This window comes from Tinamus guttatus, unplaced genomic scaffold (genome assembly GCF_059628265.1).
Source record: "Tinamus guttatus ecotype Peru unplaced genomic scaffold, ASM5962826v1 Tinamus_guttatus_pri_ptg000080l, whole genome shotgun sequence".
Classification (NCBI taxonomy): domain Eukaryota; kingdom Metazoa; phylum Chordata; class Aves; order Tinamiformes; family Tinamidae; genus Tinamus; species Tinamus guttatus.
In genome coordinates this window covers 1,704,689-1,942,800 of record NW_028288614.1, presented here as the reverse complement: position 1 = coordinate 1,942,800, position 238,112 = coordinate 1,704,689, and the positions used below count along the sequence as shown (strand labels likewise).

The following is a 238,112-nucleotide window of genomic DNA, read 5'->3' as shown; positions in this document are numbered from 1 at the left end:
CACATCAGTGCTGCAACATCTTGTGTTTTGCTGTGAATTGGAAAGTTTACCAGATTTTAAAATTACTGTAAAGACACAAGCATGTTATAAAGACAGTAAGTGTTATGATACAGATATGAGACAAAACTTTGTGAGAGGGTAAAGTATATCTGTGATTAATACTAAAAAGCTCTGTGTTAAAGGAACTCTTGCCTGCCAAACACAGTGCTCACACTTTGTGGTGCTACTGCCCTCCTCTGCTTGCCTGGGGCTCTGCTGGATTTTATTATCCATGACAGTGACAACCGAAGCAGATATGAAGTGGGTTAAACTACTGCAGTGTCTTCAACTAGTGACCTCGTCTGTCTGTCTATTACCCGTACCCTTCAACTCTAAATGATTTAGGGCAAAATTATCTTTTCTGTGATTGAGCAATGTCAGGACACAGGTTTTCATTGCCTAATAAAGTAAATTGGTTGGCTCTGGCATGGAGATCCCTTCCAAAAGGATATTCTGCTGCTTTGCTGCTGTAGAATTTGCCTTCTGCCTGGAGGGTCATCTTAACGAGATGGCACTGCCTTGATTAATATCTTGGCACTCTGCAATCATATTCGCTTGAACAATAACTGCAAACAAGGCAGTTTCATGTGCTAGAAATACCAAATGTGCAACAGTTCTGTCCTGGCTGATGAACAAAATCCTAGATTATTTTATTTTACGGAGAACTAGCTCAGTCCTGCTTAGGTACCGCTCACTAGGCTGCCTATATGAGGGGATTTAAAATTAGATGGAAAGGGGGAATATTTACTGAAGATTTAAGCAGTGTCATAGCAAAGAAAAGGAGCTTGGTCACGGCTATAAAAATATTAAAATAAAGCAGGTCCTTGGCAGAATTCATAAGATCTGCATCTACTCTCAATATACTTGGGCCTCTTCAATGTATCCTTGATTTCATCCCTCCATTGGAGATGTCCCATAGGGAGAGCACGTATATTCATGGCCATAGGACCTCATTAAGCCAGTGCCTACAGACTGACTTTCTAGCCAAAACCCCTTAGTTCTAATGCTTGTGGAACGACTTCATTTCTTCCGCAAGACCCTCAAGGTTCTTCAGTGAAATCTAGAGCTTTTATATTTACCCTTGGACTTTATTTAACGTGTCTCCCTTGGAACCTGTGCTGAACAGAAAAACACTGTATTTTTTTCTCATGTTACTGAGTGCTTCACAAAATGCAGTTTTCCTCATGGGATCCCTGAGGCAAGTTAATATTATTACTTCAGCTCACAGATGAAGGACAGCGAGGTGGGGCAATTTAAGCAAGAACACTTCAAATGTCCACTATTTTTGGATGCTTCTCTCGGGGCACCAAGACCTTCTGTGAAGGACTTGCTCTGTTCAAGGCATAGCTGCTGTGGTTTCATTTGTAGCTTCCTTTACACATATCTCATCCTACGCAGCCCAAGTCAGAGCCGCAGAGAGGAAGGGGATAAACAAAAACACAAAATGTCCCCAATTAACCCCACGCGTGACGCAGCCGCCACACACCCCCCACCCCCCGTTAACCGGGAGACCCGCCCCCTTCACCTCATTGGTCAGCACCACCAGAGCCCCGTCCACATGCAGGCGGTGCGGTGCGGGGGCTGCGCATGCGCTCTAAGGAGGCGTCGCGGCCGTTGGCAGCCGTTAGCGGCGCCATGTTCCGGCGTCCCCCGCGGAACTTCCGCGCTCGGCGGCGCGCGGCTTCCAGCGACAGCAGTGGGGAAGAGGAGCAGGAGCCACCGCCGCCTCCTCCTCCTGCTCACGACAGCGACTCGGAGCAGGGAGCGGAGTCTGAGGAGGAGCCCGGCCCGTCATCGCCGCAGGAGCCGGCGGGCAGCCCCGCGGATCAAGGCGGAGGGGCGGTCGGGGCCCGAGGGCCGCAGCTCGCCGGGAGGGCTTTGCTCAGCTTCGGCGGCGAGGAGGAGCGGGAAGGTGAGGCGGGAGCGGCACCTTCCCCTGGGAGCCCACCAGGCATATGTCAGCGGCCTCTGCCCTCAGGCCCCAGCGGCCTTTAAGGAGGGGAGGGGTGGGACGGTTAATCAAGTTCTCGGTTTGAGAACAACGGTAAAATTGTATATAAAGACAGAAAGAAAATTAAGTCGCTGAGTTGTGTAGCTTTGCTTTATAAATAAGTTAATGCAAAACATTTTTCTTCAATCCGGATAGATGATGAAGAACTCTTTAAAATTAAAAAGCCATCCTTCAAAGAAGTGACTTTCAGAATCCAAAAGAAGGAAAGTCTACCGTCTCCACAGAGAGAAGTTGAGGAGAGCAAAAGTAAGTATGACAATTAAAAGGAGTTTTCTCGATTGGTTACATGAAAAATATATTTTGAAATTATTAAATGGGAACGATTTACAACTACTGTTGTTAGGTGTCTTTTATGTGTTAATTGCACCGTGAAAAGAAAGTGCATGGAGTAGTATGCACTTCTTATATTATAACATCTTCTTGTTAAAGTGTTTGCTGTTACAGTATTTATGTTTTTTAATTGTAAAAAAATCTATGGCTTTGATAATTCAGTCAGCAATCTAATTGAACTATAGTATACTTTCCAGTGGGTTATTTTGAAGTTTGTGTGTTTTACAAATGTATTTAAAAAGCCCTTTTTTTTCCTGCTGTATTTACTCTGCTGACACCTTGTTAATTCACAGATGTGTCCTAATGCTACTGTGAGATAAAAGTAAATTATCTTGAGGTTGGAAATAACTTCTGTAAAATACTGTGATTTGAATGAGATATGTTTATGTGTCTGTGTGTGTGTACATGTGTGTGTATGTTATATATAAACTACTTGTTGTCTTCCTACGCCATCCATTTCCCCAATCTTGTTTCAGTGGGTACCACATTGTCTTTAGTAAGCTGATGTCTTATTAAAGATGTAGTAGTAGACAAAAATACTTCCCCCCCCCCCCAAAAAAAAAAAAAAAAAAAAGCTTTTTAAGGTAATTTGAGACAAGTACAGATAAAGCGCTAACAAGCAGATTACACTTTAACATGATCCTTAGAAAGAAGGCTTCTTATTAAAAATCTCTTTTAAATACAATTCACAAAGTCAAGAGATGAACCAAACAAGCTGTGAGCTGTCAGAGTGTTAGTTGTCATCTGGTAGCTTGTGTAGCTGTTTTTGTGCTTGTGGGTGTGTCTTGTCTCTCAGAAGGTCGTATAAGTTTATATCGAACGCACGTTCCTGGCTTGTAAATAACCAGCTCGAAATGTAGGAAGACTTAGTGTGTTTTAATTAGGGCAGGTAGAGGTAGACTAGTCTTTGCATCATGGTCTAGGTAGTTACTAATAACCAGTTTTGATATATTGGCTTATGGCAGCTGATGTGGAAATCACGTCTCTCTCTCCCTTTGGGCAGAAGCTGATAACACTGAAGTTCCTCGTGAAGAAGAGGAAGATGAGACTCATTCTTCCCTTAGCGAGGACAACAACAGCTCAGACTCGGAAACTGAATCCAGCCCTTCAGAGAGAAGGAAGGATTTATCAGCAGGTTTGTTTCTGGGGGTTACTTCTTTTAAAAAGCAGTTGTACAACTTGTTTCATTTGAAATGCAAAAGATAGTTCAGGTGAAACCCACTCAACTTTAATCATGTAAAGGCTGCTCCTCTTCTGAAAGAAGAGTTGCAGTTTCACCCCAAAGGAGTGTTTCCTTGTATTTGTTTTTACATTCCTATAAGGATAAGTTGAATCCCCCAGTGTTTTTTTTTTTTTTTTTTTTTTTTTTGAGATTGGTTATAAAAATTGTTTAGATTACTGGCTAGTAAGTGGCTAAATGTAGAGATGAATTTCCTTCACATAATTTAAGAAAAAAATTCTAAATATTATCAAGCATAATATTCTTCACTAACCATGTAATTTGGAATAACTGCATAAAATAAAGTAAAACCAAGCATGGCATTTAAGAGAACAAAATTGGGGATAAGGGGAAAAATTGGGGATTAAGGGGAAGAATGTCTCTGCTAGAGAAGACTCAGCTACAGAAGTGGTTAAAGAAAAAGGCATTAAGGGTGGAGTCACTTCTTTGAGTTGCTAAAGTTATTTTGCATTTCATAGAAAAATATTGTGGAGTGTCCCATGCTCAGAATTACACAATGAGCCTGAGTTATAGTGATTGTTGTCATTAGGAGCAATGTCTGCGTGTTGCTTTTCGTCTTTTGCCTAGACTTTTTTTTCCTCTTTGATCCAGGCAACATTCCCGATGCAGGTAGCATTGAGGCCGCTCGAAGGCAGCGTCACTTAGCCAGGACCCAAGCTGATTATCTGCCCTTGGATGTTTTGAACAACGATCATGTGTCTCGGAGAAGAGCAAGCTCTGATTTAGAGAGTGAAGATGATGCTGATATACAGCATCTCAATTTTGCTCCTAAAGCAAGAACTCTTAGGCAGAGGATGGCTGAACACATAGGTGAGTTTATGTCATTTGTCACTGTTTGTGGCTTTGTTTTAATGATACTTTCAAGAATGGTGCCAGTGAAGAGTGCACCATAATCTCTTGCACCTCAGGGATCTTGGCAGAAGGTGCTCAAGGTTTATGCCAAGCTGAGCATGGTTTAGGTCTCACTCATGCTGGGATACTGGGTGATTTGAGAACTTCATGTGACTTTTTGGTGGTGTTGGCTGCAAGTAGCCTCTCTTGTAGAGAAGCATGTAATGTGCAAAAAGTTTCTGTGATAAAGACAGTGTCCGCTTTCAGAAAGCTTTGTAAATTCTGTCTCCTGCTACTTCATGTTCAGTCATCTCAGTACTCTCCCTTCATGAACAGATGTTCTTAAAAAGATGTTTCTGGGCAACAGAACTGTACTTTTATTTATACATATTACATGAAACATTGAGAAATGAAATACTTTTAGTGGAAGTAAAAAGATCTTGTTTATTGGTACTGCAGTAATAGTTGTCTGAAAACCAGTATGTTGGGGAACTCAATATTGGTGCCAATTTTAGGAACTCCAAAAGCTATTTCCTGGTATGTTCCTTACCTTTCAGTTTGGGAATCTTTCATCTGTAGTTTCAAATCCTTTTCTTTCTGTGTGCTTAGTGCTTCCCAGTAATGGCCACAGGAAACATCCTTGCTTTGGAGGGAGGAGAGTATGGGAGGGGAAAATAAGATACAGTTACAGGTGGTAATGATTTTTTTTTTTTTTTTAACTTACCAGTGTCTGAGGATGATGGATTGAGTGAAGATGAAATGCAAATCAAGTGGGAAGAGCAGCAAATAAAGAAAGCTGTCAAACTATCTCAGGTGATCTTTCCTAACAATTCCAAACTGCTTTTTGCCGTTAGGCAAGAGAGTTTGTTCTAGTGTGCCACCATATCTTCTACCTTCTACTTGAAGAGGTTTTAAGGAATTTGTGCTGACTCTTGCAGGAAGAGAGGTTAGAAAAAGGGAAGGTGATACTGAAAATCTGTAATTTTCCTCTAGCTATTTAGAGGTAAGATGGCATTGTCTACCTCAAAGGAAGATTCTCTGCAGAAAATGGAGAATAAAACTTTAGTTGACTTTCACAGCCATGCAAGGGATCTGGAAAGTAAAAAGATGCATATACTACACACCTAACATTGCAAAACAAAACTAATGATTTTATTATACTGAGTCCCTGAGGAACAGTCTCTGAGGGTCCTTTCTTAGGGTTCTGCAGAATTTTGTCATACCAAACTGGGAAAATCTGCCTAACCAGTTCTTTTGAGTGTAATGGATCACTGAGGAAATTACATCCTGTAAAACTGGAGTAGAGAACTGGGAGAAAGTTGCATCATCTTGTTGCTGAACTTAAAATCCAGTATGATTGGATTTTCAGCTAGTTGAGGATCCTCATGCTGCACTTGAATCTGTTTTTTGAAAGCTGTTTTTTCCTATTCAGGAAATATTTTTTTAGTAGGAGACCTTGTTAGTTATGGACTTGATTGATTCATATGAGTGTTTTCTGGCAAGATTTTAACTTATTACTGATCTGTTCTAGAATGTAGAATGTTTGGGGGGATTTTTGAGTTATAATTGGTTGAATTTTTTTTTTGTTTTAGTTTAACTATTTAATCAGAATTAAATGCTAGATGGTTTCTTTACAGTATGTATTATGATCTATTAGAAAATGCGATTACTGTACTACTATTGCTACTGCGACTTGGCTGCTTATATTTTAAATTAAGTACTAAGAAGGTCATAGTTATCTGTAGAAAAGGGTTATATGTCCCTGCTAGCTATGAAAGCTTTTAGGCCAAGAAGAGGAAGATGTGTTAAGTATAACCTAAATTATGAACTATTTAGTGCTCTTTATATATATGTATTTATGCAGATGATGAGGCTTTTTGCTCTTGTGTTGCATAAAAAATTATCTAATGTAATCATGGAATGTATATTTTATTATATGCCTTATATTCAGATGATATGTCTTGTTGATGGCTGCAAAAGTAAAAATGATGTATTAGAAGTTTAACAGGCTTGGTTCTTGTAGGATCTCTATGATGGTGCTTCTCTGCATAAATCTAAACCAGCAAAACCTAAGTTTGATCCTTCTGTTTCTCTGCCACCTGTGACCTTGGATATTGTAAAGAAGCGACTGACTGAAAGGTAAGTACTGAATATATGAAAATATTTTTCGAGTTGTCCAAGTTTGTATTTGTGATAGAAATGATAGATTGAGTCCTTCCGCTGCCCACCCCCCCCCCCCCCCCCCCAACATTGGAAATCTTAGGGCAGTAATTTCATATTCAGCATTCTTACTATGATGTCCAGTACTACAGAGTACTCTGGTACTACAGAGTAATACAAGTTTGGAGTTTTACCTGGCAGTGGCACATTAATGGTGTTTGTATGAAGAAGAAGAAAAAAGTTCTTATATGGCTTTAAGGAGGATTTGGATTTCTCATGTTCTGTCAGTTAGCCCTGTTTTCATTTAAATGGCAGCACCTTTCTATTCTTGCTAGTGTTGCGAAAGGAGTGTAGGCCCAATGTTATGCTTGCCAAGCAAACAAAACTTCAACTAGGACAGCTAAACAAGTTCTGTCTCACAGTTGGTAATTCTAGGTCTCTTTTGGTGCTTCTTATTCCAGCTGCAAAAATATCTCAGCTTTCCCCAAAGCAGCAGTGGATTCACTGTGGCCTATTTAGGCAAACTAGATCCTTCTTTGATTTTTTTTTTTTGGATGAACCTCCAAGAGGGTATGTGAGAAGGACAGCTGGGGTCAGGCATCCCAAGGTAAGCTGTCCCCTCTCAGTGATAAGAAGCAGCTGTTGAGATAAGTTTAGACATATAACCTTACCCAGCTGAAACAAATGCTTGGCAGTGGGCTTACACAGAGAGAGCTCAATGGATGCTTCACTTTGTACAGAATACCCTTACCCTGCTCATTTGAAAAAGTAGAACTAAAATGGACTAAATATTTTTGTGGAATTTTTTGCCATCATTGGCTGAAGGGAATGAGTTAAATGAAGTAGGAAATTATATAGAGAAACAAATGTGAAAAGTGAGACTAAGACTATGAATATTCCTTAGAGTAGAATAATACCTATTTGGAAAGCAGTAAGAAGGAAAGGGGAACCTACTTGACAATAGCAAACTCTGTAGACACGTTTAACTTGATGAAATATTTATATATTTTGACTTCTGCTGTGGTAGAGAATTTTTTGCCGACGTGTCATGTCATGAATAATGTCTTAGTTGAGCTATTTTCATTGAAAACTCTCTATTTAAAGCAAATGAAGCAAGTTGTGGTCTGCTTCTTGATTCTGTTAAAGGCTTCAGGCTTCATCAAATAATGCAGTCACTTGGAGCTTGGGTAAAATGTTAGTGGTTCTTCCAGTGCTAATGCCGCATAAGAATTTGAGTCTGGAAAACACAGTGTGTTTCCATTCCCCATACTTCTGAAAATGTTGGCATAGTTAAATATGCCAACTCTTGACAGTATAAATGCTATTGTTAGCAAAGGCAAATTGCATTCATGATTTTGATTAAGAAAATGTTGTGGGATTTATTAATTTGGCAGAAGCTTAGTTGTTTGAATTTTTGTCTTCTAGGATAACATCCTTGCAGGATGTGCACCGTGCCCACCAGAGGGAGTATGAAAAATATATGGAGGATGTTGAAAGTTCAAAGATGTCTGTCCAGGAATTAGAGAAGTCTTCAAATGCATCCCAGAATTACAAATTCTATCGTGCTATGAAAACATATGTAGAAAACTTGATAAACTGTTTGAATGAAAAGGTATGTATGTGCTGGATGGAGTTTTCTGCAGGTGTAGTAACCAGATTATGCTGCATTTGGAGGAGACGGGGTTGCATTCACTTTTATGATCTTCTGTTATGCTTAATAAAGACACATAAATATTGAGGGTTTCATGTTAGGATAAATTGGGATTGAGCTAGAACAACGTGAGGATACATCTGTTTGCTGTGTCTGTTTCCTGAGTTGCAAACCTTGTATTTAAAAGGAAGAAGGGAAACTCAGAGAAAGAGAGGAGCTGGATCAAGTGTGGCCTTTATGAAAGTGAATTCCTGTTATGCAGTGTTAACAAAGGCATTTTATTGCATTGCATTATTTGAGTCTTCTTCTCTAACCTTAGAGAACAAATGTTAATGAGTATTCCCCTTTATGACTAATGGCTCTTATTTCAGCTCTTTGTATTTTAAGAAGCAACATAAATGCATCAGTAGTGACCTGTTGAATGCTTTTGTATGAAGTGTTAAGGTAGCTCCATGATAAGCACACAGCAATTAGCTTGTATTCTGCAGTTATGCACAACAGTCTGAAAACTTCCTGAGCAGGAATTTACTTGCGGTGTGTGATACTTGTAATTTCATTGCTATATGGAAAGTCCCTGTAAACTGTTTGTTTGCTTTCTTTTTGATTTTAATTAATTGAAAAATCGATTACGATTTGCTGTATTTCAGCTGGCATGCATTAATGAGGTAGAGTTGGCTATGCATGTACTTCTTCAGCAACGAGCCAGGGCGCTGCTCAAACGAAGGCAAGATGAGCTGAGAAATGAATCTGTTTATATTCAGCACCTGTCAAGTTCGTATCAAGTTTAAAATTATTTTCTTATTGAAAAGTTGGCTCTTTGAATGTTGACTCTCCTCAGTACTTCTGTATCTCTGTTGTGTTAGGAAGTCCAGAACTGAACCCAGTGCTCCAGATGTGGCCTCACCAGAGCTGAGAAAAGGGGAAGGAACTTGTGTTTTCCTTCCACATTGATGTATCGTTTGGGTACACTGTGAATCTTTAGTAGTTCTTGTTTTAAAAACGAAATGCAAACTAAAAATCCCTTGAAACAAAATATAAAAACCACTTAAAACTGAGCAGGCAAAGGTAAGAATCAAGTAATAGCCAAAATGACTTCAAGCTCCTAGCAGATTACACTGCTTATGGGATTAATGGAGACTTTAATTACCTGGTTGTTTGGCTTCCTTGTTATATTTAACATAGGGGAAATGCTGCTTATTATATTGTAATACTTAAGGAGTATAACGTGTTTTTGTATGTTAAGCACACATCATCCAGCTTATACTGATACAAGTGCATGCCCCTGACAAAAAGTTTCTTGTTTCTTATTTCTCAGTTGGACTGAATAATCAGGCCAGGGGTTATTCAGGTCACATAATCACAGCAAACACTGGTGATAGGAGACAGTTTTCCAACTGTCTTGATAATGGTGGGGAGCTGACTTGTCCTCAAATATGAATACTGTGACTGATACAATGTGAATCAGGGTTTTTACCATCCTTTACATTGTTAGAGTAACATTGGGATTTGGTTCAAATTTGTAAAATAGTTTCATTTTTGACTCAAAAGCTAAAGGGAAGCTAATCCTTACGCCTGTCTCTTTGCTAGGAACCCGTTAGATGAGGTACTAAATTTTTATGGAAAAGTGGTGAGCACTGCAACACCATTAGACTCGGCAGACTTGGGCCTCTTACCAAGTGCTATAAGGAAAGAACCACATCCGATTATGATACATCATAACAATTTTTACTGTGCTTTACACTGGAGATTTACAATTTTGATCATAAGATTTTTTTTTTTTTGGCAGTTTTCCAAATGATGAACAGTAGAAGGAAAATATACTAAAATTGATGATTTTTATTGTTAATTTTTTTTCTGGTCTTCTGATAGATAGTAATGATAAACCAACTAATGGCAGGTTGGAAGATGATAAAGAGACCCAGCTTCTGAAAATGTGTGAACATCGAAGGTAACTACTGCACCTTTAGTTGTAGATATATGCATAGCTAAGCGCACTTTAGATTGGTTTCCTGTCATTTTTCTGTTTTTTCTTCAAATAGATTATTTTTAACAAGGATAACTAATCTGATTTCATTGCAAAATACAGGACTTGCAGACAGCAAGTGAGAGTGTCTTTGGGAAAAGTTGATCACCATGAAGGTATGTCCAGTGATGATGAGCTTCCTCCAACAGAGATGACTGAGTTCCAGAAGAACAAAGGTTGGTGCCAAGCTTTGTATACTATACAAGAACAAAACTTCTGTCTTTCTGCTTTTTAAAAAATTTGTTTTAGAAAAGTTGAAGAAATACTGCATTTGAATTGTCTTAGTTACACATTAAAAAATAAGTGCCTTCAAACAATTCTGTTTAATGGCTTGAAGAGAAGGTATAGATGCATGGTTGTAGATTTCTTTCAGTATGATTTTTTACTGTGGTGACATTGCTTATAGCTGGTTACAACCTGAAATAAGCTCTGCTAGGTTATACCAGAGTGGGTCTGCCATTACTTGATGCAAATGTGTCTTGATGAATTGTGTAGTCAGTTTGTTTTCTGAAGATAGAGTGAATTAAAGGATATTGTTTTAATTGTCTTGAATAGGAGGGGGAAAGACATAACCAGTATGATTCTAAAAAAAAGTATTTTCTATAGAAAACAACAGAAGGGTTTTCAGGTTTGAAATTACAGCAGTCATGGTATAAGGCTTGAAAGACAGTGGTCATATTAATCTGTGGAATAGTTCATGAAGAAACTTGCATTTTTGTAGTTGTTTGCCAATATCTTTATTTTTTTCTCTCTGAAATCAAGTTCTTTGTGGAGTCTGTTTTAGAATTTTTGTCAGACACATATAAATGACAACTGTGATCATATAGATTTCTTATGACCTGTAGAGACACAAATTTTTCATTTTATATGTCAGTAAATGCTGGTTTTGTTTGTTTGTTTGTTTGTTTTTTTTCTCAATGAATGTTATCTGCAGATGATATTTCAGAGGATAGTAGGAAAATCTTTGAAGATGTTCGTGCTGATTTTTCTGACATTGGGCAAATCCTGTTGAAATTCCAGGAATGGAAAGAGAAGTTTCCTGACTCCTACTGTGATGCTTACATCAGCTTATGCCTGCCAAAGCTTTTAAATCCACTAATCAGAGCTCAGTTAATAAGCTGGAATCCTCTTGAGGTAGGTGCATCAACATATATCTTAAGGAAAAATTGTGTGTGTGTCATATTTGCAGTACTTCTGAGTACTACACGGAAGCAGTTCTAGTTTTTCTGATTGACTCTTTTGGCCTGGTCAGTGATTGCATTACATCTTAAATTGAGAATGGGACATATTTTTGTGTGGAGCATTTCTATCAATTCTGCTTAGCTAATAGTAATGATCTTTCAGCAGAATTTCACGGAGTTGGAAGAAATGCCCTGGTTCAGAGCTATAGAAGAATTCAGTGATGCCGAAAACGTGCCTGGATCAAAAGGAGATGATCCTGATCAGACAGTCTTGCCTAGAGTGATTGAAAAAACGATTCTTCCAAAAATTACAGGTATGTTAAGTTTGTCTTGAAAATGTTCACTGCAGGTAGGCAGTCAAACCTTTAAGACAATGGTAGTCATCAAGTAATGGTGTAGTTATAATTTGAAGCAGGGTTCCAACATGTAATGATTACCCACTTCCACAGAGTGAGGAGACCAGTGTAGACACGTGAGACTGTTGTGAGAAGACTTATCTCTCTAGCATGCAACAGAAGTAAACGTTTAATGCTTTGAAACTAGAGCTGGTAACCATTTGAGTATCATGGTGACAAATTCCTATATATATTTTTTTGTCAGGGTTTATAAAGAATGTGTGGGATCCTTTATCTACTGCACAGACAAAGAACCTTGTACAGCTTTGCAACAGCATCTTTGAAAAGCAAGTTTCATCCAAAAGTGAGCGTGGTCAAGCAAAAGAGGTAAAAATCAGTGTGGTTCTGGAGAAGCAGGAGAGGGGAAGAAGGATGGGTCTTGTGCATTGTGTGTGCTTTCTGTACGTGCTGCTTATGTGCACCTAGAACATTGTCCTGAAGTTGTTAGTTCATTTTATAGCAAGGAAAATTTAAAAGTTGAACTTTTAGCTCTCAGAGGATCCTTATTGAAGGGGATTGAGGACTATCTTTGGGCAGAAATTAATTCTTACCTGATAAGAATCTGATGAAGACCTACTCTTGCTCACCCGCACAAATAACTTTAAAATTTTAAACTTCTGTTTAAGTATCTTTTGGAATGTGAGCTTAGATGCTAGTTATGCTCCAGTGGTCAACTCTTTAAATTTATGAGTGAGTTCCAGAATAGTGAAGACGACAATTCTTAGTTTTTTTTTTCCTATAGAAGACTTTTTTTTAAAAAAAACCCCAAAGAACAATATTAATTAGCTAGGTAAAAGTTTCCTAATCTTTTAGTACTCTTTAATAATTACTTTTGCACCATTAAGTCAGTGTGTGATGCACTGTCCCAAGCTGATTCAGGTTTTATTCTGATGTAAATCTAGATTTTTCCCTAGCATAAAACTGTGAAGCTGGGTGGAGTTTTTAGCTCTTGGCCCTATAAACAAAAGCTGAAATCTCTTATTGAGGGGAGACATTGGTAACTTTTTCCCTCCTTAATAGGACTTGATAAATGCAGTTGTCCTAAGAATGAAGAGGTCTGTAGAGGAAGATGTCTTTATTCCTCTGTATCCTAAAAGGTAAGCTCATTCTGTGGCTTTTTCTCTTTTTCTGTACCCCTCTCTTCCACACAGGCTTGTTTATAGATGAAATACTGTAGATATTCTCAGAGGTAATGGCACAGACATGTCCTCTACTCTTTTATTAAGGATAATGTTATGCAGTCCAGCTCATGTTTACAAACCTGTCCTAGCAGAAATAATCCCACCGACCTGGGAGATCCACAGTCTTGTTCTGTAATGGTAAATTGCCTATAGGTAGTTCAGGTGTCTGCTTTTTCCTTTTGATTCCTCTTGTTACTAAAATAGAATTTATATTGATGATACTTATTTGCAGGTGCTATTTCAGCAATGGGGAATTAGTTGGAGTCTCTGAGAGACGAGATATGGCTAAAAGGGAAAGCTGACGTGGCATAAGCAATGCTGTTTGGATCTGAATGCATGAAATGTAGACACAAGTGTTTCCAATTATTAATTATATTGGTGCTTATTATAGTATTATAATGAGTTCAAGTTCACAGCTGTTCCTTTAGAATTTTATTCTGATTGTGTTTCATCACTGAAACATCCCAAACAAATGTTCATTACCATTTAGGAGATCAGTTGTCTGGCTGGCCTTTGGTTTTTTTTTTTTTTTTTTTTTTTTTTTTTTTTTTTTTTTTTTTTTTTAAAAACCCACAGTGCTGAACACTTATTTTTACCTTTCTTCTTTTTGTGACCAGTGCAGTGGAAGACAAGTTGTCTCCATGTTCAAAATTCCAAGAAAGACGCTTTTGGTCAGCTGTTAAGGTAAAGAAAATGCACTTTTTTCTTTGATAATCATTTTACTTATAAATATTATTCAGTCAGGAAATATGTTTTCAGGTGAACATACATACATATATATACACACACACATATATGCATATATGTTTTAAAAACAAAACAAACAAAAAAAAACACCCTTAGGAATTGTTAGGGAGAGTACTGGGTGGTCTAAGCCAAGAACTATTCTACTGAAAAATGGACCTGCTGGATCCTGCCTTGCTATTGCCCTTATAGTTCCCGTATACAGATGTAGCATGCAGCCTTGGGGCTCAAATGCACTTCTTGTTACCATGCTGTATACTTTCCTGATTTACTGATGTGGAAATGCTCTTTTTTTTTCTTGAATCTGTGCTATTAGCTCATGCAGTTAAATGGAAATGTACTATAAAATACTCTAGAGAAGTGTGTAAAGATGTGAGGCTTGCAGTATGTTTTGGGTGTCTACAAAGATGACGTGCTGTAACTGTGGGGTAAAACACCTTGAGTTTACTGGCCACTCTGAAATTAATCTATTCAGAGTTAAGGACAAAAATAGTCAAGTTTCTTACACAAGGCTCAAAAATGACAAGAATTACAAGGAATGGATAGGTAACAGAAAAAGAAAATGACATTTATTGAAATCAAGCACACAAAAAAATCTTTTGTTTGTGTTGCTATGGCCTGTGGCTCTGTACCTTTTATTTACCAGCTTTTTTTTTTTTTTTTTGGCCCCTCCTTGCACTCTCTCAAAGGTTCGCTTAGAATTGAATCTCACTTGTTATTGCTCCCTTTTTCTTGCAGGGAGTTGTCTTAATGCTCTTTTTCCCTGCTTTCAGATTTGATTGCGAGCACTTATGTGGAAAGAATAAAGCATAGTCGTCTTGTGTATTTGGGCTTTAGCTTTAGTGATCTAGTAAAGGGCAAAATGTTCTTCCTTGTCTCAGGAAGTTACAAATGCATATGAACATACATGTGAATATGAACTGTATTTACTATATAAGGCTTAATAGTGGTTACCTGACAAATAGATTTCAGATTACAGTAAGTCTGAGGGGAGTAAATTTTATCTTTTTAATTGGTTGTAACTGAGTTGGATCGGCCTCATACTATTTTCTTATAGTCTTGTGTTTTAAGTATAAATAGTATATTTTTCTTCATTAATGCAGCTGCTCTCCAATATTTTTCTTTGGGATGGAATTGTACCAGAAGACACAGTCTGTGATTTAGGACTGAGCAAGTTGCTGAATCGTTACCTTCTTCTGAACCTCTTAAACACACCACCGGGGCCAGATAACACAGAAAAATGTAATAAGGTAAAAGATTTTATGTACATTTGGAAAAGGTGCTGTTCTGAAGGCTTTTGCACAGAGAAGGGTATAGACTAAAAGTGCAATAGAGTCATTCAACGCTCTGAAAAATTTGTTTGACCTCGATGAATAAAAGTATTCTGGAATAAACATGAATCAGTAGGGATAAGTTTTTAAGAGTGACTTCTTGTAATGATGGTGTTTGTTTTATTTTGCAATCAAAACAAAAAAAATACCACTAAATTAAACACACTAAACTACTATTAAACACACTAAAAGTCCCTCAAGTAAGGTGATGTGACTTGGTTGTGTGTTTCTATTTGTTTAGTTGCTTATTTACTTATTTTTTTTATTATCCTTCCAAATATGCTTTGGTTGGAAAGGTGGTGTCTTGCCTCCCAGAAAGATGGTTCCGAGATCTTAAAAGTGGATCAACTCTCCCCCAGCTAACGAACTTCAGCCAGCATTTGTTGCAATGTGCTCGCACACTGCACAAGAATAACCACAGGTAACAGCTCTTAGCTTTTTTTTCATATGCTTTGTGTCAAATATTTCTTAAATTTCTTATATCTCATAACTTTTATACTTTAAATGGTGCTCTCATCACACACACACACACACACACACACACATATTTATGACAAGATAAACTGCCAGAGAATGATCAAACTTTCATAATGTATACACAATTTCCTTCTGTGTGTGTGTGTGTTTCTTTGTCTTTTAAGACTTAGGCAGGAATTAAATGCAGGACTTTTTGACACCAAAGTAGAGATCTTGTGATGCTAGTGTCAGAATATTGGTGATAAAGAATTGAAAATATTTCCAAATCTGGTAAGAATTATGAAGGGTACATTTTTCTGCATTATGACATTTTCAAATCAAGAATAGACATTAAGAAATAGCATAGCTATTTGAATAATGAATATTCTGGATGGATCAATTTTAAACTCTTAATTCATAATGTAAAAAAGATTAGAAAAAAAAATGCTTTTCTTGTTTGACTGGATTGTTTCAGACTCCAAGTTTTGGATAGTGTTATGTAGTGTAGCCAAGGTCATCTAATAAGTAACCAAGGAAAGATAACCTCACTGACTAAGAAAGATATCCTAATTAAAAAAAAGTAGGTACTTGAAAGACGGATGCAAAAATGTGTTAATAAAGCACTTTTTTTTCTTTTTCAGGGATGAAACAAAAGATGTTGTTGTTCTGCTGGTGAAAGTCAATGCTCTGCATATTGTGGAAGACTTTATTGAAGAGTACAAACTTGAGCACCTTAAATCCATGATTGGAAAATAATTAAAAAAAAAACACATTTAGATTATTGAAACAAGCCTGGTGTTCATGCTAAAATAGTTAATATTCAATTAATTAATGGACCCTGCCTACTCAAAGATCTAGTGGTGAGCAGTTGAATTTGCTCTTCTGTTAACTGCCTCAGCAGTTTTTACCAGGTTTGTCTTCATCTGGCTCATGAGTTAAGGGGTCCTTCAGGGTGTTGAAGGCCCTCTGAAATCTATGAAAGTGCTTTATTGCTTTATCTTCCCTGGAAGGATTACAGGGAAGATGGAGTGTCTGAAGTTGATCATTGTGCTGCAAATTAGTTGACAACTTTAGAAGGTATTTCTAAAATATTGCTGCATACCACTTTGATCTCAGCAATCATTGTGTTCTAACTTGTGGTCCACAGAGATTTTTGTACTTTAGGTAGTGTCATCATGGTACATTAGGTAGTGTCTTTGGTGTGGGGGAAAAAGCATGAATAAAGATACAGGGGTTTTGACCCAATACCTAAATTTGGGGAACCAAGGACCAGTGATTTAGCATTCGTGCTTCACTTGGTGAGCAAATAAGGAATTTAGCGGGTGAATTCTAAAGTAAGAAGTCGCGCAGGAGAAGGTCTGGGGAAGACCTAATGTATGAGCTCTGGTGACAATCATGTCCAGTGTCTGTTGGATGGACTTCTGTGCTTAAGGACTCTTTGTGCGGACTGGACTTCTGTGCACAGACCTGGGATTACCACACCGTGTTTTATCAGACTTGCAACAGACTGGGAAGCTCTTGAGTGGGAGAAGCACAAGAACATTTTCAGTTCTGCAGCTAATATTCTAGGAGAGTCATTCTTTTGCTTCCCAGAAAGATTTGCCAAATGCTGTTTCATCAGATAAGATTTTAGTATGTTTTATAGCTCTGTATATTTGTAAAAAATATTATACAGTAATTAATCACTCGATTGTGGTTTTTCTCCAAATCTTCTGGAAGTAGAATTTAACTCTTGCAGACTTGTTCCCTGTGGTTTTGATACATATTTTTGTTAGATGTATTTTTGTAAAATATTTTAATTGTAAATAACTTGGATACAAGCCACCTTTTGTCTAAAACTTTAAAAATAACTTCTTTTTTTAAACAAGTAAAAATATTTTGATGGTTAGTCTGATTCTTCTATCAGTTACTTCTTTAATGTGTTATGAGACTGTTTGATGGGGAGGGAGACAGTGTCCTCAAGGAAACATTTCTGTGTGTTGGGTGAAGTTGCTAGGAGGGAGGTTGCTAATTTTCTCTCAGTAGAGGTCTTTGCCTTCCTTTTAAACCTCAGCCCTTTCCTCACCAAGCTTACACCATACAGCAGGGGCCTCTAGTTTCTCTACCACCTTTTATTCTTTAGTCACTGTGTCGTGATAAAGGCTCATGTTACCTGAGGTTTCCTTCAGGAGAGTTACAAACTTCAAATCCCTTTAGTTAAAAAAAGGGGAATTTCTGTTGCTTTTCCTCTGCAAATGCTGCCCTCAGGTGTGCAGCAGGTGCTCTGCCCACATGTGACTTATTTGAGAGGAGAGGAAGGTAACTAAGAGCAGCTTTGTCGGAGTCCTCAGTGATGACTGAGGGAAATATAATAGATACTGTATTGCAGGAGTGCTCTGAAGTAATACCTACAAAGAGAAGCATTGCTTAAAATGGTTTATAAGCAGGGAAAAGTAGTTACTGCTTTGCTCCTGGAGAATGCAGGGGAAACAGCTGTCCTTGCTGCAGGGCAGCAGGAGCTTCAGCAGCCAGTGTTCCCAGCAGGGCCCCAGTCCCTGCTTCTGCTCCAACACCCCAGGCTATCTCCATTCTGAATAACTGAGTCCAGGAGCAGTGAGAGATGCTGCTTCCAGCATTGCTTCTCTAGCACAACTAATTCCTCTGTGTATGTGAAAGCTAAATGTGCTTATTTTTAGGCTGTTAGTGCTGGTATAGTTCTGCTTTCCTCCTCTGCTGTATATCTGAGGCTCTAAGGCTAGTTAAGTCATCACACAACTGGCCCTCACCTATTGTTTAAAAAGTAGAGGTGTCTAGGGCAGTTTTGGCATAGAAAGAACACAGGCTTCTTTTTCTCCTTCTTTCCTTTCTCTTTCTACAAGAGCTGGGGCAAGAGCTAATAGCTTAAGCAGTGCCCAGAACCTCTCAGGGTGATTTGGATTTGCATCATTGTAGTAACAATCTCACTTGTGGAAGAAACAGCCTCTACCATCTACTCTAGTGCTTTTTTCTTTATTTTTTCCTCCAAAGATTTGTAAAATAAAGGGTTACTGAGAGCATGCGGTTCTTTGCACACCCAGCCTCATTCCACTGTCACAGAAAACAAACAAACAAAAAACATCTTCTACAAAGCCTCAAAGAGAATGGGGACAGGAAAAAGAATTTACCAAACGAAGCAGTAACAGACATAGCAGCTCTAGCCCTACTTAGAAGTGACAACATAACCAACCTCACATGTCAGTTAGTGTCACTGTAACTTAAAAAAGAACCTTCTCAGTGCTAGAGAAAGGAGGAAGAAGATACAATGTTAGCAAAAACAGTGTTTCAGAAATTTAAAAAAACTCTTCAGCAATAAAAGTTTATGCACACCACAATTTTCTGGAAAGGTTAACTTTATTGTATATTTTGCCTATGTATATGCAAAACAGCTGAAAATCCATACAGTCGACTCAAAGCAAGTGTATAAGTTTTCTTAGTAATTCCTAGGCTGAAAAAATACTATTTTTTAAGCTCTTCATTCACTTCTTTCCAGATCTTTTCCTCTATTTTTGAAGTATCATATTCCCGTAACATATCAAACTCCAGCCAGGGCTTGTTCCACTTCTGTGCCTCTTTCATTTTTTCTTCAGGTAGCTCAAACTTTATTCCTTTTACGTTGTATTTTGGCCTTTCCCATCGTTTTGACCAGGGTTTGGGTTTCATTCTTACTTGCAGCTAGGGTGAAAGGTGTTAAAAAAGGCAAAAACAAAAATGTATTAAAGGACCAGAATTTTGACAGATTCTAAACTTAATAAAAGCTTCAACAATTGCCATTCTAGTAGAAAGGAAGTAAGAGAAAATAGACCAGGGCAGTAGCTTAGTTTTAAAGAAGTACTTGTTACAGTCAAGTCCACGTCTGTCACCCTATCCTTTAATTGTTCCAATCCTAAATAACCCTATCTTGATTGATTACATAAACATTAAATTAATGCAAACAGTGAAGCTGCTCCACATTACAGTTCTGCCACGTTCCTTACGAAGGGCAGGGAACAGCCATGTGCTCCCCATCTCTCCTCCCTTTCCCTGTTACTGAGTAACTAGATGAAAACTCTTCAGCAGGGTTTGCTGGTTCCTGGATCTTTTCCTCGATGAAGATTTCAACGATTCCACCAATCTCACCTTTTCTGACACCTCCCCAGTCAATACACAACCCCCCGAAACAAAATCTGCCGTCCCCACCCAGGTAAATAATGCAGCCAAGAACTCAGCAGCCTCCCAACGTATCAGTCAAATGTGAAACAATTCCTTGTTTTTTTCCTGTGTTTGCAGTGTAGAGTATTAAGCTCCTACCTTGTTTACAGGAACTTCTTCAGAGTCTAAATTAGTCTGAGGTTTCATGTTCACATCAAAAGTACTGTACTCAGGGAGGGCGTCTCGCAGGTACATGAGGTTGTCATCCAGCCTCTTCTCTAATTTCAGAACCTGTATCTCCTGGATGCGTGGGTTGTACAATTCATAACAGATTTCAACACCTTAAACAGAGAATGGCTGGTTTACGGAACTGCAAATTCATGTTTATTCAGTGTTTTACATCCCCTGTACGCTGTGTTTTACGTAGTGCTGCATGCATATGTGACTGGCCATATGTATCCTGTCTGTAGGTAAATGCATGTTTCTATTGTAAGTCAAGTCTCCAACACAGAAGGGTCTGAGAGATGCACTCGAGTTGGAATTTGAGGAAAACAAGCTCGGGTTTTAAATAATAAGCTTTAAAAACTCATCACCACCCATAAATACAGACACACACACATCCCTTTTTCTATATTTGCTCTCACAATATGAGTATTTCCACCTCCTTCCCTTCTGCCACAAAACAGAGCATTAATCTGTTAGAAAACCCTGCTAATTTGTTGCTTTTACCAAATCTGTGCGTATAGCCCCTGTACACGTGCATACACAGGGCTCAAACTGTGTGGCATTTACACAGCTAGTAGAACTCTGCATTCTGTTTCTACTCCCCCGACAATGCTGCGACTCTTGTAGCTTTGAAAGAGGATTCACCAGTGGGGAACTAAGACTATCCCTTCCCCAGCGCAATCATTCAATTACACTCCATTTGGATTATTGTTATACATGCACAGACTAAGAAATTCTAATTCCTTACTTCCTGTAATCGAGGCAAGGCCTCTATTTAAATAGTGAATTTGCCCTCTAATGATTTAAAATATATCTGACAAAAATACTCAGAAGCTGTAGATGGTCAGGCTGGTCTGTAATGATGATGACCGTGTAACCATTTGTATTATTTTAGATTCAAATGTAACTTAAGTTAGAAATGAAGCTGGTGAGGATCTGCTTAGCTACAGGGGTCTAACTGCTCAGCCCTCTCACAGTGCTGTTTGCTAAAATTTTAAAGCAAGTTTAAAATCCAAGGCTGCTCTGAGGCCAGCAGGTTTACTGCACTGGAAACAAGTTAACGAGGAGGAGCAAAATGCAGAGGGCATCCAGTGAAATTATTAGGATGTACATTTAACGTCAACACGAGGACCTACTTTCCATGAAATCCAGAATTAAGTTGTGGAACTGCCACTGATCATGATGAAGCAAGAGAATATGCACTGAGATGAAATGCTATTTGCAGGACAGGTCCATCTATAGCTTATAATTATTAAGTGCTGTAGTCCAGATTCACAGCCTCCGACTCAGGCCATTCATTGACTGCTGAGTTGTATGAATCTTCCCAGGGAAACCTGCCATTTTCTGGTGCTTACTACCCCTTTACACTAGATATCCCATGTACAACGTCAACATTCTTCACATAACACTTCTAGCACAAGAATCATCAGAGTTACAAACCCACCTTGGTCTTCTATAACGTTTCGAAGCACGAAAGTGGCTCCAAGGCCCTTTCCTCCTCTTTGAATGCAGATGCCCACAAAGCGGCTGGTTTTGCCACTGGCGTTCGGGTCTGCAGTAGTAACAGCGAGGATGCTGCCTGCCAAAGCAAGGGCCTTGTCAAATAAACACACAGCAACGTGTTGGAAAGAAGCCAGACCATGTGCACATAACACAATTTATTTTCAAAATGTTTTACCTTCCAGTAAGTCTGCCAGAAACACAACGAACTTTTAATAAACCCTGAATTAATAATGGTTAACTATGAATAAAGGTTAGCTATGAAGTGTCTTAACCTTTAAAACAGTGCTATTTATCTCTTAGTCTTTGTTTTCCAAATTGAATTAGGATAATCTGTTTCCCTCTCTTGAGATTTATTGGTTAACCATGTCTTTAAGTGCCAGGACATAAAACAAACATTATAATAACAAGTTAACCCATTTCTTACAAAAGTTGGAAATATGAAATTAAAATATGAACCAATAAGTAAGAAAATATGCCCTGGTTGATCCAATAGCTGAAATGAGATATTCTGCACCTTTTTTACTATCCCTCCACTGAACAGCTTCAACAGAATTACAAAAAATCCTGTTTCTGTTACTGACCAACATAGAACTCCGGGATGTTGAAGACTTTTCGCCTCTGTATCATGTCCTTTCTTTCTATAGAGAACTTAAGAGGGTTTGTTCTCCCTCTGGGAGGTATAAATTCAGGGCTTAAGAATCTGCAAGAAAAACAAACACATACACACACACACACAAAAAAAATTAGCGTAAAAAGCATTTGCATAAAAACTCCTTGGGAAGTGCAAATACGTGGCCTACAAGTGAAAAAAAAATCATCTATGTATGTTAACCACCTGTAACCGTTACCATATCGCAGTTATAAACTGCCTTTCAGACACTTACTGAATTTTTAATATCCACAAGGGGTTTTATTGGACTTTCTTCTTTTAAGCTGACAACAAATGTTGACCTCAGGAGCTGCAGAAAGCAGCGCTGATGCCACCCTGCCTTGCAAACCTAAGGGGTTTTGAGGGGAGCACGAAGCACATGGCAACACAGAGCTCCTGGTCAGCGCTGCTGCCTCCAGGCAGCTGCACAGAGCAAAAACCACATCAGGACCATGCTGGATCCTCATGCAAAGCTGCCAGGAGCCCAGCTTTTCAGGAGAATAAAGCATGTTATTTAAATATTAGTTTTTTGTTCTGTCCAGCCACCGCCTCCCAGACTGCATTTCCCAAGAGAGCCGCAGTGACTCTTCACTTCTAAGGGTATTTCCAAACACAGACCTGAGGTGAAGAAGCAGCAGCAGAGTGGAAGGTTTCACAGTTGAGATTTTTAACTCTTTCCATTCTTCATCTACTTACATGTTACACATGTAGCATGTTACATGTTCTGGACACACATGTAAACCCTGTGGCCTTGTTCTCCTTCCTGAAATAGCTCTGCACTTTTAAGCACAGTGTGCTCTGAGGCCACATAAACATGGGACAGAAAAAAATGCACAGGCAAGGTAAGTCTCAGAAGGGTAATTGCTGGCAGTATCACCTCTGTTTCACACACAGCTAAGGACAAAGCAGATACGGGACCCCTCTCCCTGGCAGCAAGAGGAAATAACACCACTACAACGGTGTTAATGGAAATAACACCATTAACAGCTGAAAACCTGACATATCACTCCCAAATTTGCAGCATGTCCACTGCTGTTACTTTTTCCTGTTTTCCTACTTTGGGGAACTTCAGGCCAAGGGATTTGGAGTATTTTAAGCCTCTTTCTGCAAAAGCTACCAGCACTCAGCAGCATTTCTGTGCAGCGATGCCTCAGGGTCTCCAGCAGCGCGGGGCAGGCTCGCGCTGGGCCCCGGGGCTCCCTACCTCCTCTCGGTCGTCTGCTTCTGCTTGTCAATAATAACAGGCTTCGAGGGCGGCTTGAATTTCGCCGGCTCCGCATCGCTGCTCCTTAGGTACCCCGAGAGAGAAAAACACCCTGGAAAAGCGAAAACAAAGTGATTAAAATGTATTTGAAAAGAAGTGAACCCTATTTTCGGGCAGAGCGCCCCGTCCCGTCCTCACTCGCCGTCAAGGCCGCAGGCCGCTCCCGGAGCCGTGCGCAGGCCGCTGCCATGGCGACTGCCCCCACTTCCGGCGCGGCGGCTCCGGCGCGCCCGGCGCTACGGCGAGCGCCGCGGGCCAAACTACCAGCGAAGGCGAAGCGGGCTCGCTTGCGTATGGGGCCCGCTCTGGATCCAGTTTGTGGCTATGGAGGGAAAGGAGAGACCAGGTTTAAGCGCAGGGGGGCAGGTTTATAAATAACCGCCGTTGGTTAACCTTGACAGGGATTCGCTTCAAAATATGGCTGACCTCATCACGCAGTTGGATCCCTCCTGCCGCCCGTGGGCTTCCCTCTGGCCCCACTTACTGGTGGCGGGTGACCTTGTGTGTGACCCTCATTAGCAAGAGCGGTTCTCTAGGTCGTGACAGGCTGTGGGGTTTCCTCACCGCTGCTCAGAGGACGGTAGGGCATGCAGAAGGCGAGTCGTGGTGTTTCCGGATAGCCTTCTGGTCTCACAAAAACGAACGGTGACAAAAGGGGGCACTCTAACCCTTAAAATACACACACAAAAAAACTGTCCACCGACGCTAAATGCACCACCTGAAGAAAAGATCCCTCTTCCCAAGATCTGTGCCTGGCAAATGTTTTTGAAGAAGAGGATTCCATCCTACAATGTAGGATAGATGTTACTATCTCCTTAGCTGACTGCATCTCAGCAAGATCAACTTGCAGGCTGGAACTGCTTCAAGTTGGGGATTCCCAAGCTCTTGTAACTGATCCTCTCTTGAGGGGACCTCATGCCCTCCTGGGACCAGCACTCAGCCCCCGCACTTCGTTGCTGTGTTCTGGCACCCTGTCATCCAGACAACACTGTTTTGCATGTCTGATTTAGCCCATATCCAGTCAGGAGAATCCCAGCCCTCTGTATTTAAGGAGCAGCAATGCAGCTGCACTTACAGACTGGGCTTGACTTGCAGAAAGCTGTTTCCTTAGGCACTTTCCAGTTTCTCTGTGTCTACAAGCGCATCTTGGCATGGGGTGTGCATTTTGGTGACCAGTCCACCTGGTCGTTGAATGTTCTCCAGATGTTTGTCAACATATTTGCTCTGAGACCACAGGTAAATCTAATCCTCTGGAACCTAAGTAGATACGTACTTCCTTGCTAATGATTTCCCCAAATGACAGTACTACTTGTCAGAGGAAAAAGGCTGATGTGTAAGAGTGACCTGTGAGAGCTGGCCTGCGTCTTGCTGTCCTCTCTCTGTGTCATGGAGCAAGTTGTTTTTGTTGCTTGTGCATTAGCTCAACTTTGTTGTAATCACGCATATCTGAAGGACCGTGACCTCCTCACACTACAGTGCTCTGGGCTAGATGGGGAAGGGAAATACACTTCTGATGTGGAGCTTCTTGACAAGCTCTACCAGGCTGATCCAGAACAAGTTCAATGACAGCTACCTGAGGACTCAAATGTATCTTGCTGGATTTGTCTGACAGTGGTCTCAAATGAAGAAACCCCAAAGCTTGTTACAAGCACTAGGGCAGGGTTGTTATCCAGATTGTATGAACGTGAGCAGCTGCTTGAGCTGACCAGTCTGCCTGCATCTAAAACGTGCTCTATAGATTTACCACCTCGTGTCCCCGGGAGGCTGGGGATGTGGTACTTCGGTCTCAGCATAGGTGAGCACATCAATCCTTGCTACACCAGGGTGGAGGCTTGTTGCAGCTTGGAGCGGGTCAGGAATGCCAGACATCAACTTCATAGAAGCTGGAACTGACTTCGTTTATTTTGCGTTACGTATCACAATATATAGCAATTAGCATAGCAACATCTCGGTAGAGCATCAGTAATTGGTTACAAGCATTAACGTGCTAACATATCATAGGTTGCTTAGCCGTATCCAAGCGCCTAACCGCAAGATTTGAAAACAGCATCTCAGTCCTAGGAACTTCCTCAAGTACAGGAGACACTTCCTTAAAAGTTGTTTACCGAAATTCAGTGATTCTTCACGTCAGCCTTTTCAGTCCAGGTTAAGGATGGTCAAAGGCACCTCCCTGTACAATGTCCCCCTACAGAGGCTGTCAGTAGCCTCCAGTACCTCTTGAAACAAGCTGCATTGCACTCTCAAGTCACAGATTCCAAAATTTCTTCTAACTACCCAGGGCCATATTACAGCACCCCAACGCAGCTGTCTGGTGAGTGTCAGAAGGGTGTGAAGGCGGCAATGAATTTTCATGTTGCCTGGGGGAACTTGGATACCTTTTGAGTGGAAACAGAATAAAAGGCAGCAACACCTGCTGTTATTGTTGTTGTGCATCTATTTAGGAGGAGACATGTACATGGGGCTGACCTCCTCTGGGGATGTGCTATGTTGTGTGTTTGGGGTTGAGGAGAGGCAGATTCCAAAAGAAATGGGGACTCCTGAGGGCCTTCCTCAGCTCCTCCTCTCCGGGGGTGCAGAAAACACCCTGGGTCATTTCTTTCAGAAATGGGAATGAGCACCTGCTCAATGCAAACCTCAGGATTTGGCACACTTTGGTTTCGGTTGGATCTCAAAGTGGAAACATTGCCTTTGATAACTCCTTTTGAAAATCATGCTTTGAACCGTGTTACCTCAGCCGTGAGGCTCCTTCCGTGCGGGTTACAGGAGAGTCTGGCACAAACGCGTCTCTCCTCGTCTCGTCTGCGCTTTGCTGGTTTGTACCATCGTAACACCAGGTGTGGAGCCTGCAAGTGATCCCTGCTCCTCGAGGAATCACCCAAAAGTCAGGCTGGGAGGAACGCAGACTACAAAGTAAATTGCTCAGGCGTTCAATAGACCCTTATTGCCAGGAGGTGCTGCTGTCTGGTGCTTGTCTTCTGAGGGTTTCCTGAGCAGGCCTCGGAAAGGTAGCTGGAAGCACAGGGTAGACTCCACGGCGTGGGGAGTCTTCTTGGCTTGCCCAGTGATGTCTTCCTGAGGGAAGTGCCTCAGAGCCGCCCCAGCTTTCCTAAAACCTACCCTTTCCCGAGCTGTTCATTAATACAGCCATCAAACAGCCACAATGACATTTTTTACATTATTGTAGAGCAAGCAGAGAGGAGAGGGAGAGCTGTTCTTCACACAAAGCATCCTAGCACGGGGCTTGGAGAGGTGATGGACTGGAAAATGTCCACCTCGTTCTGTGACCACATGCCCGGGCTGCAGCCGTTCTGGAGCATGAGTCCTGCTGGAGCCAGCTGTGGTTATCCCTGCCAGACCAGCTGTTTGTCCTGCCCTTCGCGTGCGGCTGCCACAGCAGTGATTCCGTGCGCCCACCTTTGCCTCGGGCTCCTGGAGCGCTTTCGGCAATGGGCACGGATTTCGTGGCACATCACCAGCATGTTCCTGCACACCTATTTTCTTCCACTTCCTTTCTCCTTTTCTGCGTTCCAGCCCTGAAGGATAAATTGCTATTATATGACCTTGATGAGAGAAAAAGACAGGTGCCAATTATTTATATCAGGGTACAGGTGATATATGAAATATAAACTGGTCTGTTGGCTTTCCATAGTACGCAGTCCCTGAAAGCATCTCACCAGAAACACCATCAAACAAATAACTTGTTGACTAGTGCAGGCAGTTCCTTCAGCACTTACCTCAGTCTGAAAGATAACTGTTAGCTTGGGAACATGTACCTCATTTCAGAAATCTCAGATTCTTCCCTTCCAAACCAGCCAGGAACTTCTTGAGAACCTAAGGAGAGCACTGAGATGAAAGTCCATATCTGTCTCCTTAGATACTTAAAAAGAAACAAATCAGGACTGATTATGAAAAATTACCCATTCATCTTGAAAGGCAAATATAATCTGAAGACTATTGGGAGAACTCCCAGCTACCTTTACATTTCATAGAGTCAATATTTGTTCTTGCTCTATTTATAACCCCATTACTCTCTCTAGGTGGGCAGGAGGTTTCAAAGGGAGGCCATTTGTTTCTCTTGATTAATGCATCAATGCTAGTGGTTTGCCGTAATAAATTATATCTACTATCACAAACTGCTCATGCAGGGGAAAAAGCAAACCACAAATGTATGATGGAATTGCTCAAAGTCAATGCTTCTCATTATTTTAAATCATTGGAGTTCTTCTTTATTGCATGATGGTGAGGAAACCGAGGAGAAAATTCAATATTTTTTGTCTTGCAAAAGCCCTTTAGCAATCCTAACGTTATTTTCCTGTGAACTTGTTCATCTGCAGGGAGTATTACTGCAGGGAGAGAGGCACAAGAGATGCTACTGCTTCATCGTACGTCTGATTTTGCTTCCGCTGAATCCACAGCAGAGCTTTCATCTGAGAACTGGGCTTTACAAGTCTCATCTTCTATAAAGGCAACAATGACACTGGCTTCCTAACTAGCTGAAGAAGCTCTTGTAGGGCTCCTCAGCACCCCTTGTTGCACTTTCAGTGGAAGTCAGATCACCTCATATAGGCCACCCTGGGCCTCTTTTTAGCAAATGCAGCTGCTTTAGCTCTTAAGTAACAAGGTGGGTCTCGTGAAGGGAAGGTGAACTGGAGGCCAGCAGGTGTGCTTAATCTGGACACATTCAGTGAGGCAAAAATAAATGATTTTTACCTGACACTGCAGGAAAGCAAAAGGGGGTTTGGCTAGTTACATATGTCCCAGGTGGGGTGGGCAAGGGAAGCAAGACATTATCAGCTGCAGGTAAATAGAAAAGATTCTCCATGGGTACTAGGAGCTTAGGTTGAGAACTGCTGAACATGGAACCCTTGGACAACTGTAGGAAAGGCAGAGAGTGAGCACATGGATGGTGAGTGGGGGACAGCTGTGGGAGTGATGCTGGTGTGTTGATACATTGAAAAATGGCTGGTCCAGCAAAAAATGAAATTCAGTCAGGCACCTAGAGGTTGCATTTCTATCTCCTTGGCACTTACTTGCATACAGAAATGCCACATTTTATGCTACTCATATGCTGTCCTCCATGAGCTTGTAAGCTCTGAGCTATTGATTAGTGGGCACACATACTGCTGCACACCAAACTGCTGTCAGCCCAAATGGTACCAGGTGAACCCAAACATTTGCAGTATTTTTTTAAGCCAGCAATAAAGCCTCCCTCTTTCTCCTGTAATCTAAGCAGTGTTTCTTGTTTTAAGCACATATGAAAGGGGAGCATATCTATTTTGCTTCTTGCAAATGGCAGGCTTAGTCTGCACTGATGAATGTGGCCAAATGCCAGTAAAATTACACTTGGGATTAAATTTACCAGTTCAGCAGAAAGGCATTTTCTCTAGTTCCCTTTAATTTCTTACAAGTTTATGATCTGCGAGAAAGAGATTTTTTGTTTAATTTGATATCTGCACAAAAAAGAGTGAAATACCTTGTGCCTCTAGGCAATGATAACCCTGAGGCAAAAGTTGATGAGCTCTGAGCTATGCTGGAGAGGGACCTGCTTATTGCACATTCCTCACATGCTCTTGAGCTTCCGTTAGACCTGTCCTTTAATAAAGACAATATCAGGTGTTAGGCTTCAGTGAAACTGCTTTCTTGCAACCCAGGATCATTCAAATGTATCGATACTTAAAGACACCAGGGTGAGAGGAGACTGAGAGCTGTATTACTTGTTCATTCTCACAGGAGAACAAGGGCCTGACCTTAAACCAGGGAAGACACTCTTTCCCTGACTTCCCCAGATCAAACTTGAGTTCAGGGTCTGCTGAATGCCCCTGCAGGAATAGTCTGTCCTGTGCTGTCATCTACATTGGAATCTGGAGTGGAACTATGGGATGTGTTGTCTTCCCTGGCCAGCTCTAACCAGGCCTGCCCAGGTTACAACACAGAAAAGATGCTCTGGTGCTGGTTCTTTTACAGGCACTACCAGTCACCCCTGAGACCATTTATTCAGTTCTTAACCCATACCACATCTTCACTACTCCTGCCAAGAACTTAGAAAATGCTACGGGGGATTTTGTCACATGTCTGGCTGGTCCTCTTAGACACCTGGTCCAAGCAAGATAGCTCAATTTTTTAAATTTCAGCTCATTTTTTAAAAAAGAGAGAGAACAGCCCAATACTATTAATACTGACAAATATGCTTAATGCTCTGCAAAATGTCATGTGTTCTTTCAGTCCTTTACCCTAATTAGTACCAAGACCCCTTCTTTGGCCCTGACAGTAGCTGGCATCATCTGGCTGTGTTCACACTATCACACTCCCTTAGCCTCCAAGGTAGGATTCCTTACTGCCTGTTGGGAATGGCCAAGGTCCGTGCTGACTCCCATATTATGCTCAGGAGTTGTCTGGATGCCGAGTGGCCTGCGTCAAAGCTTGCCAAGGAGCAGTCTAACACTGTAACAGTGTGACCAGATGAGTTGCAGTGACTGTGTCTGGAGCCTTGGTTGGTTCAACGTACTAATACAGATGCAGGTATGATGCTGTGTCTCCATGGCCATGCTTGGAAACAGCCAATTTTCTGTGCAGAACATCTCTGCCAACTCAGTTGGCTTTCCCGGCTTAACTGTCCTGTGTAAGTTGTATCTGTAGTTGCAAGAGGGATGATGTGTGGCTGCATCTCAAGGATTTGTGTCCAAGCATGAGAGAGAGGTGGATCTAGAGGGGATGCTGTAGGACACATTGTGCTTCATGCCACCATACCTACATTTCCTCAAAATGGACACCGTGAGGTTTGGGATAGGTGCTGGGGGCATTAAAGCATGATTGGAAGACTGGATGCTCAGATGGTTCCTAGTTTGTATCAGTTTGCATCATGGCATGTTTCTCGCACAGGACACATGGAGAATTTCCAGTCAGTAAATCTGGGGAAGAGGTCTGCTTCCTCTGGAAATGGATGGCAAAGGAAGTTATCTGTGAGGGTGGGCAGTAAAACAGGAAACAGAAGGGAAAAAAATGCAGTTGATTAAAAGAGGGAGATCATGAAGTTTGAGAAATATTGGGGCCTGGAATTAGGAAAAATCAGGACTGTAACCTGAAATGACTCATATCCATGCAAGCGCATAAAAGAGTCAATTTTCTCTTGGTTATTGCAGGTGAGATAATAGAAAAATAAAACAGAAACAAAACCCATATTGCTGCTTAACTTCAACCAGCTGGGATATCTCTCTATTTCATTAGTGCTTTCAGACCATAAGAGCTTATTAGCATGGGTGAATCAATGTATAGTTATGGCTACACGCTGTCTACCTGAGTGTGCTTGGCCACCTGAGAAAGCAGAGACCATTTAGGCCAGAGGCACGTTTAAAAATCAGCCCCTCATCCAAAAATCCTCGTAGACAGTTATTAAAGGTGCTAAAGGAAAGTTAGCAGTGGTAGTAAAAAACTCAGAATGTATCATCATCCCAGTGGTGGAAAAATCTCTGGAAAGTTGTTAGGAAAGGCCTAGTGGATTGACTCAAGCAGGAGTACAGTTTCATGTTATAGATACAGGAAAAGAGTACAAATCCTGACCATCTCAGCGGACTTCAAGGTCAGCTGGGTGCTGTATGCAAGAAACTTTAGAAAGCCAATGTCCAAATAGGCAGGAAAGCACAAGACCAGGGGAAAGAAAGGATCCAAATCACAGCTGAGGAACTCAAAGCCTTTCCATGTTTCTTCAAATCCTACATGACTTGCCCCAGACAGAGTACAAAATGACTCCAAATCCCAATAATTTTAATACAGAGATTAATCTAAGAGCATTTGCAGAACATGAGGCACAAACCAAATCCAACTGGATGTGCTGGTTCCAGAAAAACAAAACCCACCAGACTGTACAGGTTCCTCTGGCACTGAACATGCTGTTATTTAAAGAAAACACCAGCTGAGAGAGGTTCCAACATCAATTACTTGTTGCAAATATGAGGCGAAAGGTTCTAGTTTCATTGCAGATCTCTCTGTGGTCTGCAAATACTTTATTTTGACATTTTCTCATACCAGAGGATTTTGCATCACTGTTTACAACATTTCCCAAAGTTCAGTGAGAACAGTGCATTCCTTGGTGCCTTTGGCCTACCCTGAGTTATGGTAAAACAACAGCACCTCTCCAAACCTGTCCCAGTATGGAGCAAAGTCCCCTGGGATTTATATTTGTTTTGTAAACTGGGTTGATTGAGTGAAACAAAATGTGAAAACTTCAAAGGCTTCTTGTTTTGAATATTCTGCACAGCTGTTGTTTCACACTGAATACGGAGACAGGAGAGGATTTTACATGTGACATACTTGGTGTTGCATTGCAAAACTGCATTGTATCAAGGCCTGTGTTATGAAATTGATGGTGAAAACAAACAGCCCCTACTTGTATGAGTAATCCCATCTGCTTCCGTAAGATGCTCTTAGGAGAAAGGTCAGAAAAAAAAAAAAAAAAAAGAGAGAGAGAGAGAACAAAAAGCCATTTTGCACTTGGAAGCTTTCTTAGTTTCTCTCTGAAGCCCTTTCCACCCAATATAGATGTAGCTCAGTAGGTACAAATGCATGTATACTTGCGTGTATACGTTGTTAGTTTACATTAACTTACAGGGAAGCAAAGTGGCCGAGCTCTGACAGGAACCAGGAGAATGTTTGATCTTTTCTCATTGCTGCCACACTTTTGCCTGGCTGATCATGGACAACTGAGTGATCTCAAGCAAGCGACTCTGAGCTTCATTTTTTGCTGGGTGTAAAATGGCAGAAAGCAATGATGTTCTTCTGGAGAATTCTTTGAGGCTTCATGAAAAAGCCAGTAAGAAGTAAGTAATGGCACTAGGGTTCAGAAAGCAAGATTTCCCACCTGGCACACTTCTACAAAGGTATCTGATTCTGGCATGAGTGCTTCATTCTCCTTCTTGCAACCAGCCCTTCTCCAAGCCGATGGTGGTTTAGAGTCAGCAAGGCAGAGGTCAGTAATGCAGGGGCAGTGAAAAATAGGAAAGCATTACCAAAAATCAACCCTAGAAGGCAGTAGGATCAGCACATATAGTACTGACCTAGGAATCATGCTAATTGATTCTAATTGGGTGCATTCCTGGTTACCATTGACAAGCTGCTTCACTTCTCTGTGCCTCGGTTTCCCCAGCTGTGGTTATACTTACTTTTAAAGCAAGTCATCCCTCCTAGATAAGATGTAATGCTGAACTGTACCAATATTGTCTTGTTCCTCCTTTTGGGTGGCCTTAGGGCCAAGGAATTGAAGAGGGGTTGTATGATCATACGTATTACTGCCTATTCCTGAGGTATTTGAAGGCATAACTTGATTTCAAGGGCTATTACTCCTAAAAAGAAAGATCCGTGTTGGTGTCCCCTTGATTTCTGTTGACCCTGTGAGATGATCTGTGATGGAGACACATTCCTTCGTGCTGCAGCTGGGACACGTGGCTCTTTCCATTTGAAACCCACAGCTGATCTTCCCTCATGCCCTAAGGAATAAGGACATTGTGGAGATGGGTTTAACTGAATTGCCTATTGGTCAAAGGCTGATATATCTTTATTCTTTAGCTGCTCTGCTTTCCTTCTGGTAAGCTTTTTTCTTTTCTTTTTTTTTTCTTTTTTTTTGTAAACTGACTTAAAAACAAACACTCCTAGTGACACTGATGTAAACGTCTATTTTGACTAATTGACAATAACCTAAAGGGCTGCTCCAGCAGACTTCCCATGTTCAGCCTTAAGCCCTTTGTCACCAAAGTGTTTTTTCTCTCCCCCGTATACAGAGTCAGTCAAATCTAATTACCCTTTAATCAGTAAAATCAACACCTGCTAACAGGGTGGGCTCTTCTAGCAAATACTGCTTCATTTTTTTCCACAGTGCTGATAAATTTCCAGGGGCCCCATTATCCCTTTGTCCTGTTGATAAGGAGCTTTGACTGATAATTTGGCAATAGAGTTGGTTATGTCAATACTGTGAGGTAACAGTGGTGAATCTTCCTCTTGGCAAGTATAGTAGGAGTAGGTGAGACCAAAATGATATGTAGATGGTGGGAGCCAAAGGTCTTGATCTTTTCTCTTTAAAAATCAGATCCACCCTGGAAGCTGTGGGTCAGAGAGAGGTGATGTATGAGATTAAAGCTCAAAAACTGGCTCGTTGGCACCTTCAGTCTGGATCCTCAGCATGTGAAGAGCAGTTTGGGGAAGGAGGGCGGTTTCGGGCTCTTCAGGACTGCACTACGAGGGTGGACAGGCTGTGGGCAGGATTCAAGCTCAAACACATGATATACATGATACCCTGCTACACTCATCCCTAGTGGCTGGTAAAACCTTAGTAAGGGTGGTGCTATGGACAGAAGCAAAAGCAGAGGGGTTCAGAGGGCTTCCAATTGCTCCTGAATTGGCTTTTACCGCTCAGCACAGGCCAGGATGGATCCCTGGTGGAAATGAGGAATGCAGTACTCATGGCGGTGATCTTGGAAAGGCCTTTCATGTGTCATCTGACAGCCAGTCTGATTTTAATCTGAGATCAGTTGAAACATTGGCAAAAATGTCATTTACAAATGCACACAACTCTGAAAAAAATAGAGCCTTTTGGACTGAAGTCTCTTATGCTTGTTCTTGGCCTTGAGGGGAATGTTTTGGGGAAGTTTGGCCTAACTCCATCTGGATGAACAGGACAGAGGAGTATAAACCAGTTGTGGTTTTCGCTTGGGTGTTGTTCCTATTCAGGTTATTTTTGCAGGATGGAAGCTGCAGCTTTGTTCAATGGCTGTGGGTGGCCCTGCTGTATCTCCCTTTCTCTGGCAGCCTCACACGGTGCTCATATGTGTGTTATACAGCTAAAATGCCAGCACTGGCTTTACTGATCAAAACTAGTCCCTGTAGCTACAGCATCACTCAACCTCTGCTCTATGCAGATGTCTTGGTTATTTGCACACAAGTCTATACTTGGCCTGGAGTGAATGCTGATCTCTGGGAGCTCTTGAGGACCAGAGCTTGAGATCTCCCTCCTGCACCCAAGGAGAACAGAGTCCCCCTGCCAGTCCTCATGACAGTGCAGTCCAATTCCATGTTCCCAGAGCTCTGCTCAGCTTTTCCAAGATAGCACCGCTGGCTTGATGCTGCAGGATACAGAGGAAGGTGAGGCAGGATGAAGTCCTGGAGGAGCTCCCAGCTAAGCTGGAGCCCTCTTAACTCTGCAGGGTGAGCAGAGCTCGAGTTAGCACCAAGGCAGTGCTAGCTGGAGGTGAAAGCAACTGCTAGGGAAGGACACGGGTTTCCTGGGCTTGGACACTGTAGGTTACAAACTCTGTGAAAATCCTCCGTTGAGGAGGATAGCGGGGAGGCTGGTTTGGATGGTTTCTGTCAGAAGGCAGGAGGATTTTGTGGGCTGAGACCAGTCCCACAGTGAGATCTCGGAGGGTTTGAACTGTGGGCCTGTGCAAAGTGTCCCCTGTTGTAGGATCAAGAATTAAACTATCTGAAGAACTGTCCTGTAACCGGTCAGGCAGGACCCCTCTTCTGCTGGCCTCAGCAGCAGCTGCAAGTGCCTGTCACTGCAGAAATCCGCGCGAGTTTGGGTGCTTTTTGTTTTGCAAATCCTGCCCACCCTTCTGTCACTCTGCCCCAGGGAGCCAGGATCCCAGGAACAGCCTAAGGTAATAGCAACCGAGCTCCTCCACGCCAGCGCCGCGGGGCGCGCGGCCGCTCGCCCTCCCGTAGCTCCCTGCTCCGCGGCGGCCGGGGCAAAGGGAGGGGGTGGCTTTTGGGGCCCCGGGCCCTCCGCCAGGGCTCAGGTAGGTCTGTCTCATTCGTCAGCCTCCCTCCGTCCGCGCTCGGGGGCTGCCAGGGATGCGTGCGCGCGTGTGTGAGTGTGAGCGAGCGCGGCGAGCGCCCTGCCTGCCCGCCCGCTCCCCGCCGCCCTCCCAAGCAATGGGGCTAGCAGTGTCCTCCGGGCAATGAGGAGCATCGGACCGAGGCAGAGGCTGCTCCTCTTTTCCTTCGGAAGCAAAGGCGCCGTGGGGATATTTAAGGATGCGCTGCTCAGATGTGCCTCCTGCCTCCGCTTTTCTCGTGGTCTGTCTCTTGACGGCTTTCAGCAACTTTGCTAAGACTTCTGCGGACTTCTCAGGTAGGAGCAAAAAGATCCTTTCATATGTTTGTAGATGGGAGCTCTTCATACAGACTGTTCAGGAACCAGTCAAGGAAAGTGCATGTGAGCAGGTCTGGGGTAGTTATACAAGGAGCAATTTTAATCCTTTAAAAATAATCTCATGAGAAGGGTCTTCAGTAAAGGATTCCAAGTTTGTTAAAAGACTTTCTTAATAATCCTGAGCAAAACTATTTCATCAGAGTTGGGTCTGAATAATTGGGAATAAGGAAGGAAAGAATGTCAACTTCCGTAAGCTCATAGCAGTTTTTGTGCTGTGTTTCTCTGAAGAAGTGAAGAGAGCTCAGCTAGGAGACTGGGGAGAACACAAGTTTAAGCTAACACAGCAAGATCAAAGCATATTCTAACGGGCAGGATTCCTCTGCTCTTAACACATAGTGCCTGACTGTTTCAAAAGTCCCCTGAGCTCAAATAAAGGAGATGTTACATGCTGTGAATGAATCAGATTCTGAGCCCAAGTGTGCTTAGACCAGGGGAAAATAAAAAGTCTCATTTCTAAAGACACTGTAAAATATGAAACTAAAAATGTTTGTAGCACGTGTTTTGAGATGCGCATAGTGGTTAAATACCCTGCACTTGGATAGAGTGAAATTCCATGTAAGTTTCAGAACTACACACAGCTGCATAAGTCACTTTAAAATTAACTTTCTGCCTTTTTTTTTCTTTGTGGATGTACATTTGGGTCAGGGCAAATGACTTCCCCCCATTCTGCAGTTGATCGGGGTGACTAATGCACTCAGGAATGGCTAGCGTGGATCTCCGCTCTTGCCATGATATCTGCTCTAGTTCTGTGTCGCGGTGTGAAGATTAGTCCGGGATACACTTCAGATATGTACGTGTTGCAACACTCCAGCGTGCAGGAGCTGCCAGGGGCAGCTTGCTGATGAGAAAGTGTTATTGGCAAGAGCTGAACGTGGCAGGACGCTGGCTTGAACACCTCGCAGCACTGCTGCTTGCTCCTTAGATGCTTGGTGCTGTGGAGGGGTCTGCGTTAGAAAGGAGGAGCCTGTGGTAGAGGGGGGATGCAGTGGGAGCTTGAAACCTTCTACTGAATGTGACTTGAAGGGGGGGAACTTGCCTGTGATTCCGTCCAGGGCAGATCTGCCTCTGAATGGGAGGACTGCAGAGCTTCCCTCTTCCTAGTGGGGTTTCATCTCCTGCCTTCTTGGCAATGAGCTTTCCCTTGCAGCTCCCGCTGCTCCTCAACGCAAGCCAGTTAATGCAGAGTGGGAGCAGGGAGTGAGCAAGTCATGGGGAGAGCTGCAGTGTAGGGAGGGCTGGTCCTTCTGAAATACAGACTGGGTGCACCCCAGCCAGCCCCACTGGTAAGATTTAAAACTTGCAAAAGTGTCGCAGAGCGAGGGAACCTCCCCAAGCAGATTCAGTAGGATAGGGAGGAGAGCGGGGAGGATATTGTCAGTTTAAAAAAATGTTTAGGAAAATGTCTGTTAACAAAATCTTATTTTCTGCAGCATTGTACTGTCACACTTTGGGAGAGGCGGGATAGTTTAAAAGCCTATGTAGTTCCATGGTGAGGTTGTTCTCTGAAATATGGTCTGTAACTCTAACAGCACAGCCTGCCATGCGTTCCCACAACTGTCCATGTCCTCCTGGCAGGTCCTGGCTGCGTTTCACAACAGCAAACTTGGCAGGCACGTTGGACCCTGCCGCGTGGGGCAGGAAACGTGGCGTGGGGCAGGAAAGGGCTCTGATGCTGGTCTGTAAGAGCAGAGGCTGGGCAGCCACAGGGTGAGAGAAGATAGGAAAAAGCACAGTATTTTCTAGATCACATCTTATGCTTTCCCAAAATGTTTAGCGAAGATCAGTGCTAAGCAGTGGTGCAGCCCATGGCTCTCCTCAGGGCCTGCAAGGAGCAAGGGCCCTGACAACCTCTCTTGCCTCATGGAGTGGCTCTTTTGTTGCTGTTTTGTTACTCCTGGATCATCAACTGCTGCAAGGAACTTGACCATAATGGTCTCTAGCCATTTATACACTGGGAGTTCTGGGCCCACCTAATTCAGCAGGTGGATGTCCTTGGGGAACCCCTATAGCCCCACCGTTTGCCATCCTGCCCAGAAGTGGTGCATTCGAAACAGGAGTTGTCTGCATTCCTAGGAGATGAACAGATTTGTATTGATTATCAGTGCTGAGGTCCCATGAGAGGCTTCATGGCAATTTGGCTGCTGCCCTCATCCTGGAGGGAGATACCAGAACTCATTGGGATGTAATGGCTTTCCCAGGTGGCAAATAGTGATACTCTTCTCAGAAGGCGGATGATGCTCTTCAGAGAAAAATGTGTTTTTTTTTTTTAAGCTAAGTCCTATATACCTTGCTTAGAAATAAAGCTTTTCTGGCTGCTCAGCTTGTTTTGGATCCGCATTGCCGGGGAGGCTCTGCTGTGGGAATGGCCTTTTTGTGATGGGCGAGACAACGTTTAGCTCTAGTTCTGGAAGGAACAGACAGAGATGGCCAACCTTGAGCTCTAAGTTGATGAGAGGCAGTTCTGATCTTGCTCACACACAACTTAGGAACTGTTACTCAGAGCCCTGCTGTACCCCGCTGCGGGTCCCTCGGTGGAGCAGAGACCGTCAGGGGTTGCTGACCGTGGCTGTGTCTGCAAGGTGGACACGCTGAGGTGAGAGGAGAAGCTGAGAGCAGCGGCCTGAGTCCCAGCAAGGCAGAGAGGAGCTGGTGGGGATCAGCGTGTTCTCAGCTCCCAGGTCCTTGAGTGCGTGGTCCTGCCATGTGGCTCCGTTCCTGCTGTTTGAACAGCTCCGAACACCACAACCTGAGCATGACGAGTGCATGTCGTGCTGGAGACCAGTGCAATCTGAGATGTAAGAATTAAAATTCCTTCTGCATGAAGTATTTGAACTATGTGAAGAGTTTTGAAGTTGTTTTCTTTAATAGTTCTTTAAACATTGATGTTTGCAGGAGTGTGAGGGGCAAAGGAGCAGGTCCCTGGGGAGAGAGGAGAGTAACCAAGCTCTTTGCAACCACTTTTCCCTAAGAAGGCCTGGGCTTTTTCTCTGTGGCTACTTGTTGTACAGGATCTTGGTCTAATGCAATCTGTGCTTGTTTCTTGTGCTCATGACTGTTTGAAGGCTCAAGAGCCGGTGCCACAATATGTCACATACCTGGTGTTTAAGGGGAAAGCTGAAGACTGTGATGGGGAATGTGATAAGAGGGTTTTTTTTCTTTTTCCCTCTGAGTCTCTGTGCTTTGACTGTAAAGCACAATCCTAATGTCAGTCCTACCAATGAGCCATCCCTCTGGTTGATACAACTTCACTTTTGGCTTAGCCCTTCTCTGTTTGTGTGGGTGTCCAAGATAAAGCAATGGTTTACCGTAACAGAGAGCTCTCTTCGTTCTCATTCGTAAACTCCGAGCCCTGGCAGGCAATAATCCACATACAGGAAGGGACTTTGCTTTCCCCTCTGAAACCTTTTTGAGGTTCCTTTTGGCCCATTTCTTGGCCTGTCCAGGTCCCTCTGAATGACAGGCAGCCATGCAAAAAACAAACCTTTAGGTTTCCAAGCATGGAAGAAGCTTTTATGGGCACTCACACTTTATCTGACACAGGAGAATCCAGCTGCAGGACACAAAGAGACTCCCTGTAGTGCTGTTCCCTTCACAGACCTACGTTAATATTTAAGATCTCCGCGATGTTTTTGGCACAAGTGAGATCTAAGCAGCGTTTTGCCTAAGGGAGCCTGGTCTGGCATCAAGCCAAACAAATCCTGCCCTGTCCCATGCAGGGGAGCCCCGGGTAGCTTTCCAGAGCCCTCCCTGGAGGCTCTCCCTGCCCTGGGAGCCACAGAGATCCCTTTTGTCCAAGATTGGCAGGTTTCAAGTGAAAGCTGCTTTTGCCACCTCCCTGTTAATTGGCTCCATGTGTTTGTTTGCGCTGATGAGGGCTGCAGTTGGGCGGGCAAGGGCTCTTCTTTCTCCCTGATTGCTTTTAATCAGCCCATAATAAAGGCAATTTGTCTGACAAGTCCATTCACCAAATTATCACCAAAATCTACATGCTAACAGCTCCTGAATGGCTTTAGTCAGACTTTGATACTGGTTTTGCAGTGCTGAGTAGGTCGATCATGTCATGGGGGATCCAGGATTTCCATGTGCTGAAAGATGTGGGCTGCAAAAAGGGGATTTTCAAGGGAAGAGCAGGTATGCAGCAGTGTAATTCAGTAAGGAGGTTTGTGCTTTTGCCTGCAAAGGGCAAAGAGCCATATTTTAGACCTCATTTAAAGACCTAGCCAAACCCAAAGCACCTTCATGCCTTTCTTTGAAAGATGAGGCTGGATGGGCCTTGAAGAGGTTAATGCTCGAGGTTGTGTTTTCCTTGCTGTATGTGGAGGTTGTGTGTGCCAACACATCCACTGCAGTGGTGTGGGATACAGGTTTCCATGCGGCTTCGTGAAGGAGGGCTGCGTTGGGGCAGAAGTTCTCCTTTGCAGAGGTGATAAAGTTCAAAACCTCAGCAGAGCTAATTAAAAAGCCAATTTTGGCTGGTTTTGATCATGTTCCGGAGACCTAGATATTGCTATGCTTCAAATGAGTTGCATCAAAGAGGTCTGCTGAGCTGAGGAAGGATGTTTGGGGCTGTCAGTTGGAGATGAGTGGTCAAAGTCACCAGGGTTTTATGTCCTGTGTGTCTGTTGGTCAATGGGCAGCAGTTTAAAGCCCTTAGGGAGGTGAGGGCATTGGAGGATGATTCCAGTCAGAGGGTGCCGATTCTGCTGCTGCTGCTGGAAGGAGAATTCAAACAGAGAAGCTGGGAATGATTCAGAGCCTTAGAGATTTGTTCCTGCTTGTAAGCATGGTGAAGCTTTGCAAACACCAATGCAGCAGGTAAAAAAGACAAATGTGTCTGTGAACCTGTTCGAGACCTGCTCTAGAAAATATCATGGATTTCCCAAGGGTTATGTAAATATTGTGAGGGAGAGAATTCAGGGTTTGCTTCACTTGAGCGCTGGCACAGGCTGCCCAGAGAGGTTGTGGAGTCTCCTTCTCTGGAGATCTTCCAAACCCGCCTGGATGCCACCCTGTGCCACGTGCTCTGGGTGTCCCTGCTGGAGCAGGGGGGTTGGACTAGATGGTCTCTAGAGGTCCCTGCCAACCTCAACCATTCTGGGATTCTGTGACTCTTTAAAATATTCAGTGTTTACTTTTGCCCACAGCTAAGGGGGTGGATCTGATCCTCAACACTAGAAATGGAGTAACAGCAACTGCTCCTGCTGTCTCAGAGATGCCCTCAGGGGCCAGGAGACTTTAAGGATCCCAATGCAGGTGGGCTGACTAGCAAGTTTAAATAGTGTATATACTAAGGGTTAAACTGACCCACTGATGGAAACTTCTGCAGGTACAAGGAACATTTTATTTAATTAGTAACAACATTATTTTTGCTAATTAATTTTGTTAATTATTAACAAAAACAATCACAGTGGTAATTTTAATTAGATGCTTTAAAATATCTTGGATTATCAGTTCACAGTAGATATTCTGCTTCACACCCAGTGTGTTCTAGGAAAGCATCCTTGCAGCATTCTTCCTGTGTTGCATTAGGGATACAAATGCCACAGAATTAATGAAAGAAATTATTTATGTCCTCAGGTAAAACTTGTTCCCTGATTTAACATGCTGTGAAAACAGATTTTTATGAAATGCAAATAGTTTGCTGAATTACAAAATAGTGGGACTTAAATGATAGATGTATCCTTTATAAACCAAGATTCATAAATGCTAAAGCCATAATTTAAGCTGGGGGTGGTGGTGGAAATTAAGTCTGTAGGGGAAAATAAAAACCCAACATTTTTACACTTTGCGCTTTTGTTGATCCTTAGGTGATGCTTATTTAAACATAGCCTGATCTCCCTGAAGCTCTGGGTGTTCAGAGCTGAACACAGAGCAGTGCTGCATGCAGGTGGCGAGGCACAGATTTAGGTGGCCAACATCATCTTTGCCTCGCTGCTTCATTTGAGACTGGCTGCTTGCCCTTGCCTTGTTTGTGCACTGAGGCTTCTGCTTTCTCTTCCAAACTGGCAATCCCCGGCCTTGTGTAATCCTATTTGAAGAAACTGCTTGTGTTTTCTTGTCCTCTTGCCATTCCTATTATGCTTTTAGATAACTAGGACCTTCCCAGATTCAGTCTGTTTCTGTCCCTTGAAAGAGGATACCCATGGCTATGTCAGAGCAGGTCAGATGATTTTTCAGGTGGGTTGTCATGGTGCAGTCCTACAGTCTCCCATGTGTCCTTGCCAGTGCAGGGCCTTGCTGAGGAGGTTCTACCCTTGTCTGGGATTTTTGTGCTCTTTCCAAGAGACAGGCAGGGCCAAATCCTACCCAGCCATGCAGCAGCTTTGCTGACTTGCCAAGACTTTGCAGGGAGCAGGTAAGCGTAGAACTTGATCCCACATCATCCTGATGATTAAATCTGATACAGAAGTAGTAATTTTGAACGTTTTCAAGAAAGCAGCTTGAGCTACCCATTATTATTATTATTAATTAGCTGCTCCTTTTGCCTGGGGAAAGATAGTGAGCTGCGACTCTCTGTCTGGGTTTGGGCTGATCCAGGTATGTCTATCTGAGCTTCCTACCTGAGGATGTGAACTCATTCATAGCAATTAAAGTTTATCTGTCTGATGTTTCGGGGATGCTTGGCAGCCAGGAACCCGTGCGTGTCCTTTCATGTTGGAGAGAGGCAACGATGGAGAGAGGCAGCTCTGAGTCGTGCCATAAAACAGGACGTGGCTGGGACTCTTCCCATGTGCCTTGTCCTTGGAGAGAGGTGGCAGGTGCTATGTTACCAGTATTGATGTGCAACGCTACCAGTATCAACGGGGCTCCTTCGCTTTGCTCCTTCGTATTGCCTTGATACAACATTCACTCGTGGCTCTGGCTGGACCCTTGCATGGCAAACTTTTGGGGTAATCAAGCTTCAAAAGGATGCCTTTAAAATCTTTGATGCTGCGCTGTGAGTTGTGAGGTGAAGGGAAGAGGAGACCATGGATCGGTCTCTTGTGCAACCCCTTTTCCTTATGGCTGCTCTGCACTCCACTGCTGCCACTCAGGCTAAATCACTTTAAAAGACCAGTGGCAAATAGTGCTGGCTGAGGGTGTTTTAGTCTTAGATTTTGTACCCTCATTAGAATCATAGAACCATTATAGTTGGAAAAGACCTTCAAGATCATCAAGTCTAACCATAAACCCCCCCCAAAGAGGTCATTCAGACCATCTACTCTGAGGCCTCCTCTGCAATCACGTTGCTTTATTTTGTTCCGCTATCGGATTGTTTCTGCTTGCAGTTTAGCTGCTATGATATTATCCACATGTGTTGTCTCAGCCTCAGGGGCTTAAAACAGGCTTTCATTTCAACAGGTAAACATAAAAACACAGCAGTGGAGGGATTTTCTGCTAACTTTTCCTCCAGGATTTTGGCATCGCACTGTTTGTGGGCCTGAGTGACCTGCTTGTCTGTGCCTGGAACCTGCTTATTCCTTGGTCTCCTGATCCAGTAAAGTTACTCTATGGTAGAGGCTAAACCTGTAGCTGGGTTTTGCTCCATTTTGGGTCCCTCCGATACTCTCTTAGCTCTGTGGTCTGTGTGAGGCCACAAGGGCAGTGCTGGCCTGGGAGACATGGGCAAGATGCTGCAGGACAAAGCTCTGCCCTTGGCTTTTGAAGAAGTTTAGTTGCTGTGTGGAACTTCCCATGTTCAACAAAGAGCACAAAAGTAGCAAAGTGAGTGCTGGAAAGCTAAGAGTGTAAAAATAAGGTCTTTTGAGTGCCTTGGGTCAAGCCCTTTGGGCAGTGACATTATGAGTTACTCTTTAATGAGCTCTTGGGGCTCCTGTGCTCTCCCCTGCACTGGGCAGCTGCCTCACACCTGATCACTGCTTTATTCTCCCAGTTCAGGATAGCCTTGGGGCCTTCTTTACCCTGTGTTATTTAAACAGGGTATTTTAGCCTGCTTGTTGTGATCCCAGCTGGGCTGGATCTACCTGCCCAGCCCTCCTGCAGCCTTATCTGCCTTGCAAGGGGGATGCTAATCTCTGTCAGAGCCTCAATAGCTCCCACTAACTGCCCAGTCTGAGGCCCCAGGCACCTGATACATTTTTCAGAAGCTGTTCAACATTTAATGACCTTCTCCAGCAGCAGCCAAAGCCCTTACCCACTTTCTCAAGCTGTAGCAGGCAGAAGAAAAATAAAATTGTGCAAAGGGGCTTCCCAGGGTATGCAGAGCATCACAGCCGCAAAGTCAAGTGCTCATAACTCCAGCAAGGGAAAAGTCATACCTATATTTTGTAAATAATGTGAATTAGAGGCAGAAACTTTCACTTGTCAGATATTCTCTGAACCCGTAAATCACAATGTTTTTTTTGTTGTGGTTGTGCGTGCAGTCATGCTTTGAAGGTTGCTATATTTGGGGTGAGATAAGAGTACTTAAAGCTGGGTTACAAATTTGGGGTGAGTCCTTGAACTGCGTGCGGAGAGATCCCATCATTGAGTTTTGGAGATGCTTCCCCACAATTTTTTTTGTTGTTACTGCCCTAAGAGGAAAAAAAGAAACAAAACAAAATAAAAATAATCAAGCAGGAGCAGGGAGGTGACTGCGGCGGGGAGGATGGAGCTCACACATCTGTGCCCCACGCTGTGCTCGCATGTTCAGCTTATTGTTAGCCTCACAATGACGGATGGCACTGGGTTTTGTTCTGCTAAGCAACTTTGAGGCAATTAATTTTGCTACAGCAAAAGAAAGAATAGAGGAAGGCGGGCTGCTGTTTGCCCAAATGCTCTTTGTTTCAGCTGTGCTGTGGGGGATGCAGAGTGCCCAGAAAAGCCTCTTCCTTGGCAGCCATGAGGACCAGATGTGTTGAACGGGGATACAGAGATGGAGGTGCTGGAAGAAGAAAGGGTGAGAAACATCTGCAACTCCTCCTGCCCTTTGGGTTTGCTTGTCCCACTGGGCAGCCCTGGGCTTTCCCTCCCCGCCTTGCAGGAGTGGTGGCTCTGCCATGCCAAGCACTTGCACTTGTAAATGCCATCTGGTTAGCTTTGGTTTGCTCAGAGTTAGCAAGCACGGGCAGGAGTCGGTGTTTTTGGCAGTGCCATAGTCCTTCTAGCTGATGGCCAGAGTACAACAGTCCACCATGAGCTGCAAGAAGCTGAATGCTTATTAGTAGGCAATTCATTTTTCTTGTAAATCACTTTCTGTCTCTCATTTTCTTTTTGCTTTCCTTTTTTTTTTTTTTTTTTTTTTTTTAACTTAGTCCATGTAACAGGGGAGCACAGTGTTCAAGTTCAAACTGATAAGATCCCTTTGCTCCCCTAAGCTGCCTGACAATAGTCCCCTTGGCAAATGGAGCCCTGAGTGCCCTTTTGCCGTAATGGGAACCAATCTCCCTAGAAACCGAGCTGGATTAGCGAAGGGTCCAGTCTCCCACATGGATACGTGTTCTGACCCTAGCAGGCCTTACATGTCTTTGTTCCCTTGAGCCTCCCCTGTGTTTTCCCATTGCCTGCATCACTCTGGTGGGGCTGGTGGTGGTGGTTTGGTTATCTCTGCCCAAAGAATATGTCGTGTCCTTGGTATGATTGAAATAAAGTGAGACATTAAAAAAAAAATCACTTGATTTATGCCATACGGAGTATAAGACTAACTAAGGTACCTGTTGCAGGACACTGTTGATTGGTGTGACCTGTGAGATGGGAACAGAGCTGCTTCTGCTTCTCAGCATTGCCCTCTTGTACAGATTTAGAAAAATGAAAAGATGAAAAAAAGAAATAAAAAACTCGATGTATTTGTACCAATCTCGTTAATGTCTGGACAAATAGGGAGCTAATTCCTTCATCTGGGGAGAAGAAAGACAAACCTTCTTCCTCTGTCTTTTAGTCACATTTTTTTTCTCTTTCCGAGATTATCCAGCTGTGGAAAGATAGAGAAACAGCCCTGGCCAATTCCAGCTGTCGCTCCCGTGGGATGCAGCCATTCTAAGGATGCAAAGAGGGGAGAATCCCACAACATCCTGGGTGAAGAGCCATTCTGTGGTGCTTGCTGCAAGGGGGACAAGGATATCCCTGCCTTTTGGGGACATTTCTCTGGCTTATCTTGGAGACACCACTCAGAGCTTGACTCCTGGCTGGAAGGCCAGGCTCGAAGCAATCCGGGAGGGAGAGCTGGGAAGCGGCACCAGGGAGGGAATGAGGCTGGCAGTTGAGAGTGGCCTGTCAGGTCTGTGTTTTATCTTTGCTACCGTTATTGCAGTAATTTGTTGCTATTGATTAGCCTGGAGGCTAATGCTGAAGTTGTTTGGGGAGTCCTGACTTCTGCAGGTAATGGCATTTAGAGCAGTGTGGCCATTCCATGGGGAGAGCTGGTTTCTCTTTATGCCTCCTCCCGATGGAGATGCAGTGTTTTTTTAACCCTTGTTCTTGCCAATGACATTTATTTAATCAGCATAATTAACACTGCTAAACTATAGCATTTCTCTCACCAGCCAGGCTGTAAAGAAGGGTTTTATGTAGCTGAAGAAACAGATCTGTGTTCTGTTCTTGCTCCATTTCTGGGTATGTTTTAAGGTTTCTCAGGAAGACCAGAACAATGCAATGCCCTTGACAATAGCCATCCCTTTTCTTGGTGGTGCAGCCTGAACAAGCATTCAGATCCTTTCCTTCTGGAATTGCTCATTTCCTCTTTCTCCTAAACTAAAAACAATACTCCCCAAAAGCACAAGCTGTGCGGCACGGTGACGGAGCCAGCCTCTGTCACCGCCTTGCATGCAACATTGTTCCCTGATTTTCCCCCTCTAAGTTCCAATTTTGGGGGAAAAATAGAGGGAAAATAGCAAAGAAACCCACTGTCAAAAATAGTAACTAATGACCACCCTGAATTTTGCTCTGTGCCTCTTTCAAAGGCTCCCATCCGTTATACTCAAGGGAGAAGGATTCCTTGCAAGGATTTTGGAGCTCAGCTCCCAGGCTTACCCCAATTGGGATGACTTCCAAATAGTTTGGGGACTGAGGGCTTGTGCTACCCTTTTAGTACCTCTACCTGCCCAAAGACTTTCCGATGCAGAAAGGCACAGAAAAACATGCCTGAGAGCACAAGCTTCTCCCTGCTTGCGGACACTGAATTCTTGCCCAAACTAGAAAATGGTGGAGGGGGATAGAGGCTTCCTAGGTGTTTGACCTCTTGTTTCGGAGCTTTTTTAGCCCATATCCTAGGGTAGTATTCTGGAGGAGACCAGAACTGCCTTCATCCCACCCCTGTGCTCTTAGTTTAATGCAGCCCTAACAGATGTGGAGGGAGCCCCTTCTTTCCCCTGAACACTTGGCCTGGTGGTGTTGGGGCAGGAGCGAGGTCAAAACCATTCTCTGTTCTTGAAGGAGTGACCATCCAGGGACAATAACTTTCCATTTAGGGTTTTCATTTGCATTGGTGACAATGAGCTTGATTTACATTGCAGAGAAGCTGTCCCATTAATGGGGCCTGGCTCCTGTGACAGCAGAGCTCAGCTGTGTTCCAGCAGCCCCCATGGGATCTGCAGCGAGGAGGAGAGGGCCAGGAGCTTTCTTAGACATTAGGAATGTGGAAGGCACCCTTCACAAAAGAAAAGTTCTTGAGGAGAGGCAGGGAAATGCTCCTCTGATGGTGTATTTAGAAAGAGGTAGAGCGTGCAGGAAATCAGCGGGCACAGGTGGAAAGTTATTCTCCTGGGTCGTCATCGGTCTTGAGTCTTGGATGTCCCCGTGCCGGGAGATGCTCAGCCAGCACAAAGCTTTGGAGGCAGCTGTGCGTTTCGAGTAATCTGGCGCGGGCCATTTGTTTTTCACTCTGATGGCTTCTTCATGCTTGTGTTTCAGTGATAAATCAGTGCTGACGTTTCTAATGAGGTGTCTTAGGACTACTCTGGAAGTTGCAGTCGGCTGCAGGTAAAACACCTTGGAGGACTATTTGCCAGGAAGATGGATCTGGTGCTTTTTGTTTCTGACTTGCCTCTGTATTTTCTAGCTTTACTTGAAAACTACAGTGTTTCTTCTGTCTTCTAGTTTTGGATTTCTGGCAGGTTTCCAAGTACACTCAAATTTATTAAGAATATTTCAGTTTCATAGGATTGATCAATGGTTACACAGGCATTTTTTCATGGAGAATAAATCCCAAGAGCATGATTTTGCAGATGGAGAAACTGAGGCACTGGTCACACCATCGGCAGCGGAGATACCTCCTAGCAGGATGGTGAGGTAGGGAACTGGAGCCCCCTTTTAGTGTCTTTACAAGTTCAGTTTACCTGTGGATTGCAAGGATAGAAACTACCTCCCTCACCATGTGGAATGCTACGTAATACTGCTTGTGGGGCTCTGATGGAGCTGGACTAGTGCTCCAAAAAATCAGATTTCCCTCCTCTTCCATTTAAAGCACTGGTGCAGATGGTAAGGAATAACTTGGATCCTTTTGTACCTTAAGGGTTGCTCCTTTATGTTGCTGTTCTGTTGTGCTGTTTCACCTTTCTGGGAATGGCCAGTTCTGCCTTCCTCCTTCTGCCCAACACAGCAGGGAAATTGGTGTAATAGAAGCAGCCAAGGAAAATTCCCTACAAATCCCTTGAAGACTTTGCTCCCTTTCCTCTCACGGACTCGAGCTTGTCTGCCTCAGACTCTCTGCAGCATGAAGACATTCACGTAGCAAGCCTAAGGAGCAAATCTGGAAGACACTGACTTCAGTGGCTTAAAAATAATACATTTGTGTTTTATTTTATTTTTTCCTACTTTTTCACTTTACAGCCTAGTGACTTTGACTAGCTGTTGTGATGTATGTGCCATCTTCTGTCCTTATAAATGCTGTGCCCCTTCTGCCAGCAGGATGGCATTCGTTCAACCTGGGAATTTGTTTTCTTGGGCGTTGCAAAGGGAACTAGGTATAAATGCCGTAATTAGGAGGTGATGGGCTAATCTCATTAGTCAATGAGAGAAAACATTGGGGTCAGTGGGTTGGATAATGAAATTTGAAGATAATTTTGATGTGCCAGATGGCCTGGCATAGTGGTTGCCCTAATTTGGAAGGGAGGGGAGCCAACAGTGTCTTGGACGAACAAAAGCTACAGCAAGAGACATGTGGTTTCTCTGAGCTAAAAACCTGTTTGTGTGATGTCCCAGTTGAGTACAGGCTTGTGGGATTCATCCGGGCCTGCTGTCTTTTATTCTATTTTACCCTATTTTTATTTTATTTTTGGCCTTTGGGGTCTGCTTTGGGCCAAAGGCAGCTAGTAAGAGAAGGCCTCCCATAAAAGTTAATGAGGCAGTGACTGCACATTGCTGTGTGTCTAGGACCAGTGGCTGGGCAAGAAAAATTAATCCAGACACCTCGCTTGTTTGGAAAGGACCCATAATTTAAATGTTTTTGTTCTGTAGGGCAGGCTGTCCTCATGGCATCTCCTTTCCCACAAACGTAGAGCTGAGATTCATAAATCCTCATTGGATTTATTGGTTTCTGGGGACAAGACTGTAGGCTCTTCCAGTGTAAAGTGTTATTTGGGCTCAGCTTCTCATTTTCTGGGGTCAGTTCTTTCATCCCCACTGAAGTAGGCAAAGCACAGCAGGGATGGGACTAAAATATAAAATAGCTAGAACTAAAAATTTTCAAAAATGATAGAGGTAAGAACACTTACCCTTGGCCCAACCTGAGATACTTTTATCAGGTTCTTCTTCCAGAAAGGTCTCCCTTCAGGACATGTTCACTTCAGCTCATGTGGCACTGGACAAGCAACCTGTAAAAGGAGGCACTTCACACCCTGGGTGTCTCTGCAAAGTTATGACCTGAGTGATACTCCAAAGGTAAATGGGAGAACGTTGGGTACAGTCCTCTTCCTTCCCGCTTTGCTCCATGCTCAATGTGAACATTCATTCCTTACCTTTCTCACCTACCTCCGCCAGTGTTTTTTCCAGGAGCTGAACAGTGAGCACAATTTGCCAAGCTTGGCTGTATTGCATAAATCAAGAGCAGAGCAAGTTCAGCTGTGTATGTGGTCACCTTACCTGGCAGCACTTGGCTATTTTGCTCTCTTTAGAGAGCACGAGGTGCAGGAAGAGGCCAGCGCTGGGCTCTGGGCCATAGCAGCGACTCCACTGATTAGTGCTCAAGCTTGGGACAGCTGATAAAGCTCTTCGTTCTTTCAAGCAGTGTCCAGAAGAGTAGCCAGACTCATCTGGCTGTTAAAAAATGAAACGTGTACTGGCGATAAAAATCCTTATTGCAAAATGTGCTTGTAACTGGGACACGGGCAGTCGGTGCTCCTTATCTCCTGGTGAGAGGGCAAGGAGGAACGCTTTCGTTGTAGCAATTTAGCATGGGTAGTATTATGAAAGCTTAATGGTCCAGATCTTGGGCGAATGTAAAATAGCACGGGCTTGACAGCAGTGATGCTGTGTTGATAATGACCGACTTGTATACAAGCTGGGAGTTGTATAACCCGGCGTGTAAATTGCTGGATAAACATAGCTGATCCACTCTCTGCAGATCTGGGATCTAGTTTCTCAGCCCTTATCTGGAGTCCTATAGATAGTGCTTTTCTTTTTAATGTACACCAAAAATGCCTTTCACACCCTAACTACGGTTAGGGTTAGGTTAGGGTTAGGCTGGGGTTAGGGTTAGTCACTGGAGCGCTTCAAAACGAGGCTTACAGCTCAGCCACTGCCACAGTAATGTTTAAGAGCTCTCTGTGTGTTGGAAGCAGAATTCAATGTGACAGCATTAATCTGGCAAGCCTCGTCCTCCTCATGCGAAGGGCTTACGTTCAGCTACTGGAATGGCCCCAAAAGAAGGGGAGCTGCCTGCCAGGCCCTGCAAAGAGCCAAGCGGCAGGGAAAGTCCCCGAGGAGACGCAGCTGCCGGGGCGGCCGCTATAAATCACCGCGTGGCCCCAGCTGCCGGGCAGAGCCGCGCTGAGATTGATGTGGTGGGTGGAGGAGCGGAGGCAAGGAGAGTTCAAGCATCCCCCTGACCCGCACGGGGGAAAAGAGCCCCAACCCTCGGCGAGGTTTGATTGAAGCCCCCTGTTTCCCCCCAGAGGAAAGGTCAGGCTGGGCTTTGTCAGGCGCCCTCAAACAAAAGCCCTGTTTATCCAGGACCCACCCTCATACCTTGCGAGGCGGTGGGTAAATGGGCTTGGGGACGTTGAATGCTCTTCTCTCGGGTAATGTTTGTGTCAAAGAGCAGTGGAAATTCAGATTGGGATGGCAGTAAAAGCCTGGGTGCAAGTGGGCAGGGTAAAAGCCTACGTAAACATTAACTGGAACTGGTCTCCATAAGATTTATATTAATGATCCAGAGAAGATGCTGACACCTGGGAGAGGAGTGTTTCCCCTCTGCATTCCCAGCTCTGTGCCATGTGTATCCAGTGTCCCAAGGCAAGGCCTTGATGGCTCAGCTGGAATTTGGATGCAAATATATACCATATGCTGCAGATCTATCTGTCATCCAATGGGCAATCTTCTAGACCAGAGGTATCTGAATTCCCAACACTGGACATCTCTGCCAGAAGAATTTACTTCTGCTCCCAGGCATCCTCAGTCTCCAAGGTCCCCTGTTGTGGTGACCTGCTCAATGTCAGCCCTTCAGTGACTGTGCCCTTGCGACATGACGGATGTTTGTCCAAGCATTATATGATATAGATAGAAGGAATTATGACAAGAGTATACCCTGTTACATGATGAAAACATGGATATTGAAGATTGGATGTGGCTCCCAAGTCCTGTCCTGTGTCTGGGTTGTGTTTCCCTGGTTAGCAGTACTGCTTGAGAAGAGAGGAACTGAGCAGGGAAGCCCCAAGGAGATCGCTTGGTCCAGTTGAACCAGCCTTAGTCCAGCTTTTACCGAGTTAAAACAACAACTGGCAGTTCAGGAGCCAATTCATGTGCAGCTTTGACATTCTCATCGCAAGAGCGTGGCTGTGGAAACAGTTACACCCGTCTGATTTCAATGTACCACCATACGTCTATCGGAGCCCTTCCAGCTGCTTTCCAAGCTCTCTCCTCCCCTTCTGCCGTAACACAGAGAAGCTTGGCCAAGCATGGGCAATCTGGGCCCCCTGCTCCACTCTTGCATGGCGTTTATCTATCTGAAAGCTACCAGGTCAGAATACACTGATTCATGGCCTGGTAAATCGACTGGCAGCCACTGTAGGTTGTTTTGCAGCTGATGGTTGGAAAGAGCTGTTGGAGTGGAAAAGAGTAGAAAAGTGCCAGCTTACTGGGCTGTGACGGTGCCTGCTGTATGCCAGGCATTTTCTGAACAGGAAAGGAAACAAAGACGTTTCTTTGAGCGATGCTATCGACGGAGACTGACTCACAGCCAGGGTGCAGGGAAAGGAAGAAAGCGACAAATGAGGGGAAAAACCAAAACGTGTAGTTGGAACACAAATGTGGCTTTTGAACGCAACTTTGCAGATAACGTAGGCTTGTCATTGTCCTGTGACAGATCTAGATTTCGGGTCTGTTTGGGAAAGGAAAAGTGGCCTCCAACAAGAACAAAATTAGACGATTACTGCTGTTCTCGGGCAGCTTCGTGGTGACCTGGCCCTTCCCGGACTAGGGAACTGGCATTTAGCTTCCTCCAGCTTTGCATTTCCTTACTGGGCAACAGGATAAGCAGCCCTCGAAGTCAGTTCACCCCAGCAGTCTTTAAAACACCAGCACCATATGTAGCATCCTAGATCCTGACTTCTTGGTTGATTTTGGTGGGAAGGAAGGATTTTGAGCAGGACTTAAGAGCCAAAATATTGAATTGAAGCTGGGTCTGAGCCCATGTCATCTAGTTGGTGGATGGTGACTCTAATGGGACAAAACATCATTGTCGTGGTCTAATTTTATCAAACAGAGATTCTGGTTTTAGGGCTCCGGTGATTAGAAAATACTGCAGCCTTGTAGTGCAAGATCTTCCTCTGCTGGCTCAAAGCTGTTAAAACAGAGCTTGATGGATTTAGCTTTATATTCATAAGGGCTGTCCTGTTCTGTGGTCAGCAGGGAGGGAAATGCCTGCAGCAGCTGTGGAGGAGGCCGAAGCAGAGAGCAGGTTCCCAGCCAATGCCCAGCTCTTTCTTCGACACTTGTCCTGCTGTTGCTCTGTCCACCATAGCAGAACATCGGGAAGGCTTCTGTACGGAGATGTAAGACATCTGAGAGGTGGGAATAGCTACAACGTGCTGCTAATTTACCTGGAGCAGAATGAGATGCAGTCCTTCCTGGGGAGGAGCAGCATGGCCAAGGCCCTGGGAAGCAGAACTTTTGGAGGTAAGAGCCAGAGACCCAGCAAGGCAAGAGTCTGCTCACTTGGTAGATCCTAAGGAGTCTTCAAAGACCAGGAATATCTCACCTGAAAGGCATCTCTGTGACCTTCTACACATATTATATTTCTGTGGTTGTTGACCAGTAGGATGCATTGTAGGAGAATAAGTTTTACTTTTTGTTGGATCTGTTTTTTCTGAGGCCACCAACTCTGCCAAAGTGCTTGTGCTAAGGCCATGCCACTGGGTGCCGTCTGTCTTGGAGGGGCCCATCTGGCTCCAAAGGGCTCTGACTGAAAGATGAAGAGGGTGTCTGCTCAGAAATGAGGTGCATTGGCACCACAGTATTGCTCGTCTTAGCTGAACAACAGAGATTGGCTCTGCTGGATTGCATCTGTGCCTGTTTCTGATGGGTTTAAGGTGCCCATTTCAAGTGGCCAGGAAGATAGATGAGTGTTTACATCTTGTATAAACGTCCAGCACAGGCGCTCGGTCCCCAAATAGTCCAGATTAGTGCAGAGCTGAGAGAGCTCTGGCATGGGGCCACGAGGACAGATTATTCCCTGTACTTCGAAAGGGTGTTGGGTTTCTGGAGCTGACCTTTTGGGTGGATAAATGGGAGGATTAGCTGCTAAGGAAGCAATTATCCATTCTCTATAATTAATATCTCCTTATTCTCTGGTGTTACTTGACCTGGAAGCAGAACCTGCTCGTGTTGCCAGCTATGTGTAATTAGCACCTTTAAACGGAGGGCCAAAGTGCTAGGGCTTGAGAAGTCAGCGTGGTCGAACTGGGAAGTAGGAGCACAAGGGTGAAGTTATTGAATCAAGCTCCGATGTCCAAAACAATAGAGCACGGGATGATTAAAGACTGGAGTTTTGTCCTTGAGGTAGCTCTCCACCCTTTAGTGCCACTGTGTCTTTTGACATGAAGATTAAATATACCTGCTATTCTTCTTAAACAAAGCCTGCCCTGTCAATAAAGCAAACAGGTGCTTAATGCTTCTGCACAGGCGTTTTTAAAGGTTGCCTTTCCCATCAATTTTGCTGTGTTTTCAGCTGTCACAGTTTAAAATGCCATTCTGATCGGGTGCAAGTAGAGATTGTCATTCTAGACTGGCATTTCTTGTTTACAGGCCCAGACAGATGTAGCCAGATGTTGCTATCATCATCATTCTAGGAAGAGGTTGTATTAATTTTATCGTGCTATAAAAAGAAATCCTGAATTCTTTATTTATCTTGTGGTCTATTTTGAGATAATTATAGTGCCCAGTGCTATTATAGAGGAGGTTGAAACTCTTTTTTTAAAAAAAAAAGGGTGGAAAAAAATTATCCTCAGAACATTAAATCTGGGTGTGCATCTTATTTTATTTATTTATTTATTTATTTTAGAATTCAATTTTTAAGAAAAACAGAGCAATAGCCCTGCCAAAATTCAGATGCCTCTTTCCCAAAACATTTCTAGTTAAACTTTCAAAAGCTAAAATCACTTTCGAAAAAAAGTGCAAGGAAAATAAGCTTATAAAACATGTAGCTATAAGGTTAATATTTAACTTTTTAAGCTTCTAAAGGGATTAAATGGAGGTTTAAAAATGTGCTTGTAAGTTGTTCAGTTTTCTCTAGGAGATTTGTTGCAGGTTCTTACTCACGGCCATTGCTGAGGATTAATGCCCTGTCCCTATGAATTTGCTTCATTTAAGCACCATAGGCGGAAGTTAGCTATTTTTCCCCTGCACTGCATTTTGAGATGAACGGAAGACCCAGTTAAAAGTGAAGAGCAATTAAATCTTTTTTATTGGATACATATTTGATAGCAAGGCAGCAAGACTTTAGGCTTTGCTGTCTGAATGCCAAGGATTATCAAGGAAATTCGCTTAAGTGAAAAGGGGACTGCTACCTGGTTTCAGTGCATGATGAGGTTGGAGTAGCCAAGGGGAGCTTTGCACAGCACATAGGCAGACAGGAGATGCACATAAATGCATAGGTGAATGATGCACAGCAGTTGTGGGATTCTCTTCCTGCCTGCTGCAATCTTAAAACAAACAAAAAAGGCTAAAACACTTGCAGCACTTTCTACTCAGAGAAGACCTCCAAAGTTGTCTCCGAGGGACCCCATCTGACACAGAGTCAGTCTGTCAACAGGTCTTCTATAAAACACTAATTCTAGTAAAGCAGGACCCAAAAATCTGTTTACCAGAGCTTGAGTAAATAGAAACTCTCTTTGAATAGTCAAAATTAAAGTAGAAGAACGCAGGTGGTGAACTAGGACCTCTCTGATTGCACAAGGCTGAGTTCCCGGGGAAAGTATCTTCCATGGCAGCTGCAGACACTAGAAAATACCTTTTATTTTCATTTATTTTTTTATTTTTGCAGAAGAGGGTCTCGTCACTGCTACTGATAGCCTGGTGTCCTCCTCAGACTTGTGTCCTGCCCTTGTCTTGGGAGGGAGATGCAGCTTGTTAGTCTGCACTCGGTGGGAGAACAGCTGCATTAGTCTGACTTAACCCTGTACAGTCTGAGGAGCTGGAGACTACCATAATATCCTTAAGGCAAACTGAGCACAGAGACAAACACTGACAGTGCACATTCAGAAGAAGAAAAACATGCGGGGAATGTGAAAGCTGGATATCCCTTATGCTCTTGTAGATTAGTATGATGTTGCCTTTTATTAAAGCAAAGAGGTCACTCTGTGTTGTTGTAAAGGCTATTTCCCTTGATTTTCACAACACACAGGGAAAAGTCTGCAAGGAAGCTTTAATTATTTTTAGTTATCTCCTAAACTATTCTTTTTTTAATATTAAACTAATTCAGGTTGAATAATAAATTCATATATTACAAGTAATCTTCAGTTAATTGATCATCACTAGGTAGTAGTAGTGACAGCATATGGAATCTTAGAATAGAATCATAGAATCGTTAAGGTTGGAAGGGACCTTGAAAGATCATCTAGTCCAACCCTCCTGTACACGCAGGGTGACCTACAGCATGTGGCCTGGTTGCATCCAGGTGGTTTTGAAGATCTCCAGAGAAGGAGACTCCACAACCTCTCTGGGCAGCCTGTTCCAGTGCTCTGTCACCCTCACTGTTAAGAAATTTTTCCTTAAGTTCCTGTGGAACTTTTGGAGCTTCAGTTTGTGGCTGTTTCCTCTCCTATTGTTGGCCACACTGAAAAGAGGCTGGCCCCATCTTCCTCTCTTTCCTCCCTTGAGGTACTTATAGACACTGACCAGGTCCCCTCTCAGCCTTCTCTTCTCCAGGCTGAATAGGCCCAGCTCCCTCAGCCTCTCCTCATAGGGCAGATGTTCCAGGCCCCTGATCATCTTCATAGCCCTGTGCTGGACTCTCTCCAGCAGCTCCACATCCCTCTTGTACTGTGGGGCACAGAACTGGACACAATACTCCAGATGTGTCCTCACCAGGGCTGAGTAGAGGGGCAGGATCACCTCCCTCGACCTGCTGGAGATGCTCTTCTTAATGCACCCCAGGATCCCATTGACCTTCTTGGCCACAAGGGCACACTGCTGCCTCATGGTCGACTTGTTGTCCATCATGACACCCAGGTCTTTCTCTGCAGAGCTGCTCTCCAGAAGGTCAGTCCACAGCCTGTACTGGTGTCTGGGGTTATTTCTCCCCAGGTGCAGGACCTTGCACTTGGCCTTGTTGAATTGCATGAGGTTTTTCACCGCCCCGTTGTCCAGTCTGTCCAGGTCCCTCTGAATGGCAGCGCAGCCCTCTGGGGTATCAGCTTCTCCTCCCAGTTTCGTGTCATCAGCAAGCTTGCTGAGTGAGCGCTGTGTGCCTTCATCCAGGTCATAGTAATAATTTCTCATCTCCTATTGCAGTGCTTGTGTATTGTGGGCCCGCACATATTGTCCTATAGCAGGACAACTCCACTAGATGCTTCTGCCTTAAGGTGTTCAGAGCAAATCACGCTGTTGAAGTGAATTTCCTGTCTCAGTTCATATGGCCTGTAGCTGTCTCTGGTGGTCCAGCTGGCCAGAAATTTCCATTTGCAAAGAAAACTCAAATGTTAATGATGGGAGTTGATGCTTGAGCTCCCTAAATTGCCAGCAAAGTCAACATGGGGATCCCTTGGTGCCTGCTGGGTGGTGCTCACGCTGGTGGTGGCTCCCAGCACCTCAATGCCTTTGTGGTCTCCTGTTTTTCCCTTAGCTCTTCCAGAAGGTCATTTTGGTTCCTTTTGACACGCACAGCTCTCTACTCATCTCACTGTTAACTCTGCAGTCTTTCTCCCTCCAGGTGTTCAACAGTTGCACATTGTGATATCTGTTAAAAAAAAATCATCACTCTAAATAAGTAAAGTTAGAGTTAATTTACTCTGAAGACATGTGTCCGTTAGGGGTACTCAAGACACCTCTAAGTTTTTCCAGGGGCTAAAATGTACTTTTAAGGTAAGTAAAGTAGGGATTCTCCTATAATCTCCTATCTCCAGGAGATGGAGCTCCAAGAAAAACACTAATTACAGTTTCCTTTGTAATTTAAATTGCGAAGGTTAGCAACACTAATTCTGTCTCTGTCTGGGAAGACTTGTCAACAGCTCAATTACCAATAGTGAGTCTCATTTCTTATTCCAGAAGTGTAGTGATAGGAACTGTGAGGGGAAAAATACCTCAGCTAGAGAGAGTCTGGGCCTGTATCCAATTGTGAGTAATGATTGCTGGAAACAAGGCATGAGCATTTAACAAGGAGAGTAATTAACTATTAGTGTAGTTTAGGAAAATATAACACAGATTTTTGCTCGCTTGGAGCTTTCAAATCCAACATTCAGGAGCTTACTCAGTGAATACTTCTTTTGAAGTTATTGAGCTTAGTAAAGAATCTGTCGTAGGAACACCTAAGACCTACGTTATGGTGGAGGTAAAAAGGCTTAATAGAACTGCTTGGCTTTGAAATCTCAGTAACTGGGTTGCACGCATGCATGTGAGGGGAGAATTTGGTCTTTACTCATTAAGAACATTTATGCTGAAGGAACCTTATGCATCTGGAATTTGAATAGAACGACCTGCTTTGAGCTTGGACTGCTTTCCAAAGCGCTGAAGGACGTGGAACCCTTCACTCTGGGAAGGAGCTGCCGATCCTGAAGGCTTCTGCTTCTTCCCAGGATTGACTGACTGTGCCTTGCTGCGCTGTGCAGGGCTTTGCCCCCAAAGGTGCTTTCCTGGCTGGGTGAGAGCTGTCCGTGCAGGGCGTCCTGGCTGAGACTGGAGCCAGGATGCACAGATCTGGCCCCAGTATGTGAGTGTGTGCTTGGATCTCTTCCTCCCGTTAAAAAAAACAGGGGTGGTAGGAGGGAAAGGATTTTTCAGTGGTGTGCTCTGAAGTTTCTCAGATTTATAGCAGGAACAAGTGCTAAACTCCAGTGCCAGATTTTGTGAGGAGAGTCATGGAAGGTTTTGCAAAGACCTCTGATTTCTTTTTCTTTTTTTTTTTAATGTTTGTTTGGTTGTTTGATTTGTAACCTGGAAATTCCAAATAAGAGGAGAACTTTCAAAGAAAAATCATCACCAAAAGCCAAAGCGTTTGCTACAAAAGCTGTTTATTTTTTTCCATTTGGGAGGAAAAGAAAGAAAAGAATAGGAAAAAAACAGATAGTGATGCACACATGTGCCTTATTTTTTTTTAATAGTAGAACACAGGTAGAGGACTTTGCTCACACAGAATTTTTAAGTCACAAGGGAGTTTTTAACCAACAGTAAATAGTATTGACTATAACAAATGTAGCTTCAAACTGAAAAATAACTTCCAGTGGTGCAGGCAGAAGTGTTCAGATATATTCAGCTGGAACCCTGACTTTGTTTTGAAGGTTAGACTGAATATCTACCGCAATAACAATCAGTCGAGGGATAAAATTAAATCAACATGCAGCTTCATGCTGTTGGAAATGCTTAGAGCTGGTTTGTTTTCTGAAGATGAGTATTGTAGAAATCAAGACGTGCTTTTGCCTTCAAAAAAAGAAACAGAGATCTGTTCTTCTTCGTGCCAATATTGCTGTTTTGTAACGGTGCTTTCTGGCATGTGGGAATGCTTTTGCATGCAGGTGATGCTTTGAAGTGCCGAGTTCAGTCTTTGTAAGCAGTAACTCTCCCTGGATTTTATTATTTACCATTTTTTTTTCAGAATATTATACTCCTGCATGAACTACAATAAGTACAGAAATTTATGTCTGAGAGAATCCTACTGTGCCAAGCTTCCTCGTGTGTCCTCCATATCCTCTGATCTTTTTCCTTGGATTTATAGAGGAAACTATGGGTTGTGACGAAGCTGAATAGTTCAAGGTTGGCCAGGCTCTACCTGTTGTCTCATGTCCAGAGAATGGGGCCTGCAACTGCTTACAGCTCACTGCTGTCTGTATCACCCAGGCTCTGGCTCTACCTGGATGAAGGGATATGTTGAAACTGAGGTACCTACAGGTCTCACCAACCCATGTTTGAAAAGGTCCCTCTTAGGGAAAAACAGTAGGGGCAGGATCAGTCCTACAGCTTTGCTGCCAAGGCAAATGGGCAAAAATGTACAACAGTGTGCACACAGACACTAATATTTTATTAATGTGTTTTTTCCTCAGGAGCTCTGGGGGCTTGTTGCTGTTTTGTGTATCTATGAGCTCTGGTGTGCTTGTCTTTTCTGGAAGGAGGAGCCTGAGGTCTCTTCTGGTCCTGTTTCTTATGAATTAAGGACAGCTTGAAGGGGAAGCATCCCCTGATAAAATCCCATATTCACAAAGATTAGGAAATAGTTCAGTGCCATACGAAGCATAGAGCAGGTATCTCAAGAGTCAGCCTAGAAGCTGCCATGCCAGTGTTTGTCGCAGTGCAAACATTTGCAGGTGCCAACTTTTATTCCTTCTATTTTCATGGCTGGAAAAAAGGGCAAATTGAAATTGCTTTGCTCCTTCTTATTTAGTGTGCTAGTGCTCAGCTCCTTGTGAATCACTGCTTCACATTGTTCATTACTGGGGGCACGCACAGATCTGGAAAAAAAATGGTTCAAGTGCCTTGCCTTGCTCCCTGCTTTCCCATGACAAATTCTAGCTGAGTGTCCCCCAACTTTCTGTGCATCCAGCACTTCTTAGCAGCCTCCTGTTGTGGGATGACTGTGCCTGCAGCAAATAAGAAAGGTTTTGGCATGCAGATTTTTTCCTGGGATATTTCAGGGGTGTTTCAATGAATCCCGCATTTCATTTCTCCCCCCACCAAAATCTGTCCCTGACATCTCCCACCCAAGTGGCAGAGCTGCCACTAATTGGCCTGACAAGTGGAACAGCTTCTTTCTGAGGGAACTCTGGACCGTCTTGGAGAAGAATTTGCTCTGAAATCCTTTCCCTGCCCTGTATTGTCTACATACACACCTTGCTTCACAGGAGTGCGATAATCACAGTCCCAAACATAGGCAGATACCATAGTAGTTGTTTTCTGTCATTCCAAAGAAACAAAAACCAAAACTTGCTTATAATAATGCTGCTAAGGCTGCAGTGAACAACCTGGTTCAAAGAAGACAAATGCTTTTTTTTTTTTTTCTTTTTTTTTTCCCGCCCACCTTCTCCCAACTCATTTGTGGGGTTAGAGCAGATCAGAACTCATAGGAGAGGTTTCATCCTTATATGATTTCTTCTGTCATGTGAAAACCAATGTTGAAGGGTGACTTCATGGTTAGATCAACAGATCAGCATCCATAGGATACAGGGTTTGGCTTCTGTTCCTTGGTACTTTCACTGAATCACAATGTGATGGGGCAAATTGTTCCATCCGTCTGTACGTCTCCTCTCCCACTTGCCCTTTACCTGTCCTGTCTGCTCTGAGTCAGGTGGTAGAATTAGAATATATCCCGTAATCATAGTGGTAGTAACTTCATCCAGGTTGTTATTTTAGTGTATCTGGGTGAGGAAAAAGAGACCACTTTCCTTAAGAAAGAAAAAAAAGTTGGGAGGAGGGCAGGCTGAGCACTTAAAGCAATTTCCATTAAAAAAAAAAGTAGAAGGGAAAGGCCTCATTTTGCAAAGAAACAGGTCACTCAAGGGTCCTCGGACCCTGAGGCTGAACTGTCCATTGATAGTGGTGTGGTGGGGTCAGCAAATGGGGGAGTTTAGGGACCTTTGCTTCTTGGAAGCACTCAGAGGTTCTGCATTACCGACAGAACTAGAGATAATGGCCACAAGCTGAAGCACCAAAAGTTCCACAGGAACTTAAGGAAAAAATTTTTTTACAGTGAGGGTGACAGAGCCCTGGAACAGGCTGCCCAGAGAGGTTGTGGAGTCTCCTTCTCTGGAGATCTTCAAAACCCGCCTGGATGAGACCCTGTGCCACGTGCTCTGGGTGTCCCTGCGTGTGCAGGGGGTTGGACTAGATGATCTCTAGAGGTCCCTTCCAACCTTAACCATTCTATGATTCTATGATTATCCTCAAAGCGATGGGTGGCGTGGGTGTCCAGGTGGGTTCAACAGTGCTGAGGGTTTCTAGCTTCATTCACAAACTTAGTTTGCAAAGAAGGACATGTGCTGGGGTGATATGCTTAGCTTGAGGCTCTGTTTGGGCTGGTTAGTCTTTTAAAGTTACTTAGAGTGGTCTGAACCCGGCGTTTTTGCAGCTACTGATCAGCTTGCACAAGGTTGGTCATGGCCCCATCACTTCTTAAGCAACGTGGCATGTCCTGAGGCAAACTCTAGAAACGCTCAGACGCTGCAGACAATGTATACGTAGCAGATTCCCTGTCCCTATGGAAGCATCCCAGGCCCAAATGCGCTGAAAGGGGGACTCCACACCTGCGGAGCGGTCAATGGTTGTGAAGGTTGGCGTAGGTAGGGGAGATGCGTCGACAGCAAAGGGTTATGTTGGCTTGGTGGGATTTTAGCTTCTTACCTGAGGGTTTCCTACTGCAGAAATAAATGATGGAAACTAGGCCACTGCCCAGAGAGGGCAAGAAGCCATTTGGTGTGACCCGCGCAGGAGGTGGCACTGGATGGAGCATCTTTTCGTGCTGAAGGACTCAAAGAGTGTGGGGAGGGGTGGAGGGTTTTTCAGTGCCAAGCTGGAATGGCTGCGTAATCCAAACTTTCTTGTTTCTTGAATAACCCAACTCCAAGCACAATCGGGCTTCAGTGATGTGGGGAGAATGTTATTAGGAGGTTGCAATGAGGAAAGAAGACTGTCTTTTGTAAGCAGTAAATGAAGGAGTTATTAAAAAGGAAGGACAAAGCTAGCAAAAGCCTCATTCATGTTACAGGTTCAGGCATGGGACAGAGAAGAAATCTGCAAGAATCTGCCTTTCAGTTTTTTCTATTGCCTCTATTTGAATGGGAAATTGGATATCCCCAGGATCCTGGGAGACAGCGCACATGAAAACAGCACCGAATTCCTTCAAGGAGGAAGTGACATCTGTTTTGCATCTAAACATAACTTGAGGTCTAGTTAAAACTGTTGTTGTGATGGAAGGGCAAAAAAAAAACACACAGAAAATTCTCCTTGCCTTTCAGCTAGGAATCTGTGCAGCCAAGCAGAGGGAATACTAATGGAGTTCTCTGATCTTTCCTCCTCTTACAAGTCAATGCCACCCCCATTTCAAACAGGCCACTTAGTCACCCGCGGTCGAGTCTTCAGTAAATGTTAAATAACTTTCTGGTGACAGACAGGGTCATTCCCATTGGGCTCTCTTGGCCTCTAAGGAGGAGGAAAGAATATTATTAATCTAAGCGGGTATTTATTTGTTGTTCTTGAGTTATATTTATCTTTAGTTAACCTTGATTAATTTCATATATGAAAAAAGTGACCCAGGTAAGTTAAAGCTGGTATTTCAAAGGAGCATGGGGGCTTTGGAATATCAAGGCCTCTTGGCTGGAGCTGGATAAAACACAATTCATTTGGGACTGGATAAGATACAATTTCATGTCATAAAATGTTTTGAGTTTTTTGGCTTTAGATTGCTAGACTTTTTTCAAGATCAGATACACCAACATTTCACGCTTGCTCCTCCTTTCTCCAAAATGCCATTTTTGGCTGGATGCTCACCTTGGAACTGGGAATGCATTCAGGTACTTGATGACCCAGTCCTATAGAGCTGGTCTCTCTTTGAATCCCTCTGGGTGAAGCTCTTCCATCCACTTCCTTTGGTGAAAGAGATATTAGCCTGTTTTCACCATAAGATCCCAATAATTATGATAATTGCTTGAACTAGGGTAATTCAGGCTTAAATATTTGTCCTTCATAGTCCAGTGACTTTCCTATCTGCTTATTTATCTGTTATAGTCTTAGAGGTCAGATTTGCTCTAGAGTCCTGCTTTAGGAGTTGGGAAACATCCCAGGCAAAGCCAAGTCTGGATTCCAAAAGAATTTTGGAAATGTGAAGTATTGTGTTTTTCTTTGGATTCTTACCCACAAAAATAGCTCTGTTCTTTCTAAACATATTCTGTGCTTTTCGGTCCATAACCAGAGTCAGTCTTGCCCTGTAAAACATCCTTACATTTTGTATGTGTTGTGGATGTTTTGAGCCTGCATGGAAAGCTATGGGAAGCAAAAGGATGGGCTGTGTGTGAATGGCTTTGTGGCACTCACGCTGATCTTTTGCCCTTCTTCTGAGGGGGACTGGAGCTTCTGCTCCCTGAACTGAGATGCTTCAAGCATATAAACAAGGCCGAAAGCTGAAATTGCTTCTTTTTGTTCAGCAGAAGGATCATGCAGGCAAGTTGCCTAGAGATTACTCTGCTATACGAGACCACACAGCTGATCTCACCTGCTCTCTGCTAGACAAAAGCTCCAGAGAGCCTCAAGGGGGAAATAAATGCTGTAAGAGGCCAGTATGAGGAGGAACCGAGAGATTCATCTGGGGAGGTTTAACCAATGTGATAAGCAAGACAGATGTGAGTTTCCTCTTGTTCATACATGGACACAATCCATGTGCTAGCTGCCTGGGATTTGTGCTAGTTCATACACGAGTCTGGAATACCTTTTTAGCTTGCATAAGGCAGAGTCAACCTTCTATTGTGAGTCTGATCATGGGAGCAGAGCATGTGCCCTGTTGGCCCGTTCCTAGACAGGTTTGTCCGAAACTCCTATTATCTTTTCCCCTTCTTTCTCCTTCGTCCACTTCCACGGTCCGGATAGCCTCGATCTCCTGCTTGCAGAAGGCAGAAGGAAGGCCGAAGGCCAGAGCTATGTTGACACATGTGAAGGCCATCAGTCCGATTACATTACTCAGGGTTACCTCGACATGGAAGAAGATGCTGCAGTGCAGATATATCTGGCTTTGGAAAATGTTGCCCCTCTACTAGTAAACACAAAGCATCTTTTGCCAAAGAGCAGTTTTGGGCACTGTTATTCCTGAGCTTTGGGCTACCAAATTATCTGTGTTGACAGTGCCAAAGGGGTTGTTGGACCCTAATTCGCATGGGATTAATATGCTGGTGTCACACATGGCCAGTCTTGAATTAACCCAGGTGGTAGATCCATCAGCCCTGACCCCGTTTTGGTTAGCAAATGGTAGTATAACACCCCAGACCACTGCAGGTCTGAACAGACCGAGCCTTCATCCTCAGAGGCATGTCAATGAATGCACACTGCATTTTTCAAGGGAGGCTAATATTCCTATAGATCTTGCCTGAATTGAAGGTCAAATACCTTAAACATTCCCTTATATTGAGACCTGAATGATCTGATGGCACTAGGTCCTGACTGAGATAGTGTTCAATGTGGGGAATGAATGTGGTGCTCAGCCTGGCACTTGATCAGACTCTGAAACTTCTCAAGAGTCCACTACTTCTGTTTCTATCTCTATTTCTATTTTTCTCTTTCTATTTCTATTGTTATGGAAGCAGATAACTCTGGTAGGTTTAGATCACCAGCCGCTCTGTTGTGGTTTTGTTGTGCCAGGATGACTCAGGGGGCCTGATGCAGCCATCAGGCTGCTCTTGCAAAGCCCTGGATTACAAAAGCTTGTTGATTCTTCCCTTCTTAGAAGTTTGTGGTTTATGAGGTTAAACGTTCTGGTGAAGCTTTCACTTTGTGATAATAAATTGTTTTACAAGAGTGCAGTGAATTTCTCGGAAGGTTAATTTCAGCTAAATTGACCCTTTTCACTCTACCTACACAGAAGAGCATCTTTGGAGTTGTGAAAGAAAAGCTTGCAAGTGAACAAGTCAAAGACAAATGGTGGAGAGCTGCACCAGCATAGGAAAGCAGGGCAAGTTTATTGAAACTGGGAAACTGCTGCTTTGTTAATGGCTGCTCTTGCCAAACTAGTGCATCTCTTAGGGTTGAAGTCATCGTGTTTTACCTAACATACATGCAATATTTTGATATGATGCAGGATGAGTCTTTTCCCAAGTGAATCTGGGTTGGTAGATCTTGCACTCCCAAGGTCTCTTCAGACTGTGGTCAAGGACCTTGCACACATCTCTGAGCAACAGTGGTGGGAAACTGTCTTCATTTCTCCCTCAGCCTGAAGGCGTTATCCTGAGAGCAACCTAGAACTGTTTTTCTGTGTCATGCTCGTTCAGACAGCATGTGATCCTGTGGACTGCAGAAGATCTTGCTTCCTACTTCTGTCTCTGTAGCACTTGCTACAGTACGTTTGGTAATGAAAGATATGAGCGAAATAAAGCCGAGTAATTAGCTATCCCAGTCCTAATTCCCTGGGCAGAAGTTGACTTTTCAGTAACTGAAACTGGCTTAATCCTAATCCCCTGCAAAATCCCCTTTTTAAGAGTCTTTGTGGGGCTCTCTGATTGTCAGGAACTGATTTCAGTGTAATGATGTGCAGGGTTCTTGAGAAGATGTATGCTTCTGAATATAACTCTGTGCTTCACTGGTCCAGAAAACCAGAGTCTTAAAGCCTGGAAGACTTGCATATTATTATGGTTACTATTAGGATCTCTAGAGAAAATGACCTTTCTTGTCTTCAGGCTGACCTGAGTTTATACCCATTTTTCCCAAGTTCCCTCTCCTCTGGGCCATTCACGTTTTATGGTGAATGGACAGTAGAGCTGAAGGTGCTTGTCAGAGAAAGCTGATTCTTTCACTATCAGTTGGGATTTAATACTTCCACGGTGAGTAAAGCCTGTTGTATCAATCTGTTGTTCTGGCCCATTCCCAAGCAACAGGCCATTCTCTGGTACAAAAGCACTGACTGTAGCCAATGTAACATGCTATATGCCTCTTTTGTCAAAGCAGTGTAAGGTACAATATAAGATACAATTTTAAGGATTATAAATTAAAACTAATTCTCAGCAGTTCATGAGAGCAGCCTGAATGACTATTAGTCTTACGAACTGCCTGAAGATGAACAGAAGATATGTCATATGCCCTTGACCATCTCAGTGGTCCTCTTAATGAACTCCTTCCTGTTTCTCAACATCTCTGTTTTACACAGGGGGTTGAAAGTAGAAACAGCATCCCAGGTGCAACTTCATGCGTGCCGAGCAGAAGGAAGTAGTTATTCCTGTGGGCAGCTTGTTACTCTCTTCCTAGCCTATTAAGTGGTTAGCCTTCATTGTAGCCTTGTTGCTGCAAGATGCACTGCTTGCTTATATTAAAATTCTAGTCTGCCAGCACCCTGAAGACTTTTTTACAAAGTTATCCCTTATACCTTTGTGGGATTTTATTTATTTATTTATTTATTTATTATTTTATTTTTTATTGTTTCATGGACTTTTTCCGTCCGTCATGCAGGATTTTGTATTTAATTTTGCTGCTCTAATGAGGTTCCTGTTGCCTCACTTCTCCAATTTAGTTCATTAGTTCTGTAGCTCTTGTTGTCTACAGTCTAGAGTAAAGTTCCAATCCTACCTACATACTCCTTTTTTCTTTGGAAAATAATTCTGCTTGATCCCCCTTCCTTTGCTATCAACATGTAGGAGAATCTTGGTGCTGCTTAGTCAAGAAATAACAGCCCTGTTTTCGAAAGTAAGGAAAATAATGTCTATCCTGAAGTTGTACCAGGTACTTTCTCTCCTTGCGAAGGTGCTGGTTGTGGAAACCCAAGCTTCAGGTTTATTCTCTGGGTGTCTGGGAGGGACAGTTCTGCCTTACAGAACCTGAGGCATTCTGCTGATCCTGATAAAAACTGTTGTTTTTATTCCCCCCGCCGCTTTCTCCTGGCTTACCCCCTCCCATCTGTAGGATGGGAGACAGTGAAGGGAAGATGGAGTTACAGCTTCCTTGACATTTGGCTCTTCTGTCTTTTGTACATCACTTTGTGGCTGACAGAACCTTTATTTTATTCTTTTTGTAAGAAAATACCTCACATGCTATCTTGGTGTGTTAGCTGATCGCAACACAAACACTTGTCCATTAATGCAGTGCCTTCCTGTGCATCTTTCATCTCCTTGCTCTCTGGTGTTCTCCCGTTTCACCTCTCTCCCTCTTTAGTTCTGCTTAATACAATCCACCTCAGGACCACAGGTCCAAGCAGTGGGAACTAGGTAAGCAGGTTGCTAGACTCTGTTAATGAACATGCCACCCAGTGCTGAAGGCTGTGTTCTCTGCAAAGGCCAGGCTTCACATGACATGTATCCTTCCAGGATTTATTTATTTGCTGACAAGAGTAACCTACTGATTTTTCTGTTTACTAACATGTTGCCTATAGCTTATTTCCAGAGAATCCAAATAATATTATTGATGTTCTTTTACATTCTGACGGATTGGTTGGCTGGAGAGCAAAACAAAGTAGGGCTGAGATTACTCCATCCTAACTTTAGAGCCTGTCATGAAGATCTCTGCATTGAAGGGGCTCATCCTTGGCTCCCTTTGCAGCTCCTCCAGAGCTGTAGGCATTTTGGACATAACAAAAGAGCAATTATACCAATTTGGACCAAAGTTTCATGTCATGTCTCTGACATTGACTAGTTCTGCAGAAAAAAAATGTAGGAACAAGAAAGACAATACTGGCCATACTACAGTGATGCTGGGGAGCTTTAGGTTTATACATGACAGTGGCTTCTGGTCTCTTTTCTATTCCTTTCCCTGCAATTATTAGTATTTTTTTTTCCTGGCAAATAGTAAACATTGAGGTTATATTTTCAGAAAGCTGCTACTATTCTAAAATCCTAATGTAGCCTAACTGTAGTAGCTAATTCAGGCCTTGTTGTACATGTAAAACTAGGATTTCTTTCCCCCATGTGTGTTACTTTTTAGACTAAGTTTTAATTGTGGCTTATCAACAAGCTGCTCCTATCAGAATGCCTTTCTGCTGCTTGTCTGCTACACTCTGCAGTACTTTCAGCATGTGACACTTCAGACCTAGTTTAGATGTCTGCTTTAGGACAATATATCCCTGCTTCTATTTGCTGGCTTGAAAAATAGGTCACCTATAAACCTCTAGGTCTGGCCAGCAGAACCCAGTCATGGTGTCTGTTTAAGTTATTTAGCAGCTGAGATTCTCATACTTGGTTGAATTTGTTTTCATTGCCATGACTATATATGAATCCTGTGTGCATTCAGGGAGTTTAACACAGGTATTTAAGATACCATTTTTCATCTTTTCTGCGTCCCTAGTTCTTTGCAGGCATTTGATTTGCAGGAAGCTAAACTCATGACAGGCTAAGTTCCTATATAAGTGACTTACGATGTGATCTTACATTTAAGATTTATGCCTGTGTTGTGGAAGGAAAAGGCTCCTCCCTTGGGGAAGATTCAGTGTATATTTTTAAAAGGCCTTCAATAGGGAGAAAATTGAGAAAACTCTGGCAAAAGGTGAATGTTGACTGCTGTATTTTTCTCATGTGAGTGAAGTAAGGATGCATTTAATGACAAATAAAATTGAATCTTGCCCTCTTTTTCTCCTCTTAATTCTCATAAGTTATTCCCCCAAGGCCAGGTAGATGTATCATTTTTCCGTGATTTCTGTGTTTCCCCGTCATTTCTGTTGCTTTATCTGCTTTGTTTTGAAAACAATTTCTCTCTTTTCTTCTACTTTAAGCTTAACTGTTGTCCCCTCTCCATATGTAGTTATGATTTCCCAATGCTATATCTTTCTTCAGCTCTCTTGGGATGGGGTAAGTTTTTCTCTTTGGGTCCTGTGACCCAGGGCAGAGGGCTTCCTGGAATATATCCCATGTAGTAAAATATGCGACTGTGGAGACTTGAGAGATCTGAAGGGATGACCAGGTGCTGAAATAAGGTTTAGGGAGGGAAAGAAAGCAGTGCGGAAGATGTTTTCTTTTAGTACTCTAGCTCTGAATCTCCCTGTTTTATTGCTCTTGACTTTCACAGAAAGGAAGAAAGTACAATCTTACCTCTTTGCTGTAGCAACTAATGAGTCGAATACCAGAGAAGACAGAGTGGAGCCTAAAGCCAAATTATTCAACTCGGTTCTATCTGGCATTTTCTGGAATGGAAAAAAAAAAAGAAGGAAATGCAAGCAAAACTTTGGATGTCTTTGCTTTAGTCCATGATATATCATTTTAGTGTCTTTAAAGTGATCTTTCAAAGAAAGGTCTTTCCAAGGAATGAGTTGAAAGATACTTTCAAAAATCTGACTGGGATAAAGGGTTTTCCTGATTATGTTAAGTGGATTAAGTGCCATTTAATCCCATATTTATGACACGATAGCTGATAAGAGTTCATCATGACCTGTTGCCAAAAAGTGCTTGGGCCCAGTTTGGAGGAGAACCTTGACCGTAGATGGTTCCTGGGAGACGGTGTGGACAGGAGAGATCAGTGCTCATGGCAGTGCCATTCTACTTGTGCTCCAGAGCAGATCAAGGTCTCCATCCCACTCTGCTTGCTGATCTAAGCAGCACTAGATAGAGACAAGTAGGTCCTTTGGCCAGACAGTGAGCTCATGAGCAGAGGCTGGACTTGCTGCCTACACAGCCATGCTCACAGGTCAATGTGACACGTTTTGGCATTGTGTTGGGTAAAGGTGGGGGCCAACATGCTTGCATCTGCCAGAACATTTTCTGTAGCATCCCTGGCATGGTCTTTTCTCTTGGATACAGAAAACTTTCTTAGAATGAACTAAAGGAATAATGAAGCAGGCTACAAGGGAATGCTGTTGGTTACATAAAACTTGAGCATTATATAAATCCCATAAATATTTCAAATGTCATTATTTAAAGTTCTGTTCCTGTAGCATTCTTCAGAACAAACCTGATTACTAAACTGGATGTGAAGACTGAACAAAACCAGAAAGGGGCCCTTGTTAGAGTGCTTCCTCAGCAGATACAGACTGCAAAGATGACATTTCTGGCGTCTGGAGCAGCTGGTTATTTTTTATAAAGATCAGTTATGGTGCTTTTGCAGGGATTACACTTGTGGGAAAGCCTGTTCATGCTTCCCTTGATTCTGTTGCAGGGCAGTGAAAGCCTAACTGAAAGTCATCTCTCTGTAGACAAAGCTGAGATAGTGCTGAAATGATGACTGGTGTCATGACAGATGGCACTCCAAAGTGGGTTAAAGCATTTTTTTCCAGGATGTTTTAAATAAGACGTTAGTTTTAATAAATGCTGAGTCATTTGATATCACAACGTTGCTGTGGTTGGACAGGAGCTACAGGGATCATCTGGCTCAACCCTCCTCAAAGCAGGTTCAACTAGACCATGTTGTTCAGAGTTGTGTTCAGTAAGGTTTTGAATATCTCCAGGGATGGAGACTCTCTGGCATAAACTCTCTGGCAACCTGTCCCAGAGTCTCACCACCCTTGGTATATTTTTTTTATAATATAAATGGAATTTCCTAAATGTCACTTGTCCTTTCCCTGGGTACTACTGAGAAGAGTCTGGCTCTGTCTTCTTTACTTCCCCCATCAGGTATTTATATACATGGTTAAGATCCTGCCTGGGCCTTCTCTTCTCTAGGCTGAATAGCCTCTGCTCTCTCAGCCTGTCTGTTTATGTTGGAGTCCTCAGTTCCTTCATCATCCTTGTAGCCCTTTGCTGGACTCACTCTAGTAACTCTGTATCTCTCTTTTGTTGGGGAGCCCATGACTGAATTCAGCACTCCAGATGTGGCCTCCCCAAGGCTGGACAGAGGGGAAGAAGCACCTTCCTCAAACTAAGCTCTTTCTAATGCAGACCTGGGAGCCACTGATCTCCTTTGCTGCAAGGCTATGTTGATGGCTCATGTTCACCTTGTCCTCCAGCCTATACAGTGTGAGGGGTGATTCCTCCCCAGGGGCAGGACTTGACATTTCATGCCGAGCTTGTGATGAGCTTCATGAGGTTCCTCTGCCCATCTGTCCAGTCTATTGAGGACCTGCGGAATGGCAGCACAACCCTTTGGTGAATCAATAGCTCCTCTAGTTTTGCATCATCTGCAAGTATTGCACATGCTATATACACGTTCAGAAGTATTTAATGTAACACAGAAAAGCAGAGTATTAGATTCAACACTGGAATAACCTGGGACATGGTTCCAGGTCCTGTCCCAAATCAGCACTATGGAAGAGGGAATATTCATCAGCCTAAATGATCTGTAGATTAAAAAAAAAGAAGTGTATGGGGGCTAGGCAGAGCTGAACATCTTATTTTAAATGTCATCTTTTAGGCAATTACCTCTTCTGAGGAGGGATGGTATTTGGCTGGTTCCACTATGGATAGGGAGTTGTGATACTGCTGGGAGGCAACTCTAGGGATTGGGAAGTGCTCCCAGGAGCTGCAGTTTCATGACAGCCTGTAGCTGTAAACACTAATGCTCTGCATATATGTCCATACAGACCACGTTAGTGGGAGCCTGGCCTGAAATGGTCTTGGCTGCTGATGTGTTTCGGTGTGTGACACAAGCAGTAAGAGGAGAACGTGTGGTGTGGATGTAGCTGCTGTTCCAGGTGTAAGGCCTGCACAAGAAATCCCCTTCTCCAGCCTACTACTCCAAACAACTGCTCTGTGTCAAAGCAGCACAAATAGCTTTTGGCCAAAAAAAAAAGGCTTTTTCAAATGCTGCTACTCTGGGGCCATTCTGTGCTGCCTGATTGCTGTCCCTATACAAGGGGTGAGCCCAGTACGCGGCCTAATAAATCCCACTGTCGGATTTCTATTGTCTCTTTGTTCTGGGTTGCCAAGGAAGCCAAATATTATTTCTGTCCTTGAAAGAAGCTGCAAATATGGGGAATAGCTTCAGTGAGAGCTGGGGGAGAAAAAGGGCCCTGTGGAAAAGCGCATTTCGTGTTCTCACTTAGTGCCTTTGCAGAAGTGATGGTGGCGGTGTGGTAGAAAGGGGCTGTTCTGGCTTCTCTGTGCTGGCAAGATGTCTTTATTATTGTTATTAATTTATATTCCTGCCTAAGTAGTTTTTCCTCTTCATGTGTCCTTTCATCCCCCTTTGTCATGTACTACAGAGTACTCCTGATTAAAAACCAGTACACATTTATCCCTAGGCTTTTTGTGTCCTCTCCTACCATTTTGCTGCACGATCATAGGCCCTTATTTTGCTCTGGGCTCCCTTTGGATGTATAAATGGGATGCTCTCCGGCTGATATTTGGGAAACTGAGGTGGATTGGTAACAGCAAATGAAATGTTTTGAGGACTCTTTTCTGGCCCTGAAGGTGGTGGCTAGAGTTGGCCTTTCTTGACAGCACAAGAGAGGAGACAGAAGCCATTTGAGGGACGGCCTTTTAGCCCCGAGAAGTTAAACGAGTAGAGTTGAACTCTATTATCTATTTTAGACATCTGTTTTAGGATATTTTCACCAGATAGGTCTTATTTCTTTCCACTGGCTGTGTAGAGAAAGCTCCAGTGGTAGCTAAGCACCAGCCATGGTGGCCTCTGAGGGTCAGTCTCCTGGGACAGAGCTTTCCTCCACATTATGGTTTTTTATAGCTAAGAAACAGTGCTACCTTCCTTCCAACGCAAAGGGAAAAATCTGAGCACAGGGATCTAATAGGTCCTAATAATGAAGTGTAAACTAGGATAAACTAATTTGGCCAATCATCTTAAAAAGGCTGCAGCTTCTGTGAGTAGGTGATATGAGTGATTCTGCAGGAAAAATAAAAGTGCGCTTAAATTGGTGAGATATTTTGAGACAGACAGGTTTTTGTTTTTGCTTGCACAAGGAAAGGATGGTTTGTTTAACACACAGAAAGGAAATTCCTGCTTTAGTGCTTGATCTTCAGCCCAAGGTGTGGGGACTATCCTGCCTTTACTGCCAAGTGCCAAAGACCCATCCTTTCCTGCAATGCCTTTTCCAAGAGGGGTGCAGGACAAGCTGAGCTTAACGTCTAGCTGTCTGGGCAGCCCGAAAGCTGAAACTGGTAATGCTCAAGCTGCTGTCCTGTATTAATACTGCTTCTATCAAATTAAAAAAAAAAGAGCAATTTACTTGTATAGTCATGCCTCCTGCTACCCTGACAACGTTTAACATTGCTGTATATCATCTGGTTACTGGTGAGCAGTGAATTCCCCCGTGGCTGAAGTCAATGCCTAAACCAGGAGATGCTGATCTGGTGGATCTGCCTAGCTGCTGCACACACCTGCATGTTCTGCTAGGATGATATTTGAGACCTGTCACCAAGGCCTCAGAGACAGGACACACCAGAAACGAGGAAGCTCTGTACAAAGCTGCATTCTTTGTGTATGTTTTTTTTTTTTTTCTGCTCATCTTTGCCTCTTTTCACAGCCAGCATGAGCTTCCTTTTCTTCCTGGTAATTTTTATCTGTAAAAAAGACAGGCCCTTCTGCAAACAGGTATAGCTCTGAGGAGATCTGGGAGATCATCTGCATGGGAACATGTATGAAAAGCTGAAAAATCCAGAGCCTCCCAAAGAAGCTTTCACACTTGCAGATGGATACTCTTGCTCAGATCTCTCTCTTTGTTCCTTTTTAGTATTTTAAGGCTATTTTCTTTCTGTTTCTATAATCTCCCTACCTTTACTCGAATGACCCATGATGCTTTTGCCTGATTCTTGCTGTCATGATAAGCTCCTGGGACCACACTTTTAACTGACACATAAGATTCTTTCTCAACCCTACTACTACCCTTTGTCTCATTTTTATTTTTGCTTTTTCATTTCCTTCCCCACCTTCTTTTTCCCCCTACTCTGTTTCTTCCTTCCATTATTTAGCCCCTTTTCTATCTTGTCTCAGTTTCTCCTCATTTCCTTTCCTCTCCAGAGGTTCATAAAGCTGCCAAGGCCTGACCAAGGCAAAGAGAAATATGTATTTCACAGGCGAGGGTCGTGTGGAGGGCAATATCATAGCTCTCACTGAGGGCCTTGGGGAAAAGGATACAGGTTTGTTCCAGAGCTGCTGCTCTCATTAGGTTTGTCAAATCCACTCTGAGTAAGAATAAATAACTAAAATAAGGAATTTGAAGCAGGCAGGAAAGGGAGAGATTAAAATCCCAGTGTTGGAAAGAGGTTTATGTCTAATCTTTGAATCTCCTCAGGAAGGGGGGCACTGGACGAATTAAGCCCAAGAGTCTCTGGTCTGGAAGGGAACTACAAATTTAGATTTTTCTTGGTCTCAGCAGACCTCATGCCATGTGTCAGTGATAGCTGTCCTTCCAATGACACAATTCGTCATTGTCCCAGAAAATGCCCTGCCTGCTCAGTGGAAATGCTGTCAGGTGGCAAAGCAGTGCAGAGTGATCCGACCTACTTGGGCAAGAAAATGGCCTGTCCTCTGCCCTAGTTACATGTTGTCCTTAGGCCTTGAATTTAAGTTTGTAATAGGAAAAGTTTCTGAAAAAAAAAATAGTCATCAGAGTGTTGAAGAGCTCGTTAAAATTTGTGAGAGAGATGGAAACCTCCCTGGAATTATTTCCCTGTAGGAGAGCTCCTCATTGCCAAGATGGTATTTGCACATGTAAGTCACATTGCATTTTTTCATGCAAGGTAACAGGATTTCAGACTTGTTTTCTGGAATCCCAAGAATTGTTCAACATTTTGACCTGCCAGTTGAAATCTACCTTTTTTTCTAGGATGTGTAGCCCACACAAGGCCCCCGTGGCCTTCTAGCGCCGTGTGTGAAGGGCTCGTGTCTGCCTGTGATGGCTTTAGCAGCAGCTCCCATAGCTCTTGCCTTCACTCCTGCCGTTTGCCCTAATCTAAACAAAGCTGCCAACTCTCTGTACTCATGGCCATGTCAGAATAAGTTCTCACAAATGGGGTAAAAAGTGTTTGTTTAGTGTCGGAGCTTCTCAGCCCTTGTCAGATTGTCATGGCTTAGCTCTCAATCTGCTTAAAGGAATCGGTCAGCAGGCATAAAGGCTTGTCTGTCACTTGTGTGGTCAAATCACCGTTTTCATGGTCCCCATGTGATGTGGTAGGTAAGAGCTTTCTTTTAGTGTGGGTGACGGTAGGGGACTTTCCCTGTCACTCTCAGTAGAGCTGCCAGGCTGCTCTCCGGCGCTTCCCTCACTGCAGCCCTGCGGAAGAGCATGGTTAGAGCAAGGCTGATCTGTTTTTCTTTTACTATGTGTTTCTAATGCAGGAACAAATGCTTCCTCCTTCATTTGCAATGGTGCAACTTTGTGTTTTGGCCAGACTTGGACATTCCCCAACCTTCCTGGGATCTGTGCCCTCATGCTCCATCTCTCACTGTCACTGCCTAGGGACACAGGAGAGCTGTCACAGAGCTTGCCAGAGACCCGAGTGGATGTGCAGCAACTGCTTTCCTGACAGACAGTGAACATTTCCTATTGCCAGAGAAAATGTGAAAATTATTTTTTTTGGCACATGGTGAACTGGTGAACCCTGGCTCTCAAAACATTAGAAATAGAAACAAAAGTGTCATTCATCAGGCTTGAGGGCACAGCAGAAGACCGCTGCTGGGCACTGTGCTGTCTCACCAGCTTGGAGTTCTTTCTAGATGTCCTGGAAGAACTTGAGAAAGGATTTCATGGAAATAATGAGGTGCCTTATAGAGCCTTATAGGGGCCTTTTCTCCTAGGGATGGAGAAAGTGTGACCAGGATTGTTTCCAGATTGGCCACAAAAGCTGTCAAAGTGCAAACCATAGTTAAAGTGAAGGTGAACAAAGATGCTGATGATCATAAAATGTTCTTGGCCTGCCGAGTAACTAGTAAGACATTCAGCGAACTGAGAACATGTCCTGAGGGAGGGGAATGGATCCAACTCCTGACTTCTTTCCCAGTTATATAATAATACCGTGTTGGGTAACCACTTTAGCAACACCTGAATAAGTTGGTTCCTGGCCCTTGAGAGACTGATTGTGCAAACTGGATTTCAGCAATTTTAGGGGCTAGGCCTGAAGGTGCAGAAGGGCTGTCAGCCTCCTGCCATAATATCCCATGGTTCCAGTAGGGAAGATGAGCATCAACCTGCCCTGGGAGCAGCCTGAGTGCAAGGATTGATCCTGCCAGAGTTCTCACTTAGAAGACACAGAGCTTTGGGTCTGGTCTTTGCTAGTTTTCTCTAGCTGTCACAGGAAGGGATGGGATCAAAGATGTACTTTATTGTGGAACTGGAAGTAAAAAGGATCATCAGGGAAACTTGTCTACATGAGGAAGTTTACCAGCAAAGATGTGTTTCTAGTTATTCAAGTGTGTCCCCACGTGAATATGTTTACTGTGGAAAGTTAAATGAGTATCATTAGGGCAGCCTAGTTATACCCCTACAGTTTTACTCTTAAATTTCCTCTGTATATAAACCGCATTAGAGAAAACTGTCCCTCTTCCCATAAAACAAAGCTGTTATAGCCTAATTTAGAAGAGCTCCACTCCCCCTGTGGTGTGATCTGTCCTTATTGCTAGTTAGCAACACAGCGAGCAGTGCTGTGAATAATATGTGGCCTGGTGGTGTCTCAGAAAGGACTTGGTTGAAAGCCAAGGAGAAAGAACGAGGAGAAACTGCCCAGGAAGTATCACCCAAGTAGTTCTTGAAGCCTTAAAGAGTTGACCGTAACCTTTAATGCAGTCCTGTCTCTGGAGCAAGGTGGTGCCTGTTTTGCCTTAGTGCGTGGATTTGGCCTCTTGGATGTACAAAAATCTCTCCCAAAAGGGAGGGATTGCAGCACTCGTTCTTTGCATACTGAACAGACCTCTTAAGGCTTCCCAAGTTGACCTGTTAATTGTCTTTAGGTTATGTTTTAATATAATACATTTTACATATTACATATAGTATATTGCACATAATACAATAGTATGTAGTCAACACACAATATATACTAATGCAAATCATACAAATCACGATTAATGCTATATATTAATAAGTATTAATACTTATAAAGCTATATAACGTTATTTTTACACTGTTCTTAGAAAGCTAGCACCACAAACAATGAACTCCTTGGGGTCCGAGCTTCTCCCATAACTTAAACTTGGGAAAATGTTCTGCAAAATGTTTCTTTTATTCTTTTTTTTTTTTTTTGCATTTGTGTATGTATTTCATATGTGTGTGTGTTTCTCTATATAATATAAAAATGCACACACACACATGGAGTTTTTAACAGAAAGTCTTGCACTGCTCTTCCCCTGCACCCGCGTTGAGCCCTGTGCCCCTGGCTCTCCGTGTTCCTTCCTGTTTGTAGAATGAGCCTTTAATCACATAACCTAACTGGAAGATTTTTTTCAGTGTCTGCTAAAAGACAAATATTTTGCCTTTAGAAACCTTACCAAGAGCTGTCACCACTCAGTGAGGTGCCACCTCCCAAGCAAGCCTGACGCAGAGGGTGACGACTTCTTCAAATGCTTTTATGTTTCCTCCTCCTACAGGATCTGTCACTGTCTGCTCCAGCACCGTGACTTCAGTTTGTCATGTTACTCATATTAAAAGCAGCAGGATGGATTATTGCTTCATTCATGTTAAGACTGCAAACGTTTTCCACCTAAACTTTTACCCTTTTGCAAAATGGGATTTCAACAGCATTTGTGTTTTCTGCCTGCTGCAGAAAGATTTTTTTTTTCTGGCTAGAAAGATGCTTGCTTCTTTTTGAGGTGATATTTTTGAATTCTTTTTTAAATTTTATTTTCATACCACAGTTTGAAAAGGAAACATTAATTCTGGTAAACAAATGCAAATAGTTTTATTATAGTATTTTTAGTTTTATTGTATATATTATCTTGAAATCAAATCTTCTTGGAATTTTTCGTTTCACAAAAAGCTGGATCCCCTCCTTTTCCAGGAGGGTTCAACTAGCTAACCTGTAGTCTGTATTTACTTTACACTACGCAGCAATATTTCATTCTTTTCTACCTAGGTATAAAGACAGGAAACTTTGATTGCTGAGGATAATGTAATGTGAGAAAGCTGAAATTTGGATTTTATTTTGGAATTGCTTCAAGATCTGTGCACTGCTTAACGAGCAACTTATATGCATTCTAGGCAGATTGGACAATGGGTGGCAAATGTTTCATCAGCTGTCCCATGCTAGACCATGTCTTTCCAACAGTTTATGGAAGGGCTATAAAGTTTTATTAAATTCTGTCAAAGTGCTCAGTCAGAAAGATTAAGGGCATCAATTTTCGCTATTGGTTTGAGTTGGATTCAGGTCGGCAGAGTTGGTAACTACTGTACCTTAACACTAGTCACCCCTTATCCTCACCAGTCTAATTTCTAATACATTCTCATCCTTCCAGAAAGCCAGGGATGTCTTTGACATACTGCTCAGCATTCACAAAATGTTACCTTGTTTAGGCTGGAGATTCTGGCACTTGGCTGCAGTTCTAAATTCGTTCTCATTCCAAAACCAGATTTTCTATCTTAACGCTGGATGCTGCTTGGAGCTAGAGTGGCCATACAGAAGATCAGATAATGGGCAAGAAAGCGTTGACTTCAACCCTGAATGAAAAGATTTTTCCCAAATACGCTCACAAGTTCTTAAAGTTTTTCCTATGCTGTATGGTGTCTAAAAGGCAAAGAGCTGGGGAGAAGCTGAAGTGAAAGCGTATCTCTCTGTAGGTGGGTTGTAATAGCAAGTTTTAATCCCCAGTATTAGTAACAAAGCAAAACAAACCCCACTTGTCCTTACTAGGCTGCTGTGTGATTTGAGAGAGCTGCTTTTACTACTGTAACCGCAGGATTATCAGTAATGCCTGGTATGAAATGCTTCCATTCAGTCACTGGCTCCGGCTTGAAGCCTTGCCTGGGGTCACATTTCCAGCCCTGTTTGCCTGTCCCAGGGATGTGTTACACTATTCCCCTGGCTCTGCACCATGCTGGGGAGATGTTGCTGGCCTGGTGTTCTGCATATAAAGAATAAGGTGGAATGCCATGGTTCAAAGCCTATCTGAAGAAGTCTGTCGTGGGGATTGTTCGAGCTCCAAGAAGGTGTTTGATTAAAGTCTCCCCCGGAAGAAAGTTCTTTTTCACGTTCAGTATCTCAAAAATATCCATAAGGAAACTGGAGAAGCTAGAAGAAAACAACAGTTGATATTTTAAAAAACAACACATATCTTGGAAAATAAAGGATTAAAATAAAATGATCTGTGCCAACTAGTAACGATAAGGTTACTGCATTGACTTTGCATGTTCCAGATAATGGGAAATTGTTCTATATTTGCAAGTAAGAATTACTGCAGCTTAGAAACAGTTTGATGCAGCAAAATTCTCTGCTTTCAAATATGCGTAATAGTTCATTTGGCCATTAAAATTCTTTGAATTTCCTTGCAATTTTATTAGAAGTTTTCAGGACGTAAATTGAATGTTAAGTTTGTTTTATTGTGACTGTGTCCACGACGCTACAGGGCAGCACACACCCACGGAGACATTTTCTGGTGAAGGGTGCCAGTTGTCATCTGATGACTGATGAGTTGGTGTCTTGCTATGTCTTGCCAAGCAAACCTAGAACCCTATTTATAAAAGGTTCTTCTTCTTATAAATACAGTTCTTCCCCTAGAACTGTATGTAGGGGAAGAAGGGGATGCTGTTTTGGAGCAACCATGGTTTGTTGAGATATGTGTATGAGTGACTGGATACTCTCCTGTCATCCTACACCTGGTTGGGGAAGAGCTCCAATATCGTCTGTGTTTTTGTGAACCCCTCCATCGGATGCTTTGGTTTCAAAAGGCAGGATTGGAGCTCTTTAAGAGCAAGTGGAGGATGATACTGAGATTTGCAGTGCTGTGAAGTGCTGTATGATCCCATATGAAAAATTCTTTTTCTCTAGTTGGCATATGTTAAAGGTTGGTGTTGAATGAGAACCAAGCAACAATTTTCTGGAGAGGCGATAGTGGAAATGATTCTTGAGAATGGTCAGCACTAAGGGGTTTTCAGTTTTTGTGATGCACTTTTTTTTTTTTTTGGTTCTTGGAGTGTTTATCCCTGCCTTAACAATATGGACTTTTGAATTGTGAAGATTCCTGTAGATTGCTTTTAGTTTGAGAGCATGGCTCACCAGGAACAATACCATGTCCTGAAGACAAGTCCATCATTAAGATAAAAGAGATGTACTAAACCAAAAAGTTTTGAGGACGTTTTTGTCACCCTAGCTTCGCAAAAGAGATGCTATTTTTAAAAAGTGTTGTGGACTTGATATTATAGATGTTTTTCTTTATGTTTTTTAGCATGCTCTCAGTACTTCTTTTTTTGGTGATGATGAGGATTAGAAATATTTTTTTTCTAAAGGAAGTCTAAAACTGTCACCAGCTTGCTGTCCTGCCCAGATAGGATAATGAGTGAACAACCAAAGAACTTCCTGATAAAATCATAAGAATTGATGTCACTTCCACCTCAAGATAAACTAAGACAAAACAGAGTAGACTTGACTGTGTCAGTACAGTGCGGGGGGTGGTTCTTGAATGTGACAATGTTGATTTCACATCCCAGAATTTGAGGATGAAGAAAAGAATGGAAGCTGTCTTTAACTCACTTTAATAAAAGCCTGCTTTGTATTTGCTTGGAGTGAACACTTGTAAGCTCGTAGCTCATATCTCAATTAATAAAGAGCATTTGATACACAGAAATATGCTTTAAAGGGCGAATGATAACTTCGAATGATAGTATCTTTCTCATCTCAGTTTCTTAACTGTTATGCTCTGTGGTTTGTCAGGAGCTGATTGGTGATTTGCAGGAGCTTCATGCAGTCATCTAAAAGAGATTTTTTAATGCTTCCTAGGAGACAGTCGAAGAACTTTGTAACCTGTACACTGGCTGTTTCCTTTGGTATAGACAGTAGTTCCCTCTCTGACACAAAAGGTTACTGGAGACTTGTCACCTAAAAAGCAAGAGGGTCATCTTTGCACACAGAAAAGTGTGCTGAAATCAGTTCATATTTTGGATTATGGCAACATGAATCAATGGGTAAATAAATGCCAGTGTTTTCAAAATGATAATGAATATAGTGCTAGTTTGGCACATTTAAAGGGAAAAAAAAACATTAATTCTCTCCAAGCAGTCACTTTTGCTTTTTGAAGACCCTTCTGTCATCCCCGATCATGTCCATGCCTAACTCAGTATCTTCTCTCTTCACAGTGACCAGTGCTAGATGTTTCAGATCTTCTGCTTTGCTTATCACCATTGTCACCATGGTGCTTGTCACCATCGAAGTATTCAAGCTCTTCAATATCTTGAGATTGAACGAACTCTAGTTATTCTGAGATTTCTAATGGAAAAGAGAGGATGGAGTTGTTCCAAAAAGTGATCTGCAGTAATTGTAGGGATTGAAACTTTCTCTATTCTGAACTGGTAACATGCAAGGCATGCCATAGGATGACTGCTCTGGCAGAATAATTGAATATTCACAGGAGACAGAGGAGCCTTGACTACACATTGGTTGTATTTCTCAGTCTCCCTAATTGGCCAGCCTTAGGGGAGAATCCTAATGCACTGGTGTGGCAGCACGGAAAGCTTGGTTTAACAATTTGTCTTATAGTCTATTTTTTGTTTGTAGCTTGCTTTTCCTGGTGGCCACCTTTTTGCTCTTCTTTGGAGGAAGAATTGCTGATCTGACTTCAGAATCAAGTGAATAGCACTGTGCAGAGCACATGCACTACTAACTGGGAAGAAGATACACTCTCGTATTTTATTTACTTATTTTATATCCAGAGCACTTCCTTGAACAAGTGATATACAGACACTAGAATAAACGATGCTGTTCCTTGATCTGCTGCAGGCCTGTCACTTACTGTAATTATTGGGGCCGCATCTCAGTCTTTGTCTTAAAAGTAAATGTTGCCCTGGGGACTTGGAAATTAATATGTTGATCTGAGTGAATAGCTATTTGGCATGCACCTTGAGGCAGTGCAACAATATAATTGTTAAATGAGAAGCACAGCCTGAAATTTAGACAAAAAGAGAACTCAGCCCTCATCCCTGAAGCTTAAATGTTGAAGGTAAATTTTCTATTTGTTGGTTATCTCTAAGAACAACTACTATAGTTGTTCTAGGCACCTTGACAGGCACTCTTGGACACTATTCTTTCAAACCACTCCTAAGTAAGGTTTGAGTGTTAGTATGGATGAAGAACTGTAAATGAATATTCTCTAAAACTGTGTGCATTACCAGAAGGGTCCTGGAGGACAGGCTGAACTTGAACTTGAGTCAGCAGTGCACTCTGGGGTAATGAAGGGTGACTGTGTACGGAGCTGTGTTAGCAAGAGCAACCAGCAGGCCACAGGATGCCTTACTTCCCATTTCTTGGCATTTATGTGGCTGCTTCTGGAATATTCCAATTTTGGTCCCTCTGTATGTTACAAGCTTGTTAAGAAACTGTAGGGAGTCCCTTTGGTGGATGAGTAGGGTTAGGATACTGGAATTGTGTTGCTTAATGAGAGGCTGGGGGAGCTGGTGTCTTGGTCATCGTGGAGACTTGGTCATCTTGGAGAATAAATAGGGTTTTCTACAAGCTTGAGTGTGGCAGAGTCAGGAATTGCTGCTCTGGCAACCTGACTGCTGTCAGGTTAGCTAGGAGGTGACACCAGTCTTTTGGGGGTCTTTTTCTTGAAAACTTTCAATAATGGAGGCTACACACCCTTCCTGGGCAACCTGCTCTACCATGAACCTGCTTCTGCTCCTTTGTGTCCTCCCAGCAAAAAGGTTTTTTTCCTTATACTCATTCTGATCCTCTCATGCTTCAACTTAAGTTATTTATCATTCTCCCGTGACACACCACAGTGAAGAACCTGACTCCATTTCCTCAGTAACCTCCCTGCAGGCCGGGCAGGCTGCTCATAGCTTCTCCCAAAGCTGCCTTTTCTCCAGGCTGAACAAGCCAATCTGCCCCAGCCGCTTCTCACAGGGTGAATGCTCCAGTCCCCCCTATTGTGGCCCTCTGCTGAACCTGTTCCAGTTTACGGATGTCTCTCTTGTACCGTGGGGCCCTGAACTGGATTCAGTATCTAGATGCAGTCTATATGAGTCTGGCTCAGCTGCATTTCCTGTATACTTGACGGATATGCCAATGTAAGTAAGTGATATGACTGGAATAGGTTAGGAACATCTGAATATTGGTTCTTGTAAGGATGCAACATGGCTGAAAGCCAGATCAGGCAGCCTCCCCCTGTCTCTTTCGCTTTCCCCTCCACCTTTTTCTTTGTGTGTGAGATGGCTGTAAAATCTACTCCTTTCATTGTGAGTCGTGTGTTTGCTTTGCTGCACTAAATATTAACTTCCTGTCACTAATGGTGTTTCTTGTCATGTTTCTGGCAGGTTACATATCACAAGTGTTAAAGAATTACACTGACCATGCCTGCGATGGAGAATACGTTTCCCTAAGATGTCCTCACAGAACCACCATCAGTATCCAGTCTTCTTTTTATGGGCGATTTGTACCAAGTCATCAGATGTGTCCCTCTCGCTATCCCCACTCCTATGCAGCTTTGATTAAAGAAGATGTGGCCTGTTCAGTTGGCACTTCCCTTCAGGTATTGCATGTTAAACTGGATTTGTTCATTCTGGATTTCATGCAGCAACTCGATGCTGCAGCAACCTGCGCTAGCACTGCTCACCTGACGCAGCTTAGTGCATGATTCATCTTGGTAGTGTAGGCAGGGATGAATTAGATTTTTTTCTGGTGCATTTCTTAATTTTGCTACAGCTCAGGAATGTGATCGAAACAGAATTGCACTGCAAGACCAAATTATGTCCAAAAGTATTATGACTGAATTTGAACTGTGTTAGAAGATTTTTTTTAAGCCCTCCTTCCCAAAGGAGATATTTTTCAACACATTCAGAAGTTGCTGTTGGGCTGTTTTTAGTTCAGAAATCTTTTTTTTTTTTTTTTCCTGGGCTTTTACTTTAGTAACTTGAAACCCAAAGAGAATCATTGGCTTTAGTTTTTCTCCTTACTCAGTTGGCTCTTAGGCCACTGTAAGTGATCATACATCACTTAAGCTTGTAATCTCCCAAGCATCAGTAGTTAATCATCTCTGTCCATTTATGTAGAATATGACTGCATGTATCACCCTGAGAGCACATGTGACTTCAACAAATTAAAGGATTGTTTAGAAGGTGTGTGTGTTACTCGGTGTCAAGAGGAACAACTGAAATTAGAAACATGAATTGGCTGATGTTGTTGAGATGAATGAAGCCTGCTCCCAGATGTAAAACTAAGCGCAAGTCCTTCCAAGTGCAGGATTTAGGACTCTGAAAACTTCTGGGCAAAGATCTCAACTTTTCTTAATTACCCGGTGTGTTTATGGCTGTGAATCAATAATAACTCCTAATAAAATTTATAGCAGAACTAGGCTAATGAACCTATGGGGCTAGTGAAATATTTCTTTTCTAATTTGGCTGAAGGCCAGCGTTTCCCACATCACTTATAACTCTTGCATTCAGAACTTTAGAGGAATTTGCAGGGTTTTTTTTTTTTTTTAATTGATTTGAATGCTTTGGCTTCAAAATGTCATTGGTAAATTCTTAAGAAATTGCACAGGATTGGTGTTTACTTGTATGTACCCTTAAGATGATAGAGTTGCAGTTGCTCTTATAATACTTCCATTGCACATCAACCGAATGAATTATAATGTGGGAGGACATGGTCCTTATCAGTGGGAGGTTTTCCCTGGGATGATAATAAAAGCTCGTAATACAACGGACAAGAGACAGGCGTGCTGTTTAGGAGGGGGGAATAGGGACTGGGAATTTTGGAGGTCAATCTTCCTTTCTTTTATTTACTGCCAAATTAACTTGAAACATTTAATTAGCTGGCATGATTGATAGCTGTGTGAGGAGTCTCACCCCTTGCAGGTGAGTGGTCTGCTTATGGCATCTGGAACAGCTTGAGAACCGTGAATATGCAATCTTTGGCTTTTCTTGCCAAGGTTTTATGTGCAGGAGGGATTTAAAAGAAATCCTTAGCTACTTAGCTTAGCTCCTTTTGTCCTCGGAGCTAACTGTTACCCCTTGGCTTTGCCTTCGGCACTTGCAGTGCTTCTCATTACAGCTCTCCTGTATGAATGGTGTGCTTTATAGGCAGCCTTATAGCAATAAATTTTCTACATGGCTAAGACCAGAACATTCCTATTTGTGCTTTTTGTGGGTGCAGCCCTGCTAGGGAGGTAGGTGACATGTTCTACTCTGCTGCAAATTTCTTATGGGACCTCAGGCAAATTCCTGAGTCTCTGTGGGGTTGATCCATGATACCTCTTTGGTGCCCCTAAATCTGGGTTTGATTCCTCCGTGTGCAGTGCCTGGCCTCAGCAGGGTGAACCTGAATGCCAAAGCTGGATCTCTTGGCTCCTCTATTAATCTTGTAGGGGGTGAGGCCGCTCCAGAGGGTAAGCCAGGAACTCCACAAGCTCAATGGCAAACTGCCTGGAGCGAGCCCGTAGGAAATGTGTGCGTGTAGGAAAATGGGGAAGATGTAGACGGGAAAATGGTGTGTGCTTTTGTGGTTTTTAGAGTCAGTTGTGTGGCCACTATAGACAGAACTATTGTGTGTGTGTTCTGATTTGCAGTGACATAAAAAGTCAGCTAAACCAAACATTTTGCAATTAAATATATAAAACCACCGCATCTAATCAAGCCCAGACTGCAGAAAATTTATTGCCTTTCTGTAGAGTGGAATGGAGGGAATGTAAGTGGCAGTTATTAAAACTATTTCATGCAAACATTACCTGAGTAATAGTTAATTCTTGTTTAAAGGCTTTTTCCCCTTTAAATGTCCAATCCGGACATTGTTTCCATGTTAAAAAGACAAAAGTGAGGGCTAGAGACACTGACACAACTACTGTTCACTACCATTCCAGCCTTAGTAGATCAAGTGCCAGGATCTCTAGAGGTCCCTTCCAACCTCAGCCATTCTGGGATTCTGGGATCCCTTCCTCTAGTTACTTGCTTTGGCCAAAAATAAGATGCAAACCACTTGGAACACCATGGCAGAGACACTAAGGCAGTGACCCCAAGCTACGCATTTTCATAGAATCATTAAAGTTGGAAGGGACCTGTAGAGATCATCTAATCCAACCCCCTTGCACACGCAGGATCACCTGGAGCATGTGGCACAGGGTGGCATCCAAGCGGATTTGGAATATCCCCAGAGAAGGAGATTCCACAACCTCTCTTGGCAACAGTTTCAGTGCTGATGATAATAAAATTATTAGAGAACTGAAAGCTGAACCATATTCAGTTAGATGTCTAAGCACAACCTTCCTCAGTTTCACAATATGGAATGCTGAATTTGCTCTCAAGAGACCCATGCAATGCAAACTGTCCCATGTTGGTCCAGGAACAGCAGCTGTCAGAACCAAAATCTATTTATCTTTCACTGTAAAGGTGCAGAACTACTTTATCATGATCCTGTGCCTGAGCTATGACTTGTGAATGGTGTATGTGGGTTGTAGTTCCCACATACCTGGATCCATTTGGAGCAGTTGGGCAGGTGCAATTGGTCTGGATGAGAAAACCTAATAATTTATAGATCTTGATGTGTTTTGGTAGATGTGTGCATTGTGCTTTTACAGCTGAGGTTTTCCTCTGCTCTCTAATGCAATCTTACATAGATGGAGATGGTCAAGCTCACTTTTGATTTTCAGACTGTTTGATATGGGAGTGTGGAGAGGAAACGGGGTGGATCTGGGGACACCTGCAGAGACCTTTTACTCCAAGGAGTTCTGCTATGAATCATCCTCATTTTCTCTAGCCTCTCACTTAATGCTGTGCTTCTCCAACCTGCCATCTCATATCACTCGTGGGGAAATAAGGAAGCTGATAAATTGTATAGAACAGCAGTGTATGTTTGTTCAGCGGAATATATAAACGTTGAAGTAGAAGAAAAAGGAGAAATACGGGAGGGAGCAAAGTGCATTGCCTAAAAGCAGTAAGTGCCTAATGATAACTGCCTAATGATAAGTGCATCTCTTTAGTAAGAACTCTAGTCACTTTGACCAGGCTCACAGGTCACAGCTTGTGTCTTCCAAGGGGTAATAGGTGCAAGTTGAAACAGGAAGTTCCGTCTCCATATGAGGAAGAACTTCTTTCCTGAGGGTGCCAGAGCCCTGGCACAGGCTGCCCAGAGAGGCTGTGGAGTCTCCTTCTCTGGAGATCTTCCAAACCCGCCTGGATGCCACCCTGTGCCACGTGCTCTAGGTGTCCCTGCTGGAGCAGGGGGGTTGGACTAGACGATCTCTAGAGGTCCCTTCCAACCTCAACCATTCTGGGATTCTGGGATTCCAAAATATGTGGAGGCCCATGTAGAAAACTGTGCGGCTGGAGAACAGATTTGGAGTGATGTGTTTATAAAGGGTTGTGAAGTCTTGTTCATAGTCTGGGATTCTTGATGTCACTTTGTTTTCAGCAATAAGTGACTTGAAGAATGTTTAATGGTTTCCAAAAAACTAGGTTATACTTTGCAGCAGATTATATGCAATATCCTCATTTTTAGTAAATTGACAGAAAAGTAGAATCAAAACTTACCTAAAAGAAAAATTAATAACCCGGAGAGGCATTTATCTGTTGTGTTTGTGCTTCCAGATATTTATCAGATAAATTATAGAATAACTTCAGAAATGTGTCTACTGAAATCAGCAGGAAACTGCACCTTGGAGGGCAGAGTTTCCCAAGGGGAGGTGTTGTATTTCCTTAGGAGCTGCCCTGGAGCAGGGTCAGGCATCTTCTTAGGAAGAGCAGCCAGGCCGGGCACGGAGTGTAGGTGCAGTCTGTCGCCTCAGTGTCTTTCAGCGCTCTCCGGGACAACCAGCTGTGGGTGACAAGAATCACTGGTGCTGCTGACATGGTATTTCCTTTGGTCCTTTAAGCAATGTACCCGAAACCTTTGCTGCCACCGGCGCCTGCTGTCACTCTCACAGCATGTGATGCAATTGTACAAAAGGGAGCGGATTCCTGGCATACTAACCCTGGGAATCCCCAGCCCTTTCCCTCCTCCTTTCTATTTACATCTGTCAGGATGGTTTCCATGACAGAAAGCAAAGAGAAGATGACCTCTCTGGAGGTGGGAAGATCAGACAAGCTCTGCTTGCATCCCTTCCAAAGTTGATTACAAAATGATGAGACTGGAAGCTGAGCTTGTGTGTTATTGCTTCGAAAGATGGTGTTATGTTCCCCCAAACATTCTGGATTAATAATGTGGGTGCATGAAATGGAGAGTACAAGATAGTGATTCAACTACAGCAGCTTTCCTGGTAGGCCAAGGACAGTAACCATGGGCCATGTCCTGTACCGGAGGGTGTTGTACAGTCTCACAAAGGACCCTGAACAATGTAAAACAAGATGATGGTCAAAGGGAGAGAGGTGGGAAAAAGAAGGATAATTTTCACTAGACACATGGTCATTAGTACATCTGGCAGGAGATCCCAGCACCCCAAGTGCCTGATCTGGGTTTCCTGGACTGCATTCATTATATTGAAAGTTTGGAGGTTTCTAGGGCTTAGAGACAGTCTGAGTAGGGAAGGCTCAGTCATAGAAATGTCAGTGAGTTAAAGAGCTGTTTGGACGATGCTTAGTCACACAACACTAAAATTGCTCTGCAGACTGGCGAGCAGTGATGTCAGGCTCCAGAAGAGGTTATTGTAATGCCACAATTGCCCTTAAAAATCGCAGAAATGGTGCAGTTTCATTCAAGAATCTCAACCAATCTGACAAGCTGGTTATTTGTAAGCAGAAAAACTGCTTGATGCAGAGGTCACAGATCATCTCTGAATTGCCATATCCTTGCAGTCCTTGGCTTGGCGGCAGCAGCTCGTGGTTCTGTGCTGCGGGAGCAGAGATGCTGGAGGCAGAGGTGGCTGGTGCAGCCCGTCTGCCCGACGCGGCAGGGCTGCTCCCCATGGTGTAAGCCTCTTAATGCTTTGTTTACTCTGGATTTAAACCCCCCAAGTCATGGGGCTTCCATCATTGCCACTGAGACCCTGCTTGACAGTGTAATGGTTTGCTCTCAGTGATTTTTTCCCAGTCTGTGCTTTCAGCTTTCCCTTTCTTTAATCCCATGACTTTTGGTTCTGCTCCCTTTTGTATTCTTCAGCTCAGACCTCCTTTCCCTTTGAAGCTGACCCTGCATACAGATTCAATTCCCCACTATTAGGAAATGTAGGTAGTAGTTAATTAGTTGATATTTGTAAAGCACTTTCCTTACTGGGTCCTTCTTTCTTCTGAGTGTATCCCTTGCTTTTGCTTCCTTGTGGATCCCTGTCTCCGGGCTCTCCTGAGGCCCTGCCAGAGGAGCTCTGCTGAATCCTGTTCTAACAAACCCAACCCAGTGCTAAATATGCCAAATGTTGTTTCTTTTGTTTTTCCACCTGCTTATAGGAAAATCGTGTTACTCCATGGACTTCAGTACTTTCCATGAATGAATGGGAAGGATTATGTGATTTTTATAATAATTATGGAAAGGACCTACAAATAGGTTTGCAATGTAAAAGCACCAAATTTAAAAAGTGTGTTTAAAAATAATACAAATACTTAGGGTTATATAAAACAGTATCAAAATCCAAATAAACCATGACATGAAGTGACTGCAAGTTCTTTGTGGCTCTGCAGGGAGAATTAATTATTGTCATTGCAAAATTCCTGGAGAGGCACCAATGTAAGTACTGTTGTAACTGCACTGTAATAGTTACACCAGGACTGAATTTGAGCTAAAAGCTCTCAGTTTTATTTTTTTAAATGATGGGTACCTCCTTGTGTAAAATTCTTAGTAAAAATCTCTGTCCCTCATCACTTGGCTGCACACATCTCTGACCCAGCCATGCAGCTTGCTCTCTGAATTACCCTCTGCAGCAGCATACAGTTTGGACAACCATTTAGTGGGGTTTCTCTGTGTAATTTCATGCCTGACTGGTGTGCCCTAGAGCCATCCTTGTGCTCCTTTGATGATGGAGGCCATACAGAGAGCAGCCCTGAAGGTAAATCCCAGCTCTCCTTGAGTTTTGCCATAGGCTTCTATGGGTTTAGAGTCTCACCCTAAGTGTGTTAACTCCATGAACCACTGCAAGGGGCTAAGAAATGTGATAAGTTTAATTGCCTTGGGTGTTAAGTTCAATTGTGGTTTATTTTAAGTGTTCAGGGGAAGAGCTCCTTGAAAAGTGATTTGAAGAGACAGGAGAAAAAAATGAGTGTGCCCTTGGGAATGGCTGAGGGCAGCCTTCTTGCAGAGCTCCCATCTAGTTGCAGATTTAAATGTTATTATTTAATGAGCACAAGCAATTACTTAGCTAGCGAACATAACTAAGTGAGCGCAAGAAATGTGTTTCATCTGCAGTGTCCACTAGAAAGACATGGTTTTGAGCTTGAGGCTGCCCTTGCTTTAAAACCCGGGTCACTGCGGTGAGATTAATCCAGGACATAAATCACAGGGGTTAGATTAGTGTTTGTTTTACTTGAATTCTCATTTCTTTCACTCTTATCTCCTCTAAATCTCGCAGCTTCTCCACTCAGTCATGAATTGGAGAATGGAATGGGTTTAAACAGCCGCAACTTCCCTCCTGAGCACTGGCTGTCAGCCCTCAGGCTTGATTTACCATTGGAACGCAATTATAAAATGGCACAATGCAATTAATGTGTCTTCCCCCTCCTTTTGTGCCAGACAGGAATTCCTCCTTCACCTTCTGCTGGAGTGATATTTATAATATAACCTAATCCAATGTAACTTCATTTTGAATTAGTCAGGGGTCCACCAGACGATGCTTGCATAAGCAGGTGGTTGCATATCCCAGTTGGGAAAATTGTGCATGTCCAGAACTATTTCTCTGGAAATTCAGATTGCTCATGGACTTTTCTTATGAGGTGGTGTTTTTCTACCTTTGCAGCAGACAATATAGGCAACCCACCCCCCCCAAAACAAACAAGCAAAAAAATCCCAAGCCAAACTCCGAATGATTTTGTCAGCTCTTAAATATGACTGTGGAGAGCTGAGTCTCATCTTGCTCTGTGTCCTCTGTGGAGCTGCTGTGTTGTGTGGTGTTTAAGAGGCTGGTGCTATATAGCACACATGGAAGAAAGTGATAGGGAAGATATTTTCTGTGTATGCCAGGCTGGGAGAAAGTTTTAGGCACCAACCTATTCAAATTAACCTTAGAGCTGACATAACTAACAGTGGATTTTGCTAACAAGGACATGGTGCCCAACCATTGCTAATTTTCTTTACATTTTTGTCCTGATGTATTTAACTAAGCATTCAAAATAATTTTTTATTTTACTTTATTTATTATGTACAAGACTTGGTTCAAGCAATCTGCAGGAAGCAAGAGATTTTGCAGGTGATTTTTGAAAACATTTTCAGCAAAATTGTTGCCATTTGTGGGGGAATGAGTGGAGACACATTAAGCTCTGTAAATGAAAAAGAAATATTGATTTCTCCTTCCCCATGAAATAACTTTTAAGAGTTATGGCTATTATTAAATTATAATGAAACTGTAGTTAAACATTAAAACCAATCAATAAAAGGCATAGTCAACATTAAGAACATTTCCCATTTTCTACGGTTTCACAGAGGTGCAGGTAATTTTTGCAGGCTTTTCCCCAAGGCTCTGTGTTACTTGGTGTCCCACAGAAAGGAAACCCAGGAGATTTTGTTGCTGAGGAAAGCACAGAGTAAGCAATAGCTGCCAAAAGTTAGAGCAGAACAAGACGAAGTCGCAGTGTGTGAAGGCTGCCTGTGGTCATCGTTCTCCGAGGCTGGTAGGTGGTTGCCTTCGCTCCTGGTGTTGCACCTGAGGACAGATGAAGAAGTCCTGCTTAAGGCACCCAAGCTGGGGCTGTCAAGGAGGCTTTTTGCTGACCTAATTCAGCTGCTGTTGAAATCCGTGGTGGTTTTCCTGCTGGTTTTAATAACACCGGTTAGGCAATGCCCAAAGGCTTTTGCAAAGTCCTGTCCTCATGATATGAACACATTTGCTGACCAAAACCTTTGGCCTGCTGCCTTTGGGAGGACAAATTCCCAGTGGGGAATTTCTTCTTCCCTTTACTTTATGGTCTTAGCACTGCTTACGTGTGTGCACAGTTGTGGCTGTCTGGTAGCAGCAAATCCTTTCAGGTACACAGTCATTGGGAGATTTCTTGCCATATGCGAAGCTCCTAGGAGTTGTCCCAGTTGTTCTTTGCACTATATGAGATCAAAAAAACTTTATGGGGAGAGACCTTAGTTAAAGTCCTTTGCAACTCACTGGATTTTGCATTCAACTAAATGGCACATATTGAGTGGACAGTCAACCCTGAGGAGCCTAAATGAAAGAATATGGTTTCTCTGTGTATTTAAACCTCATAACTGAGGGGGCTAGTGGCTCCTCACAATGCTCCCAGGTACGTCCTTCAGTATTCGCCCTTCAGCCTTTCCATCCATAGGTCCTGCATTCTGAACTGAGATGCCTGCACTTTATTAGCTTTGTGACTGAAAAATAACAGCATATGTTTTCTGTTCACTAGAAAAAGCCTGAATTGCCTTGGTTTACACTTTAAAATAAAAGTCAGGCTTGAGGCAGGCACAAATCCTTGCGTGTGTCAGCCCAAAAGGTGAACGCTGTAGGAAGTTATGAGCAACCACAAATGCAGTTTGGGATGGCAAGAAAAGCTGGAACAGCTGTTGCTCCTGTTATTCTGTGTGTGACATTCAGAGTTATAATGCTAGAGATAATACACGGTATGTTTGGGGAGGATGTAAAAACAGATGGAGATTCACTGAGGTAGAGAGAAAATCTATTTGGATCATGGTGCAGAGAAGGAAGGGCCTTCTTGCTAATGGCACAGGAATAAAATTATGGGAAAGTATGAAAGTGGGAAAAGGGAACAGACAAAAGGGGCCAGGGAGTCCAGGATAATTTTTGAGGGAGGATTTTCCAACGCCTCCTTGCAAGTGAAAATTAATTGTTCTGGGAATGGCATTTGCAGCTCGGTGTAGCAGGGGCTTAGCAAGGCCCATGAATTACCTCGCTCTGGGGTCTCAAAATGATCTGACAGGTTCACGTGCGTCAGGCAAACATTATGGTAATCTCAGTGCTCTAGGGGCTCTACAGGAGTACATAGAAACCACCTAAGCTGTCCAGCTGATCTTAAAAATTAATTATGGCCCTGCTTAATAATATTCCCTCCCCCCCATTTTTGCTTTAGAGGATCATTGGGCTAAAAAAAAACTAATTAATCTTTCTTAATGAAGCTGTTTGCTAGCAGGAGACAGCCTGTTTTGCCCCCGTGGATTCTGGGATGGAGCTTTTATGAGCACTGAGAATGGGGAAGTGGGAAGCGACTGCTGGAGAAAAAGCAGTACAAAATGGGGATAATTCCCCCAAACCCGACCACTCTGGCTGTGTAAAAGTATTTCCACCACAGTTACTAATTATTAGAGCACCAGCAATTGCCAAAGCTTGTATAGGCAAGACAAGAGCTCTGTTAAAGCACATGATTGAAATCACGTTTCCCTGGAGGAATCCAAAGCCATCATGGCAGGGTTTGGGCCCCTGGTTTTAACTGCATGGTCTAAGCTGTATCCTCTAAGCTGGGCTGCTCCGGCAGCGGCCATGCTTAAACCGTATGGCAGACACTACGGGACGCTAAACTCTTCTCTTTTCCTGTTTCTCCTGTATAGAAGATGCTGGACGAGTGCCAGGACCGACGGAGCTGCCGGTTCCTCGTCAACAGCCGGCTCTTCGGCGCTGATCCGTGCCCGGGGACGGGCAAATACCTCATCGTGTGGTACAAGTGCAGGCCAAGTGAGTATCTCCCCACCGAGTCCATTGCCTTTTTTCTGCTTAGTCCTTGGCAGCCCGGCCTCCCGGGATGTTTTGGTTCCCTCCCGCGTTTATTTGCAGCCTGGCACAACCCCTGGGTAGGCAACGCTTCCCCTTGCCCTGTTGGGCTAGTGGGACTCGTACTCTCTTGGCCTGCCCTGTGGCAGGACCGAGGCAGCGTCGTGACAGCGGTAATGTCACAACAGCAGTGGTGTCGTGACGCCTCGTGCAAAATCGCGGGGAAGAAATTAAAAAAACAAAAGGGTTGAAATGAGGAAGAGAGACGATCTGATTTCAGAGGAGATTTTGAAACAAAAGCTGAGGCGCTCAGGCCCTGCACTGTGCAGCAGGAGTCACTTTGCCCCAGCGTGCAGAGACCTGTGCTAATGCAACGAAGGGATCTGGTGAGGAATTCGAGTGAGAAATAGGTAATGAAGCACCTGCATTTATTGTGCGGTTTTGGTGAGTGACTGGAACATCCCTTGTTAGGCAAGAAGTTTGTTTCTATGAAACAGAAGTGATTAGCAGGGTGTCCTGACAAGTCTTCATCACCTTATAGGTTTTGTATCACAGCTCAGAGCAATCTGGCTGCAGGAGCCTGTGCTGAACTTCTGAAGGTAGCTCAGGATCCCATTGTGCAAAAATATTTATGGCTTGGCATTCTCTGCTAGTTGCAGATACACAAAGAAAGGAGTCTGTGTGTGTGCTCCGTGATTTTCCTGAAAGAGAGTGGAAAAACTTCCTTAAAAACCTTTCTCGAAGACATTTTTCAAGCAGCTATAGTTCTGCAGGGTGAAACAGGGTAATCTGCCACAAGTTATTGTTTCTTAGCCACTGGACAAAGTTTTAATCACTGGATTCATAACATGGTTATAAATCTGTGAGCATTAGCATTGCATAGAGATACCAGGACTTTCAAACTTCTCTTTATGATTCCAGACTTTAAGTTTGAGTTTCAGAAAAAAAATTTAAAGCTTGTGTGTGTTGATCTGTAACTGTGCCCATTCACTCTGCTGTAGGGTCGTTAGTGGGAGCTCCGGTAAGACTGAGCCACAGAATATGAAATAGAGGGCAATAATAAATTTTGTTGGACTCTTCTGCGCAGGGGGTTACTTGTGAGCTCTGAATGAATCTAAGTCCTGTGAAGTGTTGATCGTCCCCAGAAAGCCTGAGCCCACATCCACCTAACCAATGAGTACAGGAGTCACTGCTGAAGCTTGCTGCCTGGCACAGGCTTTGATTGATAACTTTATCAAAAGATGAGTGCAGCTCTTGGGTACTGCTTCCGAGCCTGGATTTGTCCTCCTTGGTGACAGACAGAGGTGCTTTAAAAAGAAGTCATTTAAAGTCTAAATTGTTGTCAGAGCTACTGAAGCAGGTGCCTTGCCTATGTGCCAAAGGCAGTGGAATGAACCCGAGTTTGTTTGCCTGCAGGTATGAGATACCCTGATACCCTTTGGGAAGTGGTCTGCGAGCTTGGACAGGGCATCTCTAATTTTTGTTATGGATGTCCAAGCTCTCCCGCTTTAAGAGTCCTCCTGGAGCCTTGGAAATCCACTGAATAATGCAGCTCACTAAAAAGAAAGCTTTTCCTTGAAATAAAGCGAAATTGAAGTTAGTGGCATCTATTTGTATTTTTACTGATGAATAACTAAATAGTGCAGTGTTTCCCTGCGGCCACTGTCACTGCAGTTACGTGTCTCTGACACTATGTTGTGTTTGAAATCTAGTGGTTTCAATGCACACTGGCTGTAAGGGGGGTCACTTGCAAGGCAGAGTGCTCTTTTTTTTTGATTTCTCACTGGCAGAATTTCAAGGAGATGGAGGAAAGCAAACCAGGCTGAAAATGAAAGCCCTGGATATCCCAAACAGTGGGGCTGCGGGAGATGTGAACAGTCTCTGCTGCACAAAATGCTGAGGGCCCTGTGACTTTCTCTGCCAGAAGCTGGGAAGACTTGAGCAGTGTTTTGAAGTGTTGAGGTTCGTGTCCTCTAGAAATTCAAAGGAATACTTTAGAGAAGTGCCTGCTCGACTAGAAGTGGTGAGAAGTTCACTGGCCTGAGTGTCTCTGGGAAGTGTTGTGCTAAACATGATTCCTCTCGGTCCAAAGGCTGCATCTGGGGTCTTGCAGACACTTGTCCGCACACAGGGGACTCTGGTAAGTGCATGGGACTGCTTTTAAATGGCAGATGTTTAGTAGCTCTTTGTGCATTCTCTGTGCTTGTAAATGCACAAATATACCATGCATATGTGGGTGTACTTCTAATGTTCAGGTGCAGGGTGTTTAATTAATAAAAATGCTCTTTTTATATATATATATCTTTACTTGGGGTAAGTGAGACTTCACTGCTGCTGTGTAGCTTAGGGGGCAAGGTTCTTCAAAATATATATGTATTATATATATATATGGACTTGGCTTCTATTTTCCCTCCTCACTGCTCACAGGCCTTGGTTACTATATGCCCCAACCTTTGGGGAGATGCGCAAGTGTCTCAGCAGAGCGCACAGCACAGCTACAACTTGTGCCTCTGAAACTCAGAGCAGTGAACAGTGCTAGTGGAGCAGTGAAACCCAAAGGCTAAATCTGTGCTGAAAGCACCAGGGAACCTCGGTGGATAGTGGAGCTCCATCACCCCTATGATAAAATGGGTAGCAAAGTCCCTGGCTCTGCTGTGGATCAGGCCAACTAGCACGGCCCCAAACATCTTCTGAACCTGGTTTGGCGTTTATCACCAGACAGGGATGGGTTCCAGTAGGTAATTTGGATGTGACCACCCTGTTTTGGGGGTTAAGAAGATTTGTTTGTACAGATGTGGGCCGTTCCAATCCACTTGGGCATAATGATGTCAAGAGAAAGGGTACATTTAATTTTTCAGGGCAAATGTAGCCTGACATCAGCATCCAAATGCACTGAAACCTGTGATCCGGCCCTGAATATGCAGAGAATTTCAATCTGCAGGGTACCTTTCAAGATTATTTAAAAATTGCACACAAACCCAATTATTTCTCAGGTAACATGCTGATTCAGTTTAGACCCATTAAGTATAATTACCGGGCAGGCTGCAGGAACATATAATTAGAGGGAATTGACATACTATTTAATCGGTCTAACATGAATTCCCTCTAACTGAAATCCGGATTCACTAATACTATTCAAACAATTCAGGGTTTGTTCATCCTCTTTGCTTCAGAGTCAAAGGAAAAAAAACAAAGAACATGTGGGATCGTGTGCTGTTGTAAGCTAGGAAATATTTGCTCCGTGTGCCAGACTTTCTGGAAGGGCTGCGTGGTCTAATCCTAGCTGGGAGCAGGATCTTGGGGCCTGCTGAAGTCGTGTTGGCTTCCCTTTTTTGCACCCCAATGATGCCCTCTCAGCTGCTTTTACTGAAGCTGGTTGCTCTTATGGCTGTTTCCCAAGCAGAGCTGGATCTACCCCTGCACAACATCCATTTGCAGGTTTATCTTTAGATTTCCGAAGTGTTGCTGCCGCTGGATAAAACGGGAATAGAAAGGTTTGCCTGTCCCTGCCATCGGCCTCAGGGTTAGTTGAGTTGCCCAAGTGGCCGTTCACTGGCAGTGCTGTTAGGAAAGGGAAAGGCCTCACGCCTGCCTCGGTGACTTGCTCCGTGAGTGCTCCATGGAGTCCTTTTCCATCGCCTTGAATGTTTTATTTCATGTGTGGGGCAGCTGGACATGGTGATCGGAGGCTGGTGGGTATGAGGCACCTGTGTATTAAACCTCCCAGCAATGGCAAGTCCAAACTTAGCCCCTGAGCCTTCCATTCACAAGCCTCAAAGCCTTTGAAGTTTCCGAAAACCAGGATTTTGACCTAGGCTCCAACTGCAGCTCAAATCCCTCTGTGACAACAGTATAAAACTATGTTTGTGAAAGGCACATCAAGGCCCTGAGATGCATCTGGGAAGGAAAGGAGCCTTTGCTGGTGATGGGTGAAGTGCCAATAGTTTGTATGGGGGTAGGAGGAAGAAAGCGGGTGGGAAGAAGGTCATTTTGTTTCAGTTTGGGACCTGTAGCTTTGATTTATAGGAAGGCTTTTGTGCTGAAAACAGACCTGGACAAAAGTTTTGAGTGGAGCAAGCAGTTATTCTCTGCATAGATTTAGTTCTAATCTAAAAGATCCATTTAATTCTTGTTAAATGTCAGCAATTCTGTTCAAGCATGGGAATTCCTGTGCTGATGACCTTGCCAAAATCTTACTCAGGTAACTATTTTTTCTTAAAAACGCTAGGCAATTTTAATTGGAAGACATTAGAATTTTGAAATCAATTAGGGATTAATTTTAATTAAATTTTCCTCTGATAAAAATGTCATTTTAGGGCTGCCATGCTGTTTCATTTCCAAAGGGGCTGCCTTTTGGTGGGAGTTGTGATTTTTATAAGTAAGTGGTAACTTCAAAACCTTATAAACAGCGGAACGTCATTACTCGCAGCAAAGTTTTATGGGCTATCAAAGAACTGCAAGAATTCAGCCTCTGCATGGGAGATTCATGGCCTTTGAGTTTCAAGCTGCCTTACACCTCTTGAGGAGCTCGCTGCGTCTGCTCTGTTGCATTCGAATCAGATTATCTGGAATTTTTTTTGGAAGGACCACCTAGGCTTGCAGTGAGTGTATCTTGTTCATCTAATTTCCCTTCAGCCTCTTCTCACAATATTGAACCTTACGTGAGCTTTGCCACTGGCTTCGCTGGGCTGAGGGTGATACATTTTCTGCTTAATTCTGCGAGCACAGAGCATTGCCTGGAAAGCCTTGTCTCATTGCACACACTTGCAAGGTTTCCTCTCTGGGAAGAATTTGTGCCATTCTGTGAGAAAGAGCAGAGGGCTACGGAAAGAACGTTTCTTTTTTTTTGCAATGATAAAAATCCCAGGCAAAAGCAAAGAAGAGGCCTAAATGTCTTCTCAGTCCCTTTACCACTGGTGATTGATTTTCGTGCTGGAATAGATTGGTGATTCAGGAGCTATCAACCCTTTCAGAAAAGCATGAATCTCCGCCGCAGGACAGGTTTATTGGTGGCAGGAGAAGTTCACGGCATTGTTGGCCGCGTTGCTGCGCGCTGGGACGGGCTCTCGAAGGCCGCGCGGGGCAGCGGGGGCTGCTCACGTGGCGCGTCCTCCCGGCCGAGCCACTGGGGCAGCAAAATGGGGCTTTTGCCTCCTGCATTCATGAGCCCACTCTTGCTTATCTGCATTATTTCAAAACTCTTTTGGCAAAGCAGGGAGGGGAAATTTATAAGGGCAATAAAACTCCAGGCAGCGAATGCTGCAGTGATAAAAAGGTGCAAATAAAGGAGCGTTATAAATAACGGAGGATAGATCCATCAGCATGTGATTTAGGTCAGGGAAAACCTTAATGCTCACGGTTAATATTTTTTTAAGCCGTTGATGCACAGAGATTGTCAGGCGTTGTCAAATAGCCCTATCTCTGTAACACACTAATCACTTGGCTGTCAGGAAGAGGATTAAGAGGAACGTGTGATTTCACTGTCAGTGAATGCAGAGATTAGTGTCAGTCCCTGTCCCTCAGTACGTCTGCAAAGGGGGAGGATTGAAGGCAACTGCTGCTGACCCAGGAGACTTAAAATACAATAAAATAATATATATAGTAATAAAAAGATCCTAATTCTCTTTCCAAACTCATCAGTCAGCCCTGATTGATATAAAAAGAATGAGGAGCTAGTGAGGAGCAGGATCTTTCCCATAGATAGGGATGGAAACATCGTCTTTGCTGGATCAGGCCTCCAGAATCCAAATGTGAATGAACTTGAAGACAAATTTTTGTGGCTTCCCCTTCCATTCTGTCCCGAAATGTACGATTCACACAGCTGTGACTTTTATAGGTCTCCTCTGTCTATAGGCATTTAAGTATCTGTGGAGTTCCTAGGAAAGACCAATTTATACCAATAAATCCTACCGGCAGTCCTGTGTATGGAAGACCCATTTCATATAGAAAATACAGATCAGTTTTTCTCTTCAAATGAATATTTCCTGGTATAAATACAGGGAAGAGAAAATCTGAAAAATACTGCAGTAGATGAATGGTACTGAATTTCTTGCAATACAGCAAAGTCTTTCAGTACGTTTTTTGGTATCAGTCCTACATTTCATTTTTGCATGAAATATGTATTTTTTTAAATAGACATATTCTGATATTTCAAGTTTTTATCATATTTCTGGTACATACCTTCAAATACAAAAAGGCACCTGAGGTTGTCACCTAACCGTGTCTCCAGGAACCGGCACTTCTAGACATTATTGAATGTCATCATGAATTTGGGAGATCTGGTAGCAGTGTATTTCTTCCAGCTATATATTTTCTACTTAGACAAAGCCATGGAGGGAATGCTGTGTGTTTAATTACTTACAATACCAGAAAACTGTCTTTTAATCTTATAGGTTTATTTTTTTTTATTTTATGTTTTATGCTCCAGGCATAGGCACAGGTTATATATAAAAATATAAATAAGTTATCCTTCTGATATTCCGGTGTTAGAATGTTTACCACCATTATTTTAGCATTTGGAGAAGACAGTTTTAAAGATATAAAAGATTAAATTCTCCTTTTCAGGTATTATAATAATGACTTTAAGCAAGGCTATTCCAGATTTATACTAATACTGGAAGAGAAGAGCAAGTAGTTCTGTGAATGGTGGAATTAATGAAGCCTCTTTCTTTACAAAGGTTTTTTTTTTTTTTTTTCTTTTTTGCTGTACCTGACCCATATTTCCATTGCAATAACTAAGGTTATTGCTCACCATTCTTTCCCTGTTGCCTCCTGGCCTGTGGCTCGTCCAGAGTTGCATCTGTGCTAATTGGCCAGGCATTAAATCCATGCTGGTTGCCTGGAGGAACAGGGCTACCATAAAAACTGATTTTTCCCTGACTTTCCTTCAGCTTTGATGCTACTTTGATTCTGTTCTGTAACTAACTACTATTTTTTTCTGAACATTGCAGGAACTTACCTGTGTTGTCACCTCAATCACTCTGAAATTTAGCTAACAAGTTCTCAATTCATTTAAAGGGGGAATAAATAATGAGGCAGGGAGCGGACAGCAGAACAGCCACAAGTTGCACTTTTTTGAGAAAATCAGCTCAAATTCTCTAGTGGAAGAAGTAGGACCTGTGCTTGACTCCAAAGTGCTTTGTTTAACTAATCTCACTGTCTATCGTATATACTTCGAAACTCTTCTCTTTTTCCTCCTGAGATAACTTTCTACCCCTGTTTGCCTGAGAGGAAAGTCCAACTGGGTTCATCTGAGCTCTGCCTTGGAAATGAAACGTAGCAGTTAATTTGCAGCACTGCCAGGGCTTCCAAAACAGAATATGAAAAGACAACTGCTTCAGACGAGGGACGTGACAGTGGGGAAAGGCACCTTTTAAACTTTGCAAATTGGATGGATGCATCAGGAGTGTAATTTTAAAGGAATCTGACAAAGATGTTTACAAAGAACAATCTTCTTACTTGTCAAAACAATTTTCAGACCTCCAGAACTTAGCAGTTGTTGAGTTTTCAGGGTTCTTCTGAAGTTGGCAAACTGCCTGTTCGATGTAACTCTGGACTGTCATCTGAGCTGTGTCTTTCAAAGTTTCAGATTCCTTCTACATGAGCAAGCAGTGCAATCCTTGCCACTGAAGGCAAAGAACTTCAATTTTAAAAAACTTAAATTACAGCATCTTCAAAAGAAATTTCTCCAAGGGAAAGCTGATGCGAAATTATGTTAAAAGATATGTATTCCAAGGGGAAAGAGAAGACGTTAGACTCAGAAAAAAATGTTTATTTGGAATGAAAAGTAAATAAATAGCGGAACATGAGAATAGGAGTATGGGGAAAAGGTTTTAAAGGAGAGCAATGATTGGAAGATATTCTTTTAGTTCTACTTTCCTTCTTTGCAGAGGAGTGCACGATTTGGGGAAGGTATGTCCTTATCTCGTTTGATTCTGGGGCGATGAGCCTCTATATACCTACACTCAAAAAAAAAATCCTTTCAGAGTGAATACCACAGATCCTGGGAATCCTGGTAATTATGGGGGCTGATAAAAACACATATAAGCAGAAATGAAGGTCCAAAGTTTTCTGAAAGGGCACTAGATGAGTATCTCCAAGCTGAGCTGCTCAGGGACGGACCTGTTGCACAGGGACCTCTGCTCAAGGATACTGCTTGGGGGCATCTGTCCTAGTGTTCCTGTCTTGGAAACTTCGAGTTCCTCAAGACCTCAAGCTCACCCAGAAGAAGTACTGACAGATATCAACTATATTAATGGCTCACATGACCAACATGAACACTGGATCAGTTGCCCAGGGGTCTCCATCCTTTGAGATATTCAAAACCTGGCTAGACAAGACCTGGAGCAACGTACTCTAGTTGACTCTGCTCTAAGCAAGGGGTTGGACCAGATGGTCTGCAGAGGTCCCATCTGACCTCTACCATTGTGTGATGCTTGGAGTGATGTGGAGGACCACATTGTAGGAAAGGGTTTATGTTTACCTGGGTGACTCTTATTTTGGATTTCTGTTAAGCCTGGCAGAAAAAATTGCTGAGTGATGACTTTTGCAATGTAAATATCATCTGCCTAGACACGAGCTGAAACCAGCAAACTCTCATCACAAGTGAAATCATCTTTATTATTGGGTGATGGCCTCCAGTCTCTAAAAAAGCTTGTTGATTTTTTACTCAGAGGTTGCACTTGAGCCATTTGGTCCATTCTATCTCTCAAATATTTAACTTTGCAGCTAATCAGTACCTGATAGCTCTTGTTCTAGGAGGAATATACACTAGAAACCTATACTTTGTAACTGATATATACTGGGCCAGAAATGAGGGGATTTTTTTCCCCTGAAAATCTTTTTTTCTTTTCTATTACAGCTTATCTGATGGAAAGCTAAGTTCTTTTTTTTCTAATGTGAAAAAGTAAATTTATGGAAAAATACTTAACTGGAGCAAAAAGAATGTTGACACAGGCTCATGCTGTTTGGAGATGAAATGGTCATCTGTATTCTGGTCACCTATATTTCTTGTGTTGTTCTGGTATTGCAGGTTCACATTATTCTCCCAAATCTGGGAACTCTGCCTTGTTTGCATCTTGTAAGATATACCATGGGGAGGAGATTTTTGTTGCTAAGAAAGGGTGAAATCTTCCATTATGAGGTGGATGGCTGGCCAAGTGTCCAGATATTGGCATATATGTCTATATAAAGATCAGGTTTTCAATACAAATCTCCCTTTCCCTCAATATTATGACTATTTTTTTGACAATTTCTCCTGTCTGGTGGTGTTCAGGGTAGACCAATATTCATCTGGGAATGAAAGACTAACAGAAAGAAATGATTAGGCAAGCAGGGGTAAATAGAAACAGAAATCTCCTACATACTCTTGCTCTGGTGGAGTGTTTATTGATGGGATGGCTGGCCATAGTAAAAAGCTATGAATTTCAAGAGAGGAAATTCTTTTTTGTTGTTGTTTGTGGAACGTCTAACAAAGCTGGGATGAAGGAGAGTGAGGGAAAAACGGAGCTGAAGAGAAGCTGTTGCCTAGCAGGGAGAGCATTTGAGTTCTGAAGTGGGATCTTGGAAGAGTCTCATTAAGGTAGCAATCATAATCAGGGCAATGGTTTCTAGGAATCAATCCTGAGACTGTAAGGAAGTGGACAAGATCACCTCTGTTTCCTACAAAGTCTTGCTCTTTGCTCAGATCCCTGTTCCTCAGGTTTAAATCTTTCAGTTATTTCTTGAGAAAGGCAGGTTTCTCTTTCATATCTTTCCTGCTCTTTGAACTGGGAAATAGGGCTAACTAACTGTTGTGCATCAATTACACGAATCGTGTTTTGTAATTTGTAAAAATTCATAAAATTTTCAACCAGCTCTCTTGTATAGTATTTTTAGACAAAATGGATTTCTGGCATCACCGCCTCCTATCTCTTTGTTAGATGCAAAATCTTCTAGGAAGCTCTTTTCTCTAAGATCTTCCAGAGATTGAGCAACTGACATTTTATTTTGAGCTTCTCAGTTATGATCATTCAGAAAATTTTCATGGACCATATGCAAAAATGTCCTTAAAAGGCTGGATAAATGTATTTACTGCAGTTCAACAAATTAGTTTTCTTGTACCCATCCTGCAAGTACAATGGTTTGTGGTGCTCATTTTGCTATTCAAGAAAGCCAATTTTTCCATTAAAAGCATTTATAATTGTTTTCCCTCCACTATCCTAGCCATGCTACAATCATGTCATGTAACAACCTTTAAAATGTGCCTAGAAAAGCCTGCAGCTGTTCCCTCCTTGCTCTCTCTCTCTATTGAGTTATATTTAAGGCAGTGTCTCTGAAAACAGGCAGTAATAAAAGGGATATTATCCTCAGCAAATATCTTAATCATGGTAAATCTCTGTTGCCCTACAAATGACTGCACGGGGGATTACAGCTGAGTAAGCCATTTGCTGAATATCACTGCCACCTTTCCTAGGCCATTTAAGCATGTTTAATTTTTCAGGGTGAAACATGAAACCCACTAATACAAATGTTTGCATTTGGACTGAATTATATCCAGACTGTAACAGTTAGAGCAGTCTTAGGACCAGATTGTGACTGATCTGTAGGAGGCCAGTTCTTCTTGGGAGAATAAGAGAGAAAAATGCAGATTCATTCCCAGTTCCAGCTCACTTATGTCACTTACGCTGCCTTGGTCCTCTTCAATATTTATATAAGGGTATTACGGGTTGAAGTACCAGTAAATATATGGATGATGCTTAGCTCCATATTTTCTTTACATCAATCATAGTCCTTACCATTGCCCAATGCCTGGAAGCCATCAGTGCCTGGATGAAAGACAGCTGGCTTTAGTTCATCCTGGCTAAGATTGAGGTGGCAGTGCTATAAAGCAGAAAATACTTTCAGGGACTTGTGTCCTCTGTAACATCACTTTCCATATGTTTGTTTATCCAGATTTCTATCAAGTTGCCCAGAAACATTGAGAGCATCTGTTCTCCAGTGATCCAGTGGGAATCTGAAATAGTACTGCATACTTTATCATTTCTTTATTTTTTATCTTTCTCTTTTCTCTCTCTCTCTCTCTCTCTCTCTCTTTTTTTTTTTTTAATCATGTCTTTTATCTGTTAGCAGCCCAGGGCATTGCAGCCCTAATCAGTCTGGACTTGACCAGAACAGTCCACATATTCACAACCTTGAGGACCGACAGCAACAAAAGATATTTCCTAGAGTGGAATTCGGTGACCAGAAGGAGGTGACACCATTTTCAGATGGTGCCACTCCACCATATGCCAGGAGCCCATCACCCCTAGACTGCACTGGTTCCCCAGGAGTGCGATTCACTATCCCAGTATCCAGTTCACTATCCCAGTATAATATTTCAAGCCATCTGCCTGACAGCTTCCTGGGGCAGCTCCAAGGATGAGAACTGCAAATGGTAGAGGTAGAGATTTGTTGTCTATTATCTCATGTCTACAAGACCAGCTTTTGGTAGTACAAGTACAAGTAACCATGAATCACAGAGTTTTCTGAGTAAAATGCAACACTCACGGGGTTTCGGTCACAGTAAAATTCCCAGATGCTAAACTCTCACTTGAAGAGTTAACAGAATTATATAAAATATTCCAAGGACCTTACATGCGTCCACAGAGCATGTGGATAAGCCATCCGTTTTATTTGTTAATTGGAAGAAGTAGCTAATAATAAACCAAAATGGAACAGGAAATTCAGTTAGTGCCTTGTAAGAAATAAGATCTTCACAGAGGGCTCTGGCAACTTGCTCACTTCAAAACTGATCTTTTTCTAAAATTAATCAGCTATTTCATATTTCAACCACTTTAATTTGTCATAAATATGCTCTCTTCCCATGCTACAAGTTTAACATTAAGCTCTGTATAGCTTGTTCTATTTCACTTTCATGCTCTGAATCCATATTTTTTTCTAAGCAACAAGGGTCTATTTTTTCCATTTTGACCATCTATCCTTATTTGTATTTTTTGTAGTCCTTGCTGTTCCTGTGATTAATAAACATAACTTTGATTAAGTGATAGTGTTTATGCTTGAATAGGTTCTATTATACACTGTTAGGTTTTCCACTGTATACCTTGGGTAAAACTTTGATCCTACTTCCCTCCCAGAAGGAAAAAAAATCATTTTTGAAGAAAATACCTGCACATAAAATTGATACATAGAGTGGCTGATTGATTCTTTACAGTTCTACAAGGTTCCTCTCTCCCTAGGTACTTTAATGGTAAAAAGAACTTTATTCCTGCTTCTTGTCACTGTTTTACATGCTCAAATGGTCATGGATGTGTTATTGTAGATGTTCCTCAAGGTTATGTGATCTTCAAACAGCTTCTTCCATGAATGAGTTAGGTCTTAACTCTGTATTCATCTATTAGGAATTAATGAGAAACCTTGTTGTTTTGTAGAGTGAAAAATTGTACCTTCCTTGGGAAAAAAAATCCTGGGACCCAAGGATTTTTGAAAAAGGCTAAAGAGGGAGAAGGGAGAAGGAACCTAAAGTCTTCTGTGATTTTACTTTGGTGGAAAATTTCCAACCAGGAAGAAATGACTCTTGAGCCTATAGTTAAAGTACAGTCAAAAATGTCAGATTATGTGCTAGCTGCTGTGATATAAAGATTTAAGTATTAAATATCAAGTACTTAGTGTTTACTGATATTGAGGGGTTTGATACATACGGACTTTGCAGAAGTCCTCATATTTTATATATTGATGATAGCAGACATAGGGCACCAATGACATGGAGAGACAAATGTCATGTCTGTGCTAGTAGGTTATGCGGGGCCAGGGACATCCCCAGGCACTGGCTGATGATCATCCAGTCATTAGAATGGTTTGTTAGTTTGACTTGGGACACCTACCAGTATTTGGACTGTTTAAACGTGGACTGACCATGTTTGGGAGGTTACCTTTGATGGGGGATCTACTCCCCTTAAGCGTAGATACAGCAGCTAGCAGAGGGGGAGAAGGGAAGGGTTTGCTGTGTGAATGCAAGTCAAGCTATGCCAATTGCCCTTGAGGCTAGAGAACAGTCTTTGACCTGTTGTAGCTACATCTTTAGCAGTAACCAACATGATCCAATGGAATGTTGCTCTGCAGAGCCTGGGGATGTTGAGGTTATATCCCTGGCACTGCTCTGTGTTGGCTGGGGTGACTGTAAACAAGTCAGTTAAGTTATCTTGGTCTCTTTCATGCACATATTTAGTCAACTGGCTATTTAGATTCAGCTGTGCCAAATGGAGTTTATCTTCTGTAGTGTGTTGGTAGACATAACTGGAGAGGACCTGTTCTAAGCTGGAACCTCTAGGGGTTCCCATAATACAAACAATAATAGTGAAGAGAAGGAATGACATGTGATTGCTTGTGAAATAATTGTCTAGTTTCTTTGACAGATGTGAACTGAGAGACTGTTCCGTTTGCATCAGACACACAAAATCATGACTATATCTATTTCGTATTCTTCTCCATTGCACTTGAGAGCAGTTTTGCAACTATATGTGTAACAGATTAAAAATCAACAAAATTAGCAGAGCTCCTATTGGATCTGTCAAGGGAGATCTCCTTGTGAAAAAAAAGAGCATAATTTTGTTCACTTTTCAACTCTTGTGAAATAAGATAAACACTTAGCACATGAAGAGCTGATCTATGTAGGTGGAACATGCCTAAAGATGGGCCTTAACCTTCACCTGTCACAAACTTTCTAAAGTAACCATGGAAAATCACTGAATTGCCATGATTTACTTGTAGGCAAAATGAAATTATTGACTATTTACTGGATCTCATGTGTGCATGATCAAAAGAAAGCAATCATTAAAATGTGCTGATAGTGCTATAAAAGTAAATGTGTAATGGAAATGATCACTGCTCTTCTAGCAAATGCAGATTCTGCTGGCAGCTGATGTGCATATCTGGGCACATGCCAAGAATTACTGCTGCCTCTGACAAGCTCACACCACGGGGTGGTCATAAGGCTCCTTTCACGCTGGGGACCCGCCTCTGGATCAGCTGAATAATTAAGTGTTTGTTTCCTTCCAGATGAGTACAAGAGTAAAGCAGCCTGTGAAGATGACAAGCTGAGGCTCAGCTGTAAGAAGAGCATGGTGATAGCCGTTTACTCTGCTGTCTTTGGAAGGACACAAGGAGGCAGCCTGGAGTGTCCGTACCAAAGCCTAGGGATGCCCATGATTGGTAAGCAGGGGGATGTCTTGACAGAGCACACTGATTTACATGGGGTAATTTCATTTTTTGTCATCACGGCACAAATCATGGCTAGGGAAAGCAGAACTTGGCACATGTAACCTACTGCTGTTATGCAGCTAATGTGTGGCACCTTGTTACCCAATAGCGCTCTCTATCACGAGCTCTGAACTCCCAAGGTTCACGTACACACCCTAGCCCGGTTACTGAGCCACATAATTTTGGCAGATTCATCAGACTAAATGCTTGAGACTACTGCTTGAGTTTCTTGATAATTTTCCTTCCTCCTGGTATTTCAGCCCTACCTAATGGAAGAGTGTATTATCAGTAGGTGTTATGGACCTCTTGTGGTAAAGTAAAGCAAGAGATTGTATTTAAATTTTAATAAAAGTTAAAACAATGAGCAAAAATTCTCAAAACAAGCTATTAAGTTGCATCATGTTGACTTACAGTATTTCAAGTGGCTTCTTTTTTTCTAGGCTATCACAGTCTCATTTGTTCATGTCTTAAACATCCATAAATTTTAAAACATTGCTACAACTGTCTGTTCTCAAGCCAAAAACAAATGAGTTTGAGTATTTTGAACTGTGTCAGATGTCCACAGTGCAAAATCCTGTGGTCAGCATTCCTCAGTCTCTGCAGAGGTGAGAGTGGATGGAGCGGTTTACCCAAAGGAATCCCTTCTAAAGGGAGGAAGTTTCCAGATGGCTGTACAGGGAATCTCGGTATCTATTCAGCTGTATCTGGAGATGTTTGCCTTCACAGCTGCTGATCCGACACCCTTACGGAATTAGCATGCTGTTCAGATGGCGACATATGAAGTGACTGCTTAGAAATATGATATACACATGATGGGTGTCAGTAGGAAACCACGGGTGGAATCAGGCCAGCCAGGTTGCTTGTGCAGCATGGTGAGTGCCTGAGTTGTGTTGCTGCAAGAATCTGTGCGCTTGCAGCATAGCCGAGTAGTTCAGCCTCCTACCCAGTCTCATGGTTCCGATGTATGGCAGGAGAGTCACAGTCCCTTAAAGTGTTCTCCCTTGTCTTCTGCGGTGAGTCATCTATCCCTGGATGTGCTGCAGGTCGTTTCAGCTGCCAGAGAACAGATGTTAAAGCAGCTATGCTTGACAAGTTGGCTTAGGCCTTTTTTATGTGACATATGGGATGGGCTGAGAGTGTGGACACTGGTGGCTATAGTGGTTTAACTACCAGTTGGTGACTTTGACTACAAGGTGTTAACTTGCTGAGCTGGTGAAACTTGATGGGCTGACAGCATATTCCCAAGCAGCGAGCTTTTCCGTCCTTGGTGAGAGTGCAGGAAAAGGAATTTACAAGTGACAAAATACTGGTGTTGGGGTGTGCTTTCTGAGCGCACACATGAAGCAAAACTCTTCAATTTGAATGAAAGCTGCAAAGGGTAAAATTTTGCTCTTGCTGAGGAGCAAAGTCTTGAACCTTAGGCCAGCTGAGAGCCAGATATGTGGCACTAGGGAAGGGAGGCAGTGGATTTGCAAGAGCAAAGAGAACAAGCTGTGAGGTATGACAGCAAGGCTGAAGTGCTTGGATTTCTGAGTGCTTCAAACTGGCCTTGTGAGCTCTATAAATTGGGATGTTTGCCCAAGGAAATAAGGAGTCTGATGGTAGAGTGTGGCAAACACACTGCTGGAAGGAGGCAGGGCCTTCCTTCGAGGCCAGCTCTTAGTCACAAGAGCAGGTTCAATACAGAAGAGAATAAGGCCAAGCTAACAGTGGGAATGTCTAGGTAGCTTTACACTGACATCCAGTGTAGAGTTTTAGGCTGTGGACTAAGGCTAAAAGAAATTGAGTTGTTGGACATCTGTTTTGTGTGAGATGATGTGATGGTACAGTGCCCTTAAGATGCAGTTAGGAGAGGTGGGTTGGTAGCTGTGGTATCACTTCTATATTGGCTCTGAAAAAGAGGAACTAGTACAGATGCCATCTGCGACACAAATCAGAGAAAAAGCATAGCTTTACTGTGCTGAGGTGGGGGGGTTATAGTCCATGTTGCTACTAGGAATTGTGGGAGGGGAGCACAGAGTTCCCTGAACCTTCTTCAGATAACAACGTATTTCTGCCGTGGCCCTGCTTAGTCCAGGAGGAAACTGTGTTCCTTCAGGAGTGGGTGAAAACATCACGGCTTGAAAATCCAAACTTTCTCTAGCTAGAGAACGTTTCTCTGCAGGTTTCCACTGCCCTGCAGTATGCAGAGGGCCATCATGTGGCAGCCTTTGATCCTGAACATTAGCAACGAGCTGATCTAGCACATCTAACTGTATGACTGTGGCTCCATGGCAGCATCCAGTTCCCATAAGGCAGAATCCAACTCCTTTCTGCACTGGAGGATTTATTCTGTTTGAACTTTGTGGGTCCGATGATTTGTATCAAGTCTAAGCCTTGGCAAGAGACCTTTTGGTGGGAAGCAGACCCTGGACAAGTTTGCAGTGATTATTTGTATTTGATCAGCATGAGATACTGCTGAGTGAAGAATTCCTCACAGTTATTCCCGAAGATGTGTATCTGTCCTTCCTCTCAAAATGAGGTTCATAAAATTTTATTCTATTCTTTTTCAAACAAAACGCACATTTATGTTGCATTTAGAAACCTGCAGCTTCTACATGTGAGGCTTTAATTGAACTGAGGCATGAGAAGGGGAGGAGGAACAGCACAGTAGACCATTGCATTCATTTCCAAATCTGCCACAAAATGAGTGGACAAATCATTTACTGTGCGTTGTTTCTGTTTTGTAACATTTGCAGCCCTTTAACACCCACATAAGCTTGTGAATAGTGTAGGATCCCTAAGTAAGACTTCCTACACCACACCTTGCCAAATGTATATTTTCTCCCTAATGTCTTAGCTTAATGTGCTTAGCTTCTGAGAAGGAAAAGTTGTTGGAAGAACTGCATCTTATCCCTGTTATATTAAGAGAAGAAAAATCTGCTAGGATTCCTTTTTAACCAGAAACATGCTGAAACTTGTGTTTCTGACCGTAATGGGAAACCCCTGCAAACAGCTGGACCCTCCTTGAATGCCCTGGAAACTCTGAAAAGCTCCTATAGGAATTTGACCTTATTTGTAACTCTCTTAATAAAGCTTCCACTTTGCTGCTAGCATGGGCAGAGACAATGCACAGAGCTTAGGGAGGTCTCTGGGGAAAGAGTTATTTGCAAGCAACAAAACATTAATATTCCTTAGCCCAGCGAGTCCTTTGCCTCTTTATCGTGCTGTTCACAGCTGCCTCTGTCTGCATCTCGTTGAGTGACTTGTTTATAGCGAGAGAAGCCACTTTAAAAATGACCTTTCTTTTTACTTGTATCCAAATGGAAGCTAATGATCTAATTAGGGAGCTGAGGAGGAGGAGCTTGGATGTAAAACAATTATCTTTTTTATCGTTTAGTAGAACAACATCCTTGATCGCATTCAGTGCACCTGACATGTTCATGTGTATATTTGTACAGCAGCTCTTGCTGCCCAAAGGAAATGAGACGAATGTGTCCTGCTCACCTCTAAAGTCTGGATCTGGGTCTCCTTCTCAAGGACTCTGTCTCTCTCCATCAAGTATACAGAAAACCCAAAGCAAATTCACTCCTCGTCTGGTTGAAGGGTTCGGGGCTTGGAGACAGAATCGGCACAAGTTCATGGAAACTCTGGCTCCAAAGCTGAGGTTAAAGTCATGGTATGTGGGCAGAGCTGAGTACTGAAATGTGAAATGCCCTTGCTACCTAACATAATAGTTCTCTCCTGTATCAATACAAAGAGAAAATGGTTGTGTTCACAGAGCCCCGAGGCAACTCGGGTCAGTGGTTCTGTCCAGCTTCTTAGATCTGATAATGCAAGAGCAGGGAATTGAGTTCAGCAAAGGTTGACTGTGCTTTAGATGCTTCAGATTCCCAGGCATTTGTCATTTGGAGGCAGGGCCAGAAAGTCATCGCACCCAGTTTGTACTGATTTCCTCCTCTTATTGCAATGACTTGAACCAGAAGCTTCTCAGTCTATCACATAAATATCTATTTCACTATATAAATAATAGACTCTTATAGTCTAGACTAGATCTAGAATAAGTATGAAATACAAGCAATAATAATAATAATAATAAAGGCCATGGACACGTTACTCTTCCTGCTAACAGAAAATGGATTTGAAGAGATTACTGCCCCTCTGTCCACTCTCCATCCACGTTCTTGTCTCCCCTCCTCCATGTACAAAATGTTGCCACTCTACATTTCTGTTAGTACAAGTTGGTGGCTATGGAGCGTTTGGAGATGCTCTTTTGCCTGATCTGACCATTCTGCTGCTGATGACCGTGGTGCTCGGTCTGGGGCATGAGCAGCACTCAGCAAAGCGAGTCACATTGCAACCTTCTTCTTTAATGTGCCCGTCGGGCGTCCAGAGTGCGCTTTCCTGTAGGTGTGATACTCTCTGTCTACGTTTGATTTACATTCAGTGCAGAAACGGCCTTGTTATGTGTAATACTGACAATTAAAAACACGTTTTTAGAGGTTGAGCTGTATATATGTAGTAAAACCCAGAACTATCCAGGTTTGAAAGCTAAATAAATAGCAGTTGCTGTTTAACTTGCATATAATACCTTATTAAATCTAAATTAAAATGAAAATCCCATTTAGAAGTCTATAAGCCAGAGTGGGACAAAGACTGCTTTCAGAAAGTTGTTTTCAAGTTCTAGATAGTTAGCCTATTTCACTTTTTGTTTCAAAACACCAGGAGGCAATTAAAATCACTTTACAGCTCTGTTTCTAAAAAAACTCAAACTATTGTTGTATTCCATAGAATCGTAAAAATGATTTATATAAAATTATAGGGTTTCATGTGCACACAATTGGCTTTTTCAATGATTAAAATCCCTTCAAATTTTTTCTGGGAAAGATCTTTTTCAAAGCCAAGGTTTAACTGGCTTAAAAAAACCAGAAAGTTTACAGTAGAGTATAAGCCCCCCTGAAATGGTCTAAATAAAAATTCTTATAGCAATAATTTAAAAGGCCCTAACAAGCTTTGCAATGATACACAATAGCTATTTGAAGAAGTACAGTGGGTGTTTGTATTCAGTACGGTCATCTTAAGTGATCTTACAAAAGATGCTTCTTGCCCTGCTATTAGTTGAAGGAAATACATAATATACTTCTCAAAAGCAAAGAGTAGAACTTCAGAGATGTAAATTTGTAGCATCTGTTTTCCATGGAGTTATTCGGAATGAAAACCAGTGTAACTTGTTCAGAGCTGGTAAAAGTTCCTCTTAAAATAATTCCGATGTCAATCAAGAATATGACAAGATTACTATGATGCTGAGCCTGAGAAACAGAGATAATGTGAAACCTGCGAGGTTGCAAGCACACACTGTTTTATTTTAGGAACCAAGGGCAAGAAGTGACTTGCAGGTTGCGTCAGGTGGGTAGTTTCTTAAAGAAGAGAGCCAGCCTCACGTATTTGGGAAGTTTAGACTTTGCTTCAGCCTACATGTAGTCACCGGCACCCATTGAAATGTGCCCGTAATCTGGAAAACTTTTGTTTTTGTTTTGCTTCTGTTGGGCTGCAATAAATTGGAAGGCCAAGTGAACTCAGCTGAATTACGCAGTAGATGCACTGAACTGCAGTATCCGTATCTTGACTCATCTGAAGGAAAAGCTCTTAGCTCTTTGCTTTTTATCATGAGTGCCTTATAGCCTATAACCAACCATTTTCTGCTGCAAATTAAATCATAAAATTTTTACTATCCCTTCCAGACCAAATCTTCTTTGTTCTATGAGACTTCTTGGAGCCAAGTTTGAAGCTGTCTTCAGATTCTTGCTTTAGCCCCCCCAAACCTGCAAAGTGGGATTCATTTGCTCAGTTTTACACACTCTGAGTCAGTCTCTGCAAAACTGGAGCCTTGTATGTTTTATATGAATTTTGGTTCCAGATGCAAAAGTGATAAGATGATTTGAGGTTGCATTAATAAACCAAGTGGTTCTAAAATGTAACTATAGCATCTGCAATTAAGTCTGCAATCGATCCTTCAATTGCAGTCTCTACATGTAATTAAAGTTTTTTTTAAGACCGTTTTCTCTTTTCTGGCCCACTGCTAAAATTTCCAAAGTTTTATGAAGTGTTTGATGAGTAATTTTTCTCTCTTTCATTAAAATGTACTTTTTAATATGAAATTGGCCTTCTTAGCACACCCTCCTTGACGCTTGGATGTAGGAGTTTTTATTTAACCATCGTTTTCCAATGGTATCATACAAGATATAGATGTTAAATCCAGCTTCACCAACACCAGGTTCCCTCCCACTCTTTGCAGTAATGACCATATGAGTTTATATCAGAAATCAAACTCATCGTGATACGGAAGCACCAGACACTGCAGAAGCATATATCAGATAGTTCCTCCAACACAAAAACTTGAAAAGTCTCATTTTTTTTTCTTTTTTTTTTAAATGTGTGTGTGTGTGTTTATGGGTCTGGAAAAGTAACAGATTTAATTTGTAGTTTTTCCAAAGTCTCTTGCTTTATGAAAGAGCTGAACTTTGTCTCAGCCCCTATGCTAGTGGAGCATCCTTAACATACATGAGAAACTGTCCAAGAGCAGAAGGGAAGCTTCCTTCACTCCTATTTATCATACAGATCCTCTTGCACAAAGAGACAATCTTGAGTCACTCCGAGGTAAAATGTGAAGGACGTTTATCTCAGTGGCAAGCCTGGATTACTTTACTCCTACTTTCATCCTCCTTTCCCGTTCCCTGAAGATTGTTTTCTCTTTTGGCAAATGAGTAGATAACCACAGCGCTGATTCAGACCTCTGTCAGGTTTCTTTACAGGAATTAAATTTCTCTTCTGTTAGTTGTTTGACCTCTGCATCTTCCGTGTTTCATTCTGTCCTCCCTGCTTTGTTGCTCTCAGAAAATAACTAGTCCTGCTTTGTTCTTTAGCAAAAGGTCCTGCCGCATGTTTTGGAGAGAAATTGTCCCCTCTTTGGGAGGGTGTTCCCTCCTAGAGACGTCAGTTATTTGGAATATGTATCTTATTCCCTCAAGGGACTGTTTATTTTAACTTGTTCTTTTTATCTGATCCTTGAAAGATAGCAAGGAAAGCTAGGGCTCTGCTGCCTTTTTTAATTCTGGGTGATGGTCTGTTCCCGATGCCTTTACTCTGAGCCAAAGTGCCACAGATTTCATCTCTTAACCAGGCACCACCAGCCATGTTCCAGTTCCTAAACACACACCTCACATATACATTAGCGAATAATGTTCTAGGCAGTGAATCTCTTTCTGAAGCTTTTTATTACAGCCAATCATTTCATCCTCCTGATACCACAAGAGCTCATGCTTTTTGGCATGTGGATTTCAAGGAAACAAAGAATAAAGGTTTGTTCATTTAACGATCTGATGCTCAGATGAAAGAGTTTATTGTCGTGATTAGTAATTACAAAGACACAGATGCTCTGTGGTGTCAGATGGTAAAACAAGGGCGACAACCTGACAACGTGGCATGGCAGGTTGAGATTGGATATTAGGAAAAACTTCCTAGGAGTGTACAGTACAGGAACCAGTTACACTGAGTGAATTTTGAGACTCAGGTAGACTCCTACAGCTATATTCTAGCTATATTTTAGTTGTATTTTATACTTCTACAGCTGATCTGACTGAGACTCCTCTGAGTTGAAGTTCAGACCACATAATATCCGAAAGTTCCTTCCAACCAACGCTCCTATGATCCTGAAGTGTGTGAAGAAGGGGGAGAAATGGCTTTCTTTTTATTCTAACGGAGTAATCAGTGCTGGGATATGCTCCATGTGCTGCTCCCTTTCTAGTCACATGCACTGCTTGTGGAAAATCCCTTTGCCTTGCCAGATGCTAACATGTTAACTTTTATGGTTTAGGTACACGTGGCCATGTGGCCCTGGAAAGCCTGCTCAGCAATATAGGAACCTGTTTTTGCAGGCTCAGCATATAGTGAGTCTGATCATGAGCCTAACAAAATGCACAGATGTTTTGGGGCATATGCCCAGCTTAACTATGGGGTTAGTCATCTATCTTAAAACCAGGTGTCTAAATCTGTTTGTGGGTCCTCTTGTGACTAGTGCTGCCTTAGAGGAGGCTGTCGTCTCTGGTAGAACATCTGACCGTTACTGGAATGCAAAATTTAACAGTTTGGAAACATTCTTTCAATCCCAGATAGTTTCTGCAACCAAAAGCAGCAACGTATGGCTTGGCTCAAAATTTAGATGTGTCACCCTTGTTGGAGAAAAACAAGTAACAGCGAGTAACCAGAGTAACGGATGTGATTAATAGGCTTTGGCTCCAATTTGTTTTTTTTTCACCAGGAAGAGTAATAAAGAAATACCCATGCTGGGAAGCAGCTTTAAACTGACTAAAACCCATTCATTGTGGTGAGCTTGATGATATGGACATTACATCACTGAGACTGATTCCAGGATTAAGGCGAGTGCTCTCTGCTAACTGCAGCTGGTAAAGTCCTTCCCCAGTAGACCAGGGAGGAGTATCCAGTCTAAGAGTCCTGGAATACGAAATGCAACTGGTAGGACAAATTACCCGCTGAGGGCTTAGAGAAAGAGCTGGAATGAAACTGCCCAGCAGTGAGTGTTTGTGAAGTGATCCCACAACAGGGAATTCAAACAGACCTTTCAGTAGCAGCAAGAGCGGATGGATGTGCAAGTTTTAGAAGTTTTAGGAAGTGGGGGCAGGCATAAAGAGGATAAGACAAGCTGATATCACTGTTCTCCCAGATCCAGACTGTAGTTTAAAATATTCCAGAAGCACAGCTGATGTCTTTAAGTACTTTCATGTGTAGAAGTTTCACCATAGCCAGAATTCACATTTGCTCTTCAGCAGTGTACCGAAGCAATTCAAGATCAATGAAAGCAGAGGATAAATCTGATTCAACCTATGTAAGTGGGTTCTCTGTGATCTCTGAAGTGTTATTTTTTTTTAATTCTTATGTGGGGAATTTGATCTTTGTGTACTTTAAAAGATTATTGGCATGGGTTTGACTATGCTTAGCAATAGTTACCTCAATAGTAGCCGATTTAGATGTTGGCATTTGTGAGAGTCCTTCTTCCCCATATCTCTGATACTTGATCACTTGTCTGTCACTGGTAGTCAGTATGATATTTAATATAACATGCACAGTTGGCACTCAGCAAGCAAGAAAGCAAAAAGGCAGCAAAGGAAAAGGTATGTTCCCTGAAAGAGGCATGCCAGCTGGCTCCGATGAGAGTACCACATCCAGTCTTCCACTTGTGAAGACCTGGAAAATAGGAAATGAGCCGGCTTCAGGGGACCAGAGCTCAACACTGCGCTGTCACACTGCTAGCCTTGGTTCCCTTGCATCTTTTGAGGGTGACTAAGTGCATAGCTGATGGGTAAGAGATTCTTGGCTTGGCTTTCTGAGCTCTGGGAATAGGTGCCTGACAAGTGAAGTTTTCTGACCTGGCCTTGCCTCCTGAAGAGGTGCTAACGTGCTTGAAGATCTCATTCCAGCACAGATCCCTGAGGATGTGTTTACATTTGGAAGTTAAATTATCTACATGCACTTCATAACATGAGTGATGTTGAGTATTTTTATCCTCCCAGGACATGGGATAAAAGAAAAGACTGCATTGGCACTTCTGAAGCTGATTGTCATAATGGTGACTCTGTGATTTATGAAGGTGCTGTAGCCTCATCTATCACTCAGCCATCTTTTGGGTGTATTATTGACATCTTCAGTGCTAGTTAACAAGGGAATAAAGATGCTTGAATATGATATTTTGACATCAAGTTGAATGATCTCCTTATCACAAATCCTTTGAAGCGCATGAGGGAGATGGTCCCATCTGTAGGTTATGATGCCTCTCTTACACTTTTTGGTTCAATGTGTTATGTGGAGGACTGACGTGTTGACAGGTGAAAAAAAAAAAAAAGAAAAAAAGAAAAGAGAGACCAAGCTAATTTCAGTATCCTCCTGGCTAGTAAAAGGGCTACTTCCCTTTTAGGTCTGGGACTGCACAAATCATTTCTTCTTAGATCTTGTATGGATAGAATATGAGAGAAAATTTCCTTTTATGAACAAAGCCTTTCAAGTGAGTGTTTTGTCAAATTTTGTGCAACAGAATCAAGTTTCTTTTTTTCAGGACTGTTTTCATACAACTGTAAGAATATGACACAATTGAAGCTCAGGCTTTACCATGGGAGAAATGAGAGCGGTGTTTGGATTTGCCATGTGGGAGCCTTTTCAGTAGGTCTTGTGAACTGGATATATGAGATGAGTTTTTGCCAGTCTTGCACTCATGATATTTCAGGGCTCATTAGAGTTTGGAGGTAAGGGACAACAGTGAAGACCTGCCCAAATTATAGTTGTTTGCCACTAGAGCTAAGAAAATAAGTACTACAAAAACCTCCACAAAGATATGCTGAAGTCAGATTGGCAGCCAGTTACAAATGACACCCCTTGGCAGTCGGTAATGCATCATCTTCACTAACGACCTGGATGATGGGGTGAAGTGCTCCCTTACCAAGGTTGAGGGTGATACCAAACTGTGCAGTTGTTACACTGGTGGAAAGGGCTGCTGTTCAGAGGGACCTCAATGGGATGGAGAAACCTTGTGAAATTCCATGAAATTTGAAAAAAGGCAAGTGTGAAGTCTGGCGCCTGGATAACACCCTGCAACACCCCAGGCTGGGGGCCAGCTGGCTATAAAGCAGCTTTGGAGAAAAAACACGAGGGGTTCCTGGGGTGCAATTTGAAATGTGATTCATCCGTAAGCTTTTGTGTCAATGAATACTAAGCAGACACGGGCCTGTAGTAGAACAGAGCAAGCAGATGAAGGAAAGGTTTTATTCGCCATTTGATGCTTATGAGACTGAAACCAAAGTAGTGAAACATCCAGTTTGAGGTTCCTCAGGATGATGTTGAAGAACCGGAGCGAGCCCAGCGAAGGGCCACTAAAGCTGGTCAGGGGACCAGAGCACATGGCATATGGGGAAAGGCTGAAGAAGCTGTGTTTGTTTGGCCTGGAGAAGAGGATGCTTGGGGGTAAATTATTGCTGTCTTCTGCTACTTAAAAAGTGATTATGTAGAAGACTTTTCTTGGTTATGCAGAGCAAAAAAAAACAAGAAGCAATGAACACAAGTTGCAGCAATGGAAATCTGATTAGGTACAAGGGAAAAAATTCTCCACCTGATGAGTGGTTTAGCCCTGGAACAGGTGCTTGGGGAGCCTGTGGAATATTTGTCTGTGGAGATTTTCAAAACTTGCCTGGACAAATTCCTGAGCAACCTGATGTAGCTTCAAAGTTGGCCCTGCTTTTAGCAGGAGGTTGGCCTGGAAAACCTCCATGTATTGCTTCCAACTAAATTATAGTGCGGTTTATATGCTGCAGTCCCAGGAGGTGGCTCTTATCCTGGAAGCATTTTCAGTGTTAGGTTTGCAACCTGTCCTTGTAAAAGAGACTTTTTTTTTTTTTTTATCTCTGTTTCTTACTTCTGTATTAGGCGATTTCATCCTTGTCTGTAACTGAAGCATATAGAGTCTGGCTAATTTTGACTAGTGCAGTTTGGACTGGAATGACCTGATATTGGAGCCTTGAGCATTTCACCATTGATATTTGATAAGTGAATATGGAGGTGTAGTCTATGCCATGATAAACTCTATATCAGAGGCCATATATGTCCTGGAAATAGATCATCTATACTGTTAAAACAGTAGCGTGGTCCATGGCATGGTTGGTTGCTTTGGACCAACTAACTCTATCCTGTCCAGGAGACAATCTCCAATCTCCAGGCAATCCTGGAGGTGGGTTATAGGGCTGGGCCTGGGACCATTCCCATTAGGCGGTGCTGACATGACAACTCTGTTTTGAGGAGTAAGAGTGCTCAGTAGCACTGTTCCACAGCAATTGGCTGCATTTACTGCTCGGGTATTACACCTCAAGCTACATTTGCACTGGTACCTGGTTCTGAGGAAGGGGCTAGAGCTCTCTCCCATGACCATCTGTAGACAGTGAGGCATGTTTTCCGTAGCAGCATGGACAAGGTTGTCCTCTCCTGGGGAAAATTAGATGTAATTAGCTGGTAAAGGTAGCTTCTGGATTGTGCTCACTTACTCTGTACTCATTAACTAGTCTGTGCTAATAAATACAGTGATCCAGGGACTGTTGCCTAGCCCCAGGGCTGACTGGCCTCATGTCTCTACAAATAACCTGTCTAGCCCCTGTCACCCCAACCCTTCTTCCACTCAAGAGATTCAGAGATGCTTCCTGCAATCTGATAATTGGGAACAGCTCTATTATATTGTTCCTGTGTACTATCTGGAGCAATGCTAGTTGGCACAAAATCCTGCTAAGAAAAATGGTAATGCTTATACAGGGTGGTCTGTCATGGTGTGTCAAGGTTTGAGCTTGGTTTGGTCTCCTTGAAGTCAACGTGGATGAGGATCTTAGCCTGCTCAGGAGGACAGAAATCTTCAAAATCAAGACATGACTGGCAATAGCTAGAAATGCCAGTGATGTTAACATGAGGATATACCACAGAGAAAAGAATTAGAAGCATTTTCTTTGTGCTGAATCTTCAGGTCTTGTAGCTGAAGAGTCAACCCAGCTGATTAAGGTGGAGGGCATATTAGGGGCTTAGTTACTGCTTGTTTTTAAAGGAGGAGTGTCCCAAAGGGTGAGCATTGCTGGAGAGATATGCAAAAACCTTGCCATGCCTCCCCAGGAGCAGTAATGGAAGCTGCATGGATGCTGTCCGCTCTCCTAAGGAGGTGGCGTGCTCCTGTGTGGGAGGATGAGGCCCTGGTGCAGACAGCCTCGTAACGAAGTCTGTTTTGCGTGAGAACAATAACAAGTAGAAAGAATAGGCGCCCACCATGAAATCCAGTGCAGTGCTTAAATTTGATGAGTTTCTTTAACTGGACATTTGACAAAAAGACAATAAAGCCGTATTGCTGCATGCCAGATGTTTCCATTGGAACCCCTGACACTCGCTGGATCAAAAATCCCCTAAGGAAGTTTGGGTGGTTCAGTATGAAATGCACATGGGGCCCTTTTTCCTATGTTCTTTTGTTATTCGCAGCATGTGAAATAAAATACTGCCTTCGATTTGAACATAAAGTTGTGTTGCCCTCTGGGCTTAGTGTTCTGTGGCTTTCTTGTGTCTATCATGGCTTTTGTGGTGCTGGTTCTAGCATTCAATACCTTTTAGGGTTTCTTTTCTCTTTTCCCGACTCCTGGTTACTGACCAGGAGTGATTTCCTTTCCCTCTAGCTTTCCTGCTGCTTTTAGCAACTGCTTGATGTTGAAGACTATTCTTCTTGTCAGCCTCTTGTGCTTGGCCCTGGCCAGACAGTGAATGCAAACTATCAGTCTGGCACCTCAAAGTTCAAGAGCTGCCTCTGCAAATCATTTTCACCTTAGCGGAGAAAAGAGTAGTGAACAATCTGATAAAATGTAATACTTGGGGAAATATTTACCTTTGCAGCTTTGCTTATTCTAAAGCCCTGATATACCAGACATTTCTAGTTGCATGGGATAAACACAGTTAACAGAATATTTACACTCAAATAGTAATGGGTAAAAGTATAGATATTGGACCTCCTAGACGTCATGAGATTTAGAAATAGATCCTTTAAGGCCAAACAGGCATGCTGGTCGTCTCTGTCTGCAGAATGGGGCTAGAGATGTAACTACAGACATGGCGCAAATTTCTAGAATGTAACAAAAACTAAAAAAGCCTAAAAAACATACCTGGACTCTACCTATCTCTTCCTCTCAAAATGAAACAAACAAAACCAGGAAAAAAACAAAAAACTAACACACTCAAATCAAATTAGAATTTTGCCCTTCCCCAAACAAAATCACGTTTATCTCCCTTCTACCCATGAGGTGGGAATTTGCTAATAATCATAGAATCATAGAATGCTTAAGGTTGGAGTTACTTTGATAGATTGCATTATCATAGTAATACAAATAGATCAGCAGGGCTTTACTATTGTAAGAGTATTATATAGTAGTATTTGTGTAATTTATGTTCTTATGAAAGTCTCCTAGTTAATGTAGAGGCTCGTGGCTTTTCTGGATGAATATACTTGAAGGAGAGTCCTGAGGTCTGAGTCTTTTTCCATTCCCTGATCTGTTCTTAGTCTCTTTCTTTCTATGTCTCTTAGTTTCTCTATCTGTTAAAATAAGGATACCAATACCTCTCTTATAGTCCTTTGAGATCTTCATAGAACAAAGAGCATTTGAGAAGGATATTATTGTGGATAGGCTTTTCTTCTTGACACCAATCTATCTTTTAATTGCATCATCCATCTGTTTCATTTGCCTGCAACAGTTTTGGTTATCAATAAGCCTTTTTTTTTTCTACTGATGAGGGGGGGCTTCTAATTCTTTGCTATTCTTTTCTGTAATTTCCTTTTACAGTTTACAGTTACTAGAAGTGTTTGAGAGTGAGATACACCTTCCCATGTATGCACAAAGATCTTGAAATATTCATAGAAAGCTCATGCATATCTGCTGTCATGCCTCTGCTCTCTGTTACAAGTCTAGCTCTCTAATGTGGATGGACAAATGTTCAGAAATAGGTATCCTTTTTTTCCTTTCAGAATGTCAGTCAGCTACTGCTCTCCAAATCATGATCAAGCGCTGTCATGGGAAAAGAAGCTGCAGCATCTATGCCAGCACCTATGAATTTGGAGATCCTTGTTACCCTGGCATCCGAAAGCATCTTAATGTCATCTACACATGCGGTGAGCCACAAAATTCCCTTATTTTAACTGTCACTGGGGTATGTGTTTGATGAACGGCAGCATGTGAAGAAAGGCAAGGGTGTAATTGTGTAAAAGAAAAAAGCCGTTGGGCTCTCAGAAGGTTATGCAGGTTACTGTGATTCTTATTTGGTCACATGGGAAAGTTCTGTGGATCACTTGTGTGGTTTAATTCTGACTCTCTTTCTATTGACTTGATGGAAAAATCAGAAAATACAGAAATGATGTTTGGTTAACTTTTCCAACACTGGTTCTGCAAAGGCAGCAAGAGCTGGAAGCTGAAGCTGTTTTGGATGCCTACAACCCAGTTGTTCATGGCCATCTGTTTCATTTGCCTGCAATAGTTTTGGTTATCAATAAGCCTTTTTTTTTCTTTGTTTTGTTTATCTTTCATTTGTACAGCTAATTAAGACGCACCAATCTATACTCATCAAGGGCATTAGTAGAAAATCCCCAAAGCCTTCAGGTGAACATGGAAATATTTTCTTACAGTTGAAAAATATTTTTTGAAAAAATATGTCCTTGGTTAGGAGCACAAGTCATAGTGTCAAGCAGACATTGTGCTGCTCCCTGACTAGTTGTCCTATTTTGCAATAAAGAAAAATTTCTTTTCTGAATTCTGTGTTATCAAAACGACATCAGATCTCTCTTCATCCATCCTTGGAGATATTGTCTCCATCTTTGGAGATATTGAAAAGCTGTCTGGAAATGATGCTGGAGAACATGGTCTAGGTGACCCTGTTTGAGCAGGGGGGCTGGACTAGGTGATCTCCAGAGGCCCCTTCCAACCTCAACCATTCTGTGCTTCCTCTAGTGAAGAAAATCCGCTCATTTGTGGCTTCAGAATATTTGAAAATATTTGCTCAAGGGATTTGCTTATAAAGCTGTTGCAAGGATGCTGACCCATTAAAACAGTGCCCTCCCATTTCTTTCTGTGTCTGCCTGAAAAAGGAGCGGGTGCTGCTCTGAATCTGCTGAGCCTGTAGCAGAAGAGGCACTGGCTGCATGCTCAGACAGCAACAGACCCGTGGGTCTGTCTCTACCTACGTGCTGAACATCAGAGATGGTGTTTGAGAGGGAGCTACCGTAGCAGTTCCTGTGGTTACTACAGCATAGCTGATGTGCAGCACCTGGAAGAGCAGAGAGAGACATCCAGGAGCAGGAGGCTATGAGCTCTTGCTTGGCTGTTGTTTCCTTTGGCAGGAATGACAGGAAAGTTGAAGCTTTTCTTCTTGGTTTATTTGTTTTTGTTTAAAGATGCAGCAAGAAGTAGCAAGGCTTAGTGCAAAGCCTTGTGAATTTTCTACCCAGGAATGTCATGTTGTTAGATCAGTTTTCTCATAAAGAAGCTGGAGAGAAGCTTATTCTCATGGGAATGTGATGAAATCCAAGGAAACGCAGCAGAACAACATCTCTTTTTGGACTCAAAGGTCCAAGGACAAACCAAAAAGAGCCCTATGATGTATTTCCAAGAGGGTATCTCAAAGGCCTGTGCAATCTCATTCTGGTGTTGTGGTCCTGGTCCCTAAGCCCGCTACAAAGGGCAATAGTGATCTCTCAGTTTGGTTTCAACTTTCCTAGTCAGTTAGAAAACGACATTGGATTTTGTTTTGTTTTGTTTTTAATGGGTAAAACCTTGAACTTCAAAAGTGCCCATGGCTCCGTGTCAAAATCATGATCTCAGACATAGGTCTGAGTTGGCTTTTGTGATCATCAGCCACATATTTATTCCCTCAAAAAAAGCAAAATCCTTCAAAATGTAAAATTCAGATAAGCAAGAATCAAATTTAGTTCCATGTGCTTGTGCAAGACAGAAGGGAATTCTGGCATGCTTTTAAAAGAAACTGCAAAAAACAAGCTGTTTGGTGTTGCCGTGGTTTAGAAAACAACCATAGTGTGGAAAAACTCCTGTTGGATATCTCTCTCTCTCTCTCTTTTTTTTTTCGAGTTTCCATAAAGCTGCATGCATACAGCTCCTGGTATGGTATTGTCCTACTTTCACAAAGCCTGTGGGAGTGAAAGGTGATGTGCTTTGACTGGTAAAAATGACTCATACCTTTTTGTACAGGCTTTTTTTTTCTTTCGTGTGATTGTATCTAGGTTTATATTCCCCATTCCCCACATCTTTTAGTTGGAAATGCTTGATACGTGGAGCACAGGAGCAGCTTTGCTGGAGAGTGGTGCAAGATGTGGAGTATTCCGGGTGCAGCCTGGCTTAGATGATGGTTGTACCCAGCAGGGGAGTTTCAAGTCTGTCTGAGCATCACTTGAGCCTTTCTTGTAGCTGCCTCAGGCAGGTGATTCCTTACTCTGGGACTCACAGGTGGTTTGTTTCCATCACTCTAAGGTGCCAGGGCATGGCAGAAATGTTCCTGCATGGTTCTTCCATGTCACTCATCTTCCCTGTGGGGAAAATAGTTGTTGCTTTGTTACTAAACCAGAGCCCCATGATGTATTTCCAAAGAGAGGTCTCAAAGGCCTATGCACTCTCATTTTAGCATTGTGGTCCTGGTCCCAAAGTCTGCTACAAATGCTATTAGAGATCTTTTAGCCTGACCGTAACTTTGGTAACAGGAGCAAGTAAGTTGAAGGATGTTGCAGTGTGGGTAGGAGGATCTTCATGCAGACATTTCCTATAGGAAAAACTTAAGTGATTGTGAGGATGGGGTAACTGAACTCTGCTCTTACATGGGAAGGGCTAAAAAGACAAAATTATGTCTCTTGCTGATACTAGTTCTTGAAAAAATGTCTATTGAGAGATTAATTTATGAGATGACAAAAGGTGATGGTAATTCAAAGCTTATGGTTTTTTATCAAAAGTCACAGTTGTGCTGGGTGGACTTTGTGACAGACATCAATTCTGCTGTTTGGAGCAATGGCTCATGAGTGGCAAGAGACATGACTGATCTCCCAGTCCTGGTAGGAGAAGGTCTGCAAAATTCTCTCATTTGCAGACTGTTCTCTGGCTTCTCAGTAGTCTCCAAGAAGCAAATGGATAAAGTAACAGCTTTGGTTTCTTTAATCAATGGCTTGATTTCTTGGAGGTTCATCCTTTGAGCCACAACATGGGTTGTGCTGGATGTAAGGATTCCTGCCAGACACACACAGTTTGTTGGTGAATCTGGGTTTAAGAAAAGGTGCCATCTGACTATCTGTACAGCTGTAGTTTTTCCCCCTTTTCTTGACTAATTTGTTATAATTATTCCAGCTGGTGGGAGCACTTGTACATTGTTCTCAAGTCGAGAAAGGGGAATCAGTTCTCCATGTCATATTATATCCCTTTCCATTTTGCATTTAACGTCTCCTGGCATCGCTTAGCTGTGTTGGAAGTGCTACAAGTTAGTGTGAATGTACAAAATGATTGAAACAAGCAAGTAAGTGGCAGCCTGGTGAGATAGTGATCTCTCATGTACGTTAGGATTCCATTAGCCCAGCCAAGGAAGCAGATGAAAATCCTCCGACATGAAAACATTCCAAACCTGAACATTGGCAGGAGCTGAAATACTGAAGTTTGATCTAAAGCCAAGTTTAGCTAATGGGGCAGTAGGAAAGGTGGGGTTTTCCAGTATTTGGGTCCCATTACTGGATTAATAAATACATTAATTACTTTTATTTAAGAAAAAGAATGCAAGGGCAAATTAATTCTGGGAAAGCAGAGCACGCATGGTGGGGTTGCATTCTGAGGATAACAGCTGTAACTAGAGGAAGATGCAAAACATTTAGCCTTGATTTTTCTTCAAAATACCTTGAAACCATTAGAGGGTGGCCACAAATAAGAGGAATAATGCAACGGAGAGAAGGTGTAACAAAGACTCAGTAGAAATTGTTGTCTTTCTCTCTCTCTCTCTCTCACTATCTCCTCTCTCCTTTCTTTCTCTCTCTTTCTTTAGTATAAAACATCATGTTTGCAGTATATGCTGATAGCTTGCTAGTGTCATTACTGCTGTGTTTTTGTCCTTACTGATAAAACTTCAATACACCCAATCTCTTCGTTTCTCTAAATTACTCTCTGGTTATCTTTGGAGACTCCTTTTAATTCTCCAAGTCTCTTTCCTCTCTAATAGGTGTGACTTACTTAGACTTTAGCCTATCCTGAACTAACTGACAAAGGTATTTAAATCTGTGCTGAATTTTTTTGCACACACATAATGCCACTTGCATTCAAGGAAATGTTTAAGTGTGTCCCTATTTTAAAATCCAATGTAAAAATACCATTGAAGTTAAAATTTTCCTTAAATATTTCTTTGAGTGAGGATGGGAAATTATTTACATGCCTATGTACAAAGAGAAACTATGTTCGTGACGTTGAAAACCAAGAGAGAGGAACGATTCAGTGCCTGCTATCCCAGACTGTCCAAGCCCTGGCTCCCTGGGCAGTCAATAGAGACTGCAAATGTGACCCATCTGCTACGTACCTGCTGTTCTCTAAATACATATATTGGTCAGAAATGGCCTGATGAGGAAAAAAAGTGATGGGAAAATGTGAATTTCTTTTGTCTAGGCATGTTTTAGTGGATTGGCTATCAGTCTTGGAAAAGGGTGGATTTTTAGTGCCTTTGTTAGATGTAGGATGGATAAAATGTGCTCTTAAATGCATTTTTGATGTGAATATCCGTTGTGTGCTTAGATGAGTGCGTCTCCTACTTGATTGATGCCAGGTAGGAAGTGGTCATTGGATTGGGAGCTAATGAACTGCCATGGCAACTCACAAATTGCTTGGAAAATCCTGCAGTTCTGCCACATTAATAATCCTGCTGTCTTGCTTTATGAGGCAATAAGCCAAGTCCCAGAGGACTCACGCTTTATATCCTGATGAGAGACTGGGCTGTTGCAGGATGAGACATGAGTGTAGGGGCAGCAGCTCCTGTTGTTTCACTGTGGTTGGTGCTACTGACCACATGGTGCTGCCCAGGGGCAGTAGAGATGCTCCAGAGCAATGGGAACACGCAGGTCTGTAAGCCACGTTTCCCTGGGTATTTGGGAAGCAAATTTGACTTTCTCCAAAATGTTGCATTTAAATAAATATTCAATGAAATATGTTGGTTTAGAGGCAGGATATAGCTGTGTCAAATAAGAGATTTCAACTGTGTTTTCCCCCGTATTGTTGATAAGGAGAGAGGTTGAGGAGTTGCATGAATTTGCTCCTGCTGTCTCAAAGGGTCCATGCTGCAGTCCATTAGCTCCTGGGAGTAAATCCATCAATGCCTCAGGCTGGGTGAATGTAATGGTCTCTTTGCTCTTAAAACTCATTAATTCATCAATGTAGAAATATATTTTTATCACTGCAAAACACTTTCTGTTGCTAAAAAGAGCCCATGTCCAGGACCTGAAAAAGAACAATTCCAGGCTTCAAAGAAAGAACAAAATCCTTTTAGACCTATTTCAATGATATTGTTAGATTGAGTTTTCAAACAGAGCAAGGCAGACAGGGTATTACTAGAGAAAGATGGGAACAATATATAACACAGATGTCCTTCATAAGTTAAAATGAAAATCATGTTCATAAACAAGTAAATGTTATAAACAAACTAACTATAGGGACGTTAAACTGAATGTCTGTTTGATACAATATAGTTTTAACTGGGATTCTTGTGTCATACTGTGAAGCAGGACTCACAGACATGTAGATGCCGCATAGTTTGACCTACCAATTAAACAAAGAACAGAATAATGATATAATATTGAATATAATAATAGCCATGATGTGGCTACTTTCACTGTCACGGATCTAGGTTTAGGGGTGGTTTAGGAGGTCTGCATCTTATTTTCTCAAGATAATAGAACTTATTGTCATATAATTCTTATATCAAGCCTGTGTTTCTGTTTCTGCTATCCAGTACTCATATAAAGACTGCAAATAATGAAGATTTCATGCAGTGGGATTCGTTGGATCAAGCGTAGGCCCATAAGCCTTGGAGTTTTGTAGCACAGATATTCTTATTTGAGAAAAAATCCTTTTACAGGTAATGGAGAAAAACAACTATTTTTAAGGCACAAAACATCTTATCCTAAAGTAATTGTCTGAAAGAGATGAACTGTACAACTGAAGTCACAGTTCCCCTGTACTAACCATAAAGGGTGGGTTACCTGAGACATCTGTATGTAGGACCTCTACAGTGCAAACATCTACATAAGATTAGATGATTTTAAACTATTGAGGTCCACTTTCTACATTTCATCTTCATAGGTTTCCTCATTGCCTCTAAGAGCTAAGACAATGTTTACAGCTTTGCTGTCTTTTTTGATGGTCTTTGGGGTTTTGATTCTTTTAGCCTTCAGTACTCAAGGCCTTAAATTTGTTGTAGACTGATGGGAATTGCAGCTGGTAATATGGAAGAAGGGGCAGAGTAGATTTATTTTTTTGGTAATGTATCATATGTTGCTTGTTTGTGTAAGAGAATGGACTGGTTGCACTTGCTTCTAGTCTTTTCTGCATTTCCATTCAGAAGAAGGAAAAGCAAAAAGGCTCTTTCTTTTTTAGAAACTTAGGCCTCAGCCTTAGATCTTTTAGAAACTTAGGAAATGAGATTTCATCAATTCAAACCTCCCAGAACCTGCCAAAAGATGATGTCGTGGTATAATTAAAGGCTGCATCATGATAGATAAGTACAACCTTAAGGCTCTCAGTTTTCCATCTTCTAAGACTGTGACTTTGTCATCTTTAGAGATGTTTTCTTAACATTTTTGTGAGTGCAATTTCTTGGATCTTAGAGAGAAGCAAAGAAGGAAACATCTCAGTCAGAAAGGCTTTATGGCACAGATCTGTTGGAGATTGTGGAACACCTGAGAGCAAAGGTAAACTGTCATCTCCTGCTGACCAGTGCATAAGAGAGTGGGGACACACTTTACTAATGAGCTTGGAGATATCTGCTGTTAGCAGAGGCCATAGTACCTCTGCTACTCTACATCAAGGAGAGAAAGAGAGTAGTGATTGCACAAGAATGTGAAAAATGAATGATGGGACCAGGAACAAAACAAAAAAAATCCTGAAGACTAAGCAAACCATTTTAGCTAGGAATTAGAGAAGGGACAAACAGGCTAAATCATTTTAAGATGAAGCTTGATAAATTAGGTAATGGGAGGCTGTCAGCATGCTGCTCGTTTGCTTATTGTACAGCTCACTGTAGCTTGATGTGAATCTCAAATCTAGAAGAGCCTGAACATGTCTGGCCTGGCTGGCCCAGGCACAGCAACTCTTCATCACCAGGACAGAATGAATCTGTGTCTAATGTAGATTAGGGTAAATAAATATTCTGAGGAAGCTGAGTTTGGCATCTTGTGCAGAGGAGGAGCAGGTAAGGCTGTCACCTCAAGGGCAAGGCTTTAAAGCCCTTTGATTCTTGCAGAGGAGAAATGGTGACCCGGAGATAAAAATCACTGCCTTGGGGATAAGGAGGAGAGAAGATGGGGCTGGAGGAAGTAGAGAGGGAGTTCAAAGGATACCTTTTATGATGATCCTAAGCAGAGTGAGCTGCAAGACAAATGCCTTCTTACAATTAGGTGAGCTTTGCTAACTTCTGCTATCTCATCCATCACTGAGAAACACATAGAACACCTATGGGAAGAAGAGTCCCACAAAAAGCAGCCAAAACGCTATGCAACCTCTCGCCCCCCGTTGTTCAAAAAGTGCATGCACTGAAATCTTTATTCCATAATTTTTATTTATTTCTTCTTTGATGAGATCTGTGCCCCAAAAATCACAAGGGAGTTCCTGTTGTGCATGAGGAGCTGCTCCAGAGTCATTTTTCCAAGGATGGATGGGAAGGAGGTTGGGGTGGGAAGGAGTTATTCCAGTGTTACAAGGAGTATTTATCTCTGTTTTTTTTTTTAATATTTAAGACATTTTTATACTGATTTTTAACTTGTTGTATGTAGAGAAATAGCTGGCTGGAGCAACCATCACGAAATTAACCAGCATGCTAAATCTGAGGTAGGGGCTGTTGTGTAGTGCCCACGGTATCTGGAAATTATTCTTAGTCTACATAGGGATAAAAAAATCTTTTAGAATGGACCCAGAGTTTATAACGTAATAACTATAATGCTATAATGCTATTCAGGAATGTAACCCAGATTTTACAGGGGTTGACACACCTATGAGATTTCTAAACAGACTCACTCATTAAATGGTTTCTGCTGGCACAAAAATGCATATATTCATGGGGTTAAACAGCAATATGCCAACTGGAGAACTGTTCTCAGGCTGGTGCACAGGACATGGATAGACGTGGGGGTCCCTGTGGCTGTCCTGACACCTCCCTGCCAGAGTGGGGAGGACACAGCCCTGACAGCAATTGTGATCTATCCAGAATTTCACTCCAGAAGAGCAGAACTACCTGTGAATGATGGTACAAGATTACATTTGAACTAATTATATCTAAGTAAATCTTTTAGAAAATTTGGGGAGGGACAGGTGGAGCAGAATTAAACTTACGTGGATTTTCTATTCTTTGACTTATCTATTGCCTTAATAATATTCCCTTAAAGCTTCTAACCATGAACATGTGGTAGATAGATATTTACCATTTAATTGTCAGAGACTACTTTCTACATGGGAAGCCTCATAGAATAGCTTCATTAAATACTGTTGATTTTTTGTTCCTGTCAAGACCTGTACAGGTTTCAAATATGGTAATTGGTGGTAATGCTGCTGCCTTTAAGGATTCCTTTACTGGGAAGGTGGTAGGCAACCAGTCTGCCAGTCCCTTTCATGCGAGAGACTTCAGGCTATAGTCAAAGGAATGTCTCCAAATGAATGGCTGACCCTTCATTCAGTGATCACCCTAACTCCGCCTAATTGAGGTTAATGCCAAAAGCATCGACACCTTGATGCTAACTCATTAGTGCCTGGAGGCTAATGAAGATTGCTGTCAGCTCAGTGAAGCACGCATTAGATCAAAATTGAAGGGAGCATTTGACACCATGACCAATTAAGATATATTTGCATGGATCACACATATATATTTGCCTTCCCTTTTTGAAAGTGTGTAAAGACAATGCCATTTCCTTCCACAGTTTATAGAGGGATTCACAGCTGGTGTCTTTCTACGAGCACGTGCACATTTTTCTGCTGAGCACGTACCACTGCCCTGCTGTTTACTAGCTGCCCTCTCTTCTCTTTCTCCACTTTTTTATGAAGCAGACAGGAAATTCTCTGGAATTTGGAAAAACCTTGTTCCTGAACATGAAAAGAGAACTGGAAGAGCAGGGCAGAGGGGGAAAATAAATAGCAATTCTGTGAAAGCCACCCAAGATGCAAATAGATGCAACCTCTGTGATGGGGTCCTTTGGTACAATTGGTGTTTGTGAGCTGCTGCTGAAGCAGAATACACAGTAGTGAGCGCTCAGCACTCTGAGGTGTCTGTAGCCCATTGATGCAAGGTGCATGGGTATCAAATGCGTATTTAATCACTGGGAAGAGCAGTAATGTTTAACATTGTGTTGCCATGCCTACAGGCCTTAGCAAGGCCTGGGCTGTTATGCAACACACTCCCTAATTAAAAGGCAATCTATGCTATGAGTAATTTAGTGGTTGAACAGTCAAGGCAGACTTTGTGAGAAAGAAGTATTAAATCTCATTTCTAAGTCCTGGAGTGTCTGGTCTCATGTGCACCAGTGCTAAGAGAGGGGGAAGGTCCAGGGGCACGTTTACAAATAGGGGTCCCAAGGAGATTCTCTAGGATGTGTCTGAGCAGTCTGCAGTATCTCACAGGTCCCCGTCAGTTACTGGGGGTAGGAGATTGACTGTGAGTGTCACACTCCAGTAGTCTTGATCTTCAGGAACCTTTCCTGAACATTCATCTACTTTTCCCACTTTCATTGCATTCAGCCTCTATCCACCCAAACGATTAATGCCCCCTTCAGAGAGATGCTTCAAATACTGTTGACGGTGGCTACTTTTGGTGTCCTGTTTTAGTCATTGTTTAGACAAGCCATTCACATTCAGCTCCTTTAATCTTTCCCCATAAATCAACCTGCCCGTTTTCTCAAATGTCTTTTTGTTGCTTATTTCCACAATTACCTGTATCTTTTTACAAATACTGAGCAGGCTTATGATTATTTTATTCCTGGGGCCAGCAATGACTTGCAGTTCCTCAGCCTTATCTTAGGAATGGCTGCTGTTCTGGCATTGCTACCACACACCAGGACCTGGAGGAACAACCGTCCCTCTTCTCTCTCTGAAGTTTAGATCTGGTGTTCACCTATTTTCTCTCACTTAGGAGGACAAAGCCAAGGAAAGTAGCAACTCCTGATTGCCAGAGTGAAGAAATGGGATGATGGGGCACAGTATTAGCATCCTTTCTGGATGGTTGTTTTTCCAGCCTTACTAATACAAAGCCTGGGGCCTTAAGCATGACTGATACGGCATAATATAAACAGTGAAGCAAATCCTGCTAAATCCCTTTAGAAGATATTTAACTAAATTCCTAACCCGTGAAGCCACCGTGGGCCATTTCTTATCTTTAAAAGCCATCTCACAGCTGCCTGCAAAGACTCTGGAGGCTGCTTAATCCAAGCAGATGGACTTGGTGTCAGCTGCCTTCAGGGGACTAGCGAGAGAGAGAGGGAAGAGCCTTGGAGGTCTCTTTTTTTGTGTGAATGAGTGTCACTCCAACGCTGTTCCAGCCAAAGCCGTAGGGGTTGGAGGAGAATTGGTAGGCAGCTCCCTCTGGAGTCCGACAGCCCCTTCCCTTGCGGGTTGAATGTTGCCCTGCTCTGGATGGTCATAGCCCGCAGCGAGCTGTACAACAGGGAGCAGTCTGTAGATGCCACTTGTACTGTCTAGTCCCTAGATTGTGTTTATTTGCTTCAGGCTTTGAGGAACTTCTTGTGAAAATTCCTTTGCAAGAAAAATATAATCTCTTGAAACATCCAGGAAATACCGTTTTTACAAGGGAATGCGAGCAATTAGAGGGAAAATGATTTCGGTCATAAAAAGGTAAAAAGGAAAAAAAACCCAGCAAGTTTCTTCCCCCTTCTTTTCATTGACATGTGTCACCTCTCTCTGTTTGTGGACAGGCGTAGGTGTTGGGGCTGCCCCAGAACATGGGCACCAGCCTTAGACCAAGAGGCTTTTTCTTCCTAACCCTAATCTGTCACCAGCTCTTTGACACGGGGCAGTTGCTTGGCTTCCTCCTGCCTTGCCTAGTTCGACTGCAAGTCCTGGGGCTATTTGTGTAGCAGCTGGCGCAGCAGAACGCCGGCCTCTCCACCTCCCCTGGGCTTTGCATTTATGTGGATAATGCAAACACGATCACACAGATTTGAGTCTGTGCTTTCAGTGCCTGCAATTGCTGTTGAACTTCATTGCCATGAAGCTTTGGGAAGCTCAGGTGTTAAGCTGCTCCTGCCTTACTTATCCTTTATTCTTATGAGAGTTCACTTGATTAGGAATTCAATGGTTGTCTCACATTTCTTTGTTTTTCTTCTGAAGTATTGTTATAATTGCTATTACTATGAAGAATAACAAATACTAAATTCTTTTCTCCTTCACTTTTCAGTGAAAAACTGAAACCAATCCGGATTTATCCCAGGATTACACAGTAACACATGTTTCTTTAAAGTGCTATATGTTGATCAAAGGTCCAATGTCTGTTGTGTGAAGGCTGTACCTGATTTCCCACAAGCAAGAAAGGCAAATTTTCTTCTTTGTGCTATTAGAGATTATCAAAACCTTCTGGAGGTGCCTTGTGAAGAATGAGGTATAAAATGTCAGTGCTGTGTTGTGGCTCTCTGTTAAAAGGAGCAAGCTACCTAGTAACCTGGAGTTAGAACATGTGTAATGTAAATTTTCTGTCAGTTGTTTCCTCACCTATTTGTGGCATTAACAAACAAATGGATTTGCTTCCTCACTACATCATTCTTTGCCCCCTAAATTGCCCTTAATTAAAATTGAGTATGCCTCTGACAGTAAAGAAAATGAAGCAGTGAAGGCAGATATTGGTTTCTTTTCTATTTTTTCCTTTCCTTGTCTTTTAGCAGTGTCAGTGTAATGGTTTTCTCTTAAGCAGCACTTGGGCATTTGCATAGGTTTGCATTTAATTTCCAGATGCAGAGGCAGACTTCGAATAGCAGTGCAAGCTGCAGTTTTATAGATCTGGATGACCAGGTTACCTTTCTTTACCTGCTGGCCAAGAAACTGTACCGTGTACCATAGGAAGGCTGACACGCTCCTGGCTGAACCACGTTTTGTGAGATTCAAGCTAGACTTGCTGAAGAAATGATCTATCTGTCCCAGGCTGCAAAAATATTCACCAAGAGAATACCATTTTAGTCAGGCATGTGTCTCTTAGTAAGTGTCTTTTAAGTAAGGCACTGTGTCTCTCTTTAATTTGGGATCATATGAACTGCTTAACTATTTGGCATGGAGGCTCCATGTAAATGTGTTTCATGAAATTTTGAGTAGATAGGTTTTATTCAAAGAAACATATTTAATCATCAGCACTGACATTTTGGTTATGGCAAAAGCATTTTCCTAAGTAAGGGGTCTTGCAATGTTTCATCTCCATTTATTTGGAGGCATTCTACTTAGAGGGAGCGCCGTATCTCGAGCTGTGTCTCAGGTGTCTCATCCTGGCTTCGAGTGTTTTCCTGGTGGACCTTACTGAATGAGTCATGGGTCCCTGTGTAGCTGGTTCACAGGCATTTTTGAAGTGCAAGAGTAAAGGTTTGGATTTGCAAAGGATATAGTCTTGAGTGTAAGTAGAGGGATAGAGTACTGAGTGCATAGATGTATTGGTCTGAACAGGAATGCAGTTGCAAATAGGTTTGTTATTAAACACATTCTAATGGTGACCAGATGTAGCTGTCTCCAGTATAATCTGCTACATATGTAGTAGATATCCTGGCCTCCCTTTGTAGTCAGTTTATGAAAAGAAAAAGGCCTTTTTACCTTCTAGGGCATCTCGTTTTAAAGTAAGCATCTCAGATAGGTAAGAGGGTCACTCCTTACAAGTCCTTATTTCTCTCTCTTGCTTATCAAGAAAGCCCAGGGTGACTACATTGACTGCAGATATTTGCACTCTTCATATCTAAAGCTAGGTCAGAATGTCTTTTATACTAAATTATATATTTTCAATAATTATTTGCCATTATCTTCCTTAAGAAGTTGTCAAACCTCATGATATTTAAATTCAGTTCTAACACCTTGTGGATTATAAGTTTACTAACTTGCTACAGATATTTTTCTTCAACTTTCATAATCTTGACAGTGAAAAGTTTTATTACCAGAAAAGAGATGAATTGAGTGTGCAGTTTAATAGTATTTGCTGCCAGAGAATAATCTGTCTATTCTGAAGAGTTCTTATCCTTCTTCAGTGTATTTTTACCCAGTTTTCCAGGTCAAGATTGAGCTTCTGATTCACTGAGTGTAGCTGCTGAGAAGTAAATGAGATATGAAAGCTCCCATTGAAGCCAGTGAAGCCTGGGAAACTGGCTCACTCTCACACTGAGTTGATACCAAGAGCTCAGCTGCCCAGACATACATACATAGTGGTATTTTATTATGTTTTATCCATAGCTCCTGTATAATATTTGCAATCCCTCCCTGTGATGGGTGGTACCCAGGTTTAACTTGATCCTGTGTTTTTGGCCAGTTGAATTGTTTCCCATTGATTGTAAAGACCAGATCAGTGCTGACAGTAACGGGAGTTTAAATACCAATGAGGACATTTATATTGCAAATAGCTAAATATGAGTGTCTGAATACAGTGCTGTTTCCAAGCCTTCTTGTCACTGTACAATGATGAAACCATGGGAAAGTTTATCTTTTTCTAAGGGATGCACTGGTCCTCTTATAGTTTCGTCACTGTGGCAGCTGTCTCTGAGGAGGAGAGCAAGAATGCAAGAGAGAGAAGATTAGTGTTGCTATTTATTTCTTGGTTTTATCCATCTTTGAAAACAACAGGTCCCAAAAATGGACATGGCAGTATTATCCTTATGGCATGGAACAGAGAAGAGCCTCTTCTCTATTTTGAGACATCAAAGGAATCCATGTCCTTTTGAAGGGTATTTCCTTTTCCCACTTAGTGATAAGAGAAAAACTTTCCCATTCTTGTTATTTCAGTGGAGACTTACGCAGATCAGAAGCAAGGGTTTGGGGTTAGGGCTAGTGTCAGAAACATTGAGAACACGACAATTTCCAGCCAAAAGTGCTTCGAACCAAACCAAGAACAGCAACATACCCCAGAGTACAAAACCCGGGTGGTATTTAGGCACTGCAGTATTGCAGATGGCTCTGGCAGGTCTGTATTTCGCACAGCAACTTCACGGGATACTTGTCCACATGGAAGCAGCTGGGAACTACTAGTATAGCTAGGAGCACCATGTCCTTTGTGAGCCTCCTACGTTCTGACTCCTCAGCAGTCGGGTGTCCTGGCATGGCCTTGCATGCCCAGATGTGTGTTAGCCTGGCAGGGTTATTTGGACATGGGAGATCCAGCATGATCCGGAGGCCGTGCTGTGGCCAAGACTTCAAGGAACTGCCTGCATGGACAACCTGTGCTGCTCTGGAAAGATGGAGCGAACACCACAGGGAAATCCTCTCTCTGGCAGAGAGGTGCTTGGTGCACATGGCTTCCAGCTAGACTCACCGGCCTGGGAGGCTCTCTAGGGACTACCCAGCCCAAATCTTGGCAGAAGCCAACACAATCTTGTTAGAGCCCTTTCCAGCTGGCTCCAAGCCCTTTGGTACCATCTGCCAATTGACGTGTTACAATTTGCTAGGGCTTGGCCACTCTGACAGTCCTGCCCTGATGTGCTCTTCTGTGCTGGGAGCTACTGGTGTTGGTTCAGTGCCCACGAGTAGGAAATCCTGTGCCATGGGGGGATCCCTGAAGAGATTCACAGCCCCCAGGTGTTTCTCTCCCATTTTCTCTCCTAGGTAGCAGAGAGGGGCAAGCAATGGGTCTGAATACACCAAGGAGGCATCTACAACCTGTCTAACATCCCTTATGCACCTCAGTGTTCACTGCCATGTTCCAGTTTGGATGTTTAGGTGTGTTTGAGAGCTTCTAGCAGAAGTTCTCTTGCCCGCTATGCTGCGTCCAGACTGCCTGCTGTGAACAGGCCCTCAGCTGTGCCCTCTCCACAGTTGTGCCAGGGTGCTATCTTGGTGGGCATTGACCAAAGTATTGCTGGGAAGTTAAACCACATGTACAATTGCAGGCCAGCAATTGAGTGTTTTAGGGATCAAGGCGGTTTATGGATTGTTATTTTTCCGGTCCCTCTTTGTACATTTTTTCATCATTCTGGGATAACAGGTATTGAGAGGCCTGACATGCTTAGAAACATCTCTGCTTTTTATATATTTTGGTCTGGTTCTTTCTCTTCTTCTTCTTTTTTTTTTTTTCTCCCCATAAAATTGTAAATGATATCCTGCTAATGCCAGTTGTTCATTCTTCGTGTGGTACATGGCCACTCAGCAGTTCAAAAAGTCTCTTCACATCCTCTTTCCAGGCTTCCCCTTCTCAGAGGGCAGAAGCTGCTCTGTGCACCACTATTTGGGATGTTCAGGGCAGGAGGATGCCTTGTCTCTGATACTAATGTCTCTGCTAGTGATTTCTCAGCCTGTTAGAAAGTACTGGGAAGCAGAAGTGCTTATTACCTGCATGGCTTGTGGATTCAAGCCTATTTAGGAGGCTCAGTGATGCAGATAGGTTCCCAATAAGTGTTTCAATAGAGTCTGAGCTTGGGGTACATTTGATCAAAAATGCTAGTATCTGTATTGCCTGGATATTCTCCTCTTCTGGGACAGGATACCCAAATTGGCTTTAAAAAAGGAGAATTTGGGCTCTCATGGATTAATGAATCTATATTACTCACTCAGAAGAGGGGTGAGGTTTGCTTCAGGTTCTGACACCTAAATGTAGGTATCCTTCTGTAGGTGTCTACAGGCTCACTTGGGGTCTGAGTCATCTGCATAAGCAAAGTCCTCTAGTACCATGGGACACCCCAGGGCCATCTTCAGAGACTTCAGAGAGGTGCTGCCGAGATGACACATGCAGAGAAGTCCCCTAGTACTTCTGCATTCTTTTGAAGCAGAAGCCAAGAGAGATATCTCAGGATGCCACCCTGTGCTCTAGGTCTCCCTACTGGAGCAGGGTGGGTTGGACTAGATGATCTCTACAGGTCCCTTCCAACCTCAACCATTCTGTGACTCTGTGACATTAAGTACCAAATCTTCTGTGTGTCTGGCCTCCAGTTGCCTCTCCAAAAGCTTATGTGTGTCCTCCATACATCCTATGTCATATCTGCTAACCCTGTGCTTTGGATATCTTGGCATCTTGGATGGCCTTGGGCTGCCTATGTGTGGGCAACAGAATGTAGTTCCTAACCAATACAGGAATCTGGACATGATTTAATTCAGGCAATCACAGGGGTCTTTCAATGCCCTTTTTCTATCCTACCAGGCTTCCACTGCCATTTCAGTAACTCATATGACTCCTGTTGGCCTGTACTTTACATGCCTTTTCAATTGCCACAGGGTATTCACATCACGTCCCTGTGTCTGGCCAGCAGAATTACTCTCTAGACTCCACTGTAGTGGATACATTGCCACTCAAACTGCAGGCCCCTGAAATCAAGAACTTAGAAGCTTTAAAGACTAAGCGAGATGGGCCTGTTTAGTCTGGAGAAAAGAGGGTTGAGAGGAGATTTGATCAACATTTTTCAAGTACCTGAGGGGTGATTGTAGGGAGAATGGGGCCAGGCTCTTCTCCGTGGTGTCCAGTGACAGGACGAGGGGTAACGGGTGTAAGTTGAAACACAAAGTTCCACCTCCATGTGAGGAAGAACTTTCCTGTGAGGGTGACAGAGCCCTGGAACAGGCTGCCCAGAGAGGTTGTGGAGTCTCCTTCTGTGGAGATCTTCCAAACCTGCCTGGATGCCACCCTGTGCCACATGCTCTAAGTGACCCTGCTGGAGCACGGGAGCTGGACTAGATGATCTCTAGAGGTCCCTTCCAACCTTACGCATTCTGTGATTCTGTGAACTGATGTCTTCAGAATCCTCTCTAAATACTGCAGGAAACATGCCCATAAGGTAGGTCATTGGTTGCAGTCTGAGGATCTTTTAAAGAAAAAAAAGTTGTTGGAATACTTCTACCACTACCTAGATTTACAGTAGATGCCAAGCTGCTTTAATGTGATAACTTTGAAAAATATAGACTCCTCAGACCAGTGTTTCTTTTGGACATGTACATTCAAGTAGCATTTAATTTGTCTCTTTAATATATATAAAAAAATCTAACACTTTGTACTAAACGTTCCGAGTCTAGTCGAGGTTTGACTCTCTTCTTACGCAACAGCTATTGCAAGGGGAAAGATTGAGGGATAATGTCTTGTCTGAGCCATTCCTAGGATCTGCTGCAAAAAGCTCTTGGAAGTCAATGGGAATCTTTCAGTGGAGTCAACAGGATTTGAATCAGCTCTCAGATGATTCATTTCTGCAATAAACACAGAGGAACAACATTAATAACAGACCATCATGTTCATTTTGGTTACTATGATGCTATTATAACTGATTCCCAGTCCACAAACACACCCTGCTTCCTTAGCTTTCTTAAGCAGTTCCTATGAACCAAACATGCTGTTGAAAGACAGCTGAAAATAATGTGGTTTTCCTGATTCTTTCAAACATTATAAAACCAGTGGAGCCAAAGTAATCATTACTAGTAAGCAGACAGACTTGAAGTCTGATTCTGAATCCACTGTGAGTATGAACAACCTGCATTCGTGTGCATTCTCCCTGTCTTTGGTGACTTCACTGGGCTTCACTGGGGGATTAGGGATTGAAGACTCTGAGATGATAATTTCAGATGTCTGCCTTCTAGTGTTATAAAGCCCATGGACTCTCAGAAAATTTATTGCCATGATTTAGTCGCAAAATCCTTGGAGTGGATGAAGGTTGTGGACCTTATGATAAATAGCACATGCTGATATATATAGTAAATGATAAGGCAGACCACAGAAAAGTATGCAGAGAGGAATATATACTCCCAAGGGCCAATAAAAGTAGTATAAAGAGCCAAGAAATAGATAGCTTGGAGGGATAGGGAGTTTCTCCTGTTTCCCTCCTCCATAGATAAGTCACTGCTACACTGCTACACTGCACAGGGTCTAATATTGGTCTTTGCAGAACCAAAGTTACTCCTGGAAGTCATTCAGAATGTATATATTCACAAAGCCTTGAGGGCAGAGCAAATCTGATGTCTTCCAGCCTCAGCTGGAAGTTGATAGACGCTATATTTGAAGCAGCTGAGATGGCTTGGAGCTAAAACTCAGCTGGTTGTTTACAGGGCTTCCTCCATGGCATGTACTGCTCCCTTCTGTGCTTCATGCACAGGATGGGTGCTTTATGAGACCACTTCTCTGTCACCACCTCCCAGCTAGTTCTTTTCCAGAGAGTTAAAAATCCTCCTCCTCCTGCCAGCCATCAGCAAGGACATATCCCCAATAGAAAGCTCCTGTTGCCTGGAAAATGCCCTCCTGGCAGAGCCGCATTCTGTGACTGTAAACAGAAATTTGCAGTCAGGGAGAATGTGTCACATTTAATATGAAGTTAACTGGTGCTGGATGAGCCCTGTGTGAATCAGGATCGGTTGGTGAGGTAGTTATTACACATGGGTGTGTGTAAACAGCAGTGTCCTGGTGAGCCATGTGCCAACTAACGTCAGTCCTCAAGACATGGGGTGGAGAGGGACCCATCCAGATGGTGCTTGGCTGCTGTGTGGCAAGGCTGGGGGACCCACAGCTCTTTTTCTTTTTGTGGCCTTAAACTGAGGCAGCTGGTGGATGATGCCAACCAGCTGCACGTGCAAGGTACTGCTTTGGGACAGAAGATGACACAGATACACAAAGGATTTTTTTTTTCATTTGGTTTGCTTGCAATGGAATTTGATTCAGATATTTTCCTATCAGTTATGAAAAATACAGCTTATCAATAAGCAGAGGTACAATAATGTCACTTCTGGAAAGCAAAGATTAGAATTGTAATCTGAGTCCAGTACTATGTGCTTGTGCTTGGCTTCATAAGGTGAGAATTAAAGTTTCCTGTATGATTATCTGGAAACTGCAGTAAAACATACATTAAACCGAATTGTCGGTCATGCGTTTCAGATGCTGGAAAGGGAAAAATGATAGATAGCCCCGTGGCAAAATCCAATATACACAATATACGTATGTGCGACTGCAAAAGATCAGAAGGCAGCAGTAAGCATATGATTTAGAATACATCTATTGCAGAGGCGTATTTGTAGCATATGTTGAGAACTTATAGGGAACAGACCATGCAGTATGAGATACCACACGCAGAGAGAGCTAGCACATTGGAAACCTTATTCTTCTGGGAAAAAGATCATGGGGCAACATTTATTTTTAAGAGGCACCCTCATGTTCTATTTATTTATGCTGTCTGTCATGGTATTTGATAGTGTGGTGTTTCATCAGTTGAAGCCACAGTGCTTGGGAAGGCAGGCTTGAGAATTCCTGCGCTCTGCTCAAGTCCATTTCCATGCCACGCTATTCCCATCATTTGACCATTGTCTATTTGAGAGCACGCTGTACATAGTCAGGCTTAGCTAATGAAGTATATCCTGGGCCAAGTTCAGTGACAGAATCCCAGAATGGTTGAGGTAGGAAGGGACCTCTAGGGATCATCTAGGCCAACTCCCCTCCTCAAGCAGGGACACCTACAGCACGTGGCACAGGGTCGCATCTGGGCCGATTTGGAAGATCTCCAGAGAAGGAGACTCCACGGTCTCTATGGGCAGCCTGTTCCAGGACTCTGTCACCATCACAGGAAAGTTCTTCCTCATATGGAGATGGAACTGCCTGTGTTTCAACTTGTACTCATTACCCCTTGTCCCGTCACTGACAAACACCAAGAAGAGTTTGGCCCCACCTTCTTTACATTCTCCCCTTAGGCATTTGTACATGGTGGTCAGATCCCCTCTCAGTCTTCTTTTCTCCAGGCTAAACAAGCCCATCTCACTTAGTCCTTCCTCATATGATAGATGTTTCAGTTCCTTAATCATCTTTGTTGCTCTATGCTGGACCCTCTGTAGAAACTCAATGTCCTTCTTGTACTGGGGAGCCCAGAACTGCACCCAATACTCCAAGTGCGGCCTCACCAGAGCTGAGTAGAGGGGTAGGATCCCCTTCCTCGCCCTGCTGGCAATGCTCCTCCTGATGCAGCAATGTGCTCTCATTGGCCTTCTTGGCGATGAGGGCACGTTGCTGCCTCATGGTTAACTTCTTGTCAACCAGACGGAGAGCATCAGGGATTCAGGGAATCTGTGGAGCAGTTTAGTGATGTGGTCACAAGTGGAAAGGGCAAATGTTCTCCTGAGCTTAGAAAAAAGCTGGAAAACTGTCCCCTTTCGAACACCAGTGTGCCCAGCATCAGTGAAGCAGCACTGTAGGCAATGCTGCTCCTCATCCTGATTCTTTGTGACCCAAGGGAGCTGGCTGTCTTTCTGCTTGCCTTCTCTCTGCTCTTCAAACTGGAATAGTGAGTGTTCTTCCTCCAGCCGTGTTTGTAAGCAGGAACAGCGGATGGTTGTTTGCCCTCCTGCTAGGTGGAGGTGACTGGCAGAGGCACATCCCTAGCTCCTAAGAATCTCTCACATGAAGTGACACAAAGACCCTTCTGTCAACATCTTGTGCAGCCCAGATGAGATATCACTTGGGTAAGGCTGGAGGGAGCAACCTTTCTCCTTCAGATCTCCTTTCCCGTGACTAGAGGCTGCTTTTAGGCTATTGAACAGGCAGCCAAGGTCGGCTCGCTGCTCTTTCTGCTGACATCGTCACTCAGCATCGTCCCGCAGCGTAGCTGGGAGGAATGGGGATTCAGCTGGCTCCTTTCCAGACACTGACAGCTGCGTGTTCCCCTCCTGAGAAGCAGCTGTGGACCAGGGAAGACGGCCTGAGTTATCACTGCAGTGAAATTTAAGAAAAGAACTGAGGTAAAGCTGCAGAACTAGAGGAAGGGAGCTGACAATAGCAAAGAGAGAAATGATGGTAATTAGAGGAAGGTAGTGGGGCTAGGGGAGAGGAAAAGCAAGAGAAAAGTCTGAGAGAACAAATGGTTCAATCATTTTGTAGATAATACATGATACCTGAGCCAGGATTCTCATTTTCTTTTTTTCTCATTCTCATTCCATTTCTGATCTCCGAGTTACTGTAGAAGAATTGTTTTATTGTTGTGTGCTTGACTTTCCCCATTTGTTAAACCGGGATAATGGCCATTAGCAACCTTATAGCAGGTGAGGGCATCTTCAGATCCTAGTTTGGAAGTGTTGACACTTGACGGACGTGTGGAGACAGGCTGTCTCTGTGAATACTTCCGCAAAACTCTTGTTGAGTGCCTTAAAATTTGGCAGTTCCTAGAGCACGTACACTAAACCCAAAGCACCTTCACGAGGTCTGCTCGTATTTATGCCTTCAACTGTTCGACCTACTTGCACTGGTTTGCAGGGTTGGGTGACATAGAGGCTGCCACGTGGGAGGGCAGCAGAGCTCCGAGTACATCCTTAAGAAGCAACCACCCATAGGGTTTGGTTGGCTGCAGTATCAAAAGTGCAGGTCTGACTGACACTGTGATGGAGACTGTGGGACAGACCTGGGAGACAAGCCTTTATTCCTTCCGTACTTCAGGTTTCTATTAAAAAAAAAGTAAGGATACTTTCCAGGAGAATGGTAAAAATAAATAAGGTGAAGAGTAGAAGGGCATGAGGTGTGGTGAGAATCAATGGAAGTATATGCCTAGAATTTAATATGAAAGACAGGTGTTTGTATCACCTGCCATTCATCATTGCTGTGCTCCACAGTCATACAGTGGATTATTAACATCAAGCATCATTTGAAATGATTTTAACAAATTGCCCAGGATATGCTATTTTTGTTCCAGTATGTTTTAGTTAAGACAATAGAGACAAATTATTTCACTGTTACAGATGCTGATAGCAAAGAGTCACAGATGATGGTATCAAAAGACATATCAACTCCGTTTTTGTCCTGCTTTTCTAAACAAAGAACCATTGCTGGGTTCCACAATTAAATAGTCCTAAAAATATTGATTCTTGCAGAATGACATTCCTGTCCTGTCTGAACACTTGGTCTCTTCGATATGTCTTAAGATCAGCAGCCCAAACCAGAAGCTTCCTAAAGAACTGGTCATTTGAAGATCTTAGTCCTAGCAACTTCCGATGCTCAGGACCCAAGGGACGAGGTTTTCAGATATAAGCATTTCATACGTAGTTATGAGCATTAAGTGATTTCTTCTGTGTCTGCACTTATCTCTGTGCCTGTCCTTTACTTATGTATGTGTAGAGTAAATCTGTTGACTGGTGGGAGTAATAGGGAGCTGCGGATGTCTAGTAGTTTAGTTGCTTAAAAGCGTCTCTTAGCTCACATGTTTTCCAAACTAAGGCAGTACTTGGCCTTTTCCCCCAAGCCTGCCCATCCCAGAACTTCCCCTGGCAAAATATTACATTTGTGCCAGTCTGATTCACAGGGCAGCTGACACAAGCTGTTCTCTTCAGCATTCTTTGGAGAAGTCTACTTGGAAAGAGTAGGATCCTTACAGAGTACACTTAATTTTCTTCAATTTACATCATTTTCCTGCTCTGTTTTTTTTTTCCAGTCTCTCTCAATTTCACCAACTCTCTGTTGAAACAGCCAATTTGTTTCTGCCAGTGGGAATTCATGTTTATGTTTTTTAGTGAAATGACACAAATAAATGAAGAGATCTTTCTCTAGAACCCAGATTTGACCTGAGTTCCCTGTTTAATTACAAAAAGTTGATTCAAACATTAAACTGATCAAGGATCCTGTTCTTATCACCTGACTTGCAGGGTGACTTGCATTACGTGGTGGAAAGAGCTCTGCTCTCTGCAAAGAGTGGCTCTAGATACTAACTTTGTCAAGTGCCAACCTACCTTGCTGCTGTTCCTCCGGGTTAGCTGGCTTTCACCAAGTTGGGAAACATCCATAAGCAGAACTGTGAGTGGAAGTGACATATTTGCCTCGCCGTGTCTCCTTTCATCCTGTTTTAGACCTCAAACTGTCTAATGGCATTAGGAAGTCCCATAGAATGAGAATCTGAAGTTAGTACTGCTGGATTTACCAGTCCCTGTGCTATCTCCTGACACTAATATTGGCTGAATACATTGTGAATGGGGCAGGATACTATTTCAGTGAGGCAAGTTTCAGGGTGTGAGAAACAAAAAAATTCTGAAAATAAAACTTGGGGAAACAAGTCTGCCCACTATGTTCTTGTTTCAATTGCTAATGAGTTAATTTGCTGACGTAAGTTTATCTGAAAAAGCCTGAAAAGAATAGAAGAACAGAGAAAAATATGTTGTATTGATCTTTAAGAAAAAACAGGTCTATTAACAGTAAATATCCAATAAATTTAGCCTCCATCTCTAGTTAAATAATCTAGTAAGTTGCAAGTATATAATGTAAAAGAGATGCCACATGTTTACACAGAGTCATGGATATTGTAACTAACACTCAAGAGAGTTGCCAAAATTGAATGCACATGATGGAGGAAAACAGGACTGATTTTCACTGTAATGGAATAATGGAGCAAATGCTAAACAAACTAAATCTGCAAGCATTTAAAGCAAGCCACATCTCTGGTGAGGAAGATCTTATTCAGTTTTCTGTGCGACTCAGAGCACGCTTTAGTTATTAGTTCAGTTCCTTTAGTGGGGTGTAGGAGCTGTGCAGACCCTCTGTACAAGTTCATCTTGGAAAAATGAAGGAACACAAGGAACACAGTCATAGATTTGTAAGAACCCAACCTTGCCAGACATAACTTAATCACTTAGTTTGACCCAACTGCAGTGGAAATAGATGAAAAGACTGTGGTCATTATATCTGCATAAAGAAGATGTCTGTTCATGTAGTAAGGCAATTAATATATTGTCTCAAGAGGACTGAGCTGAAAAATTAATTTAGATTGACTAGAGATGAAGATTGCAAAACAGACTGAAAACAAGCTGCAAGGCCTAGAAAAAAAATAGTGATGAATAAATGCCAACACTTGGTGGGAGACACCTCAGGGGAGCAGTAGGAAACAGTGTTAGACTGTTTTTGTTTAAGATCTTTATTAATAATTTGGAAGAAAGGTTGACTATTATGTAAACTCAGTGCTGGGACCCTGCTCATCTTGGGAAAAATCATGCTTTACAAAACGCCAATGCTAGCAAGTTTTGGTCTGACAGAACTCGTATAAATCAGAATTGCAGAAAATGGTGCCAGAAAACGGGGGCTGTAGCTTGAGTTTGAATGGTTGTACCTTACTGAAGATAGTTCACTTTGAAATCTAAGGTCATGAGGTCCACCAGTTGAAGCAAACTTAAGTTCTTTGTTTTCCACTATGGCTCAGACTTTCCCACTTCTTTATTCAATGAATGTCCAGCTTTTCGTCCTGTGGAGTCTCCATACCAGAGCTGAAAACCTCTTGGTTGACCCCATAAATATGTTGCTTTGTTGAATCAGTATTTAACCATAAATAGTGATTCTAAGTCAATAGAAATTACCTTTACTAAAAGTGATTTTTTAAATTAAAAAAATCAGAGAGAAAACTTCCCTTGGGAAGGAAGTCTTAATGGGTTTAATTTATGCAGTAGGGTTGCTTCCATGTGGTCTTACGGAAATATGCACAGTGCTAAAACAGTAAATAGCAGGACTGAGATTATAAACCCAAATAACCAAAGGACAAACAACAACCAAAGAGCAGGTGTAGATGAAGACATATGATTTTTGCTAATCACAGGAACATATTTAAATCAGCCCCTACAAGAATTGGTTTCCTCTGTGAAATCTTCTGGTTGGTAATGACAAAATATATCAGTCAAAGGATCACAAAAGACCAAAACCCTTCCCCTTCTCTTACAGTACTTGATGGAAAGAAACATTTAGCACATTTTAATGTGCTAGAGGTAACTCGAGTAGGAGGAAAGCATGTGAATGAGGAATTAATTACTTGATTCATTCTCTGATCATCCCCTGTAAGTATTAGACAGGTATTATTATCTATCATTGCTGAGGAATCATTATATTAATTGTTCTTTAATGGGAGCAGGCAGCAAGGAAATCAGTTACTCAGTGTGGTCCATTAGTTGTTTGCTGAAGCAGGTGCAGAATACTAGGAAGCTTTTCCCAAGAGATGATGTTTATTAGCTTGTAAAATAGCCTCCCAGAGAGGCATACGAAGCCCTGCCACTTACTTAATAGGTAGGTTACTGAGATTAAGAGACCCTAAGACTTCTCTGAATTAATTACTATTTTAACTGGAGTAAAATTAAAAAAAAAAAGCATGATTCAAAGATTCCGGATTCGAAGATTCGAAGACTGTAAGTACCTCACGAGCCTTGCAAAATTGTCAAAGAAACTGCATTGATTTCTGTTCTAAATGTCTAGATTCAACTTCGGGCTGTTAGTCAGCACTAGATCTTTTACTCCTAGACCCCTCATTAACGATTTTTTTTTTCTCTTTACTTTTAGTTAAAGTCTATGATAACGTGCCTTTTAGCCTTTTCTTTGTAAATCAAAAAGGCAAAACTCCTCATGTATTTCTCCAGATTAAAGTTTCTGAGTTCTTCATTAATTCTTGTGGCTTTTCCATGGATTTTTTTTCTGATTTCTTAGTATCTGCAACCTCTGAAATAGACTCCATAGATCTGTAACAGTTGCACCAATGCAAAATTGAGGTGAAGTATATGTTTTTTTGCTTCTACTTGATATTATGTCTCTGGTATGTGTATTATCTTGTTGAAGATGTCAGGCTGGTAAACCCAATTAAACCAGTTAGATTCCATAAATTTCTAGGCTTTTGCAAAATAGCTTTTTCTGGCCTCCTGTCTCATGTCTGAGAAACAAGGTTTCCACTCTCTGTTCTTATGTGCAGGACTTTGTACATCTCTGTACTGAAACTCACACTGTTGGCTTACATGCAGTTTACTAAGTTCTCTGGATCATTTGACTTGAGTTGTCCCCTTCATTCCATACCACTTCCAAAACTTTCACAAACTTGCAAAGTGATAATTTAGCTTATTCTTCCATGTCAGCAGTAAAAACATTTAATGGAAAATGTCGAGGTAGGATGTACATGGGATGATACAAAAAATTCGCTCCCTGAGTGATCATTCCCCATTTTCTGTTACATTTGGAAAGGTACCAATACTGGTTTCCAATTCATCCATGCTGTGGATGAATTTTATACCGGTCTAGTTTATTTTTCAACAATTATTCAACAATTCAAGTCTGTTGCTTCTCAGAAACCTCCTACGTCAACCCTGTTACTTTTATCAACCACATTTGTAGGCTCATCAACATCTGAAATTGGATTAGTTTCACAAAATTCTTTTTCCACTAACTAGCAGTTATTTTCCAGAATCTCTGTTTTTGTGCTCCTTCAAGCAGTTGATAGGAGGAATATTTGGATAGATAACCTGGTCTGGACGTATCTATTCCTTTTGTTCTATTCCTATTGTCCAACAACTATTTGGCTATCTTCCAGTAGTGCATTGAACACAATGATTAAGCATTTCCACTTCTGGACTCAGCACAATTTGGAAATCCCTGTGGACTCCTGACAGAGAAAATCCCTCCCTGCAGAGCCTCTTGACACACAAAGTCTGCAGTTTCTTAGGACTCTCTGGTTGTCACTGTGCTGTAATCACTGTTTGAAGTAAGATAGTGTCAGCGACGCTACGCAAGTGGTATCAAGACATTCATGGTTCCCCTGGGTATTACTATCATTAATTTTTAAGAACAGGACTCTTGGTCTCCCACTTTCTTTGTAGCACATGGAACCATCCGTGTGGCTGGGTGGCCGCTCAGTGGATCAGGTCTGAAAATCAGTCTTTGGCCCTCAAAACATTGACGTTTCCTCAGAAGGTTCTCCAGTGGGTTATACACTTAATTTAAATGGTTGTTTTTATAAATTTATGTCTAGTTTCACTAACTTTATGCAGCAAAGATGATGTTGCAGTCAGGGGTGCAAATAGGCTGCAAAGCCCTTTTGCTATTTGTGTGTGCCATCTGTAAACACAGTGATATTTTATTGTTGAAGAAACCTGCCTGTTATTGTCTGTACCGTGGAAAAATAATGTCTGCTGGAGTGTTTCTGCCTCTGATCATCTCCTGACAGTGACCTGAAGCGAACTCATTTATGTAACGCTTCCTAACAGCAGCGCTGCTGCTGGAGACGGGGCTGTTCCTGCGACCAGAGGTAGCTCCACCTCTGCTTTTAAAGGTTTTCCCAAGCTATTAAATTCAACAGCTACTATGCCAAGAAGATGAGGGTTTGTTCATGATCAGTACAATGCTGGCACTGCAAGGTGCTGGTTTATCCATGCCCCATGTGCCAGGTGAGCTTGCAGAGAAGTGCTGATTTGTCTGGCCGTGTGTTGCCAGTCTTCTCCTTTCCTTGTGTTGCAATTCCTTTCCTTCCTGCAGGTAAGTGACAGCAGTTAATTATTACAGTGATGTTCAATTGTTTTGTTGTTATTTTTTACCAAAAGCAGAAAAAAACAAGCGGTTTGGGGTGATTTTGGTGTGCTGAGGAGATTTTCAGACATTTGACTCTGCAGGAAAGTTTCTGTGGCCCACTGAGGCCTTGTAGCTGATGCTGCATAGTTGTGGTATTATCAAGTATTAACATTTTTTTCTGCATCTAACATGATAAACAATAATACAGTCTTTCAGCCCAGGGATCTTCTCTGTTTCTGTCTATTAGAGGAAGCCTTGATTTCCTGACTGTAGCACAGATCTAATGTAAGCAAGGATAGACACTTCCAGATGTGCTTCCAGGCCTGAATCCCAAGTTAGAAAACGATACCATATTTTGTTCAAGAGCCTTTTGCTTTTTTTGAGCTGCCTCCATGCTCCAAGCGTAATGGCTTTTGTAGCATGAATGTGTAATTAGAGATTATTCATACTCTGATCTCAAGCAATCATTTCTTTGCATTTTAAGAATTTACTGCCCTTAGGGTGGAAGTAACTGTTTCAGCAAAGTGTGGGCATCTTACTAGTCTGCTAGTGATCAGTTGTCCATAGAAACACACATCTGGCAAGAATCATATCAGTGAGACTTACATTTTCCCCTGAGATAATTTAGATTGTTCCAACAGAGTACGTTCACTGAGACAGTAATTCTGGCTTATTTGTATGCCACAGATTCTTGCATCCATTCCCAGCAGAAATTGCAACACTGGCCATCAAGTATCCCACTCTGTTCTCAGATGCTAATTTATAGGATTTTTTTTCTCTTGTCTTTTCTTCATTTCCCCTCTTCCACACTCTTTTATATGGGCAGAATTATACATCTCTGCTTAGAGTTTATGTTAACATGTCACTGTACTTGCTTCCTGTTCTCTGTCATACAGACTTAGGAAGATAAGAGGAAAATCCTACAATTTAATGTCCATGCATTGCGTGTTTTCAGTATTTCACTTTCTACGTAGCTACACACAGAAACAACAGAAATCCCTGTCCCACCATTTCATGGAGTACAAGACAGACAATGTAGGGATATTACCCTTGATGCTACAGGAATATCCCATCACTCCAAAGGCTTTGCCTGTTGTCTCCCCAGCCAAAGAACTATGCCTTTTGGCTCCTCAGCTCTTGGCTAGCTGCTGTAACCTGGAACTAGAAGCACTGGCAAAGATGATGCCAGAGACACCTCAGCTACAGCCGCAGCAAGGGAAACTCTGAGGAGTATAGTGAAACCACACTGTAACCCTCCAAATTACTGCAGACTACAGTACAGTATGGAAATGTTTTTTTTTTTCTCTCTCCTTGAGAAGTAAGACTATCCGTACTGCACCCAAGCTAATATGCTCTGCTGAAATGGTCTGCCAATTCAAGACGCAGTGTCACCTGCGTGCCTTAGCTGCATCTTCACCAAGCTGATGTATTCAGTTACCAAGAGCTGTTGTCCTGCAGAACGAGCAACATTACCAGCGTAGCAGGAGATCTCTCCATGGTGCGGCCAAGGTGACTGAAACCCTTATAGGAAGCCACGCAAATCTGAATGTTGGTTGAAAGCATCCTTGAAGACATCAAGTGCATTTCTGTCCCTTCTCTTCTGGGTGCCTGGTAAACCTCTGGTGTCTGTGGTTCAAGGTCCATTTTGCCTTACGGAAGTGTCGCTTTTCCTCAGCCTGGTTTAGAAGTGCTCAGTTTTGAATATGCAGCATAGAACATAGTTTTGGTTTGCTTTGGGCAATCAAAGCTATTTTGTAAAACAAAATCCACTAGTAAAAGGCAGATAATGGAAGGGAACTGAATGAGTGATCAGCAAGAGCATCTCAAATGCATTTATTTACTTCTGTAGTGCTTTAAGAAATGTCTTCTTTAAAACATGCAAACTGCTCAGATACGTGTAGATTGATAGCTGCATGGCTCTGATGAATATAGAAAGCAACAGCTCTGTAAACAGACTAATTGGAGACATAGAAACCTTGCTGACATAAGGTAATTTGAACAAGTCATATTAGAAGACCTGTTGAAATCTAAAACCAGAACCTGACAAGCCCTTTAAGTTCCAAACCATCAGTGTTTTGTCTGGATTCTCCTTTTCTGCTGCTGCAGCCTGCTTTCTCCACAAGTGGTTAAAAGAAGAAAGGTACTTTTAAGTTTCTCTTTGTAAATGAAATAATAATTGCTGGAAAAATAAAGCTATTGATGTAATGTAAACCTTCTGGAGTAACAAGAGAAGGTGCTGCAGAGGCTTCCCAGCAGTTATACATTGAGAAACATTCTTAATCTGCTAGATAATGTAGAAAAGGAATGACATTTATTAGCTACAAGTCCTTACAAGCTGAGGATGCAGTTTATAGAACTATACTTGGCTCCCCCTCCTTTTCCTCTTTTATTGTAATCCTTCTGCATGGATCATTTTACATCCAAACTCACCTTCCTCTGTTATCATACTTTGGTGATTTATCGACATTACGAACTTTAGATTAATAAGGCTAGAAAAACATCCATCAGAAGAGATGAAAATGTGTGATCATGTCCTCTCAAGCTGTCCATAGCTGTATCTTTCCTTTAGAAATTTTTTTTCGTGTCTTCCTATTTCTTCTCGAAAATAGAAATAGGAAAATAGAAATTAAAAATAACTACCTAAAATTCATTTTGTTTCTCTGCACTTTTCAAAACTTTTGTCTAGCTGGTTTATGATCTCTGTTTTGCCTAAATAAGTAGCTAAAATAGCTAAAATAAGTTGAAAACAATCCAACTGCCTGTGTATAGTCTTCATGAATGAACAAGCAAGACAGAATTAATAGTTAGCTTGATTCAGCTTCCTTCATTCAAGATGAAGAATACAGAGCTCTACAGATAATCCTATGATCGTACACAGTGGGAGAAGTAGGAATTACACGCCTAGTGTCTTTTCGAAAAGACTTTTCTTTTTCTTTACATTACTCAAGTTTTAAATGATCCAGCTCTTCTTTGTGGCAAAACACACTCCCTAGTATTTTCAGATTGCTATGCCAAACAGAATGAGGAGGATTTTGTTTTGGAGTTTCCATGCCAAGTTCTCCTTATAATGAGACATTCCTAGGTTAAAAATGCCTTTCAAAAATGACTTCACAAGTCTCTTCTACATTAGTGACATGTCAGGGGAGAAAATGTGAAGTAAGACTGAAAGTGAAAAGTTGAGGTTAGAGGTCTAGCCAAAGTCAAGTGCTAGGGAGTTTCAGCTGTAGAGGGCTGATGCTTTGAATTATAATCAAGTGATTAATGTTTCTAACATAAGTGGGTTTGGGAGTTACAAGGACTTGCAGCAACAGCTTGGATAAGTATGGTGAAACCTGCTTTTAGAGATATTTTATTTATAGCACATTCATTAGGTTGGACAGAATGGACAACATGTACTTATGTGGTTAATGATAAATCCATTTGAGCGCTAAACTAGTCTGAGTTATGAGAGAGCCATTTGTAGGTCAGATTTTCCCTCTGGAGAGGGAAAGGCTTGAGAGAAACAATTCTTATTTGCTTTATTTTTTTTTGAGGGTGGGGAGCAGGGAGAGAGAAGAAGTTGAAATCAGCTGTAAAGTGTGTAGGATTTAAATGTTGCAGTTCTTTATTCACTTTTAAAGGTAATTTTCTGTTGAAATCCGTGTAGCTAGTTTCATAAATATATAAAATAAGATGAGAATGGGCAGGCATGCCTATAGGGGAATATTTTTGAAATGAAAAAGATAATCTAATGGTAATCTGTGGTCTCTGTGAAGGTTCAAGAGCTGAAAAAGGCCTCACCTCTACGGTGTTGCAGTTTTGCTTGTTGGATTTAGAAATTTTAGCATGGAGTGGAAGGTTTTGAATGCAAAATCGTATGGAGATAAGAATTATAAAATAGTTTGTCCTTCTGTTTGAATTTAGCAGACCTTAATACAGATTTTGGAAATGGCTTATGTTGCATAGTCTTTCTACTAGAATCTACAAAGATTTCACTTGAACCATAAAGCAAGAGGAAATTGTAGCTAATAGAAATAATGCTTTGGCACATTTTTAGTGTTGTGGTTTAAGTGTAGATCTACCAATAAGATAATCCCCTCTTAAATTTTTATTGATTGACTCCCCTCTTATGGCTATCTTCAGAGCAGTGCAGGTCCTTCATCCCATGACATGTTCAGCCACAGCTCCCACTGGTTTTCCACTATGAACCATCAGGCTGTTGTACTTCAACCTGAGCTTTGGACAATTCTCCTAAATAAAAATGACAGGTAAAATAGAGCCTGAAATTCTCTTGAATCTCAGGAGTTTTTCTGGATAGGATAGCTAAACCTGATAGAATTAAATATCTAGCATTATACTGAGCAGGGGAATGACCTATATACCCAGCATGAAAAGACTTGCATGTTGGGAATCCTCACAAATACTCAGGCAAAACTTGGCCTTTGAGACATGCCTTTTCTCTGCCTCTAATCTTATTTTCAAGTAAAAATGAAAATGTGATGTTCATTGTCAATGAAGCCAATTGCAAGGTAACTACTCTCAAATGTGTTGCCCATGTATTTTTCAGGAGTTGCCATAGATTTATGAGGGATTTAAAAAGCTCAGTGAGCTTAGTTTGTCAGATATTTAAAAGCTGTCTTGATTATAATAAGTATTTTTAGAGGGAGAAAATGCTACCTAGTGAGTTGTATATAAGAAGTATGACAAAACCAAGTATTGGAAGTTACCTCAGATTAATTCAAATTGAAAATTAATGTGTTATACCGGAGATAATGAAAATATGGGGGACACAAGGACTTCACCTCTTGACATCTTGCACTCCAGGGTGGCTGTCCTGCTGAAGATATGCTTTAGTGACACACAGCTTATCAGGCTGCAGAGGTAACTGCATGAAACTTAATGGCCTAGTCAAAGTCTACCTCATCCGGAGGATATACAGGATTATCTGTTTCTGGTATCAACAGGAATGAGCACACTGTATTATTATGTTTATTTGAAGGAAGTGAAAGGAAAAAAAAGCTGTGTTATGCTGGGCAGATACAGATCTTACTTTTTGCCCCCATGTTAGACACTAAAAATTTAGGTGTCTGGGTTAAAAGAATCAGCGAGACTCCCTCCACAGCCACCTACAGAGATGCCACATCTCACCAGTCTTGAGCATTTATGTTTGGATAAAATGAATAATCCTCTGCAAGTGCCCGTCTCTCTGTTAACCATAGAGAGACAGATAATGACTTTGAGATGAGGGGAAATGAAATCTACCCCATGGATTTAAGGAGCTATACTAATGCTTTGAACTTCATGGTCTTTGCCCTAGACAGCTTATAGACAAAAATCGAAGTGTCCAAACTGCAAGGAATAAGGATGTTAAAGCTCTGTAGACAAACAAGAGGTCTGCAGGGGCTAGTTGCCTTTATCCATTCCTCTTTTGGAAGTTAAGGGAAATTAGCCTAAAATGCTTGTATGTGGCTAGACTGTGCTACCGCCCTCAGAATCTCAAGGCCAAAGACCAACTCTTGACCATATTCTTTCTTGCAGTACAGATGTGGCCAACATAGGTTATCACCACAACACATGCGTGGGAGGAGGGTGTACTAACAATCTCTTATAGCCCCTTCATCTTCCATTTCTATGTTTCTTTTCACATTGTCAGGGTCAGAACTATGGAGCAATTTAGTTATAGGTGCAGCATGCTAAGCTTGATCCAGGGCTGCCATTGCTCTGCAAATAGCATGGTGCTCTCTAATCCCCCTTTCACTGTTCTCTCTAACCTATAAAGTCCTTGAAAATCTAACTTTGACCTAGATGCCCTAATTGACAACATGGGCAGCCTCTTTCACTGACTTCAATGGACTGTGCTGGAATATATCATGGTTTGGAGCTAATAGTAGCTTTTTGAGCTTGGTGAGGGGAAACAAGATCTGCGAGGTCTCTGCTTGACGGTAGAACAGCTCTGATGTGAAATGTGACACAGCCTTAGACATCTGTTTTAAGGGCATAGCTACTCTGAGCTTATTTGAACTCAGTACATGGCTCTGTTTATATTTCTTTGATTAATTGAAAATAACCTCTTGTTAAGGGAGTGACAACCGATACCTTTAAGATTGTGCTCAAGTCATTCACAAGAGCCAAAAAAATATACCCAGGGTTAGGCAGGTCAAAGCCCTTGTTTGGATCAAAGCATATGTTGAACACTGTATAAATGCCAAAGCTTAAAGTGTTTTGTATTTAAGGTTGAAGTTTGGAGTAAAATGATACTACACCAATAAATCCCTTATTCAGCTTGTTAACGCGCTACCAATTTCTTGAAGGCACAGCAAGCAGAGAAGTGCTTCGGATGGAGTGATTGGATACCACTCTAAGTATCTTAAAAATTTACAGCATTGGTCAGATCAATCCTGTAATAGCACATCCAGTTCTGCTATACACATTTCAAAAAGGACTTTAATACAGTGGAAATTGATCTGAAAAGAGCAACAGGCATGATTTGTGGTCTGTCCATAAACCCCGCTTTGCTGTGAGAAACTAAAAAAGCTTATTTCAGTGCAGTTCTTCAGGACAAGGTCATGAGATAAGTTGCCTGTGATTTTACAAGGTCAAGCAAGGGAATGTCAGGTTCTAGTCACTGCTTGAAGCTGCATAAGTGGGGTCCTTTCCAACCAAACACCGGGAGAACCCAAGTTATGCCCAGACTTACAATATTCCTGTGATACTGAGGGGAAACTGCTCCTCGGGCTTTTGCCTTCCCTGTCCATACCTGATCGGTTGTGATCATGAGGACCCCTGAGAGTCACAAAATGCTCTGGAAACCCTCTGGAGTTGTGGAGTGGATTCACTTCCTGGGGTGAGTTGATGGGGTTGATCACAGAGATGGCTGCATCTGGTCTCATGAACAGCCCCATCCTCAGCTGGCAGAGTTGATACATCCTCAGTTGGAGAGATATTTGGCATGGGAGAGAGAGCTTGTTAGTCAGAGACAAAAGCACAGCCAGGGTGGAGAAACGGAGCCGACAAATACAGATTAAAAAGGCGGCCTGTCTTCTTCACAAAGATGCTCTGCCACTGAAATAACGTACCCAGGGTAGAGTTCCTTCACTGAAAGCTTCTGATTCAAGGTGGGATCTGTCCTGGAAAAATGTGACATAATTCATACCAGTCCTGATGTTGACTCTGGACACCACTCTGTGGCTTGAGCTATGCAGGAAATCAGACTGAATGATCGCAGTGACCCTTCTGGCCTTAAAAGTATTTCTACTAGAGTATTAAATAGAAATATTTTATTTTAATAGGAGTATTACATTCCTTATTAAATTGATCAGGGAGCAGAGAGGTCTCAGTGAGGCCATCTTTAACTGGAGAAATTTTCAAAAAAAAATCTCCTACCACTTTCATATTTGCGGCCAAGATGACTGTGTCTGTATTTTCCTTCCAGGAAAAAAAAAAAAAAAAAGTTGAATCTGAGTTTTGGCCAGGGTTCCAACTGTCCACATAACTCACCGTATCTCATGGGATATTCTGGAGCAGGATGAGGGATGATTCACCTACTTCCAAGCAAAAAGCTTCCATTTGATCCAGTGGCTGGCCTGTTGTGTGGACATAACTAGAATCCTTCTCATGCATCCTAGTGGCACTAGTATGGGTCCCAAGTAAGGAAGACAAAAGGATCCAGCATCCTTCTTAGAAAGTCTTGTAGGACCCTGTCCTGAGGGCTTAAGGCTCTGTGTATTGCGAGGACAAACGTGTAGATGAGGCACTTAGGGACATGGTTTAGCAAGCGTGGTGGTGATGGGTTTATAGTTGCACTTGATGATCTTGAAGGTCTTTTGCAACCATAATGATTCTATGATTCTATGACAGATGGGATTTATAAGGAGCCTAAAATTGAGCTGAGTTTGGGCTCCCTTCAAGGAAACATGAATGCAAGCTATTAGGTCCAAGGCGTGCCTTAAATTTGTCACCCAGATGGATAGCCATAGTCTCCTTGTGTCTTAAGTGTGGGAAAGTGCTCAGAGGATTTGCCTTACTGGAAGATATCCCTCTTAGCTTGATGCAATCAAAGCAGTAGATTTTATGCATTAAGGCAAGGGCTTCACTGCATGCCCACCATGATTTTCTTCTTCATGCTGTTGTTAGCACAAAAGCCACCTCTTGGGGCTTATTGCCACATGACCCACAGCCAGTGTTGTCCCCAAAGGGTCCCCAGCAGCTCAGAGCAGCAGAGGACACACGGGGCAACCAGTGACCCTCCCTCCTTGTCCGCAGCCCCCTCAGTGTGAGCTGGAGCAACTGGGGGGATCAGAGAGGCCACAAAGCCATGGAGAACATGGGAGTCGTGCAGTGAGGAAGGGCCTGTGGAGCCGGGGGAGGCAGCGCGACCGTATGTAGCTCTGGGGGCTCGACATCATCACCTTGCTCCCGCCCAAAGAAATAAACTCTGATGGGAATTCCTTTGCCCCTTCTTTAATAAAACTCGTCACTGTGCTACGTCTTTTTTTTTTTTTTTTTCCCCAATCAGCAGATTTTGAGGCTGGTTAATGAGGGGGAAAAAATTCTTACCCCCCCCCCACCCCGCCTCCGATTTGCCTCCCCTTTCATGTCAGGGGCCAAGTTTGGATTGGAGCCCGCTGAAGTTTCTGTGTCATTTCCTGTTGCTGCCCGGCTCGGCGCTCGCCGCCTCGCTCCCCTCCCGCAGCGGCGCGCGCGGCCGCGCTCCCTGGCTTTTGGGGAGGATGTGAGAGGGCACAGCCGACGCGGATCCTGCTCCCGCCTGTCACGCCGCGTTCCTGCTCTCCGGGGTCTCCACGGGCTCCGCTGCTGGGGAGGCGCCGAGGACCGGAGGGTAAAACAACTTTTTGCTTTTGCAGGAGCGGGGAAGGCAGCGGGGAGCATGCGGCGGAGCGAGCAGCCGCGTCCTCCCTTCTTGCCAACTTCTCTGGGAGAGGGATGTGGGGAGGCAGTGGAGGGGCGAAGGGGACCGTCCTGGAGGAGCCCTCATTGCAGGGATGCGTGGGGACAGTGGGCAAAGCAGCTGCAGGATGGATGCTGGTGCTGTGGGCTGGGGTCCCGGGCTGGCGAGCGCCTGGTCAGCGCCTGCGAGCGCCGGGATTGATGCTATTTCGCAGGCGCTGGTGGCTCCATATGTTGGCGGATGGAAGGAAAAAGCTATTTAAAGGAGGAAGAAAACAGCGTGGGGCAATGCAGAAAGCCGGCAGCGGCAGAGAGCAGAAGCGAAGGAAGCAGCGCTGGGTGCGCGCGGGGTGTTCACTTACGTGTTTGTCTTTCAGCTTCGGGCTAGTGTTTACCCTGGGGAAAGATTTTAGCGCTCAAGGGGCTGGTGGGTGCGCACAGTCCTGGTGGCCGCGTTGCTAACCAGAAAGAAGTGAGAATTGCTAGAGTCCACATTACGTTCTCTAGAAGAGGAGCAGGCACAAATTAGTTGGCATCTGTGAAACCTGCCCGCGCTGCCTTTCCACCGAGATCTCCTTATTTGCTCAGTGCGCGCACATATATTTATTTATTTTGCACAGGAACGGCACAAGTGTTTTGTGCTTTAAAGTGGAGGGAATGTGACTTCATGTGCTATTTCTGTCAATCCCGTTGCGTCTTGACTGTTTCTTGGACAAACGCGGCATAACGAGCTGACAGATAAATCCCCAAGCATGTGCTGGGGCGAGTTCCCGGAGCTTGCGGAGTTAAAAGGCTCTCTTGAACTCCCTGACACAGGACAGTAAATTTCAACATGTCACTAAGTGAAGGGGAAAAAAAAAGAGCTTGCGGAGCATTATACACCGGCAGATAGAGTCAGTGCCAGTGTTCACAACCCCAGGGTCTTCATAGGCAGGATTAGCAGCCAGTGCCTCCAGCTAACTCGGTAGCATTTAGAAAGGTCAATTATATGTAGAGTATTTACCAGCTAATTAAAAGTCAGAGAAAAAAACCAGGGAGTTGGCCCTGGGAAAAATGATCCTAACACTGCGTCCGCTGTATTTATTTCCAAGTCATTGCTCAGTTCTTGTTGCGCTCTCAGCTCTCCGTCTTTTCAGTTAGTTCTGTGTCGGAGTCCTCCCTGACTCCCCTTCCTCAGGGTTGGAGTGCAGTGGGAAAAGGTGCAAGGGGACGAGGTGAGAAGGGACCCTTGAGCACAGCCTGAGCACATCACACACAGCAGCTGTCGGACTCCTTCACCCTTACCTCCAGCTCAGGCAAGTCCCCTCTCGTGCCTGGGGAATGTCCTTGCTTCATGGCCAGCCTTGTCTTCCTTGGTCTTGCTGCCGTAAGCAGTGAGTGACCCATAAGTGCTGGGAGTCCCTTTCTAGGTAAAAAAAAAAAAAAAAACCCTCAAAGCCTGTTCAACAGTTCCCATATGAAAGGCTTATTTTCAAAACTGAGCTGGGTAGGGAATGCTTTTTTGAATGTTCCCATTTCTCAGGCTACTCCTAATTGATCTTTCAAAATATATTCTTCACTTTCAGCATTCCTGGTGTGGTTAGGCGACATCTGTACTGGCCGTGAAGATCTATACTTCCACGTTGTTAGTTAGCCTGTTCCTGAATGTGGCTTTGGCCCGGGACAGCTCCTAGGTGTCATTGGGGGCTAGCATTTGCCAAGACCACTGTAAAAAGGCAGTTTGGATGCGGCCACCTTGTTTTAGAGCATAAGGGAGTTTAATAATATGTACGTGTCAGGCTGTGCTACTTGGCTTCGGGACCAGAGAATGGGCTCTGGCACGATTTGCTTTACTAGCAGAGATGAAGCCAAGAGGCTAATGAGCTCACGTAACAGAGGGAGGAGAGACGCTGGAATCACTCCTGGCACCTCTAAGAAAATGAAGAAACAGTATTTGCTTGGAACTGTCTTTTGTATTTCTTGATAGAGAAGTAAATGGAGTGACAGCCTAACACCTTTGCAAAGTCCAATAGATAAGTCAACTCTTTGGTGAATTGAATCATCTCTGGGAAGGGTTTATTTCTCTACGTTGCCTGTGAAAGGCAATGAGGTGGAGGTCACCCATGCTTCACTTTCCACTTTCAGTTGCCTAAACAGTGAACAGGGATTGAATCACTTTAGAAATCCAGACCTTTATTTGGGTTTTGGGAGGTGAGTTAAGGCCTCTGTCTCAAATGCAGTTTTTGGTAATCTATTCCTGAACTGTCCTAAAACCTGACCTATGAGTGGTGTAGTGGAAGCTCACCTCAGGTAAGAACAACACGATCTGTAACTCTTTGGCATCTAAATTTGATCCCACTTCATTTTAAGGTGGCATCACACCACTGTTTTCAGTGAAGTTATTCCTGATTTACACCAGTTGAGGGCAGATAAGAAGCAGACCCTTCATCACTTTTTATCTGTGACTTACAAAGGAGAAAGCAAGAGAAGACAAACCCGCTGAGGGTGAGATCATGACAGGAACTGAATGGTCTGAAGTATCAACAGGAGCTTATTGACTTTGTTGGCTTTGTTGCCTGTCAAAATTTCAGCTTTCTGCTCTGTTAGCAGAACCTTGTTCTAGGTAAAAGCAAAGGGTCCCCATCCCATCTCTCTCCTTGCACAAGAGCGTTCTCCTTTCCACGCTTTGAGTGTTCACTTAGCTTTGACAGATGAGTCAAAGGATAGTGATTCCAGTTCTGCTGCTTACCTTGAGAAAGCGCTCTGGAGCCCAACAGACTTTACTGTCTGGAAATATTTCCTGTTGCACAACATAAATTGTCTGTTTAAATTTAATCCTGTTGTCTTAAGTTACATCACCAAAGTACTACTTTGGGTAAATCCTCTCTTTTGGGCTGCTTCATGGCAGTTGAGGAACCAGTGCTGTAAGAGGTCTTGGACTGTGAAGGCTTTCTGCAAGAAGATGGGTGAGCACGTGCTTCCCATGCCCCTTCCTGTGCCTTACACAAGCCCTAGGCAAACAAGCCTCGCTTTGTGACAGCTCAGAGCTGCAGATCTGGGCTGCTTCTAGACCCAAGTCAGACCTTCTTGGCTGCTGCACAGGCCCACAGTCACAGCTGAGTTCTCCAGGAGAGCCCTGCAAGGGCTGGTGCTTTCTGATGGCTCTGGCAAGACCTTTTATGTGAGCTGCTTTTCTGGGTTTTGGAGCACTAGCTCCACATGGTGCTTGCTGTCCTGCTGGAGGTTGCTCCAGCGTGCTACCCAAGTGCGTGTTGCCTGCTGCCTGCTTCTGCCATGGTTCCTGTGGTCAACAGGGAATAACAGCAGCGTCCTGGGACTGGCTTGGCCTGCTAACACTTGCGTGTGCTTCATGGCTTGGTCCTGGCTGTCTCCCTCAGGTTAAATCAAACCCACTCTGTTCACCTGCTTGGCTCTTGTTTAAATGCAACTCTGGTCTTGCAGTATTTGAGTGGCAATGCACAAATTAAGGTAATATTTGCAGAGAGTCTTCAGCTCTCATGCACAAATACAAATTTTCGTTCTTCTAATGCAGTGTTTTGAGGATGGAGCTGCCTTGGTGCTCCAGGGAGCTGTTGTTCACTGCTCTGTTTGTGGGATACTGCCATAGCAATGAGGATGCGTAGCAGAGATGGTCAGCGTCAACAAGACGAAATCCCCACGGCTGGCCAAACACATCCAAAAAGGTGCATGCCTCTCCCTCCCTCTCCAAACAGTGTTTTTAAATACCTTTGCTGCTGGAGATGGAAGTTTGCTACCAGTCTGAGCCTTGTCACCCTGTGACTTGCAACTGTTTGAAAGGGATTAATGCCGAGGCTGGAAGGACATCTTTGTCTTCTTCCAGCCTCTGACTGGGGACCCCTTATGGAGCTGTCGGATGTGTTGATGACTCCTGTGGCAGAGTCACTTGCTTGCTGGGAGATTGGCTAAGGGTACCAGCTGCTTTGTCACAAGCTACCAAGGACAAATCTTGAAGCAAAAGGTTTTTCCTACTTACTCTTGACCTCTTCTGGAGTTGAACTGGTGAGCAGTGGGGGAGAGGCCTCTGCATCCTATTAGCAATCCCCTCAGTCATCATCTCCCTCCCTAGAAGTGTTATTTTTGGTTAATTCATACAGTTCTGGGCCTCCTTGCTCTATCCTGTGGGAGGAAGTTTGAGGCTGGAATTTTGTAATAAATACCAGATTTTTCTTTCGAGACAGAATGGAGAAGGTCCTGTTGCTTCTCCAGTTCTTGATCAGCTTGTCCTGGTAACTGTTAAAGGTTTTCTTTACCCCCAGGAACAAACTTGACTGGTGAGGAAGCCTGGGGTGATCACTGTGTGAACAGTACCTTGATATCCATAGAGCCACTGCTGGAAATCCCAGGTAAAGCATCTCAGACCTCATGGTTCTGATGCAAGTTCCCAGCAGTTTGCTGTGGATGAGTCACTCTGAGTATACCCCAGACCATCTGCAGCATTGCAGAACCATCCAGTGTACCCAAAAATGAGGAGTCTTCCTCTGCTGCCCATGGCCAGAGTTGGTTTGCTCTTATTCCAAGTGGCGCGACTCACTGAGTCCTCCTCCATGGCAGAGACAGATGATTTTCACTGGACCAAGCATGTTTTTCTACCTGTTGTGCATAAAATGTTCCACGTTCATCAGAGATTTTCTGTGGTTACAGAAATAAAAGTTTTGGCCATGTGATTTTGGCACTGTCCCTGATTCTGCACGTAACCTAGATATTTCAATGTTCTCCTCCTCCGTCTGTAAAGGAAAGGCCACCACTTCCTACTCTCTCCTCTTTGACCGTCTTCCTTCAAAGTGGGAGTTGTTTGTGCAGGGGCTGGAAAAGTAACAGAAAGCTGAGAGCATCTAAAGCTGCCATCATTTAAACGTCTATGTCCAGCTATAACTTAAATAACCAGAGGAAGCCTACTGATTAAATCTGGAGTATGCTTCTTGGCTGTCAGTCACTGTAGTTACTAAAGATTGTAAAAGCAGGAGAGTGGTACCTGACACACTATCACCAAGATATTCTTCAGTAGTTTCCTGGTTGGATTTAATTTCAGTAGTTTAATAACATACATTTTGTTCCTTTTTTATTTCACTGTTCATTGTGTTTCCCCTCTGACATAGCCTAAAATTCTACTTGGGTTCCCTTTTTTTTCCCCCTATTATTTATCCCTTTTTTTTCCCCCTATTATTTATTAATATATGCATCCATTGTGTAGTCTTAAGGGGTTTATTTTCCTTTAGTGAAACCAGCCTCCTTTTTCCTAGGTATAGTGCATGAATGTCACATTTAAATATGTGCTTTCAAGTACAGTCCTTTCCCTCAGACATATTACTTTACACTACATTTGGCTGTGCTGAATTGCAGCGCTGATTTACTACATCAGTGACCATGAAAGACTCAAATTCCTCTGATTCCTGGTTTGTTGTTTCTCTTTATTTACTATACACAATGCTCTGATTTTGGACTAGCTGACAGATTGTAAGCTTAAATTTCTAATTTCTTTGCTTCCCCTTAGGACAGTGGTTACAACCAGATTAGTATATCTAGCAGTTTTGGAGCTGAGTACTTGACTTCATGTTTCGCAGAGCAAATACAACAAGCTTTGTTGAGAACAGTGATGGTATGAGTGGCACAGCAAGGTGTTGTGTCGGGTGCCAGGTATACACAGGAAAGAAGTAAATGGTTGGAAAAGATATGCCCAAAGTGCTGGGATGTGGTGTCAGGCAGGGAGCATCCTGTGCACCACTAATGCTGTTTCTCAGTAGGTGTTTAGGAAGACGCTCTTTGCTGTGTAAACCATTTTCTGAGAGGACCAAGCCAGGACGTAGGTGCCTATTCACATATATCCTTAGCGTTTCTGGCTGACAGGCTGTTTCTCACTTGGCATGCAAGAACACCTTGTTTCCCTGCAGAGACACCCTGTCCCCCGGGACAGCACATGAATGCTTGCAGCCTCTAAGCGACCAAAAACTCAGTGTGCTCTTATTGCTCGTGCTGGAACCCCGAGCACTTAAAGTAGGTGCTCTGGGTCATGGTAAGATGCCTACAGGATAGTTCTTGTGACACCTGGTAAGACTTGCAGGTAGCCTGAATTACAGGTAGCCTGAAGTCAGCTTGCCAGAGCTTGGCTTTTGATTGTGCGAAGCAGAGGCTGCAATCCAGAGAAGTGGCGTTGGCTTTAATCGGTGTTAATTGTATTTGCAAAGTGGGCTGCAGGGCACTCCATCTTGTTGGATGTACAAGCAGAAGCTGGGTTTGTGAGGAAGGGGATCGTGTGGCTATCAGAGAAGGACTTTCTCTGCAATCTGACTTCATTTTCAAACAACGGAATGTTCACCGACTCCACCGAGACCTTGACTGTTGTGTAATCTTCTGCAGCTGCCTCTGTGAGGCAGGAGACTTTGTAGAAACTTTTTCTGTGCATTGCCTTAGCCGTGCAGCTCCCCGCCGAGCAGCACACAGCAACATGGACAGCAAGGCAGAGCGGGGCCCGTGAATTGCTGTGGCACAACATCAGACGAACTAAGCACCCCATGTGATTTTAGGCAGGGCTCAAGAATTTCATTCCTTTAGCTTCAACCCAGGGGGCAAATTTGTTCCTTTCCTTGGCATGGCAACAATGATAAAGACGGTGCACTCATTTGCCCTGAGCCGGCAGGGTTTTCACAGCGAAACTCTAGCTGTTCCTCCCGTGTGTGATAAGAGCAGTTAAAGGAAACCTGGAGGTTCAGTGGGGCCAAATCTTGCACGCACTAGGCTGCTTTTAGCCCTTTTGAGCTTGTAAAATATCCTTAAAACATATGCAAATGGTTCTCCTGTTGCAGTAGTACAAGTGACTTCTAGAATCAGATAAATAAGTTCCCTATTCTGAAGAGAACATATTTTATGAATGTTCTTTGGGAGATGGATGCCTGGCTCTGCATTGTCTCCTGTTTCTCTGCTCCAGTGGTCCATCCTTTCAAAGTGGTTGGTACATGCTGGTTTCTGAGCCTCGTGTGGGAATTATCTGGGAAGGTACTGGTTCCCTCAGGCCAAAAGCTTGCGAGATAACTGGATAGCAGCATAGATGGTCAAGTTCCAGCATCCATGTCCTGAACTGTTTAATTCACTAAGATAGAAATAGCCTAAGAGCGTTTTTGACCTTTGATGTTTTTCCTGTAATGACACAGTTTGACTCCACTCAGAGATAAAGTGAAAGTGTGCAGCAAGCAGCAAAAGGCAACCTGAACTGGGGAGGAAGGAGTAAAGACATTTTCTGGGAGATACAGGAATGCAAGCAAAGAAATTAAGAATAGCACCTGCCTGAGAGAAACAACTTTGGAGGGCCGTTCAACAGGGTAAAAATAAAACTTCCTAACTTGGCTTGCCATGTCTCCTGCACAGCCTAGAATTATTTCACAGCAGCATGGCTTGAAGCAGGCACCCAAAGTAAACTCCCATTGCAATTGCTGTTAGGGTCCTACTGTTGGCCTGCAGCCATCAGAATTAATATGGATCTAAGGGGGAACTAGGTGCAGCTGGAGGATCTAAGCTGTCTGCTTACCCTGTCAGTCATGAGGGTAGAAAGGTCATCTTATACGACTGCAAAATCGTGCTAACTCAAAAGCATTTTTCTTAGGATTCATTGTTTCTTATTGCAACATACTTGAAAAGATGAAAAGCTCTGTGGAACTGCTTGGTGTTAGTAATGAGGGATGGTTAGAAAATACTGTCCTGGCTCTCTGTTGTGCATGTTGCCTGAGAAAAGACATGGTGAGACCTCACACCATGCAAATTTTCAGAGCATATATGCATAAAATTGTAACGGAGGTTTTGTTGTTCCTGGAGGAAAGAGCAGATTCCAAACTCAAGCTCAAAAAATCAATGTTTGTTCTTGCTTTATTGCTGAATGGATGCAGATTGCCTGTGTTGTGATTTTGTCCAGTTTATCTTCTGAACGTGCATAATATTTTATTTCTAGGCCATTACAGTTTTGAGAATTAGCCACAAGGTAAGTGACTGAGGAGCTACATCATCTCTTTTCCTTTCTCTATTGGGGTCTTGCTTTTGAGCAGAACTTTTGAGATGGAGACTGCAGGGACTAGATTACTACGTGGAAATCTTGAAGCTCCCTCAGGATTTCAACTCCTGCCTATGGAAATTGACATGATATTTCAATCCTCAAAATAATTTTGGGCAATAAGAACACAAGGATCAAAAGCACATGGAATAGGAAACTTAGCATGAAATCTTGATGGCTTTTAAGGGAATTAGTTCCACCTTGTCATTTCCATTGAACCACATGTCTTAGAGAAGTAAGAAATAAACCTTCTCAGAAACTCTTAGGAAGAGACATGGACTGCTTGAGGGTATCTGTGGTGGCATTTCTCTGCCGTCCATGGCTGGATAGTTGGCTCAACTGCTGCACTGCCATGGGGTGATACATAGTGACAAATCTTCTTTGCAAGGTTTGAAGGACAAATAAAAGAAATCAATGCTAAGGCAGGTTGCAGTTTGCAGGAGGAAAATCTCTGATCTCCAATTGCTTCACCTGAGTATTTCATGGATTAAATCACTATGCAGAGGTTGGTTACGTGCGACAATCCCAAATTCTTCTGTTTGAATTCAATTTAACTTTTGTGCCCCTTCTACTCTGAAAAGAGGCTCATTGCTGTTGCCGTTTACCAGGAGGGACTGTAGAAAAACTGTAGCATTTATTTATTCTGTTACATTATAGAGGCTAGGCTGCATGGAATAGTGATAGAGCTGCTTACAAAGAGTTAAAATGTCATCCTTGGCAGGAAAATAGAGAGGAAAAAATATCTGTTACATGTGCCTGTGTATTGCCCCTCGAATAGGATCAAAGTTACAAAAAGAAACTGTGGTTTTGTTTCTCCACAGTTGTTAGAGTTCACAGACTTCCCAGGATCTACATTTCAAGGCTTTCATCAACCAGATTTTGTACATTAACTTTCATTCGAAATAGTTTCCAGGCAGTGGGTGATTAGTGGTTAGAAATGCCCTGTAGTTTGGTGATAGTTTTATTAAGTGAAATCCTTAGGAAAACAAACGTTCCTGATCTTTCATGCCCCCCTGCTCCACCTATGATCATACCTCCTTCACCACCCAGTCTCACAGGAGGAATCTCCTTTATCTCCCACATTTCAGAAAGGAACGGATGAAGGCTACTCAAAAAGGACAAGAGCCAGACTGAACATCAGGAAAACACATTAACACAAAAAAACCCCCACACTTTTCAATTTTTTCAGAAGTTAAAATGCAGTCATGTATATGTCTCTCCCCTAGACCTCCATCTGCTCCAGTTCTTCTGCATGAGTTGTGCAAGAAGGACCTTGCTGTGCTCCTACCAGGGTGCGAGTAGGTGCTCCGTGAAGCTATACAGCTTCCAAAGGTGGGGAAAGTGCAGAAGTCTTTAGTCGAGAAGATTCAGACTCCTTGTCGTGCCAAGGAGGGCACCCCACAGCACCATCCTCTGGAGTAGTGTTCCTTCAACTATGGGCCAGAACATGTGAGGACATGATCTGCTAACAAATGGAGAAGACCCATAGGTGTAAATGCCTGTTTTGGCCACGCACCCAGAAGTAAACCGGGGAAAATAAAAATAAGAGGTGAACATTCAAAGTTTAGCTGATTTCTTTTATTCAGCTTTAGTGACAGTCATTTGGCAATTCTGCACAGGCTGCACCATGGGTTTATTTACAAGAAGATCAAGCAATGTGAAACTGTTTCTTGACTTATCCATCCTTTCTAACTGAAGGACCAGCATATGTCCTGCTCCTTTATTCAGAAGGAGGGAATGTGGATAATAAGCAAAGCAATAAAAGTAAGTATTGTTTTACAAAAATCATTGCTTTACTCATTTACTTCAGGAAATTTTAGTTAGAACTATTGATTTTAAAAAGAAGCATGATCTGGCTTCCTGTAAATACTGCTAGTGTATCCCTGTTCCAGTCACTGAGTCATCTATTTCCAGTTGGTGGGAATGGATGTATACGCAGATTTACAAACAGTTGCTTACAGTGGTTTTGCAGACCTTCTCCTGGTAATGACACAACATCAACTGTCTCCAAACCATAGGCTTATTGCTAACACAGTGTTATTTGGGGTGGCAGAAGGACACCAACAGTCCTGCCTGCTCTGTATCCTGAAGACTTCCAGGATGCAATGAGACAGCATAGTCCTACACAGACTTTCTCCTTTCTTTTCTCCTTTCTTTTCTCCTTTCTTATGAGTAAACAGAATGGATCAAAACTGATGGACATTGTGCTTTCCCTTAGGGTATTTCTCCCATTCCCCCAGGCAGGTATTACTTGAAGTCACATCCTTCTGATGGCCATCTTGCCACATAAGCTAACCCAATTATTTTCATGGGCTCCTAAAGACAAGGCAAGAAATGACCACTGAGACAATTCAGTGTGTCCTCCTCTATAATGTGAATAGATTTTCCCTAGTTTAACTCCCATTTAAATTACAGCAGGTACCCAACTTTGTTTTTCAGGGGATACTGTCTTTGCAGTGATGGTTCCACCATCATCATATCTCTGTGCTTAACCCCATACATTTTTGAAGCAGTCATTGCACCGTTAGTTAGGTCTGTATCCTTGTTTAGGACACCCAGAACTGTAGTGGAGTCTTTTGGAGAATGCATCCAATTTGTTTTACAGGTCCCATGTATGGAGAACACATGAGATCCCTCAGTAATATTTTCAGTCTAACCTCTTTAAATTTTTATTTGGAAAAGGAAGGCCTGGAAGTCCACTCCAAGCCATATAGTAGACATGATAAATAGTTAAATCACCTTTAAGAAATCTTTAAGAGTCCTTGCAAATGCATTTTGTGTTAGGGATAAGACATGGGTGAGCGCCCAGGAGCAGCACCAGATAAACAGAAAACATTACAGCAGCCTAAGCAGGAGGTCACGGGGTCTGTATAGCTGGCAGCATTGCTAAGCAGATCTGTTTGCGCTGAGGCCATTTTTTCTCACAGATGGGATAAAAATAAGATAGATTAAGTATATCCAAGAAAAAATAGTTTTGCAAAGGCTTGAGCAAGCTGCCAAAGTCAGCAAAGGGAGCAGTAATGTAAGCAAACTTCAGAGAGGGAAAGCTGTGCAGGCTCCTGCAGGGAGAGCAAAGGGGACTGGCTCGATGCACTGGCTTGATGTGGGGTGAGGGACTGGCCAGGCGATTAGGTTGATTTGTGTTTTTTTTGTGTTTACCAAGTCAGATCCCCATGGACAGGCAGGTTTTTCTCTTGGCTAATAAATATTCCTGCCTCTAATTTAAAATGTTTCTCCCTTTGCTGTGGCAAGTTAACCTCTGCAATGTCAAGTCATTGGTGCTCCTACATAAGTCTGGAGGACCCTTTGGAAATTTGGAGCCCTCTGCTGCTGTGGTTGATGTCTGTTCTGCTTCTCGAGGATTAGCTTTGCTTGGCCATGATCTCTCACCCGCCTTCCCAGCAGAACCTTAGGAAAGGCCGATTTAGGCCAAGTGAGGATCTGCTCCCTCCAAGCAGATGCCTCTGCCGTCGGTGCTGCAGGACTGTCCCCTGCAAGCACGAGCCGGCTGTTCGCACATATGATGGAGCGATAGCAGATGGGAGCACGCGTCTATCGGAGCTTCGGGGGCTGCAGATGAGCAAGAGTTATTGCTTCTCAGTGGCCCTGTAGTAACTGGCTGTGAACATGTTGGTAGGCTGCAGAGCCAAATCATCTGCCTTCATTTAGTCTGCTGAGATTTTTGGTTTTCCTTTCGTTTTTTTTTTTTTTTTGGTTTCTTTGGAGAGTCACCACAACTGGGCTAAGGCTACTGGTAGAATGTCGTGGGGCTCCAGAAAGTCTTCAGGGGTCCTAACGATTAAACAAACACCTCACCAGGTGATGGCTTTTTTTCAGAAAATTATTCCCTAAACATATAGGCCCATTTCTACCTTGTCTGGATTTCTGGATGAGCCAAGGTAGGCAAAGTCTACATTGGTGCTCCTCAGACCTGGCAGTGCTTGCAATGCTTGGTGGAGGTGTATCTGATAAGGTGCATGGCAGCAGGGAACTAAGGCTGGGGGTATCATTCATTCTCAGAATCACAGAATCGGAGAATCCCAGAATGGTTGAGGTTGGAAGGGACCTCTAGAGATCATCTAGTCCAACCTTCCCTCCTGCTGCAGCAAGGACACCTAGAGCACGGGGCACAGGGTGGCATCCAGGTGGGTTTGGAAGATTCTCCACTAAGAAATGGCTGTTTACTGGTTTCTGGAGCAGTTACTTTAGACAAGTTTTTAAATATACTTTACTTAATTCAGATGGAAGAAACTGATTGTGTAGGGAATGTTCTCCGGGATAACATCTGCCTCTTCTTGGTTAGCAACCATATTTGTTACATTAAAACAAATACCACCATCTGACCCAGAAAGCTTGTGGAATGGGGCCAGAAAAGAAAAAAAAAAACCATGTTGCTACTGATGAGATAATAGATGTAAAAAAAGAAGAAAAAAAAGAAAAGCAGCCTTTAAAAAAGAAAGAAAATTCAGTCAAAAAGCTGTTTCTTATTTATTTTACATTGCTCTGGAAGTTAAGACAAGTGTAGTTTTTCAGTTTAATCTCGTGTTGTAGAGTTAGCGGGTTTGAAAAATAATTCTAACTTTCCTTTCCCACACTTACAATTCTGTGTGTCTGAGTAGCAAAGTCTAGTCCCCCTGATGTGTGAGCATGGTTACACTCGGGACGTTGTTGTTCCCTTCATATGAGAAATAGTATCGATGCAAAAATTGAGCCAAGACTCTAGGATGGCCAAAGAGGATTTGGATACAGACAGTCATTTTGGCTCTTTACTCTCTAGCTAAGATCTGTCTGTCTGGATCTGTGAAAGTGATGCCATTAATGCCAAGCCATGTTAGTCTCCCATCTGCGTATGGTGCAGTTTCCTTTGCTTCTTTATTAGGAGATTAAAGGAGCTGCTACTTCTCTCTTTTCTTGGGAGATAACTTATTGCCTCAGAAATTAATGCATACCCTATTTGCCATTTCCAAAGCAGCTTTGGCCAGTAATTTTTGTTCTTATATAGCAAATACGGGAGGGAAAGTATCACAAATGTCTTGCTCTTGTAATTGCTGGTAAGCTGAAGTGGTTGTGCCTCTTCAAACTCTATAGGGCCATGGTTCAATTCGGACATCTGTGTCAGTCCTTACATGATGTGGCCGTGCTTTTAGGTTAGAGCTAACTGGAGGCATTTATCTGAGGAAATACAGATGTCCGTGACCTTTGCAGCAAATGCCAGAGTACACTTTATGGCAACTTGTCACTTACTTCTGGTTGTCCCATTCTCTTAGATGTAGGTGACTTTTTCTTAGTTTGAAACCTCCAGGTTTCTGAGCACTGATGGCTGTTTTTTTCTGCAGTAGTTCTGGCAGAATTGTTCTCTCTCTTTATTTTTTTTTTTCCCTACACAAATGTCCGCATGGGAATACTCTTTACATTTGAACTCCTCAGTGGTGGCAACCTCATGTTCAGTTCTCTGATCTACTCCACACTGGTAATGTTGGTAAGCATCTTAGATGGTGTTTTGGGAAATACCAGTGAGGCGAGTGGCCTGCGTCACAGCGATGTTGTGAAGAGAAGTATTCTGAAGACTGAGTTGTCTGTTCTCTGTAAAAGATGGCAGCCCCATTAAGAACATCCTCACAACCCGTATTAAATGAGGTCTCAAGCTAGTCTCAGCAGAGACTCCAAACTGAAAATTCTTGCAAGTCTGTGAGGAGACTCTATTGCCTGGAGCTGAGACACAGTGGAAAAGCAGCTGACACAGCTGTCACTGCTGTGCTTGTCTGGCCCAGAATGTCTTCATACAGACACCAGGGCTGTGACTCTGTCTGGGCACAAAGCCCATCTTGGAGGCATCCGATAACCGTACTGCAGTGCAGCTGAGGCTGAAGTGTGCCTGGGGAGGTCTTCTCCTCCCATCTAACGCTGGGAAACAGGTGCTGGGATTGGGAGTCGTGATGCTGGAAGGAAGGAGAATCTCTGGAGTCTCCTCCCTCCTCAGCTCCTGGGAAGAAGGATGCAGGTCTAGTCCTGTCATAGGTGACTTCAGACGAAGACTTGTCCTGACTGGCTTATCGTAGAAGATCTAGGAGGATGCTGCTCTTTGGATTAGGTCGCAAACAGGCATGGGCAGAGGATTAGGGCTTAAACCTGTGCTTGTCTCTTGTCTCCTCACCATAACATGCTGCATAGTCTTGTGGCAGTTTTGCAGTCAAACTGAAAACACTTGGTCAGGATATATCTGAGAGTCATATTTGCAGTTTTAAAGGTCTGTAAAATAATCTAATTGCCGTGCTTAATTAAGGTAGCTTTGGGGAATATTCGAATAGGGAGTGCGGTTTTGTAACCATGAAACAGGGGCACTTGGTACCCATCTGCTGCTATCTCCAGTGCTCTAACTAGATCTTGGCTTCAGTTGAAATTGTTTTGGTTGTCTCTCTTGGTTCTTCTAGCTTGGAAGATTTGGAGTTGGAGTCTCCATATGCAGGGGTTTGCAAAGCCCTTTTCTTTGGAGCCATTGACGGTGCCTGCTCTGGTAGGGAAATGGGTGATGTGCACTGCACCGTTTAGCACTCTCCACGAGCCCCTAGATCCAGAGTGGGAAGGCACCTGGACTGTGTTGTGCAGAGGAATTTAGGGCTTCCTTGTAGTGGAAAAAAAATAAAAAAAGAGTTAAGTGCTTAACTTAGTCTGCAGTGTCTGTTCAAAGCTGCACAATGGGACTCCATATGTATCTTTTGTAAAGACACCTTTTTTTCTTCATATAAAAGTTTTCTTTACTTACTGGATTTACAGCTCTGGCAACCAACTAGTTGCAACCAATATGTTGCAGAGTAGAGACACAACTAGTCTCTGCCAAAAGTTATTTTGCCCCCACAGCTTAAATCCGTTGCCTCTGCAGGAGGCATACTGTGTATGGTATAGAATCATACTTCTCCTTGACAAAGTTTTACCGGCAAAATCTTTAAGTACAAAATAAGCCAGTGTCACCTACTTTCGCCAGCCATCGGCTCTCAATCACCCACCTTTTATTGAGAGCTTAGTAGAGCTATAGAGCTCATAGCATGGGTATAGATGCAGTTGAGAAAAGAGTTAAATGCCAGGTTTTACTTCACTGCTTTCTATCATTGCAATGGGGAAAGTGGAAACACATACTGAATAATTGGACCTTATGATGCTGGGCTGTGAACAGGATTTGAATTCTCAAGCTCCCCAGCACACTGGTACTTAACCCTGAGTTTCCTGCATGCTGCAGCCCATTCAATGCAGCACTCAGTGCCAAATTATCCTCTGTACAAGGGCAACTGAAAGAGTTTTCCTGCCTGTTCATTATGAAGTATATATTTCATTATCTTGCAGAAAATCTATTTTTATTTGCAATTTGAGTGAAACCAATATTCTAAAATAGCAATTCAATAAAATTCTTATTACAAAGTAAACAGGGTAATGGGAAGACAAATGTTCCAAGGAGATTTTCAAGAGGCCAACAATTGATATATGCTTTAAAACATAAAGCTTGATTTCTTAATGATAAATAGGGGAAATTGGCAGTGGATAAACATGAATTGCACGAGAGAGAGCAAAGTATGAGTGATTGTGCCCTGAGCTAGGGGCAGCCTGCAGATGAGTGTGGGACTCACCTGGAGTGAAGAGGGAGGGCCAGTGTTGTTTCTTGGATGCAGAAAGGCAACTTTAAACTATACCTAGAGCCTCCAGCGTTGAAGCAGCTCATCTCTTGGAGCCATTGCCTCCACGGTGGGACTCCTAAGGGTTAAAGTGGGAGAGGGCCGTAGGTGAAGGTTGCAGTGCATCGCTGTATGGGCCAGCACTGCATCGATGCCCAAGCTGGCAGTGCTAGAATCACCATCTCTCCAATATTTGCGCAAATCCCCCAGTTTTATGTAACCTCTCACATGTTGCACAAATGACTCCCGCCTGCTTTTCTCAGCAGCCGGGCGGTGTATTTCTGCTCTGCTAAGCAGTGGCCACGTTCCAAGTAGCAGCGGTTGCAGTTTTAGGCTCTTGTATCGGGACGGAGCTTGCATGCTTTGACTCATCACTCGCAGTCACCCACAGCTGAAATACTTGTGATTAGAAACTTTGTGAGAACATCTCGGCTGCTTGCAAAACAGTCTGGCGTCCTTCGGGAGAAGAAGGCAAGACTGAAGCAATTACGCACCCTCTGCTGCGAAAACTGGCTCAGAACGGGCAAGGGTAGAAGTGCCACATTACACCCAGCTGCTTTGAGGTGGTGGATGAATTGCAAACCGTGCCTATTTTCTTAGTCATGGTATCCTTCCCTAAAATGTAGTCCTGATTTCCCAAGGAACTGAAAGACTAAAAGCTGGTTGGTTTTCATCTTATTTATATTGCCAGAGAGGGGAGTAATTGGCCCTATTTCATCTAAGAACCAAGCCTACTAAATTAATTGCTACTAATATGGTTGGAAAGAAACTTTGGGAACATTTAAACATGAAATCAAAGAAGCCGACAAAAAGAACAATTTGAAATAATGATCTGTTTGAGGGGTATATTAAGATCTGATTTCAAATTGCTAAGGGAAAAAAAAGAAAAGCTCAAAGATTGGGAGCTAATGTGACCAGAATCTCATGTTTTTGCAGAGCTGGTCAGCAGGAATGTGATACTTGGCAGATGAAGACAGCATTGCTTTGGGTCCAAAGGGGGAGTATCTCCTTAAAAAAACCTGGCTACCAGTGGGCGATAACAGCCCGGAGATCTCCATGCTGGTTCATTTTTTAAGGCTTGTCAGCACCGTTGTGTGTGATTTTTGAGCGTGCGCAAGGGCCCTGGCAGCGGCCTGGGGTGGATGCCGAGTGTGTGCGATGGGGTGGACCGTGGCGGGGACGCGGGGGAGCCTCGTGTCGCTTTTCCTCGTGCTGGATGAGCCTCCTGCTAGCGGCTGAGCTGCTGCTCAGTGACCCTGCTGATTTTAGCTGGGTGACTTTTTAAAGCACCCGCTTGGGGAGCTGCTCTCGGCATCGCTTTGGAAGTGGGATTTGACGTCTCCGTCGCTGCCCGTGTCCGTCGCTGCTCGCAACCCTCCGCTGCGCCCCGGCCTCCCTCTCGCACGCAGCAAAGCGGCTGATCCGCTCGGGGGCTGCTCTCCCTGCCCGTGCTGGAGGGGCAAAAAGCATCGTCTGTGTCTGCAGGATCTGCATCCTGGCAGGAAAAGCCCAAAGCAACCCGTGCCCCCAGGTGAGAGTGAGGAGAGACCTGAACGCTTTGCAGCCAGAAGTCCCAGGTAAGGCTTGGACCCCCCTAAACTTCCAGTTGTTTTGTCTTGGTCCAGGGAATTGGGCTGGCATCTTTCTTATTTCTGCTGCTCAGAGAGTGTTAAGAGTTTTATTAGATGCTGTATTTTGATCTTAGCTAATAAAAACAGAAAAAAAATCAGGCACACAGGCAGAGCAGTTGAATATTGGTGCAGTATGAAAGACTGTTTCAGGTGTAGCTAGTGCTGTATGGTTTGTATAGCATTCAGCAAGGCCCTTTCAGGGCCTGGGGTTTCCTGTTGCTCATAACATTCCTTTACTATTACTTTTCTTTTTCGTCTTACTTTGTAGCATTTGGTCTCTGCTTTAAATTAAGTCTCTGGTAATGTGCGTGCTCTGATTATTGCCGTGTGCCTCTCAGAGTAGTGGGTCATTCCCTTCCTCACTCTCAATTCTCTTCACCTTGGCTTATAACTTCTCTTTCTGCAGAAAGGAAAGGTTTGTTTTCCTTTGGGATTGCCAGAGATGCTGGTCTTTGATTTCTATGTACGTGGCCTGAAATCTTTCTCCAATCCAGGCTGTCATATTGAAGTGATTTACTTCTTCCATTGTTCAGAGCTCCCCGTTATTCCTTGCCAATTCTGTACCAGATAAATATTCATTCCTGCATTTACCAGGGCTTTCTGTGTCTGACTGAACAGTCAGGTTCACATATGTCTTTCATAAGGAGGATTTTGCAGACAAGAACTCCCTGGAAAGGGATTAAGCCTTGCTGTTGTTGTTGCTGTTGTTACTGAATTTGTCACTGCTGAGAGGATGATAGAGGACGTGCACGAGACTCACTGTGGTGAGTGCACGTCCCTTGGAGGGGATGGATGGAAACTGATATTTGGGTGCCATCACCTATATAACAACTTGCCATAGTGAAACTCTTGGGTTGTGGCAGAAGGGAGGTCAGTGATTCTCAGGGAGTATTCAGAGTCATTAAAGCAGGGCTTGGAGGCCTTGTGTGTCAGTAGTTTCCCATTTTGAAGCTGTTTGTGTAGTAACTCCCTGCGAATCAGGCATTTCCACTCAACATATGTTTGCCCATTGGACAGAACATAAGGAAAGTTCTGTCCATGCACTGCACCATTTTTTCTTGTTTCTGTGTTTCTAAGGGCCTGCAAAAGCTTTCTGTGGGGAACTAATAGCTCTAATTGTCAACATTTTCCTCACTGGCATAGCTAAAATGTTGAAGTCCAAACCCCTGAAGTCCTAACCTCTCATTACCATTAGTGCTGACGTGGAACCTACAGGTAAAACTGTGTCTGGACACCATGAATGCATTTGTCCTGCAGAAAGCCCTGCGAAATAGAGAAGGCCAATGTACAGGTTGGACACAGAGGAGATGGGGCACTATAGGCCTGAGGCCACACAGGCATTTCTGCAACAAAGCAAGAAGGGCAAGAAGCCTTGCTGGCTTTAGTTTACTAAGGCTTTACTAAAGCCTTTCCTGGCTTAGTTTATGCTGACTCTGATTTGCATGTTGGCCTTGGGCAAGTCAATTAAGTTCCTTCTTATTTTTTTTTCACTTGCAAATGACAACCCTTATGCTTTATTTTACAATGCAGAGATGCTTTTGAGGGTTAATTAGTTGGCATTTGAGGCACCGTAGGGGTTAGTCACAAAGTCCCTGCTCCTGTTGCCCAGGAGGGTGTTAATTACTGCCTGGTTATGGGATGGCTCTAGTAAGAGGAGAGTACAGCTGCACTGTAGGTGTGTGTGAGTGACCAAAAAATACTCATGCAGCAGAGCGCCCAGGGGCAAACAGACTTCCCCTGGCGAGAAATTGAGTTTATTGTTGGCTTCTGGCTTTCCTTATGGCCTGTGCAGGCAACCCAGGCCTGGGAAGACACCCCGTGATGTCCCCTGCTGATCTTGGGCCCCTGGTGTTGCCAGGTCAAGGGTTCTGCTGTACTCCTCAGACTTTACATGCTAATGAGGCAACTGCTCTGGAAAGTTGTTAAATTTCCTCCATGTTCCCTGCTGTATTTTTTCATGCTCCCATTTTGTGCAGGGCATCTTTGGATGTCCTCTGACCCTCCTTTTCCCCATGCAGAGCTGCTCAGCAGGGCATGAGCAGGAAGGATCTGCAGTTCCCTCCTCCACCTAGCTGTGTGGCCAGGTGAGGAAGCGAGGAATGCAATTTCATGCTCCATAAACACTAACCATTCCAGGTACCGTGATTCTAGCGTGCACATTGATGTGGTGCGAGCTCTCTCCCCTGGCTGAAATGGGTGTAATCACACTTGGGCCCTGTTTATCTTGGCGGAGCTGCCTTTATATATGAGGTAACATAACAGTCATGGCAAACGGCTAAAAATACCTCAACTTCCACAGTCCTGGGGAGGGGAGCAGGCGCTGGGGTGAAGCTCAGAGCAGGGACCTCCACGTATGCAAGCTTGTGCGCCTTCCCTCGGCTGCACGGGGGCTGCACAGCTCCTTGGTAGACCCAGGGCCTTACCATGGAGCATTTCCTGGGGCTTTGCTTGGTTTTAGCCTTTGCAAGCCTGCAGGCTATAGCAGAGAAGCTCTGCTCCTTACTAAGTGCCCCGTTTTGCTTCTCCTTGCCTTACTCATGGAGCTTGCAAGATGCAAGAGCGGCTGCTCTGCAAATAGAGCCTCCTGGGTGATGATGGCTGTGCTAGAGTACACAACACTCCCGTTACTAAAGACGGGTTGAAGATTAATATGCTTCCCTTCTACCCTTTAAAACGAAAACTAAACAGCCTTTCTCTTTGATGAAGTGAAGAGATGCTTGTAAAGGCTTAAAGCTGGGACTGTTCGGCTATTTGGACATGCAGGGATAGTCTAATTTGAACTATCAACTGCAAATAGTTGCCTTTGTGTGTGTGTGTGTGTGTGTTTAGGGGAACTTTTCTGAAATGGAACAAAAAAAAGGGGAAAAAAAGCGCCCTTTCATCACCGTAATGAAGCTAACGAAGCCATGCAGCTATACCTCCCCCTGCGGATCTGGCTCCAGGCCTCTGCAGACGACGGGGAGGATTTGCTCAGGTAGTGTTTATTATGCAGCGAGAGTTCCTGTTGCTGCTCCTCCCGTGCAGCTGGAACCACAGCCCTGCGTGTGTTTATGTGTGCATGCATGCGCTTACTGAGAGGCACTTCATAAATCGCATTTTGAAAAGTGCATGTTTTTTCTGTTTTGGTTTTGGAATTTGGCAGTAAACAAGTCAAGTAAGAGAAAAGTCAAACCTGGGATTGGTTCAGTTACCAGCTGGGGGCAGGGAAAGGGCTTCCAGAGATCAGCGTATTTTTAAGTGTACAGAAGCTGGAATTGTTGCATTGGCTACTTTTTTGGCAATGCTGAAGTTGCTTGATTATTGAGAATGATTCTTTATTATTTATGTCACCCATTTGAGACTGCTGCATCTCCACAGATGTGCCCTAAAGCAGGGAAGGAAAGCACAGGCAATGCAGCCAGACTGCTTATGTTTTATTGGAAAGTGCTGCTTTTGCTGTGAGAACAGCTTTTTATGGCCAGCCAGCTCAGTCTGTCCTTGTTTTGCTTCCAGGAATGCAAGGGGCTGGGGGGAATGAGAAACAGGGAAATGCAATTTTGATCGAAACTCTAGGGAACCATGAAAGAAGGCAGAAAGGAAAGCAAGAAAATTGTAAAAATACTGTAATGGGAGCCAGCAAAAGAATGACACCGTCCATAAAGAATCGCGTGGCAGTAGCTGCTTTAGTTCCTCTTTTTTCAAGATGCTTTTTGACTCTTGCTTTGAAGAGTCTTTCACTTTATAACTTTTGCTACAGAGGTTGTGTCGAGGTTTGGCTCTTTCTGAAGTCCAGAGGAACATGGACCTGGTTTTACTCATTTCCTCTTGCACTGCGTGGAATGGAAAAGTCTGTACCTGTCTATGAGCAAGACTAAGCAGGTTCTGCTCACTGTCACTCCTAAGCTTTGCTGCAGTCGTCAGTGCCCCTCAGGGTGCTGGAAAATACTTTTATCCTCCTTTTATGGAGAACTAAGGCAAAGACAGATGTAAAACATGTTCCATGTGAGCATTCAGGTGCTCCCTGTAAAGTGATGCAAGTGAAGGCACCCCACTTCTCAGGCCCCCCACTCACAAGACTTGTGTAGAGCATGTTTGGGTTCATAGTTATGAGACCTGTCTGCATGAGGGAGTGTGTGGGTTTAGGCCTCTGCTTCCTGAATATTTTTGCCTAGCTAAAAATAGGAAAAAAAACAGGAAACAGCACTGGAAACTCATACTCTGCATTGCTAACAAGCAAATCTCCATGTTTTTTCTGCCTCTGTGAACAGGAACCTCTCTGGGCATTTGCTCATCTGGGCATTGCTCTGGGACAATGATGAAGGACACAAAACGGTTGTGGGCTTCCTTCCTTTGAGAGCAGGGCTGGCTGGGCTTTGGTTGCTGCTCTTGCTAGGAGAAGAGCTGGGCTATGGTCCATTAGAGCCGTGGTAAGGGACATCACCCTTCATCAGCTGGGTTACAAAGCTCACCCCTACCTGTGTGCCAGCCAACTTTTGAATCCCTGCAAGGCTTTACCCAATGGCTTTTGGTTCAAGGCTATGCAGCTTCTCAGCTTCATCAGGAGAAGGTGGCAATCCCTTCAGCAGGTCTCTTCATTTCCCTCAGGCCTTGGGTGCCTACTTGGAAATTTGGGTTCAGTCCTCTTCAGGCTGAGCTGGGATGTGGAAATGAACCTCTTGTTTCGCAAGCTCCCTTCCAAGGTTGCAGAAGGTGGCTGTCGCACGCTTTTTTGATGGAAAGTGGTAGTGACTGCTGGGCTTTGCGCTGAGCTTGGTGCTGTCAGGGTAGCATGAGGCTGCAGTAGAAGATGAGGCCTTCAGGGGCTCTTCCCCAAGGTGGTGGTGATGTTCCCAGGCATGTGCAGCAGATGCCAACGTTACAAGCCAAGGAAAGTTTAGATGTGAAAAAGTTTAGTGAGGGTCCTGGGTAGGCAATTGGCTTCTTCTGCAACTTGTTTTCCCAATGTCAAGCAATAACCTTCCCCCTGAAGTAAAATCCCTGTGCCTGGCTGCTGTGTCGTGGGTCCTGCCTTAAGTGATATACCCAGGGTGAGAAAACATCAGTGCCAAGAAAAAGAAAATGGAGCTTTTTTTTTTCCCCACCTTTCCTGGGCCAGGATGATGCATTTATTTGGGTTAGGCATCAAACAACATCCACCGCTAGGACAACGGTGCTGACTGCCAGAATCAGGTCAGTTGTGGTCACTTGCTGAATGTTTGGTCATTTTAGGCTTTGGCCATTTGGACATTTAGACAGCAATTCACAAATGTTACATTGTGGAAGCTCCCTTCTGAATCATGCTCTGCTCTGGGCAGCAGTGAAAAAAGGAAGAAGCTCATACATAGATGTGCCTCTCTGGAAGAAAAAGGAGGAAGAGGAGGAAGAGTGGAAAGGAAATGCAGGTGCAGCAGCTGTGGGTCTGAAGTAGAATGGGGACATTCAGGTGGATGCTAGAGTCACTTCTGTTACAAGCAAGTGACAGTCCATTAGTGCAAAACAAGTACAGAGGCATCTTCCTGTGGCAAATGTGTATTCCTGCACAGCTCCCTGGGTGAAACCTGTCACCCTGCTGGCTGGTAGCTTTTATACTGTTTGCAAACAGTCATCAACATTTTTCTGTTGATGTACTAATTGGAAGCATTTGATTCATCTGCTCATTTATGGGAGGGATGTGGGATGGGACTTGTGATAACACAGAGATGACCCTTGCTGCTTGGTATTCTCATGTGCAGAGGCTGAGAAGTCTTGTCTTGCTGAATGTGTTTTGAGTTATGGAAGAACATTTCCTAGGATCCTCAGTATGTGCATGAAAAAAATTCCTTAGTAATACTTGGAGAGTGCTTTTGGTATCCCATTTTTTTTTTCTTTTCTTTTTTTTTCCCTTTGGCATGCTTTCGACTTCAGACCTCCTTGCTGGGAAATGTTTGTTGCGTGGGGGAGTATGAAGTAAATCCATCTGGACTATAACTCTTGCGCACAGTTTCCCACGTCGATAAGGACTTGAAAACTCAAATGACCTTTTGTTCCTTGAATCTTTGGCTTGTGCAGTTGACCTGCATAGGCAATCAAAAAATTCACCTGTTAAATTAGTTATTTTCTGTACAGTTTTGAGTTTCCCCTCTGCTTCCCTGTTTTGCTGCTGCCTTTTTAAGGTTAAAAAATGTTATGGTAATAGCTCCAGGTCAGGTGGCAGCATGAGGCCTTGCTGATAGACCTTATCATTGTCGCTTGGGAGAAGAGAAATTCTCAAAGCTGGGAAGAGAGCATGGGAGATAAGGAGTCATCATATTCACATACAAGACTTTGGTGAGTGAGCAGACAGTTGGGATTGAATTAGACTGGATTAAATGTGCAATGCTCTGGAGGTTTGGGAAAAGTGGTTGGAAGACCAGGAATGATTCATGTCAGTGCTATGTCCGTGGCTGATGGCCTAATGTGGGCAATTTAAAGTTGCAGACGCTGTGGCTTGCTTTCTCAGTAACTTCTTGTGCTTCATAGAGAGGTAACTGGTTCACTCCGTGTCACCAAAACATACAGTGTGAAAGTCCTTTCAAGAGCTCATTTGGCCCAGTCGTCTGCCACCAAGCAAGAACGGAACATTGACAATTCCTGATAGATATTTGATCAGGGGAGACTGTCTGGCAATGTACTTCCATGCTTTCCTTTCTTCCTCACGTCCGACCTTTTCCTGCTAAAGTTTTAGCCCATTACTTTTAGCACATTAGTTTTCATTCATCCAAATAAGCAGAAAAAAAAAAAACCCAAACCAAACCAAAACACAAAATACAGATTATTTCTTCCTGCTGCCTAGCAGAAAACATAAGCCTTTATGTTTTTGGAGCCTGTTTTCCCTTCTCTCCCTCTCCTTCTCAGCCTTCTGCTATTTATTGTAACAGTGTCACTGCTCCCTAATGATTTCTAAACTTCGGGTTGTTCTTTTCCTTTCCTCCTCTGGATTTCTTCCTGGAGCTACATGCTTGTCTTGCAGCAGAGGGATCCAAACAGCATCGTACTCTGTCTGAGATCTTACTAGCGCAGGGCAGAGGGAAAGAATGAAGGAGAGCGCTTCTCTACAAGGTCAGTCACCCACCTGACCTTGCTATAGATGAAGACCTTTGCCATCCAGCTCTGAAGCCTCTTTATCGAGGTCTGCAATCTGCTAGCTGGACAGCTGGTCTCTGTCCTCTATGTCATCTGGTTCATTGTTCCTGTCTGATTTTGGTTTCTTGGGTTTGTCCATATCTTCAACCTGTCAAGATCATTCTGAATTCTATTCCTGTGCATTTATTGCAGTCTTTCCTAGCTTGATTTCACCTGCAATTGTAATAAACATTCTCTATATTCCATCATTCTGGACATCATCCAGCATACTCAGTATCCAGGAAAAAGAAATATTTTCATTAGAACCGGATCTGGGACTGACCTCTGCAAAACCCTACTTGATGTATCCTTTCATTCTGAAAATGAATAATAGACAACTACACTCTCAAAATTTTTTCCAGCTACTTAATACTTGCCTTAACAGCACACGCTATTTCTATATTTCACTTATGAGAATGCCGACAGACACTGTTCTTTCCAGGATGCTGCTAGTCTGAGTAGGAGGGTTTGGATTAACAGCAGCTAATTCTTTGGTGAGGGCAAGCCATAAATGAAATGCTAGAATACACAGTGCTTGCAGTAAAGGCGACTGCTCTTTTTTCTCTCTGCTTCTGAGAAGCAGCACAGCTCTGTTTCCCAAGACCACATGGCATTTGACTCTGACGCTGCAAGGCAAACAGTGCATCTTTCAAGAATATTTCATTTTGACTTTCATGCTAGAGGCACATGAAGTCTTCCTTCTCCAAAACACCTCTCCCAGGACAGAGGAGCACTGTGCAGAAAGCGTGTCAGTGTTCCCACACCTTTCCAAAGAACTGCACATAGGAAGCCGGCTTTGCTTAGAAAAAAGATTTCATTGTGGAATCTGTAATTCCTGGTCTGTCATGACGTTTTGGCAGATTAAAACATAGACTATTTATCAGAAATAAATAAGTGAGTCGGGGAGGATATATGGTATTGCACATAAGAAGATGCTAGGCAAGATTAAGAATAGGTGCATAGTGCAACTTTCCTAGCTGCGATGAAGACACAACGTTCATTTTCTTTCTACAGTGTTTACATCCAAGCTGTTGACTTTAGCCCATCTCTGATCAAACTGTAGTTATATTAAAAGATACCAAAACATAGCTGTTTGTTTGGGTCTGTGATTACTCGCTGGCTGCATCTCTACCAGCAAAGCACCGGGCCAAGCTGGGGTTCGAGCGCTGTTGTGCATCCTCCAGGCTGCTCAGCTGTTCTCATACTCCTCAGCCTGGCTTTGCCGTGTGCTTGTCCAAACCAGTGCTTGTCCAGGCACAGTTTAGGAGACAGCCACTGCTGGCAGCAGTGTGAGTGAAGCCACACGGTGTGGGAGGCCGGGGGTGGGAAAGTCGAGGCATATGGACACAAGCTGTGCAGTGTGTCATGCCCCGAGGGTCAGAGAATAAGCCCTGACCAGTTTTATTTATAGGCACAGACATAGCAACTCCAACACCCCTAGGATTGTTAAGAAAATGTACAGGACATTTAAATATGTATTTTAAGTGATTTTGAAAGGTCTTTTTTCTCTTGAGATAAAAAATGCATCTACCAGAGTTGTATTTAAGACCAGATGTTAATTCTTGCACATAGGTGAGTTCTAATGCTGTTCATATGTGTCTGAGTTTGTTTGGACAAAGGCTCTTCTGTGTCCGAGGCTTACAGCTTTGTGAACCATGGGTTTGTCTTCAAAACAATAGCATTCTGTGAATGTTATTAATATCTAATTTATGATGTGGAGGAGGAGAAGGAGAAGTTTGTTTAGACTTCTCAGTCATTAGCTTTATTCGGTGAGCAGATGAGTACCTCTATGTGGAAGGATATTCATTTCTATCGTTCATGACATCACTGGGGCTGAATTAACAGCTCTGCTCCACCAAAGGGCTCCTGGATCCTGCTAGTTGCTTGATAAATTGGTTCAGCTCAATGAAATGGCAGAAAACAAAAAAGGCAAAAAACTACTGGGATTGCTAATGAAATTGGTTTACTTACTACTGTGACTGGACAAGGGGAAGGAGATCAAGCGGAGGGCATGAGGACAATGAGAAGCAGGGAAAGTAAGAGGGGAATCAGGATTAACAGGAGAGAGGAGCAGGAAAGAAGGGGGAGAAACCGAAACCTTCTCTTTTTGACAGCAGCAAACCCTTAATTTGGCTTAGCCATTTGGTGAAATCTGACTTCTCTGGGCAATGGAGAGAAGCAAGCATCATCAAAGAGCAAGTGTCTCCAAGTATCTATGGCTGAAGGCAGAATAGAAGATGATTTTCTCTCTCTGTTAATGGAATAGGGAGTCTCATCATCTAGTTTAATCTCTAAATTTTTAGATGAGTCCAGAAATTAGGTGAAAAAAAGGTATTTGACTAGCACACATAGCATTTAGCATTACCAACATGTGCGAGTCCCTGCAGGACTGCATCTTTAATAATTAAATAACAAGATAATAATGAAACCAAAATGTCCTGTGTGCTTACTCTCTTCTAATGCTTCCTTTCTTTCTGTTAGCAGAGCTAATATTTGGTTTCTTGAACTGAATAAAAACTGATTAACGGAAGCATTTCTTGATGCTAAAACCTTTTGGTCCCAATTTTTCACCCTTGTGGGTATCACCCAGCGCAGCCATGGTAGAGTCCATGCTGTGCCACTTTTGGAGTCCTGTTGGCAAGTCTCCGGGCTGGTTTTCAATTTATTTTATACATGACATCTCTTCGCAATACTCTTTGTCAGATTTAGGGCTTGTTATCCACCCAATATCTCTGTTGGGGCAGGAAGAGAGTCTGGAAAAGTATACAAACCCAAAATGTGAAATAAATAATAGCCTGTTGCTGGGCTATAATGGATTCCTCAGTGGGTAGCGTTTCATCAGGAAAGTGTTTAGTGCCTGAAGCTCAGGTGCATTCATTTTAATTTGAGCCACTAGCCTGCTGTTCCTGTATTTCTGTTATTATTTGTTGTACTGTAGTCATAATACTGCAGATCTCAGCACTCCTTGGCAGTTCTTGCCTTGAGAGGCCATTTTAGGTCTTCAGATTAGTTGTGATATTGCTTTTCTTCTGATGTTATATACCTAGGGATCCTGAAATGGCCCTATGTACTAGAACTCACTAACTCACTATGTCACACCAACACATTTAAAGATGCATATAAACTCTCATGGTAAGTAAATAATAGTAAAACATTTTTTCCCACCCCGACAGAATACTCCTAAACATTCATAGGCAGGTATCCCTGTTTTGATCACTACCTATAGACAAACCTTCTGAAATGCACTCAACAGTGTGAGCAGGGCTTGCTCTACCCTTGGGTTTTACCTGCTCAGTGAGGTTTATTAACAATTGACTTTTTTCACACTTCTAATTGACAGTTATGGGGCCTGCCCTCTACAAGTTTCCAGCAAAGAATCAGTGATTATTTTCCTGCATTGATGGTGCAATGAGCCAAGCGTGGAGCCCTTGGCGATAGTCTGAACTGCTCATCGTCATCTTGAATTTAGATTTTGTGATAATTAGGAAGCCTGAGTTGGACAGTGGGAGTGGACAAACTGATCCAGAGCTCCCTTACCGAATTTACTATTTTTTGAGCATTTGTGTGTTGTGAAAGCAGACTGGGAAGCTTCCCAAGTTGTTAAAGGCAAAGGGGATAAAAATGAGCCGAGTGGTTTGTAAACCACATCTCGAGTGCTGGCAGGACACGGGTGTGTGTTTGCCCTCATTTAACATTGCAAACAGGGATTGAACAGGCCGTGCTTTGTAGATGCATGTTGCTGAAAGTTGTTCTTTGCGTTCCTGGCAAGACTCAAACCCTGCTCCAGCAGGAGGTGGGCAGGTTTGCTCCCTACGTCCTTTTTGGTGCTTGGTGCTTTGGGACCCTGTGAGGAAAGAGGAACATCCAGATGAAATGGAGCAGTAGTCACAACCAGATGTTGGGCTATGCGTGTGCCTTGGAGCAGAGGGTTATAAACTACAGGCAGACGTGGTGAGTTGTGATGCCCCGTGCACATGTGCTTGCCATTAGCAACATGCTCTGCCAGCGAGAGCAGGAGTGAATGGACGTGGTTGAAGAGTCTTATTAAGCTAGTCTTTGACAAAAGATTACGTGCAAAAGAGTCCATTGCCATCTTAACAAAGGATAGAACAGTAAAACTCCTGGAGTCAAACCAGGTAAAATGCCAGGAATGAAGAAACTTTGATTCTAGGGTTCAAGGCAGATCTGCTTTGCAGATAGGCAGTGAAACAGCATCATGGAGCGACAGGGTAATTTAGTTTGGAAGAAAGCACCGAAGATCTCAGCTCCAACGTTCTACCCCAAGCTGAGCCAGCTGGGTTTCTCAGGGCTCCATAGTAGATGGGATGTTGGAAGGCAGCTGATGAGTGCAGAGATGGTGTATTTAGCTCACGTGCCTTCTGCACCTCCCAGATTATGAAGGAGCATACGGGGAAGAGAGGAAGCTGGCTGATTACCATCTGGGTTGTTCCTGGCATAGATGTGTTGGCTCACTCTTGAAAGGCACACAAGGGAGGCCTATGTTGAGTGGTATCACCAAAGGCCCACCACTAGTGAAGACAGGCTGTGCTCGGAGTTTGCCCAGTTAACCTGTATGGTGGTGCAAGATTGGTCCGGTATAAGTACAAGCATTTACAAAGTGGCTGTACAAGCATTTACAGAGTGCCTATAGTTTTTGGACACTGGCCTCTCGGTCTGTGTGGATGCTGCCAATCTCAGCCTTTAGATTTGGACCACTCTGCTTTTAAATTAGGTGTTACTGTGTTTTCTGGAGATTAGTTCTAACATAGCTCACTTTTCATATCCCTTCTGAAGTTTAGTGCCAGACACTGAGCAGATGGTAAAGTTATTGTGGCTTAATGATTTACCATGGATCAACTGAGCCAAAATGACCAGTCATAGGGGTGTGCTAAGTCATTTTAATCTGAACCACAATTGAAGAAGTTTGAGTTAAATCAATTTACCTTATAGCCATCCTCAGCTAATAGCATACATACAGGCAACAGATACAGTACAATTGGTGCAAAGTGCCTTAAATTGTCTGTGTTGGCAGTGCAAAGTCTGGAATAGGAAGAGAGAGATTGGGAGACAGGATTAACAAGTAAGGCCAGGGGATTGTTGTGTGCTACAAAGACCCTGGTTCCCGAAGGACTGGCCAAGAGCAAGCAGTGAATTTAAGAAAAGTCCAGTCTTGGAATTCCTGATGGAGTGCAGGGTGGGACAGCAACAGCTGGGCTGGGGGGAAGAGGAAAGGGAAGAGCATTGGCTGAGTACGTAGGGAAGAGCCGAGGGGGACCAGACAGCGTTGGCAGGAAAGAAGGGACTCTGGTGGGTCTGGGGTCACATGAAATACGAGGTTAGCGTGCAAACAAAACTGAGTAATAATAAAGCAGGACTTGACAGGATAGGCCATGTTAATGGCAGGGGAATGGGAAACATCAGGTTAAGTCTTCTTGCAAGCAGAAGAGGTAGGCGCTTTAGCATAATGGAAACTCATTACACGTAGATTTAAATATCCTCTCTGGTGCAGCCAGTGCTTTATAAAGGTCACGGGTTTATTCATACAGTTAGAAGCCAGAAGGGAGCATGGTATCATCCAACATGATCTAATACATGTTATTACATTTAATCCAGTTGCTCTTATCCTGAGCTCAGAGCAATAAACACATCCCACCTCGGGATTCAGGCCTGATTTGAAGGATTCGTAAGAAGGACAAGACATGGATAGCGATGAGAGTTGAAGTATTAGTAACCTGACTGTTAAAGACCTGCACCTTGTCTCTGCTCTGGGATGGGTCCAGTCAGTGGTTCTTGCTATAATTTCTTCTGTCAGATTAAAAAGTTCACTGGGTCATGGTGTATTTTTTGTTCCTTTTGTTTTGTTTTCTTATCTTAATACATGAAATCAAGTAATTTTTCTCAGTCTCTGTGTTTATGCTCTAAACATCGTGCTCTTCCCATATGCCAGCATAACGCATTTTGTTCTAAGTCTTAAATCGCTCCTCTGACGCTTCTCTATGTCTTCTTTCTTTTCTTTTTCTTCAAGTTAAAACAACTGGATTGCTTGAATTTTTTTTTTTGGAAAAAAAAAATCTGTTTTTTTTCATGGATGCCACATAGTAGAGGTGCTCTATTCGTAAAACACTTCTCTCGGTCATACCTCTAAGTAATATACCACAGTCAGAACATTGCACTGTGTATTCTTGATTTGCTGGGACTTTTACTCGTTTTTTTTCAGTGTTATTGATTCCAATATCCATATTGATATGGCAGTTCCTCCATCCTCCAGATACTATTGACTTTGAATGATCTGGTGGTCTGGGCTGATCCGCGTGATCTGGACTGATGTGTGGAACTGCCCTGGCCTCCTCCTCCTGCTCTAGCCCTTCCTATTGGAAAGGCAATTTGACTTGATTCCTTTTCTTCTCTTGTGCTGAGTGATGCCTTGCTGCCATATTTATGTATGTGCAGACGGATTGAGGTCATCAGCCAAGCAGGCTGTGGCAGTCAGTGTAGAGTTAACTGCTGCCCCCAAAGGTTTTCCAATTGGAGCATATTTTTTATATCAGAACAATTCAAGATTTATTGCTTCCCCTCAAGTTATTTTAAGACCAGATTTTTTTCATCAAATTGTTTGTCTAAATCCTTCATCACATGCAGCTCCTCTGCTACCTTCTCACCCCCAACACAAAATTGCACTGTTTGTTAATGTTTTTATTCTATTGAGAGGCATTATATTTTCTCTGACTCTTTTTTTGGTCATTAGCATTCTGTTTGCATTTATCACAAGATATTCAGGGACAGCTAACCTCACAGTATCTTGGTTCTCTAGACTGGCATAAACTGGCAGATACTCTATGGATATGCTGGGAGTATGCTTGCCTCTACCGGGTGAGTTATTTTAAATTTGAAACTATGTCAAGGCAGTGCATGAAAAACGCTGCTAAAGCGTAAAATTGCAACAAACGGGGAATTTGTGTATGTGCTAATGTCAAAAGAAATGAATTCAAATTGTGACTGATTATTCAGTGAAGCCTGTGGGCGATCAGGAATGCACAGACAAACTCAGAAGACTTAAATAAAGAATCCTAGCACTAACCATTCATGCAATTAATAACGGTTCTGTCTTAATGAAATTTGCAAATCTGGTAAATCTGATGTGTAGAATCCTTTAAACTGTTATTCATCAAATGGTTTGCCCCTCATGGAAGGATATATGTAACTATTTCAAGCAAGTAATGATCGTTTCTGTCTCAAGCTCCTGTAGAAAAATATGATCATCAGAGAGCTTTGAAAATATCGTTACCACTTCCCCTAAAAGGAAGAATGGTTTTGAGATTAGGGCCTGGGAATGGGATTTGGAGGGTCTGGTCTGGGTTTCCCTGATTTGTCACAAACATTCATACATCTTCAGGATGTGTTTCAAAAGAGATTACCTGCCAGCTCAATAAAAGCAGAAACGGCCACGTTTTCAAATGCGTTAATTTTGCTGGGTTCTGAGCCCTCTGGAAACTCCTTTGCAGCTGTGGGAGTCTTGAAAAGACTCTGTCCATCTGCACCTCAAGTTTCTAGCTTTAAAGTAGGAATAATATTCTCCTTCTTTGATCGTTTTGCTTTCCTTTTCCTTTCTGTGTGGATTATAAGTGTTTTGGAGCAGGGGCACTCTCTTGCACTACATTGTAATATAAATCTTAATTTGGAGTTGTTTAGCCTGAAGAAGATGAATGGGACGAGGATAGGGTAGTAATATTCAGATACTTAGAAGATTTTGGCAAAGAGGAGGGAAATTGTCTGCTTTCAAATTTGATGGTGGAAGGGATGAGAACATGATATGTAGCAGTGGAAATTCAGATTAGACGGAAAAGATTGTAATAGTGAAGAAAAGGAGGCACTGGAAGAGATCGCGTGGTAATAGGGAGGTGTCCATCACTGGGAGTCTCTAAAAGCAAGCTAGGCTGGATCTTGCAGTGGGCCAGACGGATAGACTAGATGATCCTACATAGTAGCTTTTAGCCCCATTGCTCTGTGACACACAATTTTATTTTTAAACTCCCTAAGGTTGGTCTAGTGACTTGCCTAAAATCACATACTGTGTTATTCTAGAGTCAGGATTTGCTGTGCTTGTCCTCTGAATATTTGCCAGCAGATCTCTCCCTGGGCTTCTCTGTGCACTGCCAGAAGCTATTGCTGCTCTTTCACTTTGGGCTATTTTTTTCCTGAGGCACAAAACTCTACCTTCAAATACAAGTTTTCCAACTGTGAAGGCCATCATTTGTTTTCACTCCAAACTTGAGGCAGGACGAGAGAAGGTGCTTGGGTTTTGGCCACGCTCCCCACATTTAACTTCTGGCTGTGTACACAGAGCATGGAGTGCAATAAAAGCATTGCTTTCCAGCTGGCTTCTCCGTACAGTGCCAGACTCCAAGCCAGATTTCTCAGGCTGATTTAAATCAGCCCAGATTTTAGTGTACTATCTCCTGTGCAAATATGGTCGAGAAAGTGTTGCCCTGTGGCCTGGGCTCTTATTGCTTATCAAAACTTCTGGCTTTAGCTGTTATTGCATAGTGATGCAATGGCATCATTCTGGGCACAGAGGCTGCACCTACATCGTTACAAAAATTTTCCAAAGCCTCTCTGGCCTTGGAGGTGAGTGACATGGCTGGACTTGCATCCAACCCACTGTCTTTCCTCCCAAACTGGCATCTGTACGTGCATCCCAACTGCCTGAGGGCCCTGATCCAGGTGGTGACCAGCCATGGGCTGGGACAGGGCTGGCTGCTTTGGGCTGGGACACTGCTGGGAACTGTGTGAACACTTGCAGATTACGGATGATCATTTCCCAGTGCTTGGGCCAATGCCCTGGACCTCCTTAGTTTCCAAGGGGAAATGTAGCTTGCAGAGGGCCCTGCCAGGGAGGGCAGTGCAGATGTCATCCAGACTGGATGTTAGCTCCAGCCTCATCTTTGTGTTTTGTTAGCTGGGGAAACTGGCAACACGTGAGTCCAGGGTACCCTCAAAGCCTGGTGATGGGGCTAGACATACCCGTGTGCTCAATGTGCTGCTGCTTGGGAAATATTTTCGTTGGGTTCGTTTCTAAAGAGAAACAGATGGTTATTGTCAACGATGGGCTGAGGATGTTTGAGGACTTAAAAAGGAAATGTTTTCTCCCTGACAGAGGATTACTTTTACTCAATCAGATTAGACGATCTGTTTGTATGGCCTTGGAATATTTGAATCTAATATGAAAATCAAATTTACCTTGTGTTTTTTTAAGGTCACTGGGTTATATTCTTTGCAATAGTCTTCAGCTCTGCTGCAGGCAAATGTGGAGGACTGGCCTCTAAACAGTTCATTGCTTTCTGCATTTGGCAGACGTGGCTCTGCTGCATCTTCCTTTAGCATTGGGATCTGATGAGGGTGGTGGAGCTGTGCTGTGCTTACCTGCTGAAAAGGGGCAGCCCAGGCCATGTAAGCTTCTTGCACACTCTACTTGCCTCTCATTAGCCTATTTTGGGCCCATCACTGGCTATGGGAGTCAGGCAGTTCCAGAGTAGAAGTACCATTCATTACGTCTTTGGCATGTAAACTGTGACAGCCAACAAGTCTTCCCATTAGTGTCATTCGTAATTATGACTTTTCCTACTGCGAATTGGAACAAGGCTACAAAATCTATTTCAACTCATCACTCAGACATCATCTTTTGCCTCTTCTGCCTAATATTTTATGTCTGTGCAGTGCTGGAATACCAAGCTATCTAATGATGCCTGCTGTGTGGCCAGCTGAATGGCCGTGTCCATCCATAGATAAGAGCAATTTCTGCATCCAGCCTTTCCTCCCAGGAGACCAGGATGAAGTCAAGGTCATGCTGGTACAAATTCCACAGTGGTTCCTTGTGCAGTATGTATGCAGAAGGGCATGAGTGTTTTGAATTTTCTCTGTATCTGTAAAAAGAAAATAATTCTTAGGCAAATCATTGTTTTGTTTGCCCTGTCTTCCTTGGCCGCATTTTGCAATTCTTCACTGTGATTAGTGTTACAGCTAGAGCACTGCACAAAGAGGGTAGAAAGCTGGATTCAGGACTAGTTGTACAGCCAGTTTTTAATCCCAGTCCTTACAGTCCTCTTGTGACAGCTCATGCCCATCTCTGCGCATGCACCAACACTAGAGATGCCTGAAAATCTCCCCTTGAGCTTTACATTGAGTAAATTACAGATTTACGTTTATACTGTTATGAGACTTCTACTAATAACTGGTTCTCTGAGAAGTCTGTGCTCTCCAGGATGGGAGCTGGACTGTGAAGACAGCCATGGTAGCACCTCACCCATGGAAGGGAAACATCTGTGTTTAGGCTGGATGCAAGGCTTCTTCCTGGAGCTTGGAAATCCCTGGGAATTGGAGTTCACCCATCCTCTGGGTGATCAGCTTGTTAGGGTTGTGGCTCTAGCTCTGTATCCTCAGCACCAAGATAGGTTTCTCTAGGACTGTTTCTTCATGATGGTTTTCCTGTGTACAATCTCTGTCTTCCTTGCTAGAAAAACCAAAACCAACAGCAAACCAAAACAAAACAAAAAGATAAATACCAGCAGAGGACAGAATTATGTCTGTAAGGAATGATTTCTTTAAACAGATGGAGATATTGTTCCATCAGAAATGGACTTTTTTTCTTTTTAATTGGTCTAACTGAGAGGTAAAATGAGTTTTAATATCAAACTATACTATTCTGTTTTGACAAAAATGCAATCATGTTTAGTTGTATACAAGTCAGCATTGCTTAGATGGACATGGATAGGGGATGAAAGTGTCCACATAGGAAGGTACCTGGCACTTGTGCAACTTTTGTAAGCCCAGCTACATCTGGGGAAGGGCATCAGTGGGAAACTTTGGAAAGCTCATTAAATCAAATGATTGCTACAAGCGTGGCCTAAGAATAAATTCCACTGTAATTTTAGACAGTGATTATAATAGGATTTAAGAGAGAAATTTTAGGAGCCGTAGAACATGTGGGAGGTTAGCTGCACACTTATCATCTACTTAAGACCTCTGTCATTTGCATCATTTAACTGAAATATGGAAAGATTAGAAGTCAAAGACTTCCCTTTGACATAAAAAGGATCAACATTTATGGCTTGAATTTGGCCCGGGAGACTATTTTATCCCACCATCTCTCCCTTAAACCTTGCTGGACTCTTTGATGGATGAAGTGCCCAGTATAATATCCTCTTTACAATTACCTGGGCCTGCTGGACTCTCTAACACAACCGTTTTTGTTCTTTATGTTTAAAGGGAAAGGAGGAGCGTTAGAGAAAGATATAGTAATACATTTCCTTCCTGTTCCTGGGCAGTAGCCACTCTACACTGTGCTAATAAATTAGTCTGATAAGGGTGTTTAGCTTGGGCTAACTGAATTTATTCTCTTTTATGGTGGCGACCGAACACCTCTCTCTGTGTTGCCCCGAGAAGCTGATGGGATGTGTACTGTTCCATGGGGCAGATGGTGTGTCCCAGATGGTCCATCCGAGGCAGGTATCTCTTTGTAAATCTGTCTCTGTGTTACGGGCATGGCTCTTTTCTTGGCCTGACACATCTCCAGGTCATCAGTGCCATGTCTGCTCTGCTGTCGTGGATCTGTAATTTCCTGTCCCAGATCCTTCGAGCTCCCAGGGACAGCGCTGACCTCTGAGGACCCCTTGAGCCTTCTGCATCTAACCTGGGGACTTGCAGGGTACTTCTGTACTGGTGAAAAAAAATAGTGCCAAAGTCCAGGAGTCACTGACACTGTGACTGTGTGGATCATACTGCTAAATTGCTGCAATGATATTTGATGTGCCGCAGTTCCTGACATCCCTTAGGAGTTAGTCCAGGCCAGGATCTATTTCTAGGAGACGTTTTGGATGGAACCAAAGAGAACTTAATAGCATGGAAGTTGTGAACAGCAATGTTCACAGGTGAACAGCATGTTTAGTTTACTTCCAACTGTAGTTTATGTCTTTAGGGACATGCAGAGTGCAGGCTAATGCTCCTTGCGTCTTTGTGACGATTCAAAAGATCAGTTGATCTTTATCTACTCTGAAATCTTCCCTGGTCTAAGCAGAACACCAGAAGACCACACGCGGGCTCTCTCTGGGGGAAGGTCAGGGTCCTCCGAAGAGGAGGAATCATCCCTCCTACATGTGGGTTCTTTCCCAGTCACAGAATCTCTCATCCTCCGTGGCCAGGTTTTCATTGCCTGCAGATAGTTGTGGTTGTTTTATATTTAGTCTCTGACATTTCATGAGAAGGTAAGGAACATAAAACAAATCCTCAGATGACATTAGGCTCACGTGGGGGAAAACAAATTCTTTCTGCCTTCTGAAGATGATCAGCAGAAATAAAAAAAATGAGAATAGCCATTGTCACAGTATACAGCAAGCAGCACAGATCACTTTTTCTGCTTTGCCCACAGAAAAATAGGCAGTCAGGGTCGTGGTGGACAGTCTGATCATCCATCCCATCCCTATTCTTTCAATCTTGTCATGGTGAGAATACAGAATAATATAAATGGTGTGAGGACTGATGCAAAACTCTGGTTTGCATGCTGCTGGCATTCCCCTTGAAAGAGGCTGGGAAGCTGTTTGCAGATGATATTTCAGAATTCTCTCTGATATGTTTAGTTTGATACCTGAATTTGAATAGCTTCATAGCCATTTCATTTCTTTTGTTGGCCAGTTATATGGATACTGGACCCATGATCGTTTTTGATTTCCAGCTCTGTGAAACTTGGCTACAAATCTCTGCCTCTAAACAGATATGGCTCTTGGGGAATTGTGTGGGCAGCTCTTTGCACTGCCTGTTGTACAAGCACAAAGGTGGCATTGCTTCTGCATACTGCTTTTGTAATTAGAGTGTGCCTCTCGCACAATCTACCTTACTTTGAACTGTATTTGTCTTAGACTTTCCATTACCGAGGATGTAATTGGGAGTGAATTATGTGTTCAAGGGTGAAGAAAATGGCTTTCATGCAAGACTTTTTAGACAGATTATTTCACAGAAAAATCTCTGAAGCAACTCGATGACAAAAACCACTAACTAAGCAGAACACAGGACCAATTCTTACTCTCTACCATAACAGTAATTTTACCTGGATGATGCAGGTATAAACAACAGGGAAGCTTAACAGATCTCTATACCAGACTCACTGAAGGTTGCTGAGCTCTGAGAAAGCGAGGAGGGAGCTTTACCTGAGCGTAAACCAGAGATGAATCTCCTGCCTTACTCCAGTAAAACAGCTAATGCTTTGATCTTTGCTCAGTTATGTTTGTACTCCTACAGTGCCTAGGAGTCACGGGCATGAATCACAACCCTCTCCTGCCAGGCTGAGGTCAGTTTTAATACTTTAATATCTGATATATCTCCTATCAGCAGTCTGCATCTGGCAGTCAACAAGTTAACAAGTATTTTTCTCCTCTAACTGTTATGATTCTAAGCAGTTATTGCAGTTAAGGTAATTAGGGTGGCTTATTTCAGATTTGAAGTAACACGAATGGTTATTGGTACTGTAATTCATAACATTTTGTCACTGTATCCCAAACAGATTATGAGGTAGATTTTATCCTGTCCCACTGCCTTGGTAGGGATTCATTTTCCTCTAAAGGACCTGCCATTTTTAATTTGTGAGACAAGCAAATGCTGTAGCATGTACTTTTACAGAGCAGGACAGCTTCTCCATTGGTATGAACAGAGATGATTCCAGCATGGGGCAGAATTTCTTTGGTGGACTGTATTGGTTTCTTTATTGGGTGAAGGACCTAGTAAGGCATCCTTGACTCTACCACCTTTTAGAAATGTGTTTGTTAAAGGTGTGCTTGTTCAAAAGATGTTCACAGCCTCTTTGTGTTGGATTAATCCTTTCATCTGGTGATAAGGTATCATGGCCAGTGGGCTCAAGATATCCAGTAGAGGGAACAAATACTCTATGTGATACAGAGCATTATATTCTGCTTGAAAGAAGTGGCAAAGTCAGCTGAATGCACACCAGATAAAGGATTTGCATTGGGTTCAAGTTACCAGCAGCGAAGGTATGTGCTGAAGTCCTAAAAAAAAAAAAATTAAGTCACAAAAAGGAAGCTAAAAGCAGAGGTGCTACAGGATGAAGTGAGTGTACGCTTCATGTCCAAGAATTCCTTGGCTTTGGTTTACCAATATGTGTTTCTTAGGGAATATGTAATCAAAAAGACTTTTAAAAGCATGACGGATTAAGATGTGTCTCCATTTTTTCTTTCTAACCATCTTAATTTGGACATTTTGAAAGGCAAAGTAGGAGAGATGGCAGCTGACAGGCGCTGCTATTTAAAGAGGCAAAAACGGGGCCATGCTTGGCAAAAGCCACTAAAAATGGAGAGTTGCAGATCCTCCCAGAATGACCATCCATGAGCTTGGCTAGGGTAATGATGTAGTGAAGATTTTCTGGTGAATCAAGTATTACTTATTACTGGGATGTGTCCCAGACCTGCTGGTCTCTTAAAGAGGGCTCAGGAGTGTCCCAAGTAGTCCCAGAGAAATTTCTCCACTAATTTGTGGGTGGGATTTGATTCATGATTGTTTAGTTCTGTTAACATGGGAAAAATGAGATAACTTTTGCCAAGCAAAGTCCAACCCAAATATATAACTTGTGTATTTGGAGCTCAGTCTTGCAAAGCCTTGCTCATGCTAACTCAGGCATTCAGCTAGAAATAAATTAGGAGAGTAGCTACCCTTCCCATTTAATTGATGGAGGAAAGCCAGCTCCCATCCCAGTAAAACGCCTTATAAATTTAAGAGCAGGGAGGCTTTAATATAAATATCTTAGTTACTTGTGCACAGAGTGGGGAAGAGCAGACTGATGTGCACCAAATATCCTCCTCGATGAACGTTTCATGAAACCTAGTAGACACAAACATTCAGCTTTCAAAACCTCACATTCTCTTAAAAAGTCATTATTAAGCTACTGGGAAGCTGCCACCAACACCCAGCAGCCTATATTCCCACACTTTTTTTTTTTTCCTGGGATCACAGATTGCTCTTGGCATGGAAGTAACTACAGTGCAAGTTGTGTAAGAGCACGGGGTAGGTGCTCAATAACATCCTCGCTGTGCTAAATCAAAACCCTGGCATTGTCTTCTGTGGCCTGGGTTTGCTTTTATGTGGTGACAAGAAAGTGACTTTAATTTGATGTTCCAAAAAACTGGCAGTTAGTTGCATTAGCAATTGTAGTAACACTTGAGCTCATGGTCCTTACTGCTCCCTCAGGATATGCATGGAAGCAAGATGTTGCATGCTACGTGTTTTTCCAAGAAGTACATAAACCATGTAAAGAACTTTTCACTGACTACAAGCCAGGTAATTTAAGGATGATGCTGTGTTAGAGAGGTTCTGCCATTTAAGTATACTTCTTAAAAAAACAAAAAAACAAAAAACACAAGAGGTTTAGTGTGCTCATAAGCCAAGAACTATAGGGGTTTTCCTCAAACTTTCCACTGTACTCAGGAAGTCTCAGCTCCAAAGGAGGTTGTCTCAAAGGTTATGGCCATATAGGAAGGATTTACACTGAAAACCGTTTTGCTACTTTGTTCTTGGATCTGTGGATCCTTGGATTTCAAGACTACTAATGGAGTCTGGCTTTCTGTATATTTCAAATCCAATCCAATAGAGGCCGATGGTGCTGGCATCAAGCTCTCTGTCTCAAACTACATTGTAATTTTACTCAGTAAATGTTAATCTGCATGTATCTCTATATAACTGAAGGCAGGTTAGCACTGTAGCTACCTTCTGTGTATTGGTTTATTTTTTAGTCTTTATTTCAATGCTGTTGATAAGCCTTCTTCTGGGTGCAGAGTTTCCAGCTCTGGTATCTCCTGGGCTGCTGGGGATTCCTGCACAGAGTCAGCTTCGTGACCAGCCAAACTCACTGTCGTTAGTGGCAGAGGTTGCCAGCTGCTTTCTGACTGCTTTCCTCAGACGTCGCTATCAAGGCACCTCTACCTTTCCAGAAAAATATCCTAAGCCCTTGTACAGTTCTCTGCTGTTTAATTACTGGAAGGAAAAGCTGATGAACTGATAAGGAACTAGAAAGTACTATTGGGTAAGTAGCACTTAGATTAAAAGAAAATATTATTTTACAGAGCATAGTTTTACTGTTGTAATTACAAATATGTTTAATTAGTCAGCAGGAGCAGATGGGAACCATCTCCTGGCTCTGCCTGTCAGCAGACACTGAGACAAATCATGTGGGAATGTCCAGAGTTATGCTGTGTTTTTATTTATGTATTTATTCTTTGGTTGTTTTCTAGATTCCTTTCCTGATGTCTTACAGGTCTCCAGGTTTGTGGTTTACAGAATGGATGACATTGCATCAGACTTGGGCACATTTCTGTTGAGGTCAATAGTCTCAGAGGAAAAATTATATTGCTAACATGGGAATTTCGTATTTGGATCATATCAGCTTAGTGGCTGGCTCAGATGCTGAAGCATTAGGGTTTTTACTCGTTATAATATTTGGGCCATGCAGTGTGTTTGTGGATGTTCTTACAATCCCAGGTCCCATCCTTTCCTGCCTGAACTCTTGTTTCTCTGCCATCCCTTTCCTGTCCCTGCTGGAGGTTGGCGTGGCTTCACATCTGCTCCAGAATGCTTTGAGGACTCTGCTCCTTAACTAACTCCATCCCCTTTTCCTTACTTTACCTTGGATATCTTTATACTGGATATCATTTAAGTTCCTCCTGGTATGTAATATCCAACCAGCCGCTGCCTTCAGATGTGTAATAATGAAGAGCTCTAAAAAAACCCTTTCACTAGGACTATTTGTATCCCGTTCCTGGAGATTTAAGAGAGCATCTTTTGCCTCAAGTTTTGCTCCGTTGGTTGCTGTGATTTGGTAACTCACAGAGCTGGGTGTGCGTTGCCATCCTGAGCACAGAGACTTTCCTCCCCTGCTGCTGAGCGGTTCCTTGCATGAGCAATGCTCTGGCTTCACATCAGCCACACACGAACACACAGCACTCACTGTTCCTCTCTCTGCATCCTTCTGGGAGCCTCATATTGCTTTGCATATTTTCCTGAGAAACAGATAAGCCTCACAAAAGACTTTCTGACAGTCTCTAGAGCCTAAATGAGTCAAGGACAACACTTCAGTCCCATAAGAGCCATAGTATAGTAAATAGTAAAGTCTTTCTTGCAGTGTTAATGTTTGATGAAACTGAATAAATGTGATGAGAAAATCTCATCACATTTGACCCATTGAATTGGGTCAAAATCAGAAATTTAAGTTCACTCTGGATTGGAGATACAAACTTGTATGCTGCAGAAAAAGCAAACCTCAAATATACTTGTTAATTCTGTTCCCTTCTTCTGTTCTGATAGCATCTCCCGATGCTGTTAATTCCTGCTTGACATCCTTGTAGTTGTTGGGGTTTTTCTCTCCTGCCTTCTGCCATTTCTGGAAATGAGGCTATATAAATGGATGGTCAGATTCTGGTCATGCTCAGCATGAAAATAAGAGGAAAGCTGTTTAATTCAGCAGAGTGACTTTTGTGTGTGAGTGCCAAGGCAGGCACCTATTCCCACATTTACCTATACTGCTGGCAGAAGCATCTGGAGGTGACATTACTGGTTTGATTCAAAACCCATCTCAGGTCCCTAAAATATCCTACCCTTCCTCAGGAGTAGAAAATTGTTGTACTAGTCTCCTCTGTCCCTGGTGGAAATTAGATGTAGGCAGAATGCCAAAGAGGTCCTCCAGCTATGGCTGGTGGAAGATCCTATGGGAGAAGTAGCTAAGTATGCTGGAATTTGGAACAAGTCCGGGCTCGAGTATCATTCTGCTAAAGATGCTTTATCTTGTGAAAACACAGAACTCTACTGACTTGGGGAGCAAGTAAAAATCTACCAGATGAAAGGAACTCTTCGTATCTGCAGATATCTTTTACAAGGCTTTCTTCCTTTTGATCCATTTTTTGCTTCAAATAGAACATGTAGAGAGCAGACTGGTGCATACGATGCTTTTCCACTGTGTCGTTTGGAGACCAAAAGCCACATCAATCAGGAGATTTATGGGTTGTTGGCAATAGATGCTTCATATTCTATTATTACATTTAAGATGATGAAAGAAGAACAACTAACTTTCATGACTATGAAAGCAGGAGGAAAACTGCCTGTGGATAGATCAAGCACGTGCATCATTGGCTAGAAATTAAGGTGTTTGTAACTTCAAATCTTGATTTGAAAAGTTCGAGATAGATAGAAGAAAAATGTCTAAGTAAAAGATATGAAGCAGTTTATAAGATTTTAACTCAGATACACTGAGGAGAATAATTCCAAAGGTAACATTATGATTCATTAACTATCCCTAATTAGGCTCCTAAATTTAAATAGACAGAGTCTCCCCTGGAGGCCTCCAAAGGCATCCACCTTTCACCTTTGACAATATAGGAAATTGAGGAACTGCTCTTAAGGAGGACTCCCTCAGTAGACGCCAACAAGGCGTGCATGAGTTACATGCCCAAGTTAGGAGAACTGGATCTTTTCATAGCTTTTTTTTGCATTCTTGGCATCCAGGAATAGGAGAAAGCAGGTTGAGGTGTTCTGCAGTCCTGTGCAAGGTGAGGAGGAAAGGCTGGGAGGGAGCAGTGTGACTCTCTGCCCTTTGGAGAGTCTCAGTTGGAGATGACCCATAGTGCCTTCATCTCCTGAACCCTCTTCTAGCACATGTAAGGGAGTTCACTGCGAGGAATGATGAGACTGAGCTAATTTTGGTGTGTGGGCTTTGATTCTGAAACAGAAATGCTTTCACTTCTGCTTCTGAAATCACTTCTCTGCAGCTGTAGAAGAAAAGTATGAGCCTGTCCTTTTTTGTGGAAGGCAAACAAGAGGTCATCGGTTATATTTGTATGCCTATTGCACAACCTTTACATAACTAGCTGAGGTCAGAAAAAGCAGGAAAAAGGTGAAACATCCAGTCTGCCTTAGAAGTAGTTTTAGCAGAGCGCTCCACCAGCTTGTATATGTTGTGTCAGACATTATGGCCTGTCCCATTTCCCATCAGCACAAAAACTCGCCAGCAGAAGAGGCAGATTTCTGCTTTGGGCAGCATCTGAAGGGAGGAGCTGGGGAGGAGGGCCCTGGGGCAGTCATGGGGGTGTAGGTGGCTTTGGTTATGACAGGGCTCTTTTCCCAGGCAGCCTCGCTTGATTTCCACATGGAATTGCAGGAAAGTGGACTTACTGTAATTGGCATGAGTCACTTCCATGTTATCAGTGGTTTGGAACCGCTTCCACAGGAAACATGCTTGCAGTAGGTTGAGGAACTCTTTTTTTCATTATTAAATTTTGCATTCAGTTTCAGAATTACAGATTATATCAGTGCTGGGTGAAGAAAAATGAATGAAGGTGGTAGAAATCTGAGCTCTTGTATGTTTGTGTTCATTAAGCCTCGACTCCTGTTTTTGTGGGAGTGAAGATTTATGCATGCCAGTGTTTTCATCAAATTCTTTCTCTGGGACTTATATTTGGCTGAACAAAGTCTCTTCATCTCTCCTGCCGCCTCCTGGAACATTTTGCCTGTAAGCTGTACTTTAATTCTTACTTCCATGGTCTAGGATCTTTAGAGGGAGATTGTGGCTTCCCAGCCACAGGATGATGTGGATGTTCAGTGAACTCAGCCTTTTTTACGGGGATGTCCAGGCCAGCAAACCTCTCTTGGAGGTATTTGAGAGCTGTAGGCTATGATGCTGTCCTGTCAAATAATTAAACAAATACCTGACTGAAGAGCAACGGTGGCATACTGTTGTTAGCAGGCACAGGGTTATTACATGCCTGACTTTTCCTTTGCTCTCTGTGATTATATTGTGATGTTTTGTAGTCTGATTCAGCCAAAATCCATTATTTTAACAGCTATTGTTGAATGATTGTGTAGTGAATTTTGGTTTTATAGCGCATGAAAACACTTTGAGTTCTGTAATCTTAGAAAGTCATACATCTGACATGTGTACTGAAGACTTGCTTTCTTCTAACAGTTCTGAAACACAAGTGATCCCATTTCTGGCTGAATTCTGTTCAAGGCTTGAACAGAAATCTTTAAGAGCTGCCACCACTGAAAACCTGCAGTGGTTTATACTGAGTATTTACTCACTTTCGAGGTTATATTTTACGTAAAAATATATGTTGAGCATCAACAGTGCCTGGCCCCAACCTGCCCGGATAAAAGGCTTCGTTGTAATTCCCGTTGCTGCGAGAATCACGTTTTGTTGAAATTGCTCCCTGCTTTGAGCATTCGCAGTGGGCTTTGCTGAAGGTCCTGGTGTTAATTGCAGCGAGCTGTCAGAGTAAACCTTGTGGCTGGGAATGCACAAGTGAATATCTAGCAGAGGGCTGAAGGATGGCAGCCCCCCTGTCTGCGTGTTTTTGAGCGGGAGCTTTCGTTGTTCTTTCCGCCCCTGGACCGATCTGTTTATACAGTGAAAATGGAGGTCGGGGAATAATTGGGTGCTGGGGGTGGAAGTCTTTAAACATGTTTAGGACTGAACAAGCACCAGGAAATAACAAGTGACGGAATTAGCAAAAAAGAGCAGACGGTTGGCGTGTGCAAGGCTGAAATATAGGGAGCCTGAGTTTGTTTCCTTTCTTTGGCGCAGTTTCCCTCTGGGAGTTTGGACAAATCACTTCGATATTTAAACACTTTCAAAACTCTGTCCAGAAGCCAATTCCCCATCTGTAAAACTTGGGGGCTGTAGAATTCAAATGTTTTGGTGAGGGGAAAAATATATGCACTTAGCCTGAAATGCTCAGCAGTGTAGTGGAGTAGGGTTCCTGAGAAAGAGCAATATTCCACTGCAAAATAACCTCTTGTGGCAAGGAGCTGAATTCCCAGGACTGGAGTGTTTAAAACGAGACAGGTCCAAATAGCAGAAAGCCTACGGGGAACGATCTCGTGTAGCAAAGAGGTGAGGTGTCGGCGGCCGTTTCCGTTCCTTAGCGCTGGGATTGAGAATTTTGCTGCTTGTAGGAACAGTAGCTATTTCTGTTCATCAAGCTTCCATTTTTTGGCCACACAAGAGAGTGCTTGTGTGGAAATCCCCGCAGAAGGAGTCTCTGTCATGTGCAAATAAGGATACTGTCAGCAGCAACAGCGTATGTGCCTTCAAGTTGTCCTGCCAGTTGCTTGCACCCCAATCTGATGGGTCTGCACTGCCAGTGAGACCGCCCTTGGGCTTTGATTTTAGTTTGCCCCTATTTCTGTTGCGAGGAGGCTGACAGCAGCGATGGTGAGTTTGTATTGAGGATTGATGCTATTAATTCAATGCAACGGGTAGAACAAGTCTTGGGTTGGGAACCCATATAAATTGCTACCAGTGTGGGCAGTGGTCCAGACCGATGAGCAGCAGCAGTGGGAGCAGCCCCCTGGCTGCTTTCACAACAGGCACTGAGAGATAATATGAAGATTTTTTAAGGAACGTCGGAGGAATGAACCCGCTGGTCCAGGAGCTTCTTTGCAGGTTTACAACCTAGGACTGCATTGGGCAGATGCCTTAATGTGGGCACAATGATTCCACCATGAGTCCATCCTCACGTGGGGTCAATGTGGTGCCTGTGTTAGACCCTTCCATGGGCAACCTGGGCATGGTTTGCAGTCTGGAAAGTTGCTTCTCCATCTGTGCAGCTCTGAGAACTTCATCACTGGGATAAGTGTCCGAGTGTCGATGCTTCTTGTTGTCCTCTAAGAACCTGGAGGTACCCAGAGGTCTCCAAAGCAACTCACTTCTCCTCTTCCTAAAATTCCTGAATTTCTCAGGTGCATTTTAAGGCTCAGGGCTCCTGCCTGTCAGACATGTTAGCATTTTGATTGAAGACCCTATTTCTTCCCCTCCTGTCCATATATATCACTCCTTTAGTTGGCTGGGTTGCTTTAGCCTTCATCCTGCTTGATTGAATGGAGCAGGCTAAGTGCCAACCATTCTCTGCCAGGGTTTCTTTGCTTAATGCTGAGATAAGTCTAAAATCCTAGGTACTTGTTTTTCTGTTGGGTTTGGCCATAAATAACTCTTCTTGACACCTTGCTTCAGTTCATGCTATGCTTTATGCTAGATGCACGCCTCCGTGGGGAATTTAAGGAGGGTATTTGGGGGATTTCAAAGTAACCAAATGTTTAATCTTTCTTGTGGAGTTGGCTGCCACACAGAAGCTAACTGGAAACTGTGAGGTGTTTTGCACTTGAAAAATCCTTTCCATTTTAGTGTCTTCTAAATCAAACTGTATAAGCTATGTGTTAGTTAAGCACCATATAAACTAGAGAAAGGACAGACTTGCTGCATTCAGTCACTCCAGTTACCCTTTTGCCAAGATAAGTCTTTTTCCTGCAATATGTCCCCAAGATATTTATGAAGTCTGTAGAGAAAAATGGTCCCTTAAAACTAAAAACTAAAAAGTCCAAGATGCAAGTGCTGTGGGCATCCTGTGTCACACTGAGAAAGTCGCTTCCAGGATTTTACAAGGGTTTAGTTACAAAAATGAGGACAGTGACCTCTCAGAATTTTTAAGATATTGCCTATCTGCCTACTTTTGAGACACTCTCTCTGAAGCCGTGTGCATTTTATAATGGTTTGGTTGAAGACGGCGTGAAGGCAGATGGATATGTGTGTTTGGGATGCCTTTCAGGTCCCCGACCTGAGATGTAGCAAAGGGGGCTTTATTTTCTGTGGATGCTGAGCCTTTTGTCCTCTGAATATTGGCTCCCTTTAGGATGCCTCAAGTCCAGCACCCAAAACAAAAGTTTGCTCACTGCCTCGTTTATAGGATGAGCCACTTGCTATCCATCTCCTCTCCAGGCTCTCTGATATTTCTCCAGTGCAGGTATCCCCCTTGCTTGTTTAGTTTCTAGCAGGGGCTGTATTTCTTTTACTGCCTTCCCATTGAGGAATAGCTGCCAAACCAGGTTCCACTGGAAACTGCCAAGCCAGCTCTTTGATATTCAGGAGTGTAGGATTTTTGTGCCTGTTTCCTGACCTAGCACGACTCTGCTAACGGTGCGAGAACGTCAATGCTGCTCTCTTGGCAGCCTCCTATAGAAGGTCAGTCCGTAAATATAGCTGCATTCACGTTGTCTCCGCACAGACAGCAAGTCAAACACAGTGTAAACAAGGTGGTTGGATCTCTTCCCCTACCAGCACTTTCTGTAGCTGCGTGAGGGAGATTTAATGGGTGTGATTAAATCTCATGCTCCGGCTTGACAGCTGAGTAGCTGCAGGGGGGCAGGAAGGAATTTCCTCTGTGTTCCAGGGCTGCACACTCTCCAAGTCCTCCTTCATGCTCATGCCAAGGACCTGAAAATGCTTCATGTCTTTAATTGTGCTTCAGCACATCCCTGTGAAGAGCAGAGATGAGGAAGAGTCTGCTCTGCAATGTAACGGTGGGGAAACTGAGGCACGAGGATGTAGAAGATGCAGTTGCCCTGAGACCTGAGGAAAAAAGGAGAGCTGACCAGTCCAGCAATGCTCTGTTGGGGCTTTTGGGTGTCTTGTGAATGCGTGCCTAGTTTTCAGCCGTCTGTACCTTTAACACAAGGTTAACACAATAAATGTAATCTTAATAATGTATCCTTAATATCCTTTTATGTATTATATATTAGTGTGCAGTCAGTGGAGGAACAAACAGCTTGCCCCTCTGCAAATTTTAATTTCTTTATTTTGTCTTTCGTTGCTCTGTTCCTCTAATATCCAAGCAGAATGGCAGGTATATGTGGTTTCTCTCTTTGCATGGAAAAAAACTTGGCTCTGAAATAACCTCAGGTGTTGGCCACTGCAGAAGCTAAGAACTGGTTCAGCTCAGTAGATGACATGGTACTTTGTCCCTGGAGGGCAAAAATGGTGATTTTTAATATGTGGATTCACCTTCAGTGGGTGTATATTGAGGTAGCTGCACTGTCTTTGATTGCATTACCAAGACGTACAGATGAAGAGCTGGCCTTGCAACATGAACCAGGGGAAACAGTCTTCCTAAGGCATGCTTTGGTCCAAAGAAGAGACTCCTATGGAACTTCCTGGCCAGCCTTCCACCACGTTAAGGGTAGAGGTGTCTAGCTGAAGCACTCTGAAACTGAGGTCTAAGGCCAAAGACTGGCTTGCTCGGCATTTCAGTGCCTGAGCTGGGTGTCTAAAATAAGCTGTCTGAATCTGACCCTTAGTCTAGTCTGAAAGCTTAATTATAAATAAACAATGTCTTAATCATTTTATAGTTTCTAGTGTTGTCTCACTGCATCTCTCTGTGCTGGCATTTGCAGAGCATTCATCATGGTGGTAAATGAGTGTCTGTTTGGTCTGCAAATGGCATAATTAAGTATCAGCAGAGCCCGTAGTATAATGTGATAATTTTCATCCTGACCAGCTGAAATAACTCACTCTAACAACTGTGTTCTCCCTGCTCCTTTCTTTCAGTTCCCAAGAAGCTTCTGCATGAAACCCAGCCAAGACCAACCAATTACCGAGGGTTTCAGAAGCCACATTTCCCACTGCGGCCGCGGGCGTTTGATCCCAACGTTATAGGGGACGGCGTGTTCCTCTCTGATGTCTCTCCTTCCAACATAGGGCGTGCTCTCCCAGGTAGCTATGACTATTGTGGTGTTGGCCCAAACCTGAGTGTGATGTGGTAACCTTTCCCCCCCGTCTTCCCTTATTGGCATCCTTATTGTGTTCCTGCATTGTTCCCAAACCCCATCCATTTTGCAGTCAGAAGCAGAGGTTTCAAGGCATGACCACCAACTGACTAAAGTGAATGGTGAGACTTGTGCTAGTCTCAGTCACAGACATGCATGTCAAAACTCATCAGGCCCATCTAATACAGTGGCAAACAAAAACGGGGGCAGAGAGAACAGGAGATCAGTATCATAGGGGACAGAGAAGTTTCCAGCTGAGCTTTGAAATATGATGCTATTTCCATAAAATGCAAATTCAAGAGATATGAATGGAGACGAATCTTGGCTCTCTAGGGATAGGTGAGTAGGAGGAAGAGGTGGTGAATGTTAATGAAAAGCACAGGTAAGCATGTATTGGGCAGGCTGGGTATTTTTGCATTGCTTTTCCCAACAGTCAAGAAGAGGGTATATGATATTAATCCTCAAATTTCTGTCCTATGCCCTCAGAAATTCAACTCATGGGAAGGGAGGAGCAGAGCTACTAAGACTCTGTCTACACTCTGGGCAAAGTCAACCTACAGCCTGAATAATCAATCCATAAATAACTGAGAGCAATAACAGAATTGTCATCTTGAAGGCTTCACTGAAAAATTGTCAGGAAAAAGAAATATGGGTCAACCTGAAATAAATTTTGTGATCCCGGTAGTTCTTTTAAGCAAGATAAAACTACTGGACTCATTTTCATTAAGATTCATCTCACTTCTACACTCATTTCACTTCTAGAAATGACACCTTTTGTTTAGTTTTCACATTGTTTATCCATTAATTTTTAAAATATGCACCACTTTTCAAACAAAGATGTCATTTTGAAATTAAAAGCTAAAAAGTGTTTTGAAAGTAGCAAAAGGAAATATTTGGACATTTCTGAGACCCCCCCCCCCTTGCCCTTTTTTTTTTTTTTTTAACTGCTAGAGTCTGTCTGATTGCATAATATTTTCTCTTATGCTAGTACTGCATTGGTAGAAAATTGTACTGCTAGCTGAAACAATTTTGCTCAGCTTTGGTGTAAAATCACAGAAAAGGTGGAGGTGGCGAAAAGAAAATCAATAGTAGGTGAGCTTGTTAAGCAGCTATAGAGTCTTCAAAGCTAGCAAGGGGAAAAGGAGATGTCTTTTTGTATGATCCTGGAATGAATGGCAAACCAGGGAACTATACGGCAGAGCAACACATGCTCCCTCGGATTTTTTGTTTGTTTGTTTTTTCCCTCCTGCATAGCTCCTGTCATTTTCTGCCTTCCCTGTCTGTGCTTGTACAGCCCTACAGCTTACAAACCAGTTCTGTGGTTTTGTGGTGCTCTTTGCTGGATTATAGTGTGTGCAGGGGAGTATTCATGTATTCATTTAGAAACTTGTTTGATCACATCTGTCCTTTGGACGAGTCAGAGGAAAAAAAAAAGGAAAAAAAGAGATTTTCTTACATCTCACATAAGAGAAGTTATGCCTTGCTCCCTGAAAGACACCATTATTGCACAGCCTGGTTTGCACTGGATGGTCAGATCCTTGCAGAAGTGGCCTCCCTCTGAGTCTACCTGGCTGATCTAGCACCTGCACTTAGATGTCACACAAAGCAACTGCATCAAGCTCTGAGCGTTTGCTGCAGGGAAAGCTGAATCTAGGACCTGTCAATAAGGGCCAAATCTTTATGTCAAAGATGCCCCTTATTGACATCTGAGCTTGAGATGCTCTGAAGTATCCAAAGCATCTGCAAGAGCCTGGCAGATACGAGCTAGGATCTCTGAAAGACATCGCTCTTTCTGGTAGAGGCCAGGTGGGCAGAGCATCTCAAATGGCAGTAGACACTCCTGTGGGCAGCTGAATTCAATTTATGATATCTGCCAGCTTTCGTGAGAGCTTCGATGTGTACCCAGCTACAGATACCAACACCCAGACACATTCATTTAGGAATGCCAACTACAAAGTAACATCTAATCTGTGTTGTCTGTAGCAACTGTGCAGACAATGTCGTTGTACCTGTGTTGCATGTTGGCTAGAGGTTTGGTGATCAGAAGAACCTTCTCAGGACGTGTCTACAATGGCAGTGCTACATGGTGCCCAGCTGCCTGGTTGACTAAGCTAGCTCTGCTGGAGCTACCCAGCCCTCCTGTGAGGCCAGCCTTATTAAGTTGATTCAGAGCCTGCATAAGTCTAATATGACTATTTTGCATTCAAGACTCAGGCTAGTGCCTCCTGATGGTCCCATACTATGCCCCGCAGGTGTAACAGCCCACTCTGAGCTTGGGGCTCACTGTTGCACTTTAGGACTGTCATTTTTAGGACTATCAGTACGCAGTAAGCCCCTAGCCTTCATTTCTACCAGTGGTCAACTAACCAAACCCTGAAAGCAAGGTGCAGCCTGGACCCTTTCTAATGCTGACCCTGCCCATGTTGTTCTTCCAGAATGTATCTACCAAATCCTTTCTCCAAAATGCATATGTAAGGATAGGAAAGGGGATCTGAAAAAAAATAGTGGCAATCCTAAAATAACTTTGCAAAGGACTATATCTTAATAACTTTGCGAAGGACTATATAAATTTGCAAAGGACTCTATCTTAATGTCATCGCATAGAAGGGAGCAGCATAATTAGTAGCATGGCTCAGACTGTACCATGATTTTTAGGTTCAGTGTAGATGTTCCCTGAGTTAAAGAAATTGCTTTGTTCTTATCAAACTGTCCTGTGCAAGTGCTCAGTCCTTAAAAGTGAGAGTAAGTGGTGTGATAAATCATAACCTTTTTATTCTCAGTTGACATTTTTATCTGATTGCACTGCCATTGCCATTTCAGAAGAGAGGAAATTAAATCACAGAAAATTTACAGCTGTTCTAGCAAAGGTGAGAGGTTTGCACTGATGGCAGTATCCCACTTTTTAGAAATGCCAAGCTTCTCTGCTTCCAGGGATTTCTCTCCAGGAACAGTGGTAGAGAAAAATCAAGGCGCTTGTACAGACATGGATTTATTGGGCAGTGAGAATAAGGAGCAGATTAGAGGACATACTATGTTCCTGGTGCCTGCATACGAATAAAAGTTTTTCCAAGCCTCATTATTGATTTCCTGAGGAATGTGCCTTTGTCCTCCTGTGCCCCGGTGCCTCCCCTTGTAAAACTGCTTTGCAGCAATCTCCATGCTCCTAACCTCTCAGGTTCTGTGGACATTTCTCCCTTTTGGATCTGCCGCCGAGTCATCCACCCCAGAAAGCTTTCCTTGGGGGCTGGTTACAAACACCTGGGTGCCTTGTAATGTGTGGCTTTCCCAAGGCCACGCGGCTCTTGGGTGGCAGCCGCAGGACAGCGCCCGCGTCGCCTGGGGCTAACGTCTGCGGTAGCACCTGGACATCCATCACCGCCGCTGGCACCGCCGCGCGCGCGTTCCCGCACTGCAGCCCTCTCCATCCAGTTTTACCTGTTCTCTTTGACACCCCTGAATGCCTGTTACTCGTTTCCAGGGGTTGAGCCGCTTCCTGGCACGCATGAAGCTGAACGTGGCGGCTCGCTGTGCCGGGCTTGCGGGAGAGCAGGCGGGCCGGGCAGCCAGAGAGCACAGGCGTCCCCAAGGTGCCTCTGTCTCTCGTATGAGACGGACCTGACAGTTTCCTGAATTTAATACTTGCAGATAAGTGGGAGCCAGGTGCAATTCTGTGATTTTTACGGTGCTTTGCTTTTTGGCCAGAAGCAGATCCCAGGGAAGGAAGCTGGAAAATGTGTAATAGCTGCAGTGAAACAATCACATGGATGATGGATCTGGATCCTGGGCACCGATTTTTTTGTGTGTGTTTAAAACAATTAGTTTTTTGTGGGTAGTGGGGGTGTCTGCCAGCAGAGCAAGGTGCAGGGAGTACTCAGCAGCGAGCTGATAAGGTCTGAAAGGGTCTCTTTGAGCCTCCTGGAATTAGCTGCCTTCTCAGCTCCAGTCTTTGACAAATAAAATCAAATCATTAACTCGTGCTCACCTCTCCGAAGGGGATATGGTGTCTGGGTGAAACACAATGCGAGCGGGCTCTGAAGGAAGTCATAAACCCAGATCCACCCTTCCCTGCGAGGGCTGGAGAGAAAGCAGCTCTGTTTGCCAGGTGTGCATGGATCGCTGCAGAGGTGGTGAAACACCGGCCCGGGGTTGCCGATTCTGCTTGTGCTTTCCGAGCCGGTGTGCCGAGTTATTACAAGCTTTGCTGAACTCACCGTTGATAAAAGCTCCTTTGATTTACATAAGAGAAAAGAAACCTGATTATATATTTGCTGTACTGTAGGTGGGTGTGTCTAAGTGGTGACATGAAAGAGCTGGAGACGGGGGGAGAGAAGATGCTGTCTGGATACAAACACTGCATGTGTTCAGCTCCAATTCAGAAAAATTCGTTGCCAAAGAGGGGGAATCTGGGTGGCTTTTTGCTGCGCAGATGCTGATAGGGCAGCACAGGGCTAGGGCACGTGCCTCATTCCTCATCCCTTCTCCGCTCCAAAGCAGAGAAGAAGAAAGGGAGATCGGCCTCCTTCTACCCTCCAGAGCTCACCCCGTCCCTGCTTCCCGTGGATGAGACACAACCGCCAGCGCTCAACGGCAGCATGGAGCCCGTGGGCGTCAGCACGGAGATGGCACTGCTCAGCAACATCCTCGCAGCCTACTCCTTCATCACAGGTAGGTCTGGTGGCTGCAGCCCCCCTGGCTCTCACAAGCTCTGCAGACCCTCCGTTGGGTCTACACGTCAGCCTCACCTAGGACTCAATTTGCCGTCGGGAACTGTTTGTGTTTTTTCATTTGTCTCTCAAGCAACATCTGCCTTGGAAGACCTGACCGGAGCAGCTCTGGTCGATAGGATACAGCAGGGTTTACTGTGCGCTGCTTTTCCCTGGACTTGTTCTTGTATAAAGTTAAATAGAGTGTAATCTTACATGTGGTATTATTCCTAATGCTCCTTTTTCCTGGAAATCAAAGGCTGGCTCATTAGAGAGGCAAGCTTGTTGTCCTGTAATTTGGAAAATGAGTAGCATTACTCTGTTTAAGAGAACTTGGCTTATCTTCAGTAGAAGTGTGAAGATGAAGTAACTGGAGAGTCTGCTTAATTGTATATTTAAATCTATTTTGGAGTAAGATTTCCTGGGATCACAGTTTATCTTTCACCCACATGTGCCTTTCAAGTAGCAGAGGAGCTGTCTTCTATTTAAATTTGCTTTAAAAAGGTTGCTTTTGACATAAAGATTCTGCCCCTTATTCAGTGCTTGGGGTCAGTGCCGCTGGTAGCAAGAAGCCCAGCAGAGACAGATGATGTGCAGTGATTTCCCACCTGCAATTACATTAGGGACCTTGTCACCAGTAGGGATTGCCGATAAGAGTTGGAAGAGCCTACCCTAAGGAAAGAGAAGTGCAGGCTAAGTAGCAGTAGCTGTACTAATTCAGCAGATTTAGGCCAATCTCTGCTGCTTAACTGAGAAGGAGGGTCCTACTTTCTCTGTAACTAGTCTCCAAAGGCAAGAAATGCTGTTTGTAGTCACTTTTTTTTATGGAATTGAAAGCTGTTCTTCATTTGTTTAATGAAATATTTGCATGCACCTTTCCAGTAATATTAATATTTTACTCTTCCATTCCATGCTGCAAATAATTGTGTATACTGCAGTAAGTCTGCTAGCACCACACTAATTAAATTAGGAGATTCTGTTGCATTGGGGTCGATATAACTAAAGCTCCTGTACTTGTGAGCCACAGTGCCATTTGGTTTGCTTGTTCATTAAATACTAATGAATTCTTGATGTCAGGCACATGCACTTGCTCAGATTACTGCCATGGTACTGCAGACAAGCATTTAGATTTGAAACCACCCACTGCATTTTGGCAGTGGTCAGTAGTTAGAAAGAACATTCCAAAACCTTTAGAGGAGGTTCCCTCTGAAAAATCCTATAATGATGAACCCAAGGTTCTGCCTCTGCACATGTCTAATGATGGCATGAAGACCTGGCTTTTTGTGTCACCTTCAAGAAGCAGACAGCTTTAATGGAAGTAATGTTCTTCACAAATGCTCTTCACAAATGATGGTCATATATTTTTGTTGCAAGCGCTTCTGGAAAAACATTTTGAATCAATCTTCTGTCATATTTTCCCCTCTCTTATCTGCAACTGCTATTTTTGACATCTTAATTCCCAAGCTTGCAATAAAATAAAATGCTGTAAACATTATTTTTCAGTACAGTAATAGGTAGCAGAAGATTGCAGGAGAAATTGTAGGGACAGTTGGGACTGATACTCAGGACTGCTGACTGTGCCCCATGGACTTTGCTTCTGTCTATCACAGTAGCAGTCTTTGACCCTTTATTTGTTTGGTAGGGCACAAAGGCCTCGATTCATCCCCTTTACAAGGCGTCAGTCTTGGCAGGAGACTCTAGATTTTACTGCGACACAAATAATAAATAATGACAGCTTTAACTGTGCTGTTGGTGTGGGATTTGCTTGCCCTTTCACCGTGTGGTCTCCCAGCGGTGTGTTGAGATCTTCTGGATGTCAAATAGGTAAAGCTCAGATATCACAACCTTAATAGCCAGTGATTAGTTGAGAACCTTGTTGTTAGTGTTTTCCAGTGGACTGGAGCATGACTTTTAGATGAATTTTAGTTTCAATGACATATATGTTACATTTGTTTCTTATTACAAAAAATAATGGCTGCCTCAGGGATTGAAAGAACAGATGCCCTAAAACATCTTTATCTGCTATGTGTAATTTAGCCTTCAGCTTTTAATGGAGAGGATGGATTTGGCATGGCTTATTTTGTTATATGTGCATGTGAAGAGGGTTTAGATGATGTGTTCAAAGACAAGCTGTGTCACAGGGCACAAATATCATCTGCATAAAACTAGAGCACTGCAAAGCTCTCGCCCATCCTCTTGCAGATTTTGAGCAATCAAACACTCGGAAATTTTTGTGTTTGTCTGAATTTGGGGCTCTGAAGGCAGCTTAAGCCACAGCAGCTGCTGATGTCCACAGTGAAGCTGTTCTGGTGGCTCAGGAGAGTCAGGGCTTGGGACGACCAGGGAGGGTGGGTTCACACATCTTCTCACTGCTCCTGGCCACAGCCTCTGTGCCAAAGGGAAACATTAGTGCAAAGGCTTCTCTGTCTCCCAGCACCAGAAAGTCCCTGAAGTCAAAGTTGGATACTGAAACCACTGTATTCAGGATTTCCCTGTGCTGGGGAGTTGGCTCAAAACAGCAGTGTGCAGGAGAAATTTGTAAGCAGGCAAAGGCAATATGTAAAGATGTATTTTTCTATGTGGGCAGAGGATACCGTCTGCCCTCAGACCACTCCAGGAAAAGGAAGTTACAGGCACTTGGTATTCCATGGGTCGAGGGCACCCTTGAAATGACGATCCACTCTCCTCTTCCTTATGCCTCCAGACTGTGGGGTGCCTCTCAGTCTATGGAGAACATCCAGAAACCAATCTCTTTCATTCTTGTGAGCATTACGTCTCAAAACAAGAGGTTTGGGTGGGCAGCAGAAGGTAAAGAGCCTGCAGGCATTTATCCCTTGCACTGTTAGCACGTGTAGGGTCTTGCAGCACACTGAGTGGAGAAGGAGCTACATTAGAGAGAGACTTCATGCTTATTTCCATCATCTGTTTGGCTGAAATCTCCATATAAAAGTTGGGAATGTTTCTGTTGACAACCAAGGAGTGAAAAAATCACAGCCCAACAGGAAGCAAAGCCTCTTTGCAGCAGTGTAGTCTTTCACCAGCAAATTTGTAAGTAGCTGGTGTTGTAGTTAGGAGTATTAAAGCCAGCTATTTGTTAGTCTTTTCACAGCTTTCAGAACCTTGAAAACAGTGTTTATTCAGAAATAATGAAAAGTATGTCAATGGGGAACGAATTTATCAGGTGAGGGGACCAAACAGAGAAGTCTGATTTAGGGCTCAGTCCTACAGAGGACTCAGGGATGCCCTGAATTTGAAAGTTATGATCCTTATAGAATTAAGTTTTTAACTATATGCAGTCTTTGCCTGTAAACCTCAAGCCTGCTTTTTACCTAGGGACCTAATCCAAAGCCTTTCTGGTGGTTTGGAAAAACTCTGTTGATCTCAGTCAAGAGGCACAATGAACCAGCAAGAACAGAACTGTGCCTTGTGTTTGTATCAATACTAAGCAGCCAAGTCATATCAGAGCATTTCTAATGCCTTCCTTTGGACAGAGGGACCTACTCCAGTTCTGTTATTGCATTCACGCTAAAAGAGTAGGAAGACAATCTCCATGAATCTCTGTTATCCTCCCCAAATCAAAGATAGGCTGCCAAGCTATTAACAAGGGGCTTCCAAAGAACAACCCAGGGGGACCTCATTCCAGTTTTCAGACTGCTTGGTCTGAGCCTTATTAATAAGGGGCTCCTGGAGAGCTTCCTCTATTCTACCAGGGGATTTCAGCAGCCTCTGGGGCTAAGTGTAAAATCTCTAGAAGAGATTGTTCCTACTGTTTGTCTGGCTATGCTTAATGCTGAACCTTTTACTGAGGCCCTCTGAAATTCCCCTCCCCACTGAGGTTTCTGAATGTATGAAGCCATCACAGGAAGCTAGCCTCGTTAATGCCTAGATTGGTTTTTATTTATTGAAACAATTTATTATAATAGCAATAACAACCTTGGCCTGGGGCATTTCCTGGGGAATTAATGGCAGTCTGGGCCGATGCTCCCAGCAGATTGTTAGCCCTCAGGAAACAGGCACCGTAATTGCTGCTGCTTTGGTTGGGAAAACAAAATAAAATGTGTTTCTAATTTTGGGGCAGTTTGAATGCCTAGAAAGTGGTAGCTTTTGTATAAAGGGTTATAAAAAAACATATATCTTTTGTGTGCATGGATTAAATGCAGGCTTGAATCAGTGACATTTTCATGAGTGATCTTGGTCCAGAAAGAAAAATACCAAGGAGAAAGGTAACCCCAGCTAAAGAGATAGACAGCAGTTTGATTCTGCTAAAAGTTTAGCTCTGAGTTGTCATCCACAACAGTGGGGGGAAAAAAAGCTATACTGGTGAAAACCTATGTGTTAAAGGGTGCAATAGTGTACACATATGCATGCATATCAAAACTATGTTAACTCCTTCTACTGATATACATATTCCTTTAAAGAGTATTTCCCAATGTAACAAGTGTTTTGAGGTGCTTTCATGTCTGAAACACCATCAAGTTTTTGGAAGATGCTTGGCATTTGTTTTCTAAAGAGAAGGCCTCTTTTTTGGTCTTTACAAGTAGGAGATGTGGTGGAGGAGTCTCGCTAAACCACTAATCAGATGTCAAAATCCCAAATTCAGGTTGTTGCTGACTTGGCTACTTCAAGCGAGAAAAAACAGAGCCACTGATTTTTAGCTTAAGTTGCTCTTTCGGTTGCGCAGAGAGATGTTGCTCTGCGAGTAGGTTGTATGTAAGATAAATGCCAAGACTGCGGTTGAACGTAGGGTTACAGCTCGGTGAAAAAGGCCAGGCAGTGTCTCAGATGTTGACAGAGTAGCTGTAGGAGCTCATAAATGCCAGTAGAGCCCAAAGATTCAATTACAGCCGTCTCACTGAGCGAAAGACTCTGGATACAGACACAAGCTGGTTATGAAAAATGTTTGCTTAACTAGCAATTGAGCTGCAGCTTGCTCATGCGCTGCGTACAGTGACAGGGAAAAGTGAATGTGCAGGACGGGAAAAGGGAGACATGGACAAAAATGGGGGAAGAGAAACCACATGTGCCTGTGTCTCAGGCTCCAGTCTCTCTCTCTTTTTTTTTTTTTTTATGAGTTGCTTTACAAGAGTGAGGAGTGGAACTAACACAAGCAAATCAAGCCCATGTGTGTGCAGGAATGTGGTGCTCAGAAAAGTGCCTGGCATCCCAGTCAGGCGAGAGGAGACACCCTGGACTGAGTGTCTTCAATGGCAAATAGACCAGTCCCACTAGTTTGCTGTTCCCATTTTGGGTGTCCTTGGAGCCTTTCTTTACACCAATTTGTAAAGAAAGCTCTGCAATTAGTGCCCTGGTTTATATTGCGCCTGGTGGTAAAAACAGTATCAGGGATGCTTCCAATTTTCCTGGAGTTTCTGAATCTCTGGAATTGAGATCACTCTGTTTGCATAGGACCAGATACAGTGTCTTTGGTACTGCATTTTGGCTGAAGTTTTCAAAAAGGTTCAGTGCCCTGCATGCAGCATTGTCCTTAATTTCTGTGGATCCAGGATTTTAGTCAGCTAGACTTTTGCAAGAGCTCTTGGCACAACCATCACGCCATCCTCATTCCTTCTCTTCTCCTTTACTTTTGGCTATTTGCTGGCTCTTTCTTGTTGAAACATTTTAACTTAAAGCCTTAGCCTCACTTCCCTTTCCAGCTACTGCTTCATTTCTTTTCTCTTTTTTAAGGGCTTGTTGAACACATCAGCTGCAGTTCTCTACTCCCTCTTTTGTAGTCCCTCTTTAGGCTTTTGTTTTTTTAACTTATACCCTCTGATCTAACCCCTTAAGGGACAGTCTCATGTTTGCTTAACCAGATTTGAGACTTGCACAGCATCTCCCTTGCCTTTGGCCTGTCGGTCACCTCTTAGATCCCATTGGATAGAGAGAATGTGCAGAGCAAAAAAGGAACCGCCTGTGACTGTGCCACAAGCATCTCCAGGTAGTTACCTTCTCAGAGCCTTGAACCGTGCACACAGATCAGTGTTCGCTTCTGACCACAGAAGTGTAGAATAATTTATGCCTGAAAGGGCCTCTGAGGTCACCTGGTCCCACTCTCCAATCAGAACAGAACTAACTTCAGTTTTAGAGCCAACTTTTAAGGTAGAGGAGGTTGCTTAATGTCATATCCTGCTGAGTTTTTAATATATTCAGATAGTTCCCAGTTCATTTTCTGCAAACTTCCCTTTAAGGGTACCAGCCAGAGGAGGCAAGTTCTATAACACAGTAGAGAAAGTAAAAGAAGAGTGGAGTTATTTAGTCACATGGATCTTTCTCAGCTTGTTCTCAGCTGCTGGGAACTCTTATGGGTCCATCACCAAGCTCGAGGGTACTGGACACATCTGAGGAACCAGACCCAATCTTGACTTCCTTTCAGGACTTCCACCAGACACAGTGGAGTGCAGAGAGCCTTGGCACTTGTACTTGATTCATCTTCTCCCTTTTGGTGTAACTATAACCGTGGAATGTGCTGAGATGCTTCAGCCCAGGGAAATTGTTTATCATAATTACTTTTCTGAGAAGTCCAATGAACCAAAAAAGCAGGACAGCAAATAAACAAGATGACCTAGTTTAAAAGGAATTGTGGATCCTTTGGAGTCTTGTTATATCACCTCTGAAATGTTGTTGTGCAGGATCCATCCTGTTAGTGTACTAACTCCAGCTATGCTTGCGTAGTGCAGATATACATTTTGGTGGTCTGGGCAGAAAGCCAGCTCACTTGCCTAGATAAGCAAATCAAACCTATGAATAAATAATATGCAATTTTCCATGCTGCAAGGCTTGCCATTTCGCTTGGCGACATCTGAGAGAGTGCATAAAGCTTTATAATCGTCTTCACTCCTTGTACAATGGTAATGGATGTGGCAGAAAGGTGCACTTAGCTGTTGCTGAGTGTACAGCATCCTCATCTCAATCCTGCTTGCACCGCCGCAGAAATCAGCATTTAATTCTGTGGGCTGCTCCTTTCCATTCTAGACAACCCTAAGACATAACTGCTGCTAGTCCACACTCCACATGAGGGTAAATGACTTGGCAGCAAATCCACTCTCTGATTTCCCTGGAGAGAGCAATGGAAGGCTTGGAAGCAGAAGGAACCATTAGAAACTCTCCAGAGGGCTTTGCAGGTACTTGCACAGGGAACCTGCGTGTGCTTTGAGGGATTTTTGCCTCTGATAATCGTTTTCTCTCCCCTTGCAGAGAACCCGGAGCGCGCTGCTCTGTATTTCGTCTCTGGCGTGTGCATTGGACTCGTCCTGACGCTGCTCGCCTTGGTGCTCCGCGTGTCCTGCCGGACGGACTGCAAACGCTCCCCCGCCAAAAAGCCCCCGCGGGAGCGGGAGAGCGACAGCGACAGCAGCGACAGCGACGATGACTCGGACACCACGTCGGACCTGTCGGCCCGCAGGCACCGCCGGTTCGAGAGGACTTTGAACATGAACGTCTTCACTTCGGCCGAGGAGCTGGAGCGAGCGCAGCGGCTGGAGGAGCGGGAGCGCATCATCCGGGAGATCTGGATGAACGGCCAGCCGGACATCCCTGGGACCAGGAGCCTGAACCGCTACTACTAAGTGCTGGGGACTCCCAACCGTCCAGCTCTGCGCCCGGGGTCCTCCACGTGCGATACGGAGCGGAGGGAGGAGAGGAGCAGTGTGTGGGTGTCCCCCTCTTTCCTTTCAGGAGCGCTGCGCAGTGCCGTATGGATGGACAGCAATAAAGCATTCCCTTTCTCCTCTTCCTTGACGTTGCTATCGCTCCTCTTCGCGGAGACTCTCTGGTTGCAGCAGAGGTGGTCGCCAGCTTTGTTTCTTGGTGGTAGGCAGGAAGGTGACATTTATGTCCTCCCACGTGGGGCTTTGAGTCTGGCGTGCTGCGGTACAATTGCTCCTCTCGTGGATGGGGAGAGAAGTCAGCCAGGTTTTGGTTCTGATTCGGGATTTTTTTGGTCTCCTTTTCCTGAGGATTTTGGGAGCAAAACTTCAGGTCTGGAAAATGATTTGGCAAGGGAGAGGGAGGTACATCCTGACCAACTGTCTTGTGACTTCAGAAGCCATGAGATATTAACCTAATTAAAACCCAACAGCAAATATGACTTGTTAAAAAATGGGGAATTTGTTAAGAACTGGGCTGGGGAGGGAGGGAAGTGGGAGAGGGGATTCCTCCATCGTGAAATCATCTCGGTGCTTGGATGTTTGCCATAGTGTATGCAGTTATTTATGGCTGTCTTTTCATCTTCCTTTTCAATGGGAGCATTTTTTTTTACTGACACCTCAGGGATAAAATCCTTTTTTTTTGTTTTATTTTTTTTGAGTCCGTTCTCCCTGCTGGCCCCTGTCAAACAACCCACCTCCAACAGTGAAATTATGGTAATATAAGAGATGTGTCAGTGATTGGTGAGATGTTAACAACCTCAAAGAGGTTGAAAAGGGTTTTCTTTTGTTTGTTTTGTTCTAAATATATATATATATATATATATTTGAAGATGCTGCACAGGACTGTGCCTTATTCTTTTGTTGTTAAACTACATTTTTCCTATAAATAGCAATGCACAATGTTTTATATATTTTATTAAAAAATAATTAAAAAAGGTTTACGTTTACCAGAGGAAAATGGAGACAGAAGAAGATGCATATGACAGCAGAATGGGAAATAAATGCTAAATAAACTCTGGTTTGCTTCTACACACTTGAATTTGCATCCTCACTTTTGACATAGGTGTTGCTTGAGGGAAGTGCTTCGGAGCAGTAATGCACCTCTGCAGAGCCTGGAGGCACTTTTTCCTCTGGCCTCAACCCATTAGTCTACTTCTGCGGTGCACATGGGCAGGAGCAGCTGAGGGATGAAGTGGTTCTCACAGGGACATCCCAAAGCCAGCAGGGGCAAGGGGAAGTGCCCCAGGGACTTCATGATGCTTTGAGTTTGCCTGTCCCAAGTCTATAGCAGGACAAGTTGCAAATGCTAAAGGAACCGAAATAGAGAGACCTTGGAGAAAAAGGTAAAAACATATTTTAGTGCTCCTCCAGCTGCCCTGTGGAATGTGTGATGGGAGCTGCTGAAGTTGTGGTGTGGTTAGCATGCCACATCACACAGGGGAAGAATATGGGTTGTGGAGGGACAGCACCGACCCAGCCTTCCCGGTGTGCTTTGCTTTGGCCGGGGGCGTTTAGCATCCCCACAGTTCTCCTTCTCCAGCCAAGAAAAGATGCATTTGAAGATCTCATAGTTCCGTCTCTACACTTGCAGAGTGGGAGCAAAAAAACCCCCAAAACGCTGGTAAATTCAAAAATTAAGCCAAACAATGAGAGGTGGTTCATCTGGGAAGGCAATACTAACACTGCAGAGCAGTTCCTTTTCCTGAGCCACTACAGTCTCAAGTGCAAAGACTGAATATTGACCTGGGATAGATTTTATGGCTGATGTTTAGTAATAAAGCAGAAGGCAGGTCCTGAATCCCAGAGGTGCTCCCAGGTGCTGGGCTTTAGCAGGAATGTGGAATGCACTGTGCAGAGGATGTAAAGGAGCAGCATGACAGGATGAGATTGGTGGGATTGGTTTTGTTAGCCATGTGTTTTCCCCTATAACAAGATACTTTCCCTTGACCTTGGTCATTAAGGGACAGAAAATTTTCAGATCTGGAGTGCTGTGTCCTCAGAGATACGTTAGAAAACTAATTTAAAATGAATTAATTTATGTATATGATTTTCTCAAATGAATATTTTCCTCCACAGGAAAGAAGTGCGTAAGTCTGAGTATGCTTAATATGCAACTGAAGGATGGAAATACCTGCTTTGAGTGTAAATCACAGCTGAGCCCGTGTTATGAGCTGGTGGTCAGTCCTCTCTTAGCACTGCTAGTGTGGCTGTAAATCTCCCCATTGAAGCTTGCAGGAGGAAGGAGCAGGTTGTGCACATCTCTTCCAAGCTGAGCAGACAAGCCCAGCTCAGCCTTGCCCTAGGTAACAGGGTGCAATGGGAGTACAAATCTTTTGCAGCACATGCTGCTCTTTTATGTACCTTCTAGCTGCTTTTGTCTTAGGGCCATGCGTTTCTAAAAGGCTTTCACTAAAGAAAAAAGACAAATACAATCCTTTGAGTTACCGTAAGTAAAAGACTTGAAGTCATTCTGTAACTATTTCTGGATTAGTCCCAAAACTGCTGAATAGTTTTTGTGCTTTGCCTTTAACTCTGTAAGCCAACAAATCTAAAACACTCATCCAGAATACAGAAGAATCAGATGCGTGGTGTGAGGTGATCCATATTTCTTAATCCATAGAAGGGTAGCTTAAGTGGATAGAGCTTTAGATTTGGTTGCTCTCAATCATCTTTTGTGTGGCACTGTCTGTTTCATACATAGCATTTAAACTCTCTCATGGCTGAAGATAAGAGAATGGAGAATATTTCTCTACCAGGCTGCTGTGAAGCCCTCAAGTAGGAGGGTATGCCTAGCTCTGCTCTCTGCTTCCTTGTTTGTTTAATTTTATACATCGAAGATGAGTATTGTCATCAGGATAACACTTGCCAAACTCCCCAACATAGAGAGAGGAGTTGAAAGAAACTTTTCCTATGTCATGAATTAATTTCCTAATCACTGATCTTTTGGATAAGAAGTTCATTTTTCTGTGGGGAGTCTAGTCTTTGTGCGTTGGTTTGCCTTTATAAAATAGGGATAAGAGAGTAATCCTGGTTTCTGAGTTGTTTGAATGGTTGGTAATAAGGGGAATTATGTGGTGTTGAATTTAAAGGAGATGGTGCTGTAGTTACCAGAGCTATTTTGGGCTGCAGACCTGTGTCAGGTGAAGTGGTGGTGCCACACACCTTGGCACTTTCAACCTTCTGCAAGTACAGGACACTCGGACCAATAACAACGGAGTCCTTCCGTTATAGATCCATCACTTGGACCAGGATAGTTTTGTAAATGGGTCAGAAAATCAAGGCTCCTACTAACGGGAGTGCCAAAACACCTGGAAATGGTGGGTGGAACTGTTGAAGTGTCAACAAATGTCCATTACCCTCCTGCGGCAGATTGGACTGGTTACTGAATATAGCAAAGGAGACCACAGAAATGTAGATGGTACCACGAGATACCCACTATGCTAACTCACTTCCCATTGCCCTTGACTTCTCCCAGTCTATCACCGCTGACCTCTGATGTGGACCTGTGTTTAATGGACCCTGAAAATCTCGGTAATGTGGCATTTGCTGCCTTTCCCATGTCCACCCTGGTGTTCATATCCTCAAAGGATTCCGGCGAGTTAATGAGCCATGCCTTTCCCTTCCAGAAACCACGAGGCCGCTGCTTAACCCCCTGCCTGCTGTCCTGCTCGCGCCCGAGGGCTGCACAAATGAAGCGAGTTGGCTTGGCCATTGCACCGCCAGAATGTAAAGCATCTGCGCGAGGTGCCGTGGGGATCAGAGTTTCCTCTTTTGCTGCATGGACTCTCTTGAGTTTCTGGAGGCATCACAAGCAATTAATCATCTTAGACTGGCCCAGAAATCCTTCTGCTCACAGTCATTGCTGAGGTCTCCATCACAGTGGAATTTTAATAGTCTGGTCAGAGTTTCTAGTGTCCTTAGATGGAAAAAAAAATTCAAGGTTTTGCTTGCTGCCTTTCTCTTTCCATCTTAGTTGTGATTTTCTCAAGGACTGCCACAGTTAAGTGTCATTCAGTAAAAAAAAAGGCAGTAATGTCTTTGGTTCAGTGCACTACAGCTCATCTTTATGTTGCTATAAAAGTGCCTTTGTTACATCATGGTCTTGAAGGTTCTCTGAGTGGGTATGGTGGTTTGCTGTAATTTAAACAAAACAGCTAATTTGGGGGATCTTCAGATCACCCATCTGGTGAACGGATCCGTTCCAGCAACAGCAACATGGTAGTGTCGGATTGGAGCACTGCATCAGTTTGGAGAAGGGGCACTCATGCTGCTGGGTCCTCATCAAACCATTTTTTTTGATACCACATCTCCAGAAAGACCACGGAAATGGAGCTGTGCTCTGTTCCAGAGACAATCTGATGTAGTGTAGAGACTGTGCTCATGAGCATGAGCATGACCAGGCACCCATGATCTCCATCACTGTTATTACAACCAGTTAAAAGTTGCAAGGATTGCTGGACTGTTTTTTTAGGACTAGTCTGATTTTTCAGCCCTGGAGAAAGCACTAATTTGGGTTCTGGGCATATATTGGTGGTAAGTTGTCAATTTACATTCATGCGTCACCGCCAGCTTCACAGCCCACAGAGCTAGTCAGGATTCTCAGCACCAGCAGTTTCTGGATGAGGGGCAACTTGACCCCATGCAGCCTCTAATCAGAGACCAATGGAGAGAATAACCTCCTGGCACTTGGACCACTCTCCACACAGGTCTTGTGGATCAGTGAGAACAGCACAGACATTTCTCCTTGCAAAACTAAGCATCTTGCTTGGTGCAAAAGCCTCCCATGCCTAAAAGAGCAACTCAGCGCTAGAGATGGATGTAATGACATCTGCATCAGGAGAACACACTTGCTCGTGTGCTTGCAAACCTATTTGCTTCCCAAACCACACAGAGCTGTCAGCATGAACCAGAAAATATTTCAAAGTTTGCTCTTATTTTGAAAGTTTAGCATAGTTCAACCCAAGAAAATCTATCATTTGATTTTTATGTTTAATTTTGCCAGCTTTCTCTCTTTCCCTGTCATCCAAATGGTATAAATAATAAATTGGTGAAATTAAAAACTAAACTCCCTCCCTAAGACCTAAGCAAAACCAAACACTTTTCATTTTTCCCCATTTCACAATCTACTTTTCCAAACTGAAGTGCATTGAAGAATCATTCAGCTGCAGATATTGCTTTTTTTCAAAGTTAACTAAAAAAGCGAGCTCTCTAAAAGACTGCTGTGTCTTCTAGTCTGCTGTCCCTCTAGGCAAACGTCTAATGAATGGCCGAGGCTTGATATTCTACTAATGGCCAACCCCCAGGAGTGCCATCATTCTTTGGTAGCATTTTTATTTGATATGGGCCGATCCCTCCTATGTGGCTCCCTTGCTGAGTAACCTCTTACTGTTCTCCCCTTCCTCCCCAGAAATGCCAGACTATAGCTCGGGTTGTAAATTGTGGCAGGCCATATCTCTGTGGGTCAATTCTCCTCCGTCTCTCATTCTCCTGGCTGGTGGGGATCTGTGCTCTCCTTTTTCCATTTACCACTGAGAACAGACCCATTTTTCACAGCAGCAGAATGGGTCTTGGCTTTCATTAGTTCATCCGTCATTTTCCTGTTAAAGGACAAATGGGGGTGGGATGGAGAGGAAGAATCAAAACCTGGCTTTGGTTTTAGTTTTATTTAATTTTTTCTATTGAAGGACATATTGTTTTGAACGGAGCGAGGTGGCTACTCAGCAAAGCAAATCCACGTGTTGTGGCTGGGTTTGGACAGGGCAAACTCAGTTGTAAGGGGAACCTAGTTCTGCCAAGTCTTTGCATCCTTTGCCAAATGAAAACATGACCACTTTGGCACCTCCTGAGAGCTTCAGTCATTCCCCTGCCTAATAACCTTTTGTTTTTGGAGTATGCATTTTCTGGGGACAAGCCATCGTGATTGATGGGAACAGAGTCAAATTGCTTTCTTTGAGCTAGGAGAAAACACCTTTCCCTTTCTATTATGACTTCATAAAGAAATACAAGCTGTAATGATGTGATGGAAAGTGACATTAAAAGAGAAAAAAGAAAAAAGAAACAAGACAGCTAAATGAAAATGATCTTTCTTTACAGCTCCTGGCAGGGCCCTGGCTTGGCTTGTTTATTTTCTGGTTGTGTCTGGAGTCCGATGTTATTCTGTATCATGAGTGAAATCCAAGCTCCCTGCGGCACTTTTCTGTGGATGTGGTGCCATGATGGAAAAAACATCCCCTGGCTTGAAAAAAAAAAAAAAAGCTACTAATTTGTGTGTTCCATTTCTTGCAAAGGTTTTTAAAACATCCTTTTATGTGGAATGATCCCTGCCTACTCCTTGGGGTAAGGGGACTTTTGTTTAAATGAACGAATTGAATAGGAGGGACAGACGTAGCTCTCCTTTCTGCAGCTCCTGTGTTTTTGGAGACCAGAGACCACCCAGTAACAGAGGAGCTCAGAGGCATCCAGTGCTTTTTCTAAGCTGTTCTTTGTATGAATTGCTTTCCTTGCTGGAAATCACACTGCACTACTCAAAAGTAGCAGGCCCACAGAGGTGTGAGTGTTGGTGTTTCAGCCCATGGCAGTCCTATGTGTCTGAAGCCCAGGATTATACAGTGCCAGCAAAGCATCTCTGTCCTCCTGGCTTTTTTAAAAAGGACATTTTTGGCAAAAAAAAAAAAAATCAAGAGAGTCTGAGCAAACCCAAGTAGAGGAGAGGAAAACAAAAGCAACAGATAAGGAGAGAAAAAAAAAAACAAGGAGAGGAGAGAAAAATAGAGGATAGGAGAGAAGGACACCTTAGTGGCTGGGAAATAGACACCCTTTGTTCCTGTCACGGCTCCCCATCTTTTCCTCTCCCCAGTCCCAAGGTCTTCCAAAATGCATCCCAGCTGTAACCCTCCCGGGTTTGCCTGTGTAAAGACATGAGGATCCAGGTCATTACACACTCTCCAGGAGCCCACGTGGTCCTTCTGAATGAGAGCCTGATGCAGTTTTAGTGCACGGCCCAATTCCAGCACTGAAAACATTTTCTGGTGAGGAATAGATCCTCTCTATCTGCCACAAAAGCAATATTTAATTTCTTCTTCTAAACAACTTAGCATGGCTGGTGCTGTTCATCCATAGTTCACTGGAGGGATGTGATATAGCACAGGCCTATTTATACACTGGTAGATAAAATATATCCAGATTTCCATGGTGGAAGAGTGCCATTTAAATGTAAGTTAATTATATTTATTTCCTCATCCTAAAGTGCCATTCAAAGCAAAAGCAGCAATGACAGCAGTCAGTGTTTATGTCTCGTACACCCACACAGACTCCTTCCAGGGAGAGGATTAAGGAGTAGATAATTTTTGAATGTGTCATTTTGATTTGGACAATTTTATTATGTATCAGGTTATTAAAGTATCAGAACAGAACATATTTTTGACTAGTAATCTGGAATGTTTCAATTAAAAATTACCTAGCGGGGATGAGTTGAGAAGCCTCATTGCAACTATCCCTTTTCTCATAAATTTCCTTTTTTTTTTTTTTTAAACAAAGACATGTTTTGCTGAAAGCTTCTCAGCTACTTACAGAAATAAGAGCCAGTGAAGCTAAAGCTAAAGTCAGGCTAGACACAAAACAGACTTTTTGAATAAGAGCAGTAATTTGTGATTGGAAAAAATTATCGAGTAGTGGTTTGTATATGACTGGGAAGAGTTTTAATCAGGACAGGGGGTTTCTCAGTTACATACAGCCTTCTGAATGGAATGGAAATTTAGGGAGGGCCTTGATAGATGTGAGGCAGGATGCAATATTAGATGAGCAGAGTTGGTCTTGCCAACCTGTGGCACTGAGACCTGCTCCTGCAAGCGAGTCAGGGACTCCAGCTAAATGCAGGGGTAGCTATGGACCACACACTATTAGTAGAGAGGTAACACTGAGGTATTCAACACTATCTTCTGCTTAACAGTCCTTCCATATGGACATAAAGGGAAAAAGAGTTATTATAGAATGTTTTAGTGGATATTTTCTTTTTACTTAATTGGCTGAGAAGCCCAAAGTCCTGGATTTGCTATCTTGGCATCATGTCAGTGTGCTCGCTGGGGGGGCCTCTGATGTCCCATGGGTGCCATCAGTGTGACGGGTGCTTGCCAAGGTTGCAGTTGGCATGAGTGTAGCGCTGAGGAAAGCAACTGTCATTTTATATTATAAATGTGTCTTGGAGCATCACATATTCTGGCTTCACAGAGTGTGTTGGATAAATACAGGAGTATTTCTTTGCAGATACTCCTCCCTCAAACTTCCCCTCCTGGCCTTGTGTGCCAAACCCCTCTAGCATGGCTTGCAATGGCACCTTCTCCCTCTTTGCATGATCATGGCAGTCTGGAGAGCGTTGCAGAAAGTTTATTCACAACATGTCTGAGAGGAGACAGGACATTGTTATGTTCAGCGTGTCCATCTCAGAACTAGGGAAAAGAGGCAAAGGAAAAGCAAGACCAGAAATCTCTCTGAGTGAAGCACACCCATAAGTTTGGGCATTGCACTCCATGATGGTGTTTTGCCTGTGCTTGACCACCCTCCAAAGAGGCTGGCCAGCTCTGGATAGTTACCTCGTTCAGCAGACGAAGCCAACCTAAATATGGACCAAAAGGCCCGTATGAATTGCCCTGGTTCTTGGGTTCCAGGTAAGCAGCTTCTGTAGCATTTTGGTGTGCAGACACTCTCAAAGAGGATAACTAGTATCAGCTGCCTTTAGGCACCTAGGCACCTACCATAAGACAGGAGCTTAATATTAACCTGTCCTCAATCTCCTTTTTGAGCTACTTAAATCTTTTATTGAATTTATATATAGCCAAAAAGAGATACTTTAAATTAGACACTGAGTACTTCTAAAGTAACTTTCTGCATCTAAATGACCCATGGGATCTGCTATAGAGCATGGGCACAAGTGCGATATTTATGTTGCAGCCAGGGAAGAGGAACAGCCATGAGGCTTAGGATAGGATTCCCTTTTGGGTCATCCGATCATGGTGATCCGAACATTTCTTTTGCCAAGGAGGCATTTCTCCCTGTTCTACTTGGGCAGAAAAGCGTCAAGCATCTACTGCTTAAGCAAAAACAAACCTGAGAGTTTCAAGAAGACACTAACCAAAGTCATCTTGCAATGAGTGTGAGCTATTTGCTAAACATACCAGTGCTGCGGAAAATTACATTTTTGATATCTGTGCTGCATATATTACTGTTCCTATGGGAAAGAGAGAAGCACAAGTACACTCTTGTGTAAAATAAAGCTACTTCAGATGAAAATAGTTTAAAATGATCATAGAAATTCCATTTGAATGTACAAAATATTGATGAACTCAAGGTGTGAAGGAGATGCTTGCATTGCTTAGCTCAGTGCAGGGCACTAAATATTGCTGTAGTGTAATTTGTCTCAAAAACTACCTAGGTGTTCTGATTGAGCCTTGTAATGTGATTTATAATTACAAACCTTTGAGGGCAAGACTCCCTCGGTTGTGAATTTTTTCATCCTTCAGCCTCAATTCCGTATGCCATGCGGTTTCAACATTATATTTTATCTTTGGATTTATTCATAGCATGGCCACAGCAATAAAAATAATTTCCCTGCTGACCTTCTCTTGGCATGTTCATTCTCTTTCAAAGGGCACATTGTCCTTCACTGTCTCGTGACTCCAGGGGCAAAACGACTTAATGGCTGTATCTGTTTTGAGCAATCACTGGGGACTGTGACAAAAATTTCATGAGATGCTTTATATTTTTTATAAACATGACAAAACGCACAATGTGGCTAAAGATTGTGCCTCAAAAGTAATGAGCATATGTGATTTTGTGGCCTGTCTTCTGACTCCTGTTGGAAAGACCTCCCTGAAAGTTAGGAAGGTTTATGGTGCCTTTCATCTCCCGAATTCTCACACTGATTTATGCCCATATAGAAGTTATTATAATGGCTATAAGTTTGGGTTCAGTCATTCTATCTGTTGCTGACTTCCGCTGTCATCTAAAACTTCAGAGGACAAAATTCACATTGTCCTGAGGCATCAAGTTTCTAATGTAGCTGTTCGCCACTGTCAGCTCTTTTTGCCTGTGAATCTCCCTAGGACTGAAGAACGTCCCAAACACAACACCCAGTCTCTGCTATTGTCCTTAGCCCAGCATTTTCCCTTCCTCTTTTTATTTGTATTAAAACTGTAGGTTTCTGAAGTGCACAATCCAGCTCTCGCTGTTTTTGTTTGAGCCTTTCACTCGCAGGACCAAAAGAAATGTGTTCAAAATTGCCCTTGGTTTATGGGCCTAACAGTATTTTGTTATCCCATGCAGACAGGAACAACATCAGCTGGGGAACTAGGAGCACATGAAGATGCATTTACACACATGTGCACACCCCCCTTCCTATAGCCTTAGGCACTGCTTTGGAAAATGGACATTATACATTCAACAGCAATAATGCCTAAATTTTCCTTCATAGGATCCCACCTCAAAGAATTTGTAAGCTTTCTTATATTACTATGGAATATGTATTTAAGGACTGATTCTTCATTCACGTAAGGCAGTGTATGTGTATGCAGTAGATCTTCCTTTTCTAAAAGAGTAACTAGGAGAACAGACGGTAAGGACTAATTTTCACCTCATGGTTCTTTTTTTACATAATATTAATCTTTAGAGATGCACGGTTCATCTGTTTTATGAATGCATGCATAAAAGGTAATAAAAGGCCCTGGCAATTGATTTGTTAGTTAGAAATAAATGAGCTACAGAGAAACGTCTACATTAGTATACTGTAAAAGATGCAATACTTGGACTTCAGTAAAATGATACTGATTTATTTTGCAAGAGAATATGCATCTAGCCCCAAAATGCATCAATGAAATTAGCTGGAACTCCCTTGCACGCAGTGCATCTGCAGGAGTGGAGAGTATAGTGTTTTGGTATCACTAAACAGGTATCTACCTCTGTGTTGGAGGCAGACCTGGTTTTCCTGTAGATATGTCACAGCAGGAATGACAATATGGGTCTGTCTGAGTCACTTGGGGCTTTTTAAACAGGAGTCAGAGCAGGGATGTGATTAGCACCTCTAAGTGTGCAGAAATAGGAGAAGGGCTGTTTCTTACTGTAGCATGGGCTGGCTGCAGGTATGTTTGCAGGGTGTTTGGCACACAGACACATGCTCCCTATATCTTTGCCAGCATGGTTAATGGCCCACAGTTCTAAACCAGAGCTAAATAGATGGGGTTGGTTCAGTTTTATCCTTGAATTATAATGTCCTGCAGAAAGAAGGCAATCAGGTGATGTCAGTTCTGAGTACTGGGATAGAGCTGGTGGAGTTGACTGGCTTAGAATATGGGCAAGGAGAGCATATGCCTTGCCCTGCAAAAAGTCTCAGACATGCTCATTTATTTTGATACCCCTGTCCTTGACTATTTTGATGATGGGGATTCACAAGCTTCTCCTTAGTCACCTATAGCTTTTGGAACTTCCTCTCATATTGGAGGGAAATGAGAGACTTGGAACTAAACATAGAAGTCATAGAAGTCATAGAAGCTTTCAGGGTTGGTAAGCAGTACCTGAAATAGCAGTTTTGCTGTATATTATCATTCTGTGTGTCCCATCACAGGCAGAAGGTGAGGACAAACATTATCTGACTCAACTCTTGTGAGTCTGAGACTGATTCATTTGAGAACTGATTGCTTTTGCTGTGGAAGTAGGTAGGCTTCTTGCCGAAATATGTCCACCACTTCTTGTTCTTGGGCAGCAAGCTTATCTCCAGATGTCAGCACTAGGTCCTGCATCTCTTTACCACATCTGGGTTCTGTCTGCTCATGATTGCTCTCAGCTCAGTATCGCTGGCTTCTTGCAGCAAAGCTTGAAGCTGGGCAGGCTGTGTTCCAGGAGTGGGCTGCTGAAAAAGTAATCCATTCTGACAAATTAACAAGAAGAACCTTTGGATCCTTCCCAGATCTGCACAGAAAACATCACTTGAGCTAAGCAATATCAGCTCTCTGGTGTTAATCATAACCAGAAAAACATGGCACGGCCATCATTAAGCAAGCTGGCTTCCTGAGGGGTTTCTTGTAAACTCTATTCCAGTTCTTCCAAAGGCAAAATCATGTATACCACTTAATGCTCATTTCCTTGTGTGCAGCAAGCAATTTATAATCCTCTTTAAGTTTTTTAAAATGCAAAGGTGTAGAAAAGAGAAAAATAAAGCCTGGGAATCATTGTGGTGGCTAGTAGAGAGATCAGTCCTTCTAGCTAGGCTGAATGAAGTGCTCTGAATGGCAACTATGAAGCTGCGCTGGTGCAGGAGGAAACAACTCAACATGGTGTAACTCTCACTTAATATCTAGTCAGTCACCGTATGCCACAATTAAGATCTTCCTGATACAGGTATCTAAGACAGAATATGTAAATTGGTCTTTAGGCACTTGTCTTTTTCTGCACAACCTTTGAGAGGTGACGAGAATGTGTCACTTTTTAATGCTTCTGAAGTTAGGTGAGACAAAACAGTGTGGAGTTAGTAGGCTGTGATCTAGGTTCATAAATGTATAGTTTAAGTCACTCAGAAAGCAGAAGAGTTTAGGGGTCCTGTGAAAACGGGTCATGGCCAAGTTGGGTCCTGGTTTGGGGTCATATCTGTGGGGGCTGGACAAGAGCCCTAAAGGATGTTTGGCACCATCAAGATCCTCTGCTCGGCTGCTACACAGTGTCATACATGGCATGTAGGATGCAAGTTACCTAAACCCTGATGTTCCCCACTACTATGCCCTGAGCCAGAAGCAAAAGGGTTACTGGCCATCAAGGCTAATCATGTAGTCAGGTTCTCTAAGGGGTATGTGAGGCATTTACATGAATATTTTAGCTAATGAAAGGGAAAAAAAATCATCATAGTTAATGCTTTGAATCATGTGACTGATAAAGGAACACAGACTTTTAGAATGTCACATGATTCCTTTTCAATGAATGGCACTATATTTCTGATTAGATTAGGTTTTCCCTGTAGCTCATCTTGTGGGTCTTTCGGAGCAAGACGTTGCCATCTGCAAGAGCTGCCTGATTTTCCAGGAGAGGCACAGACGGCTCTCACTTAAGAAGACTTTGTTTTCATTCCTCCTTTATGTTTTGGGTTTTAAAACATGTGTTTTATTTAAGAAAAAATGAAGAAAAGCATGAAAAAAGCAGTAAAGCCAAAAAAAAAAAAAAAAAAAAAAGAACTAAAGCACAAGTGTCTAGATGAGAAAGAACAGCTTTAGTGTCTCTATGGAGAAATTGTTTAACCTTATCTACCTTGCTATATTCTGCATCTGGACACAAAAATCCATTTTTCACCAGCAGACTTCTAGAAATGCAAAGCATCAAAGTCTTGGCATTTTTTTTTCTTTTTTTTTTGAGCTCTAGTATAAATCATACATTGTATTTCCAGGTGCTTTTAGTCCTAAAAGCCAGATTTTTCCACTCCTTTGGGAAAAGAGCAGGGAGAGAAACCCAAGACAAAACAAAACCTCAGAACATTTTTATAGAGATTACAATATTTTAGTCTTCTTTTCAAAGGAAAAAATGCAGCAGGAAAAGTAACCATTTCTGATGACCTCTGGCACATTTTATCTAAAGGATAAAAAACCTTTCAGCTTTGGCCAAGAGCTCCTTCGGTCTCAGTGTTAGTTTTGTTTCATTGGGATGTGAAGAAATGGTCTCGTTCCCTATCCTAACACAAGTTTCTTGCACTATGATCTCTTGTCTGAGCTACAGCTTTTTTTGGGGAAGATTCTTCTATCTGTGACAAGCAAAATTGTGGCTTTCAGGGACCTCTTGTATTTGTATTCTCAGCTGGCTAATAACAACTCCATTTATACTAGCAAACAAAGTGAGTGAAGGATCTTAGAGGGACTCTGAGGCCAACTTACACTACTTATATGCATATTAATCCTTCTTAGCCACTAAACCAGGAGGGCTACATCAAAAATGCTTACTGGACCTTGTGCTGACCCGTGAATCCTGTCTGTGCACTGTAAGTCGGCCCAGGTCACAGCAGTGCCAAAGGTGATGCAAAGAATTTAGCAGCATGGATGGCTGCATGATGCTGAGCCTGTGTCCTGGTCTCATTTTGGTTACTAGCATAGGCATGCCATGATTCCCAACAGATGTAGAGGCAATAAGTCAGCAAAACCCCTCTTGGTGTTCATGTATAATTCAAAGAATAATTCTTATTACAGGACTGTTTTGAAACAGAAAGCTGGACCCAAAGCCCTCTATCCCTTGAAGGACTAGGCAATATCAGTCTAGGAAAGCAACTGTATGTCTTTGTAGGGCTTCTTCAGTGACCTGGCAAATCATGTGTGGCTCAGATCTTTTTTACTACCAGACAACAGGAGGAGGAAATCACAACCAGATGGGAATGAATGGGGAGAAACTTTCACATCTTGATTTTGCCAGTCCTTTACAGTGAAAATAACAGAAAGGAGGGAAATTGGTAATCCAACGAGCAGATTTCTGCAGAACAAGCGAATATGGAGGAGAAGGATAGAAGAATCTCCGGATGAGGAGGTTATCCACAAAAGATAAAACTCCTAGAGCTCAGGGCATTGGGAATACATTTAGCTGTGAAAGTGTTCAAATGAGTTAATCGTGGCTAAGCTCCTTATTTCAGATTCCAAATCTTTCAGCAGACCATGTTAATCCAAACTAATTTCTCAAATCCATTTTTTATTCAGATTATCAAACTTTAGGGCACATTAACCATTCTCTAGTACATATATTCAGGCTACATGACAGCTCTCCCCTTGTTAAATCTTTTAAGCATCAGGATCAAGGGATAAAACAGTGTTTGGATTAACCTCACATTTCTCTCTCTTTCCTCTTCTGCTTCCATGCATCTCATTTTTTTGGGGTTGATTCTGTGTCCACTTCTGAGGAAGACTTGGGAACAGGATCTTTTGGAGAAGTTTTGACAGAGAGGAGACAAATCACCTCCACTTATGTATGCTGTGAATCACCTTAGGTCACAACCTAATTCCAGCTTCATTTTTGTGATCAGAGCAAATCCTGTAGAGCATATAATCCTGTTGAGCTGAGACCAGAACCCAAAACCAGATTGTTTTGGATAGATCTGATTCCAGATGACAGGCTTCTGAAGCATTAAAACTGAAGGAGCTCCAAAATAGCTATGAGAGATCTTCCATAGTTAGAAGAACTATCATCTAATTTATACCTTTTTAAATTGAATTTTGTTTTGGTTAGAGGCACTGGTGGCTTCTCTTGACTGCAAATCCTGTAGACTAGGGCAAAAGTCCCCAAAATTTCCTTACTAGCTAGGAAGCTTTATCCAACTGATGTAAGAGCCAGCATTTAGTGTAAAAAGTGATGTGCTTGTCCAATGCTCCCCTGTTTCCAGGGTTTGCATGAGTAAATTAATACATATGAAATAAAATGGACAAGAATTTCTACTTTTGTTCTAAACTGAATTAAGTGATTGCCTTTAAAATAACAAACACTGTTGTCAGTGCAAGTTTGGAAACTGAGTTAATCCTGAACACTGACTAACGGGAATCACAAACGTACATATCCTGAAATAAACATATGCCAAATGTCTAGCTTAGCATTACTATTACCAATTTAATTTGAAGTGATTTTAATTTTAAAGGCAGAGACCATGGGATGGTTTGCTTCACTTTCTGTGTAATACAAGCCAGAGAACTCTGATGAATGATTTCTGTCTTGAGTTTTCAGGTCCTGGCTGAATCAAAGCAAGAGGAGAAAGAGAAACACTTCCAGTGATGTGAAAGAGAGTAGAGAGAGGAATAAATGAACAGTGGAGAAAGATGAAAGGCAAGGCTCCAGATGAGCATCTGAAAGTCAGTCACCATGTGGTTGTTTAAGGTCTAAGGTGCTGTAATTGACCTACAAAATAGTGAGGAAAGTATTTCTGTCTGTGACCATTGGCCATATGGCTCAGGCACTGCATCTTCATATCTCTGAATTGCTGCTACGGAGCCAATTCCTTTCCCATTAGCTGTCAAACAAGAACAGTAAATCTGAATTGCCTCTGGGGTCAATTGACAGTGACATGCTGGGAGAGGGAAATCCTCTTCACTTCCCTTTCCCTAAATTTGTGCAGCCTAGATGACTAGAGGTTAAAATTAGGAATAGGGCCATGCCAGAGTGTTCAGAGTTGGATCTGACTCTCTCCCAAGAACAGGAGGGTTTGGAAGCAGCCTAAACCAGAAAGGTAAGCTGTGAACATATCAGAAAGAATTTTCTGTATGCTTGTTTTGGAAAAATCACCAGGCACCAGACTGGACAACGCTCTCAGGATGTCCTTGCAAACATATCACAGGATTGCCCTGTCGGCTTTCATTTTCCTTGGGTGGTCCTTTCCTGTTCTATTGCTCCCCCTTGATATTTCCACAAACAGCTGACAATGGAAGGGAATTTTTCATGATGCAGACACCAGTCTGGAACCCCAGGGTCAAACCAGTCAATTACATCATCAAGCACAAGACCTCTCATCTTCATCATTGATCGTACTTGATTACACTGATATTCAGTTGAAAACCACAAATGGAAAATAGGTCTAAAAAGCAAAACAGAGGCAGAAAGCTGACAACTTTGCAAAGAAAGCAAATGGGAAGATCTCTTTATTGGTTTCTTCTGGCAATTTTTTCCCCCTTGGAATTCATGCAAATTAGGTACCAATGTGCGATGGAAAAGCCAGCGTGACTCAGTACACCCTAGACTGAGCCAGCTTGGATAGTTTAAGCCCAAGTCCTTGGGAAGTCACTGCCTGCCTTGAGTTAAGACTTGTTCCTCCGTGTACATAAGGCATATACAAAGTGTTGTACAAAACATTTCTCAAGTTAAACCTTTTGACTGTATCCACTTACAATACTCAGACCTCCTCAAGGTCCTTGCTTGCAGTCATGGCCTTCTTGGTGTGAGAAACTTCTGAGCAGTGTCCTCTGGAAAAGCCTTCCTGTGGCACTGATTCTGTTTCATTTCAAAAGTCAGCAAAGAAATATCTTCCTGGTCCTCTGCTTACGCCTATGACAATTTATTAAGTTATTCTGCAAATCATTTTAGGCACTGCACAAGATATGAGATGTTTTTGCTCCCTGAGTCCGCAAGATGTTTCATTATTTTAAAGATTTCTTGTGATGTTTGATATGTCTCTTACTTGGTTTATACTGATGGCAAATACCCTGGTTCTTTTATTCTGATGCATCTTATTTCCTGGACCTGCCCCTGTATTTAAACTCCATAATGGCAGAGTGTGGAAGGAGAGAAATTGATAAAATATCTCTTAGCAGCTGCTGCCTTTCTAAGATATTTTCTTCAGTTTAGGGTTTCTTTCTTTTTCTTTCATTTCACCCCCCCCCCCCCCCCCCCCGTTTTTTTAAATTTCGTTATAAGTGTCATGGCACTGTTTAGGAACATAGGTTTAGACTTGAGGAGAAGCCCCCACACCATTTCATACTGAAGAAACCCTGTCTATCTGGAGACTTGTTTTGCTTGTAGATTAGAGGATGCCTTCATGGGTGCACTGAAGTTCA

The 238,112-nt window shown here is 43.0% G+C and overlaps 3 protein-coding genes across 4 annotated transcripts; 2 read left to right on the top strand and 1 right to left on the bottom strand.

The window, feature by feature from the left end:
- Positions 1-1,674: 1,674 nt before the first annotated feature.
- Positions 1,675-16,341, top strand: GCFC2 (GC-rich sequence DNA-binding factor 2). The gene is made up of 18 exons (XM_088520127.1): positions 1,675-1,951; positions 2,186-2,296; positions 3,384-3,515; positions 4,212-4,430; positions 5,179-5,264; positions 6,475-6,590; positions 8,037-8,223; positions 8,910-9,033; positions 10,132-10,210; positions 10,349-10,461; positions 11,220-11,419; positions 11,630-11,780; positions 12,067-12,188; positions 12,882-12,958; positions 13,660-13,726; positions 14,890-15,036; positions 15,414-15,538; positions 16,215-16,341. The coding sequence occupies exons 1-18, from the start codon at positions 1,675-1,677 to the stop codon at positions 16,327-16,329; spliced, it is 2,448 nt and encodes an 815-aa protein (XP_088376253.1). The 3' UTR covers positions 16,330-16,341.
- Positions 16,342-18,923: 2,582 nt separating this feature from the next.
- MRPL19 (mitochondrial ribosomal protein L19) lies at positions 18,924-23,581 on the bottom strand. The gene is made up of 6 exons (XM_088520109.1): positions 23,499-23,581; positions 23,301-23,412; positions 22,029-22,147; positions 21,389-21,523; positions 19,879-20,060; positions 18,924-19,263 (listed from the first exon to the last, which is right to left on the bottom strand). Exons 1-6 carry the CDS (start codon positions 23,548-23,550, stop codon positions 19,048-19,050), a joined length of 816 nt encoding a protein of 271 aa, XP_088376235.1. The 5' UTR covers positions 23,551-23,581; the 3' UTR covers positions 18,924-19,047.
- An 11,739-nt stretch (positions 23,582-35,320) lies between these two features.
- Positions 35,321-221,601, top strand: EVA1A (eva-1 homolog A, regulator of programmed cell death). 2 transcript variants are annotated; one of them, XM_088520115.1, is made up of 8 exons: positions 35,321-35,478; positions 83,282-83,496; positions 93,606-93,729; positions 107,800-107,952; positions 122,573-122,716; positions 208,006-208,170; positions 212,715-212,888; positions 220,121-221,601. In XM_088520115.1, exons 1-8 carry the CDS (start codon positions 35,382-35,384, stop codon positions 220,489-220,491), a joined length of 1,443 nt encoding a protein of 480 aa, XP_088376241.1. In that variant the 5' UTR covers positions 35,321-35,381; the 3' UTR covers positions 220,492-221,601. The 2 variants fall into 2 exon arrangements, with proteins under 2 accessions (XP_088376241.1, XP_088376242.1); XM_088520116.1 differs by lacking the exons at positions 35,321-35,478; positions 83,282-83,496; positions 93,606-93,729; positions 107,800-107,952; positions 122,573-122,716 and adding an exon at positions 158,921-159,052.
- The last annotated feature ends 16,511 nt before the right edge of the window (positions 221,602-238,112 follow it).

Bases quoted from the DNA above. Each gene is read 5' to 3' on its own strand.
- GCFC2 (XM_088520127.1), top strand. From the start codon at position 1,675: ATGTTCCGGCGTCCCCCGCGGAACTTCCGCGCTCGGCGGCGCGCGGCT. The intron at 10,462-11,219 runs GTTGGTGCCAAG...TGTTATCTGCAG, and splicing joins TGAGTTCCAGAAGAACAAAG to ATGATATTTCAGAGGATAGT. The intron at 15,539-16,214 runs GTAACAGCTCTT...TTTCTTTTTCAG, and splicing joins CTGCACAAGAATAACCACAG to GGATGAAACAAAAGATGTTG.
- MRPL19 (XM_088520109.1), bottom strand. From the start codon at position 23,550: ATGGCAGCGGCCTGCGCACGGCTCCGGGAGCGGCCTGCGGCCTTGACG. The intron at 23,413-23,498 runs GTGAGGACGGGA...TCGCTTTTCCAG, and splicing joins GCCTGCGGCCTTGACGGCGA to GGTGTTTTTCTCTCTCGGGG. The intron at 22,148-23,300 runs GTAGGGAGCCCC...TTTTTCTTGCAG, and splicing joins AAGCAGACGACCGAGAGGAG to ATTCTTAAGCCCTGAATTTA.
- EVA1A (XM_088520115.1), top strand. From the start codon at position 35,382: ATGCGCTGCTCAGATGTGCCTCCTGCCTCCGCTTTTCTCGTGGTCTGT. The intron at 107,953-122,572 runs GTAAGCAGGGGG...TTTTCCTTTCAG, and splicing joins CCTAGGGATGCCCATGATTG to AATGTCAGTCAGCTACTGCT. The intron at 212,889-220,120 runs GTAGGTCTGGTG...CTCCCCTTGCAG, and splicing joins AGCCTACTCCTTCATCACAG to AGAACCCGGAGCGCGCTGCT.